Below are 288,358 nucleotides of genomic sequence, written 5' to 3' on the forward strand. Positions count from 1 at the left end.
ATGGAATTCTGTTCCACAAGGAATCTCAGATAGGACTTTTGAAAGCCAAGCCCAGCCATGGGTTTGTACCCTCAAATACCTATGAGTTGGGTAAACTCCGCTCTTCTTGAGGTCCCAAGAACATGGGGTTCCGGGACCTGTTAGAAAGTGACATTCTTTACTCACCATAGATTAGGAACCCTGTGCAGGGACTGTGTAGATGAGGTATGAGGTCAGTTTTCCCAAGGGGCTTTTATCAGCTCTACAAGTCAAGCTTGATTCCTTAAAGGGAAGCATACCCTTCCAGTCAAAGCCTTGGCAAAACAACCAGTTTCTCCCATTGCATCCTGTTGCAAAAGGAAATGGATTGTTATTGCACTGATGCAAACAACTATACTGCCGTAAGTCAAGAACACTCATGACAAGTTTCCAAATCCTGAAGAAGCCAGTCAGAGAAAAAAACAAATATGCTCCAAATTTTGTTCACAGGAGTATACCTTACTCAATTATTAAAGCTCATAAATAGCTCAAAATACATATCCTTGACTCTGAAAAACAAAACAAGGATCAGCAATGTTCCAAGCAAAAGTCAAAAAATATTACTTCAGTTTTCTATTAGGTCAGTCCATTCAGTTTATTCTTGCTTTGCTTGATATTCATGAACACTTCAGTTCTTCGTGAGTCCTGTACTTTTTTAAATTCCATTGTCACAATCCCCAAAGTTATCAGAAACCTGCATTCAGAGCACCTGTCAAGGTTCTATAGCTGATTATAAACCATGTTTTGAAGAGGATCAAAACAAGACAACAATTGTCTGTGAATAACAAAATGTCCAGGGTAGTTACTCTCAAAACACAACTGACAAAGAAATTTGATTATCTCTGTGGTTTATAATAACTTAACATAATAACCTTAATTGTGATGGATAGCATATACTCAGTCATTAGAATTTTAGAAATCTCAGACAATTCTGAAATAAATATTAATATTATTTTCTAAAGTACAATCTGAAGAAGATTAAACATCATATTGGCAATCACACGTACCTAAACATGTCAAATAATCCTGCTTACCTCTCTTTTGGATGCTCCAGGGGTCTTCTGTACCATCCAAAAGCTAGAGGTCAAGAAAGACAATCTTGAGGCTGAAATTTGATTTTGGGAAGCCTGTTAATGCTATGAAATAGAATTCCGTATTACCATAAGTTATTTATTTTGCCAAAATGATGACTCAAAAAATTTAAAACAAAGCAAAAACCTTTACTCATTAAGAGGGAAAACTTAGCTTTCCAAACAGTTTGTCTCCTGCTTTCTCTTTCTTTTCCTTGGAAGCCTATCCATAAGGCAAACAGAAATCTTTCATTATCCTTTACTATTACACAAAAATCTTGTACATGGGAGAGAAAGCCAAATTTTGCCCTTACATTAGTTTACTATTGATGTCAACCCCAATTTTCTAATGAAAACTTATAGACAATTCTATCCAATCTTAACCAGTTTGACCATTAGGTAAGATTCTTATAACCCTTCATAACCCTTTACAAATTTTGCTAAAGAGCAGATTACTGCCTTCAGGGAAACTTGTGCTTTCATTTCAATGCTGAATTTACAGAAAAACAATATAATACACTACTGAATTTAGTCAATGTTTACACACAGAATTTCTTTTGCAAGATTAATTTTTACAATCCTTCCATAACTTTCTTAAATCTTTAGCTTTATTTTATCTAATTTAAAACAATCCTTTTAGCATAGGCAAAAATTTAGATTTCCATGCCTTCTTATATTTTACTAAGATTATATGATTAATGATTATTTACTAAGATTAAGGCCTATGTCCCCAGGCCTTACCATGTTGTAAAGTAGGCAACTTCTCAAAGGCCAAAGAAACAGTTTACAACTTTAAAACATTTAGCAAATCTACTATCTGACCCACAGAATTTAGACCACCTATTTCCATTTTAACTACATTTGCATTTTACCAATAATCTTTAAGACTTTTTTTTTTTTTTTGAGACAGAGTCTTGCTCTGCCACCCAGGTTGGAGTGCAGTGGTGTGATCTTGGCTCACTGCAAGCTCCGCCTCCCAGGTTCACGCCATTCTCCTGCCTCAGCCTCCAGAGTAGCTGGGACTACAGCTGCCCGCCACCACTCCTGGCTAATTTTTTGTATTTTTAGTAGAGACAGGGTTTCACCGTGTTAGCCAGGATGGTCTCAATCTCCTAATCTTGTGATCTGCTCGCCTCGGCCTCCCAAAGTGCTGGGATTACAGGCGTGAGCCACCATGCCCAGCCAAGACTGTTTTTATTACTCAAAGATTAATGTCACATGAACTAAAAGGCATTATAGCTTTTATTTTTCCTTCAAAAATATTTGATCTAAGCAATTATTTTCCTTTAGGCCAATTAATTAGAGCTCTCTTTTTTGTAGACATCACACACAACACATACATAACTACACAGACAAACAGAAGCAGATCCAGTAGTTATAAGATTTTCTGTTTACCAGCCAGGCGCAGTGGCTCACGCCTGTAATCCTAGCACTTTGGGAGGCTGAGCAGGATGAATCACCTGAGGTCAGGAGTTTGAGACCACCCTGACCAATACAGTGAAACCCATCTCTACTAAAAATACAAAAATTAGCCAGACGTGGTGGCATGCGCCTGTAGTCTCAGCTACTCAGGGGGCTGAGACAGGAGAATTGCTTGAACCTGGGAGGCAGAGGTTGCAGTGAGCCAAGATTGTGCCATTGCACTCCAGCCTGGGTGACAGAGTGCAACTCTGTCTCAAAAAAAAAGAAAAAAAGATTTTCTGTTCACCAATCTCCTTATTGGACTATTGGCCTCTAAGTGGGGCCCTTTAAGAGGAAGGCTAGGAAAGCATGCAGTTTCTAGGGCCTAATAAACAGGTATAGCTGGAAGATAAAAGCAGATTTTGAAAGGAATCCATCTGCCTCTAATTCCTGGAGCTCCATGAGGAAAACAGAGGTCTTTCCAAAAATGGAATTAGTGGCACCTTTTGTTTTCACCAGGCCATCAGAAATTATCTTAGGGCCTCTCATGCGTGCATTAAGGGTGGCAAGAAAAAATGGAGAAAAAGAATTCAGTCAACTGAGAAAACAACCTTTTTCCAGCAAAATAAGATCCAAGAGGAGAAAAACATAAAGGCCTTTAAAATATACCTATAACTTGGATATCCACTTTTAATTAAGCTGAGTGCTCTTTAAGAAAATCCTTTTAAATCCCTTATTACCTGATTTTACCCACGCCAAGCAGCCAATATTTCTGGCTTTTGAACTTTACCAAAGGTAACCTCCCAGGTGCTCAGAGAAAGGAAAATTGAAGGTGGTTCATGAAGGGGGAGAGAATCAACAATCAAACCAGAAAGAGAATCAAGAATCAAACCAGAAAGGACCCATTACCTAAGCCAGGATTGAACCCAGGCCACCATTGTAAAATGGCAGAGGCTAAAAGAAAGCACTGCCACGTGGTTACAGGTCACGCTTTCAAGGAAGTAAAACAAGATGGAGACCTGCAGCAAAGTTTGCCACTGACCGGTTTGCTAGGCTGGGTTGAACAGTGGGCCTATGGAGTCCTAGGCCCACATCGCATCCTAAGGTACCCCTCTTTCTGAAAGGATCATACAGAGAGACATGCAAGGCACACCAGATTGGCTACAGCTTAAGACCAACCTCACAAATACTTTTTCATAATTAAAACTTTGAAGAGAATATAAACAGTGATCCTTATCATTCTCTTTACTGGTTTGCACAGGGACAGGGAGGCCAAAAGCCCGACTGGTTTAAAAAAACTCTTATCTTTTTCCAGCATGTCAGGCTTCTGGCTTCCCTCCCCTCAAGCTCAATCCCAAGCCAACCAGTTTAAGGCTTGGGAAATTAACTTTTCCCAGTTTGGAAGATACATCTGAGGGGAGTGCCCTGCAGCATGGGGACACAACCACCCATCTGTGAAGAAAGGACAGAGGAGAAAAAAGGCAGCATTTTTTCAAAAGAGCCCCAGGACTCAGGATGCATTTGAAAGAGATGCAGACTGAAAATGAATGGCTACGCATCTAGAAAGAGGGGAGAGAGGCATCCCTGATTCCCTTCTCTTCCTAGTGAATACCTGGGATACATGAGGTAGAGAAAGTAAGGCATCCCTCTTTCTCTATTTATATCCCTGAGTCCCGGTGACCACAACACCGGGTGGTCACCAGCACACGGGTGCTGCCCATGAGTGTCAAAGCAGCTTTCACCCATGTTAACAGTGGGGCCTAGGGGATAGGATTATCCTCTCTTACCCATGTATGTCCTATGTCCCCTGCTGTCAGTAGCTTTTGAGTTCCCTAGACCTCATTTATGCCATGGATACTAGCGTGACCTTTATCCATGAAATGGGAGGCTTGGCTTAATCAGCAGCAATTAGTCATGCTCACCTGCACTGTGCCTTTTAACTTCCGTCATCGTCTGCCTCTGGATCCCTCAGATACAGTTTTCTTTCCCTGGGCTTCAACTCGAAACTTGGAATTGAGTTGGGGCAAAAGACCTGCCTCAGGGGGTTGCATGGACTCCTTATCATAAGCTGAATGTTAAGGTGAAGCTGTGGAATTGAGTCCTCCTCCAACAAGGAAAAGGAATTGGGGTCCTGACCTGGTGAAAACGTCTTCTAAAAGGAAAAAAAAAAAAAAAAACTTACATAAAAGTTAACTCCTGACAGGGTGGAGAAAATAAAAAAACAACAACAGCTTAAATGCAGGGCTGGAAAGATGCCTGAAGGAAGAACCTCTTATTCTTATGCAAATGGGTTTCTCCAACAGGGAGAGAATTATTTTTTTTGAGACAGAGTTTCACTCTTGTTGCCCAGGCTGGAGTGCAATGGCACGATCTTGGCTTACTGCTACCTCTGCCTCCCAGGTTCAAGCAATTCTCCTGCCTCAGACTCCCAAGTGGCTGGGATTACAGGCGCCTGCCCACCATGCACAGCTAATTCTTTGTATTTTTAGTAGAGACGGGGTTTCACCAGGTTGACCAAGCTGGTCTTGAACTCCTGACCTCAGGTGATTCACCTGCCTCAGCCTCCCAAAGTACTGGGATTACAGGTGTGAGCCACCACACCAAGCCAAGAGAAACTTTTAATTGCTGTTTCTTCCCTGGGGCTTGGACCAAGCTGGAGCCCTCTGTTGGGGGAAGGGAAGATTCCGTGGGTACTTAGCAGGAAATGCTGTCCAGATGGCCACACAAGGCCCGGGCCCCCAAGGCTACCTTGGGCTGGGTGGTAGTGGTGGCTTATTCCTGCCCTGCATGGCCACTGGACATGGCATGCACATGCAGTGGACACCACCACGCACCTCAGCCGGAGGGAAGGGGAGCAGGGAGCCGCCGTTCACCCATTTGTCCCACATGTGCACCTGCGGCCATTGGGGTGGGAGTGGAACACCCCCAATATCGTAAAAGAAAAGATAGGTGACATTACAGTCCCGAATAAAAAGAAGCAAAATGCCATAGAAAAGGCTGGGTTAGACCGAGACCAATATTCCTGACCCCCAAGAGCGACAAGGGGTCGGGGGTCGGGGGGCAGAGTTTCCTCTACCCTCAGAAGAAGTCTTAGGACAAGGCTCAGAAATGAAAGGGAAAGAAATTTTTTTTGTCCACTTTTACTCACCACATCTCATAGTTCCAAACAGGCCACCAAAATGATACAGAAATCTTGCTCCTTAGTTCAGCTAAAATCTGGGTTCTTATCTCACAACCAGGAAAAATTAGGCACACAGGCACGCTGAAGCGTGAGGAGTAGGCAAAAAGAAAGCTCTCAGCAAAGAAAGAGGTGGTCCTGCCAACAGGCCTCCACCTCACAGACTGCATACCAGGCCACCATACACAAGCTGAAGAGGCAGACTCCATTCCCTGCATAAGGTGTGAATCCCTGGTGTCTCCACCCCATTCTCCCAGCGCATGCATGCGGGCCCCCAGTCTGTTGCGGGCATGCCCAGACAAGGCCCTGTGCACCCTTATATGCCTCCTGCATCTATCAGTATTGTACAGGATAAGGTGATGACCCTTTTTATAGGACATCAAAGGCACAATCCATGAAAGAAATAATGAACTGGACTGGACTTCATTAAAATTAGTTTAGGTGTTTTTTTTTTTTTTTACTCTGTGAAAGACATTGTCGAGAGAATGAGAAGACAAGACACGGACTGGGAGAAAATATTTGCTGAAGATATATGTGATAAAAGACTGTTATTCAAAATATGTAAAGAATGCTTAAAACTCAACAGTAAGAAAACATACCCAATTTTCTAAAAAGGGGGGATTAAAGATCTGAACAAACACCTCACCAAAGAAGATGTACACATGGCAAATAAGCATATGAAAAGATGTTCCATATTATATGTCATCAAGGAAATGCATATTAAAACAAGTGAGATAACACTAAACACCCATTAGAATGTCTATAGTCCAGCACACTGACAACACAAAATGCTGGCAAAGATGTGGAACAGAAACTCATTTACTGCTGGTGGGAATGCAAAATAGTATAGCCACTTGGAAGACAGTTTGAGAGGTTCTTCTGTAAGTAAACATACTCTTAGCATGTAATCCAGTAATTGCCCTCCTTGGTATTTACCCAAATAAGTTGAAAATGTATGTCTGCACAAAAATATGCACATGGATGCTTATAGCAGCTTTATTCATAATTGCCAAAACTTGAAGAAAATCGAGATGTCTGTCCTTCAGTATGTGAAGGGATATATAAAACTATGGTACATCCAGACAACAGAATATTACTCAGTGCTAAGAAAAAATGGGCTAGCAAGTTATGAAAAACATGGAGGAAACTTAAATGCATATAACTAAGTGAAAGAAGCCAATCTGAAAAGTCTAGCTACATGCTATAGGATTCTAACTGTGACACTTGGAAAGGTAAAAACTATGGAGACAGTAAAAGGATCAGTGGTTGCCATAAGTTAGGGGATTGAGGGAGAGAGGAATGAATAGGAAGGGCACATAATTTTTAGGGCAGTGGAAATACTCTGTATGATACTGTAATGAAGGATACATGTCATTATACATTTATCCAAACCCACGGAATATACACCACCAAGAGTGAACTATTGATTTTGGGTGATGATGTGTCAATACAGATTCACCAATTGTAAGCAAATGTAGCACTCCATTTATGGGGAGGTTATATATGCGTGGCGACTAGAGAGTACATGTCTGTGCCTTCCTCCCAATTTTGCCATGAACCTAAAACTTTTAGACTGAGCACAGTGGCTAATGCCTATAATCCCAGCACTTTGGGAAGCTGAGGCAGGAGGATCGCTTGAGGCCAGGAGTTAAAGCCAGTCTGGGAAACATGTGAGACCCCTTCTCTACAAAAAATTAGCTGGGCATGGTGGTGCATACCTGTAGTCCTAGCTACTTAGGAGGCTGAGGTAGGAGGATCCCTTGAGCCCAGGAGTTCAAGGTTACAGTGAGCCATGACGGCACCACTGCACTCCAGCCTGGGCAACAAAGCAAGACTCTGTGTCTCAGTAAATAAATAAGCCTTAAAATATACATATTTATAAAAAGACAAGCAATAAAAAATAAAATCAAAAGCTGGTTTTAAAAATATTAACAAAATTGGCAAACCTCTACTTAGGCTGAATAAGAAAAAGAGATAAACAATTAATATCGGAAACAAAAAAAAGGAAAGATCACTACAGAACATACAGACATTTAAAAGTTAAGGTGAAAGAACATATCACCTCAACAGACAACATTTATGATAAAACTTCTCTAAAAACGAAGAATAGAAGGTAAATTACAAAACCTGATAAAAGGCATCTATTAAAAAAACTTAACTGCTAAGATAATAATGAAGAAAGGCTAAATGCTTCCACTGTAAGATAAGGGATAAGCCAGGATATCCACTCTCCACCTCTCCCCCATGTCAACATGGTATAGGTGGTCATACCTAGTGCAGTAAAGCAAGAAAAAAAAAGTATACAGATTGCAAAGAGGAATTAATGCTGTCTTTATTTGCAGATGTGGTCGTGTGCATAGAAGAACCTAAGGCACAAATAAAACTTTTCACTAAAGACATGATCATTTATGCAGAAAATCTTAAAGAATCCGGAACAAAATTATTAGACCCAATGAGTCATTCAGCAAGATCAGAGGACACAAGGTCAAAGGACACAAGGTCAAATCCAAAATATGAGCACTTAAAAACTGAAAATAAAAAAACATTTAAATAGCACAAAAATATAATTTACCAAAGATAAATGTAACAATATATGTTACAAGATTGTATACACCGAAAAACTATATGCTGATGAGAAAAATCGAAATACCTAAATAATGTAGACATATTTTGTGTTCATGGGCTAGAAGTCTCAATATTGTTAAATTGTCAGTATTTCCAAAATTGATTATGTAAACAATGCAATCTCAAAATCCCAGCATGCTTTCTAATTTAGAACAAAACATTGTAGTTCATTAAGATCCAATTTTTTTTTTTTTTTTTTTAGAGATGGATCTTGCTCTGTCACCCAGGCTGGAGTGCAGTGGCGTGATCTCAGCTCACTGCAACCTCTGCCTCCCGGGTTCAAGCAATTCTCCTGCCTCACCCTCCTGAGTAGCTGGGATTACAGGTGCACAACACCATGCCTGGCTAATTTTTGTATTTTTTAAGTAGAGACGGGGTTTCACCATGTTGGCCAGGCTGGTCTCAAACTCCTGACCTTCGGATCCACCTGCCTCAGCCTCCCAAAGTGCTGGGATTACAGGCATGAGCCACCACGCCCGGCCTGAGATCCAATTTTTTAAATATTAAATAAAGAGAAAGCCAAAACAATTTTTAAAAAGCGAAATAGGACTCACGACTACCTGATTTTATGGTTTACTATAAACTACAGTAATCACCATAGTGTGATGTTGGCATAAAGACAGAAATATAAATTAATGGGACAGAATGGAAAGCCCAGAAACAGACTCACACATATATGGACAGCTGATTTTCAATAAAAATCAAATAAGCCAGGCAAGGTGGCATTCACCTATAGTCCTAGCTACTTCAAAGACTGAGGTGGGAGGATGGCTTTGAGCATGGGTGTTTGAGACCAGCCTGGGCAATATGGTGAGACCTCGTCTCAAAATAAATAAATAATAAAGAAATGTAGTGGAAAAAGGATAGTCTTATTAACAAATGGTACTAAAAAAATTGGATATATAATATTTAAGCAATAACAAAAACTACAACTTTGTGTGTTCCACACAACATACAAAACATCAACTCAAAATGAATCACAGACATACTTAAAAGGTCAAGGCTGCAGTGAGCCATGATTGTGCCACTGCACTCCAACCTGGGAAAGGAGGATCACTCAGCAATAAAAGGAAATGAACTACTGATAAATGCAAAATCATGGATAATTACAAAAGCATCATGCTAAGCAAAAGGCAAACTCAAAGGGCAACATACAATATGATTCCATTTATATGACATTATGGGAAAAATAAAACTATAGGAACAAATCAGTGATTGCCAAGGGCTTGGTATAGCGGAAAGGAGCAAAAGAGAACTTACTTGATAAGATGGAAATATTTTATATCTTAAGTACGCTGACGGTTACAACAACTGCATAATCTGTCAAAACTCATCATGCTGTACACCTAGAGAAGGTGAATTTAACTTGGGTAAACACGATGTAAATTTCTTAATGGGAAAAACCTAGCAAGTAACAGCAAGAGAGGGGATATTTTTTGCTTTTGCAATTTTACTTTAAAAACATTGGAAATACAGCGTATTTCTCTTAAGTGTTTTTACAAGTTGTGTTCTTGTGCGTTAAGATAGTGTATCATGACACCTAAAAACATATTTCCTTTCGAAAGATAAGGGAATAGACAACCCAGTCACTGTGGCTTGAGTCTGTAATCCCAGCTACTTGGGAGGCTGAGGCAGGAAGATTGCCTTGATCCCAGGAGTTCGATACCAGCCTGGAGCAATATAGCAAGAGTTCACTTCTAATTTAAAAAATAATAATGAAGAAGGTTCATAAGAAAGGTAAAGCAATAGACAAATCAAAATGTTTTATATTTTCCTATTATATACCACGTTTCTGCGTATCTCTTTGCAAAGTATCAATTATATTTCCTAAGTAGCCATATAGTTACAGAAACCAGTTTTTCATTTAAGCATTAGTGTATTATTTATAACAGTGGAATTAACCTCTATATTAATTATTCAGGTCAATGAAAGAGATATTAAAACCCCATTACTTGGAGCATTTCCCTGCCATTTTAATTCCTAGAGATGAGGCTTACGTTTTTCTATATTTCTCAAGTACCTCCGGTGATTTTTATCAGTCAAGTTTAAAAACTGGAAGTTAGTAAACAGACTCAAGTAATCCATGAGATAGTAAGGCATACGATAATTTCCAATACTAACAAATCAGGTTAACAATGGTAAGACAAAAAGTTTGGTAATGCTGGCCATTTATAGGGCATAGCATTTCTGGGAAGGACATTAAAAAAATGAAAACAATATAATTGATACAAGGCATTGTTTTAAGTACTGAGAATATAGCAGTGAACAAAATAAAGTCCCTGCCCTAATGGAACTTATATTCTAGTGGGGAAGCAGTCAATGGCAAATGAACCAAATATATAAGCAGTGGTAATGCTAGAAGAAAATGCAAGATAAGGGATTTTTAAAAATGATGGGGCAGGGTACTAATTTCAAGACTTGAAATGACATTTCAGCTGAAAGAAACCTGAATTGAGGAAACGAGTTTTGTACAAGTCACAAATAAGCATTTTTAATAGAGGGACAACAATGCAAAGATCAAGAAGTATTTTCTTTGCATTGAGAGGAGTGGCTGAAGTGAAGCAAAAAGAACAGAAATAGCTAAGTAGAAGTGCCTTAGGCAGAAAGCTGTGAATGCATTTATCAAAGACCCTAGTTTTTAAAACTTTCTCTTTTTTTCCGAGGCAGAGCCTCACTCTGTCGCCCATGCCGTAGTGGCGTGATCTTGGCTCACTGCAACTTCTGCCTCCTCGGTTCAAGTGATTCTCCTGCCTCAGCCTCCCGAGTAGTGGGGATTACAGGCGCATACCACCACACCCAGCTGATTTTTGTATTTTTAGTAGAGGCAGGGTCTCACCGTGTTAACCAGGCTGGTTTCAAAGTCCTGATCTCAAGTGATCTGCCCGCCTCGGCCTCCCGAAGTGCTGGGATTACAGGAGTGAGCCACTGCACCCAACCTTGTAGTTTTTAAAACTTTTAATGTCTTAGTGTTAAAAGGGTTGAGTTTGGTTTGACATATTTTGATATTACATATCTATTAGCTGTCTAAGTGGAGATGAGTTCAGGGTAGTGGTTGAAGCTGAAGATAGACAGCACTAGAAACAGGAAGAGAGAAACAGCTGTTGAGAAAGAGAGAGATCGAAATTAAGTCTTGTGATAGCAATGATATAGGATTCCAGAAAGTAAAAAGAAGTGGGTAAGAGGCAGCAGCTGATCAAAAAAGAAATTAGAAAAAATAAATAAATAAAACCACCACACCAGGACTTCATATAGTCAGCCTGCAGAACACTAGAGACAAATCAGAGATTTGAAAAGTAAACAGAAGGAATAAAAGAAACTAGTGGCAGTTCCATAGCTCATTCTAGATTGGAAATCTAATTAATATTAGTCAACAATAATGAAATGACAATACATCACACATTTTTCAGTCACATAAAGTTTGCATATCACCAACGCAAACAATATCCTTAGCTCATTTAATAGAATCATTAGGAGTTTTAGACTGTTCATACCTCTTTAGTTTCATATTTAGATCAGGACTCAAATGTGGAGTAGAACATGGAATTAAAATGATTTCATTCATTTGGGAGTTGGAACTACAAATTTTGTTTCAAATATAGATGTAATTTTTTTTTAAGCTAAAGGGCAGAGTGGTTAGTGGCCTTTTAGTGTAGAAAATCCAGCACATGAAGCCCCATTAGAGAATTTGTACAGGTACTTGGAACAACTTTTTAACATTTTTTATTAATCCTACTTTCCCCAGTAATCTCATCTTTCATCCTTTTACACCACATCTAAGATTTCCTATTCCTAGATCTTCCTATGAGAATTCAATGAATTTCTGTAATGGAGTCAACCTATTAGGTCCTAATTTTTTAAAGAAAATTAGCATGAAGCGTTCTACAAAATCAATTACTAGTTAATGTCAGAAAATATCTCAAACTTTCCAAATATCTATAATTGAATCTTAGAAATTTTAACACACATTTTGACACTATCTCAAAATATTTGTCACATTACTATCTAGTTGTGTCCTCTATAACATCCTCCATTCACTACAATTATTGTACAGTGCTAAAATGTATCTAAGTTTTGTCTGCATTTTCAAATTGAGTATTTAATGTATATTTAATAGAGGCATCTATATTAATGTGCTTTTACTAATATATTAACTCAGAAATATTTTAAAATATTTTTGCAGTTTCCTATGAAGCTGAAAGTCGTTTTTTAAAATCATGTATTTAAAAATTAGTTGCTCTTCCAAATCCCTATCCCTTTTTAAAGCTGTTGTATTTATAAAGCTATTTGTATTTATAAAGCTATGACAGCTAATTTGGGGTGCAAAGATTATTTTCTAGTTAGAAATAGTAATGGGGTAGAGTAAAAATCATGCCATTTACCCCTAGAGCATATTATTGATAAACTTCATGAAAATGAATAACCTACTCAACCTTTTCATATTAACTACAAAGAGAAATTATATAATTTATATTACATAAAATTAAAAAGGTTCTCAAGCTACTCACTCTGAAAATAAAATTATTCAAACTCATTTTCCATAGTCTGAAAATTAATTTCTAACATACTCTAAACAAAGAATATCTTTATAAGCAAAAAGGCTATTGCTTTTAGTAAGAATTATTTATTGTATAAGAAGGTTAATTGGTACAGTACTATGCATAATCTCTCACCCTTGAAAAATTAAACATAACTGGATAAAAATAACAAAGCATAATGAAAACAGAATATTTTATGGAGAATGTTCTGCTATATTTATGTACTAATGTTCTTCACCATTGTCTTAATTTCTTTTCTTACTGATTTCTTACAAAAAGAAATATTTTGTCATTTGATAAATGTACATAGTTCTATTTTTCATTCAACTCAGCTAACTGACAAACTTTCAACTAAATGTAGCACTATTTAAAAAATTAGAGCCCATCCCCTTATCTCAGAAAATGCAACATTGTTCTGTGAAATTTGCACAATAGAATATAATGCAAATATCTCAGCTACAAAGTAATAAATTAAAAAATGCCAGCCACCATCTTATGACTTAAGCATTATGAATTAGTCAAATGCTATCTTGTGGAATAAAATAGTCATACTAAATGTAGAGAAAAGTGATAAAAGTTTCAAAAATGTGTGCCAGGACTACCTTCATTACTTTTATATTTAATTATAAATTAGATGTTTAAAAAACTGAGCTACTCCCTCACGTTATCTCATATACCAGAAAAGAAACAAAGCATCATTATTCTTCAGGGTAACTGTATCAGAAAGAGAAATTACTGCAAAACAAAACAAAATAAAAAGCAAAAAAACCCACAAGCTTTTATACACATAAACCTAATTGGACAAAGGAAAATATTAAAAAATACATCTATGGACAAATATCTGTAGGTTGCTCCCACAGCTAACTAACAGTGACACACATAGCAATACTATAGAAATTATGTCCACATACTTATATTTGTCAAAGATTCAAATTTGTTACATCAAAGCATACATGCAAGAATGTGTGCCACATGACTTAAAAACTTCCCGCTGAATATAAAACAAAATAAAAATCTGTGAATAAATATAAAGCATCCCATAATATCTGTAGGAAGCCAAAAGGGGCCAACAAAAATGTCTATGACCTAAGTTTTACTTCATAGGAATATTCATTGTCTCCAAAACAGATTTAATTGTAATGCTACACATTACAAATATTCAACTGCTTACCAAAATACTTTCTCTGGCAGCAAAATGTTACTTAAAAACGGGGGGGGGGGGCGGGGTGCGGTGGTGGTAGTGGTAAGTGCTTGAGGGAGTAAGAATGCAGCAGAAAATTACAGGAGCCCACATATCCTTTTTCTTAAATTTAATTTGTCATATATAAGGTTTTTATATACAATCAGTATAAAACATCCCATAATAATATCTGTAGGAAGTCAAAAGGGGCCAACAAAAATGTCTATGACCTAAGTTTTACTTCATAGGAATATTCAGTCTCCAAAACAGATTTAGTTGTAATGCTACACATTACAAATATTCAACTGCTTACCAAAATACTTTCTCTGGCAGCAAAATGTTACTTAAAAACGGGGGGGCGGGGGGTGTGGTGCGGTGGTGGTGGTGGTAAGTGCTTGAGGGAGTAAGAATGCAGCAGAAAATTACCGGAGCCCACATATCCTTTTTCTTAAATTTAATTTGTCATATATAAGGTTTTTATATACAATCAGTATAAAACATCCCATAATAATATCTGTAGGAAGCCAAAAGGGGCCAACAAAAATGTCTATGACCTAAGTTTTACTTCATAGGAATATTCATAGTCTCCAAAACAGATTTAGTTGTAATGCTACACATAACAAATATTCAACTGCTTACCAAAATACTTTCTCTGGCAGCAAAATGTTACTTAAAAACGGGGGGGGTGCGGTGCGGTGGTGGTAAGTGCTTGAGGGAGTAAGAATGCAGCAGAAAATTACAAGAGCCCACATATCCTTTTTCTTAAATTTAATTTGTCATATATAAGGTTTTTATATACAATCAGTGTGCATTGTAACAGTTTATATTAAAAGTCAATCAAGTTTATCTAAAATGTTAACCTGGCTGCATAGCACATTTGACATTATTGCCCACATGAAACGGGAAAACAAACGGATTTACAATAACTTTTGGCCATTTTGGATTCTGAAAAGTGTTTATACACCTACCCTTTTAAACCAGATGCATCTGAAAAAAATGTTTCCAGAGCATGCAGTTTAGATTTTACATATCATCTCGCCATTTTTTAAAACTACAAACACAATATTGGCTAAAAAAGGGAAAAAAAGGGAATAACATGTATCTAATAAAATATTCAGTATAAAAGAGGACTAATGGAATTAAGTGGCCCCTTTCCCCATTTTTACATTCTAAACAATGATTCCATCAAGACAAATCATTAAAAAGTGTTATTACACTGATTTTTTTTTTAATAAGAAGGCCTGAGTTGGTAGGGAAAGGAACAGTCAAAAAAAGCCTGAGAAAGGGAAGGAAGTAAGGAAAGTTCCTTTAATATTTACAATAATTTACAGCCATTTTTTTTTTTGTAAAAAGGCATAATAGAACACAAACAGGAAATTCCTGGCTATTTTACAGATATAAGTACAGAATTTAAATATTCAAGCTTGTGATGAAAAGCGGCAAGGTGGTCGCAGTGTACAATGTAAACAAGTAGCTTTGGAAATGAACAAAGTCCTTGAGTGTTTTTCTTTATTAAGAAAGAACTCTCTTTCATTCCTTCCTGAAACATGATCACAGGTCAGAGTAAAGTTCATATATAAACATAATTTAAATGGAAGTCAGTCTAAAATCACTGACTTAAAAACAGTTTTATCCAGCCTGTATGGGAGGGCAGTGTTGAGGTCCCTGTAATAGTAAACATTTTCCATTTCTTTAAAAAAGAAAACAAAAAAACGTACTACAATTTTGTAGTACAGTGCAGCATAATCCTTAAATATAAAAATATTTTCTCTTCTGTTGGGATAATAGACCTTGCATCCTGGAAAGAAGTAACAATACTGCTACTGATAGAAGATCTGTTTATATCTTTCAAGTCATGTAAGGCAATTACTGTGTTGGTTTATGATATATGGCTAAAAGAAAAGTCCAGAAAGACGAAGTATCAGTTTTTGTTATGTTTTCCGACTACTCCAGGTATGCTCCGGTGTACTTTTGTGTTCAACTGAATGTTCAAATGGAGATCTGGAGCCATAAGATCTCTGATCTAGTGGTGACCTAGGGCCACTGCTGGAAGCTCTGTGGTCCATTTGCCAGTCTGAGTGATACCTATAATCCCTGGAAGATTTATGGTGCGTATATTCAGAACTTGACCGGTGGTCTGAATGTAACCGATGATCTGAGTGAGAACGATGATCAGAATGAGATCTATCTTTTAAACTTCCTTCCAAATTTGACCTGTGATCTCTACTCCTGTGATCATCCAGTTTTCTGTGTTTCTCTCTGTCGCTGTAATATCTAATACAGAAAAATTGAGAATTTTAGACAAATAATGCAAATTAAAATGTTTCCAAAAAAAGATAACTAAAAAACATAAAAATACCTTAAAACATGTTTTTAATTATATACAAACTCAGTGTTTCATTACAAACTTACTAAATTAACTCAAAAATCACTGGAAATATCTCTTTGGAAAGACTATTTGATTCATAAAACTAAAGCGAACAATACAAAACCCCTAAAACAGCATCTAATTTCACATGGCTATTTTAGATAATTAGCTGCTTTTTATTTTACACATCATTTATATGACTGCATCTTAATTGTCTGGAAGCTGAAATTAAGATTATTACAACTATCTGAAATACTCCTGAGACCAGAGCCTTTTATCAACCTCTAAGCAGGAAAAAGTTTAAAAATGCTAGAATGCAGTCTATGAAATAATCTGAAAAATTTTTCACTGGTTGCTGATGCCTATTAAAAGCTTCCTCAAGTTTGACTAGTTATATAGTAAGACTCGACACATGAATCATTAAGTAATTTACTCTATACAAACATGTGACAGCTTGATAAAAAATAAATGTGGCAGTTTAATGAGAAGTATTCTCTAAAATAAGTGCCTTTTCCAAACTGACACACACACAACTATATTGCATAAGCCTGTGAAATATATACTATAAATCTGCCTTTTCCTTTTAATTATTTGACCCCTTCAAATAACAGCCATTCTACAACTGATGTGTTCATAGTGTTGACAGAGGTTCTCAAAGAAATTATTGTAATGAACACTAAAATACAAAGAATGTCTTCTAATTTGTTTCTTCTACTTACTATAAAAGCATAAATACTATAAATCTCAGTTTTCAAGTTTACTTTTAGTAATGATCATTAACTACCGAAAATACTTCTTTATCAATAAAGGAATAAAAAGTATTCTGATGTTATTACACTGAGGTTGCTTACTGTTCAAAGGCTTCAAAAAACAATAAACAGAAAACCTTCCTGGTTCCAATAATATTCCAGATTGCTGAGGTTAAGTTTTACCTCAATGAGATGTGTTCACATATATTAATTTTTCCCGACTTTTTAAAAATATGGAATGCAAAATTTCCTAAACCAAACCTGAATCACTATTATATCAAGCTTTTATTTTATCCCATTTATTATATTTTAAAGAGTATTTGAACCAATATTCAAAACGAACAATGAACCCCACGCAATTTATAATTATACAACTCCCTACATCACCTTTCTTACTACATATTTTGATCTCAATTTTATAATTCACAATCCATTTTATAGATAAATTCAGTTCTTAAAATATATACATTTTTCTTCATTATATACAACACCTTTATTTCACAAGATCTGTTTTGACTGCATGAAGATTGAATTGGCTGATAGGTCAAATACAGGAACATCATGATAAGGAGAAAGACATGCATAAGCAAAATTTCTACAGTGACTGCCAAGTTTACCTGCTGTCTTGCTTGTAGTGATCCCAATCACGATGGTCTTTACCATTACTAAAAGAAGAATAGGGTCTTTTCCTGGAATCACTTTTTTTGTAAGAATCTCCCTGATGTCGGTCTTTATGATGATCATGGTACTGAGTTAAGTGTCTATCAGAGGAATAACTGTCCCTGCTGCTATCATCGTGATTTGTATTCTCTTTTAATCTTTCCACATCTGTTAGATAAGTACAACTTTTATTAATGACCTTAAAAATAATATGTGGCAAAAACAACTTAGTTGATAGATAACAAGAACTCGTTTCAACCCTTGCCAAAACAAAATCGGTTCCCAAATACAAGCAGTTAAAGCATTTAGAAATGGCGTATAAAAGCAGTACTAAGGATTAATTAAAAAGGGTCGCTTGATTCTGAAATGTGACAAAAACTAAAAAAAATGGGACCCATTCCTTTCTCAGACTATACTTTTGTGACTCTCAAACAGAAAGAATGCATTACTATTCCAAATTACATAAAAAAGAATATTTGTTCATTTTAACAGTCATTCTACAATTTCTAGAAACTGAGAAAAGGATGATTAAAAGGATAATAAACTAAAATGAACTACAGTTTAAGAGAATACATTTTACATGATAATGTAGGTATGTATCAGAATTATTTTATCTCCTTAATATAAAGGTACTTATAAATAAAAACAAGGTAAGAACCTTTTTTATCATTTGGGTTATTTAAAACAAAAATTAAAAAAAAATTTTTTTTAACTTATTTTCCCAATCAGTAAGGCTTACATACCTGGATTTCTAATCACGTGAGGATTCAAGTTGCTGTTTTGATCATTGTTTTGCTAAAATAAATGCACACATGTGTAAGAATCTTTAGGTGACTTCACAAACTTACAAAAAAGGGGAGATAATTCTTAGAAAATACTGATACTGAATGAAGTCTTCACACAAGATATTAAAATATTTATGTGTGTATATATATGTGTGTGTGTATATACATGTATGACATTTATAGATCTCCATTTTTAAAGTATGAACTACTTGTCCCATGACTTAAAGATATTTTTTTCACTTTGAAATAAATTGACTTAACAGAAAGGTTGCAAAAATACTGAGTTCCCACATACCCTTCATCTAGCTTCTCCTAATGTTAATATCTTATATAAACATAGTATAATGGTCAAAACCAAATAATTAACAATGGTATAACACTATTAATTGAAGAACAGACTTCATTCAGATTTCACATTTTTCCACTAATGTTCTTTATCTGCTCGGGGATTCGATTTGGAAACCCATATTACACTTAGTTGTCACGTCTTCCTCTGGGACAGCTCCTTAGTCTACTGCATGCTCTTAACACTTTAGAAGAGTAGCAGACAGTTATTTTATAGAATATCCCTCAAGTAGGGCTTGTCTGATATTTTCACATAATAACACTTATATATTTTTGGCAAGAATTCCACATAAGTGATGTGCCTTTCTCAGTATCAGAGGGTTCATGATGCTGATATGTCTTAACTATTGGTGACATTAACTTTGATCACTTGTTTAAGGTGGGTCAGGCAAGTTTCTCTATAAAGTTATTATTTTCCCTTTATAACTAATAAACATTTCAGAAGAGATCTGCCAATTTCCTGCTTTCTTGCCCATTAATTTTACCTCTCTTCTGTGAACCTTGCCTGCAACAATTATTACTGTAGTGTTCAATGGTGATTTTTTAAATTTATCTTATTCATTCTGTATTTATTAATCAAATTGCTCTGTAAAAAGAATGTCTCACGGTTTTAATTATATGAATTCAGGGAAAAAATATGATGGCAAGTTTACCTGAGATTCCTGCCGTTTTTTAATAGCATGCTTATATAATTTATGTAATTTTCTTGCATCAAATTCAGTAAACTTAGATACAAAAATCCACAGGTTTCTAGAAGAATTTTAAAAAAAGCAAATTAAGTTAGTCTGGTGGAAAATATTTAGTTTTTTTCATGGAACTCCTTCCCTCCAGGCACAAACACATATACACATACACAGCCCTCTATGGAACAAACTCTTAAGGATATTAATTTTCCTATGCATTTTTTCAAAACTTCATATATGAATAAGACTCCAGTGAAACTAAACATTAAATTTTACTTCTCTTCCAAATCGCTTCATTTTATAGTCTTTAGAGTGAAAAGCAGTACAATCCTAATTTGAAATGCACCAAAGACATAAATTAAATCAGGAAGTGACTCAGATTCATATTGTGATCCTGATTATGCATATAAGGGACAGGTATGTTAATAACTGGAGTGGAAATACCATCAGATAATATGGATTATGCTTGTAAAGAATTGTCTTAAATAATGCATTAAAAAGTTAACTGTCACTTAATAATGGTAATGTAATGTTCCCAAGAGTAACACAACCAAACACCATAAATGAGGTACAGCTTGCTATCTCTTCCCATCCCAAGGGAGGCATCAGTAATTAATCAGAGACTGTGATTATTTCACAATGCATATGTATATCAAATCATCAAACTGTATACCTTAAATATATAAGGAACTGTAATTGTCAAATATACCTCCAAAAGGAAAAGGAATGTTAGGTTCTAAGTTAGGGTAGTAGTCCCTAGAAGATTCAAATACACACTAGAGGTATAATATTTACCTTGAAATCTATTTTTAAAATGAACTTAGAGAATATATTGAATGATACCTTACTGAAATGCAATCCACAGAAGGGGGAAAATTCATCTAGCCTTTATATAAATTCACAGACTATCTTGAACATATCTACATTGTACGGTTAATTCATAAGGGTAAAAGGTAGGAAGTTAATAGAGTACCTTTTTGTTCCTAAGTAAATTCCTTATAAAAATATATTTTCCCCCCAAAAAATCTAGTCAGGAATCAGATTCTGGTCTTAATTATATCATCCGAATGACTGTCTGATCTTGAACAAAGCACCAGAGCTGAGGCAAGCATCAGCACTTACACAAACCTAAGAATTAGTGCCTCTTTTAAACAGTTCAGGTCCTAGGTGTTTCCTTTGTCATTCTCCAGTCCCAGCCCTAAAATGCTTTTCATCTGAATCCATTTTTTTCTTCTGTAAAATGGAATAGTAAATATCTGTTCACATTTCTTACAAGTAATAGTATTAAAAGGATCAGCTAGAATGAGGCATATTTGATAAGACAAATAAAATACAAATATACATTCTATTTTGGCCATCACTTTATTACAGTCATTTTAAAATAAAAACTAGTCTTGCATTTCAGTTGTTTTTAAGAAATTTGGTCAAAAAATATATGGAAAGAAATTGTAAGCAAAAAACAAAAAGATCATTATGGTAACTACTGTAACACTTGCTTAATGTCAACCGTTCTGTAATTGTGGCTTCAATCTCTATCTTCTTTCATTCTGTACGATTCCCCAGATGGGGAAAGAAAGGGAAATATCCCATAAAACAAAATAGCTGCGACCTCTACCTCCTGGGTTCAAGCGATTCTCTTGCCTCAGCCTCCTGAGTAGCTGGGTCTACAGGCAAGTGCCACCATACCCGGCTACATTTTTTTTTTTTTTTTGTATTTTTAGTAGACCACTGTCTTAGCCAGGATGGTCTCAATCTCCTGACCTCATGATGTGCCCACCTTAGCCTCCCGACGTGCTGGGATTATAGGCATGAGCCATTGCACCCAGCCCACAATGACTGTTCTTGAGGGGATCGGGTCAGCCAATCATAGGTCTTAATATAAGGTACTTTTTTTTCTTGTTTCTGCATTAAAAAAAAAACTCCCCCCAGCACTTTGGGAGGTCAAGGCAGGCACATTGCTTGAGGTCAGGAGTTCAACACCAGCCTGGCTGACATGGTGAAATCCTGTCTCTACAAAAAATACAAGAATTAGCCAGGCCTGGTAGTGTGGGCCTGTAGTCCCAGCTACCAGAGAGACTGAGGTGGAAGGACAGCTTGAGCCCAGGAGGCGGAGGATGCAGCGAGCCGAGATTCGCCACTGCACTCCAACCTGAGCAACAGAGTGAGATTCCATCTCAAAAAAATAAATAAATCAAAATAAAATTTCTCCAAGACAGCAAAAGCTATTTTGCTTTATGGGATATTTCCCTCTTTCCTTCCCCATCTCCCCCTTAAGGGAATTTGGTTTAACCAGAGAGAGTAGCAGCAGGAATGAACAATAAGGAATATGAAACCAAAGTAACTGAGAACCAAACAGGGGAAAACCAAAAAGGTAATCTGCCCAACTGAGTAAAGAAAAGTGAGGTGAGAGCATAGCCTTCGGATGTAAAGTCACAGAACACAATGAAAAAGTTAAGTCTCCTGGCTATTAGTCTCTCTTCTTCCAAAGGTTTCCCTACCCTTTCCTTATAACAAACCGAATTTGAAATGGTACCTATTTGTATTAGTCATTGTGTAATTTTTTTAATTTTACTTAAAATTTTATTTCAAATTCTTTAATTCTTTGCTCATTTTTAAATTTACTTTCAACCAAATTCACTGTGTAATTTCAACAAGATGTTCCTTATTTCTCATCTAGAAAGCAGAAAAGGTAGACATTCTAACTCTTTGAACCTCAAAAATCTAAGCCCTAATTATAAGGATTCAAAAAATTGGTGAAGATACAACTAAGTATTTTCACTCAGTGGTCCTCCAAAAATGATAACCCATTCTTGGCAAAAGGCATTATTTAAACAAGAAGTTGCCAGACTTTCAAATTTTATAGTTCCAGTTAAATGTAAAAGAAGCCAAGCATTTTTACACTAATAAAAGTAGAGAAGCATTTTAATATAATCCTTTAGATTAGCTAAATTTAGCTTTAAGAACAATTTGCACTACATTACCTTTATTTTCCGAATTTTTTGCATTTTACATTGCGTGAGGATGTTAATTTTTACATCTTTATACATGTATCCAGGAGGTAAATTGCTAAATTCATGCAACAATAAACTTTGTGGGAACACCAACTTCAAAAGATATTACTGATAATAATTTGGTAAATTGCAAAGACTTTTTCAAATAAAATGCAATCTGAATTTTAATGAAACAGCTTTCACTATTTCTTTAAAGGCAGAGATGCCACTTGTTACATACCATGATATATAAGTAACCACCCATAAATAAAAAAATTTAACATTAAAGGGAGAAAAATTAAAACAATCATCCGTAGGTTACCTCTTTAAAAATTATCTTGTTACCTAAACTTCAGAATCAGGAAAGAAAACAAAAAAACAAAAGACAGTTATATAATATAAATTTAACACTTCCTGAAAAGTGTATCACTTACTTTCTCCATTGCTTAATTTGTTCAGGATTTGTATACTCTTTTAGACATTCTGTGATATGGTCTCCAATTTTTATTAAACATTGTCTAGTATGTTCTAGTTGTTCTCTTTCTGAAAGGCCTTTCTCAGGCCTATCAAGTTGTTTCAAAGCTGCTTTAACAGGCCTCATTCTTTCTTTACACTTTAAAATGAGAAAACAAGAATATAAACACATGTATTAAAAACCTAAATTCAACAAGATCTACCTCCTTCAATGATATTTCCATGAGTATAATATTATAACACTGTTTGATAGCAAAATAAGCAATTAAATCTCACTTCACAAATCTTATACATCAGGGTTCTTTCCCCTTTAGATTTTCTTCAGGAAAGGAAGCCTTTCCGTCATCATTTAAAATCAGTCTTTGAGTAAGTAAAAGTTTTGGATTTTACTTAGCTTCTACAAAAATGGTTATTTTTTATACTGTAGCACACTATTCTAAGGAGTCTTAAATATAGACTATTAAAAGATAGTAAAATATTTCAGAGTATAACTTAATACCCTACTATCCACTAAATACAGGGCAAAATGATTTTAGCAAAACTATTAAAATCAATATAGCTAGATATATAAACTGTATTCTTCCAAACCTTTGCGACAACAGAAGGTGGCAATAATGGCTTGCTCTTCATATTTTGGATGGTTGGGGAGTAGAGGGTCAAAGAGTAACTTTTTCCTTGGCCTATACATTCCTGACATGCTAATAAAAGGATGACATATTAAGAATTGCATGTTTTATTGTAGCAATAGGAACTATAACCTTATACCAAAATCAGAATAAAAATATTACTAACAAGGCAACCTTCAGATAAAATTTGTAAATGCAAAAACAAATTAAAATTTAACATCATATTCACAGAAAGCAAGCTGGTTTAGTTCTAGGAATATAAGGATGATGGGTCAACATCAGATAATACATTTAGATAATCCAACATCATTTATTAAGAAATTGGGCCAGGCGTGGTGGCTCATGCCTGTAACCCCAGCACTTTGGGAGGCTGAGGCGGGAGGATCACTTGAGTCCAGGAGTTTGAGATCAGCCTGGGCAACAGTGAGATCCTGATTCTGTACCAAAAAAAAAAAAAAAAAAAAAAATAGCCAAGCATGGTGGCGCACACCTGTAGTCCCAGCTACTCAGGAGGTCAAGGTAGGAGGACTGCTTGAACCCAGGAGACTGCAATGAGCTGTGATCATGCCACTGGCACTGCAACCTGGGCAAGAGTGAGACCCTATTTCAAAAAAACAAAACAATAAATCCTTACACCACTGCTCTGAAGGACCTCTCTTATTATAAATAAAATTAGAATTCAGTCAGATCTGATGCTTTAAGAAAGGGAAAATCTTTAATTTCCTTTCTAACTTTTAGTTTATTCATTGCTTTTCTTTATGTTTCCTATTTTTTGTTCAACTTTGGCAGTTTATATTCTGTTAGAAAATAATTTATCCAACATATGTAAGTTTAGTACATACTATGTTCTAGGCATTGTTCCAGATGCAGGAAATAGAGCTGTAAGTAAAACAGATCCTGCCTTTATGGAACCTGGACTCTAGTATAAGAGAGCCAGTAAATGAACAAGAAATAGTGTGTCAGATAACAACTGTGATAAAGAAAAATAAAGGAAGAAAGAGCAGGGAGCTTCCTATCTTACCATAAGCAAGATTTCAGAGAAGGGCAATGTTTGAGAGGACACTAAAGAAAATGAAGGAGTAATCCATTCCAAGTAGAGGAAAAAACAAACATGAAAGTCCTAAAACTTGTTTGACATGTTTTTTAAAAAAGTATGGATGCCAGTGTTGCTGGAACCAAGTAAGTGAGAGAGGTGGCCGGCAATGATGGGAGGTGACTAGATGCTACGAGGCTGGTTTCAGGCTAAGAATCTTTTCTCCTAAATGAGATGGAAAGCCATTGGAGTGTTTTAAGCACAGAAATATAACGGTGTGACTTTATTCTCCCTCTAAATCATGATTACTCTGGTTGCTATGTGGAGTACAAACTGAGGTATGAGTAGGATGGAAGCAATAAGAATAGACCCTGACAATAGTCCTTTGCAATAGTATTTAATCTATTTTATATAAGAAACTGAACTTAGAATACAATGACATCTGTCAAACCCAGCTCTAACTGACCTCAGACTCTGTGCTCTTTCTTGACTGCTAAATTATACTGTCATTTAGGAAGACAACCAGTAGAAGATAAGGAAAATCAAGGTGCCAAATGAAGCAAATATGTTTAGAGAGTGAGGACCTAGACAAGGCCATTGAATTTCATAATTACTTAGAGCTATTCCCAAATACAATGGAATTCCTTACTTAGAGGTAAAATCCTATACAAGCCAGAAAGTCTGGCTACAGAGTCCATGTTTAAGAACTATTCCAGTCTTCATTTCCATGATACACACAGTATCATTTAAGATTAATGGAGAGGAAATTCATGCATTGTGCACAGCAGGAATTTTTCCATTCCAGCAGTTACATGAAAAAGTCCGAAGATTAAAAAAGAAATGTGGGGGAAAAAAAAGTGGCAAGAGATACAATTTCACCGAATTCATTAGTAGACCACATAGAGAAGGGGAAGTAGCTCCAGTGAAAAGTTTAATGTTTTCACTTCAAAAAAGCAAAAGAAAACCACCTCCCCCGACTCCCACCCAATACAGAGTAGGTAAAAAAATAAAAACAAAAACGGTTACCCTTGAAAAAGAGAGAAGAAATCCCAGCCTGTGAACCTGCAGAGGAGATAAAAATAAAAGTCCAGAGATAAAAAATATGGCTCAAATAAATAAAATGGAAGATAGGAGCTGCAGCAGCTTTGAATGTCTCCAATACTCCCAGTGACTGGAAGAATGTCAACAGCTCAAAGTAGGGAGAACAAGAGGACTGGTAAGAACCAATATATTTAAAGAGCATGAACAATATTTGAACTATATTAGGGCATGTTGTGGAATCAGTAGGAAATACATTAGTGGGTTCATTAAATCAACATTGTCTAGTCACGGTGCAAAAGAAGAGAAAGTAGGACAAGAGGAACAGCTGGGGGTCTAGGACATAATGGGTTGAAAACAAATATAATTTTAGAAGGTGAAATTTTCCATCTTTGAAATATAGCATTTGATTAATACTAGTGATAAAACTGACACCCAAGTCTAACAAGTGACTGAAGTATGTTAACTGCTCCAACTAGTATAAAAGATTCAGATGCTAGAAAATCTCTAAAAAGGAAATACAGGAATATATATTTATATATAAATTTGTGTATATTGTAACTATATATAAAAATGATACATTTATATATCAGACTATAAGTGTTTCCTTCAGTTGTGGCTTGTAAGGAAACATTTCCTAGTCCTAGTTAAAGCCAAACTACGTATCTGTCTCATATCACTCAGCCTTTTTTTCTCTAACATTATTATTTCTTCCTGGTTTTGCTCTGCAATTGGACTTTTTAGTCTCACTCTATCTGCTTCACATGTCTGAATTTAGGAACAACATCTATGACAATCACTATCAATTTCTGAGCTTTTTTGAAGACAGCACTGATCTGCAAACTTTACATGTACCAATTCATTTAATCTTCATACTTACTTACCAAATAGCATTCTGCCTCAAGAGTCAGTACTATTAAGCACATACATACTGTTATATTATGTAATTACATAAGTATATAATTATATTCAGTAAATAAATTATGAATATATACATTGAGTAAATTATAAATAAATACATAAATTATAATTATCTTCAGTAAATAAAGTCTTTAGAATAAAGGCACAGATAGTTTCTTCCTCACCTTGAGGAACACAAAGGCATGACAACATGCAGAATCAGTATATTTGACAAGAGACATTGCCAGTCCAAAACAACATCGGTACAAAAATTGAGCCTGTTTAGAAACTCGTAATTTGACAATGCAACTTTATAGCTACTGCATCTACTGACAAAACATTAGGCTCATATTTTGTACATAATTTTTTCTTATTTCACTTTTCTAGTGAAACATTTCATTCTTGTATTTTTTTAAAAAATATTGGTCTGCAAAAGACTGGGAAAAAAACTAGTCCTTCACCATAAATAAGAAGCACTATTACACGTGTGTGTGTGTATACATATTTATTTTTTAATGGCGCTGGGAATTAAAAAATTTGAAATACGAGCTGGAGGAAAACAAATTCACTCAAAGTACTTGTTAAACCCCTCTTCTTAAAAGTCTTTATTAAAAAGTCTTTCTGAGTTGCTTCTAAATTTAAGACACCAGCTGGGTGCGATAGCTCATGCCTGTAATCCCAGCACCTGGGCCCACCTTGGCCTCCTTTTATTTCCCTTGTTTTTTTTTTTTTTTTGAGATAGAGTCTCGCTGTTGTCAGCCCAGGCTGGAGTGCAATGGTGCAATCTCGGCTCACAGCAACCTCAGCCTTCCAGGTTCCAGCAATTCTCCTGCCTCAGCCTCCCGAGTAGCTGACATTACAGGCGCTTGCCAACACACCAATTTTTTTTTTTTTTTTTTTTTTTTAGTAGAGTGTCACCATGTTGGCCAGGTTGGTCTCAAACTCCTGACCTCAGGTGATCCACTGCCTCGGCCTTCCAAAGTGCTGGGTTTACAGGTGTGAGCCACTACACCCAGGCTTATCTCCCTTTTACGCCAAGGAGTTCAAGACCAGCCTGGGTGACATAAAAAATCCCCATCTTTACAAAAAACTAAAAATTAGCTGGGTGTATGGCACATGCCTCTAGTCCCAGCTACTCGAGAGGCTGAGGCAGGAGGGGCACTTGAGCCCAGGAGGTTGAGGCTGCAATGGGCCATGACTGCACCACTGAACTCCAGCCTGGGTGACAGAGTGAGATGCTAACTCAAAAAAAAAAAAAAAAAAGACACCCTTCAAATTTCAAATACAATGCTTTTATCAATCTAATCTACAATAAATTCAAATGCAGTTCTAAATTAAAAGCTATAAATGACAAACTTCAACTTAAATGTTTTATGAGTTAATACTAATAATCAGAAAGTCTAAGGCTTACAATGCTGAATGTCTTCTGATCCAGCTCTTCAGATTCTTCAGAAATGGGAACTGGTTCACCACTTGCCGTGATATGAACTGGAGCATCTGACACTGAAGATTTCTTGGATCTTTCCCTACCATCAGACTTGGATTCACTCAACTAAAGAAAAAGTGAGAAGAAAACAAAAACAAAACCCCAATTGCAACAAAGGCAAAATGACTAACGCTTCCAGAAAATAATTACTGTCTCATTTTATTCTACAAGTGCTCATTGTCATTGAATATCCTCATCTATTTAATGTTTTTTTCCCCAATTTTATTTGGGGAAACAATCAAAGCTACTCTGTAATGTTACTCTGAAGGTAAAGCATTAAAGAGTATTCAGACCTATTATTCTCCTCTACTGCATACCCAAACATGCTTCTGAAGAACTCAGTTATTGAGACTAATATGGGCTGATATGCAATTTAGTCTCCTAAAATGTAAATATGCTGGTTGTTTTTACTTTCTAAATTTTTTATTATGATTTGCATACCTTTTCTTCCTTTATGTCTTTTTCTTTCTGTATAGCTTCTTTTACTTTGTTTTCTCTTTTTTCTTTAAAATCTTTTTCCTTTATATCTTTCTTATCCTCTTTTTCTTTTATCTCCCTTTTAAGTTCTTTTTTATTCTCCTTTTCTTTTGCTTCCCTCTTTTCTTCTGGTTCCTTCTTTATATAAACATCTGGCTCAGGTTTTTCTTCACTGTCTCTTTCTGTTTTAACTTTTTTATTTGGATGTTTCACAGAACTGATCTCATCCTGGAAAGTGCAAGTATGGCCAATGTATTACTAACCAAATTTTAACGACGACTAATTTTTCTTCATATGACTACAGATTGCATGTATGTGGATTCTGAAAGAGCCCAGAATCCCCCTAATAATGATACATGCAATGTTTACCTTCCTATAAACTAAAGTAAGCCAGTCCCATTCAAGTTCATAATACAATTAAAGGAGACAGAAGCTCATCGAATTGGCAAATGTTTGAAAAGGAAGGACCTTTGCTCTATGCCTCTAGTGCTATATAATATCTACTGGACAGTCAGAATTCTGTTCTATATTTGAGACTGTTATGAACCATAAGTGCGTGCGCATGCACACACACACACGCGCGCACACACACACACACACAGACTTCGGTACCTAAAATATAAATTTTAAGGGACTAGTTCAAATTTTAAATGTAAAGTACACAAAAACATGCCATATTCCCTTTCCATAGAAAAGGTTGTTGTTCTAAAACACATTCTTACTTTATCATCATCTTCATCAGACTTCTCTGAAGGCAGAGGAGAAGAATCACTCTTTATTTCCTCTTTCACTTTTACAGACCTCATTGCTTTATTCTTCTTAGCTCTTGCTTTTCTCCTCTTTGAACTTCCCTAAAAATCATTATTTTAATTTTAACCAGTTCTACAGATTTCATTTTTAAAAACTTCATAAACCTTAAATCCAATGGCTAGAACACATATTCCTACCTGATCCTTAGTCTATTGGTAATAAGCTGTACCAACATCAGAAACTCAATAAAGGTGATATAACTTAATGAGTCAAATATAATATTAATGTAAACAATAAATACTAGCCAATTATTATTCCTTTAAAAAAAGGATCAGAGAGAAGTAGAAACAAATTTTTTACCCTCTGAGATTATTATGGCCTTCAGCTTAATTCAATAGCACAAGAGACTGCATTAGGAATGATTTTTAACGCTACACAGGTAGTTATTGACATTATGGTCATAGGTAAACTTCTAACAGTTGCTCTAAGTTTCCAATCACCTCCTTTTTGGTGTCTTTCCTTCTTTTTCAGTAAGCTTGGCAACCTATGATGCTGTCCCTTAAGCATTCTAATGACTCCAAGTAAAACAGTCATGTAGGCTATGTAGGCTTGATTTCTCAAAAAGTACTCCGCATGCTAAACGAGTTTTCTCTATCCCTCTCCAAAACGAGAAAAAAAAACAGAATCCTACTTCTAAAAGCTATGATTCACCAGTTTTAACATGTGTGCTGAGATAATTTAAGGTACAATTTAAATATGGCAACATCAAATAAAACTACTTAATTGCAGAAAAATCCATTTATATAAGCTCATATTGACTTCAGATGTTTAGCATGGTGAAGTAAACAAAATTTACCTTACTAAAAAGTAAACTGGTCTTAGGCATGTGGGCTTTAACTTACCACACCAGAAAGAGCTTCTTTTTTTGCAAGATCTCTACTAAGTAATTTGATGAGGTAGTCTGCACGGGTCTGCAACTGTTTTGCTTGTGGTTTTTTATCGGGATCATCTGGAAGAATCTGAAAAAGCAATTAATTTTTTCAGATTGCCTTAATAAATAACACGAGAAATGTACTGGCTAAAAAATGCTTAACCATTTAAATATATATATAGTTCACCAACAAGTTTCAATTATTAATATTTGTAGGAATAAACTCAATGCAAAATGTATTTTTTATACCTATGCCAGAGCCAAAAATTTAATTTTTCTGAGAATGAATTCTAAACTTAAAAAACCCTCAGAGTATCTTTCAAAATGAAAATAGAAAGTATGAGGTTGTAAATTTCCTTCAAATATACAAAAGTGTACTTAACATCCACTATTAAGTGTTATATAATCCTTAAACACCTTCCCTTCTCAGTAAAAGTGTATTTATATGTAATGTACACAAAAATTCCTAGAATACAAGATGTCATCTTTCTAGAAGAAGACCTAAAGCATACACTGGGAGGAAAGTTTTACAGGGGAATCTAGACTACTTTTTTCTTCACAGTAACAAATGACAAAGCACCAATATCTAAAGATTCCCAATACATAAGGATAAACAATAAGGAAGTTCTCCCAGTGTTTCCCATTTTAGGCAAAAAAAAAAAAAAAAAAAAAAAAAAGGATTTCAGCTAGCACAGCGCAACCAAATGACCAAAAATACTACAACGCCGATGTTTTTTAAAAATAAATATAAAAGATTTTAAGGATTTTGTCTTACTGGAATAATAAAATTAATGATGAATCGGTACAAATATATAGTTAGATGGAAGAAATAAGACCTAGTGTTTGATAGGTGAGTAGGGTGACTATAGTTAGCAATAATCTATACATTATAAAATAGCTAGAAAAGAATCATTTGAATGTTCCTAGTGTAAAGATAAATATTTAAGGTGACAGATGTTCCAGTTACCCTGATTGCATCTTTATATATTATATGATTGTATCAAATTATCACGCAACCAAAAATATGTACATTATGCATCAAAAAATTTTTTAAAGCCAATGATGGAAAAAAACTTTTAACCTAATAATCTGACAAATAATATACCTAATGCCTTAATAACATATAATTTCACAGTAACACAAAATCTCAGATATCATTTAAATTTGATCCTTTCATGCAAAGCATCTTCTAAATGCACCAAGGTCACACAACCAGCTAGTGCCTTGGTTTCCAGATTTCCATTATTTCCAACATAATTTAAAGGCAAGAATTAGAATAAATTAAATTAAACATGAATGGTCAACAGAATCAGAAATAGATAAGTACCTTGTGTGTTAGACTGAGGTCAGGATCCATTTTAATCATTTCCCAGCTTCCATATCCATATTCATAGATGCCAATTAACAAATTGGAATCATCTTCTTTGCCCCAGTCTATATCAAAATGAGCTGCCTTTGTGTGGCATGGGATAGTATACCTGGCATTAAAGTTAATAACTAATGGTAAGTTTGTAATTGCCTTACTGAAAAATTAATTTTGAAAAACGTGAGTCATTAGAACTTCAAAATAATATGCTTTATTTCTTCCTTTTTTTTTTTTTTTCAAAACTAGCCAATAACACCATAAAAATTCAGCACATTCATTTTGCAATTATTGAATAACAAAAATCTTACAATGGAGAAAATAAATCACTCACTGCTTTCTTTCTTCTGGATCAGAAGGAATGGATTTGTGCAAAGGTATTAATTCTTCTTCATGGGAGATGACTAGCTTGGCATTCACCTGTACTCCTGATATTCGGAATGTTGGACCCTTCACTTTTCCGAGTCTACCACCTTGTTTTTAAAAAAAAACAAAACAAAACAGTATTTTTAAAAGTATAAAACACAATTCTACAGAACACCAAGCAACCGATGCTATTACTTATGTTATTTAACAATAAGTATTCCTTATTTATATTATTAAGAGATTACTGGAAAACCTTAAACTTCATTACATATGAACAAGTGATTATAATCTAGCAGATGCAGATTCATAAAAAGTATTTATCTAAGTGTTTTACCAATTACATAAGATGGATCAATCTATTAATACCGTCAGCCTCTAAATAAAGAATTATAGGATGATGACTCAGGGTCTCACTCTGTCGCTCAGGCTGGAAGTGCAGTGGTGCAATCATTGCTCACTGCAGTCTTGACCTCCTGGGCTCAAGCAACCCTCCCACCTCAATTCACAAGTAACTGAGACTACAAGCACGCACAATCACACCCTGCTAATTTTTATTTTTTCATTTTTCTTAGAGAGGGGGTCTCACTATGTTGCCCAGGCTGGTCTCAAACTCAGGGGTTCAAGCTAAACTCCCATCTCAGCCTCCAAAAGTGCTAGGATTACAGGTGTGAGCCACTATGCCTGGCCTGCTTATTAAATCTTATCTAAATAATTTTTATTCAGGTAAATGAACAGCAAAATAAGCATAATAATAAAATAATTATGTCCCAAACCAATATCATATGTGTATATTTGCATTATATTTTCCCAGTCATCTATACTAAAAAACCTATAGATACTATACATATTGTATTGTGTGTGTGTGTATATATACACATATATCTATGAATGCACATATGTGTGTGTATAAAACAGTAATTTCTGACCTTACCTCCCAGACAGAAAATGTCAGCGGAATTAAAAACAGATTCTACTGCCTTCAAATTGCAATTCTGTTCTCCATTTCCTATTACCCAGAATAGCTTTACTTTGTTTTATAAATAACCTTTTGAGACTGATGAATAAATAATTTAAGATATAATATCTAGCTCAATAAAGCTTTATAAATAACCTTTTGAGACTGATGAATAAATAATTTAAGATATAATATCTAGCTCAATAAAGCATATTTTGAACTTTCATTTACTTCTCTTTTTAAATCACTCTCATTTTAATGTTACCTGTTCGTTCTGTTCCTGAAGAACTATCCTTTAAAGCTTTAATGCAACCATTATGTACCAATTCTCCCAGTCGTCTAAGGTCTGTTTCTGACTTATCAACTAACTCAGCATCTCGAGCAATTGCATCTAATCTGTAACAAAATAATCCAATTTTCAGGTAAATATGTTAAATGAAGTGGTGCCATTTAAGATTAAGTTTCACTCTACTTCAAGATCTAAATGTCACTCTACTGCATGCTCTATATATTCTTGTTCACATAAACGGCAGGAAACACATAAAAACCAGGATGATGTGGCAGACAAACACTTCATTTATATATTCAGTAATATGAGTTTAATTCATTATAGAGCAAATGGAAGATTATATACCAATTCTGTAAAACCTTTTAATAACTGATCAAATTTTAAGATGTTCAAAATGAAGTGGTAAAGCTTTATAATTGTAAACACAAAAGCTGAGTAAAGTTCTGTAACTTTTTATTACTGTGCACCAAATAGATAATATGAATGATTAATATTCAAGACATTTTTTCATCTAAAATAATTATGCAAGTATTTCATTATATTTTAAGTATGCCATCTCAAAATAAAACAGAAAATATATCTATTTTTGAAGGGATTTTTTAAGAGTAAAAAAATAAACTAATCTGAGTCTTTGCTGATCTATATTCACAGTGGGTTGACCACATCAAAGGGCAAAGAATATCCAAATCACAATAATTATTGAGATTATCTGATAACTTCAAAAGACTGTCTTAATTTGAATTTTAATACAGTTTGTATAATAAGAGAATGAATTCGAGAAAATTAAGAAAATATCTCTACTTAGGGAAAGCAGAGCTGGTTAAAAGGCTGAGTTAGCCTTTGGGAGGCTGAGGCGAGCGGATCCACCTGAGGTCAGGAGTTCTAGACCAACCTGGCCAACATGGTGAAACCCCGTCTCTACTAAAAAAAAAAATAAAAAAAAAAAAATTAGCTGGGTGTGGTGGCATGCGCCTGTAGTCCCAGCTGCTCGAGAGGCTGAAGCAGGAGAATCACATGAACCCATGAGGCGGAGGTTACAGTGAGCCAAGATCGCGCCACTGCACTCCAGCCTGGGAGACAGTGAGAAACTCCATTTAAAAAGGAAAAAAAAAGGCTGGGTTAGCAACTCAGGCCCTCTATGGATAAATCTGCTCGTGCTACTTTTAAGTTACTGATGAAAAATGAGATAAAGATTGTAAAAAGTGCCTTACAGTCATAAAAGTGCAATTTAAACATGTATAGATAGCTTAATTTACAGGAAAGAAATCTGAGACTAGAAATTAAACATAGTATAAAAACATGTTTAAAAACAATCTGAAATTTCCCTTGTACATTAATTTTGTAAATGCCGATTAAAAGCAAATTTAACAAAGTAGCTAAACTGAATGTTAATACAAATAAATAAAGGCGACAACATGTAACACATTCCATTATTCTATGAGAATAATAAATGTATTTACCTTTCCAGAGGACCACCAAATTTCTTATAGCTCTTGATAAACCTAAGAGAAAATAATTGGTAAATGTGAGCTTCAGTATTCACTAAAAATATATGTATTTCTGATATTTACAGATACAAGAAAATACTTGTTAGTATAAAAATTCAAGGCACTGTTATCTAAGAATAATGAATAAACTATGCTAAAAACAAAAATGTTAAAACATTAAGATACACCAGGTAAGACAAGGTAAATTAATACCCAGGATGATGTTTAGATATCAGTATAAATAAAACAACAGAAGCTAAATTTTGTTTTAAAAATTACTTTATTATTTTCATAAGACCAAAAAAAGGTCTGAAGCTACCACAGGAAGTGTCTCCACAATAATTATCAATTATATTACACTTCCTCACATCCCAAGTTCTGATAAAAATTTGCTGAATGGTTTTAATTCAGATGTGTGGTATTACACTAACAATGCAAAATTAAAATTTTACTTAAGAAAGCTATGTAAGTGGTTAATAAATGAGGAAAAATATCTAGGTAAAGTAGAAGTCGAAATGCTTCCTCAACTAAAGACGAAAAGTACAGCAATTCAGGTGGGCATGAAAGTGTCTTTTAAGAAGGCTAACAATGTATTAAATTTTCTGGTAGAAAGAATGAGGAAGAATTTTGTCAGGTCTAAGATTTAAAAAAAAAAAGTTACAATGGCTTCAAAGAAACAAACTTTCAAAATACAAAACTGAACAAGATTTTAATAAATGTCATATCCAAAACTATTACATAAACAAAAGTAAGCTGTTATCCCATTCCTCTTAAATGTGTATATATAAACATATTCTGAATGGACACTACAATATATCCTGCCTGGCCAATCTTACCTCACCTCAATTCCTACTTGAACATATCAGAAATGCTTTTAACAGGGTTACTTTCAAAAAGGAAATTACCCTGTTGTTAAGAAACTAGAAAAATACAGAATTTCCACAAAAAATTAGTAACTTTGGGAGTCATAAACGCAGTGAGAATTTTTAAAAATCAAATGAATCAAAAATACTTTTATTATTCGAAAGGATCACTATTCTGAGTCAAATTAATAAAAAAATTTGTGTAGTCTAAGTAGTTTAGCAATAAATAAATAACATGCAAAGATTAGACACCAAACTTGTTTTGTTCAGTTATAACAAATACCCAAAAGCAGAACCACCCAATTCCTACTCAAATAACATGGATTTGCCTCTTCTAAAACTTCATCACAATTTTTGAAAATTACGGAATTTTTATATTTTAGTTTCACACTCTACTAAAACCAAGTTGAAGTGATTGTCTTATATCATCTTACCGCCTAATTTCTGCATCACTAAATCCTTTAATATTCTCCCGAGGAATAGTCCGTGGTCTTCCACGTTTCTTTGGCCTTTTCCCTTCTGAGATGGAATCACTATCAGATCCAGAGTATCTCCTACTTCTACTGCGCCTCCCTTCACTTCCATTGAAACTAATCTGGAATTGGAAAATAAATATTTACCCAACCTTAGTGTAAAAACAGCTTGTATCTTAAGAGCAAAAACCATTATAAAAGATGGTCAGAATCTTTAAAATGTTACTAAATGTATCAAAAACATTCCATAAACAAAATTAAAGACCAAAGAGAGGAAAATATATACCTCTGGAGAATATTTTGATTTAAAGGGTAATTAGACATGATATCAAAAGCCTCAAAAGTTATTCTACTGACGCAGCAACATATCCTCTAGGCATTTTTCCTGAGGAGATCAGAACTGTGAAGCAACATTGATCAATAAAGTTATTTACATCATAAAAGAAAAATGTGGCTGAGTGCAGCAGCTCATGCCTGTAATCCCAGCATGACTGGGAGGCCAAGGCAGGAAGATAACTTGAGCCCAGGAGTTCAAGACCAGCTTAGGCAACATACTGAGACCTTGTCTCTACCAAAAATTTAAAATATTAGCCAGGTATTTTTGTAGCATGCACCTGTAGTTCCAGCTGCTTGAGAGGCTGAGGTGGGAGGATCATTTGACCCCAGGAAGCTGAGGCTGCAGTGAGCCATGTCTGTACCATGGCATTTCAGCCTGAGCAACACAGTGAGATCCTGTCTCAAAAACAAAAAAGCAAATAATCTAAATATTCATCAAAGAGAGACCAGACAAATCTATACGACAGAATGCTGAGAGACCATTAAAAATGGGTTGTAGAATAATTAACTTTCATGTCATACTGTCAAAGAGAAGAAAAAGTTCCAAATTAATACAACTCCAATTTAATTTGGCAAAAGATAATGAATTTTTAAAAATTAGAATGATGTACACTGTGATAATGTTATTAGTCCTATCTCTGGATGAACAGATTGATTAGCTGTCTTTTTTTCTGTTCTGCTTAATATCCACATATTGCTATTCTAACTAGACAAATCAGATATTCGAAAGAAAAAAATGCCAGTTGAACCCACATAAAAGGCTATTTGTAACATCCATTAATTTTAATAGGATACATCAAAACATATATTCTGTAAGTCTTGGGAGTTTTTCCAAAGCCTTGGCACATATTCTGAACCTCTAACATGCTGAAAGTTAAATGAAGTAAAAAATGGTATTTAGACCTTATTTTTTCTAACCTCCCTTGATCCTTTCACAAGATCTAATGTAATGCTGCATTCTCACACACTCTAAAACAAAACTACTTAGGGGTTTGAAGAAATGAACAGAAACAAGAAATAACATGCATGGTTATTTTCAGGCCAAAAGCATTATTTTGGGCTCCACTTCTGGCTGTTATGTAGAAACTTGGTAGGGGCACTGCTCCTACTCTAACAACAAATCTGATCTACAAAATCATAATTTTTCTGTTTAACATCAGAGATGAAATTACAGGGCAACCTACACATCTAAATGTAAGGATATATGGATCACAAAAAGAGAAAAAGAGGACTTGAACAGTGGCTCATTTGTGAAGAGCACAGGTGACAGAAATCAAGTACCACACAAGCAGTAAGAGGAGATCAGCTAAAATCTGCTCATGGCTGAGTGTACGCTATTGTGAGATCACAGGACCTAACAGCCAAAACTCGGAGGACCTGCACCCACTCTCAAGCACTTTGCCACAAACTTCCACCAGGTGCTCATGAGAAGGAAGACTGGAGAAAACTTTCCTCCATGGTACAGCCTTGGAGAAAGTGAGCAGTCACCTTTGTGGAAATAGGAAGGAAGCCTTGCCAGACCCTTCTCATCTGCTCAACTGAGGGAACAGAGTAAGATCTAATACGGTTGCAAGAAAAGAAAAAACAAAAAGCTCTACCCTTGGGGGAATGGTAGCAGGGCAGGGACTACAGTGGTGCAAGCCCCTCATTTGCCCCAGGCTTAAAATTTAAGGAAGCATGAAAAAACTCAGTAATCAAGACAAATAATCTTATATCCTAAAAACCAAAGGATATTAGAAGAAGAAATTAGTCTTAGAATTTTTTCCTTTTTGGCAATATAGCTTGGCATGGCACTATTACAGTTATTTAAAATTTGGGTATTTGTTTACTTAGGCCACTGGATAAACACCAACAAATTTTTAAAAATTAAAATTACATAAAATATGCTTTCTGAACATGACAGAATTAAACTACCAATGATTAACAAAGATAGTTGAAAAATCTCCTAAATATCTGAACATTTTAAAACATACTTCTAAAAAACCTGTGGGTCAAAGATAAGTCATATGGGAAATTTTAAAATGTTTTTAAATTAAGGAAAATATAAAAATAGATTTGGAAGGTTCAGAAAAAGTAACGCTTAAAGAAAAATTTGTAGCATTAAATGCCGATATTAGAAAAGAGAGATTACATTTCTATATCTAAGCTTGCACCTTAACAAACTGAATAAAAGAGGCCAGGTGCAGTGGCTCGTGCTATAGTCCCAACATTTTGGTAGGCCAAAGCAGACGGATCACTTAAGCCCAGAAGTTCCAGACCAGCCTGGACAACATGGCAAAACCCCATCTCCACAAAAAGAATACAAAAATCAGCTGGGCGTGGTGGGGCACACCTGTAGTCCCAGCTATTTGGGAGGCTGAGGCGGGAGGATCATCTGAGGCGGGAGGATCATCTGAGGCTGGGAGGTTAAGGTTACAGTGAGCCAGAATTGTGCCACTGCACCCCAGCCTTGGCAATAGAGCAAGATGCTGTCACCAAAGAAAAAAGAAAAGAAAAGAAAGAAAACAGCAAATTAAATCAAAAGCAGAAAGGAAGAAATAATAAATTGCAGAAACTCATGAAATTAAAAACACATACACACACAAAAAAAACCAATGAAACCAGGAGCTGGTTCTTTGAAAAGATGAATAAAAGAGGAAGAAACACTTCTCAACTCATTTCATGAGGCAGACATTATCAAATCAAGGCCATTACAAGAAAAGAAAACTATGGACTGATACCTCGTAGAAACAAACAAAATCAGCCCAGGTTGAATACTCTTACTTTATAGAAATATCTTTAAAATTGCAAAATCACCTGTTTTGCACAATTTCTCATTCTTGGGAGCATATAAATTTCTTCAAGTTCTTTTTGTCTTTCTTCTTCTTCTAATCGTCTTCTTTGATCTTCTGGAATAATTTCCTCCCAATTCTTTGAATTTCTTTCAGGTTCCAACTCAATGTCATCCTCATCCATATTTGAGAAGTTGGCAACCTGATAAATTTCAGAATTTTAAGAGTAACTGTTACAGAAAAATTGATCCCTAATGTTTTTTTTTTAAGGGGAAGAACTGGCATGCTCTTTAGGATAATGAACATGGCTGTGGACTAAACCAAATATAACTTCTAAACAATCTAGATTCATTTCTTCATTAGGGCAAAGCAGATCAAACCAAATGACATCTAATAATCCTCTAGGAATGATTTTCTTTTGCCCTACTGCTCAACAAAATTAGTAGCATCACAGAACTAAGAGCAGTTAACAGAACAACAAAAAAGTAATTTATACTATTAACATGCTAAATAATCTGCAGAAATTCTCAGACCAGTCCACCTATCAAGTATTGTAGAACAATCTAATATCATTTTTATGGTCACAAAAACACTATCTAAAGAGCTACTGGCAGAGACATAGAGCTCTTTGAAAGCACACTAATTTCTGTGAGGATTACATAAGATAGCACATTTAAGGTACTATGCAAGGTCTGGTATACAGAAAGCACCCATTAAGGCTAACTATCACAGCCGGGCGAAGTGGCTCACGCCTGTAATTCCAGAAACCTTCACCTCTTAACAAGGATTACTCAACATTCTATCTTATCTCCCCCTGCTATAGCTCTTTCCTCACTACAGTCAATCATCCACAAAGTAGTCAGAGTGATTCATTAAAATTATAAAAGTTTTTGTTCACTGTGTGGGGTACACTGTAGATGTTCCATAAATATTTGTCAAATGAACACATGAAATGAATTGATCTTTAAAAACCACAGTTCATAGAAAACAGCTAAGATGTAGAGAAACTTGTTTCTTCAAACAAATGGCACTTAACTTACTCCATAAGGTCAGTTGACTTATGTTGTTTTAGGACTCCTTTCAACTCATTGACCCTCAACAAACCAGGGATATTAAGTATCAATATATAGTAGCTTATTGCTTACTTTGACTGATTTACTTGAGTTTTCTTATTTGTGATAAGTTAATGTCAAAAACTGCTTCAAAAAAATATCAGCTGAAAGCTTTCAGTCACGGAAATCTAAATAAGAGATCACACTGATTCATTTATTTACCCAAGTATTTAAGGACATGCTATTTGCCAAACACTATTCTAGTTGCTAATTAGGAAACAACAGCTCTTTCCACTCAACTAAATGTAACTTCATAAATGGGTTTGGTCTCTTTCAAATCAGTTTGCTACTAGTTTGTCTGAACAAGAGAGAGTAGTTTTTATATAACACAGCAATCTTCCTGATTATGCTTAAAGAAAGATTAACAAACCACTAAATGACATAACTCAATTCCTCTCAATTTATGTAATTATAAGGAAAATTTTGTTTAAATCTACCTTGAACTGGGAAAGCAATTCATCTCCTACAGTTAAAGGACCTGGTTCATTTTCATGAGTTTCAGCTCTCTTCAAGATTTCATCTATATCCATTTCCTATAATTAGAAAGATAATATTTAAATATACTTGAATCTTTTCATCCTGTCAAAAATATGACACATATCCTGAAGCAGGTTTTTTTTTTTTTTTTTTTTTTTTTTTTTACCTGGGGCTCTTGTTCTTCTCCTTCAGGTTCCTTAAAAAGTTCCTCAGCACCAAACTTTAAAATGGCTGATAACTCTTCTTTATTGAAAGGAGTAGAACTAAAACAGGAAAAACAAAAATGCTTAACATTAACAGTTAAAAATATAACATTTACACAGCACTTTATTAATTACTGACATTTTCACCTTTACAACAGTTACATGAAGAAGTTAGACGAATCAAGTATTAGCATCCTTTATTTTTCTGGAGACAGTGTTTCACTCCGTCACCCAGGCTGAAGTGCACTGGCATAATCTTAGCTCACTGCAACCTCCACCTCCCGGGCTCAACTGATCCTCCCACCTCAGCCTCCTGAGTAGCTGGGACTACAGTTGTGTGTCACCATGCCCAGCTAAGTTTTTTATTTTTTGCAGAGGTGGGGTTTCACTATGTTGCCTAGGGCAGTAAATTTATTTTAAAATAAGGAACTTGAAGCATAGAAGTGAAAAAGATTACCCCTAAAATTACAAATCTGTAGCGATGAAACCAGGTATTGAAGTATGTCTTCTAACTAGAAATTAGTACAAAGTCTTCCAAAATATAAAAAGTACAACTCTGAATACATTTCCTCAATGATCTACAGTGACGTAACATATCAAAAATATGAGTTTACTGACTCTAAAATGACTTTTTTTTAATAATCAAGTAACCACCTTGATGGGGCAGAACCTGTATGTAGTACTGTCTTCCCAGTTGTGTCCATTCTTTGAATTACAAGATGATCTAAAACCATCTTCTTTTTGGCCCTTTCAAGAATATCTTCTTCAACTGATCCCTTTGTAACTAGACGATAAATATTCACCTGTAAAAATACACACGAGGAAACAAATTGCAGTATAAAGGATTTGTTTTGCTAACCTCAAGTGCCTAAACACTGGCACACAAACTGAAGCTCATTCTACATGAAGTTTTCACTGGTTAAAAGCAAAATCAAAATTTAAAAAACATGTTTAAAGCTAGAGTTCCTCAACTTAAGAGACTATTTTGAAACTATATCCTTCCTTCTTAATATTTTGATAAGGAGATTGCATTTGCTTATTTTTGTTTTTTTAAAGAAATGACAGTAATTTTTATGTTATGATTTAGCTGGGGAAAATGGGGGGGGAGCATGTAAACTTCTGATAGCCTTATTATACTCGTTGCCTTGATTCTAATGTTTCATCACTCTATATAACGCAAAATTCTATGAACTACTCCCCAAGTTAATAAGAAGCCCACCATAAAACAAACTCTCCAAAATTGAAAAGAATTGGTGTAGTAAATTTTCCCTATTTCTCTAGGTCAAAGGTTCTGCAGTAAATTTTCCCTATTTCTCTAGGTAAAGGTTCAGTACCACCATTTAAGGGTATTTTGTTACAATTATAAAATGGGGTCACATTTACATGTGGAGAATCTTGTAAGCACATGGACAAAATATAGACTAACAGAAAGGCAGCATATGCTACTCAAACTCCCTTTCAAGTTAAAATAAGCAAGTAAAGACATTTTAAAGTTTTTATTACAAAATGAAAAACACTGCATTTTATAGTTACGACTAGAATACAGGACCAAAACAGAATACAAGATCCTATTTATGCATAGTTATCTCAATTCTGTCAGACTCTCCAGGTGATTTTGGTAAACCAAGTTCCTCAGTATTCTATCTGTTAAACAGCAGTATGACTGTTACAGTGATCTTATCCTCTAGAGGATAAACTGAAATCACTTCCAAAAAACAACAAAAAAAAAGAATTCTAAAACAGCAACATAATATAAATTAAAATTAAAAATACCTGTTTCTTTTGCCCAATTCGATGGGCTCTAGCCTGTGCCTGAAGATCATTCTGTGGATTCCAATCGGAATCAAATATAACAACAGTGTCAGCAGAGGCTAAATTAATCCCTAGACCTCCAGCTCTTGTGGACAGCAAAAAGCAAAAATCCTGTAAGAAATTGAACAATCAAAATGAAAAATTTTCAATTGATTTTCTGAACGTAAACAGTATGGTACTAATTAAACAGAAAGGCAGTTTTTAAAACTAATACATAAACATCTAGCAAGACCAATCAACAAAAAGACTCCAAAATCAAATATATATGTTATTAACACCAAATTCAATACAGTGTTTACTTCTGGTGAAAAAGAAAGAAAACGGGATAGGAAAGGAATGATGCTTCAACTCTAACTGTAAATTTTATTTCCTTAAAAAATAAAAGGCATATACCAAAAAAAGAACTTTATGGAAAACAGTGTGGAAATTCCTTAAAGGAACTAAAAGTAGAACTACCACTTGATCCAGGAATCCCACTACTGAGTATCTGCCCAGAGGAAAAGAGTCATTACATGAAAAAGATACTTGTACACACATGCTTATAGCAGAATTTGCAATTGCAACAATGTGGAACCAGCCCAAATGCCCATCAATCAACAAGAAGATAAACTGTGGTATACATACACAGTGGAATACTACTCAGCCATAAAGAATGAAATAACAGCATTCGCAGCAACCTAGATGGGACTGGAGACTCTCTCTCTCTCTCTATATATATATAATTTTTATATATATATATATATTTTTTTTTTTGAGACAGTCTCACTCTTTTTCCCTTGGCTCACTGCAACCTCCACCTCCTAGGTTCAAGCAATTCTCCTGACTCAGCCTCCCGAGTAGCTGGGATTACAGGCACGCACTACCACACCCAGCTAATTTTTGTATTTTTAGTAGAGATGCGGTTTCACCATGTTGGCCAGGCTGGTCTCGAACTCTTTTTTTTTTTTTTTGAGATGGAGTCTCGCTCTGCCACCCAGGCTGGAGTGCAGTGGCGCGATCTCGGTTCACTGCAAGCTCCGCCTCCCAGCTTCACACCATTCTCCTGCCTCAGCCTCCCGAGTAGCTGGGACTACAGGCACCCGCCACTATGCCCAGCTAATTTTTTTGTATTTTTAGTAGAGATGGGGTTTCACTGCATTAGCCAGGATGGTCTCGATCTCCTGACCTCGTGATCCGCCCATCTCAGCCTCCCAAAGTGCTGGGATTACAAGCGTGAGCCACCACGCCTGGCCAGTCTCGAACTCTTGACCGCAAGTGATCGACCCACTTCAGCCTCCCAAAGTGCTGGGATTACAGGTGTGAGCCACCACACCCAGCCTGGAAACTACTATTCTGAGTGAAGTAACTCAGGAATGGAAAACCAAACATTGTATGTTCTCACTTGTAAGAGGGAACTAAGCTATGAGGATGCAAAGTAATAAGAATGATACAAAGGACTTTGGGGACTCAGAGGGAAAGGGTAGGAGGGGTGAGTGATAAAAGACTACAAATTTGGTTCAGTGTATACTGCTCAGGTGAAGGGTGCACCAAAATCTCAAACCACCACTACAGAACTTACTCATTTAACCAAATATCACCTGTTTCCCAAAAATCCATGGAAATAAAAAAAATTTTTTTTAAAGGAAGGTGGGCTAATTTGTTGTTTTTGGGTTTTTTCTTTCCTCTTTTTTTTTTTTTTTTGAGACAGAGTCTCACTCTATTGCCTGGGCTAGAGAGTCTAGTGGCATGATCATGGCTCACCACAGCCTCAAACTCCTAAGCCAAGTGATCCACTCAACTCAGCCTCCCAAGTAACTGGGACTACAACCGAGTGCCACCATGCCCAGTTTATTTTTTTTACTTTTTATTTTTATTTTTTTTTGTACAGACAGCAGTCTCACTGTTTCCCAGGGTGGTCTCAAACTCCTGGTCTGAAGCAATTCTCCTGCATTGGCCTCCCAAAGTGCTGGGATTACAGGTGTGAGCTACTGTGCCCAATCTGGCTAATTTATTTTGAAGCAAATTAAAATAACTGTTCCATGCTGAAACATTATTGATAATAAAGAGTAAAATTCTTGGCTGGGTGCGGTGGCTCATGCCTGTAATCCTAGCACTTTGGGAGGCTGAGGCAGGTGGATCACCTGAGGTCAGGAGTTCAAGACCAGCCTAGCCAACATGGTGAAGCCCCACCTCTACTAAAACTACAAAAACTAGCTGGGCACAGTGGCGCACGCTTGTAATCCCAGCTACTTGTGAGGCTGAGGCAGGAGAATAGCTTGAACCCGGGAGGCAGAGGTTGCAGTGAGTTGAGATTGTGCCACTGCACTCCAGCCTGGGCAACAGAGTGAGACTGTCTCAAAGATAAAATTCTTAGGTTTAACCTAGAATAGTGACTTTAAAACCTCGTTTGCTAATCAAAGGTGGCTAACACTACTCTTTTTTATCAAACTAGATATGAAGATTAAAAATGTCTGAATATAATAATGTAATATACTGATACTAAATCAAAATTATTTATAATTTTAAAAGCATTAATACATACCTCTGATCCCTCAGCATTAAAATGATCTAGAGCTTGTTTCCTCAGTTCTCCTTTTATTGATCCATCTAATCTCTAGAATAAAACACATTAAAATACTGCATATAACAGAATCAAAATATTACAAAGCAATTAAAATCAATTATAAAATTAAGTAGAAATGTGAAGCATGTCCTTTGCTAAAACTATAACAGAAGGTACTTACTAGACAGTAAAATAATGCTCAAGCATTCTGTCTTTAGTCTGTGCTCCAAATCACTAAGACTGCACCCTCAAGAGTAAATACAGCATAGGCTGTCATACTATTCTGCCTGAGTCTCCATTCTAAAAGTATGTGATTGAGTACATAGCTGTTTACAAACACTTGAAACAGGTTTCATATCATGACATGATATACTATGTTATACTCTCATGTTTCATCATTTTACTTTCAAAATGTTGGTGCAACCCATTAAACTGATTCACAGATCCATTAACAGGTTACAATTCAGTTTTAAAAACACTGATTAAGTCCAGTGTGGTTACTAGAACAGCATTAGTGTCACCTGAGAACACAGATATGCAAATTATTGAGCCCTACCCCAGACCTACTGAAGGGGTTTAGCAAAGGCCATCCAGTTAATTCTGACACACACTAAAGTTTGAAAATTATTGATGTGAAGCATCATGGGTTCTAGTCAACAGCCAGCAAATGAGTATTTTATTCACTTGGTATCTTGAGCAAGTGATTTGACTTTTCTCCACTAACTTTTTCACCATGTCAGTTCTGCTTTAAACAAAACAGACATAATAGTAGTCCCTCCTTCATAGACTATAGAAAACTCAGTGAGAGAACACAGGAAAACATGTAGCACAGTGCCTACAACATACTGAATGCTTATTAAACATTAGCTACTATTTCACTTTAGAAATGGCAATGATTTCTAATTATTAACTGGTTATAGACTGGAAATAACTTGTCTACTATGATCCATGCATTTAACCAACGAATTAAACTAGTATTTTGGGAAGCCATATGCCTACCTTTGCTTTGTTACTATATGAATTTTAACTCTGTGAAGAAAAATATAAACATTTTAAATGATGTATTCTAAGTGTTTTTAAGTGCTCTTAATTATCACCTACTCAAAGTAGGAAAACAGATGTCTATTAAGGTTTTAAAAAATTAAAATAATTTTTCTTTTCCACTAAAATACAAATTAGTACAAATTTTAAGAACAGTGGCATCTCATTACTGTGGCATGACCTAAACCAAATAAAATTAAAAATGATTCTCTCCAGGAAGTGACCTAGGAATGAGAAGGGATTAGTGGCAGAGAAGTGGTGCTTATAAACACTCAAAATCAGTCAAACTAATTTTTTGTTTGACCATGTACACAATAATTTGTTTAAAAACAAATCAACACAGGGCAGGAGAGGAAGGCAAATGGAAGGACAGGAGGAATAGCTAAAGGGTACAGTTTCTTTCTGATGAAAATGTTCTAAAACCACCTGTCAAACAATTACACCTATCTGTGAACATAGTAAAAACCACTGAATTGTATACTTTAAATGAGTAAACTGTATGATATGGGAATTACGTATCAATAAAGGTGTTTTCAAAAACCTCAACTAATGGTATTCTTCTACGTTTTCCCCTAAATGACTGCAATTATTTCTCAATGATATTCCTATCACCAAATACCTGTCCTTCTTCATAACACTTACCAGAATTGTAATGTTACATTTATTTGTAATCACCTGCTTGATGTCTGTCTCCTGTAAGAGATTATAAGCTCTGACAAAGCAGGGATTGTGTGTTCAGTCCCGTTATTATAATTTTACTGCTATTTTACTATCTGCACTAAATATACACCATTTACTAGCTGTATCTACATAATGTCTGCTATGTTCCTAGTACTGTTCATAAAATTGCATCGAGAATTAAGTAATTAGATGTAAAGTACTGAAAACAGCACCTGACTTTAACTATGAGCACACCAATCATCAGAATCTTGGCAGCATTCACATTCAGAGACTACTGGATGTTTTCCTCATTCAGATTAAAGACTAAAGGCTCCCCTGCTTTTAGATCTATCCAATCATGAAAAGTCTGCCTTAGTTCAGTTTTTAAAATCTAAAGCAAGCATAGAAGAAAAAGACAGAATTAAAAGAAAATAAAAATCACAGGAAAGGAAGAAAAATTGTTTTGCTGCAATATGTAAAGTCAAGAAAAAAAAGGGAATGACAAATATTTTTTAAAGCAGATATATCTTTTTAAAGAAAAAGTACAGTTTATATAAAAACCTTAACACTTATAAAATAATTTCAAAGTTAATTCTGTAAAATATGCACAGGAATTAGATAAAATTTAAAACAACAAATACAATTAAATGCTTACTTGAAAGGGGAATTGACGATATTTCAAATATTCTGCAAGTATATCTAACATCCGCACCATTTGAGAAAAAATAAGAACTCGATTGCCTCGTTCTCTTAGGCGAATTAATAGCTTGTCAAGAAGAATCAATTTTCCGCTACTACGAATTAAGTGCTACAGAAACAATAAATTCAAGTTGTTATATGTTAAAAGACATAAATGATAAGTTGTCCACGTAACACCTTAGTTGCTTGACTTATTTTAAATTGAGATTTTAAATTTTCATGTTAGAAAACAACTTACTTCACTTTTCAAAATTTTCTAAGACCTTTACCATTTCACTCTATGACTGAAGCTAAAATATTCTTTGCCATATCACACCTAAGTTTTGCTGTATTGTCGGGGAGGAAAAAAGTACTGTTCACTCTGTTTGCTAGTTACTATACCACAGTGTTTCTCCAAAAACCTTAGCTGAAGAACAATTACATCGGAAGCAGCAGCAACTAAGCAACCAAAGGTTTAAAAAGAGTAAGCAAATGCATTCTAATGTATTAATTCTAGATGCTGATCCTAGCCCTTCAATGCACTACAGTGGCTGGACTGCAGCTGTGCCTTCACACTTCTGAGTTATCTTCCAGAAGTACCAGGAAGGGTTAAGATGTGAGGTCAAGATGTCCTTTAGACTACCATTTACCAAATGACAAATGCAGCACAATTAGTATTAACGATTTTTTTCATAATTATGAACATACTGTGGGATTTTCTTGCTGGATAAGTTATTATAGGCCATGGTTTGAGAGACCTATTTTTAGAAAATTCATAAAATAATTACATAAATTAGAATTTTAAAATCTTTTCTACAAAGATTAATAACTGAGACCATTATAGAAAGGCACCATTAACTAAAGAGAACTTTTATCCAATATATTCAAGCATTGAGCCATTTTCGATTGTAAGTGAAATCAACGTTTCTAGAACTTTATCACAAAGTAACAACATTTAAAAATTCTTACTTGTAAGGCCTCCTGTTTATTATAGAATTCATTATTATCTGGTGGTTTAATGAGGTAGCAATGGTTACAACATTTCTTTAGCTCCATCATAATGTTCAAAAAGCCTGAGGTACTGCCCTTGGAACCTTTGCTGAGGGCTTTGTAATTCCTAGTTAAAATCCATCTTAAAAAAAAAATTATGAAAATGATGTTTAGCAGAACAATTACCAGGATAAATTCTAAAAGCATTAAAACGAAAAAAAAAAAAAACAACAGCCAAAGGTAATACCAAAGTAAAACTGTACCGTTATGAAATTCACAGCTGTATATACAATGGACCAAACCTCTTTCATAATACTCATGAGAACACAACTTGTTTTCTGAACCATTAGCTATACACAGAACAGGCTAATGTAACATAATTATTACAGTGTATTAATCCTTTCCCCTCAAATTTGCTAAAAAGATGGTCAGCTGCATTATTTATCTTAATCTTCTTACAACTTTTACTGCATTAGAAAGCTAACGAAATTGAATATTTTGCATGGACCTAAAAGAAACCTGAGGATACCTGGTTTTAGCCACGACTGCCTTCTCTAGATTGCAATTACACAATACATATGCAACTTATAGAAAACATCTTGGTGCTATTTTACTACTCCAAACTACATGTAACAATTCCTGTGCTCACTTCGGCAGCACTTACACTAAAACTGGACCAATACAGAGATTAGAATGGTCCCTGTACAAGGATGACATGCAAATCCATGAACACTCCATATTTTTGTATATATACCCCATGAATACTACACAGCCACAGAAAAAAAAGGATGAAATAATGCCCTTCAAATAAAATAATATCCATGGATGAAGCTGTAGACCATAATCTAAGTGAATTAACACAAAAACAGAAAACCAAACACCACATGTTCTCACTTATAAGTGCGAGTTAAACACTGAGCACACATGGACATAAACATGTAACAACACTGTCGACTACTAGAGTGGGGAAGAAGGGGAACATGGGTTGAAAACTACCCACTGCATACCATGCTCACTACCTGGATGCAATATTACCCATGTAACAAACCTGCACATATACCTCCAGTATCTAAAATAAAAGCTGAATTTAAAAAAGAAAAGAAAAATTTCCTCTCACCATGACCTTTTCCACCTTTTATTTTCTTCCTTTTTACAAGGTCAGTTTTTGAAGGGACTTGAAAGTCTCAAATATCTAGTGTACATACTCTTTTATTACCATTCTTTACCACTAGTTATACAGGCAGTTCCCCAAAACTGGAATGAAAAGCAAAACGAAACCCATGGACAATGCTCAATGCCCTAAGAGGTAATCAAGAATAAAGAATTATTTTTCCTTATCCAGAAAAAATTTATTATTAACTTCTCCAGGGGTAAAAATTCTAAGACTTTTTCCAGAAATTTATGGCAGTATCTTATTACCTTAATTGCCAAAAAGTACCTTGAAGAGTTTAAGTTCAAAAACCATGATATATGACTAGCACTGAGAGAATTACAGGTTAATGTGTCTTCTTCCTACTTTGACTTTTCTTTCCAAATATTCTACAAAATGCATTACTTTTTTTTAAAGAACCCCATAACAAAATGAGATAATCACCACTGTGTACTACAAAATATACTCTTGTCATAATTATTAATTTGAATATTATCAAGCACCTAGATCTACCTACCAATCTATAGGAAATACAGGGGATACTATTAAACTACTTTAGAGGGAAGTACTATGCAAAATCTAGATTGTGGAAAAATTCTACAGAATAACTGTTTTCCCCATCGTATACATTTTGACAAAAAAGAAGTACCTATAGATAATAAACTCAGAGACAAATAAATTGCCATATATGAACCTATCTCAATCCCGATTCGAGTAAACGTAAAAAAATTTTTTGAGACAACAGAGAAAACTTGAACACTGATACTGAATATTGGTATCAAGAAATTGATTCTGCTGAGAGAGCAATAATTTCCTAAATTGTGAAATCTTAAAGTGGGTTATTTATTTATTTAAGATGGGGTCTCACTCTGTCACCCAGGCTGGAGTGCAGTGGCATGACCTCGGTTCACTGCAACCTCTGCCTCATGGGCTCAAGTGACCCTCCCACCTCAGCCTACCAAGTAGCTGGGACCACATGCACCCACCACCACTCCTGGCTAAGTTTTTTGTATCTTGGGTAGAGACAGGGTTTTGCCATGTTGCCCAGGCTGGTCTCAAACTCTTGAGGCTCAAGTGATCCGTCTGCCTCAGCCTCCCAAAGTACTGGGATTACAAGCATGAGCCACCGTGCCCAGGTGATACTAGTACTTTTAAAAATCAATTATTAGAAATACACAGAGAAATATTTATGGAAAAGTTTCCAATCTGCTTCAAAAGGATAGGTACTGAGGGAAATGGGGATGACCAGGGATGAGTAGAAAGGGAAGCTGGGGCTGGGCACAGTGGCTCATACCTGTAATCCCAGCACTTTGGAAGGCTGAGGTGTGTGGATTGCTTGGGGTCAGGGGGTCAGGATCAGCCTGGCCAACATGGCAAAACCCTGTCTCTACTAAAAATAAAAAAATTAGCAGGGCATTGTGGGGCACACCTGTAAACCCAGCTACTCGGGAGGCTGAGGCACCAGAATCATTTGAAACTGGAAGGCGGAGGTTGTAGTGAGCCAAGATCGTGCCACTGTACTCCAGCCTGGAGTACAGAGGGAGACTCCGTCTCAAAAAACAAACAAACAAAAAAAGAAAGAAAGTGTAGCTGAGTCATGGGTATAAGAGTTAATTAAATTATCCTATTTTTGTATATGCCTGAAATTTTCCATAATAAAAATAATTATGCAATAAGTATAGTCTTTCAAATGTATGGCACCTATAGATTTACCACAGAATATAAATGTTTCTGAAACTCCAAATGCATGTAGCAATATATTTCCTTTTATGCAATTAAATGTTTAAACAGATATTAGAACAGATTTTCCTTTCTGATTCTTTGAAAAGTCCTACTGTATAGCTCTTGACATACAAAATTTATACCAGCTATGATTTGTTAATACTCTTCAAAAAGCAGCAGAGCCTAAAATTTTGTTCTAAGTTTCTTTTTTTGGCCTCTATCTGTTAACTGTCATAATCATATAATACCTTCATTATTGCGGAAATCCTAACACTTAAACTCTTTATAAGGTAACAGTATGATATACAGGAAAGCAATTAATTATGTGTTAGAAGATGAATTACACAGTGTTGTCACTCATAATTTTGCATACGTCATTAAATCTCCTTTTGCCTCCTAACGACACAGAATAAACTTATTCTGAAACTCGAGAATTGCAACTGCTCTAAGACACTATTGTAGAGAAGGTGGGGGCACCAAAAGCAGGACACAGACATGGAAGCTTTTCAGAATTAAAAGTTCAGAACATGTATTCTGTGTCCAGCTTACTTGTAATATTGTTTCTGTAAAGCACTCATTTCCATTCTTAAAATCTGCTCAACCTTGGCAGGAAGAGATTTTTCCACATCTTTCTTAACTCGGCGTAACAGAAATGGCTCAAGCTCCTTGTGAAGACTTGCATAACCATATTCTCTCCCTTTGCCATGTTCTTCTTCAAAATCCTCCCAGGAAGAAAACCTTTAAAATTTAAGAAATTGGAACAATTACTAGAAAAGGTTAAATTGTGTATGAACTTTTTTTTTTAGGGGAGTCATTTATAAACAAAATACTACAGATTTTTAGAAAAAAAATTAGCTAAACTTAGTTACTTCTAAAAAATCTCCCTCCCAAGAAGATGCATGATGAAATATAATTAGTTGTTTTTTAAGTTATGATTCTTGAATCAAGTGAATATGAAGTATTTTGAAGTATGGGAGTAATTATCACTAAAATATTTCTCAAAAAATATACTTTTAAAGTTCTGGACCTACTGAAAGAGAACAAGTAGTGACCTTTGGGAACTTATTTAGCCTTGTCTAGTCTAGTTTTCCCCATTTAGAAAAAGGGATTACCAGCACTCATTGTTGTTACTCCTACTGTTAAATACAAAGAATGGTACTGTGTTAGTTTTTCAAACAAGGTATATTTTGAACATGTGCAAAATCAACTTGTGATTTATTACACATGGCTTAAGTTTATTAACAAAATTGAAAAATTCAAATAGTATTACAAACTACCTGACCTCATTTTCCTTTTTAAAAAATTCTTAGTAATCTGTGATCTAATCTTTTAGGGCAATAAAAACTCTTACTGACCTTATTACCTGGGTTTCTTCCCACTAAACATAATATCCACACAATATGATTAAAATTGTAAATTTGTCTTACTTTTCTGGCATAATGAAATGTAGCAAAGACCAGAGCTCTTTGAGGGAATTCTGTAGAGGAGTTCCAGTGATAAGGAGACGATGATTGGATTTAAAATCGATTAAAGTTTTATACAGAAGGGAGTCATCATTCTTTAATCGGTGTGCTTCATCAACACCTATAAATGCCCAATTTAGACCTCCAAGGAATGCCTTAAAATAACAGAAAAACAGTATTTTGAGAGAAAAACAGAATTCAAATTTAGCCTTCCCATTTAATCTGAACTCAATTATTAAAATGAAATAAAAATTGAAAACAAACTTTGTCTAATTTTCAAATAAAAAAATTGTAATCTCAAGATTACAATACACAAGTAACTCAGCACATATTTCTTCTATGACAAATTTAACCACTAGAATGTAATATCAAGCCAAAGTTTTTATCAGCTTATAAACTGATAATTAACAGAGAAAAATCAGCAGTGTCATTTAAAATTTTTACAAAGATTTTTAGCCTAACCCCAATAGAAGCCTCTATTAATGTCAATATGAAAAAAAACTATGACACAAATTCAGAACAGTGTCTATTCCAAGTGTAGGTACAATTCTTTGTACAACTTTTATGAACTGTAGAACTCTCTTAAACTTAGGTCTCTGAGTTACAGCAGGCCTGATTCCACTACTTAAGAGCTGTGTTACCATAGCCAAGTTCATTAAATTCTTTGAGACATTTTTGAGACTGATTTTCTTTTCCATAAAGTAGAGAAAGTGAATATAAAGTAGATGGAGGAATTAAATAAGGCAGTATCTATAAAGCCTTCATTGCTTCACACAGTGGTAGCTTAATCCTGTTAGGCATCTTCCTCTTCTTTAAAGAGCTTACAAATCAATACACACTGTAACAAACTGGTTTCATTCGATTGAGTTGGCAAGCTTTTTCTAAGAAGAGCCAGATAGTAAATATTTCAGACTTTGCAGATAAATACATGGTTTCTGTTACATATTCTTTCTAAGACCCTTTAAATGTAACCTTTCAAAAAGGTAAAAACCATTCTTAGTTCAAGCACCATTAAAAAAATAAGACCACAGGCTATAGTTTGCTGACTCACGATTTAGGGTATTCTCTCATCTTGCCCACAGCATATGATAAAGAAAAAACTGATATACAAGAGACAAAAACACGTGAGAAATAAATACATACCTTATCCTTTAATAAAATTTCATAAGTTGTTAACAGTATATTAAATTTTAACCGTTTGGTCTGATGATGCGTCCATTCATGAGTTCTTATCTATTAAGAAATTTGAAGGACAATTTTAAGACAAACATCACGCAAATTATACTTTTACTTACATATCTAAAACTTAAAATCCACTCAAATATGTAAGTAACTATTAATATATGTTTATGTAATAAAAGAGTTTTTGTGGTTTTTTTTTTTTTTTTTGAGACAGAATTTTGCTCTTGTTGTCCAGGCTGGAGTGCAATGGCGCGATCTCGGCTCACCACAACCTCCACCTCCCGGGTTCAAGTGATCGTCCTGCCTCAGCCTCCCAAGTAGCTAGGATTACAGGAATGCACCACCACGCCCAGCTAATTTTGTATTTTTAGTAGAGACAGGGTTTCTCCATGTTGGTCAGGCTGGTCTCGAACTCCCAACCTCAGATGATCCACCCACCTTGGCCTTCCAAAGTGCTGGGATTATAGGCATGAGCCGGCATACCCAGTCAGAGTTATTCTTTATATTGTCCAAAATGCTATGTAAATCTTATAAATAAAACATAAATACCACAGCATTTCTTAAAAAATGAAGTAAACACAATTTTAAAGCACATCTTTCACAAAAGAAAAGGTCTTATTTAAGAAAACCTAAGTGATTAATTCATTTAATAATGTATCGTTTATGGATGAAATACGATGTCTGGGGTTTGCTTCACAGTAACTAGGAAAGTAGTGTGTAGAGGTATAGACAAAAAAAAACTAGCAGTAAATTTGTGAAACTTAAGATGAGAACATGAGGGTTTATTACATTCTTCTGTCTGTTCTCATGCATATTTGAAATTTTCCATTAAAAATGTAAAATAGGCTGGCATGGTGGCTCACGCCTGTAAATCCCAGCACTTTGGGAGGCCAAGGCAGGTGGATCACTTGAGGTCAGGAGTTTGAGACCAGCCTGGGCAACATAGTGAAACCCCACCTCTACTAAAAATATGAAAATTAGCCGGGCCTGGTGGCAGGCACTTGTAATGCCAGCTACTTGGAAGGCTGAGGCAGAAGAATCACTTGAACCTGGGAGGCGGAGGTTGCAATGAGCCAAGATCACACCACTGTACTCCAGCCTGGATGACAGAGTGGAAACAAAACAAAAAAAAAACCCACCAAGAAAACAGTCAAATATATACATGAAGTAACACTAAACCAAAACTGACTTTGTTATAGTCAATTAAACTTGTACTGAGAACTTATTTGTGGCAAGTTCTATGCCAAAAACAAAGATTGTTATACAGACCAAAACAAAACAAAACCCCTCACCCTCGTTAGGCCAAGAACGGTGGTTCATGCCTGTAATCCCAGCACTTTGGGAGGCCAAGGGAGGCAGATCACTCGAGCTCAGTTCAAGACCAGCCTGGGCAACACAGCAAAACCCTGTCTCCACTAAAAAATACAAAAAATTAGCCAGGAGTGGTGGCTTGCTCCTGTGGTCCCAGTTGCAGTGAGCCAAGATCATACAACCGCACTCCAGCCTGGGAGACAGAATGAAACCCCATCTCAAAACAACAACAACAACAACGACAAAAACACTTGATCTCAAAGACAAGTACATTTTGATTTCTACATTTACAGGGAAACAACTTACCATGTTTCTGCTGTTAATGTCACCTAAATAAACCACAGCATTCATTTGAGAAGCCCATGTCTGAATTTCCCTTTGCCAGGAAGTAAGAGTGGAGAGTGGTACCACCAATAAAAAAGGTCCATATAATTGATGTTCATGAAACAAATAATTCAGAAATGAGATCGTCTGTATTGTTTTTCCAAGGCCCATTTCATCAGCGAGTATGCAACTATTTCCTCTACAAAGTTAAAAAAAAATTAGCATGCAAGGAAATATTCAAATATACAAAGAAACCTTTTTACATCGTGTATATGTTTATATGAAGTTAAATAAAATTAATCTGATCGGTATTATATAGAATATACCACTTTTATTAACTACAAATAATAAATGTAAAGGTATCTAGCTAAAGACTTAATCAGTAATGCTGTAAGAAAAGTAAAAGGAGATGACTGTTTTGGGCCAGAAGAGGCTTAAGGATTAATAGTATTATGTCTAATCAATTATGAAGCCAATAATGCAATTCATCTACTAGTAGTAGAGTCCAGATATATTAAATAAGTAAAAAGTGTATAGGAAGAACACAGATTAAAAAAAAACTATAGCTAAGTTGCAACCGAGATTCACAAAAGTAGAGTGGAGGCCACGGAAGATAGAAAAAAATGTAGAAGAGTAAATGGACATTAAAATAACTAGGAAAAAGAGAAATATTCCAGGAATAGCGTGGGATGAGAACGGATATGCATTTTGATTTTTAAACTGAATAAAAACATATTTTAAAAAGGCAACAATCAAGTTAAACTCCAACTCCACTGGATTTTCTTCCTAGTATGTAGTAAGTATTGTTTATATAAACTAGGAAATACAAAGACTAGCATATAAACTGCCAAAGAGTCTTATCCTTTATGTAAATGGAAATCTTTTCTGAATCCTGTATTGGTAAATTCTTTCTCTGTCAAATTAAATAGATGATTCAAAATATACTTACTTGCACCAAGAATGAGCAAGCCAATTTAAACCATTCAGTTGATAATCTCTTAATTCTAAGCCCTCATGTCCTCCAATATAGGATGGCTGCTTCTTCAGGGCTACAAACCTTGGCCTTTGTTTTAATACCTTCAGTAGAAATAAACATTATGTAGAACTATTAAATATAAGAAATTATACTAAAAGATGAAAGCCTCAGCTTTACCATAAATTCTTAAATTTCATCTCTAATCATCAAGCTCAGAGATTCCATTACTCAAAATGTATCTGAGGATTCAGCCAATACTGTTTTCTACTACTCTACAAAAATGAACAGTGAAATATTTCGCCTTCTTTTTTAAACAAAAATTTATAGAGAAAATTAACTTCCTGCCAAAATATGAGTCTCACGTATTTCACAAGCAAAACCTATGTTAAATTTTTCAAAATCATCGCTCCAGCCTTAAGCTACAAACCATAAAACTGGCTTAGCTTACCGTTCAATTTCTGAATTCCAAGTTATCCCTATGAAGAATGTAATTCTTGTAATAAGGAAAGAAAGTCTAGTAGTCCATAGATCTCAACACATCACTAGTAACTCTGGGTAAGTTACAAGCATGCAGAAAGTATTGTGCAAGGTAGTTCTGGATACTTTCCTATATCACTCTCCTTTTTCTCTACCTTCTAAGAAAATATCCACTATCTTTAAAATTGAGCATATCTCTAATTTCCAAGGGTTTTTTTCTGTTTATTCTCCCAACTCTTCCTGACAATCACCATAACCAACTTATCTTTCTGACATAGTGATGCTCAACAAGATAAAAGACAACACTTAAGAAAATATATTGACGAAAACATCATTTACAATTTTTTTAAAAGAGAAAGTTTGAAATAAAAAAATCATAAAACTAAAACTAAAAAACACACAGCAATTGCAGAAGTTCACTTCCTGTAGGACCTATTAACCAAGAAATATTCTCCCTTAGTCTATCTGAAATCAGGATCCAACTCTTGTATTCAAGCTTGTAAATATTTATAATCATAAATATATTTTTAATAATTTAAAATGTTAGACAATACTCACTTTGCAATCTTTAAAAGGAGTGGTTTTTGATTGGTTCCTGCTAAAATACTCATCAATGCATGCTTGAAACTTTTTGGAAATGAGAGCTCCATCTTCCCAGCTGCACTCTGAGTATGGAAGGCCCTGCCATTTGCAGTAATAATCAGGATAACCAGCTGCTGACTTTTGATTGGAATGAGCTGTGAGAGAATCAGGCATTTACTTATTTATTTATTTATTTTTACATTTAATCATCAGATACGTAATTCCTAGTAAAGGCTACACAAGTAAAATTTAGCTATCTAGTTTACAATACTGTTTTAGTAAGAGCAAGCTACTGTGTTTGATATGTAAGTGGCAAACTTATGACTTTTTTCAGATTATTTCAAGCATAAAAAGAAAGTTTTTTAACCAGAATCATTTATCACTAACCAATTATACGTTCCACTATTTGATACTGTTTATGTAGATCATCTGTAAGTTCTTGCTGGCAATTATAATATTCCACATCTTCTGGAGAGGCATTTTTCAACCTGAAAAATTATTAATCCAGGAATAGACTTAAAAATCTCCCATAAATAACCTTTCACTCTCCCATCCCCAACACTATTTGTAGCACAAAACATCACATTTCGCCACTGTGTGGGCCAAATTTGAGTAATAAAGAAACTCAAACAGGAATAAAGCATCATTAATTTTTAACTAAAAATCTGTAATTTATAATGTATGAGACACACTCTATGTGACTGTTACCAAGGATAGGTTTAGATAGGTATACCCCTAGGAGTTTTACCTTGAGATGGAATAAAATCATCCCTCAGCACCTGCAAGGGATTGGTTCAGGATCCTCTACAGATACCAGAATCTGAGGATGCTCAAGTTCCTTATATGAAATAGCATGGTACCTAAAATATAACCCACACACATCCTCCCCTATACTTTAAATCATCTCTAGATGTTCTTATAATACCTAATTTTACATTTACAACGTAAATGCAGTGCAAATAGTTGTTACATTGTATTGTTTTTAATTTGTATTATTGTTGTTTTTTTTCCCTCCGAATACTTTCAATCCATGGTTGGTTGAAACCAAGGATAGAGAAGCTGTGGACAAAGACAGCCAACTGTATTATAAAGTCTATAGTTATTTTAGGCTATCATTTAATGTTACTACGTATTCTTTATAACATAAAGGCTTAGTAATCTTTGAACTATTAAAAAAAGTATATGACATACAGCATACTTACCATCGTTTTGTTTCCTGATCTTTTTTCTTATAATTATCCAATTTTTTCATTCCTCTAACATTCTGCTGCTTGAGGGTTTCTTCTGTCTCCCAAGTGTTGTGGATATGGGACCATCCTTTCCATTTAATTAAATACTGAATCTCTCCTGGTTCTTTGTTTTTTTCAAAGCCTGCATTTGGGTCACCATCTGCTTCAACTGCATAGATGGTTGTAGTAGCACCAGTAGCTGAAAACAAAAGCACAAGATCCTTCCATGTAATTAATTCTGTTGTAGGATTATATTTCAACTGAAAATTTCAAAAATATGAGTACAAAAATATATACTCTTTTAAATAAAGTATCGGGGGTATAGAAACTTATGGGAAATTCTATTGCTCATAAATAAAACTGAGAATTTCAGAATTATCTAATATAATCCCCTCCTTTTTCAAATTAGAAAAAATAAAAAGACAGAGGTCCACCTGAGATCCCACAGCATTATTCTATAATTATCCACAATATATGAAATGTGGTCAGGTGGAGGCCCAGCATGGTGGCTCACGCCTGCAATCCCAGCAATTTGGGAGGCCAAGGCAGGCGGATCACGAAGCCAGGAGATCAAGACCATCCTGGCTAACACGGTGAAACCCCATCTCTGCTAAAAATACAAAAAATCAGCCGGGCGTCCTGGCAGGCACCTGTAGTCCCAGCTACTCGGGAGGCTGAGGCAGGAGTATGGCGTGAACCTGGGAGGCGGAGCTTGCAGTGAGCTGAGATCGCGCCACTGCACTCCAGCCTGGGCAACAGAACGAGATTCTGTCTCAAAAAAAAAAAAAAAAAAAAGAAATGTGGTCAGGTGGTTATTAAGAAGATACTCAGGCTAAGCAAAGTATGCTTTTATAAAACATAAGTAAAACAACAACAACAAAAAATCCACCCTTTTAGCTTTCAACATTGTAGAAAAATCTTAAATACTGTACCTTTTTTTTTTTTTTTGAGATGGAGTTTCGCTCTGTCACCCAGGCTGGAGTGCAGTGGTGCAATCTCAGCTCACTGCAACCTCAGCCTCGTGGGTTCAAGCAATTCCCTTGCCTCGGCTTCCCAAGTAGCTGGGACTACAGGCGCGCACCACCTCACCTAGCTAATCTTTTTTATTTTTAGTAGAGACGGGGTTTTGCCACGTTGGCCAGGCTGGTCTAGAACTCCTGACCTCAGGTGATCCATCCGCCTTGGCCTCCCAAAGTACTGGGATTACAGGGGCCACCCACTGTGCCCAGCCCTCTACTCCTGTAAATATTATTTAAATAACCAAACAGTAAATGGTTTTTTAAAAACTACCTCCTTTTCTCCCAATCCGACAATCCATAAATCTTTCTATGGTTTCAAATTCCTCTTCCTCAGGTTGAGGAACATCCTCTCCACAGACTTCCAGTAGGTCATCAGAATCTGTTTTCATTTCTTCATCCTCCTTATAGCTAACATTAACAGTTGCTTGGCGACGAGAACTTCTTTTATCATTATCATAATCTTCTTCATCATCTTCCTCCTCAGATGAATCAATCTGTCTCTTTTTTTGTCCAAGAATCTTCTTTCCATTTTTTGACTTAGATCTAGGAAAGGGCAAGGAGAAAAAAAAACAAGATTTGAGAAACTATATACAAAAAGAATGAATACTTTCCACAATCAATTTTCAGCACCAAACTGAGACCATACCTATTTTGAGGTTTTCTGCTTTTGACTTTGTTTTTTGGCTCATAATCAGATTCTGTTTCATCACAACTGCTTTTATCTCTCTCTTCTTCAGATTCTGAATCTGAACCAGACTGAGATGGAGATCCTGACCCAGACATTTGCCAATCTTCACTGTAGACAAAATTTATAAAGTATTTTTATTTGTAGTTATATGGCAAGTTTTATCCCTAATACAAAGATGATCAAATCAACCAAACTATATTCATTATGAAAAATACTGTTGCTTTTACTCATGCTAAAAATGAAATATTTATAAAATAAAAACACTCTGGAAAATATTCTTCATAGACTTCTCTCACAACTCTAGTTTTGCTAATCAGTTATACGTCAGTGAACAGCAAATAAATGATATTTTAATTTTCATTATAGATGAAAATCTCGTAGAATTATTCTACTTGCCCTCTCAAAAAAGAGATACTAATCCATGCCATTTTAATTCTCAAGAGGTTGTGATTTTGAAAAACACCTTTTTAAACGATTTTTTAAATAGTGCACGTTAAGAAACATAGAAAAATTAAAAAAAAAAAAAGAGCACCAGTAGTACCATCTCAAATATTTAATCTGAGTATCTTACCTGTATTATTATTTTTAGTCTATTAAGTCTATTTCATTCCAATCAACATGTAGAGAAAAATAATGGATAATATTTTGCTATCATAAGAAGTTCAAATGAAAGGCACATATTGAATTCTTACAAATACACTATATCCTATTTCAGCTATGCTTCTGCTTCATTGCTCTGTATCTTTTGCACCAATTGTAACTATGATGAAGGCTACATAAACAAACATATATGATAAAATCTGCTTATGATAACATAGTAGAAGCAAATTTTTTACTTTGAGATCTTTTCAGGGCTTGCACACCGAAAAAAAGTCTCCGTTGTATATTTTTATAATGGAAAAAAAAACTGGATGATCCAATATACATCTACTAATAGGAGAACCAGAGAGATTTATAGAAAGAGAAAGGAAAAAAAATCCAAAGATAAACGATTGAATTTTCAGAATAAAAGATAGAACAGACTAATAAAAGTTACAAATCTTCACATTAAAAATGCATGAATCTTTTGGGAAAAATAAGTAACTAATCTAATATGCAGAATATCAAAGGCAAATAGGAAAATAAAAGACAAGAAAATGGAATAATGTTTCCAAACCATTAAAATAAACATGTATTGAGAATATGAAGTATTCTTAATACTTTCTGGGTCAAGATCTTTAGGAAATTACAGTGAGTTTCTAAAATGAGTTCTACGGTATGAAGTAAATTTCACATGCAGCTGAATAGTAAGGATAGCTATTAACATAATTATAAGAATCATCCAAAATCAGTCATCCTGTCATCCCTATACTCCTATATTCCCAAGTTATTAAGATTTTCTGATATTACAACTAAGGAGATCATTAAAGTTTAAAAATATATAGGTGGAGTTATAGGAGATAAAGAAATGGCATAATACCCTCAGGTGGTCACAGAAAGATAAATGTTAAAGATTTATCTTTAAATTGTGTAATGGTGTAAATTAACTTTATAAAATGCCATGAACTAAGAATTTAGCAAAAGAGTCTCCTTTTGGCAACAATTTTCATAAAGAAAGAAATACGAAATAATCAGGATTTTTCTAAAATGAAGTAGTCAATTGAACAAAATGACGTACTCTTTATGCTTTTTCCTTTTGACCTCACTTGATGAGTCATCGGAATCTTCACTGCTAGAGGAATCCTGTAGAAAAGAAATAAAGTCAGTATCATCCACTAATGATTAGAATTTAACCATATCAAATTTTTATTTGCTATACTATTTAACATTCACTTTACGAATAACAGCACTTGTGAAGCCTTTTTTCAATGTAGTTTTATTTATGTTAACTAGCTGAAAGTAGTAACATTTTTATTGCAAATTAATATAGCCAGTGAAATTAAGTAAATAGCAAAATGTCAGCACTTTGTATAAAACCTTAAAATCTACCCTCACTGGAGACCATTATTGTTGCCTAGTATAGCCAAAACAAGAAATCCTAGGTGCCAACATGCCAAATTTTGAATTTTTTTCTTCACCATTACTTTTTGTTATAATTTTTCCTGAATGTTTTTGTGCAAACATACACGTATGCATGCTTGCACACACACAGAAACTACATTGTTTATAGTGGCCATCTACTCTTTCAAAAATATTATGTTGAGATTTGTTGTTATTTCGTACAAATATGATTTAATGGTATAATATTCCTTCATTCATACATGTATATGCGTGTAGGTGCATATCACATTTAATTACTTCCCACAGAGTTCACATTTAGTTTATTTCTAATTTTGCTGTGATGAGCAAATGCACACAAACGTCCCACTGCTTATTTTGGATTAATCCCTAAAATTGGAATTACTGGATAATGCAAAATCTGTATTTCAAGATTCTTGATATATACACTTAAAGTATATCCTACTTATTCTTTCAAAGCACTTATTTTTAATAATTTCACAAATACTAGTTAAGTGATTCAGCAGCGTGTCCACTTTTAAAATAATAGCTCATGATGAAAATGCACCTCTTCTGATCCGCTATTAGATGAGGCTTGATGTTGTTGTTGTTGCTGCTGCTGTTGCTGCTTCTTGAGGATTGCAGATCTCTGAACGGCCAGAATACTAGGACTAGATTTCCAAAACTATAATAGAAATATAAACCAGTGAATGAAGAAGTATTAAGAAAACTGCAAAAAAAGGTTAATTTATTGAAAAACTGTACCACCATCTTTACTGCCTCAAAGTAATAAAGACTATATTCCTTACCTATATGTAACACAATTATCATTGCAATATAATTAAAATACTGAGCTTTAGTTATGTATAAAAAAAATGGTGTGTTGAGTTCCACAGACAATATTAATCAATATCCTCTTGATGTTAAGAGCATTATTTGTATTAATGCTACTCATAGTGTGGTTACCTATTTTATCAGTGTGAGGTGAAGAGGCTGAGTCAGAATATACATCAACGATGTCACTAGGCACATTGTTTTAGCTCAGATTTGTGGCGGAGGGGGACGGTAGCAACATTTTTCTCTATGAAGGAAGCTGTGTGTCGATTTATATTCTGGCCCTCAAGCATCTTATCTCATCACAGACTGGTACTCTGAGTAACACTGTATACTACCACGAAGTATAGACAAGTTTTTGTACCTCTTGTAGTTTTTTTCAAACAGAATAGCCCCTTACCCTACTCTATCATTATCTTTAAGGAATCTGAGTTCCATTAAATTATTCTGCTAGTAGCAATAAAGTATCTTCTTTAAAGCTCTTGAAAGTAGAGATTATACACGGTATAAGGTTAACAAGTAGACCTCACAATGTCTTAAATTTGTATCTGTGACACAATGGATAGTTATGAAACTCAATTTCTGCCTAAGAGGCAGAAAACGTTTTATTTGCCTGTGTGTAATTTACACTTTGTGTTTTCTAGTTCGAAAATGCATCTATTCCAAGCCAATTAGTCCACAGGTGTACCACCATGAATGTGAGAATCACTAAAAGTAAATTTTAATTTAAAATGTTGTCTTCTCTAAAAGCTAGATTAAGAATGGTATAAACCAATCCTCTAAATTTTCCCAAAGTAATACAAACAATCTACCTTTCATTGGGTATTTTATTGATTACCTCAGCTCCATCAACTTTCGGTGGTTTTGCTTGAACTTTGTTTTCTCGGGAAGTGTCTGACTCAGACTCTGACTGACTGCCTGATTCAGATCCGGAGTCAGAGTCACTGCTACCTGACTGGCTACTGCTTCCATCACTACTGCTTCCAGAACTCGAACCAGATCCAGAGCCTGAAGCTGACCCAGAATCATCATCCGACTGGCTATAATTTGAAAATAAACAATTTCAAACAAAATTCATTAGGAATTTAATTTTTCTTAGACGTCAGCAGAAAGCCCCAAATCATTAAATTTTACTTCATACTTAATATTTCAACTATCTTTGGCCAAAAAAAAGAAAAAGGAATTGATTTAATCTATAGTAACAACCGCCATAGTTGATAATTTATTTATACGTGATAGATTATTACATACTTGATAGATTTATGACATATTTTATAGATTTTTATGGCTAAAACATAAGCAATAAGATTGTAATCTTCTTCTAAGACAATATGCAAAATCTACTAAGTACAAAATCCTGGGTTAGAAACTTTAAGAAGTCAAGAAGTTGAAGGCATGGTACCTACCTTTATAAAGCTCTAGCAATAATAAAGTAAGAAATGTGTGAAGAAAAGATTAAATGTGCTAAAAAAAAAAATTCTTACAGTAACACGCAGAAATTTATTTGTAGTTTCTGCTTGTTTTCAAGTTTCCATCTCTATCACTCCAGGAGAACATAATTTATTATAACTGAGCTATGATAAAATATAATTTATTTTAAAAAATCCGTAACACTGCTTGTCTGAGAAAATCACTTATTAATAAGTTCTTCGTGGATCTGTAGCAATAAATCTGAAATAGCAAATTCTCATATTTCCTAACGTGTATACACACACATTAAAAAAGCAATTAACATTTCATAAACTATCCTTTTTTCCATTTCTAATTTTTAGTCCAAGATAGACCAGAAACGGTCTGGACTAAACAGTTGATTATACAATTATCCCCAAGGTCATTTGTTTATATGTTGAAAACTAGGGCATTAAATTTCTGGTACATATGGTTGACTCCACTTTTGATGTAATTTCATTTGGCTTTATGAGAAACCACAGGTAATATAGTTTACAGATATACAAGAAAATACAAGCTTCCTGTCCTTTTCTGTAATTTTCTAAAATGCCACCAGATGGAGGTATTACTCTAAGACAACACACTAATTCTCTTTTTCCAGAGCAAGAATTTAATAATTTCTGCACGAGAACAGAGAAATAAAAGTTTGCTGGAAGAATTTTGATTCTACAGGTGAGATATATAAATGCTTAAAGTATGAATAAGCATTGTTGTGTTTTTCAATCTAATGGAATAAATGTTGTATTCATAGAAACAGTAAATTAAAATTTGCTTCTTAAAGGCGTATGCTATGAAGATCATTTTTGCCATCATGTCTCCTCTCTGGTCACATAGTTTTGAGGTGCAAAAACAGCATATTAAATTTTAATTTTTGTAGCCATATTTTACTTGCATCACTTGCGAGAAATTTTAGCAAGGATATTAGAAGATTTTTTTTCCTGACATACAACTTTATTTTTCCCTTAACACAATAGGTAAGCAAAATATTTCATTTACTCAATAATCTTTATTGAGAATTATCATGTGCACTGGGGACAGACTGAGATGAGATGAAGTCTTTACCATTAAAAGAACTATTTAACCTTGAGAGAGTCATATAAATGAATAAATATCATTCTTTGCTATGTTTAAGACAACTGATTCCCATGTATGGGGAGCACTAAAGATACAACTAAGTTTGGTACAGTAGTCAGAAAACACATAGAAGAAAGTGCTGTTAAATGAATTCTTCAGCAAAGAAATAAAAGAGTATCTCTTTCTTTTGAGGAATGTGAGTTCTATTAAATTATTCTGCTAGTAGCAATAAAGTATCTCCTCTGAAGATCTTGAAAGTAGAGATCATACACAGTAAGGTTAACAAGTAGACCTCATGTCGTCTTAAATTTGTATCTATGACACAATGGATATTTATGAAACTCAATTTTTTTCCAGAGTACCTAGCAGAGTGCCTCACACAGATGGGTGCTCAATAAATATGTGAACAGTAGACAGATGAATGATTGAATTGTGGGGGCTATTGTGGGCCTGTAATTCTTATTAGTCATTAGTCATTCCAGATGCATAGCTAGTAAAAACTGCTTGTTAACAAATCAAAATTCTTAAATGAATACAGAAATCTTTCCTTTCATATTCTTTAGGCAGCAGTACTGGCTGGAGATAAAAGCAACAGCCCGAGGATAGGCTACTCTAGTTGCACAGGTTTATTGTTAGAATGTCTTTACCTTGGGTATTAGAAATACTGAATAAAGTATTTATTTTATTGAGTTGTTCTTTAGTAGGATAAAGAATATGCAAAAAGAGCAGGGAGTGGTGGCTCATGCCTGTAATCCCAGCACTTTGGAAGGCAGAGGGGGGCAGATCACCTGAGGTTGGGAGTCCGAGACCAGTCTGACCAACATGGAGAAACCTCATCTCTACTAAAAATACAAAACTGGCCGGGCATGGTGGCACATGCCTGTGATCCCAGCTACTTGGGAGGCTGAGGCAGGAGAATCACTTGAACCCTGGAGGCAGAGGTTGCGGTGAGCCAAGATCACGCCATTGCACTCCAGCCTGGGCAACAAGAGCAAAACTCCATCTCAAAAAAAAAAAAAAAAATGCAAAAAGAGTAAGGAATATCTTATTTACTGCTATAGAATGATCTAAGATACAGTTTAAGTGAAAAGAAGATACAAAATGTTTATAGAATGCTTCTTTTGCATAAGAAAGAAAAATATTTATATATATTTGCTTGTATTTTTTGAAAAGCAACAATGGCAGAAAAACCCAACTAATTCGAAAATGATCACCTAAAGAGAGAGGGAGGGAAGAGTAGAAGGAACAGCAATTGAAATGAGTCTTCAGTTTTGGAATTACGTAAATGTTTTACATGATTTTTTTAAAAAGAGATTTTTAAAAATGAAAGAAAAATATACATGGGGCCAGAAAAAAAATTATATTTAAAACTTTGAGCTAAAATAGGTGAAAAACCTCTCCCTAATAAAGTAATTTTATTTCCACCTACTGCTGCAAATGCTCTTTCTAAAATAAAAAGCTGATCGTGGCCTTTCTTTTTTAAGTCTTCTGTTCCATAACAAAGTTCAACAAACATCTATGAGACCTTTCATGATCTCGCTCTTAATTCTCCAATCTATTTTCAACTAGTTGCTCACTTAAATTCCTAAGTTCAAGCTATGGCAAGCTACATGTAATTCTCTGAAAGCCACTTACTCTTTCCACTTCCTGCCTTTGTACCATTCCTTCTCTTTTCTTTTTATTATGTAATTTTTTGAGTCCCACCTCACAGCTACTCCTCCAGCAAATCTCTGCCAACTCTATCCCAACCCAATGTTAAATCAGGTATACTTCCTCAGCACTCCCAAAACTTCTGGAATATATACCTCTATCTTAGTTATGAGCAAACGATGTAATAATCACTGTAGTGTTTTTGTTTTCAGGTACCCTACCTAAGACCTTATGTTCCTTGAGCGCTCGGATTGCTTTTTGCTGTTCTTATGTCAAGCATTAAATGAAGAGTACAATGTTTCACGGATAGATGAATAACTAAATAAGTAAATCAAAGAGATATAGGGGACACAGTTTTACATATTTTATGTAAAACTCACAAATTTGGCTATTAAATCTCTGATCTCCAATTAATATTTTATTTTAGGTAATAACCAGTATTACTAATCTTTTATAAAACTGAAATATCTGTACAACATTTGAATTATCCTTAAAGTGTATTAAATCTCACCAGCACAACAGTATTAAAGTGGTAGGTGGATTGCTAAAAACACTGAATTCTTCATTCAGGTAATACACCCACGGAATAAATAAATAAATAAATAAACCCATTGAATTCTTTTCCTCAATTCACGAAAGAAAAACCACCATTAATAGGTACTGTGATAAAATTATAGTGTTTTCTTAGGGTAAATTAAGGAGAAATACCACATTTAAAAGATAAAATAGTAATTCAAATTAGTGTCTTTTCAAGTTTATTTTTATATACAATTTCAAATATAAACTATAGAGCAATATGAATTATCATGAATCACCCAGCTCCACAATTAGCAACTCATACTAATCTTGATTCAACTAAGAAACTATTTGTAAACATTTGCAATACCAATATCTCTTAAAAGATCATCTCGTTAATATTAAAGATATTTATTATTAAACATTAAATTAAGTACACTGAATATTAAATGTCCAATCAGGCTATCCCCCTTTAGTCTCATAATTGTTTCTTCCACTCTTCTGCTTTCCAGATTTTGCTAAATGCACCCTTGTGTTATCATTTAACATATTTTTCTATCCCTTGTATTTCTTATAAACTGGCTATTATATCTAGAGGCTTGATCAGATTCAAATTCAGTTCTTCTTGACAAGAATAGTTTATACGTGGTGTTGTGGACTTCTACCAGATGGCATTTAATGTTTTGTTGTTTTCTTTTGTGTGAGATTTAGTATAAATCTGTGGATTTAGGTACTGCCAGCCTTATCCATCCATTATAAAGCTCCCCATCACTTCATACCTAGTATTTTTAGCAGCCATTGATTATCGTATGTCTTCCCCCATTAATCAGAGGCAGTAAAATGGTGACATCATTCATCCATTACCCAAAACATCTTTTCTTCATTACACTTCTATAAAGAGAAACTTTCCCGCATCATATTTGTTAACTCTGAGGTATATAGTTCATGAAGAAAAGGGGTTTTATTTCTTTTCCTTCTTTACCAGTTTTCAAAATGAGTTAAATCGCCAGCATCCTTCAAAGTAGACCAATAATTTTTTAAGTCCCATTATGAACTCATGGATTTCAACTTATTTTATAAATTTTAATCCACTGTCAGCACCCTTGTTGATTTCCAAACTCTCCCATCTTTTGCCAATAGGAAACCCTTTATTAGCTCTGAAGTCCTTCTGACAAGACCTTAAGTAGTCTTCGATAACCTACCTGCCTTTCTAGTATGACAGGATGTACCAGGCTCATCTTGTGTGTTTCTTGCCTGAGGCTATAACCCAGCCATTTTATCAAAAAGCCCTTCTATTTATAATAAATTAGAAACTAAGTTGCAATCTAAGTACTAGGTGAACCTATTACTACTGGACTGGTTGCCTTATTTAGGATGTTTCAATGGAATGAGCTAGGATGTGTGTATTTTTAGAGAAACTCCATTAAGAATTCATGTAATTCAAATTCAAAACTGCAAGCTTTTTACTTCCATTGTATGTTCATGTCATCATTCGGGCTGAGTTGGTTGCAAATGGCACTATTTGCTTTATTTCATTTTTAATAGTTTCAAAATAATACCATTATCATAAACAATATGATTATTAAAGTTGACTATACAATTCTTTTTGTTTTCAGGAATACTCACTTCTACAGTCAAATAACTGCTATAAAGTCAGGTAAAATAATTTATCTCTGTGTGACCACCAATTTGGCACAGTTAGGACCATTTGGTTTTTTAAATAGAGACTGCTTTCTCACTAATTTTGATTTTATGTTGCTTTATTTTCTTGGATCCAACTTCAGAGCTACAGAACAAGTTATGGTCCAAAGTTCAGCTTCCATTCTTGACTCCTCTACACTATGTCCTCTCTTCCCCTATAGTAACCATTCAAAAATTTTTTATTTTCCCCTTTTTTAACATAAGCAAATTATGAATAAGAATGTTTATATTCCCCTTTCATAAATAATCATTAACATATTTTATACTCTTAAATAAACGGTAGCAGATTATATACACATATCCTGGAGATCATTCTGCAGTAGTAGACATATTATTCTTTGTGAAACTGCATATACTCCATTTTGTAGATGCACCATAGTTTCATGTGCCTCAAGGATGTACATGTTGTTTTCAGTTCTTTGATTCTACAAATAGTGATACAAAAAAAAAGGCCCTCTGCAGATATCTTATTTATGACACTGTGTATTTTGATGTGCTATTTATCAACCAATGTAAACTCATCCTCTCTGAAGTTTTAAATTTACAATCACCTAGCACCTAGATCCTGACTTCTAAATACCTACTCCACACTTAAATAAACTACAGCTCCTTTGAGAAATGGCAGGCTCTAAGGCTGCAATAGGGAAGATACAAGATGAGTCTAACAACCTTCCTGTGCTAAAATGAAAAAAAAAAAAAAAAAAAAAAAAGGACAGAGGAAAAACAAAAGGACATGAGAGCCAACTTGAAAGGGCTTCCATTGACCAAATCTGATTTGAGCATAAAAATAAAGACAGTTAAGGATCACCGCTCAGTAAATAAAACAGGAACCCTTGAGTCTGTGCTGATGACAAAAACAGACACACAGAGGAGGGCTCTGATAGAGCTCTGAATGTCAACTGGTAAGGGTATTAGTCTTAGAAAACCATAATTATGCAATCATCACAGAAAATGCTGGTTTGGGCAAACAATCATCAATGGATACTAAATCTAGGGGAAGTTTGCTGAGTAGGATAATTTACATAAACTCAAAGTGTCTTCTCACAAATTGCTTCTTAGCTGTAACAGATGAATTAGAAATCACAGTGGAGAAACCGGACACCATGTCCTGGTGATTGAATGTAGCAACACTAATAGGGGCAGACAAACAATGTGAGCTCCAGCTGTGAAACACTTTAGAAGATATATCATTACGTACACAGTTCTCCAGTCAGGTACGCAGAGTAAAGAAAGCATAACTTGGATCTAATGATAAGTGAATACCAGAAAAACCCAAATTGAGAAATATATTCTATAAAATAACTAGCTTATAGTCTTTCAAAATGCCAATGTCATGAAAGACAAAGAAAGAGGAACTATCCAGAATGAAGGAGATTAAAGAGATACGACAGTCAAATGCAATATGTAATCTCTGTACGGAAAGATGATTGACCAAACTGGAATACAGACTGATAATTTAAGTACTCTTAAATCAGTGTAAATTTTCCTGAACTTAATAAACAATACAGGCCTTGAGTAAAAGAATACTTTTTATTCTAAAATACATACTGTTATAGAGAATGGTCTAAAAGAAAAAAAAAGAGAAAAAAATATATACTGAAGTGTAAGAGGTGTGATTTCTACAACCTGCTATATCACAAGTTTTCTTTATTAACATCCAAGATTGTGAAATCTTCTTTGCAGGTAGTGAAAATGTACAATGATGCAAAAACGTAAAAGCCACAGAAGTAAAGTGAACAAAACAGGCAAGTAAACATCCAATGTATGAAAAATGAAAATACAATTATCTAATGTATAATGTGTCAATAAATTGGCCAAACTAGGCCAATAGAAATAAAATAATAAAATTTTAAAAAAAAATCTGAAAAGATAAAAATGAACATTAAAGAAGGCAAATGTCAAACTGGGCACAGTGGCTCACACCTATAACCCAGCACTTTGTGGGAGGATGAAGCAGGTGGATCATTTGAGGCCAGGAGTTCAAGACGAGCCTGCCCAACATGGTGAGACCCCATCTCTACTAAAAGTACAAAAATTAGCCAGGTGTGGTGGCACATGCTTGTGTTCCCAGCTACTTAGGAGGCTGAGGCACGGGAATCATTAGAACCCAGGAGGCAGAGGTTGCAGTGAGCAAGATTGAGCCATGGTACTCCATCCTGAGCGACAAGGCAAGACTCTGTCTCAAAAAAATAAAATAAAATAAAATAAAGAAAGCAAAGTCAAATGTATACAAAAGTCACCTCAGCAAGTACTAGTAGCACTACAGAAGAGACTGTTTATGTGTATTTAAACATTATATGTAAATTAGACAGCCTACACCAAAGCCTTAGATCTGTTATTTATTTTCTATTAAATAACATATACATTTGTTTACTTCTGTCCTTAGCACATAAAGGTTTTCTTTCTTGTATATATAATTTCCCTACTTTTTCTTTCCTTTATTTTTTTAACCTGTTAATAGTGATTAGATGAATTAGATTCCAGTTGGGGGTGCTGGGGAAACCCTGATAGAAGGTAAACTAATTTTCCACAGAATTATAATGGAGGATTGTGTGCTTGACAAAGACAGCTATAAATAAACACATCAAAGTATTTTATTTACTAAAGAATACAGCATAGTGCACTAAATTCTCATCCTATGCCTCTTGTTCCCTTCCACCTATAGCTACTGCTTAAGTGTCAATGTCATTCGAAAGAGCTTCTTGCTAGGCATGGTGGCTCACACCTGTAATCCCAACACTTTGGAAAGCTGAGGCGGGAAGATCACTTTGAGGCAGGGGGTTCGAGATCAGCCTGGACAACATAATGAGATCCCATCTCCACAAAAAAAAAAATACAAACTTAGCTGGGCGAGGTGGCATATGCCTTCAGTCCTAGCTACTCAGGAGGCTGAGGGAGGAGGATCGCTTAAACCCAGGGGTTCGAGGCTGCAATGAGCTATCAACTGTGCCACTGCACTATAGCCTGGACAAGAGCCAGACTCTAACTCTTAAAAAAAGGGGAGGTGGCCTTCTTTAAGGGAATTCTTGAAAGAATTTTTGGACACACACTTATAGGGTAAATTTGGGACTAACTTGATGTTCTGAAGTTCAACCATAAATTATTTTCCTCTAGCTCTCTAGCCCTTTCTTCTCCTTCTAGTTGTATTTATATCTGTACACTGGTTAGATGAGCCTCAGGTTTCTGCCATATAGAACTAATTATTTAATTATTTAATAAAAAAAGGAAAAGATGTTATTAGTTGGTGCTATGTGCCAGATATTAGGTTCTTATTTAATCCTTTTATTTTCATAATACAAATACATTCAAGCTCAGAGATGGCTGTGTAAACAAATGCCAACACTGTAATAACAAGTGTACAAATTACAAATATATATGGAGAACTGAAAGGAAGTTCAGAAAAATAAAAGCCACTAATTTCTTAGGATGAGAGTAGTTTTTAAAAAAAAAAATTCCTTAATGTTTGTGGCAGAAAATGTGCCCCTCCCTATCCACCCAGTATCTATTTTGTTTGTCCTCTAGTATTAACAACCATCCCCCCAGTTTAGGTTGACACATGCCCACCCAGCTAAAGATTACCTTTCTCAGTATCTTCTACAGCTCAGTGTAGTCATGTGAGTAGGTTCTGGCCAATGAGATACAACTAGAAGTGATGGTGATGTGTGATTTCTACATCACAGCCTTAAAAATGAAGTGGCTTGCCTTAAATCCTCCCCCTTTGCATCTTCTCCCTGCTAGCTGAAAAGGACAACCACTAGTATTGGAAGCCATACATCAAGAAGAGTAAGGCTGTCCAAAGGTTTGAACTCCCTTACCTAGGAGTGAAAGAGAAGTAGTTATATTTAATCCCCTGTGTTTTTAGTTCTCTAATATAGTACCCTGTTTCTCTAGCTAACACACTGTACTAACATTTGTGAAATAAAACATTTTGGAAAGAACAGGTTTTATACATACACAATTTTAACTCACCTGCTCATCTCCTCAACTAATCAGTATTGAGCTAGAGTTTCTATTGGGAACAAAATGCCATAGGAAAAAAAATACCTTATGTGAAAGTAAAAAGACAAAATACAACTGGTCCGATTCCTGATTGAGGAACTGGAAATGGGGGAAATGCAATTACATGCATGGTTTTATAGGGAGTGATTTCAGAATTCAGCAACGGTTATCTTTCTCCATACTTTTCCCTCTGTCTGGAGAATGCTTTCTCTCCAAAGCAATCAATAAAACTTTTCACTCTTCAAGACTATTCAAAAATAAGACTATTCAAAAAACTATGTCCTTTAGGTAGCCATTCCCTGGTTTCCCCAGGCACAGATCATTGCTCTAGCTCATGTTCCCACAATACTTTGCTCATGTTACTAATAATTCCTTCACAATATTACAATTATTTTTATACATATATCTCTCTCCTAACTAGGTCTTTAAGTCAGGACCTTTATTTTAGTTATTTTATAGACCACTGTCCACTTTAGCATGACTGTAGAAAGAATCTGGAAAGTAGTAGGTAATGACTAAATGCTAAGCATTAACAACAACAAAAAAAAAACAATTAGTGGCCAAAGTCAAGCAATGGCTTTCAAACTTTTTGGACCATGACCTATATAATACATTTTACATCATGATGAAGTATACACACACATAAACACAAATAAAAAGTTTGATGAAATAGTACAAATAAAAACTATAAAAAGTTTCAGAAAACCTGGAAAACATCTTCTCATTTGTACAACTCTGAAAACCAGGTAGTTCCACTGTTTTGTTAAGCACTGACCAGCAAAACAACAGTTCCTTTCAGCATTCTAAACTACCAATCCAAGACAAAACTGTATTATAAACTCTGCTTAAAGTACAATATGATTCTCTCCTTAAAGTTTCTAACTGAAGAAATTTAAAACTGCTAAAAGTGGAGAGATACTAGGAAGAGTAACTTTTAACATGACTAATTTCAAAGATGATTACTTAGTTGTGTTGAACCCAGGGTAAACTCAAAAGTAAATATTTTCTAGTAAGCAAAGAATGATCAGATGAGAAATAAGGGCTATGGATATATACATTGAAAAGTCACTGACAAATAGTTTCCTAACATACATCTAAAATTTATTATAGTATCAATGACATGAATGAAAATCTCTAATTCTCTAATTTATAGTTACAACAAGGCAAACCTTAATGACTTTTTTCAGGCAGAAGTCTAACACACAGAGAAATTATGTTTCCAAAAAATCAAGTGAGGTGGGAGAGGGTAACAGGAGTTAAGAGATTAAATTAGATTGGCTATGAAATGAAATATGTTGAAGCTATACGGTGTGTACATGGGGCTCATTTTACCACTGTCACTACTTTAAATATAAACTTCAAATTATTAATAATAATATTTAAGTTAACACAAATAATGCCTACATTTAAAAGTTCAATTTTGGCTGGGTGCAGTGGCTCACACCCAAAATCCCAGCACTTTAGGAGGCTGAGGTGGGTCGATCACCTGAGGTCAGGAGTTCAAGAGCAGTCCGATCAACATGGTGAAACCCCGTCTTAACTAAATACAAAAAATTAGCCAGGCGTGGTGGCACATGCCTGTAATCCCAGCTACTTGGGAGGCTGAGGCACAAGAATCGCTTGAACCCAGGAGGTGGAAGTTCCAGTGACCCAAGACTGTGCCACTGCACTCCAGCCTAGGCAACAAGAGCAAAACTCCATCTCAAAAAATAAATAAATAAAAGTTCAATTTTAAAGAGATTATTGATATTTAGTTTGCTTTTTAAAAAAGGTTTTGGCAGGACGTGGTGGCCCACGCCTGTAATCCCAGCACTTTGGGAGGCCAAGGCAGGCGGCCCACCTGAGGTCGGGAGATCGAGACCAGCCTGACCACCATGGAGAAATCCTGTTTCTACTAAAAATACAAAATTAGCCAGGTGTGGTAGTGCACACCTGTAGTCCCAGCTACTCGGGAGGCTGAGGCAAGAGAATCGCTTGAACCCGGGAGGCAGAGGTTGGGGTGAGCCGAGATTGCACCATTGCACTCCAGCCTGGGCAACAAGAGTGAAACTCCGTCTCAAAAAAAAAAAAAAAAAAGGTTTTAAAATATTTATATGCTTTTAAATTACTTTAATGAATACTGCCATAAAAAAGAGGTTACCAGCAATATATAATTTTAAACAAAATTATTTGTTATGTGGCATTTCATCTGTCTGCATATACCTATGGGTGTGTACTGCACCTAAGAAAAAACTTCTTTTATTGTGAGTCATTTGGTTAAAAAAAGTGAAATAAACAATGTAGTATGTATCAGATGCTAGGATGGACACTGGGTTAATCCTTCACTATAAAATACATTCTAAAACTGGAACAGATAAAAGATGATTAGGAATTCTGGTACCCCATATACAACTAATTCTGATTCTTTTATTATAAATTTTCCTTTCATATCCAACCTCTGCCTTTTACTAATGTAACTGAGGACTGAATCATTTAGAACTGTGAAAACAGTATTACAGAAGTAATAATAATCAATCTCAAGCATAAAAACAAAAAGACTCTTTGTTTTAGGCTTGGAGGAATTTAGACTGTTACTTCACTCTTTTCCAGTGGCCCCATGCCTTGACATAACTTTTGATCCTAGGACTCATTATCTTTTACTAACATACTTTTCCTTGGTATAAAAATTAAATCACTCTGCTTTTTGCCTAAGCCTGTCTAAATGCCTTCCCACCAAAGTCACATCACCAGGACATTTTTAACATACGTGAAATTTAAGATTATCATGGTTTTAAGCCCATCCCTCCAAAAACAAAGAAACAAACAAACAAAAAAAAACAAACTTCTTAATTAATATTGGGCTTGATACTTGTCCTTATGATCAAACTTCACTCCTACATTTGATCGGCCACAGATTTTGGTATCTCTCTGCATTTACAGTATCCACCTGACATATACATGTATTTTTGAAGACTTTTATCTCTTTCTTGATTATAAGCTTTAAAGGAACTCAAATTTTAGAATCCCATGATATTTACCACATAGTAATTGCTCAATCATCTAAATAACTATCTGAAAACAAACACTTGTATTTCTGAAAGCAACAACGGTGGAACTGAGAAATAGCTATTTGGAGTCATTCTCATTAAGAAAAGAGTACCCCACTATTCTTGTGCCTTATGCCTCAGTTCTGAGAGATAGTGTAGACACTGAATTCCAGAAGTCAGTACTGTCTGAATAGAACTTTGCAGATCTCCAGCTTTGTCTCTACATATTTTAATCTCAATAACTTAGATCTCAATCTCTCCACACCAAAGAAACTTCTGAGTGCAATTTAACATTTAAAGTTGACTTCTGACTCAACAGTCACCTCATACCGTAGTGATACATAATATATTTTCAATCATAAACACTAATTTTCTCAGTCACATATACAAGTTGATTCTGGTACAAGATTCCTGGAATCTCTCCCTAAAACTAGTGGTTCCAACTCATTCACATGGGGAATACAGTCCCCACTGGCAGTGTTTTTTCTGCTATGCTTCCTCTTTTTTCCTTCCTTCACCTGGAACTAAGTCACAGAAAAACTTTTTTTTCGAGACGGAGTCTCGCTCAGTCGCCCAGGCTGGAGTGCCATGGCGCAATCTCAGCTCACTGCAAGCTCTGCCTCCTGGGTTCACGCGATTCTCCCACCTCAGCCTCCCGAGTAGCTGGGACCACAGGTGCCCGCCACCATGCCCAGCTAATTTTTTTGTATTTTTAGTAGAGATGGCGTTTCACCATATTAGCCAGGATGGTCTCGATCTCCTGACCTTGTGATCCACCCAACTCAGCCTCCCAAAAGTGCTGGGATTACAGGTGTGAGCCACCGCGCCTGGCCAAAAACTTTTAACAATGAATAAACCTCAGATAAAGAACTGCAAAGCTAGATGTCAAATACATTCTCCTTATTAGGAGACTTGCATACTTCTTTAATGGGGGACTATGACTTCCATAAACATCTTCCTGAGCAGGGCGCAGTAGCTCACGCCTGTAATCCCAGCACTTTGGGAGGCCAAGGTGGGCGGATCACGAGGTCAGGAGATCGAGACTATCCTGGCCAACATGGTGAAACCCCATCTGTACGAAAAATACAAAAATTAGCTGGGCATGGTGGCGTGTGCCTGTAATCACAGCTATTCGAGAGGCTGAGGCAGGAGAATCACTTGTTGGAGGATGCAGTGAGCCAAGATCACGCCACAGCACTCCAGCCTGGCAACACAGCAAGACTCTTAAAAAAAAAAAAAAAAAAAATTCCTCTCCAACACCCTTCTGAATATATATTTGTGGATATATATTCTTTCTTTTCAAATATATATATATTCTTTCTTTTCAAACTACATTTCTCATCATTATTAAAATTATAAAAGTTAAAGCATGCCATGAAAACTTTCCAAATAGCTCATTAAATGACTCTAGTAATTTACCCTCCATTTTCTTTTTACCTCACTTGCATGCCCATTTGGCCCCACAAATTTGAATATACTTAATTGCATATTTAAACTGGCTATTCCATTATCACCCCTAGATTATAATAATCTTTCTTGAAGTTAATTTATAACTTTAAAACATGGCAAGATGCTGAATGACTACAGGTGAATAGCTTCATATACATGCATATGAATTTAACATGAATACAATTCTCCTGGGAATCTTATTAAAATGGAAATTCTGGTTCAGTAAATCTGGGACCTTTTAAGATGAAGGAATTGTTCTGTACATTACTGGAGTACAGAATAAATGATTCTATGCACTTGTCAAAACCCAAAGAACTCTGCATCATGGAATAAGCATAAATGTACACAAATTTAAAAAATCAACCAGTATGATGATGATCACAGGATGGAATGCAGATTGTGACAAATGAATCTAATTTTATTACAAATTTATTACATAATTACACTCAAAGGGGTGAGGGAAAAATGAACTTGACCAACATCAGAAAACAGTGTTTTGACTAGAAACTTCAAGGCTAAATACTAAAGTGTACTGTACGTAAACACCGTATTTTAGTTGCGAAATTAGTTTCTCTTGATAAAGTATATCCTAAAAATTCTAAAACTGCTTTACATGTATATTAGGAGTGAATATATAAGTACATAAATGGTGGACGGTCAGAGCCAGGTTTCTCATTGTTGAGTAAGGAAGTTACAAAGCAATAAGAAAGAAAGGTTAGAATGAACCCTATAGCACAGGATTAGAGTTGGAGCCATCGGTATGAACTCATGTTTATGTATGAGTTAATATGTATACAGATGTAAGGATACAGAAATGACTATAGATACATAGGTATACATAGTATATCTACATATATTACCTAGCTCTGTCTACTTTGTTCACTGAGAGGAAATAAAAGCAGTGACACTTGAATATCAACAAGCACACCTAGTACCCAAATCTTGGTTTCTAATGCCATTCTCCAAAAAAATGGAACCAAGGCTCCTTGGAGAGTGGCTGATTCTAGGGTAAAAGTAAGGCAGTGTGTAAAAGAAACATACGAGCCAACCTAAAAAAGCTTCCAAGAGCCAAGGCTAGATCAATGTAAGTAACAAAAAAGTCAACTATTATACATTAGATATATAAAAGTACCTATTATACACAAATACATAAATATATACAAATATGTATTTTATAGAGTTGTAATCCACTAAGCTTGTAATCCAGTAAGTTGTAATCCAGTAAGTTGTAATCCACTAAGTTGTAATCCAGCTTAGTGGATTACAACTCAAAGCACATACATAAATCCATACATATATAAATGATTTATAAATTTCCTTACAGAAATTCCATTTAATATATGTAAATACTCCCCCCACCAGGAGATGGAATTTAATTCCTATCCCAACCCTCTTGAAAGTAGGCTAGACAAAGTGACTTACTTCCAAAGAATATATTCTGGAAAGGGAAAAACAGTAACTTTACAGTAGAGAAACTCGCAAATACCACCTTGACCAAGTCACAGAGGTTAACACCACCAGTAATGTCATGAGGATAACATGTTTCCCATATGACGTGACTAGCACACTTTATCTTTGTGGTATTCTTTCTAAAAACCAATAACCCTAGTTTATCCTAAGAACAACAGACAAGGCCAGGTGTGGTGGCTCACACACCTGTAATCCCAACACTCTGGGAGGCCAAGGCGGGTGGATTACCTGAGGTCAAGAGTTCAAGATCAGCCTGACCAACACAGAGAAACCCTGTCTCCACTAAAAATATAAAAATTAACCAGGCATGATGGTGCACACCTGTAGTCCCAGTCACTCAGGAGGCTGTGGCAGGAGAATCGTTTGAACCCAGGAGGCGGAGGTTGCAGTGAGCTGAGATCGCGCCATTGCACTCCAGCCTGGGCAACAGAGCAAGACACTATCTCAAAAAAAAAAAAAAAAAAAACACACACAGACAAATTTGGATTTCAAAGACATTCTACAGAATACCTGGCCAGTATTTCACAAGATGGTTTAGATCATGAAACTAAGGAAAGACTTAGAAACTCTCACAGATGAAAGGAGACTGGGGAGATGTGACAACTAAATGCGATGTGGCACTCTGGATTTAATCCTACAACAGAAAAGAGGGAGTTAATGGAAAAATCAATGAAATCCAAGTAAAGTATAGAGTTTAGGTAATAGTTTTTTAAAAAAGAATAAAAAAATAAATAAAATGGCTATAAATCTTGTTTCCCCATCTGGAAAGTGGAAATTATAACACTGTATACATCACAGAAGTTTTGTGAGGATGAACTGTGGTAATTCAAGTAATGCACAATGCCCTATGTGCATCATGCTAGGTTAAGGCACAGCAAGAGCTCAACAATCATCGGTTGCCATTGTTACTGCTTTCGGAGAAACGAAACTTACCTAGCCTCCTGCTAGTCCTGCTCAAGACACAGTTAATTGGAGGTTCCCAGAAAATGAAAACCAGGTATAACAACATCAATAACAAAGTGGCAAGATGCTATGACTCCAGATGAATAGCTTCATATAAATGTATATGAACTTAATACATAAGAATCACTTGGGAATCTTGTTAAAATGAAGATTCTGATTCAGTAAGTCTGGGGCGAGGCACAAGGTTCTACAGTTATAACAAGCTCCCAAATGATGCCAACATCGCTGGTCCATGGACCACAACTGGTGCAACTTTTCTATTTCTGTAGTTTTAAATATTTCCCATTTTAAAAAAAAGGTTAAACATTTTCTCCATTCATCATAAAGTAATACTCATTTTAAAACACAAAACTGTACCATATATAACCCATCAGTCATCAAGATCTTAAACAAGCAACTACTTAAGCAGAGTAAAAGGGGTAACATCACATTAATGTTTGCCCACACATTATCTTATGACTACATACAGAAAAGTAATCTTTGAAAGGTAACTCATACACCATTCTGATCTTTAACCATATAGCCATTCCTGAAGTAAATCATCACTCAAGATAACTTATTTAAAACTAAAAAAAGTCAGCCAGGTGCAGTGGCTCATGCCTGTAATCCCAGCACTTTGGGAGGCCGAGGTGGGTGGATCACAAGGTCAGGAGTTCAAGACCACCAGCCTGGCCAGCACGGTGAAATCCCATCTTTACTAAAAATACAAAAAATAGTGGGGCGTGGTGGCAGGCGCCTATAATCCCAGCTACTCAGGAGGCAGAGGCAGAAAACTGCCTGAACCCAGGAGACAGAGGTTGCAGTGAGCCAAGATCGTGCCACTGCACTCCAGCCTGGGCAACAGAGTGAGACTCCATCTCAATTTAAAAAAAAAAAAAAAAAACACCCACACTAAAAAAAAAGTCTACCAGGATTTGAAAAATTTGCTTGCAAATACCACCACAAATCCACACAGCTGCAAATTGATGCTTTGAAATCTTCCAGCATTATCTTTAAAAAGCTTAACTTCAGTTATATAAAACTTTGTGTTGAGCTGTAACTGTTATACAGGTGCATCCTGGCCCACATTTCTTAGTAACTAAATTTCAAGACTGTCAGCAATAGCACAGCCAAAGAAACATATTTTTCCTGTGTATTCTTCTTCCTTTCAGTGAATAGTTATAGAGAGCTCTCCAGACAGAAAGAACACTTAAAAATTTTTTTTTCAATAGAAAGCTAACTGTAACCTGCAAATGCCAAATGAATTCTTTCTTAATTCTATTCCGTTTAATAAACTTTCACAAAGGAAAAAGGAAATTTTGAAGCAAAAATACATTATAGATTTCTAGCCACTAAAAAGCCAAAATTTACTCTAAAAAGCTACTTACAATGAATATCAACTTTAGAAACAAAGTATATTTCTAATGTAATTATATTAGGGGCCAGGCACGGTGCCTCATGCCTGTAATCCCCAGTGCTTTGGGAGGCCAAGGCGGGCAGATCACCTGAGGTCAGGAGTTCAAGACCAGCCTGGCCAACATGACGAAACACCGTCTCTGCTAAAAATACAAAAATTAGCTGGATGCAGTGGTGCATGCCTGTAGTCCCTGCTACTCGGGAGGCTGAGGCAGGAGAATTGCTTGAACTCGGTAGGCGGTGGACGCAGTGAGCCGAGGTCATGCCACTGCACTCCAGCCTGGGCGACAGGGCAAGACTCCGGCTCAAAAAAAAGAAAAAAAATTACTCTATATTAATATTCATAGTTATATAAACTTTAGTTTTTTTTGCAAGAAAATCCCTCTACCTCTAAAGTTCACCTCCTCAGTCTCTTAACTAGGCACAATCTCCCTTCTTTGTAATGTCTTATGACAAAAGCTTCTGGGGAAGGGAGTGGGAATTGAGTGTTAATGACAGTAGAGCATAGTATAGCAGCAGTAAGAAAGAAAATGAAGGCAAAAAAGGTCTCTCTCCTGATAAACTCCAAGGCAGTTGTAAAAACTAGATAACTTGATAACCACACTTTTCAGAAGCACACAAAACCTGTATGGCAGAATTAACAACTCCGAATAATTACAGAAATATGCTTTGCAATTATTTAAGATGAGTATGCATTGTAAAAGATTCCTTAAATTTGATTTCGCAAGGTTTAATTTTTTTTTTTTTTTTTTGAGACGGAGTTTCACTCTTGTTTCCCAGGCTGGAGTGCAATCGCGCGATCTCCGGCTCACCGCAACCTCCGTCCGCCTCCTGGGTTCAAGCAATTCTCCTGCCTCAGCCTCCTGAGCAGCTGGGATTACAGGCCACCACACCCAGCTCATTTTGTATTTTTGGTAGAGACAGGATTTCTCCATGTTGGTCAAGGTGGTCTCGAACTCCCAACCTCAGGTGATCTGCCTGCCTCGGCCTCCCAAAGTGCTAGGATTACAGGCGTAAGCCACCATGCCCGGCCACAAGGTTTAATTTTTTTTCACCTGTAGTATCAAATTGGACTTATTACTCCTCCTCGCTTTAGATATGGCAGAAAAATATATAAAATATTGGAACAGGTAAGTAGTCAGAATATACCAGCACATGATCTGTCTGCATATCCAACTAGAAGATTTACTCTCAAGTCTTATCTCCTATTTTATGAGTAGTTTGGTTCCTTTGTTTCCTCTAGGTATTTCTACCTACTAACCATTCCATTCCAACTATGAATAAGAAAATGTGAGGCCGGGTATGGTGGCTCACACCTGTAATCCCAACACTTTGGGAGGCCAAGGTGGGAGGACTGCTTGAGCCCATGAGTTCAAGACCAGCTGAGGCAATATGGTGAGACCTCATCTCTACAAAAAATTTTAAAATTAGCTGAGTATGGTGGCATGCACGCCTCTCAGGATGCTGAGGTGGGAGAATCGTTTGAGCCCAGGAGGTGGAGGCAGAGGCTACAGTGAGCTGAGACTACACAACTATACTCCAGCCTGGGTGACAGAGTGAGGCCCCGTCTCAAAAAAAAAAAAAGGGAAAAAAAAAAAAAATGTGGATGGACAATATGACTCTTCTATTTACTTAACTATAGTCAGTAGTCAACATACCTATAGAGATTTGAATAAAAGCTGAGATTCAAAAGTCTTTTAATTAAATCTCAACTCTGGTGATTCTAGTAAAACTTTACTGTTTGAAACTTTACGATGCACTTTGTAATTAATTAAAATGAAACTTTAATATCAGTTCAATCCTTAGAATTGAGGCAATCATATTTTTAATTAATGCAGAAATAGCATCAACTCAGGTTTTATAACTCCTAGACCAACACTTGTTCAAGTAATAATGCTGCTTTCCATAACTGTTCCTTATTTTATTCTCCATGATGTTCTTGTTTATCCAAACAGTACGTATGAAAGCTGATAAACTAAAGTATAACTAGCAAGGTCAGTAAATTCCAAGTGTCAGGCCGGGTGTGGTGGCTCACGCCTGTAATCCCAGCACTTTGGGAGGTCGAGGCAGGCGGATCACTTGAGGCCAGGAGTTCGAAACCAGCCTGGCCAACGTGGCGAAACCCCATCTCTACAAAAAAAATACAAAAATTAGCTGGGAGTGGTGGCTAGCACCTGTAATCCCAGCTACTCCGGAGGCTGAGGTAGGAGAAACACTTGAGTCTGGGAGGTGGAGGTTGCAGTGAGCCAGAACCACACCACTGCACTCCAGCCTGGGTGACAGAGCAAGACTCTGTCTCAAAAAAAAGAAAAAGAAAAGTCCAAGTTTCAGATCAAATACAAATACCACTATTTAGTTTTCTATCTAACATTTTTTCTTAATCTTCCTAATTGCCAAAACTTTCCTGTTTCTTGTCCACCCCCATGTCTCCATCACTGTAATTAATGTTTTTGTTATATAGTATCCTGTGTTACACAAAACATGCTGGTTACAATAAGCAAATATTCAGTGCTCATTATCTCAGAAAATATTTTAAGCCCTTTACATGAAGCATCTCAATCCTCAAATTTTTTTTTAATTTTATTTTTTATAAATTAGAGACAAGGTCTCACTATGCTGCCTAAGCTGGTCTCCAACTCCTGAGTTCAAGTGATCCTCCTGCCTCAGCCTCTCAAAGTGCTGGGATTACAAACACGATCCAACAAGCCCAGCCATGAATTTTAAATAAGATAAACAATAGTGTAATCCCCTCTTTATGGGGCAAAAATCAGAGCCTCAGAGATTAAGTAATTTGCCCCAATTCACACAACTAATAAGAGAGAGAAATAGAGTAAGCAAACAGTTTGACTCCAGTGCCCACATTCCTAATTTCTATATATGATAATGCATATAACTACATGGATTGTAAACTAATGTGCAGATAACTCAAAATTTGAGAGCTACAGAATTTAAAGAATCTTCTTTGCAAACACTTGACCCAAGCAAGAACTCTTAACTCCTTCACAGATAATTAAAACTCCAATCTGAAAATAAAAAAGGGCCACAGTAATATTTCAACAAATGTCTGGCTCAGCACTGTCTAAAACTTTCTCCAGTGATAGAATGTTTTCTATGTGCTGTCCAATATGGTAGCCATTAGCCACATAAGATTATTCAGCACTTGAAATATATTTAGTATGACTAAGTAAATTCTGAATATTTTGTAATTGAAGTTTAAATAGCCACATGTCGTACAGGTATAGAAGACAAAATGCCAGAAAAAGATGAGTGAAAAAACTTGTATTGCCTTCATCTAGAAATTTCACTAACAGTCAAAACAATTTAAATCTATTATACATGCTCCAGCTTATTAGCTCAAATATAAACTTCCAAATAGATTTAAGTAAACAAAAACTTTCTATATTTAAGATCTGTGTATCTGAATGAAAAAAATAATTAAAACCTGTATTATGAAAAAAAGGTTCGTATATCAGAATTTTTTTAGTATTTGAATAGCTAAGAGGAAAACCTGAAAACTCTGCTACCTATGAGGAAAACTAAATAACAACAATAATAATAAAGAAAAAATAGAGTCAAGTTTTCAACTCTCTTCATAGTAAACAATTGATAACAAAGTGCTTACTTACCTTGATTCTCCACTACTGTTTCTAACACTTTCTTCATCACTGTGTCCATTCATTGTAAATTATTATCAAGAAGTTTTAAAGTAAAATATAAATCTTCCCAGTTTAAAAGATGAATATAAATACTGACTCCTTGAATATAAAAATTCACAGATGAATTTTCTTCAACAGTCACAGGTTTTCTGAGACTCTCCTTTGATTTACCTAAAGAAAATATATTAATAAATTAAGAAAATTTCCTGCAGAAAAAACGTAAATTAAGCCCTGTCTAAAACGTATAAATCTACATAGGCCAATTAAACTAGAGGTGTTAAGGAAGAAGTGGGGGCCTTTTATTAAATACTTAAAATATCTAGACTTGTAATAACTACACTCCTGACTCCTAACTAGAATTTAGTATGCTACTGCTAATATACTTCGGACAGAAAAAATTAAAATATTTGTGGAGTGATAAGATTTTTAGAGACTAACTGCAACTAACAATGTTTTTATAGACTCCCAAAGCAAGGTGATACGATGTAACATATGCATACATCCCAAAAGTAGATAACGGAGTCTTATTAGATAATTTGGTCGAATAAATGAAGTGGGGGGGGGGGGGGCGGGAGGAAGCTACCTTTAATCAAGCCCTCACTCCTATCACCAAGAACTTCATACACTTGAGTGAGAAAGTTCTGAAAACGCTCCCATGGGAGGAACAGGCAAATAAAAGATACCATATAATCTCAACAAAAATGCATAGCTCAAAATAAATGTGTTATTTAACAGGTAAACGGATAGTGGGATGATAACATTTAAATAATACTTATCCAGTCTGCAGTTGGTTTTTATTTTGTGAAAAAAATTGAAAAGGTAATAGAATATACACTATATCTGATTTTTTACGTAAAAAATTTGGGGCAAGAATAATGAACCAAGACACACCATTTCCACCTTTAAAGATTTCACTACAACACTGAAGAATCACCTACAAGCCATCCACGAATAAACAAAGGAGATCTCTGGCAGGGGAGGGAGAGGAAGAAGCGGGGGAAGGAGACGTCAGATCCTTCCCCAGCCAGAAAGTACCGAGACAGCCAACTGAGAGCAGAGCTGTCCTCCGACCTCAGCAAAGAGAATTCACTCCTACGATTATTTCCATTCCACAAAAGAGGGAGGGAAACAGACTGTTACCAACTCAATGATAGCAAAGTCTGCATCTGGATCAGGATGTTAATTCTCTAGACTACTGTCCAGTAGACTGCAAGAACAGGTTATCTAAAAAGTAACCGTTCTACTCAACATTTATTCCTAATGTTAAATATTAATCTCAACCCTAGTCAAAGAGCCTTACTGAACAATTAAGTCTTCAAAAATCTAAGTATGTTAACAAACTGCCTTTCCCGTTTCTTCCTTTAAAAAGTTCACTCCCCTTTTCGTTCTTTCCTTTTCACCTTCCTTTCGTCCCTCAAAATGGCTTTCTCTGTACATTTTAACTTCCCTTCCCCTTCATCTCCCTTATCCGAATAAGTCCTCTGAGACCCTTTTCACAACCGAGTTCTGAAGCTCCAAGCGCACACAGCGCTGTATCCTCTCAAGCGTCTCCACAATGACTACCCTAAGTTATTAAACCTCTTCAATCCTCTGTCTTTTAGCAGTTGCTTTGCTCCTGCTAAGTTTTTAAGGCGGCACTCGAAAGAGGTTTGGAAACCATCCTCACTCATCCATCCAGCGCGCTCCAATCAGCCTCCCTTGCGGAACTGCCCCCCTCTCCCAGGGCCTCCTTCCCGGTCCAGGAGTCCCTCTTCCCGCCTCAAACTTCCCGCAGACCCGCCCCGCGCCCTCCCAGGCTCGCCCGAGCCGCCGCCCCCTCCCCCTCCCGCCGCTCCCCACGTGCTGGGAGCCCGGGTCGCGGCAGGACCCACCCACCGGCTAAGTGCTAGCCATTCGCGGGTCTCCTCTCGCGGCCCGGTCGGCACCAAGCTGAAGAGGCCGGGGCAGGGCCGCCGGGCCGGCGCAAGGATGCGTTCTGCGGCCCCGGCCTGTACTCGCCGCTCACACGCCCCCTGCGCGCCGGGCCCGTACACCGCCACCGGCACTCACAGAGCCACCCGGCCTTCGCCCGGCCGCTGGGCCGCCGCCTGGGCACCACGCCGCGCCCGCCCTCCGCCCGGCCGGTTCCTGTCCTCTCTGCCACATCCTGACCCGCCCGCCGCCCCCTTTCTTACCGGCGGGCTTGGCGGGGCGGAGGGAGCCGACTCGGGTGGACGGCCTCCCCCGCGCCCAGGCCCGGGATCTCCGCCGCCGAGTCCTAGGGCTCCGGCGTCTCGGGGTAAGCAAGAGTCCGTGCGGGGGAGGGGGAAGGGGACAGACGCGGAGGGGAAGGGGAAGCCCCGGCCCGCAGCACCAACGCGCGATCCCCTGCGGAGTGGAGCTAACAATTCATTATTGAAGCACCAAGGGCGAGGGCAGCAAGAGCTATAAGTAACGAGTCGTCGCCGCCGCCGTCGCGCGCGCGCTCCCGCTCCCTCCGCTTATCTGCCCCCGGCAGCCGCCATGACGCCGAGAAAGCGAGCGAGCGCAACCGTCTCCGTCGTAGCCGCCGCCGCCACCGAGGTCGCCGTCGCCTCCGCCTCCCGCGCGACGTAAGCGCCTCTGCTCACTCCCCTTCCCGACAGAACGCGAGGCGGGCAGGCGAGCGGGCGGGCGCGCGCACGCCGAAGCCTTTCTGCTCGCGCGCGGGAGGCGGGAGGGACTACGTTGAAGGGTCGTGGGCGTAGGAAAAAAGCGATTGGTGCTGGGGCGGGGCGGGGGGCGAGTGCGCGCACGCGCACGAATGGGAGTGCGCACGCCGGCTGCGCGGAGGCCGCCAGACTCTGACTGCGCGGAGACCGCTGGACTCTGGTCGCGGCCTTAGTCCGCTGATCCTCGCTTGGGTGCCCGCCCTTAGCGGCCCGGCGTTGAATTCCGGGAAGTGGGAGCTTCAGGCTCGCTCCGTGCGGGTATGGGCGCTAATGTCACTTGGGATGGTTGCGCAAGGACATCGCGGCGGAGACTGACAAGGAACCGGGGAGGAACGGGGGTGGGGAGAGACTGCGATGGGACTCGGGAAGCCGGGAAGGGCCGCGCTTAATAAGCCTAAAGGGCCGGGTCGCAAGGAGTGTCGGGTAGCACAGGCCTCGGCTCAGTCGGAGCGCCAGGCCTCAGGGTCCGGGCGGGGGCTGCTGCGTCACACCAGGCAGCCTGGGAACGCAACTGTTGGGCAACCGTGGTGGCCTCTCGCCACCTCTTACGCTTGGGCGATCTGCGATTGACGCTTCCTGGGAGCTGATGTTTCGCACGGGCGGGGCGCCGGAGGACGAGAGAAAATAGAGACCCGGTTGTTGACAGCCTGTGATGCCGCTTGATTCATGTGTGGGTGGCCTGGTTTAGAAATGTACCACCCTTCCTTTCTAGGTTCCTCCCCGGAGGGCGGGGTGAAGGGTGCGGCGCCGAATCGCAACAAAAAACGCTACTCGAGGGATGTTAGCAACTGTCTCAACTTAAGTTGCTGCCTTTTAGCTGACAGTTTGTATCGTAACTGTAATTGTGGGCCTTAGTTAAATCCCTTCAGTGTGTTGGAAACATATTTTTTAAGTGTATTTTTGAAACATACTTAGAGCAGTTTGAAATGCTGTTTTGAAAGCGTTTTTTAAATCAAAATTCTGTTACACTTTATTTTTTTCAGTCTGCAGATGGACTTGACTCACTCAAGGTTAATGATTTTTGTTTTTTACTTATTTTTATAGAGGCGGGGTTTTGTCACGTTGCTAGGTTGGTGTTGAACTCCTGAGCTCGAGCGATCCACCTGCCTTCCAAAGTGCTGGAATTACAGGCGTGAGCCACGGCGCCCAGCGGCCGAGTTTAATAATAATTAAAAGTTTCTAATCCCATTGTTCAGTTATTTGATTTGATGTAAAGGCGCACTTTCCAAGTCCGATGAGTTTGTGGTAACATGCATTCCCCAAATAATTATTTTTCCCTTGTGGGAAATATTCCAGTTTTAGGCTACCAGCTATTTGAACAGTTTGGTTCAAATCCTTCAAAAAAATCTCAAAACATAATTCCACATACGTATTTACTACATATTGAAGGGTATATTCACCTGGAGAAGTAGGAGAAAGCAAACATGCCAGTGGCCTTTTTGAAAACAGGTATCTATCAGCAATAATTGAATAGCAAAACGAAATGGAACACTACCATCCTTTGCAATATTAGATAGTTTTAATACTGGGTTGTGAGGAATAAAAAGATCATACAAATCGTCATTTCTGAAGTCGCTAGAGTATTATGAACTGAGTGCTAATTTTTCATATTAAGCTTTATGTTAAATATCCTTAATGAGAGGAGCTTCCTGTGCCCCTAATTTCTCCAGAGAAACTATTAACATATAAAGAATGTTGTAATCAGAAGTATAGTTCAGTTAATAAAGTCCTCAATTACAACTCTGACATTTTGTCATTGTCTTATGAAAAGAATTACTGTATATACAGTCTATTTTACGTTTTCCGGAAGCACGTCACACTGGTTTTTTGTTTTTTTACTACTGATTGTGCTATTGAATATGCTATTCTGCCATATTGTGCCATCAAACATGCTATTCGAAAAAAGATCTTGCCCAATTTGTAATAAAATATTGAACATTGGAGATTTAGATTTTGAGTAAAATCATACTTTATTGCTTCGCAGAAGTACACAGGTGGAAAATTGCGACAATCTTGCCAGTTCATTTTTTAAAAAGCATGTAGGTAATCCAAAGATACTTTTTTGATGATTTGTTTTCAACATAGTTAAATTTGCAGTGTCACTTTATTTGAATAAACTGGCTTTATTTCTACTTACTGGTGCTAAAACAGCCAGTTGATAATCTCAACATGTGACTAACGAAAAATTCCACATAATTAACATTAACCAGGAGGTTTTTGTTACTATTTAATTTCTCATTTTTTAAATTTCATATTCTTTGGAAAGAATATTACTTTTCCAGAATCTAAGACAGCATTTTGTGGGTCCTTAATTGTGATATGCTTTACTAGGTAAAGTACTAAATGGGTATCCTTAGATGGGGATAGGCTGGGAACCACATATCCAGAATTGTGAAATATATAACATAAACAGGATAACTTGCTCCTTTGTTAGCTTTTTGGATGCCAGGGTTAAGATTTTAATTCCATAATTATGTCCTTGTTGCCTGGAGGATTTGCATATGAGAAACCACAAAAACAATCGGGACATTATTAAAATACCCTAGAATCTCAACCTGTGACAGTATTTCCCATGTCCTTGCAAAACCAGAGGAAGTCTTTCCAATATGATTCTTAAATTTACAAAGTCCTCTGAATAGAAACCATGAAATCCTAAGTCATCTTCTAGTGAAGATTTACTGTACATTTTCTGTTTTCCTAATAAGAAATTAGAGGAGTTTAGTTCCCGGTGTTGGGCAAGGGATAGGACTCAGTCACCTGGAAAGTTCTTTTGTAACTACACGTGCCTGACACTCCTATTCTTGCCCTCTGCTGATATGCAGAATTTCTAGGTTCTAGGTAGTATTTGGGAAGTTTCCCAGATTATTCTGATATCTACCAGCGGCTCATCCACCTTCTTTATGGTCACTGTATTTGGGGATTTTGAATGATAAATTCTTGAATCACTAAAAGCTAAATTTCAAACAGAAAATTCTTAGAGATGATACTAAGAGGCAAGTATGTATAAAATGTAATAGGCATTGAAGAAGATACAAAGATTCCATCCTCTACTGAAAAGTTAAGTGTGCATGCAGAGTAAGAAAGAAGGTTAAGTAGCCAACCTCAAAAATATTTAAAAATTGTTGCATTGATGCTGTATCACTCATTTCCTTGCCCAGATTCTTTTTTTTTTTTTTTGAGACAGAGTCTCACTTTGTCACCCAGGCTGGAGTGCAGTGGTGCTGTCTCAGTTCACTGCAATCTCCGCCTCCCGGGTTTAAGTGATTCTCATGCCTCAGCCTTCCAAGTAGCTGGGACTACAGGCACGCGCCACCACACCCAGCTAATTTTGTGTACTTTTAGTAGAAACTGGGTTTCACCATGTTGGCAAGGCTGGTGTCAAACTCCTGACCTCAGGTGATCTGCCTGCCTCAGCCTCCCAAAGTGCTGGGATTACAGGGCATGGTGAGCCACCATGCCCGGCCCTTCCAGAGATTCTTTATTCACTGCTGTCCAAATGCTGTCTTCAGTACCTGCAGGGATTTGCAGGTACAAAGGCGCAACTATAAGGGACTTGAGCATCCCCAGGTTTTGGTAAATGGGGGTCCTGGAACTAATTCTCTGCACTGAGGGACAAACTGTACCACTCATTTTAATGCAGAAATTTTGTATTCATCCTTTCTTTTTAAATCTCACTACCGGGCTTAGTTTAGGCCTCTATTTTCTCTACACCTTTCCCTTCAGCTTATCCTTTAGGTTTCCTTCAAACTTGAAATCTAATTAAATCAGTCCCCTGTTATATACGATACATATTTGTAAACTAAACATATATAAAGATGTATGTACATACCATATATTCCTAGTATTTTAGTTACTTAATTTTTTCACAGACCAATCTCAGTATTGCCTCTCATCATTCCTAATGGACACTTGGTACTCTACACACTTCTTCAGGTCACTGGAAAGGTATCTCTCATTGTAAGTGGATATAACCTATTTATCTTATGGGTCAATCTTTCTTAAGTTCGTTTAAGTAAATGCTCAAGAACTGTTGAGTACCTTGACACAATTGTGCTGACAACCTATGAGACTTGTCAGAAAACTCTCTGACCTCCCTTTTAGGACATGGAATTGAGTATTCTGTAAGTGCCTCCCTCTTAGGACATGGAATTGAGTATTCTGTAAGTGTGGTGTGTCATTGTATCCAGTATAGCATTTGTTTCCATACTACGTTGTGAGGTCCTTGAGCAAAGAGTACTGTGTCCCAGTGCATTGTATTCATATTCATTCAATACAAATGTAAGAATGTATTACATACCAGACATTCCGCTGAGGGTAGGGAGGGATTATAATACAGCAAAAACTAACACTTTCAAAGTTAAAGCCTAGTTCAGGACACAGTCACAGTATAAAATCACAACTTAGAAAAATAGTATGAAGAGACATACAGTTCTGTGAGAATCCATAATAAAGAACCCGAGTCAGAAAAGTCTCAAGAAAGTGACGTGATCGACGTGATCTAGAGCTGAAGAATTAATATGAATTAGGTAGGCAAGAAAGGGAAGTACGAGAGCTGCTTTCTGGGTAAAAGAAACAACAAGGGCAAAGATTCTGGGGTCAGAGAGATCACGTCAGTGCACTTGCCAGTTTGCCAAGAACAGGCCGTATTCACTTTCAGAAGTGTTCAGGTTTGGATAGTAAATTTTATGGCCATCCTATCTCTAAGGGACTCTAGGAAGCATGGTACTGCTGGAGCAAACAGCAGCTGGACAAGATGAGGCTACATAGACACTAGGCCCAAAGGCTAAGTGAAGTATGTTTTTCAAGACAATGAGGAAGCTATTGAAGGATTTGAAACTGAGTGGTAGCTTGATGGGACTGGCAAATTGAAAGTTTTTACTTTAGGTATAAATCCCAAAGAAGGATTAGATGTGGGTTGAAGTAGATACAGTATTCCTAATTGAGTCAGGAGTCTTTGGCAGATAAGAGAGGTTAGAAATGACATGATAGACTAGGATAGTGTAATGGAGGTGGAGAGAAGTAGAATTGGGAAGGGTAACAAAACTTGATGGGCTTGGATTCAGGCAGGGTTAGGAGGAGGAGGGATGTTAGTCATTTGCGGCTGAATGACATTCACTTATATAGTAATGTGTTTGGAGATGTATAGATAGGAGATCATTATGTTTGGTTTAAGACAGAATTGGGCCGGGTGCGGTGGCTCATCCCAGCACTTTGGGAGGCCAAAGCGGGTGGATCACGAGGTCAGGAGATCGAGACCATCCTGGCCAACACGTTGAAACCCTATCTCTACTAAAAATTAAAAATTAAAAAATTAGCCGGGCATGGTGGCATGCACCTGTAGTCCCAGCTATTTGGGAGGCTGAGGCAGGAGAATGGATTGAACCTGGGAGGCGGAGGTTACAGTGAGCCGAGATCGCGACACTGCCCTCCAGCCTGAGCGACAGAGCTAGACTCTTGGGGAAAAAAAAAAAAAAGACTTTTACAGAATTTCCGATGCCTTTGAATTGCCCAGGAGGTTTCTGGATAGAACCATGGAGCTAAGTGAAGTCTAGACTAAAAATTAAAGCTGTTAAGTGTGAAGTGTGTAGGGAAAAATTAAAGTCTTGAGTATTCATGAAGTAAACTTGGAAGACAGCCTAAGTGTGTGCAGTGAAGAATTCCGGTTTATTTTTGACTAGGTAGAGGAAGATGAACTGGATAAGGAGGAGTTACACAGTTACCAGAAGGGTGTTGTGCTACTGAAGATGAGTAAGGCTTCATGGAAAGAGTGGTGAATAGTGTCCAGTTGCTCTATAAGAATTAGGTGGAAGGATTAGCACATCTTAATCATCTAAAAAACAGATACATTAATATCTTCAAAGTCTGATTTGGGAGAATTTGTTTTCGTTGTTTTTTTTCAAACAGGGACTGAACAATACCATCATTTACAGTTATGGGCTATGGGTGGTCACTTAATTGGTGTGATTTGAGACTGAGAACCTCCTATTCCACAAATCTGTACTTCATCCTCTACTAATGCTTGAAAAGTCATTGATGGAAGTCTGTTTTAAAGCATATATTCCTGGGAAGAGTAATATGTTTATAAGATACGTAATTCTCAGCTGTGCCAAAATTTAGAATTACCTGAGGAGTTGTGTACTAAAAATGCTCAAGATTATATTCCATGGTTCTGAGGTGGGGCCTTGGCACATGCATTTTTTTAAAAGCTCCCCTAGGTGATTCTAATGTGCCATTGTTGAAAAATCATTGACGGCATCCAATACTATTAACACAGTATTGACTCATAACGTTTTGTTTAGATGACATGTGGGTAGGACAGGACACTTATTTATAAAACAGTGGTTGGTAATGGCCATTGAGTAGGGAGGATTTTGCCCAAAAGAGAATATTTGCCGAAATCTGGAAACATTTTTGTGGTCGTCCCAGTGGGTGGGTTTTGCGGAGTTGGCACTATTCATACATAGTAGTTAAAGGCCAGGATACTGCTAAAAATCCTACAGTGTAGTGCACAGCCCCCTCTCCCCCCTCATAAGAAAGAATTATCTGGCTCAAAATGACAAGAGTGCCCTTGTTGAAAAAACTTGCTGTAAGCGATGGCAAGCTAGGTAGTATTTTCCAGTGAAATCTTACACAGATTGGAGTTGTGGTTTGGTAAGGGTGCTAATGAATGAGGATCTACTCTCTACCTAACAGCTTAGCCAAAACCCACCCTTTCTTACACCAGTAACAAAGGAGCCTCAAATAAAATACATTTTGCAGAACAAATAAATGTGACTAGCATAATAGATTGCAATGTTATTTTTCTTGTTAACAATTTATAGTGTAACAAACTCTTATTGCTGGTAAGGGTGCAAATTGGTTACAACCACTTTGGAAAACTGATGTGCAGTATTCATTATAGCTGAACTTATCCTACCCTGTAATTCAGCAGTTTCATTCCTGAGTGTATACGCAAGAGAAATGAATGTATGTGCCTACTAAAGGTTTTGTGTAACAATGTTCATAGCAGTTTGATTCATTATAGCCCCAAACTGGAACAAAGTGAAGCATATTCATAAAATGGAATATTATCTGGTAATAAAAAAGAAAATGCTACACACAGTAACATAGACAAACCTCGCAGTCATTGCATTGAGTGAAATAAACACAAAATAATTCATACTGTATAATTCCATTTATATGAAATTCAGGAACAAGCGAAACTAATCGATGATGGAAGTCAGGATGGTATTGACCTTTCTGGGGTTGGTATTGACTTGGAAGGGGCACAGTGAGCCTTCTGAAGTAATGGAAATGTATACCTTGATCTGGAATGTTACACTGGTGTATGTGTATGAGAAAGTTCATCAAGCTGCACATTGACTTTTTGTGAACTTTATATATGTTATACTCCAGGGTTTTTTTATTACTAAATATAAGAAAAACAGCAGAGCCACTTCTTAACTACTTCAAGTCTTCTGTCTCAAGCTTGGTTAAATACAGGGTCAACTACATACTATATTCTTGATAAATATAAATAACTCTAATGCATTATTTGGTAAAAGGAATATGGGATTTGGAATCAGACCTAGTTTGTTTGTTTTTTAAGACTAGTCAAGTGCAGGAGTGAGGAGGAGGGAAAGAGTAGAACAAGAGTTCAATCTAGACCTGACTGAACAACCAATTGAGATAACTCACTACTTTTGGACCAGCTTCAGACCTAGTTTTGTGTCACAGCTTCATCTTTCATTAGCTGTATGACATTGAATAAATCACTTGGGTACTTTTTGTGACTATAAAAGAACAGAAGATAGCTGAGAGAAGTATAAAAAACATTTTTAAAATTTTAGCCTTGATTCATGATCCGTCACCACTGAGAAACGTCCACACACATTCAGGAATGGGCCTCAGCAGTTAAGAATGCGTTAGGTGACTTAACACCTCTGGCTTTAGCTAGTTGAACAACAGAACCGTATCTGAATTAATCAGATTTTTCTGAGAATTTAAAATTAGGATTGAGAGAAGCTTGTCAGACTGCTGATCACTTGAACTGGGAAAATATAACCTTAGGCCAGGGCTGCTTTGTTTGGTAGCAAGCAGCATGTGGAGAATCTGAGAGCTGTGATACAGAACAAGAGTAATCTCAGATTACTTACTGTGTCACCCAGTGTTCTAAGTGCTATAAGTCTATGAATTTGGGTACAGGTTTAGTATTCCTTATCCAAAATAATTGGGACCAGAAGTGTTTAGGATTTGGGTTATTGGAATATTCGCGTATATATAATTAGATATTTGAGGATGAGTACTCAAGTCTAAACATGAAATTCTTTTATGCTTTATATTTTATGCTTTATATATATACCTTATACACATAGCCTGAAGGCAGTTTTATACAATGTTTTCAGTAATTTTGTGCATGAAACACGTGATGCATCATACAAGGTCAGGTGTGGAATTTTCCACCTGCTGTGTCATGTGGGTGCTCAGAAAGTTTCATGAGGCAGAAAGATTGCTTGAATCCAGGAGTTCAAGACCTGCCTGGGCAACATAGTGAAACCCCAGCTGTATTTAAAAAATAAGAAGAAGAAGTTTCAGATTTTGGAGCAATTCAGCTTTTTAATTAGGGGTGCTCAACCTGTACTGTTATCCTTACTTTACAGGTAAGGAAACTAAAAAGCTTGCTTAAAGTAAGTGCTAAAGATAGTAAAACCCAAGTAATTTGACCCCAGAGTCTGCTTTCATGAAGCAGTGCTGACATACCAGACACAGATACCGTAGCTGCCTCAGTTCCTGATAGCTTTCTGGTTCCTGATCTTAGTGCTTTGCAAAGATAGCTCTGCTCCCTATCTTTGAATTATTTATAAAATGTATCCTTAAAATTATTAAATCTTTAAAATTTTGTGTCTTAATCTAGCTTGAGTGGGTTTCAGCCAGTTGCAACTGAAAGAGCCCTGCCTCAGTTTGACTGTGAATGGGGTTGCAAATAACAAACCTCAGAGAAACTGATAATGGCTGATTCAAGGTGAGATAGGCGGGTAATGTGGACTTTCCACCATTAAGATGGAAACTTAGTTTGTGTTATGCAGCAGTGAATCTTTTTATCCAGACTTTCTCCAACAGTGTTTTAGAACTCGGTCATTGAGTGTTGCATTACAGAATTTGGTAGCCAAATATTTTTAAATGTCAAGTATATTGGTTACTATATATGAGTTTTGAAAAGCACATTGGAAAAGAGAGGCATTCTAAACAAGTTTTCCGGAAAAAAAGCAGATTGGAGCAAACTGCAAATTTGACAATTATTGGAAGCCATTTCTGCCTGTAGCCTATGGTCTGAGAATGTGAGACCAGATCAAATTATTCGAGAGGCGTGTTTAATTGCAGCATTTTTTTTGCCACATTTTTTCTAATACTAGAGTTTTTACACTGAGTACCAGAAAGTGAAATCTTAGTATTAGGAATAAGACTCAAGGAGGTGCAAGTGATAATAAAGAACTCTAATTCCTCAGCTTCCTCCCAAAATATTTTCTACTGCCTACCCCCTTTCATGCCTCACAGAAATATGATGATACTTCACACCATCTATCAATAGCAACTAGGATTGGAATGCACTGTGTGTATAGGGATATGACTAAAGGGCAAGCTGGCATGCCTGCTTATTCTCTTGTTTGCTTGTGAGGCTAAAACAGAACAATGTCGATGGACAGAGTCCCAGCTGTTGCTAAGAAACAGAAGTTCAGAAGAATTGACAACTTAAGGAGAAAGCTGACCCACTAAGGTCTTCAGCATTAACTAAATACAAAAGGAATCTCCCCTAAAGAAAATTGGCAGGCAATCCTTCACAGTAGAGCAGTTGCATGCCATAAAACCCCAATGTCTGCAGTAGACCCAGACCACAGACTATCTCAACTTCCCAGGCACCTCTCATTCTCCAATTCAAAGGAATCTGCACCTGCCATAAGTAAGTACCCTTACCCCCAAATGAGGAACCTCAGTGTCTTTCACTTGGGAATGTACCTGAAGGACTCTATAAAAGGGAATCCAAACTGGGTGTAGCCAGATTTTCTAATAACTGGTTAGGAAGTAGTTCAATTAATTTATGTCTTGTAAGATTACAAGGGCCTATTATGTCCTATCATACTCCTGCGGAATACAGTATATACTCTAATTGAGCTAGTTAAATTTGTATTGAGTCCACAGATTGCAGTATAAATTCAAATATTTCTTGAAAGCTCTCTCTATCCCTGTCCTCAGGCCAAGTACTACGAAAACAGTGTGAAGGACAGGGTTTTTCTCACTTGGAGTTGACATTCTAGTTTGAAATTGGAGGAGGAGAAAGACAGATGAATAAGTAAATAACAGGATTACAAATGGAAGCTGGGTGCCGTGGTACATGCCTGTAGTCCCAGCTACTTGAGAGGCTGAGGCAGGAGGATTGCTTGAGTCTACGAGCTTTAGTGGAGGCCCACCTAGGCATCATAACAAGTCCTTCTATCTTTATAAATAAATAAGTTATTGGGATGATTTCTGTAAAGGAAAGATAGGGTACTATCAGAAAGAGTAACGAGACATTTACATGGGAAGAGCAGTTAGGGTGGTCAGAGAAGGCTTCTTTGAGCTGTGTCTGGAAGGATGAGATGGAGCTGATTGTAGGAAGAACTGTGGGAAAAGTAGGAAGGAGAGCATGCAAAGACCCCAAGGTAGGAAAGCGTTGTGACATGGAAAGGACTGGAAGAGGCAGCTACTGCTGGAGATAAGTGAGTAAGAAATAGAGTTGATAATAGAGTGAGCACTCATGCAACAATTTAAAAAATTATTTTTTAATTTTTATCTGAATTCATTTTTACTAATTTTGTATTAACATTAATTTGAGGAAGTAAAAATACTCATTTGGCTAGAAACTTCTCTCTTTCTTTTCATTTTTTAAGTTCTCTATACATCTTAATTTTTTAACTACCTGAAATTAGACTTGGTATAACAGGTATAAGGCATGAATATTTTACTTTTAAAAAATGATTTTTCAATCAATTTGATTTTATGGTTTCTTAACATTTGTTATTATGAATCATGTTTCTGTTTTTTCCTCTGCCTAGTTAATATCACTTTAGAGACATGTAAGTAAAAACTGTGCAAAACTGTTGTTTCATATACTGCCATTAACAAAACTTCCCGAGGAGATAGTATATGAACCTACCTAACTCATCAAAAATAATTAGCCTAGACAAATAGACATATTTGATGGGAAGGGAAAAGAAGTACAATTAGCTCTCCATGTTGTTGTCCTATGGGTTTTCACAGTTAAATCAACATGCAGTTTTCAGTGACAATACATTAATAAGATAAGCTAATTAGACATTTTGAAAAGGTTCAAAGTTAAGAAAAAAACTGTATAGCCCCAAATCTACAGTAAAATAGAACTGCTGCAAGGAAGAGAATGGTAGCAGGACTTCCGCCTGTTTTTCATACTTCCATTTCTGTTCTGTGCCTTCCCCCTGCCTGCCACTCTCATATAGAAATCAGAGAGAGAGGGGTCTTTAAAAATGTAAAACAAATCATGTTGCTTTGCACTCTTTCAGAAAAATTCAACCTCCTTTGCAATGAGTCTTACAAGAGCCTGCATGGTCTCACTTCAGTCTAACTCTCCAAAATCCCATCCCCTATCATTCTCCCCTCTACTCATTATGTTCCAGCCGATTGGCTTGCTTTCTGTCCTCAAGCCTGCCAAATTCTTTTCCATTTGCAGGCTTTTGCTCTGGTCATTTCTGTTCCTGGAATGCTTCCTTGGCTCTTCACACATAGGGCTATTTGTCATCTTTTAGGTCTGAGGCCAGATGTCACTTCCTTAGAGAGGCTTCCAAAACATTTTCCAAAGAGGGCTTCCTCTGTTACTTTTTCTAATTACCCCGTTTATTTCGTTCGTAGTAATGATCATGATTTGCAGTTACTTTATTTTACCTGTCTTGTCTGTTGTCTTCTCCCTTAGTAATACATAAGCTCCCTGATAAACTGATATGATGAAACATCTGGAAAACTTAAGGATGTATTAAAAGTAAATTTTGTAGGATTTTTAAGAAGAAGCAATTAAAAATTACCAGTGAAGCATAACAATTATACAGAAAGGAAACAAAATCATCGTACCCTATTACCATCTATTGTCAATGTGAAGTAAATATTGTTATTGATTTTAAAAAATATGGTGATAGACAGTAGTTCTATTGGAGTGGTAGGGGTGGATGTAGTATGTGAGTGCTAAATGCCCATAGTGGAAGTTGGCATTGTTGATCCAACCTCCATCTGTCTTTCTCCCATAGGATAGTGGTCACATGGTCCAGCTTTAGAGTTCAGCCTGATTAACTTAAATTGATTAGTATAATCCCATCCCGCTTGCCACTCTACTACATTTATGGATGGGCAGGTCTAAGCCAATACATTCATGGCATTCCCTAGGCCATAGGGCATAGTTAAGGAATGGGCATATAACCCAATTTGGAATAAAGAGTTATGAGAGGTCTGTTTAGGAATTCAGAGAGGAGGCTTTTTTTTTTTTTTTTTAATGAAAGATGAGAATGAGCTTCTTTTTTGCCTCTGGGTGTTGGGTGTGTTGTTGTGAAACCAGGAACTGTTACATTTCTTTTGCTCCCACAAGAGACGCAATCAATGTAAAGATGAAGACATCACACAGAAGAGAAGAGAACTGAGGGAACTACAGAGAAATGGAGCTAGAGTTGCTGGGTAAAGCTGACTCTGAGGCTTCTCATAAACTCTGTGCTTCCAGTTGTGAAAATAAATGCAGTTCTCATTTCTTCTTCTTTTTTTTTGTAAATTTTTCAAAATTTCATTTATTTAGAGACGGGAGTCTACCTATATTGCCCAGGCTGTTTTTGAAAACCTGAGCTCAAGTGATCCTTCCCTCCCGAGTAGCTGGGACTACAGGCATGTGCCACTGTGCTTGGCTGTAGTTCTCTTTTTTAAACTAGGTGGGATTGTGATTACTACAGGTTGAGGCATCCTAACTGATAAAATCCTACTAATAAGAAGTCAAGAGATAAGGTCTAAAATATATAAATGAAGAAGTAGCTAGGAATATATATTATTTAGAAAAATGGAACTTGCTTGCAGAATAAACAGCTTTCAGTAGCTAAAAAGTGTTTGTCTCTTTAAAATAGAAAACAGAGTTGGGGAGAAGAGAGATGAGGCACAGGCTATTTTTTTTTTAATTGTGAGCCTTTCAACACTTTGATTTGTTAATTGCATATTTTAATTGTTAAGTTTTTTAACCTGATGAAGCTTAGACTTTTAAATTGAGCCCATTTTAAAAATTGTATCTTAAATTGCTATTTTAATGCAAGCAATTTTTAAATAAAAATATTTGGTGTTCCAGATATAGAGAATGGGTAATAGAGGAGTAGGGTACATGGAGTAGACCTAGAAGGAAATTCAGGATCTTAAAGGTTACGAAGTTTGAAGTTTTGGGGTTTTTTAAAGTGCCTAATGGCTAATATTTTCAATGTATGTACCATGCTAAAAGTACTGCAAAAGTATTGAAAAACAACAAAAACACTGATAGATTTGTTAAGATAGATTTCTTAAAACAAATTGAACATTTTATGCATAATATGATTTATCAAAGCCCATTTTGGAGAGAGAAGAATATCAGTTTTTCTTTTTCTTAGGTTGATATTGGCAATATGTTCTCCCAAAGTAATATTATAGCCCTATGTTCCACTTGTAAAATACTCAACTGTTTCTATGTGTAACAAATTTATTACTTCCCAGTAGATTTTCACAGTGTTCTCATATTCACTGCATAAAATTCCAGATAGGTATTTGATACTTAACTTCTTTCTCTTACTACAGATCCACTTTGCATCTTATCTCACCCAAAATTCAGATGGCATCTTACATGTATTTTAGTGGAATGTTTCAATATCTTTACAACCTCTTAATTTTTATACAGGATATATAGTTGGAGAAGCATTGAGCAATTTGTTTTACTACACAAAAATGTTCATGGGAGGGGAAAGTTGTGAAATCCAGCCTGGTGTCCATTCACCATGTAGTCTGGAATTTGCTGCCAAAAAGAAAGGGCACATTTTGTAACTGACACAAAGTTTCTATATGTGTAAGTGGTGACCAAGGTTAGAGAGAGCAGTAAAAACAGCAATAGATCATACAGTACATAATAAATTTTAGCTAAGATTTTTGAAGCACGCACTGAGTGTTAGGCACTGAGATCACAGTGATGATGAATTCACTGGGCCAATGATGAGTGGGGTGACCATAGGCCAGTTTGCAGAGTACTACCCCAGTTTGCATCTGCTTTCCCATTGTTTTATCTCATTAGTGTCCCCTTTCTCACATGTGTCACAGTTTGGGCAGTAAGTTATCTAATCACCCAAAAAAAGGGAAAATTCATCCCAGACTGAGTGGAAGAGACATGGGTACGTGAAAAAGCATGATCTCCTCTGATTTAGCTGGAAAAAAAAGTTGGCAGCGGAAAATGGCACAAGGTAGAAATTAAGACTGAAAAGATGGTGAGGATCCAAGATGGTATAGGGCCTTATACACCACTTTTAAAGAGATTTCTCTTGAAGGCAATGGGGACTATTAGTGGTTTGGGGCAGGTGTATGATAAAATCATATCTGTTTAGAGTTGAAAAGAGCAAAAATTTCACTATATTACCCTCTATCCCTTCCCACAAATCCCCCCGCAACACCCCCCACACAAAGCTGGGAGAAAGAGAGGAAAATCATATTCTTTCTGAGTGTAAATGCACTCATAACTGAGCCCCACTTAACTCCTTGGAATGAATGACAGACCCTATGTATTCTATCTGTAAAACTGTTGTCATCGGCATGATGAATCTACGTGTTTGCAGATGGTAAGCTACTCTAATACAATATGCATTTCTTTTCCTATAAGTTGAATTGTATGTTTTAAGAGATCGTTGTGTGTGTGGGTAAGCCTGTTAATGCTAGTTGCACATTATTGCAATTATGTAATTGCAAAAATTATGGAAATTGATGAACTAAGGCAGCTGTTTCTATGAAAATTTTGTTGCATGCTTTTGAAAAACTGACAGACAAATGTCTTAGTTCAGGCTGCTATAACAAATTAGATTGGATGGTCTATAAATGACAGAAATTTGTTTCACTCAGTTCTGGTGGCTGGAAGTCTAAGATAGTGTTAACATGTTCAGGTTCTGGTGAGTGCCCTCTTCTGGGCTGCAGACTGTCTACTTGTGGGACTCTCACATGGCAGAGAGCAGAAAGAAGCAAGCCCTCTTGGGTACTAATCCCTCATGGGGTTAGTATCCCCTCAAGACGACACCTAATCCTAATTATCTACTAAAGGCCCCACTTGCTAATATTACATTAGGGGGTAGGGTTGAGTTATGGGAGGACACACACATTCAATCCATAGCAACAAGTTGCTAAAAATATTCGGATAATTGAGGTGTGGATGGAACAACTCTAAAAAACAAATAAATAAAATTAAAGGAGTGGGTAGCATAACTATCAAGAAGGTTCTGTGCTCGTTTTGCTATGCCACATGCTGTGTACTTGTGGCCATACTATGCTGTACTAAAGATACAGGTCTGGCAGCTACAATCAGGGCTACTACTTGGACTAGCAGTAGCCTATGGTCTTTGTCTAGGATTTATCTAGTTTTTGTGGGGGCAGACAGGTGAATTAAATGGAGATATGATAGGGATCAACATCAAGGCATCCTGGAAGTCTTTAAGAGTTGGCACTAATCTTCTCCATCCCCACCTGAAATGTGAGATACTGCTTTTGGTTTACTCTTTTGTCTAAAGTAGACTGGGGATCAGTTTCCAAGACTCTACTTAGCTTTCCCCACTATAATAGGTCTTACTTCAGGATCTAAAACTCAATGTAGAGATTACTCTAACTGCCAAGCATGTCTATACCAAATATAACATTCAGGGACTGGGGACCATCAGCTGTTCCCATGGACCCAGGGTACACATCATAAGCCAGGATTCGGCCAAGACTAAAGTTTATTATTAGTTTGGTGCAAAAGTAATTGCAGTTTTTGACATTAAAAGTTTGTCATTACTTTTAATGTCAAAAACTGCAATTACTTTTGCACAAACCTAATACCTGGCTCCTATATGCTGCTGCTCTAATAAGGCCAAGATGATACTGTTGGTCTGCAGGTATCAATGTCAACTCAGACCGTGTGTCTGTCTTCCCTGAAGTGTTTAAATATTTCCCACTTTCCATTGTGCAGTCACCTGAGAAAAGGCCTAGATCCCTTTAGGGAAGGATGGGAAGAATCATTACAGTATATGATTATGGGATCCTTCCCTCCAGGGATCTGGCCACCTGTCAACAGGTTCCCAGTCTGAAAATTGGCTCAGATCTAGCAATTGAGTGAGGGATCATGATGCTTTTTATTGTGATAACCACTCTTAGTCTCCCCATCCACTCTTGCTTTTTTTGATTATGTATAGAGGCAGTACTTTTGTTGCCTCCCCATCTGTTTTGCACATAGGGACACTGAACTCTGTTAGCCAACTCTAAAACTTGTTTTGGGTTGAACCCCCTTGACTGTCACTCTGATTTTGCTGGTCATGATAATTGTGACTCCCCCTGACTTCTGGCAGTAAACCTTGCCCCCTGGTATTTAATGTGCTTCTGGGGCCTGTCATTCCCATTCCTTTTGATAAGCCAAGCTCTGTGATAGTCTTCTATCATTAGCTCTGACTATCAAAGGTGAACTGTCACTGAACTTTTTAGTGAGGCTAGTGCCTCTCTTACTAGTACATTCCTGATGGCCTTAGTGAATGGTGTGTCCTCCAGGCCCTCCCATGGAACATAATTCTTGTGTGGGCTACTGGCCTCACATAATGTGTCTACTCCAGCCTACCCATTTCCCTGATGCCTTTTAATCCTGTTCTTCACTATCTGCCTTTAGCAGTTCAGGCATTTCGACTTCACTCAACATGGGCAGTTGCTTCTAGTAACCATCCTAACTGGAAGTTTGCACCCTCCTCAGGGACCCTGATAGAGTATTAAATCTCATATCCTGAAATTGCCTCCAAGTTAATAATGTCACTTTTTTCCAGTCTTATGTTTCAGCCTTCTTGATCAAACACCTTCAACATCCAGTCCCACATACTCCTCTATTTTCTACCAATGTATTCTGACTAATTCTTGGAGCTTCTTTGGGGAGTATACGTTAGGCCTAGCACATTCCCATTTGGCCCATGACTTAATCCCAGATACTGGTCTGACAGTCATGAGAGATAGGGTAGGTTTCCAAGAAGGCCCTCTGTTGCCTTATTCAGGAACTATCTACTTTTGAGTACTAGCTTTCAGTAAGAAAGGTAGGCAGCCTCTGCAGACTGAGTGTTCAGAGGAGATTTGACAGCCAAAATCTTTGGGGGTATCCCCCTAGCTGTCCTCATCCTGTATGCCAGAGTCCCAAGTTTTCCAACTAGCAACCTAACCTTGGCTTCAATTGTATTTTAATCTTCTTGACTGTTAAGTCTTGAGTTTGGTGTTCCAGCTTTTTTCTGTTTTCCCAGGGCAAAAAGATAAGGGCCTCTTTGTAAGCTACTAAAGAAGCTGTCTGGCCTACACAGTAAGTTTTCACTTGTTTCTTAACAAGCTCTCAGATTTTCATTAACCTTTTGTAGGCCTTAATGTAATTTTATAATAGCTGGCCAATTCCATTGTTCTTGTAGATATTATTATACACACACACGCACTGAATTTTTGCCCCAACAAGGGCATTGCTCTGCATCAGAACATTCTCCCAAGTCACTCCTGTAAGTTGTTTTTTGTTTTTTTTTTTTTTGAGACGGAGTCTCACTCTGTAGCCCAAGCTGGAATGCAGTGGTGTGATCTCGGCCCACTGCAAGCTCCGCCTCCTGGGTTCACGCCATTCTCCTGTCTCAGCCTCCAGAGTAGCTGGGACTACAGACGCCCGCCACAACGCCCGGCTAATTTTTTGTATTTTCAGTAGAGACGGGGATTCACCATGTTAGCCAGGATGGTCTCGATCTCCTGACCTCATGATCCACCTGCCTCAGCCTCCCAAAGTGCTGGGGTTACAGATGTAACCCACCGCGCCCGGCCACTCCTGTAAGTTTTAATGACTGAGCCACCATATTCTTCCAGGAACTACCCATGCTGCAGCAATCACATATCCCATTGACAGTGGGACAGTTCTGGTCTAACCCCAAGCCCCATCTATCTGTTTGAGTTTGTGGTATAATATGAAATAATTTGATCTTTGTCTCCAGTTCCTGTCACAGAGCTAAAACCCTTGGAATTTCCTTGTTGTTCATAATATCCCTCTCTTGATCACATCTGAGTTTATGCTAATGAGATAATTTAGGGTGGGGCCCCTAAATAGCCTCAGGATCAGGCCAGTCGCCAGAAAAACCAGGTGATTACAGGATGAGAGGATTGGAACTTTTAACTACACCCAACAACCTCCAGGAAAGGGAGTGGGGCTGGATGGATGTCAAGCTCTATAAAAACTCGGACAACATGAACTTCTGGGTTGCTGAAGATACAGAGATGTTGGGAGGCTAGCACACCCAGAGAGAGCGTGGCAGCTCTGTGCCTGCTTTCCTCCCCTTACCTCATCCTGTCTATCTCTTCATCTGGCTGTTCATGTGTATCCTTTATAATATCCTTCATAATAAACCAGCAAATAAAAGTTGTTTACCTGAGTTCTGTGAGCCAACCTAGCAAATTAATTAAATGCTGGAAGAAGGTTGTGGGAACCCTGATTTGTAGCAGGTCAGAGTATGGGTAACAACCTACTACTTAAATATGAAGTGAAGGCAATCTTGTGGGGCTGAACCCTCAAACTGTGGGATCTGACATTATCTCCAGGTAAATTGCCAGGTGGATTACACTATTCCAGGTAGATAGTGTCAGAATTGAATTCAATTATATAATACCCATTTGATGTCCAGTGGAGAATTGCTTAGTTTTGGGAACAGCCCCCCACACATCTGTTCACAGAAGTGTTCTGTGTTGTGAGAGTGGGGTTGTGGGGAACAGTATGTGTTTTTTTTTCTTTTTTTTACAGGGTTGCTGTAACAAAATAACATAAACTGGTTGGCTAGTAAATAACAAATTTATTTCTCACAGTTCCAGAGGCTGGAAAGTTCAAGATCAAAGAGCTGGCAAATTTAGTGTCTGGTGAGGGCTGACTTCGTAATAGATGGCGTCATCTCATGTGCCCTCACATAGTTGTTTTTTTGTTTTTGTTTTTGTTTTTTTTGAGATGGAGTTACGCTCTTGTTACCTAGGCTGGAGTGCAGTGGCACGATCTTGGCTCACTGCAACCTCCGCCTCCCGGGTTCAAGTGATTCTCCTGCCTCAGCCTCCCAAGTAGCTGGGATTATAGGCATGTGCCACCACGCCTGGCTAATTTTGTATTTTTAATAGAGACAGGGTTTCTCCATGTTGGTCAGGCTGGTCTTGAACTCCCAACCTCAGGTGATCCGCCCGCCTCAGCCTCCCAAAGTGCTGGGATTACAGGTATGAGCCACCATGCCTGGCAACCCTCATATAGTTTAAGGGACAAACTAGCTCTCTGAGGCACTAATCCCAATTATGAGGGCTAATTACTTCCCAAAGGCCCCACCCACCTCCTAATACTATCACCTTGGAGGTTAGTATTTGAACATATGAATATTGGAGAGACATAAACATTCAGACCACTAATCCTTATACCAACTGGTTCACTTTGGATGTTCCAGGAAGGAGAATATAACGTTAACTTAGGAGTACAAGAATACTGGAAAAATGATGGGGAAAAAAAGACACAGACTGTGGTGTAGATCTAAAAATCAGGCTGGGTTGGATGGCTCATACCTGTAATCCCAGTATTTTGGGAGGCCAAGGCAGGTGGATCACTTGAGGTCAGGAGTTCGATACCAGCCTGGCCAACATGGTGAAACCCCGTCTCTACTAAAAAATACAAGAATTAGCCAGGTGTGGTGGCTCATGCCTGTAATCCCAGCTACTCGGGAGTCTGAGGCATGAGAATCACCTGAGCCTGAGAGTTGGAGGTTACAGTGAGCCGAGATTGTGCCACTGCATTCCAGTCTGGGCAACAGAGCGAGACTCTAAAATAAATAAATAAGTAAATATCTAGCAAAATCTCAGCTAACCCATTGTGGAGCTCTGGGGAAAATACCGCTTGTTAGGGAAATTCAACATTGGACAGAAATGACTAGACCCTCATACCATTGCCATGTTCAGTCATTGGCTGAGGGCTGCCAGAGAAGACGTTGCCTTAACTGGTATGCTGTGGTAGATCTTGACAGTGCTGCAGATGGAGGCAGTTAGCTTACTGGTATTCATTGCAGCTGAATGGCAAGTTCTATCTAAAAGGGAGATATTAGTGGTGTACCTCCTATGACTGCCCCACTGATCTAACCTGAGAAGGTTCAGGAGGTGCCTGCAACTAGTAGTCTAAGCATTTGTTGAGGAAGGAGAGTAAGGCCAAAACAAGGCAGGTTGGTTGAAAGCTGATGACGGAGCAGTTATCCCATTAGATATCCCCAACTCTTGTCACTAGGCAAAGGCCAGTTGAAAACTGGTTTTATCAGTATACATCCACACCTATTCATTTACATATTGCCTGTGGCTCCTTTTTATTTTTTCATTTACATATTATCTATGCCTCCTTTTTTTATTTTTATTTTTTTCTTTCTGAGATAGGGTCTTGTTCTGTCACCCATGCTGGAGTGCAGTGGTGCCATCACCGCTCACTACACTCTTGACCTTCTGGGTTCAAGCTATCCTCCTACCTCAGCTTCCCGAGTAGCTGGGACCACAAGCGCATGCCACCACTCCCGGCTAATTTTTGTATTTTTTTTGTAGAGATGGGGTTTTGCCATGTTGCCCAGGATGGTCTTGAACTCCTGAGGTCAACCAATCCACCCACCTCGGCCTCCCATATTGCTGTGATTAGAGGCATGAGCTACTGCACCCAGTCTGGCTCCTTTTTTACTGTGATGCAGTGTTGAGCAAATGCGAAAATATTTACTGCTTTGTCTTTTCCAGAAAAGCTTGCTGAAAAGTTTGCTGATTCTCAATCTATGCTATTGGGGTTATTTACGTCTATGCATTGAGGTTATTTGTATCTATTGTATCTCCATGGTAGAATTACTACGTAAAGGTGTGCTGCTGCTTATCTCTTCCCAACTGCATTCAGAGGAATCATGTTGGTAGCTTGAAATTGGCTGTAGTGGGGGAATTTTACCACAGAAGTTAGCAAATGCTACAATTTGGGCCTTTTTCTTTTGGGACAGCTGATTGTTAAACATTGACCTGCAGCATTTTTCGCTACAGGGTATTACGGGCTGAATTGTTTCCCCTCTCCAGAGGTATATGTTGAAGTGCCTACCCACAGTACCCCAGAATGTGGGTGTGTTTAGAGCTAGGGTCTTTAAAAAGGCATTTAAGCCTAGGCACGGTGGCTCATGCCTGTATTCCCAGTACTTTGGGAGGCCAAAGCAGGTGAATCACCTGAGGCAAGGAGTTTGAGAGTAGCCTGGCCAATGTGGTGAAACCCCATCTCTACTAAAAATACAAATATTAGCTGTGTGTGGTGGCATGTGCCTGTAATCTCAGCTACTTGGGAGGCTGAGGTGGGAGGATCACTTGAACCTGGGAGGCAGAGGTTGCAGTGAGCTGAGATCACACCACTGCACTCCAGCCTGGGTGACAAAGCGAGACTCTGTCTCAAAAAAATAAAAATTAAAAATCATTTAAGTTAAAATGAGGTCATTAGGGTGGGCTCCAATCCAGTATGACTGGTGTCTTTATAAGAAGAGAAAATTTTTACAAACAGGTATTGGGGAAGACCATGTGGTAACACAAGAAGACAGTCATCTACAAGCCAAGACAGAGGCCTCAGAAGCGAACAATCTTACTGATACCTTGATCTCAGACTTCTAGCCTCCAGAACTATGAGAAAATAAATTTCTGTCATCTCACCTACCTATTCTGTGGTACTTTGCTGTTGTAGCCTTAGACTGATAGAATAAGTGACCTGAGAAAGTGTCAAAAGTTCCTGCAGAAGAAATCGATTCAAACTACTTCCAAAGAGCTTTGGTATAGGGCCAGGAATAGTGGCTCATGCCTATAATTTCAGCACTTTGGGAGGCTGAGATGGGAGGTTCACTTAATGCCAGAAGTTCAAGACCAGCCTGGGCAACATAGTAAGACCCTGTCTCTAATGTCAATTTAAAAAACAAATACACACACACAACAACAACAAAAAAAAAACCAAAAAAAATGTCTTTGAATATTTACTGCATGGTCTTTTCCAGAAAAATTTGCACCTCACAGAAGTTTGCTAATTTCTGTGGTAAAAATTCCCCCACTACAGCCAGTTTCAGGCTACCAACATGATTTCTCTGGATGCAGTTGAGGATAAGCAGCAGCACACCATTATGTAGTAATCCCACCACAGGGATACAGTAGATACAATGCACAGATGTAAATAACCCCAAGAGCGTAGATCAAGAGTCAGCAAATACACCTGATTCTTTTTACCCCAACTGCATTTTGGTGACATTTAATAAATTTGTTGAGCACTCTAGGTACCATGCAAGCCTTTTGGACTCTGTAGAGACCAGTTCCCCTAGGCAATAATCTTCAAGACTCCAGAATCAGGGTTATATAAAGGCAGTACAGCTTTGTTCCCTGCCACCTGTTCCCTGCCTTTTGTTGGCCTCATTCCTAAGGTAAAGTGATAGCTAGGTAAAAAGCAGAAGATACATACAGCTAATGACAGTCTAAGGGAGAATTTCAGGAAGGATCCAGTAGGCCAGGTGAGTGACACCTGAGCTACTTTTTGTTTAAGATATACTCATGTAGAAAGCCCTTGAGAGCTGGGCGCAGTGGCTCACGTGTCTAATCACAGCACTTTGGAAGGCCGAGACAGGCGGATCACCTGAGGTCAGGAGTTCGAGACCAGCCTGGCCAACATTGTGAAACCCCGCCTCTACAACAAATACAAAAATTAGCTGGGTATGGTGGCAGGTGCTTGTAATCCCAGCTACTCCAGAGGCTGAGCTAGGAGAATCATTTGAACTTGGGAGGAGGCAGAGGTTGCAGTGAGCAGAGATTGCGCCATTGCACTCCAGCCTGGGCAACAGAGCGAGACTCTGTCTCAAAAAAAAAAAAAAGCCCTTGAGAGAAAGCGGCAAGTAATATGAATGTACCACTCCGTAGGTAGTATAATCTTTGGCCTTAAAAGTTCTCTGTGACTTGACCTAGGGTGTTTTTAACATGGAAAAGAGCAAACTTATTGGGAAAGTAAATAGTCGCAAGACTTCAGGAGAATAAAATAATCCCAGTGACCTTTTATGCTGTTGTGGTGTGAATATGGCACCCCGAATTAATATTTGAAATTTATTAGCCAATGTGGTAATATAAATGTGGGGCTGTTCGAAGGTGATTAAGGCCATAAAAGGGGTTCCGGAAGTGGATTTTCTCTCTCCCACTCTTTTGCCATGGAAGGACACAGCATCCATTCCCTTTTTTACCTTTCTGCCTTCTGCTATGTGAGAAGGCCCTCACCAGACATCAAATGCCAGTGCCTTGATCTCAGACTTTCCAGCCTTCAGAACTGTGAGGAATAAATTTCTATTTTGTATAAATTACCCAGTCTGTGGTATTTTGTTATAGCAACACAAATGGACTAAGACATATACCATTATCACTTTTGGAACATGATTTACTTTACTGGCACAGTACATATATAAAATAAACTCTTTTATCCTTTTGAAAATCAATAAATATGCATTGAATGCCTATGTGTTTATGTAGATGTACACAGGCTATAATAGGAGAGCTCTAAGATATTTAAACATTTATTGTCACATCATTAGTTACTTGATAGAGAGTATAAAGGACAGAAAAACTTGAAGTAGTGGGAGCATAGCCACTGCTGATTAAAGACAAAAAATAAGAAAGTAGACAATTATTTGTCAGTTAAAAATAAAATAAAACTTTAAAAAATTAAGAAAATATATATGTGAAGTTCTATGTCCTTAAAGTTCAGCTTACATGTAACTTTTCTGGAACAAATATATTTACTGAAGTTATATGTATATATTTATATATATATATATAAATATTTACTGAATAATATATATATTTACTGAACAAATATATATATTTAGTGAACAAATATATTTACTGAAGTAATATATATAATAGATATATTATATTATATATATATATGAAGGTATACTTTCATTTAGCACTACTGATATATGAAATTCCACACTTATAAAGTATACAAACTGTATTAGGGTTCTCTAGAGGGACAGAACTAATAGGATATGTATATGGGAATTTATTAAGTATTAACTCACATGATCACAAGGTCCCACAATAGGCCGTCTGCAGGCTGAGGATCAAGGAGATCCAGTCCGAGTCCCAAAACTGAAGAACTTGGAGTCCCATGTTCGAAGGCAGGAAACATCCAGCATGGGAGAAAGATGTAGGCTGGGAGGGTAGCTGGTCTCGTCTTTTCACATTTTTCTTCCTGCTTTTTTATTCTAGTCCCACTGGCAGCCGATTAGATGGTGCCCACCCAGATTAAGAATGGGTCTGCCTTTCCCAGCCCAGGGACTCAAATGTTAATCTCCTTTGGCAACACCCTCACAGACACACAGGATCAATACTTTGTATCCTTCAACCCAATCAAGTTGACACTCAGTATTAACTATCACACAAACTGAAGTGGATCATTTGGCTTTCCAAATGGTTATGCTGTGAGATTAATCATGTATTTCACAAATTGAACACCAATAATATTCAAAAATATTTTGCAGCCGAACACACTTTATGACATCATTCAATGATTCTTTAATTTCACAAAGGAAACACAAATTCAGCACCCCCAAAATGGAAATTATGTATACAATAAAGCATAGTGTAAATGTTATATAATGATATGACATATAACTTTGTACTGTTAATACTGAGTTACACCATGTTGTATAGTGAGTACTAGAATATGTATTTGAATATAATACTTAGCTAAGCATCTTTATTTCTTGACATAATTTGACTTTAGACATTTTATTTTATTATATTTTTTTAAGACACAGGACCTCACTCTCAACCCAGGCTGGAGTGCAGTGGTATGATCATAGCTTACTGCAGCCTTGAACTCCTGGGCTCAAGCAATCTTTCTGCCTTGGCCTCCGAAAGGGATTACAGGCCGAACCACCGCATGTGGTGTATTTTATTTTTTAAAATATATTTTTCTAGCCCGTTCCGCAGTAACTGGGACCTACCGTTAGGTGAGGCACAGATGGACACGCAGAGCCAACACACTAGTGGTCCCAAGCTGGGTCGGAAAACCTGTGTGATCACAGGGAAACCCTTTGAGAAGTCCCCCTTCAACCAAGAGCTAAAGCTGATAGGCAAGTATGGCCTCCAGAGCAAATGTGGCATCTGGAGGGTCAAATTTACCCTGGACAAGATCTGCAGGGCTGCCCAGGAGCTGCTGATACTTGTTGAGAAGGACCCATGGCGTCTGTTTGAAGGCAGTGCCCTGCTGTGGTGACTTATTCACATCAGAGTGCAGTACAGGGGCAGAATGAAACTAGATTGCGTTCTAGGCCTGAAGATTGAGGCTTTCTTGCAGAGATGCATGCAGACCAAGCTCTTCAAGCCAGGAGTGACCAAGTCCAGTCATCATGCCCCTGTGCTGATCCACTAGCACCATATCTAGGTCTGCAGGTGGTGAACATCCTGTCTGTCCTTCCTTGACTGCCTGGACTCCCAGAAGCACGGCAACTTCTCCCTTTGCTCTTTGTTTGGCAGTGGTCGCCTGGGCCTCCTGAAGAGAAGAATTCCAAGAAGGGCCAGGGTGGGGCTGGAGTGCCCCTGGAGATAACCAAGAGGAGGGTTAAGCACACCCATCCCCTCCTGGGGTGGTGGATTGTCTAGTTTTCCAGTCAGATAATGGGATCAACACTTTGAAAACAAGGATTCTAGGGATGATGCTTCTCTATTTTCCATTGATATTATGGAAAAATGTTTTTGAATGTACATACTTTTATATTCCATTAATAAGTACAATCATCTACCCAAATCATTTTTTTCCTGCAATTTCAGTAACTGAATTTGAGGTGAGTAAAAATGCTTTGTTTTCTTTCAAACATGCACAATCTACTTTCAAAAATTCTGCAAGCATGAAAGAGGAGCACTTTTTTTTATAATTATAAATATAATTTTTTTATCATACTTTAAGTTTTAGGGTACATGTGCACAATGTGCAGGTTAGTTACATATGTATACATGTGCCATGTTGGTGTGCTGCACCCATTAACTTGTCATTTGACATTAGGTATATCTCCTAATGCTATCCCTCCCACCTCCCCCCACCCCACAACAGGCCCTGGTGTGTGATGTTCCCCTTCCTGTGTCCATGTGTTCTCATTGTTCAATTCCCACCTATGAGTGAGAACATGCGGTGTTTGGTTTTTTGTCCTTGCAATAGTTTGCTGAGAATGATGGTTTCCAGCTTCATCCATGTCACTACAAAGGACATGAACTCATCCTTTTTTATGGCTGCATAGTATTCCATGTTGTATATGTGCCACATTTTCTTAATCCAGTCTATCATTGTTGGACATTTGGGTTGGTTCCAAGTCTTTACTGTTGTGAAGAGTGCCACAATAAACATACATGTGCATGTGTCTCTATAGCAGCATGATTTATAATCCTTTGGGTATATACCTAGTAATGGGATTGCTGGGTCAAATGGTATTTCTAGTTCTAGATCCCTGAGGAATCGCCACACTGACTTCCACAATGGTTGAACTAGTTTACAGTCCCACCAACAGTGTAAAAGTGTTCCTATTTCTCCACATCCTCTCCAGCACCTGTTGTTTTCCTGACTTTTTAATGATCACCATTCTAACTGGTGTGAGATGGTATCTCGTTGCGGTTTTGATTTGCATTTCTCTGATGGCCAGCAATGATGAGCATTTTTTCATGTGTCTTTTGGCTGCATAAATGTCTTCTTTTGAGAAGTGTCTGTTCATGTCCTTCGCCCACTTTTTGATGCGGTTGTTTGTTTTTGTCTTGTAAATTTGTTGGAGTTCATTGTAGATTCTGGATATTAGCCCTTTGTCAGATGAGTAGATGGCAAAAATTTTCTCCCATTCTGTAGGTTGCCTGTTCACTCTGATGGTAGTTTCTTTTGCTATGCAGAAGCTCTTTAGTTTTATTAGATCCCATTTGTCAATTTTGGCTTTTGTTGCCATTGCTTTTGGTGTTTCAGACATGAAGTCCTTGCCCATGCCTATGTCCTGAATGGTATTGCCTAGGTTTTCTTCTAGGGTTTTTATGGTTTCAGGTCTAACATTTAAGTCTTTAATCCATCTTGAATTAATTTTTGTATAAGGTGTAAGGAAGGGATCCAGTTTCAGCTTTCTACATATGGCTAGCCAGTTTCCCCCGCACCATTTATTAAATAGGGAATCGTTTCCCCATTTCTTGTTTTTGTCAGGTTTGTCAAAGATCAGATGGTTGTACATATGCGGCATTATTTCTACGGGCTCTGTTCTGTTCCATTGGTCTATATCTCTGTTTTGGTACCAGTATCATGCTGTTTTGGTTACTGTAGCCTTGTAGTATAGTTTGAAGTCAGGTAGCGTGATGCCTCCAGCTTTGTTCTTTTGGCTTAGGATTGACTTGGCAATGTGGGCTCTTTTTTGGTTCCATATGAACTTTAAAGTAGTTTTTTCCAATTCTGTGAAGAAAGTCATTGGTAGCTTGATGGGGATGGCATTGAATCTGTAAATTACCTTGGGCAGTATGGCCATTTTCATGATATTGATTCACTTCTTCAAACACATACCATTTACTAAGAAATCTGTTAAATGTTCAGGTGGTTTTGCACAGTTTTCTAGGCAGAATATTTAAACCATATGTTCAGTAATAGGCACATATCTCCTTTGGACAATATGGAATCACTTTCCATAAAGTATTTTCAAAAAATATTCATGTATTTTTTAGCAATGGAACTATTTTTAAAACAAAAATTTGCTTAGAATCTTAGGAAGTCAAAGAGGTAAACATAGCAATGCTAGAGTTGAAGCTCGGTTGGGATGCAGAGGCTCTTCCACTCAGCCATCCATCCATTATCCTAGGAGCCCTGTAGGTTTCACCAAGAATCCTGGGTCCTTAAGAAATCGAGTTTGGGAACTGGTATAAGGAACAAGCACCAGGTAAGAATCTGAAAGCTTTGTTCTGAGTTTGAGACTTGCAGCTGGTCATTAACTTTCTCTGGTTTTTGGTTCCGTGATTGGTATAGTGGAGGTATAAGATGTAGATGATCTCTGAGGTACCTTCCAGCTCTAAAACTTTATGATCTCAAGTGCTACTGTTGACAAATTACTCCACATCTGTCCAATCAATGCCAGAGATTTAATCTAAGTTCATGAGCAAGCCAGGCTGTGCCAAAGAGGAAATAGTTCTCGACTCTGTATTTGGCGTTGTTTTTAACACTAGAAGCAAATTTCATTTTTCACATTGGCTACATTCATCCCTGATCATGAACCAATAATTATTTCAACATTGCCTAGATTATCTGACACAAATAAGGAATGTTCATGTTGTTACATATTTGAAAACTCTGACCTAGTTCATGAATATCAAGTTGAATAGAAACTTGGCACATAGTAGGCATTCAATAAATAGTTGTTCCTTATGACTATGCTAAAAACCACTGAATTGTACACTTTAAAAGAGTGAATTTTATGGTACATGAATTGTGTGTGTTTTTTTAAGTTGTTAATGAATTAAATAGTTATATTTCTGGATATAGAAGTAAGGGAATTTGTTGCAGTTTTAAAATCCTAATTTCTGGTGCTCAGAATAAAACAACAGCAACAACAAAAACCAAATTTAAAAAAAATAAAAAAGAACAAAAGAAGCTGCCACTTGTTGTCAGGAGACATTGAAGATATTGGGGCTGGACACAGTGGCTCACACCTGTAATCCCAGCACTTTGGGAGGCCAAGGTGGGAAGATTGCTTGAGCCCAGGAGTTCAAGACGAGCCTGGGCAATAGAGTGACACTCTGTTTATATAAAAGAAACAAGGTCTCACTTTGTCACCCAGGCTGGAGAGCAGTGCTATAAACACAGCTCACTGCAGCCTTGACCTCCCAGGCTCAAGGGATCCTCCTACCTCAGTTAACTAAGTAGCTGGGACTACAGGCCCATGCCACCACACCCAGCTAAATTTTGTATTTTTTGTAGAGATGGGTATTTGTCATGTTGCCCAGGCTGGTCTTGAACCCCTGGGCTCAAGAAATCTGCCCATCTCAGCCTCCCAAAATGCGAGGATTACAGGCATGAGCCACTGCTCCTGGTCACATTCCTAAACTTTTTAAGATTTTGGCAAGCATGTTACATAATAGAATTTTCCTTGCTGCTTTTTCAGAGGCAAAATAGTGACTAGATCAACTTCACTCATAAATTTCCATGGCATTTTATAATGTTTTTATGGGCCGGGTGTGGTGGCTCACGCTTGTAATACCAGCACTCTGGGAGGCCAAGGCGGATGAATCACCTGAGGTCAGGAGTCGAGACCAGCCTGGCCAACATGGTAAAAACCCATATCTACTAAAAAATACAAAAAACTAGCCGGGCGTGATGGTGGGCGCCTGTAATCACAGCTACTTGGGAGGCTGAGGCAGGAGAATTACTTGAACCCTGGAGGCAGAGGTTGCGGTAAGCCGAGATTGTGCCGTTGCACTCCAGCCTGGGCAACAAGAGCAAAACTCCGTCTCAAAAAAAAAAAAAGTTTTTATGCTTTGTAAGTATTACATTCAATGCCACGAATTCACAATGCCTAATATGTTGCCTATTATTCCGTTGGGTCAATTTCTTAATGTGGTGAGAGCCATGGGCTTACACATTAACTGTAAACATTTACAGTGTTTGGGAATTGGGTGCGGTGGCTTGCACCTGTAATCCCAGATACTGGGAGGCTGAGGCAGGAGGCTTGCATGAACCCAAGAGTTCTAGGCCAGCCTTAGCAACATACCGAGACCCTGCCTCTATTAAAAAAAAAAATGTATCAATTAGTCAGGTGGGTGGCAGCACGTGCACGTATTCCAAGGCACTTGGGAGGCTGAGGTAGGAGGATCATTTGGGCCTAGTTCAAGCCTGCAGTAACCTATAATCATGCCACTGCACTCCAGCCCGGGTAAGAGTGAAACCCTCATCTCTCTAAAAAAAGAAATTACAATGTTCAATCAAATGTACATGGATATAGTATTTTTATGTACTTCCTTCTTTCTGAGTAAATGAATATTTGTTGGGAGAGATTTATAAATTAGTTTAAAATAAAAACTCTTTATATTTGGTTTATTTCTTATCTTCACTATATTATTAATGAGGGCAGCCATAGACTATTTTTAAGAATTCTATAGCCTACATATATTTCAGAGGCAAAAGTCCTTTAATTCTGTTTTAAAAACACTTCATTCAGTAACACATGGTACATACTTCCTTTTTTTTTTTTTTTTTTTTGAGACAGAGTCTCACTCTGTCACCCAGGCTGGAGTGCAGTGGCACAATTTTGGCTCACCACAACCTCTGCCTCCCTGGTTCAAGCAGTTCTCATGCCTCAGCCTCCCAAGTAGCTGGGACTACAGGCTCATGCCACCATGCCCACCTGATTTTTATATTTTTAGTAGAGACAGGGTTTTGCCATGTTGGCCAGGCTGGTCTCGAACTCCTGACCTCAGGTGATCTGCCTGCCTTGGCCTCCCAAAGTGTTGGGATTACAGGCATGAGCTACAGCACCGGCCAGTACATACTATTTAAACTCATTGCTGACACATCATTTATACATGTGATATAACCCTTAGAACATAGAGGGTCCTAAGTAACTGTCTAACCGTCTCATTTTATAGATAAGAAAAGTAAAGCCTGAAAAGCTTACATGACATGTCCAAGACCACCTAGCCACTTGATGGCAGAGTTTATGCTTCAGAATTAGCTAGAAATTCAAAAGATAATTCAAAAATCATTTACATTATCTAAATTGACAAACCTGATGACTTTTCCTGATCCTATATCCTAATTCTCATTTGCTGTTTTTCTCCTCTTGATATGTTAAAATTTACATACATCTTAATTATTTACAGAGTATTTGAGATAACCCAGCAGCATACTGCATAAAACTCTTAGGTTTGCTTTGTACTATAGTAATATGTTTAGATGATTTATTTATTTATTTAATTTATTTTTTGAGATGGACTTTCACTCTTGTTGCCCATGCTGGTGTGCACTGGCGTGATCTTAGCTCATTGCAACCTTCGCCTCCCAGGTTCAAGCCATTCTCTTGTTTCAGCCTCCCAAGTAGCTGGGATTACAAGCATGTGCCACTATGCCCAGCTAATTTTTGTATTTTTAGAAGAGACAGGGTTTCACCGTGTTGGTCAGGCTGGTCTCAAACTCCTGACCTCAGGTGATCCATCCGCCTCAGCCTCTGAAAGTTCTGGGATTACACGTGTGAGCCACCGTGCCCGGCCAAGTTTGGATGATTTCTAAAAGTCATTATTTATAGCACGTTATAATGACATCTATACGTCTGTTAAAAATTATTCTTTATATAGGCTTTGAACATTTCTGGCAAAAACTGTATTTGTTTTTGTTCTCAATATTGTAGTACTCACTTTAATGCTATAACCTGAGGAAACTGAAGATCAGAAGCATGAGAAGAGACATTTTTATGTACTTGTTTCTCTCAGTTAAAAGATGAGTTCCCTCAACCTTGGTTTTCCCATGCAGGTTTGTCTCTGCCTCAGAGATGAATTGAATAATTATTCTCACCAGCAGCAGGTGTAGTTAGTCAGTTTACCAATATATTTGTTATATCACCAGAATACTTTGCTCATCAGTAATCATTTTTTATGATCCACTTACTGACCAACCAGAGATTCACTGAATACACACACACACACACACACACACACACACACACACACACACACACTTGCAAAGCTACAAATCAGGTTCTATGGTGGATGATGTGGTGTGACCCCCACCGCACCCCCCAATTCTAGCCCCTTAAGGACTAAGACACTCATGTGCCCATTTGCCCAGAGTGTTGGCTGCTGACTGCTGGCAGCTACATTCTTCTTGTGAAATTGTTCTTTACATAAAGAAGCTGCCTCACCTAAGTTTACACCCCCACTATCGATGTGGGAATACAAAGGCTTGGACCCTTGGCTTTAATTTAGAACTTCTCTGAAGGGGCTTCAGGGCTCCCGTGGGTCAACTGAGGCCTCTGTTGTAACTTCATCACAGTTCAATTTCTCCCTCTCTAATCCTACTTCCTTACCTCTCACAGATCATGTTCCTGACAGAAACCCTCCTTTCCACAACAAACCTCCTACATGTGCACCTCAGAATCTCAGTCTATTTCCTGGGATCCCAACTTGCAGCTGCTTACAAATATGTGTGTGTGTAAATGGAAGGAGAAAAAAGAAGAAGTTTGAATGAGTTGATTAATTTTGTCTATCATATGTGGCATAATCATGGGAGAAAGGCCAGGAAAACAAAGCTTGGATATTAAATTCATTTTCTTATATAGTACTACTGGTTCTATTTTATCTATAGTCCTTACATTGGATTATCATTTAATTACCTCTGAACGTTAGACTACCTCATCCTTCCATTCTTTACCCTCTTTTCTCTCTATAATTCCATAAAGAGGCCAGATGTGGTGGCGTACATCTGTAATCCCAACGCTTTGGGAGGCTGACATGGGAGGATCAGTTGAGGCCAGGAGTCTGAGACAAGCCTGGGCAATATAGTGAGATCCAGTCTCTTAAAAAAATTATAAACAATCTTTTCTATTCGGGTAAGTCCTATGAATTTAATTAGCACCTATACACACATGGATTCCTAAATCTTTAGCTCCAATTTAACCACTTTCTGAGGTTTAGATAAGAATTTTCAAAGCCTATTTGACCTCTCAACTTGAATTTTTGACAGACACTTCAAATTTATTGTGTCCAAAACTAAACTCATTACTATCTAAACCACTTCCCCATGTAGTCTCTATGTTTTAATACAGTCACTATCTGCCTAGTTCCCCTAAAGTAAATGATCTAATCATTGTTAATCTTCCCATATGTTATACTAATGATTGATCACCAAGTCTTGAAAATTCTAATCAGAAATGTAAAATCTATTTTTTTCCACTGCTTTACTTAAGTCTTGTCATTTTATTTTCTTTTTTGGTCTGAAAGGCTACGTACATATTCAATTTTAGTTCTTTAACCATCCTCCCAGTTTTTTGGTGTAACTCACCACATACCACCTACCTTTAGGTCTATAAAAGAAACTGTGTCCAGCGGTATTTGTGAAAACCAATTTGGGCCCCACTTCCCTGTTTCTGATCCATTACATATCCTGAGTTCTTATTCTGTCTCTTTTACTTCGAATTGGCATTTATGTGTGTGTTTGGGCTCTTGAATCCTATCTATCCTGTAGGATACAGACTTGGCTGTCTGTACTCTGGACCCCTGCAGGTGATGTTATCATTCTCATACTCTGAGCTGAAGCCTCTGGGTACTAAGGATGTAGCAGTCAACAAAAATTACTATTCTCATAGAGTTTACATTCTAGTGGGAAAAGTGCATCTGTTGAAGCTCAGAGATGAGGGAGGGGAATAACCACAATATTTACACTTTCTCACCTGGCTGACCTAGTTTGTTAAAGAGGGAGAGAGACTGTTTGTCCAGCAGATTGTACCAGCATCTCCTCCCATAGTTGTCCAAGGGATCTGTAAGCCATTGCTACTTCACCCTCTTCAAACATATCTTGGGATCAATTAAAAAAAACAAAAACAGCCTTCCTTGCTTCAGCAACTGCAAATTCATATGAAATCCTGAGACTCATAATTGGCATGTATGGTAGGGTGATATTTTACAATATTATAAGGATACAATGTAATCTTCACAGCTTTCCTTTTCCTTGGTTTGAGGCTTATTACACAAAAGGAGCCGGAGGATTATTACACAAAGGAAGCTACACCAGAAAGGACACTGATTAGCTTTGAGACTCAAAGCTGACTTTGCTGACCTCTCTAAGAAGAGAATTGTCTTGCAAACCTGGAGAATGAAAGGGTTTCCCAAACTCCTTTTGCTGGCATTAACACATCAAAGGCTAGGCCTGATAGCTATTAGGCTCTCACATCACCACTACCCACAATAGGAAACATCATATTGTGACCTGGTTCTCATGTACCTAGACCGAATATTATATGTACATGTGAACTGGATCATAATATACATACACACACACATATGCATTATCACTGAAACAAAAATTTAACATGCATTTTGATATATTCTATCCACTACAATTTTATTTCTTTTTAATACACTATTCACAGCACACTGAACTGTGATGTGCATTAAAAAAAAATACTACCTAGGATTTTTCAAAGGGAGAATTCAGTGAGACAGAAAAAGAAGTTAATTCTGCTTCTGCTGGGGGGAGGGTTGGGGATGGGTAGGGGTGGGGGCCGTGCTTAGGGAAAGGATCTGAAGAATCAGAATGTTCAAATTCTTGGTGTTGAGTAGGTTTTGATCAGAGGGAAACTATCTTACAGTGAAGAATAGAATTATTTGATGTCGGTTATTAAAAGCTGAAAGTTTGAAGTCACTGCATTTAGGGGGAATTGTAAGGTCACCAAGACATTGTAAAAAAAAAGATAAGGATGAGGCAACTGCAGAATGTTTACATTCTTACGGGGATAAGCACAGGATAAGCTAAAACCACAGCTGGTGTTTGACCAAAGAAGAACTGGCTATAACTGACATTGCTCTGTGTGGGTCCGTCCTGATGACCTGGGCAGTGAAATTCCTCCTTATGATAATGACATTATAAAAAGAAAAAAGTAAGAAAATGAAGTAATTGGTAACCAGTGGTGGAGCAACCTATGGTCTAGTTACTGTCACCTTGAGGGAAAGACTGGGGAGCACTTGTGTTTGTGGTGGGTTGGCTGGTGGTGGCTACAGGTGGGAAGTTGTGCAAGAAACATGAGACCATGAAAATGATAAACATGAGGTAGACATAAAAATGTACAGACTTGTAGGCCAGGCACACTGGCTCACGCCTGTAATCCCAGCACCTTGGGAGGCCAAGGCAGGCAGATCACCTGGTCGGGAGTTTGAGAACAACCTGACCAACATGGTGAAACCCTGTCTCTACTAAAAATACAAAAAATTAGCCAGGTGTGGTGGCGCATGCCTGTAATCCCAGCTACTGGGGAGGCCGAGGCAGGAGAATCGCTTGAACCCAGGAGGTGGGGGTTGTGGTGAGCCGAGATGGCGCCATTGCACTCCAGCCTGGGCAACAAGAGTGAAAACTCCATCTCAAAAAAAAAAAAAAAAAATGTACAGACTTGCATACTTAGAGAAAATGCTTGGGTGCTGTAGACATGTTATAATTAACCGACAAGGTTGTGTTCAATAAAGATAATAGAATTTTGTGTCTCCACATTGCCTCATCAGTTTCCCCCATCCTACCTTTGAAGCAACAAGTAGATTAAGCTGAGGTTTTTCTGGGCTGGGTTAAATTTAGATTTTTTTCTTCCTTGCCTCCCAAAAGGGGAGGAACTAAAAAGGAAGATGAGATTGTTGACTGCTATATCCTTAGTACCCAGAGGGGACTAAGAGATTATAGTAAATGAAAAGACTTCATTGTCATTGTACATTCAAGTATAGTGAGTAAATGTGTGACCCCATCCATATGGTCTTTGCTCAAATGTCACCTTTCGGCAGGCCTTCCCTAACCACACTATAATTTACCCCAAGCACTCCTGTTTCTCCTGTTCTGCTTTACACGTCTACATAGCATTTATCACAGACAACAGTGTGTGTGTATGAATAATATAATGAATCTCATATGTTCCCATCACCAAGCTTCAATCATTATTAATATTTTACCCATCATTTAATCTATACCCTCATCATTTTGTTTTGCTTTGTTTGGGCTTTTTTCTGAAATGTTTTAAAGTGAATACCAGACATGACATTTCCCTTAATACTGTATGTTTTACTTATTTAATGTCTGTCTTCTCCTACTAGAATATGTGCTCAACAAGGGCAGGAATGTTTATCTACTGTTCACAGAAACATTCCCAGCATCTTTTTTTCTTTTTCTTTTTAAATTCATTCAAGTTTGAGAAGTTATTCTTATTCCGAGCATCTTTTTGTTGTTGTTGTGTTTTTTGTTTTTTTTTTTTAAGACAAAGACTCACTCTGTTACTCAGGCTAGATTGCAGTAGCATGATCACAGCTCACTGCAGCCTCAGCCTTCCCAGGCTCATGTGATCCTCACACTTCAGCCCCCTCAGAAGCTGAAGTTGCAACTGCACACCACCACACCCAGCTAATTTTGTATTTTTTGTAGAGATGGGATTTCACATGTTGCCCAAGCTGGTCTCGAGCTGCTGGGTTCAAGCAGTCTGCCCACCTCAGCCTCACAAAGTGCTGGGATTATAGGCCTGAGCCATCACTCCAGCCCCAGCATCTTAAAAAAGGTTCCTGGCACATAATAAGTACACAATAAATATTTTTGAGTGCATAAATATGAAATCCAAAACATAACATTTTCAGTCTCTTGCTAGTTAGGCATTATCTCAGTCAGTTCAGGATGCTATAATGGAATATCATAGATTGGGTGGCTTAAACAACAGAATAGTTTGTTTTTAGTGTATAGAAATGCAAATAATTTTTCATATGTTGGTTTTGTGTCCTGCAACTCTCTGGATTTGTTAGTTCGAAGTGTTTTTTTATGGCATTTTTAAAGGATTTTCTATACATAAGATGTTGCTCACAAAGAGGGACAACTTTACTTCTTCCTTTTCGATTTGGATGCTTCTTATTTCTTTTTCTTGCCACGTTGCTCTGGCTAGGACTTCTAGTACTTTGTTGAATTGAAGTGGTGAAAGTGGGCATCTTTGCCTTGTTCCTGATCTTTGAGAAAAAGCTTTCAGTTTTCCACTGATGAATATGATGTTAGCTGTTGGCTTTTCATATATATACTTTATTATGTTGAGGTATTTCCCTTCTTTTCCTTTTTAAAAATTTTTTAAAAATCCCAAATTGTAGTAGAGAGAGTCTGTGGGGTTTTTTTTTTTTAATCACAAAAGGATGTTGAATCTCATAAAATGCTTTTTTGATATCTATTGAAATGATCATATGGATTTTATATGTTGATGTGGCAAATGACATTGATTAATTATTTTGTATCTGAAAAGAAAATTAGGAAAACAATCCCATTTACAACAGCACCAAAAATAATAAAATACTTAGGAATAAACAATTAAGGAGGTAAAAGACATACACTAAAAACTATAAAACGTTGATGAAATAAATAAAGAAGACATACATAAATGGAATGATACTGTATTCATGGATTGGAAGGTTTAAAATTGTTAAAATATTCATACTATACAAAACAATACAGATTTAATGCAATCCCTGTCAAAATCCCAATGGCATTTTTTTTTACAGAAGTAGAAAAAACAATTATAAAATTCATGTGGAACCACAAAAGACCATGAATAGCCAAATCAGTCTTGGAAAAGAACAAAGCTGGTAGCATCACACATCCTGACTTCAAAATATATTACAAAGCTACAGTAATCAAAACATATATACAAAAACATATATACAAAAATACATATACAAAAATCAACTCAAAATAAATGAAAGACTTAAATGTAAGGCTTGAAACAGTAAAACTCCTAAAAGAAAACTTAGGGGAAAAGCTTCATGACATTGATCGGCAATGATTTTGTATATACAACACCAAAAAGACAGGCAGCAAAAACAAAAATAAGTGAGACTACATCAAGGTACATAAACCTGCACAGCAAAGGAAACAATCAACAAAGTGAAAAAGCAACTTACACAATAGAAGAAGATATTTGCAAACCACATTCTGATAAAGGTTAATCTCCAAAATATACAGTGATTTCCTACAACTCAATAGTAAGAAAATGGATAACCAGATTTAAAAAAATGGTCTAAGGACTTGAACAGAAATTTTTCCAAAGAAGACATGCAAATGGCCAATAGGTATGTGAAAAACAAATGCTCAGTATCATAAATCAGGGACATGCAAGTTAAAACGACAATGAGTTATCACCTCACACCTGTCAGGATGGTTACTATCAAAGGAAACAAAAAACAAGGGTTGGCAAGAATGTGGAGAAATTGGAACCCTTGTTAGTGGGAATGTAAAATGATGCAGTTGCAGTGGAAAACAATAGAGAGCTTCCTCAAAAAATTTTAAAAATAGGACTACTGTATGATTCTGCAATCCCACTTCTGTGTGTATATCCAAAACAATTGAAATCAGGATCTCAAAGATGTTAGCACTCCTGTGTTCATTACAGCACTATTTCACCATAACCAAGATGAGGATATAACCTAAATGTTCATGGAGAGATGAATGGATGTTTAAAGTGTGGTGCATACAAATGGTAAAATATTATTGAGCCCTAAAAAAGAAGGGAATTCTACAATATGCAACCACATGGATGAACCTTGAGGACATTACATTAAGCAAAGCAAGCCAGTCACAGAAGGACAAATACTGCATGATTTCACTTATTTGAGGTATCTAAAATAGTCAAGTCTGGAAATTCAAGGAAGGAATGGTAGTTTCCCGGAGTGGAGAAAGGAGAAATGGGGTATTATTAATCAATAGACATGAAGTTTCATTTAAGCAAGATGAGCAAGTTGTATAGATCTGCTGTACAACATTGTGCCTGTAATCAAAAACACTGTTATTGTACACTTAAACATTTGTTAAAAAGATAGATCTCATGGTAAGTGTTCTTACTACAATGAAATAAAATTAAAAAAAAGAAAAACTGCCAAGTCTAACACTGCTATCCTACCAGTGAGCACTTTTTTCCTCAAACTTGCAGCAGCCACTGCTCAAAGTTCTCCATCTCAGTATCCATTTGTCAGTAACCCACCATCATAGGCCAATTACTGCACTGGGTTCTAGATCATTTACACTTCTACGTACTATACAGGCCCAAGGCATAATTTGCTAGAATAGAATTTGCAGAATGTGTTGCTCTACCCATTCAGCTAATCACAGCAGTCATTACCATTACAGCTTCCATCCCTAATTCCCCACTTCCCTGCCCCTCTAAGAACCAGCCTCTGATTGATAGTGGGATAAGCTGCTTAAGAAAACCTACAGGATCCACTCTGCTCTTGGACATCTAATATTTTAGCATAGTCAGCACATTGTCATTCTTATGGTAAATGCACCAGATTTTTGCTTAAGGCACTGTCTCTCTTTGGCTACCATTCCACATTGTTAGGTTGGGACTGATCCCTCCACCTTTAATCCAGAAGAAATTATGTAAGCCAGTCAGAGAATCTCATTAGCCTTGCCACAGTGCTTGGGTCATAGATAAATGTATAACAGGAAACAGGCAAATCAAAGGCATGAAACCCATTTCTGAGCTATATGTTGGAATTGTTGGGGGCAGAATAGCTCTCTTCACAACAGGTTTAAACCTAAAAAATTTTGAGCTGCTGGTTGCACTTTTGCTATCATATGTGGAGAGCCTGAGGTGAGCCTATCTGAGACTGAAGATAATGCTTAGGAAAGGGAACCAAGAAATGACTAGTTAATATCAATTGAGCAATTACTATGTGTTAATCACAATTGATCATTTAATTCTACAGTAACTCTTAGAAACAGCGTCCACACTGATCATCCACAAGCTAGAGATGAGGTCAATGAGAATAAATGTCTTGCTCGAAGTTTTACAGCTAATGGCAAAGCTGAGATTTGTACCTAGGCAGTCTAGATCTAGAACCCATGTTCAGTACCGCTATGCTACACTGTCTCAATGTTTGCTAATATATTGACTAATAAATATACACTTCAGAGACAGCTAGAGAGAGAGTAAGACCCTGAGAGAGACAATGAGTCCTGGTTATTTGTCTTTGAGTGCCTGGATCTAATCATACCTGAAATAATAAACTTTTTTTTTCTTTTTTGAAACGGAATCTTGCACTGTCACCTGGGCTGGAGTGCAGTGGCACGATCTCAGCTCACTGCACTCTCCACCTCCTGGGTTCAAGCGATTCTCCTGCCTCAGTCTCCCGAGTAGCTGATATTACAGGGGCCTGCCACCATGCCCAGCTAATTTTTTGTATTTTTAGTAGAGACAGGTTTCACCATGTTGGCGAGACTGGTCTCAAACCCCTGACCTCATGATTCACCCGTCTCAGCCTCCCAAAGTGCTGGGAATATAGTCGTGAGCCACCATGCCCTGCCCTAAACTTTTTTTTTTTTAATTAAATAAGCAAATTCCCCTTTCCACTTTTTTTCAGAAGCCAGTTTGACTGTTAAAACTGATAAAACTGATAAAACTCCTAATATATCCTTCAATATGCAAGGAGTGATACATAGAAACCTGTATCAAACGTGAAAGCTTACAGATCACACTGAAACCACTGGATGGCTCTACATACTTTGTAAACATTTACACTTGCATCTAGGAGAAATTTGAGGACTATTTCATGAGATTCTTTGAGGTAATTCATTGAAGTAACCAACCCTTCAGTATTCTCCCTATATTTACCCCCGTCCACTTATGCTCTCTTTCATGTCTTCATGCCAGGCCTGACTGACATACACCTTGCTCTACATCTAGGGCCTACAGCTTCAGGAAAAATCGGAGTATATAGTGAAAGCAGTGTCCTGGTGACCTGGCGTGCTGCAACCTAGGCTCCCATCTCAAAATTGCCCATAAATGTATCTGTTTTCCGTGGACCTTCCCCAAAAAACTTACACTGAGCCTTGTCGAGTAGGGGAGCCTTGCGTCAGATATAGTGTCCATCTCAAATTTGTTGCTTTAAGTCATCCTAACACATCCACATGGGGATCCTAAAGGAGCATGACCTGACCCTCCTCATTCATTTTCTGTTCCTGCTTTCGCCCTGTCCTTCAGTGATTTCCAACTGGAGACGCCTTTTATTTAACCTACCATTTCTGTAGGCAAAGATTTCTTAATCAGTATTACAGACAACACAATAAACAAAAAGATTAGCAAATATTAACAAAGTGATAAAATTAAGAATTTCTGTTTCTTGAAAGATACAATTGAGAGATTGGAAAGACAAGATATGAAAAAAACATTTGCAGTGCGTACAGAAAAGAGACCCTACAAATTAATAAGAGAAGTACCTAGAAAAATAGATAAGAAACTTGATCGACCAGGCATGGTCAATCCTAGCAATTTGGGAGGCTGAGGCAGGCAGATCGCTTGAGCCCAGGAGTTTGAGACCAGCCTGGGCAACAAGATAAAACCCCGTCTCTACAAAAAAACAGAAAAATTATCTGAGTCTGGTGGCAGGCACCTGTAACCCCAGCTACTTGGGAGGTGGAGGAGGGAGGATCACGTGAGACCAGGGAGCTGCGGCTGTGGAGAGCTGTGATTGTGCCACTGTATTCCAACCTGGGTGACAGAGTGAGACCCTGTCTCAAAAAAAAAAAAAAAAGTTAAAAAAAATCCCAAAACTTAATTTGGTACCCCATATAATAGGATACACAATTGATCAATCAATATATGAAAAGGTACGTAGCATCATTAGTCAAAAGGGAATTGAAATTAAAACTATAAGGAGTTAACATTACCTACCCAGTGATCAGAATGGTTAAGAATATCAATACTAAGAGTTATGTGGGCCACATGGGGTGGCTCATGACTGTAATCCCAATACTTTGGAAGACTGAAGCAGAAGGATCCTTTGAGGCCAGGAGTTCAAGACCAGCATGGGCAACATAGCAAGATACTGCCTCTACATAAAAATTAAAACATAATTTTTAAAAATGTAACCAGGCATAGTGGCATGTACCTGGAGTCCTAGCTACTCAGGAGGCAGGGGTAGGGGGATTCCTTGGCCCAGAAATTCAAGGTTACAGTGAGCTATGATCACACCACTATACTCCAGCCTGAAAGACCCTGCCTCTATTGAAAAAGATAAAAAGTTGATTTGGATGATTTGTTGATGACCTGAAACTCTCACACACTTTTGGTAGGACTATAAATTGGTACAACTTTGCAAAAACAGTATTAATCTGCTAAAATTTTAATCTTCTAAAATCTTAGGGGTACGCCCATCAGGAATGCAAACATGCATATCAAAGCTACACTGGAAGTTTTTAACAGTATTATTTATCCTAGCTATAAATTGCAAGCAACCCCAATGAAATTAGAATGGATAAATAATACGTGACATATTCATGGAACAAAATACCATTCAGCAGTAAAAGTGAAAACACTATAGCTATGTACACAATGTGAATGCATCCCACAAACATACCGGACACCAAATAATATAAATGCGTGATTCTATTAATGTATACTCAGAAATGAAATTTTAGAAGTTAGAATATTGGTTACCTTTGAGGAAAAGAAAAGGGATAGTTCACCTTGCTCCAGAATACCCTGGTAACATACATACTACCGTGGCTGTCTGGTGGGTAATTCTACCCTCTGCCCCGAGTCCCATGTCCCACTCCAGACCACAAGCAGGTTCCCCAGTCTTTCTACCCAATTCACCAGTGGAAGGGATGGTGGAACTGTGTTCTAACGATGGTCAACAACTCAGATTTTCCTTAACGTTGTACATACATGCATAACTATTTGTTCATACTGTTCCCTCTGCCTAGCATGGAATTCCCTCTTCTCTCTCAGCGGAGAAACTTACACTCCCAATTCAAAATGCAGATGGCACCACGCGAAGTCAGAGAAAGAGGCAAGAAGTTTTAGTCAACCTGTCTTTGATTATTGGCTTGCCATACGCAGTCTACGTATACTTGATCATCGCTTAACTTTTTAGCCTGTTTCTCATGTATGAAATGAGAATAATGTCATCCAGTTCATGGGTTGTTTAAAGGAATTCATGACATGATAAGGTAAGAGCTTATTACATATTATTTTTCTTTGTTTTCCTTTTTCCCTTGCAGTATCACTTGCTTTCAGCTATGTACTGGCACCACTCAGAATAATTTTAAAGTCATTAATTTTATTTATTTATTTTTCTCTTTTATTTCTTTTAACTTTTTTTTTTTTTTTTTTTTTTTAATTTTAAAGGCATGGTCTTGCTTTGTTGCCCAGGCTGGTCTCAAATTCCTGGGCTCAGGTGATCCTTCTGCCTCAGCCTCCCAAAGTGCTGGAATTACAGGCATGAGCCACAGCGCATGGACCCAAGTCATTAATTTTGTTTTATTTAATTTAATTAATTTATTTATTTGAGACAGAGTCTCACTCTGTTGCCCAGGCTGGAGTGCAGTGGTACGATCTTGGCTCACTGCAACCTCCCTCTGCCTCCTGGGTTCAAGCGATTCTCCTGCCTCAGCCTCCCGAGTAGCTGGGATTACAGGCATGAGCCACCACGCCCAGCGAATTCTTGTATTTTTAGTAGAGATGGGGTTTTACCGTGTCAGTCAGGCTGGTCTTGAACTCGTGACCTCAAGTGATCCACCTGACTCGGCTTCCCAAAGTGCTGGGATTACAGGCATGAGCCACTACCCCTGGCCCCAAGTCATTAATTTTGAAAAATATTTATTTAGCATGAGCGTACTTGGTAGGAGCCAGGGTTAGAAAAGAGCAAGATATGATTCACAAGAAATTATTACTTTGGCCAGGAACAGCAAGTTAGTGAATAAGAACATGTCTAATGAAAAAATAATTTTCAGAAATTTTAAGAAAATTTTAAGAGATTTTAAAGCTATTATATGCAAGAGACTAAATTTTTTAGATAACCAGAGAGATTAATTAGGAATCTACAGTAGCTATGCTAATCTAAAGTTATTGGTATCTAGCTTAATAGGTATGTCAATGGGAAGAGAAAAAAAAAAGATATGACACATGAGACATTAAGAAGGAAGAAGCATTATAATTTTTTAATAGGTACTGTATAAAGAATAAGTACAGGCCAGACATGGTGGCTCATGCCTGTAATTCCAACACTTTTGGAAACCCAGGCAAGAGGATCACTTGGAGTCTGGAGTTTGAGACCAGCCTGGGCAAAAAAAGCAAGACCCCATCTCTAAAAATAAAAAATTAAAAAAAAATTTAAACTAAATTTTTTTTAAAAAAATTAGCCAGATGTGGTGGCATGCACCTGTACTAGGTGACAGAGTGAGACCCTGCTGAAGAAGAAGAAGGTAAAGAAGAAGGAGAAGGAAGAAGAAAAGAACAATGAGGAGAAGGAAGAAGGAGGAGAAGTGGTAGGAGGAGGGTGACGAGCAAAAGAAGAAGAAGAAGAAAGAAGAGGAAGAGGAGGAGAAAGGAGAAAGAGAAGGAGAAGAGAAGAAGAAAGAAGAGGAGGAAGAGGAGGAGAAAGGAGAAAGAGAAGGAGAAAAGAAGAAGAAAAGAAGAATAGTACAATGTGAACCTGTTCTGTATTTTTTGGTTTTGTTTTTTTTAGCGACAGGGTCTCGCTAGGTCATCCAGGCTGGATTACAGTGGCTCAATCATAGCTTACTGCAGCCTTCTGTACTACAGGCACACACCACCATGCCATTTTTTTTTTTTTTTTTTTTTAAGATGAGGTCTCTGTGTTACTCAGGCTGATCTCAAATTCCTAGGTTCATGCAGTCCTCCTGAGTAGCTGGGATTATAGGCATGAGCCACACTGCACCTCGCAATTTCAAAGTCACATAAAAATTAAATTTGTTTCCTCTGAAACCAAAAACCTACGAATATTTTATCAATCTAACTGTATGTGCTTCCAGTGGTGTTAGCTGAAAATTTCAAACATTCAAAACAAAACACACTGTTATAGAATAAATTCATCACGTTGATTCTAAATAACATTAAACATGTTTTATTAAACATCGTGATTTTAATTTTTGAAAGATGATGAGACTTTCGTCACTTCTGTCAAAATATCTGTGTTGGAAAAAAGAAAATAGGATGCAGGAAAACATCAAGTGGCGGCTGTTGCTACATAGCTAGAAGGCTACATATGTTTCAGTTATTAGACAAACATTTCCATTCTCTGTGGCTTTTAAAAAGATTACTGCCCATGTAATGGGACATAAATCTTAACAATACATACAATTTGACAACTTGAAATTTATTGGTATTGTTATGAGCTGTTTAACTGACAAAGTTTTACTTTGACATTTGAATAAAACATCTAATATGCAATTTGCTTAACACATACTTTGCATATCAACTGCTATAATATAAACTTTTATTGTAACAATGGGAATATAAGATATAAAGACATTTTTACATAGTAGAAGTGAACCAATGAATCCTTTAAAATGAAATATGAAATCCTGGCAAGGAGGGGGAAAGAACAGAACATACTAACAGAATGCCCTAAGATGGTCTGGGAACACTCACCCCAAATCAATATTTTGTCAAGCAGATCACATAGCAAAGCTACTAATGTTGTTAAGCACTGAACTAAGATACATAAATAGAGAATAAAAATTTGTAATACACAAAATAAATTACATGTTTATAGTTGTGGATATATAAAAAGCCAGTATTTTTTAAAAAGATCCTGGAAGAATCATGGCTTGGCAATAATCCAAATTGATTCTGGAGTGTTTCATCAATGGAAGATCTTTTGAAGTAACAGGATACTCATAATGGGGAAGATACACTCAGAAGAGAGGGAAAAAAAACCTTCTGATATAAAATCATGGAATATCACAATAACTATTTAATAGGAACAAATATTCCTACTGAAGTACTAAACTTTAATGTTCCTATTAAAATACTAAACTCCTGGATATTACTCATCTGACAGGAGACAGTTGAACCTTACTGTTATGCTTATACAAATGTTTGGAATGTAACTTCATCTGGAACAATATTTGCACCTGGAACTTCTTTTATAATCTCATGAAATTTGCCTTATGAGTTTCCGCTGCCATTTGGGAGTAACCTACATTCAGTCCTTGCCTCTATGTTAGTTTATTGTTGCATTGCTATGAAGAAATACCTAGATGGGCACAATGGCTTATACCTATAATCCCAGCATTTTGGGAGGCTGAGAGGGGCAGATCACTTGAGTCCAGGAGTTTGAAACCAGCCTGGGCAACACAGTGAAACCCTGTCTCTAAAAAAATACAAAAATTAGCCTGGTGGTGCACACCTGTAGTCCCAGTTACTCAGGAGGCTAAGGTGGGAGGATCACTTGAGCCCAGGAGGTGGAGATTGCAGTGAGCCATGATTGCACCACTGCACGTCAGCAACTGGGTGACAGAGTAAGACCCTGTCTCAAAAAAAGAAAAGAGTGTGAGAGAGAGAGAGGAGAGAGAGACAGAGAGAGAGAGAAATACCTGAGGCTGGGTAATTTATAAAGTAAACAAGTTTCATTGACTCACGGTTCTACAGGCTGTACAGGAACTGAACACACCCACATAGGGTATGTACAGAAGCAGATGCTAACGCATCTGCTTCTGGTGAGTCCTCAAGGAAGCTTACAAGCATGGCAGAATGTGAAGGAGGACCAGCATGTGACATGGAGAGAGGGAGATGTCATGCACTTTTAAACAACCAGATCTCACATGAACTCAGAGCAAGAACTGACTAGCACCAAGAGAATGGCACTAAGCCCTTCAAGAGGGATTCACCCCAATGATCCAAACACCTCCCACCAGGACCCACCTGCAACATTGGGAATTACATTTGAACATGAGATTTGGAGGTGACAAACATCCCAACTATATCAGTTTCTACTCTGGTACAGGAATCCTCATTACGTATAGTGCCCTGCCATGTTGGGTGCCCTGAATTTCTTTCAGTTCTACTAGGTACAAAAGTTAGCTGCTTGTGGGCAGTGAGTAACATTCATGAACTTTATGGAGGCTACAGAATTGCCTAGCTGTTCAGTTTGAGGATGCCCCAGAGGAGGGCTATCTCTTAGATACCTTGATAATTAATCTTTTTGCACATAGCATCAACTTCCCAAGACATAATATTTTATATCCAAACATTAGAAGAACAGAGTTCATGAATGTTTATGCCTAAGCATGGACTCTTCTGAAAGCTGTGGCTTGTTTATGTGGGTGTGTCTTTAGTTAGGTACCCTATGTGGGTGTGTCTTTAATGTCCCAAGCATTAAAAACCACATCTGTTAGGGTCTAGGGCAGGAAACCCAGACTATGTCATGCCTAAGTGCCACTCCAGAGTATACGAAAATGAGAACATATTAGAAAAGGTCTTATAGCTTCTCAAGCAGCTCTGTAATTCCTTTATTCCCAATCTTCTCTTAACCCTCATGTGCTGGTGTTGCTGGTCGAGGACAGTTTCAAAGCAATAATTTCAGAGCCTATGAGCTGCCTCTGTTTATACAATGATAGGTGTCATAACTCTTCTGGTTCCTGCAAAAGAGCTGTAATTCTTCTCAGGATTGGGGATGCACACTTTAAAGGAGTATGTTGATAGAAACCTGTTACAGGAATTCATTTTCCCCTCAAGCCACTTCATGGAAGCACAAGTACAATTTGTAAATTTAGTGAGACCATAATTCAGGGATGCACTGGATTTGGGCTTCAAACTGAGTGCACAGACATCACTGGAAGACTTAGGGGACAAAAAGGAAGAGACCCTATGAACAAGGGGGAAAAATTGACAGATGAAAAGGGTGAAACAGAATGATAACTGCCAGAGGAAGGGATGAAGTTTTAGTCCCCACAACAACATCCTTTCTTGTACTGCCTAGGTGAAGAGGCACAGCTGCTGCCATGAAAGGGGTTTCCTAGAAAGTGGTGAAGAGAACATAGCCTAATGCAAGTAGAGAATTGGGACCAGGAAAAATAAAGCCATGAAATAATGAGTCTACTGTATTAGAGGTAATTTATTGCTGCTTCCAAGATTTAACATATGGAGTAAAATCCTAAATGCTGAATGAAAGAATCCAAAAGTTGAACATAAGGTGTCCTAGGATCCTTCAAAAAAAAAATTAAATACCATTGGTTTAGAGAGAGGTATTCTGTGGATTGACGTTTCCTGGGAATTTGGGGGTTTGAGGAAAAAAATATACTATACTTGATGTTTAGTATTTGGTTGTATTACACTACATGTTTAAATACATAAACATTTTAACATAAGTTCGTTGTCCGAGAATTTGCTCTATTTTCACATATCATCAATACTTCTAGGAAAGAGTTTCCAGAACATTTTATGAAACTTTAATCAATGGGTATCTATAAATTTTATTGGATTATGATGCCATATAAACAGGTAAAAAGCCATTTTTTCTCCTAAAACAATCTCCACACAAAATGTTCTTATAAAAAACTATGAACTTTGTCTTTTCTCTTTGGCCCTACAACTCCACCACCACCAGAGCAGGTAAACAGTTCTTAGGATTCCATGCCTCCAAAATGTACTTTCAGGCTAATCTGTTGTTGGCCAAGAAAAAGCTATATGGCCATAATTACAGGCAATTTGCAGCAAGAGAGACTTGAATTTAAAGTACCTCATCACTTCACCCACCACACTGGGCCCTGAAAAAACTTAAGAAGGTCACTGAGCCCCTTTCAAGTCAGGAAATTACCTAGTGGACTGGTACCTCATCGTCCTCTTTCAAATATCTCCAACCTATTTTTCATTGCTTATATTTAGGCTCTTTCTTTATAGATCTCATGTTGCATCCTGACTGTTTTCCTGATAGAGCTAGAAGAGAGAGACAGCATGTTCCATTTATGCTTTCTGGACTCCTGGGATCCTAGAAGCCAGCTAAAGCACATAGTTGTAAGAAGAGCTACTTGCTGTAGAACAGAAGAGCCGATCTTTCCCTGTGTATCCTGCCAGAACAAATTCTAGCTTTCCACTGGCTGGCCCCATTCCACCTCACTCCCGTGCCAGGTAAATCTTTTGAGTCATCAAGCACAGCCAGGTTCACCCTGTTAGATATGTTTACCCCCATATTAAAACCTAATGCTTCTCACCTCACCCACTCCACCTGGCTTCTCATTCTGAAAGTTGTACTTTATTTATTAAGGGCCTAACTGTTCTTTTTTTGTGCCTTACCTCCACTTCCTAATTTGAATTATTCAGTTTCTTTTGTTTTTTCTTACTGAACATTTGATACACGGAATGTAATTATTCATAATTCTTGTTAACTACCACAGTCTCATCATTTGTACACACAGGGCTTCCTTCCTTCTCTCCTTCCAACCTTCTTTATTTTTTATTTTTTTACAAATCGGGTCTGGCTGTCACCCAGGCTGGAGTGCATAATCGTAGCTCACTTCAGCCTTGAAATTCTGGGTTCCAACAATCCTCCCACCTCAGCCTCCAGAGTAGCTAGGACTGCAGCCATGTGCCACTATGCCCAGCTAAGTTTTATTTTATTTTGTTTTGGTTTTTATTTTTTTAGAGAGAGGGTCTCACTTTGTTGCCCAAGCTGGTGTTGAACTCCTGGGCTCAAACCAGTCTCCCGCCTTGACCTCCCAAAGTGCTAGGATTACAGGTGTGAGCCACCATGCCTGGCCTAATTTTTTTTTTTTTTTTTATTTATTAGTGTAGTCAGGGTCTCACTATGTTGCCCAGGCTGGTCTTGATCTCTTTGGTTCAAGCAATCCTTCTGCCTCAGCCTTCTGAGTAGCTGGGACTACAGGTATGCACCACCACACCTGGCCAATTTATTATTTTTTATTTATTTATTTTTATTTTTAAATATTTTTTGATTATTATTTTTATTATTCACTTACTATTCCTCAAATATTTTAAAAATTATTTTGTTGAGAAAGGGTCTCATTCCATCATCCAGGCTGGAGTGCAATGGCATCATCATGGTTCACTGCAGCCACAACATCCTGGGCTCAAGGGTTCCTCCTGCCTCAGCCTCCTGAGTAGCTGGGACTACTGACATGTGCTACCACACCTAGCTAGTATTTTTTTTTTTTTTTTTTTTTTTTTGGTAGAGAGGTGGTCTCACTATGTTGCCCAGACTGGTCTCAAACTCCTTAGTTCAAGTGATCCTTCCATCTCAACCTCCCAAAGTGCTGGGATTACAGGTGTGAGCCATTGTACCTGGCCTTATTTTTTTAGAGATGGGGTCTTGCTATGTTGCTGAAGCTGGTCTCAAACTCCTGGGCTCAATAAATCCTCCTGCCTCAGCCTTCTGGATAGCTGGGATTAATAGGCCTGAGCTACAGTGCCTGGCTCAAACCTTTTATTTTAATAATTTTATATATTGCAAAAAAGAAAAAGACCATTTATGAGTCTACCACAGGAAAACTAGAGCACAGACAATAATTTACATCCACCTCTGTGGTTCTTCCTTATCTTGTTCCCTCCTGCTTTGATTTGAATGTGTTTCCCCAAATTCTTGTGTTAGAAACCTAATCTTCAATACAACAGTGTTAGAATGTGGGGCCTAATGGGAGGTGTTTAGGTCATGAGGGATGGACCATCATGAATGCATTAATGTTGCTATAAAAATGGCTTGTGAGACTGGGCGCGGTGGCTCACGCCTGTAATCCCAGCACTTTGGGAGGCCGAGGTGTACAGATCACTTGAGGTCAGGAGTTCAAGGCCAGACTGGCCAACGTGGTGAAATCCTGTGTCTACTAAAAATACAAAAAATTAGCTGGGCGTGGTGGCACATGCTTGTAGTTCTCGGATGGCTGAGGCATGAGAATCACTTGAACCCAGGAGGTGGCCTTTGCAGTGATCTAAGATTGGGCTACTGCACTCCAGCCTGGGAGACAGAGCAAGACTCTGTCACACACACAAAAAAAAAAAAAAAGTCTTGTTAGAGTAGGCTTTCTCTCTCTTCTGCTATATGAGGACATGGCGTTCCTCCCCTCTGAAGGATGCAGCATTCAAGGTGCTATGTTGGAAGCAGAGAGACTGAGCCCTGACCTGCCAGTGTCTTGATCTTGGACTTTCCAGCCTCCAGAACCATGAAAAGGAAATTTCTATTCTTTATAAATTACCCAGTCTCAGGTAGTCTGTTATAGCAGCACAAAATAGACTAAAACACTTTTAGCCCCCACTGCATCCAAGGTAATCACTATTCTGAATCTTGTGTTCATGATTATTTTGCTTTCCTTTTACTATGGTACTGTATGTATGCCTAATTCATTAATTAATTATAGAGATAGGGCCTCCCTATGTTGCCCAGGGTGGTCTTGAACTCCTGGGCTCAAGCAATCCTCTCACCTCAGCCTCCCAAAATGCTGGGATTACAGGCTTGAGCCACCAAGACTGGCCATATGTATGCCTTAAAAATTTGAACTGTTACATGACTCATTTTCATTTGACTTCAACTTGAGCCCTCATATGACTGCAGTGTTCAGTCTCTTAGTTTGTCGTGGTGTTGCATGAACTAAAGATGAGCTGAAGGTCAGATAAATAGTAATTCAAAGACACTTGACATGACATCTGTGCCTTATTTGTGAAAGAATCCAGTAAAGATGCTCTAAAGGATAGGAACCAAAGATATACTATTAATATTTGCCTTTTCTTTAACTATATCTATTCCTTTAAAAGCTTTAGAGAGATTACCTGATAAGTAACCCTCTGAAGATTTCCGATAGTTTGCTGTTTTTCTCTTCACTAGTCTTCTTTACCTGAGAGTGTTCTACTCATTGTTTAAGATACAATTTAAAATTCACCTCAGGGCAACAAATGCAAACATAGACAAATGGGATTACATCAAACTAAAAATCTTCATAGCAAAGGAAATAATCAACAGAATGAAGAGACAATGTATAGAATGGGAGAAAATATTTGCAAACTATACACCTAAGAGGTTAATACTCAAAATATATAAGGAGTGTAAACAATTTAATAGCAAGAAGACCACCCAACTGAAAAATGGGCCAAAGATGTGAATAGACATTTTTTTTTCAAAAGAAAACGCACAATGGACAAGTATGCAAAATCTCAACATTATTAATCATTAAGGAATCAAGCAAATACAAATAAAAACCACAATAACACCCTACACTCCTATTAGAAAGGCTACCATTAAAAATACAAAAGATAAACAAGTGTTGGTGAGGATGTGGAGAAAAAGGAACCCTTGCACACTGTTGTGGGGAAGGTGAATTTGTATGGCTATTGTAGAAAACAATTTAGGGGTCCCTAAAAAAATTAAAAATAGAGATAGCATAAGATCCAGCAATCCAGCTACGGGGTATATATCCAAAGGTAATGAAATCAGTATGTCAAAAAGATATGTGGCCTCTCATGTTTATTGCAACACTATTCACAATAGCCAGATATAAAAATCAACCAGGATAAAGAAAATATTGTACTTATATAAAATAAAATACTATTCAGCCATAAAAAGAAATCTTGTCATTTGCAACAACATGGGTAAATCTGAAGGACATTAGGTTAAGTGAAATAAGCCAGGCGCAGAAAGACAAATACCACATGATCTCACTTATATGTGGAATCTAAAAATTTTATTCCATAGAAATAGAGAGTAGAATGATGATTACCAAAGCCTGGGGTTGTGGGGAGTGAGAGAGGAGATATTGGGAAGATGTTGGTCAAATAATACATAATTATAGTTAGAATGAATAAGTTCATGTGCAGAATGGCGACTAGTTAATGAAGAAATATTATGTTCTTGAAAAATGCTAAAAGAGTTTAAAAATGTTAAGTGTTCTCACCACAAAAATAACTGTGAAGTAATAGATTTGTTGATTAGCTAGATTGAATCATTCCACAATGTGTATATATTCAAAACATTATATTGTACATATTAAATAGAATTTTATATGTCAATTTTTAAAAATAAATAATTTGAAAAAAATAAAAGTCACTTCAGAAAATCCTTGTACAACTCTCATAGGCATATAGTTCTCCATCGTTTGTTCTTTAAGCACATGCCCAAATCATTATTCTGGAATTTATCTCACTTTGTGATGATTATTTCTAGAGAAGCCTGTCTTTTCAAGTCACTGAGCTATTGAAGAGATGGTCTTACTTACCTTTGTCTTTTCCAGAAATTAGTCCAGTACCAGGGCAATAGTAAATATTTGTTTAGTAAATGAATGAATGAATGATGGGCACTATTTCAGATTATTAGAAGTGGAAAAGAATGGGGCATGGTGTTGCATGTCTGTAGCCCCAGCTACTTGGGAGGCTGAGGCAGGAGGATTGCTTAAGTCCAGGAGTTCAAGGCCATTCTGGGCAACATAGTGAGACTCTGCCTCAATATGTATTTTTTTCTTTTTTATGAAAAGAAAACATTACCAAAATATCTACTTATGGTCCCAGACTGCAATAAGAACATGCCGTAATAGGAGTGAACTTAAAATTGTTTCCATATCTGCTCACCCTACTAGGCTTTTTCCTTATAAATGATATCACTGAAGAGAAAATGATGGCAAATCATGTTTAACAATCATGCAATAATCACAATAATGGTGGGTACTGTAACTGATACTGAGGCTGAGGATTACATTCATTTATATCCTCAGGAAATTGTGACTAAAATGGCAGATTTGGAGACAGTGGTAGAGGGGACAATAGCAGACAAGGAATTTATTTATTTGTTTGTTTATTTTTTAGAGACAGGGTCTTGCTCTGTCACCCAGGCTAAAGTGCAGTGGTGCCATCCTAGCTCACTGCAGCCTTGAATTCCTGGGTTCAAGTGATCCTCTCACCTCACCCTCCTGAGTAGGCTGGGACTGCAGGTGCATGCCACCATGCCCAGCTTCAGGCAAAGAATTTAAACAGGTGTTTGGAAGATGGAACGCAGAGAAGGAGCAATAATTAAATTAGCAGAGCAAAGTAAGCTGCAACCTAAATGCCTGCAGAAGGGAATACCAAGAGAAGCAAATAGAATTGTTTCAGGACTCTGGTAAACAGTTAAAATAAGGAGCAAGACAGGGCTGCTGGAAACAGAGGGAAACTCTGAAAAATCTATACTCAGAGTAGCTAGACTCGCCTACAAATGCCTTCTTATCTCCCACCACAAACTAGATGTTTAGTCTCTGGATATATTGAATTAGAGAAGCTCTGGGATAGGAGACACCAGCTCAGCAGATGGTGATGGGGGAGGGTTAACTTCAGATACTGAAGGTGACACCCTGAGTTCATTTGTTCTTTTCCCGAAATGCCAACAATCAGACCTATGCCCTATTGGACAGGAGATCAGGGGATTTCTTCATGGAAAAATTGAATAGCCTTGGGGTCCCCCAACCAAAAAGTCAGCTTTTTACCCAGGTAATCAAGAATAAAACTAGCCAATAAGCTTTATACTGCCTTAACCTGAAATGTAGGTGATTAGCCAAAGATGTTTGAAAATGACCCCTTGACACGAGAGGCACAGGTTCAATCAACCTAATATGGAAAAGGAACCCAGAGAATATTGAGATAGGGCAAGAAGAAGAAAAGAAAATCTTTTTAAAAAATCAGTAATATTCTCAGAGAAACAAGAGACGATATTGCATCCTCACAACAAAAAAGTGTTGCTTTGTAGCAAAGAAATAAGATGCTATATTTTAAAAAGAATAATTTGGGAACCCTCCCCCCAAAAAAGTCCTTTTAGAAAAAAATGACAAATGAAAACTTTAAGAAAATAGAACAACAACAACAAAAGGCAATGAAATAGAAGAAAAAATGTAAGAAAATCCAGGAAGTTTGGGCCAGGTGCGGTGACTCATGCCTGTAATCCCAACACTTTGAGGCCAGAGGATGACTTGAAGCCAGAATTTGAGACCACCTTGGGCAACAAAGTGAGGCCCCTATCTCTACAAAAAAAAAAAAAAAGAAAAAAAGAAAATTCAGGACTTTCAATATCTGATTAATAGGAGTTCCAAAAAAATAAAAGAATAAAGAAAATGGAAATGAGGGAATTATCAAAGACACAACATAAAGAAAATTTTTCAAATTGAAAGAACGAGTCTATGTGTTTAAAGGGCCCACTCAGTGCCGATAGTAGCAAATGAAGACCAACAACAAGGCATAGCACTGTGAAATTTCAGAATACTACACATAAAATGAAGATTCTTTAACCTGAAGAGAGAGAAAAAAAAGTATATGGAGGATTATGTCATCAGACTGCAAGAGCAGTAAGTACATGTAGAAGACAGTGCATCAATGCTCTCAAAATTCTAAGGAAAAATTTTCACCCTGGAGTTTTATATTCAGCCAAACTATTCATTAGTTATAAGAAAAGAAACCAAAGGTATTTTCAACGTGTGAGTCTCAAAAAATATACTTCCCTTCCATTCTTTCTTAAGATATTACAAGCCATGGCCAGGCATGGTGGCTCAAGCCTGTAATCCCAGCACTTTGGGAGGTCGAGGCGGGCGAATCACCTGAGGTCAGGAGTTCAACACCAGCCTGGCCAAAATGATGAAACCCTGTCTCTACTAAAAATACAAAAAAATTTGCCGGGTGTGGTGGCGCGCCCCTGTAATCCCAGATACTCAGGAGGCCGAGGCAGGAGAATTGCATGAATCCAGGTAGTTGCAGTGAGCTGAGACCATGCCACTGCACTTCAGCCTGGGCAGCAAAGTGAGACTTCGTCTCAAAAAAAAAAAAGAAAAAAAAAAATTACAAGCCAGAAGTGGTGGCTCACACCTGTAATCCCAGTGCTTTGGGAGGCTGAGGAGGGAGGCAGCCCTTGAGCCCAGAAGTTCAAGGCATTGAACTATGATCACACCAGTGCAGTCCAGCCTGGGTGACAAAGTGAGACCTTGTCTCTAAATTAAAATATATATATATATATTATTTAATGAATTACTCCATCCAAACATATTTTTGGTCATCCTGGATCTTGGAAATTAGAAACAAATCATGAGCACTGAGATCTAGTATGTCCCAAAATAAAGGCAGGGTAAAGGAATTCCTGGATGGCAGCTATGTATCTGGGATTGATGGATAATCTGATGCATTTTAACTATATGCAAAATAGTATTGAGGATATTTTGAAGACCTTTCTGAGAATTTGGAAAGAATTTTTGATAGGTATGTGGGAAAATACGTAAATTGGACAGATTGATCATTTGTAACTCAGAAAAAAAAGAAGAAAAAATGGAAAAAAGAAAACATTTCAAAATGAAAAACTATCATATTACACAGCGAATCAATATTAGATTATATTTTAATATTCATAATATTCTGAACAGTGACTGATCATTTAAAATATTTAGAGAAATTTTAGGGAAAGACAAATGGGGTTATATATCCTTACCTACTATGATATATATAATTAATAAAACAAGAATTAACAATATTAGCATATCATTACAAACTCCTTCACCTCAGCAAAATGTATGAATATTGAAAGTGGTAGCATTTAAGGAATAGGATGAGAAAGGTAGGGGAAAGGTTATAGTTTGCTACAATTTGTTATAAGCCTTTTTCTGTTCCACTGAACTTTTAAATTATGTGTATACATTATTTTAATACAAGGTAAAATTAGTTAAAAGTCAAAAGTATTACAAATTACAAATTATTATCATATATACACAGAATCACATAGAGAATACACTAGCCCTGTGTTAGTCTGGATCTTCCAAAGAGCAGAAGCCAAGATAGGACTAAATATGAAAAATATCTGTTAGGGTAAATACTGATGAAAGAAACATGGGGAGTTGGGAGAGGCTAGGAGAGCCATAGGACTATTATGCATGTCTGATTCTGAGTGAAGAAAAGCGAAAAAGAAAGGAGGAAGGTAAGCAGGCAGGAAGGAAGTAAAAAGGAAGGACAGGGAGAAGCAACTTTTACTGTTGTGTAATCAAAGGAAAAGTCTACAAGACCACTGGAGGGTCCTCAAACCAAAGCAAACCGGCTGGGCGTGGTGGCTCATACCTGTAATCCCAGTACTTTGGGAAGCTGAGGCGGACAGATCACCTGAGGTCAGGAGTTCGAGACCAGCCTAGCCAACATGGTGAAACCCTGTCTCTAATAAAAATACAAAAATTAGCCGGGGGTGGTGGCACATGCCTATAGTCCCAGCCACTTGGGAAGCTGAGGCAGGAGAATGGCTTGAACCTGGGAGGTGGAGGTTGCAGTGAGCCGAGATCGTGCCACTGCACTCCAGTCTGGGTGACAGAGTGAGACTCCATCTCAAAAACAAACAAACAAACAAAAAAACACAAAGCAGACCATCAGAAGAGTCCTGGCATCTCCCAGGAACAGGCCCGCCTTCCTGCTGGATGGGAGCAGCTCCTGGAAAATGTGGCTTCAGTGCAAACCTAGCAATTGATTTCAGACCACAGAGATAAGAGCTCTTGACCCATTAGACTTCCTGCTGTAGAAGATCTAAGAGGCACACTCTCATGGTTGCCACTGCCACAAGGACTATATTGAAAATAAAAAGATTTTATGTGATCTATTGAAATAAGTGTTTTAAAAAATCAAATTAGCAAGGGGTTTTTGTTTCTTTTTTTTTATTTAAAAAGAAGGGATTCTAGTATTACCTATCACTTAGGAGCTTTGTGAGAATAAAGTGAATAGAAAGATTAGATAAATATATATAGATGTGTCTTAATCTCATAGCCTGTCACATAGAAAATGCTATATATTTATACATTAGGTAACAATGCTACAATAAGGTAGACAATTCTGGGCTTTATTTATGTTACATCATCTTCCCCTTCCTGGCACATGGAAGACTACTGTGTCACTTGATTTGATGAAAAAATGTGAGCAGAAGTGATGCATATCATTTTCAGACAGATGCAGTAAAAGTCCATTCACAATTCTTCATCTATCTTTCCCTACTGGTCATGAAGGCGGCCTCAAGTTGAGATGAAAGAGCTAACATACATCAAAGTAATCTGGATCTCTGGAAAATCCATAGAAAATATGTGCCCTAGAATAATTCCTGGACCTGCAGTAAACTTTGCATAAAGGAAGAAATGGATTTTTGTCTGCATTTTTTTTTTTTTCTGAGACAGAGTCTTGTTCTGTTGCCCAGGCTGGAGTGCAGTGGCATAATCTTGGCCCACTGCAACCTCTGCCATGGGTTCAAGGGATTTTCTTGCTTCAGCCTCCCAAGCAGCTGGGGTTACAGGCATACACCACCATGCCAGGCTATTTTTTTTTTCTTTTTTGTATTTTTGGTAGAGATGTGGTTTCACCATGTTAGTCAGGCTGGTCTCAAACTCCTGACCTCAAATGGTCCACCTGCCTAGGCCTCCCAAAGTGTTGGGATTACACGCATGAGCCACTGCGTCCAGCCAATTTTTTTCCATGATAGCAACATAACCTAGACTCTCCTGACAAATACAGCTATTATTGTTATTATTATTTCTGAAGATCCTCTCATTGAACAAGTGGCTGAATTTCTGTGTTTTTGTTTGTTTTGCAGTAATGTGGAACAAGTGACAATTTCATTTTTTAAGAATGCTGTTTGTAAAATAAGGAGAGAAAAATGGAGCTGATTGAACCATTAGAATGCAATGCAAGTCTGTTTCTGAGTGAAGAAGAGAGGAGGGAAAAAAAGGAGGAAGGCAGGCAGGCAGGAGGAATGAAAGACAGGTGGAAGCATCTTTGACTGAAGTAAAGTCTAAGGAAAAGAAGGAATTTGTAATTTGGAGTAATTGTTAATTTTTCTTTGTTCATAACCACATCCAATCTATTACTAATTCTTTTAGACTCCTCTTCAATAAATATCCCAAATCCAGAAACTTTTCACCATTTTGAAACCATCTTAATCTCCTATCTGGGTTAATAGTCTCTCTCTCTCTCTCTCTATCTCTCTCTCTCTAAGACAGGGTCTCACTCTGTCGCCCAGGCTGGGGTACAGTGGAGCAGTCTTGGCTTGCGGCAGCCTCCATCTCCTGGACTCAAGAGATCATCCCTTTATTTCACTGTATACAAAAATTAACTCAAGATAGATTAAAGACTTAAACATAAGACCTGAAACAATACAAATTCTAGAAGAAAACCTAGGAAAAACTCTTCTGGACATTGACCTAGGCAAAGAATTCATGACTAAGACCTCAAACGCTAATGCAACAACAACAAAATAGATAAATGGGACTTAAATTCAAAAGCTTCTGTACAGCAAAAGAGTCAACATAGTGAACAGAAAACCTGCAGAATAGGAGAAAATATTTTCAAACTTTGCATCCAGCAAAGGACTAATGTCCAGAAACTACAAGAAATTCAAAACAATTCAACAAGAAAAAAACTACTCCAGCAGGGTGCGGTGGCTCAAGCCTGTAATCCCAGCACTTTGGGAGGCTGAGGTGGGTGGATCAGGAGGTCAAGAGATCGAGACCGTCCTGGCCAGCATGGTGAAATCCCATCTCTACTAAAAATACAAAAATTAGCTGGGTGTGGTGGCACTCGACTGTAGTCCCAGCTACTCGGGAGGCTGAAGCAGGAGAATCGCTTGAACCTGCGAGGCGGAGGTTGCAGCCAGCCAAGATCGCGCCACTGCACTCCAGCCTGGTGATAGAGCGAGACTTGGTCTAAAAAAAAAAAAAAAAAAAAAAAAATGGAAAAAGAAAAAGAAAAAGAAAAAAACTACACCATTAAAAAGTGGGCTATTTTTCAAAAGAAGACATACAAATGGCCAAGAAGCCAAGAAGCATATTAAAAAATGCTCCACATCACTAATCATCAGAGAAGTGTAAATTAAAACTACAATGAGATATCATCTAACACCAGTCAGAATGGCTGGGATTGGTTTTATTTTGATTTTTGTTTGTTTGTTTTATTTGTTTTTGTTTTTAGGGACAAGGACTTTGTATTAATCTGTTTTCATACTACTATAAAGAACTGCCCAAGACTGGGTAATTTATAAAGGAAACAGATTTAATTGACTCACAGTTCAGCATGGGTGGGGAGGACTCAGGAAACTTACAATCATGACAGAAGGCAAAGGGAAAGCAGGAACCTTCTTCACAAGGTGGCAAGAAGGAGAAGTGCCAACGGAAGAGGGAAGAGCCCCATATAAAACCATGAGATCTCATGAGAACTCACTGTCTATCATGAGAACAGCATGGGGGAAACCAGCCCCATGATTCAGTTACTTCCACCTGGTCTCACCCTTGACACATGGGGATTATGGGGATTATAATTCAGGATGAGATTTGGGTGGTGACAGAAGGCCTAACCATATCAATCTTGCTCTGTCACCCAGGATAGAGTGCAGTGATATGATCACAACTCACTACAGCCTCAACCTCCCACACTCAACTGATGTACCCACCTCAGCCTTGCAAGTAGCTGGGACTACAGGCACATGCCACCATGCTGGGCTAACTTATTATTTTTTGCAGAGTTTCACTATGTTACCCAGGCTGGTCTTGAACTCCTGGGTTCAAGCCCAAGAGTCTGTCTGGAGCCCAGGAGTTCAAGACCAGCCTATGCAACATAGTAAGACCCTGTCTATGTTGAGACTGTCTAAATCCTCCTGCCTCAGCCTCCAAAAGTGCTGAGATTACAGGAGTGAAAAATGGCTATTATGAAAAATGAAAAAAAAATAGATGTTGGTGAGGATGCAGAGAAAAGAGGATGCTTATACACTGTTGGTGGGGATGTAAATTAGTACAACCTCTGTGAAAAACAGTATGGAGATGTCTCTAAGAACTAAAAATAGAACTACCGTTCAATCCAACATCCCACTACTGGGTATCTACCCACAAGAAAAGAAATCATTATATCAAAATCTACCTGCACTCATGTTTATTGCAGCACTATTCACAATAACAAATATGTGGAACCAACTTGTGTCCATCAATGGATGGTTGAGTAAAGAAGATTGTACATATATACCATGGAATACTACTCATCCATAAAAATACATGCAATCATGTTTTTTGCAACAACATGGATGGAACTGGAGGCTATTATCTTAAATGAAGTAACTCAGAAACAGAAAGCCAAATATATCATGTTCTCACTAGTAAGTGGGAGCTAAATAATATGTACACATGGACATAGAGGAATAACAGATACTGGAGACTTGGAAAGGTAGGAGGGTGGAAGTGGAGGGTGAAGGATGAGAAATTGCCTAATGAGTATAATGTACACTATTAGGATAATAGGATCATTAAAAGCCCAGACTTCATCACTCTGCAGTATATCCATGTAACAAATCGGCACTTGTGCTGGCCCGGTGGCTCGCACCTGTAGTCCTAGCACTTTGGGAGGCCAAGGTGTGAGGATCCCTTGAGCCCAGGGGTTCAAGACCTGCTGGGCAACATAGGGAGACCCAGTCTCTACAATTTTTTTTTTTTTTAACAATTAGCTGTGTGTGGTGATGTGCACTTGTGGTCCCACCTACTCAAGAGGCCAAGGTGAGAGGATCGCTTGAGCCCGGGAGCTCGAAGTTACCGTAAGCCGTGCACTCCAGCACTGCACCCCAGCCTGGCAACAGGGCAAGATCCTGTCTCAAAAAAACCAACCAACCAACCAAAGAAACAAACAAAAATTCACTTGTACTCTCTAAATCTATAAAAATTTAAAATAATAATAATAATAAGCAGGAAGTTGATCTATGAAAAACCAAGCTTATAAGTATTAAATTAATAAAAGTCATTTGATAGCATTAATGTAAACCTTAATTTTGAATACCAAATTTAATATTGCTCCTCATCTTTTGACTTCTAAGCTGTGTTGAGATATTAAAGAGAGACAAATGAATAACTACTATCTTAGCTCCACAAGTTTCCTAGTAGAATTCGAGTCTGCTGAAGTCATCTGCATTGCACATTCATTAGATATTTTATATATTTGATTTTTTTAAAAATTATTTTTATTTGGAGGCAGGGTCTCTCTATGTTTCTCAGGTTGGACTTGAATTTCTGGGCTCAAACAATTCTGCTACCTTAGCATCCCAAGTAGCTGGGACTACTGGTGCATGCCACCTGAGTAGCTGGGATTACAGGCATGCGCCACTATGCCCTGCTAATTTTTGTATTTTCAGTAGAGACAGGATTTCGCCACATTGGCCAGGCTGGTCTCAGACTCCTGGCCTCAAGTGATCTGCCTGGGTGTGGTGATATATTAGTATATTTAATATTAAATAAAAATTGTACAGTTATTAGCAGAAGAAACTTTGCACACTTTCCTGATTTCCACCTATCATTCTTTTTTTGTTTGTTTTTCTTGAGACGGAGTCTTGCTCGGTCACCCAGCCTAGAGTACAGTGGCACAATCTTGGCTCACTGCAACCTCCACCTCCCGGGTTCAAGCGATTCTCCTGCCTTAGCCTCCCGAGTAGTTGGGATTACAGGCAAGCACCACCACACGTGGCTAATTTTTGTATTCTTAGTAGAGACAGGATTTCACCATGTTGGCCAGGCTGGTCTCCAACTCTTGACCTCGTGATCCACCCATCTTGGCCTCCCAAAGTGCTGGGATTACAGGCATGAGCCACCACACCTGGCGCTCCACTTGTCATTCTTGACCATTTTTTCATAAACTCAGACACTAGTTTGGGCTCTTGATGACTTATAGATGGTAAAAGGTTGGCATTGTGGAAGACAGTGTGGTGATTCCTCAAAGACAGAAATACCATTCGACCTAGCAATCCCATTATTGGGTGTATACCCAAAGGAATATAAATTGTTCTGTTATAAAGAGACATGCATGTGAATGTTCATTGCAGCACTGTTCACAATAGCAAAGAACTGGACTCAAGTGCCCATCAATGATAGACTGGATAAAGAAAGTGTAGTACATATATGCCATGGAATACTAGGCAGCCATACAAAAGAATAAGGTCATGTCCTTTGCAAGGACATAGTTGGAGCTGGAAGCCATTATCCTTATCAAACTAACTCAGGAACAGAAAATCCATACTGCATGTTCTCACTTATAAGTGGGAGCTAAATGATGAGAACATGTGTACACACAGAGGGGACCAACACACACTGGGGCCTATGAGAGGTTGGAGGGTGGGAGGAGGCACAGGATCAGGAAAAGTAACTAATGGGTACTAGGCTTAATTCCTGAGTGATAAAATAATCTGTTCAACAAATCTCCATGACATGAATTTAGCTATGTAACAAACCTGCACATGTACCCCCAAACTTAAAAGTTTTAAGAAAAAGAGAACTGGGGGGCAAGGGGAGGGAGAGCATTAGGACAAATACCTGATGCATGTGGGGCTCAAAACCAGATGACAGGTTGACAGGTGCAGCAAACCACCATGGCACATGTATACCTATGTAACAAACCTGCACATTCTGCCCATGTATCCCAGAACCTAAATTAAAAGAAAAAACAAAGAGAACTGTCACAAGCAAAAGTATATCACAAGCGAAAACATGTTTTTCTTGAAGACCAACAAGCTCAAATAGATCTCTTTGAATTCTTTCTGTAAGTGAACTTTTAAAAAGGGAAGGTTTAGGAATGGAAGAGAAAAAAGAAAAGGAAACACCACTTTCTCAATTAGGAGGAACCCTAAGACCATCTACTACTTACCCATAAAAAAAGGAAGGTTTATAGAAAAAAACCCAGTGAGGAAAAGCCAGGTGCAATACCACATGCATTCAAGGAACTTTAAAGAGTGCTTCTCAAAGAAAAGGGTCAGAGTGTGCCTTTGGGGCAGGTAGGAGGATGAAAGAATTTTATCGCAGTCACTGCAGGCTGTGGCATAAACTGAAAAAGGTTGAGAAAGTACTGCTTTAACCTTTTCACTAGTGACATAAAAAACTCCAGCCCCCAGCATTGTTACCTACTTTTGTTATCAGTAGGTATCCTCTTTTGGAGGCAAAGTGAGGCAAGAAACACCTTGAGTTCCCTCAAGGGTAAAGCCAATAGCTTTTATTTTGTCCTCCTGTTAACCCACATGAATTTAACACTCCAACCATGGGATGTTGCTGTTCCATTCAAATGAGATCACAGAGTATTAGAAATACCCTAACTGGGCCAGGCACAGTGGCTCATGCCTGTAATCCCCAGCACTTTGACGGGCCAAGGCAGGCAGATTGCCTGAACTCAGGAGTTCAAGACCAAACTGGGCAAAGTGGGGAAACTCTGTCTCTACAAAAAATACAAAAATTAGCCAGATATGGTGGTGTGCCCCTATAATCCCAGCTACTTAGGGGGCTGAGGTGTGAGGATCACTTGAGCCCAGGAGGTGGAGGTTGCAGTGATCCATGTTCACACCATTGCAGTCCAGCCTGGGTGACAAAGTGAGACCCTGTCTCAAAGAAAAAAAAAAGAAATGCCCTGACTATAATCCTTACCACAGCTCCTTTGCATCATCCAGAGATGAGCCATGTAGCCCGCTCAAGGCCTGGTGTTTCCTCTAGACACATCAGAAATAGGATAGGACAATATTTTAGCTGAAACGACATATGACAACTCAAAACTACGTATGTGGCCAACTGAGAGCTAGCCTCTTAGAATGATCCAAAAACTGTTTAATTTGGTTAGCACTTTTGATAAATAAATACTGAATTTGAATGCCCTTAGACTATAGACATGCTTACTCTGATTTGCAAAAGCCAACTACCTCTTCTAGATTCTATTATTCGCTACTTTATTTCCCTGTCTCTGAACTCCCCAATACACCTTGTAATGTTTACTTTTAGCTGTCAACTTGACTGGTTTACTGAATACATAGAAACCTGGTAAAGCATTATTTTGGGGTGTGTCTGTGAGAGTGTTTACAGAAGCGATTAGCATGTGAATGTGAGTGGACTAGGTGAGGAAGACCCTCCCTCAACGTGGGCGGGCACCATCCAATTTGCCAGAGCTGGAGAACAAAAACAGAGGAAAGACAAATATGTCCATCTATTTCCTAGAGCTGGGATGCATTCTTCCTCTCCTATCCTTGGACATCAGAACTCCAGGCTCTGGCCTTTGGACTCCAGGACTTAACACCAGCAGCTCCCAGATTCTCAGGCATTCAGCCTCCAACTGAGAGTTACACCATTGGCTTTCCTGATTTTGAGGCCTTCAGACTTGGTTTAAGCCATGCTACCAGCATCCCAGAGCCTCCAGTTTGCAGATGGCCTGTTGGGAGACTTCCCACCCTCCATAATTATGTGAGCCAATTCCCCTAATAAATCCCCTGTCATATGTCTATGTACATATCCTATTATATCTGTCTTTCTGATAACTCTAATACACTTCGTCTACATATATTTGTGCAACTTACCTGTCCCCTACAAGTATTTGGGCTTACTACTTCCTTTGTAGCCTGCATTAGGCAAAGCAGTCTCCTTCTATTCCTACCCTTTTTTATTTTGCTTTTCTTTTTTTAAATTTTTTGTTCTTTCTGGCATGTGCCTCTAGATGTGATTCTTTCCTTATTTTAAAGTATGCTCAGGCCAGGCAAGGTGGCTCACACGTGTAATCCCAGCACTTTGGGAGGCCGAGGCGGGTGGATCACCTGAGGTCAGGAGTTCGAAACCAGCCTGACCAACATAGTGAAACATCATCTCTACTAAAAATACACAACTAGCTGGGCGTGGTGGCACATGCCTGTAGTCCCAGCTACTTGGGAGGCTGAGGCAGGAGAATCACTTGAACCCAGGAGGCGGAGGTTGCAATGAGCCAAGATCATGCCATTGCAGTCCAGCCTGGGTGACAAGAGTGAAACTCCATCTCAAAAATAAATAAATAAAAAAAATGAAGTATGCTCAGCTATGCATTGCCCAGCAAACTTACCACACTATAATACAGTAATTATAGCTAACATTTATACAGCTATTATGTTAAACACAATTCTGTGTTTTCTATATATCAGTTCATGTAATCCTCACAACTAATTTATGGATAGGTATAATTATTTTTTCTACTTTTAAGAGAAGAAAAGAGGTTAAGAGACTTGCCCATAGAGGAAGTAGTATTAAAACCCAGATGGTCTGACTCCAAAATCCACCTCTCAACCACTATAGAATATACTGAGCCCTTGATGTCTGCACCACATAATGTCAGTTATTTTCTGTATACACGTTATACATTTTAACAATACAAATCTTTTCCCAATATCAAGCCAATTATCTGTTCCTACAGAGAAATCAAAGCTCTAATATCAGATTCAGTGTCTCAGGCTCTCTTGCGTGTCTCCCTCCTGTTTACCTGCAACCATGCACATTTTCTTTTAAATCCATGCATTCCCACTGTTGGGACTAACTCAGGGCCATGTTTCAGCCTGAGTCTTTTCCTCTAAGCTATATTCTAGGCCATCTTCCACTAAATATGAGTTCAATAATGTATGAACAGAGGCCACTATGAGCTACTTTAATCCCAGCAGAACCCTAGCTTTCTTTGCTCCAAGTTCTTCCAGCACTGTGCATACAGGGGTTCATTGAGAAGGATATTATCTCTGCAGAGTGTCATTCCCCAAACCTCACCTTTCTTCAGCGTTGAAATCACAAAACCTTGGTTAAAGTTGTTCTTCTCAGGGTGATGCAGGCATTCTTTTCTGCAACCCATTTTCCTGTTCCAGGAGGAATTTGCCTATTTTCTGTAGCATTGAATATTACTCCTTCAGCCCTGGCTGAGGAATAGGATGAAGAAGAAAATTGATCTTGGAGTGGAGAACACAGAGCAATCCAGCAGTACTTGGTATTTTTAAGTCAGAAGTTTACATACTGAGACTCTGTCTTGAGGTCAGCCAGACACCCTAGAACTGAATCCCCATCTTCACCAAGACAATGGTCTACTTACTGGATCCCATACTTGTGCATTAGCCTTGCTCTTCTTGTGGGGATTTATCCATAAATAGGACAACAGCCCTTAAAGTTTAAGATTCTTTAGTGATCTTACCTCCTAAACCTTAGCTGTGTATATACGCTTTGATCAGTTTAACTACACCAGATGTTGGTGATCAGAATTCCAAATTCTGCTTTTTAAAAATTTTTTAAATTTTTTGAGACGGGATTTTGCTCTGTTGCCCAGGCTGGAGTGCAGTGGTGCAGTCATGGCTCACCACAGCCTTGACCTCCTGGGCTCAAGTGATCCTCCCATCTCTGCCTCCCAAGTAGCTGGGGCTATAGGCACATATCAGCACACTGGACTAAATTTTTATTTTTTGTAGAGACAGGGTCTCACTATGTTGCTTAGGCTGGTCTTGAACTCCTGGGCTTAAGCAACCCTCCGACTTCAGCCTCCCAATGTGCTGGGATTCCAGGCATGAGCCACCGCAGCTGGCTAGAATTCCAACTTCTGAGTCATATGCTACTAGGTTGAGCTTTGGACTCCAATTCTAATGTAGTCTACTCGTGATTCAATCAGGACTTTGTGGGCCCCCAAGGATTTCTCTTGTTTAGGTCAGAGGCAGACTGAAAGACTGTTCACCAAGAACTACACCCTAAATTCAGATCTGGAAATCCTATGACTTGAATGGAGTGAGGGGAAAGTAAAGATGAATACAAGGAAAAATGAATAATAGGCATGAAAGGCATTTCTTGAAGAGGCCTAAATCTGAACTCATGTAAAACATAATCTCCTAAACTTTCCTAGGGCTGTAGTTGTGTTTTTGGAGTTAGTTTGGGGCATGAAAGCTGTATCAGAAGGATACACAGCATCCAAGTACTATGTTCATCTTACAACATCAGCCAATTGGAGATTGGCACTCCAAAAATGCAGACTTGGCTGGGCGCAGTGGCTCATGGCTGTAATCCCAGAACGTTGGGAGGTTGGGGCAGGCGGATCACCTGAGGTCAGGGGTTCGAGACCATCCTGACCAACATGGTGAAACCCCGTCTCTATTAAAAATACAAAAATTAGTTGGGCATCATGTTTTGCGCCTATAGTCCCAGCTAATCAGGAGGCTGAGGCAGAAGAATTGCCTGAACCCGGGAGGCAGAGGTTTCAGTGAGCTGAGATTGCGCCACTGCACTCCAGCCTGGCTGAGAGAGCGAGACTCCATCTCAAAAAAAAAAAAAAAAATGCAGACTTAAGGGATGCTAGGCCACTACTGGAGCTTTAAAGTTGGTCAGCCACCCCAAAAGTGTCTCAGTGTCTCCTAGCAAAGAAAAAATTAGGGAGAAGTCCAGGATAACTTCTGAATGCCTTGTAAGATGGGGGTACCAAAACCCCAGACAAACAATATAAGAGAGAATGTGATGATTTCAGTTTTGGTTTATAGCTGTCTGTAATATTCAGGAATAGACGTCTAGCAGGCGGTTGGATATACTGGTCTGAAATCAAATTACAGAGAGTTCTGGGATAGGGATAAAGATTTGTGAGGCAGAAGCCAAAAAGGTAGTAACTGAAAGCTTGAGATGATCTTTAGATCTTCTGCAACCCTATTACTCTATAATTATTGCTTGTCATGTTGATGACAAATTTAATTTTTGCCTACCAATTGAGTGCATAATGTTTTAAATGGGCAGAAAAAAGTGCCACTTTTCTTTTGTATCTTCTGTGACATAATGCATCGATTCTGTATTTAACTGTTCTATGTAAGGATACTCTTTTAAAGAATGTTAATTGGTGCAGAAAAGGAAAAGGAGTGAAGTACTGTTATGAAGATTCTGATGTGAAGCTCCTCAGCAGTGCCTCTCATTTTCAGGCAGATGTTTTACTTTGACTTTTAATGTCTTTGGTTAGGAATATTTCTCATAATGGAATTGAGAATACATTCATCATAATATTTGAAGTGCCTGTTGAAAAATTAAAATTTCTTAGTCCCTTTCAGAGCTACTATGTTATAATATTTCAAACTAATATTTGAGACTCCCTGGCTTGATAACTATGATTCCATTGAAGATGACTATTGAGGTAATCAACTTTATAACAATTCTCAAACTTTAGTATATATGTCAGTCAGCTGGGTACTTACTAAAAATATGGATTCACACCTATTCTACAACCCTAGTTTTGTTTAGTAAGTCTAGGAAAAGGCCAACATATTTGCATTTTAATAAACACTTGTATCTGTGATTACCTGATCACACATTGAGAAATAATATTTATTTCTTAGTATTACCCTAGAAATTCCAGGAGAAGTATAGAATAGGATTTCTTAAAACCTGAGATCCAAACATCCCAAAGGAGCCTGTGAATAAAATTTAAAGGGTTCACAAACTTGGGTGGGGTAAAATACATCTTTATTTTCAGTAACTCCTAATTAAACCTAACATTAAATAAATTGTAAATGTAGACAAGAAAGCACAGTATTAAGAGAAATTCCCCTAACTTTGTCATCAGCAGAAAACACTGAAATTTTTATATTGCATTGGAGTTGCTGCAAATATCTTGAAGTGTTGTTTATAACCATCACTACTTAAAAATTATGGTAGTTACCAGACTGCCATTAGATTTCATTTAATTTAATAAAGAAGCATATGTATTACTCTAAAATTAAATTTGAAAACTGTATCTTGATAAAATTGGTTTCTTTCATAATCCTACATATGTCTAAAAGCATTTACAAATTATTACAAGAATAGTCCATAGGCTTTGCTAAAATATTTAAAAGCTCGATGGCACTAAAAGGTTAAGAATCTTAGTGTAGGAAAGAATAGTTCCTTATTGAGACATTAGAGAGGTATATTACTTAATTCCTTGAGAAAAATCATAAATACTTATAGATCAGATGAGATTTTTGACTCAGTCTCTATTTCCCCTTTCCTGATGAATTTTTCACTCTTCAATATCTCTTCTCATGGACTACGTATCTTCCCCGATTTGTTTACTCCTCCTCAACAGTTGAATGGCTCTGTTTTCCATCAATGATGACAGCTTTTAATCACAGATCTCAAGCCCATTATGAACACTAATTAATGTCTGACATTGCTTAATGAGGTAGGTAAAAACTATTACTGTTTCATAGATGGGAAAATCAGGTTTAGGCAAGTTTCGTGGCTTGTTCTTAGGCCACCCAAGAAATTGCGGCTCATTTCCAAAATCAAATGCTTATTCTCCTCACAGGCAAATGATGTTTTTTTTTTTCTTTCACAGTGTACCAATCTGTTGTAGAACCTATTTTGCAAAACATAGATTATTGATATAGGCATGGAAATAATCTTTCTTAAGGCAGAAACATTTGATGGTATCAATATTCATACTGCTTCAACCCAACAATGTATTGGTTGGGTTTTCTCTGAAAAATAATAGATGTCTGGGTTGGAGGGAAAAAGCCCCTGCTCAAATAAACCATTAAAACCACTATCCATTGTTTTGAATACAATAAAAGTCGATTAAAAAAAAGAGAAAAAACCCACTACCCATTTTGAAATAAAGCAGTTAGTTTCTTCTTGTATTTAGAAACTCTACCCAGTAAGAGTCGGAGAGGAACAAAATGAACATTAGTTATCAAAATGCATTGACTTACCTTTTGCTCTTAAGACACCACACACAGTCGGTAAGTACTTCTGTCTTTTTGTGGTAACTTTGCTTTCTATGGACTCATGTTGCTTTGATCAATGGTATTTGTGTGCCTCATCTTAATCTAACTTTTTTGTTGTTTGACCAGTCCATCTGGCTTGACAGGCTAATGTGAAAAATTTGAAAATTCTTTGTGATTTGTCTTTTTAAATAGCATTTGCTCTTCTCTTGTTGTTTTGCTAAATCCTCACTTGCCTGGCAAATAAGGCAAACAGAAGGAATATGATTTGGAATAGTTGAATAAATAAATATTTGAGAGAGAAAGGAAAGCTTATTTTTTATAGAAAAATCCAATTGATATATGAGAAAAGAATGAGGAAACTTTAAAATTTCCAATAGACAAACACAATTGTTGCAGGTAAAATATGTGGAAGGATTCTAAAATCAGTGGGAAAAAGTTTGAGGAAAAATAAGATATTTGCATAGTCTCAAATTATTTCCCCTAACATACTTATTAATAATGGGAAAAGAGGGATAATTACATGGAGAAATTTGGCAGATACCACCATGTCTCCTGGTATTCTCTAAAATTAGTAGGCCTTAAATAAATGTATTGACTTTTCTCTCAAGCCATCTCTTCCTGCTCTATATTTGATTTTCATTTAAATTATTAACAATTAGCCAATTTCTTGAGCTAGAATTCTCAGAATAACCTTTGACCTCTCTTTCAAGACCTACTGTCCCTTCCTTCCTTCTCATAACTATTTGCCAGATTCTCTATTAGTCACTGAGAGTACTATTGTGAAAGAGCAGACACAGCCAGTTAATACTCATGGAGTTTACAACATAGTGGGAAATATACGTAAGAAACATAATACATAAATAAAATAATTACAACATGTAAGAGGTGCCATAAAGAAAATATAGAGGGCAATATGGTGGAAATTTACTGAGATAAAAATATTGAAGGCTAATTCAGCTAAGCCTTCTGAAGCTGAGACCTGAAAGATGAGAAAGTTATGTTAAATGCTGCTAAGAAGTCCAACAATTAACAACATTAAAATCTTTTGCTCTGAAAAAGACACTGGTAGAAAATGAAGACAAACCTACAGACTGGAAGAAAACATTTAAAGTCACATTTCTGACCAAAAAAACCACCACCACCACCACCAACAAGAACCTGTGTTCAGAATATATAAAGAATGCTCAAAATTCAACAATTAAAAAAACAAAAATATAAACAAATAAACTCAAAAAGATATGTTGATGGTAAATAAGCATATGAAAAGATATGGTACTCATTATGGAAATGCAAAGTATGATCACAATGAAATGCCCAAAATACCTATGAGAATAGAGAAAAATTCGTGATATTACCAAATGTTGGTGAGGATGTGGATCAACTGGAATCCTCATATTTTGCTGTCATAGCCACTTTGAAAAACAATTTGACAACCTTGTTTTTTTAAGCAGATTTAAACAGATACTTACCATCATATATTCTATCATATAAGAACATACTTTTCATAATACAGGAGTCTGACTCTCAGATATTTACCCAAGATTTATGAAAGGTTATGTTGACACGGAAATCTGTACATGAATGTCTATTGCAGCTTTATTTGTAATTGTCAAAACCTGGAAACAATTCAAACTTGAATAAATGAATTAGCAATTTGTGGTATATCTATACATTGGAACTCTTCTTAGCAATAAAATGTGGGAAATATGATGGATTCATGTAGCAACATGAATGAATCTCAAATATATTTTGTGAAAGTGAAAGAAGACAGAAGCAAAAAAATTTATATTGTATGATTTTACATATTTAACATTCTAGAGAAGGCAAAATTATTAAGATGGGAGACAAATCAGTGGTTGCCAGGAGTAGGGTAGAGACAGAGGCTCACCATAAAGAGGCAGCAGGAAGGAATTTGGGGAGTGATGAAACTTTTTTTTTTTTTTTGAGATGGAGTCTTGCTCTGTTGCCCAGGCTGGAGTGCAGCAGCATGATCTCAGCTCACTGCAACCTCTGCCCTCCTGGATTCAAGCGATTCTCCTGTCTCAGCCTCCTGAGCAGCTGGGATTACAGGTGCAGGCCACCACTCCCAGCTAATTTTTGTAGACATGGGGTTTCACCATGTTGGCCAGGCTGGTCTCGAACTCCAGACCTTAAGTGATCTGCCCATCTCGGCCTCCAAAAGTGCTGGGATTACAGGTGAGAGCCACTGTGCCCAGCCTGATGAAACTGTTTTGTATATGACCATGATGATGCTCTATGAATTTGTCAAAATTCATAGAAATATAAATTATAATAAGTGAATTTATATAAATTTTAAATCTGTAAAATTTTTTAAAAGTTAAGCAAAATAAGAATTGAGAAAAGACTTTTCGAGTTTTTCATTACGCATTTCATTGGTGACTGAGCAGTTTTGATGAAGTGGGGCTAATTGAATCCAAATTGCATTATGTTTAAGAGGAAGTGAAGTCAGTAAATGGAAACATGTATGTGGACTTTTCTAGAAGTTTGGCTCTAAAAGGGAGAAGGGAGGTAGATGGATGAGAATGTGAGCTTATAATAAATTTTAATTTTTTGGGATGAGACCAATTAGAAATAAAACTAATAAAAATGTGCAAGACCTCTACTGAGAACATTATAAAATTTAATAGAAGATATAAAATTTCCAAATAAGTAGATGTATCATGTTCACTGATGAGATGACTTAATGCTACAAAAATCTAAGTGTTCCCTTAATTAATTTATAAATCCAAACAGTCTCAATAAAAATGCTAATGTGTATGTGTGTGTGTGTGTGTGTGTGTACTTTGCCAAATGGATTCCAAAATTCATTAGGACAAGCAAATGTAAAAAAATGGCCAAAATAATCTTTGACAATATTAGGAATTACTTCATCAGTTTTGAAGACACATTATAAAGCTATATTAATAGAAACACTGTGAAACTGGCGCAGGAATAGACATCCAATTTTGAGATATGAGCAAGGTTGTCTCCTTGAGGAACAATTCTACAATTCTACCAATAGAGTATACTGTAAATTTTCCACTTTGCCTTCCTGAAAGTCACTAGAGGTTGTTTGATAGGTTATCTGTGTACTGGAAAGAGGGCAACATCCAGATTTTTCTGGGATTACTAGGACAGAGTTAGAGTTGATGCTAATTCCTGGAGAACTCAAATGCTCTTTGGCCAAATAGTCAGAGTGGGGATTTATAGATGTTAGATGTTATACGGAGCTTTGGTCTAATTTCTTCTCACAGTGGGCCCTATGGTAATTCTCTTTATTTCTGAATTTGTAGTTCCCAAGAAAACACTTGAAAACCAACAGACTCTTCAAACTGGCTCCATTGCCTGTAGAATGATGGCTAATATGAAAAGGGCCAAGTAGAAACCACTGGAATTATCTGATCAACCGAAATGTTAAATCAAAAGCAATAGTGCATCAGTGAGGAGGTCTGTGGAGATTAATGTCACCATGAAAGTCTTGAGGGATGCAAGAGTGTTGATTTAGCTTGTCATGATGGTAGTGGGCTTTTGGAGAGTGATAGAGGATTTTCATAAACTTTTTTTTTTTTTTTTTAGATGGAGTCTTGCCCTGTTGCCCAGGCTGGAGTGCTGTGGCTTGATATTGGCCGTCTACAACCTCCGTCTCCTGGGTTCAAGTGATTCTCCTGCCTCAGCCTCCCAAGTAGCTGGGATTACAGGTGAGCACCAGTAAACCTGGCTAATTTTTGTATTTTTAGTAGAGATGGGGTTTCACCATGTTGGCCAGGCTGGTCTTGAACTCCTGACCTCAAGTGACCAGCCTGCCTTGGCCTCCCAAAGTGCTGGGATTACAGGCATGAGCCACCATGCCTGGCCAGCTTTCATAAACTTAATCAGGTGGTGACAGGAAATACTACTGCTTTTATATATGTAGTCTCTTTACTGGATCAAAACAACAAAATCTCTGATACCTAGTATGCAGCTATTGCTCTGGCAAATGCTTTATTCTCTCTATTCCAACCAAGAAGCAATTTGCTGTCACATGATTAAGACAAAAAAAATTCACTGTTGCTTTCAGCTCTGTGGCTGTCTGTCATAATCTAGGCTACATAATCTATGAAATCATGCTTATAGATCTATTGGGAAACTTTAGTAAGACACATTTGTGCTGGGGGAGGAGATAAATCCCATGAAAACGTATTGGGTTCCCAAGGTCCCTGGGGTTCAAGATATACTGAGAGCTCTCCTCCAAAGTAAAAGTTAACTTGATGTATCTCCCACCCACTAGCATTAAACAAGTGGGTACTCTGTGGACCTCTTTTGGATCTGGAGCCAACATATGTCTAATTTGTGTGATTTGCTTTGCCCATTTACTTAGTTTCAAATGGAGCTCAGAGCAAAAGAAGACTCTGAAGCTGGTCCAGGTTACAGTACAAGTTATTTTACCATTTAGACCATATGAATCAGCAGGTCTGTGACTTTCAGGGCTGTTTCATGGAGCTCCTGGCAAATCCCCATAAAGAATGACAATCTATGCTTGTAAGATTTTAAAACAAAATTATGTAGATATTCATTCACCTTTTTAGGAATGGCATCTTTCTTGCCACTCAGTTCTGGTAGAGATTGAATATCTGACCATGGGACATCAAATAACCAGGCAATCTGAGATGAGTGTCATGAACTGGATGTATATGATCCCCAAAGCTCTAAAGTTGGACATCAACAGCAAAACCCCATTATAAAGTGATAGTGGTGTGAGATTGAGCTCAAAGAGATACTGAATATGTGATTTGCATGAATTGAGGTTTAGACTCTCATGACATCTACTGTTATTGCATTGCTGCCTGTCCTTCAACTCACACTTCTGACCTCATGGGGGTTCCCCCTGACTGAGGAAGAAAAAAATTCAGGCCTGGTTTACATATGATTCTGAGTGATTTGCTGACACAGATGAAGTGAATTGATGCATAATTATGGCCCAACTCAGAGGTGGTCTGGAACGATAGTAAGGAAACGAAATACTTCTACTGAGCAGGACTTCAAGCAGTATATCCGTCTGCTTGCCCACTCCGCCTGGAAGGAGAGATGGCCAAAACTATGGATCATATTAACAGTGGCTAGTGATTGTCACTGGAAATTCAATGACTTGAAAGATACACAATTGGAGGAATGAAGATAAGGAGATCTGGGCAAAAGGTATTTATTTGTATGTGCCCCCAGAATAAGCACAGAATATGAGTATTTGTCTCATGTGAATTCCTACCAAAGGTCACTGACTGAAGAGTCTTGCGGTTACCAGCTAGACAAGAAGACCCATTGTATGCATAGCATTCAGCTTCTAGCTTCATCTACAAGTGCTTCATCAAGGGCTTATGAACAAAGTGGCCTTGACAGCAGGAATGGAGATTACACATGGGTTCAACAACATGAACTTACTGTCATCAAGGCTGATCTGATTAATGCCACTGCTGAGTGCTTGCCTGGCCAGTAGCCTAGCTGAGCCTCTGAAAGAGCAGGATTCCCCGGGGAGACCAGTTACCAATCTGGTGGCAGGTTGATTTTCTTGAATATACTGTCACTTTGGATAAATTTGGCTTTAAAATTTGTGTTATTTGTCTGAAATGTCTGTCAGCATCACCATCAATTAACCTATCAATATTTCATTCACTACCATGGTATCACACATAATAGTGTTTCTCCAAGTATGATCCATGAAGCCATAGGGATCTCCAAGACCCTTTCAGGGGATCTATAAGGCCAGAACAATTTTTAAAACAGAACTGAGACATTACTTGCCATTTTCTTTGTGTTTACATTTATACTGATAATGCAAAAGCAATGCTGGGTCAAACCTCTGTCTCCTTAGCACAAATCAAGGCAGTGGCACCAAACTGTACTGAGTTATAAGATTCTTTGCCACTGGGGACTCAGAAAAAAATGTAGTTTCACATCAAGAATATAGTGATGAGGTAGTAAAAATGATTACTTATTAATTTTTTTTTTGAGATGGAATCTTGCTGTGTTGCCTAGGCTGGACCCTAATTCCTGGGCTCAGTGGATCTTCCTGTCTCAGCTTCCCAAGTAGCTGGGACTACAAGTAAATGCTGTCATGCCCAACTAATTTGATTAAATATTAACCCTTTAGTACATGGCTTCTGAATATTCGGTGTGGCAAATAAGTCATTCATGTAGCACTTTTGCTGCATACAAAAATACAATATTTGTCTTGTGGAAAAGCATTTGTGTGATGAAGTTGTGAGCCAAACTAGCTGATTTTTTTCATGGGGCACTATTTTTACTTGAAAGAACAATTGACAGAAAAATTAGGATTATTCAGACTTGGATATTTGGCAGACATTTTCTCAGAAATGAATGAAATAAGACTGTCATCTCAAGGAAAACAACTGACAGTATTTTGTTATCAATAAAAAAAAAAAATTAAGCTTTCAACTACCAGTTAGTGTTTTAGAAAACTATCCAGTACTCTGAGCGTGAAAACTTCACAATTAAGATGTTAAAAATAATGTTAGTGTGATATTAGTGATTGTCATTTTATTTTATTGTACAATGAAATGTGTCACTACTTAGAAGGTCTGAATAACTCAGTAATGCAATATTTTCCAAATGTTCAAAGCATGATGTTACAAAATCATGAATGGTAAAAGTTTCATTTAAAGTGCAAGTTAGGCCAATAGTTTTAATGTAACACAGTATATTGAATAACAAATTTAAATAAAAGGCAAAAGACAAATTGAGAAAACTATTTCAACACATATTAACACTGTCAGAAATAGCACCTTATATTATTTTATAAGTATAATAGATCATTGAGTTATTTCTACTTGTTTGGGTATAGAAATGAAATATATATTGTTTTAATTGTGCTGTGTCGAAATTTCTTTTTCATCCCTTGGCACACTCTTGGGCAGATTCCAAAATCTTCAGGTTATTTTTTATTTTATTTTATTTTATTTTTCGAGTTGGAGTTTTGCTCTTGTTGCCGAGGCTGGAGTACAGTGGCATGATCTGGGCTCACTGCAACCTCCACCTTCCGGTTTCCAGCGATTCTCCTGCCTCAGCCTCCTGAGTAGCTAGGATTATAGGTGCCTGCCACCATGCCCAGCTAATTTTTGTATTTTTAGTAGAGACGGGGTTTCACCATGTTGGCCAGGCTGGTCTTGAACTCTTGGCCTTGTAATCCGCCCACCTTGGCCTCCCAAAGTGCTGGGATTACAGGCGTGAGCCTCCACGCCCGGGCTGTTTTTTTTTTTTTTTTTTTTTTTTATTAAATGTGTCCTGCATAGTTTCAAACCACCAGGTCATGTCTTCATTCCTAGTACCACCAAAAGCTGTGTTTCTGGCTACTGGGAGTGACTTCAAGAAATGGGTAGAGGGATTAGAAAAATGCTACAAAAATAGTTCTTGAATAGCCAAAATAACTACTCTCTGAATTGTATTCTTCCTACTTCTTAACAGTGTGCTTTGTATAGAGTGGCAGATGGGGGTGGGAAGAGGCTGTAGAGCTACTTTGTAAACCTTGAGGGTAGGGAAAACTCTGTTCACAAATTTGATGGCATTTTTATGTCTTTCTTTAGCATGTAGGATACTTGGCATCTCTGGACTTCAGCTTAAGTCTAAGCCTAGATTGAAGAGAGTAGAAAAGTCCACCTAACACCTTATTATATAAGAAAAATACTAATACTACAATAGAAAAATGACAAAAGATCCTAAGCAGAAAATCCACAAAAATACAAATCACTAAAAAACATTTGCAATCTTAGGAAATCCAAAATATTGTTGGACCAGTTGATATGGTTTGGCTGTGTCCCCACCCATATCTCATCTTGAATTCCCACATGTTGTGGGAGGGAACCAGTGGGAGGTAATTGAATCAAGAGGGCAGGTCTTTCCTGTGCCATTCTTGTGATAGTGAGTAAGTCTCATGAGATCTGATGGTTATTATAAGGGGGGGTTTTCCTGCACAAGCTCTCTTTGCCTGCTTCCATCCATGTAAGACGTGACTTGCTCCCCCTTCCACCATGATTTTGAGGCCTCCCCAGCCACGTGGAACTGTAAGTCCAATAAACTTCTTTCTTTTGTAAATTGCCCAGTATCTGGTATGCCTTTATCAGCAGCGTGAAAACAGACAAATACACCAGTATGACAATTTTATATATCACACTGCCATTAAAATTTATAATATCAAGGCTGGGTTTGGTGGCTCATGCCTGTAATCCCAGCACTTTGGGAGGCCAAGGCGGCAGAACAGCTGAGGTCAGGAGTTCAAGACTAGACTGGCCAACATGGTGAAACCCCATCTCTACTAAAAATACAAAAATTAGCTGGGTGTGGTGGCGTGCCCCTGTAGTCCCAGCTACCTGGGAGGCTGAGGTGGGAGAATTGCTTGAACCCAGGAGGTAGAGGTTGCAGTGAGCTGAGATCACGCCATTGCACTCCAGCCTGGGTGACAGAGCAAGACCCTATCTCAAAAAAAAAAAAACATAATACCAAAATGTTTCCAGCTTATGGGTGATAGGCACTTTTCATACACTGCTGATGGATTTCAAATAAGAATAACCAGTTATGAGGAACAATTTGGGGACCCACGTCAAGAACCTGTGTCAATATAAATATATTCATACTCTTTGACCTACTAGTTCCTTTTCCAAAAATTTACTCAAGAAAATAATCTTAGATACTGTATTAGTCAGTTTTGCATCGCTATAAAAAAACCCTGAGATTGGGTAATTTATAAAGAGAAGAGGTTTAATCGGTTCACAGTTCTTCAGACCGTACAAGAAGCATGATACAAGTATCTGCTTTTGGTGAGCCTCAGGTAGCTTACAATCATAACTGAAGGTGAAGAGGTAGCCACCATCTCACATGGTGACAGTGGGAGCAAGAAAGTAGGGGAGGTACCACATGCTTTTAAACAACCAAATATAAAATTAACTGAACATGGTGGCACACGCCTGTAGTCCCAGCTACTTGGGAGGCTGAAGTGCGAGAATCGCTTGAATTGGGGAGGTGGAGGCTGCAATGAGCCAAGATTGCGCCACTGCACTCCAGCCTGTGTGACTCCATCTCAAAAACAAACAAACAAACAAACAACAATAGCCAAATCTCAAGAGAACTCATTCACTATTGTGAGAACACCACAAAGCTATAAGATTAACAACCATGACCCAAACACCTCCATCCAGGCCTGATCTCCAACACTGGGGATTAAATTTTAACATGAGACTTGGAAGGGAAAACTATCCAAACCATATTATTCCATCCTGGCACCCCAAATCTCGTGTGCTTCTCACATTTCAAAACACAGTGATCCCTTCTCCCAAAATAACATTGGTCCTCTGAAGTCTCAACTCACTTCAGCCCCAACTCAAAAGTCCCAAAGTCCAACGTCTTATCTGGAGATGAGTTATTTCCACCTATGAGCCTGTGAAATCAAAGACAAATAATTTACTTGCAAGATACAATGGGGGTAGAGGCATTGGATAAACATTGCCTTCCAAAAGGGAGAAACTGGTCAAAAGAAAGGGGCATCAGAGCTCATGCAGATCTGAAAACCAGCAGAATAGTCATTAAATCTTAAAGCTCCAAAATAATCTCCTTTCACTCCATGTACTGCATCCAGAGCACACTGATGCAAGGAGTGGTCTCCCAAGCCTTTGGGCAGCTCCACCCCTGTGCCTCTGCAGGCTGCAGTCCCCACAACTGCTCTCAAAGGCTGGAGTTGAGAGATTGTGTCTTTTCCAGGTGCCAGGACACAAGCTACACAAGTGGCTCTAACATTCTAAGGTCTAGAGGATAGTGGCCCCCTTCCCACAGCTCCACTAGGCAGTCCCCAGTGGGGACTCTGTGTGGGCTCTGACCCCACATTTCTCCTTTGCACTGCCCTAGTAAATTTCTCTGTGTGGGGCCCCACATAGTGGCAGGCTTCTGCCAGGAGCTCTGGCTTTCCAATATATCGCTGAAATCGAGGGGGAAGTTCACTTTTACACTGTTTACCTGCAGGCTTAAAACCACATGGAGGCTGGCAAAACTTATGGCTTGCACCCTCTGGAGTGGTGGACCGAGGTGTATTTGGGGCCCTTTGAGCAGCGATTGGAGCTGAAGTTGCCTAGATGCAGGGAGCAGTGTCCCCGGGCTGCACAGTGTTCCTGTGGTCTGTGATGGGAGGAGCTGCCTTAAAGGTCTCTGAAATGCCTTCAAGGCCTTTTTCCCATTGTCTTGCAGATTAGCAGTTGGCTCACTTTCAGTCATGCTAATTTCTCTAGCAAGTGGTTGCTCCACAGCCGCTTGGATTCTTCCCCTGAAAATGGGCTTTTTTTTTTTTTTTTCCTACTACATGGTTAGGCTACAAATTTTCCAAACTTTTATGCTCTGCTTCCCATTCATATTAATATAATTTCCAACTTTAAGCCATTTCTTTGCTCCTGTGTCTGAACATAGGTTGGTAGAAGCAGTCAGGCCACACTGTGAATGCTTTGTTACTTAGAAATTTTGTCTCATGCGTCTGTGTGAAGAGACCACCGAACAGGCTTTGTGTGAGCAACAAGGCTGTTTATTTCACCTGGGTGCAGGTGGGCTGAGTCTGAAAAGAGAGTCAGTAAAGGGTGGTGGATTATCATTAGTTCCTATAGGTTTTGGGATAGGCAGTGAAGTTAGGAGCAATGTTTCGCTGGCGGGGGGTGGATCTCACAAAGTACATTCTCAAGGATGGGGAGAATTACAAAGAACCTTCTTAAGGGTAGGGGAAGTGACGAAGTACATTGAACAGTTAGGGTGGGGCAGAAACAAATCACAATGGTGGAATGTCATCAGTTAAGGCTACTTTCACTTCTTTTTTGGATCTTCAGTTGCTTCAGGCCATTTGGATATATTCATGCAGGTCACGGGGATATGATGGTTTAGCTTGAGCTCAGAGGCCTGACATTCCTGTCTTCTTGTATTAATAAGAAAAATAAAACAAAATAGTGGTAAAGTGTCGGGGCAGTGAAAATTTTTGGGGGTGGCATGAAGAGATAATAGGCAATGTTTCTCAAGGCTGCTGCAAACGGGACTAGGGGCGGCGTGGGAACCTAGAGTGGGAGAGATTAAGCTGAAGGAAGATTTTGTGGTAAGGGGTGATATTGTGGGGTTGTTAGAAGAAGCATTTGTCATATAGAATTATTGGTGATGGCCTAGATGCAGTTTTGTATGAATTGAGAAACTAAATGAAAGACACAAGGTCTGAATAAAAGAAGCAGAAAATAGGTATTAAAGGACTAAGAATTGGGAGTACCCAGGACATCCAATTAGAGAGTGTCCAGGGGGGTTCAATGTTATTGTTTGCTTGGTTGGTGAGTTTTTGGGCTCTATCCTTGAGTTTTTTTATGTTGTCATATACCAGGCCAGATTGATTTAGGTAAAAACAACACTCTTTATTTAAAAATATACAGAGTCCTCTTTTTTTTTTTTTAGCAGTGAGTAAGTTAAGGCCTTGGAGATTTTGGAGGAAAGAGAAATTCAAAGCCAGCAACTGTTTGTTAAAGAAGGATTAGAAATGGGTAGGAGAGAGTGAAATTGATAGTGTGGTGGAGATAGCTGGGGAGAGGTAGAGGGTGGCATAAGAAAGGGAACCAGAATAAGAGTGAGTATAAAAGTAAAGAATAGGACTTCATCAGGGTGAAAGTATTGGAGGGTACCTTGCCACTGAAGATCTTCTATCCACTTCAAGAGAGACTTAAGGGTGGCGATTTGAGGTAAAACCAGGAGCCACTAAATACCAAGAGCCTGAGAAACTGCTTGGGTGATTTGACTAATAAAGGCCGGTCCGTTATCGGACTGTATAGAGGTGGGAAGGCCAAACTGAGGAATTATGTCTGACAGAAGGGAAGAAATGACTGTGGTGGCCTTCTCAGACCCTGTGGGAAAGGCCTCTACCTATCCAGTGAAAGTGTCTACCCAGACCGAGAGGTATTTTAGTTTCCTGACTCGAGGCATGTGAGTACAGTCAATTTGCCAGTCCTGGGTGGGGGCAAATCCCTGAGCTTGATGTGTAGGGAAGGGAAGGGGCCCGAACAATCCCTGAGGAGTAGTAGAATAGCAGATGGAACAACTGCGAAGTGATTTCCTTGAGGATAGATTTCCATGATGGAAAGGAAATGAGAGGTTCTAAGAGGCGGGTTAGCGGCTTGTAACCTACATAGAAGAGGTTATGCAATGATGACAGAATAGAATGGGCCTGTGAGGCTGGAAGGAGATATTTTCCTTGGTCCAAGAACCATTTGCCTTGTATGGGAAGAGATTGATAGGTGGAAATTTCAGCCAGGTAGTAGGTGGGAGTGGCCAGATGAGAAGGAGAAAAACTGCCATGAGGGATAGAAGTTGGAATGCTAGCTGCTTTTTAGCTACCTTATCAGCATAAGCATTGCCCTGAGCAATGGGATCTGATGCCTTTTGATGGGCCTTGCAGTGAATGACTCCTGCTTCCTTTGGAAGTAAAGTGGCCTTGAGAAGGGTTTTTATTAAAGAGGCGTTAATGATGGAGGACACTTGCATAGTGAGGAAATTTCTTTCTGCCTATACAACAGCATGATGGTGCAGGATATGGAAGGCATATTTAGAGTCAGTATAAATATTGGCACGTAATTCCTTTGCAAGAGTGAGGGCTCGAGTTAAGGCAATGAGTTCAGCTTGCTGAGAGGTATTGGAGGGGAGCAGAGTGGTAACCTGAATGATAGATGTGGAAGATGCTATAGCATAGCCTGCCTTTTCTGGTGTGTGGCGATTAGGCCTGGTGGAACTGCCATCAATAAGCCAAGTGTGATCAGGGTGAGGAACATGAAAGAAGGAAATACAGGGAAATGGAGTGAATGTCAGGTGGATCAGAGAGATACAGTCATGGGGCCAGCCTAAAACAGTAAGGTCAAGTTGTTTGGACAGAAAGACTACAGGGCACGGTCCTGGCTCTTGTGTAAGAATTGTGACTGCACAGCCCTGTACTTTGGCTGTGTGTAATGAAAAGCGTTGAGATGAGTTAGGGAGAGCAAGTGTGGGGGCCACTTCTAGGGCTGTTTTCAAGTAACAGAAAGAGGAGTGGTGAAGGGATTTAGGATCTGTGGGGTCAGCTAGGTTTGCTTTCGTGAGTTTACATAATGGTTTAGTCAGGATGGTAAAACTAGGTACCCAAAGGGAAGTACCTAACCATGCCTAGGAAGGAAAGGAGTTGTTGTTTTGTAGAAGGGATTGGGGTTTGGGAGATTAGCTGGACACGATCAGCAGGGAGAGCACGTGTGTTTTCATGAGAATTATGCCAAGATAGGTAACAGATGAAGAAATTTGGGCTCGACTGAAGTAATGGGGGCTGTCTGTGAAGCCTTGGGCAGTACGGCCCAGGTAATTTGCCGAGCCTGATGGGTGTCAGGGTCAGTCCAAGTGAAAGCGAAGAGAGGCTGGGATGAAGGGTGCAAAGGAATAGTAAAGAAAGCATGTTTGAGATCCAGAACAGAATAATGGGTTGTGGAGGGAGGTATTGAGGATGGGAGAGTATATGGGTTTGGCACCACGGGGTGGATAGGCAAAACAATTTGGTTGATAAGGCACAGATCCTGAACTAACCCGTAAGACTTGTCCAGTTTTTGGAAAGGTAAAATGGGGGAATTGAAAGGAGAGTTTATAGGCTTTAAGAGGCCATGCTGTAACATGCAAGTGATAACAGGCTTTAATCCTTTTAAAGTGTGTTGTGGGATGGGATATTGGCGTTGAGCGGGGTAAGGGTGATTAGGTTTTAATGGGATGGTAAGGGGTGCATCATTAGTCAGCAAGGAGGGAGTAGAGGTATCCCATACTTGTGGGTTAAGGTGGAGAGATACAAGAGGAGGATGCGAAGGAGGCTTTGAACTGGGGCAAAAGGTAGCAATGAGGTGTGGCTGCAGCCTGGGAATATTTAGTTAAAATGTCTTGACCTAATAAGGGAGCTGAGCAGGTGGGGATAACTAAAAAAGAGTGCATAAAAGAATGTTGTCCAAGTTGGCACCAGAGTGAGGGAGTTTTTAAAGGGTTTAGAAGCCTGGCCGTCAATACCCACAACAGTTATGGGGGCAAGGGAAACAGGCCCCTGAAAAGAAAGTAATGTGGAGTGGGTAGCCTCTGTATTGATTAAGAAGGGGACAGACTTACCCTCCACTGTAAGAGTTACCCAAAGCTCGGCATCCGTGATGGTCTAGGGGGCTTCTGAGGTGATCAGTCAGTGTCAGTCTTCAGCCACTAAGCCAAGTAGATCTGGGAAGGAGTCAGTCAGAGAGCCTTGGGCCAGAGTTCCAGGGGCTCTGGGAGTGGCTGCCAAGTGAGTTGAACAGTCCAATTTTCAGTGGGGTCCCACACAGATGGGACACAGCTTGGGAGGAATCCTGGGCTGCGGGCATTCCTTGGCCCAGTGGCCAGATTTCTGGCACTTGAAGCAAGCTCCTGGGGGAGGAGCTTCTGGAGGAACCCCTGGCAGCTGCGGTTCAGGCATTTGGAGTTCTTGTGTGCTGGAGATGTGCCTGGGGTTTGTCTCACAGTGGAGACAAGGAATTGCAGCTCAGAAATACATTGCTACTTGGCTGCCTCTACTCTATTACTGTACACCTTGAAGGTGAGGTTAATTAAGTCCTGTTGTGGGGTTTGAGGGTTGGAATCTAAGTTTTTGGAGCTTTTTCTAATATCGGGAGTGGACTGGGTAATAAAATGCATATTGAGAATAAGACGGCCTTCCTCTGGGGTCTAGGACCGTAAAGCATCTAAGGGTTGTTGCCAAACGGGCCATGAACTGGGCTGGGTTTTTATATTTGATGAAAAAGAGCCTAAATACTAACTGATTTGGGAGAAGTCAGATAAAGAAAAAAGGAGCATTAACCTTGACTATGCCTTTAGCTCCAGCCACCTCTTTAAGAGGAAATTGTTGGGCAGGTGGAGGAGGGCTAGTCAAGGAACGAAACTGTAAGCCAGACCGGGTGTGGGGAGGGGAGGTAATAGAAGGGTTATAGGGTGGGGGAGCAGAGGCTGAAGAAGAGTTGGAGCCTGATTCAGTCTGGCGGGGAGCAACCTGAGGTGGAGCAGTCTGGGGAGGAGGTGAGAGCAGATAGGTCAGTAGAACAAGAAGATTCACAGGGTTCAGAGCTTGGGGTGGAGACTGAAGGAACAGACAGGAGAGAAAGAAGAAAGATTTGGGACAAGTTGCATTGGGAGCAGAGACTAAGGAGGGACCAATGTGTAAAAGAGTGCCTGGACATCAGACACCTCAGACAATTTGCCCATTTTGTGACAAAAATTATCTAGATCTCGTAGGATGGAGAAATCAAAAGTGCTGTTTTCTGGCCATTTAGAACCATTATTGAGTTTGTATTGGGGCCAAGTGGTATTGCAGAAGAAAATAAGGCATTTAAGTTTTAGGTCAGGTGAGAGTTGAAGAGGTTCTTGAGAACACGGGCTAAGGGAGAAGAAAGGGGAATGGAGGGCCGAAGGTTGCCCATAGTGAAGGAGGTAAGTTTAAAGAGAAGGGTAGAGACATGGAGAGAATGGGTGGAGACATGAAGAGAAGGGGTGGGGGGTGCTTGCCCCCCAGGAAAGTGGAGAAGGGGTGGAGACATGGAGAGAAGGGGTGGGGACACAGAGAGAAGGGGTGGGGGGTGCTTGCCCCCCAGGAAAGTGGAGAAGGGGTAGAGACACGGAGAGAAGGAGTCAGGGGGTGCTTGCCACCTAGAAAAGTGGTGCTTGCTGCTAAGGGTGAAAGACCAAGGCAGGCATCCCCACATGGTCAGACACCTCTGAAACATGGGTGAGTAATCAAGCAGGCATCCCTGCAATGATTAAACAGCAAGGGAAGGCTGCCTTCCCGGGTTGCGCTGGAGTTTTGGGTCCATGGATAAAATGTGTCTCCTTTGTCTCTACCAGAAAATGAAAGGAATTGAAATTAAGAGAAGGGAGAGATTGAAGGGTGGTACCAAGATTGAAAGGAGAAAAAGGGTGAGGGATAGTGAGAGAGGTTGGAGAAGAGAGTACAAAGAGGCCGCTTACCTGATTTGAAATTGGTGAGATGTTCCTTGGGTTGGTTGGTCTGAGGACCCGAGGTCATAGGTGGATTTCTTCATGGAGTGAGGGTGAGGACAGGGGACTGGTCTCCTGCAGGAGTCCCGCTGACCCGGGTCTTCAGCACCAAGTGTCTCATGCGTCCGTGTGAAGAGACCTCCAAACAGGCTTTGTGTGAGCAACAAGGCTGTTTATTTCACCTGGGTGCAGGTGGGCTGTGTCTGAAAAGAGAGTCAGCAAAGGGTGGTGGATTATCATTAGTTCCTATAGGTTTTGGGATAGGCAGTGGAGTTAGGAGCAATGTTTCACTGGCAGGGGGTGGTTCTCACAAAGTACATTCTCGAGGGTGGGGAGAATTACAAAGAACCTTCTTAAGGGTGGGGGGGATGACAAAGTACATTGATCAGTTAGGGTGGGGCAGAAACAAATCACAATGGTGGAATGTCATCAGTTAAGGCTATTTTCACTTCTTTTTTGGATCTTCAGTTGCTTCAGGCCATCTGGATGTATACATGCAGGTCACAAGGGATATAATGGCTTAGCTTGGGCTCAAATTTCTTCTGCCAGGTACCCTAAGTCATCACTCTTAAGTTAAAACTTCCACAGATCCCTAGGGCGTGAACACAATGCAGCAAAGTTCTTTGTTAAGGAGTAACGTGGGTTACCTTTATTCCAGTTCCAAATAAATTCCTTATTTTCATCTAAGACCTCGGTAGCTTGGCCTTCACTGTTTATATTTCTCTCAGCATTTTGGTCATAACTACTCTATAAGTCTCTAAGAAGTTCCAAACTTTCCCTTGTCTTCTTGTCTTCTGAGATCTTCAACCTCTCCTGTTACTCAGTTTCAAAGCCACTTTCACATTTTCAGGTATCTTTATAGCAACACCATACTTTTTTTTTTTTTTTTTTTTTGAGACAGTCTCACTCTGTCACCCAGGCTGGAGTGCAGGGGCATGATCTCAGCTCACTGCAACCTCCGCCTCCTGGTCTCAAGCAATCCTCCTGCCTTAGCTCCCTGAGTAGCTGGAATTACAGGCACCTACCACCACACCTGGCTAATTTTTGTATTTTTGGTAGAGATGGGGTTTCACCATGTTGGCCAGGCTGGTCTTGAACCCCTGACCTCAGGTGATCCACTCACCTCGGCCTCCCAAAATGTTGGGATTACAGGTGTGAGCCACTGCACCCAGCCAACACCCTAGTTTTGGTACCAATTTTCTTTATTAGTTTTGTATTGCTATAAAAATTTACCTGAGACTGGGTAATTTATAAAGAAAAGAGATTTAATTGGTTCACTGTACACTACAGACCATACAAGAAGCATGGTGCTAGTATCTGCTTCTGGTGAGGTCCTCAGGAAGCTTGCAATCATTGTGAAAGGCAAAGGGATGCTGGCATCTCATGGTGAGAGTGGGAGCAAGAAAGAGGTTGGGGAGGTGCCACATCCTTTTAAACAACCATATTTCACTAGAACTCACTTACTATCATGAGTACAGTACATGGCATCATGGGTCCACCCCCATGACCCAAACACATCTCACCAGGCCCCACCTCTAACATTTGGGATTATATTTCAACATGACACTTGGAGGGACAAATATCCAAACCATATCAGATATTATCAAGGATATATGAGCAAAGATAATCTTCATGAAATTATAAGAGTAAAGATTACAACCATTTAAATGACCATAAAGAGAACCGTTAAATAAATTATGGTGTACCTATATGAATAAAATGTTATATAACCAATAAAATGCTTTTGAATAATTGGTTAATATATAACTTTCTCAGAGTACAATATATGTTAAATGAATAAGGTGGAACAAAATATTGAATGCATACTATGATTTCAATATTGTTCATTAAACAACACATAAACATACAAAAGTAGAAAAAATGTTTCTATGATCATATATTAAATCAATAAAGTGGAATATAAGATTGAATGACTAGATTAAGTTTGCTTTTTAAACCTCATAACATATAAAGATGATTAGAAGAAAAATGCTGTACCATCATATATATTATTTATATAATTAAGATTCATTAAAATTAGATCATCTTTCTAATAATGAAAGTCATTGGTGTTTTTTATGTTTTACTAAATTATTCAAGTGCATTTATCAATTAGGAGATAATAGCATAATATCACAAAATATTTATTGAGTACTTATACCTATGTCATTGCTAACCTATTAAATATCAACAGATAAGACGTATTCTCTGTTTAAAGCCTAGATTAATGAAGAGAGTATATACATACAAGGGTATGTATTGCTTTTTAAACCTCATAATCCACAGAATATAACAAATCATTAGTACTAAGAATACAAAAAATGATATAGGAGTTCAAATTTCAAGGAATAATTATTTTTACTTTTTATTCTTTTTTAAGATGTAGTCTCACTCTGTTGCCTAGGCTGGAGTGTAGTGGCTAGATCTCTGCTCACTGCTGCAACCTCTGCCTCCTGGGTTCAAGCAATTCTCCTGCCTCAGCCTCCTGAGTAGCTGGAATTACAGGCGCCCACAACCACTCCCAGCTAATTTTTTTTTTTTTTTTGTATTTTTTAGTAGAGACAAGGTTTCACCATGTTGGCCAGGCTGTTCTAGAATTCCTGAGCTCAAGTGATCCACCCATCTCGGCCTCCCAAAGTGCTGGGATTACAGGTGTGGGCCACTGTGCCTGGCCCAGTTTTTAAAAGAGACAGTGGCAACAGAGGAAAGTAAGATGTGACTGGGCTTCTAAAAATGAATAGAATTTTTTTTAAAGAGCAAAAAGGTGAGAAATAGAAGCAGAAGAAATTATATCAACAGAAGCTTAAAATGTGGCAGTTGTATTAGTTTCCTAAGTTTGCTGTAACAACAAAAAATACTGGAGAGCTAGGTGGCTTAAAACAGTAGAAAAGTATTATCTCAGAGTTTAGAAATCAGAAATCAAGGTGTTGGCCGGGCCATGCTTCCTCCAAAAGCTTCAGAAGAATCCTTCCTTGCCTTTTCCTAGCTTCTGGGTTTGCTGGCAATCTGTGGCATTCCTTTGCTTGCAGATGCATCACTTCAATCCTCCTTCTTCACATGACGTTCTCCCTGCCTTTACATCATCTTCCTTCTGTCCATGTCTGTCTCTGTGTCCAAATTTCCACCTTAATGACCTCATTTTAACTTGGTTACCTCTGTGAAAACTGTATTTCCAAACATGGGAAGATTCTGAGGTACTAGGGGTTAGGACTTCAACATGTGTTTATTGCAGGATACAACTGAACCCATAACATTTTATTTTTATTTTTATTTTTTTTAGAGATGGGATTTTATTATGTTGGCCAGGCTGGTCTCAAACTCCTGGCCTGAAGTGAACAGCGTGCCTTGGCTTCCCAAAGTGCTGGGATTATAGGCATGAACCACTGCACCTGGCCAGCAACTTCTCATATAACAATGATTTGAGAGTAATAGGAGTAAGTTTAGAGTGAGCTACTAGGGTGGGGCATAAAGAACTATGAATACTAGGCTAAGGAAATTAATTTTAAAAAATACAGGTAGGCGATGAAGAGCCACTGAAAATGTTCAAGAAGTAGGACTGAACTCGTGCAACTCCCTTAATCTCTTGGCAAGCTCTCACTGAAATAACTGGAAAGCTTTATCTTTTAGTTTTGTTTGTTTTTGGTAATGAAACCATAACTTCACTTTTAAACAAGTAAGATATGAGGAATACATGGGAGGTAGAAAGCAAATGTGTCAAAAAGACAGAGAAAGAACAGAGGAAGCAGCAGCGTGGAATGGTGGAGGGAAGCCCTGCTCTCTCTAGGAGAATTCTGGAGAAGCTCTGGGCTGAATCCACATAAAACAAAACAACAACAAAAAACTGGGTCGTGGAGAAATCTGCAATGTTTTATGTATAGAAGGTGCCAAAAATTTCCATGAACTGGAAAGTCTATTCAAAATTTACACTGAAGACATTGTCCAGTGACTGTAACTGTGGTGACTCATCACATAAAATTTATAATGAGCTTCCTTTTCACAGACCACATGTTAGGCACTTGTCCTTGATATATGGCTTTAGTATGACATCATTCTCATTTAAGAACAACTTTATTTCTGGAAAACTGTACTCTGTACAAATTATCTGTTGCCATTTTGCGTGAAATCAGTGCAAAAGCCTCTCATCATAATACTAAATGCTTTCTTAAAGTTTCTGTCAGGATCCAGGCATGGTGGCACCTGCCTGTAGTCACAGCTACTCGGGAGGCTGAGGTGAGAGGATCACTTGAGCCCAGGAATTCCAGGCAGCAGTGAGCTATGATCATGCCACTCCACTCCAGCCTGCATGACAGAACGAGACCCTGTTTCTATAAAGAAAAACAAAGACAAAACAAAAACTCTATCAGTGCAAATCCAACCTAATTACTTAATTATATTTCCAAAGTTTGAATTCTGGAGGCAAGCACACACTTGACAGGGCAAGGTACAGAGTTTTTATAGAGGCTTGACCCTTCTCCCACAGGAAACGATCAGGATTCCTGCTCTCTGCATTCATCTCTTAAGCAGTCACAGTAAGAGGACTTTGGAAAGTCAACTAGTTTTATAACTAAAACTCATTTAGGTGTAGTACTTTATATATTTTTAGTCACTGGAAATACCTTATTTTTGTCTAAAAAATTTCAGAGTATTATTATTAAGTATTTAGAAACAGGGTCTTGCTATGTTGTCAAAACTGTGTTCGAACTCCTGGTCTCAAGCAATCCTTCCTCCTCAGCCCCCTAGATAGGTGGGATTACAGGTGCATGGCACGACACTCTGCTAAATATTTCAGATTTATTAGACAAGTTACAAAATATTGAGAGAAAAATACAATAAGCAAATTTTCTAATTGTGATTAATTGCTGAGATCTTATATAAGCAGGAAAACTGATTCATATATCTCTATTCTTTGCAATGGTAATTATTTCCCTGTAGCTAAGTTTATTACAAGAAAGGAAGACGTATTCAGATACATATTTATTTGGCCGTTCTGTCAGTAGCGGAAGAAGGTAAATCTGTATGAATGATGATTTAGTCTAACTTTCATATCTGCTTTCAAATTTTAATTGAACCTGAATCTAACTGTCCTCCCTCACCTCCTCCATCCTTCCCTTCTACTGAAAGCTTGAGGATAATAAATATAAATCTCTTTGTACTCCAAAGAGATCATTTCAAATTCATGGAGAAAATGAGTTAAATGACAGGTCAGCATTGAAGAGATTAGTACATGGCTAATACCCTATGATGGTGGGACTCAGATCCAGACCAGATGTATTTCTGTAAGTAATTGTGTAGAAAAAGGTCTTGGAGACGTTTTAATAGTTGGGTTCATTTATGGCAACTTAATTATTCTCTAGGTTGGCCTGGTTAATCTAGGAGCAAATCTCTTAAATGGTTCAATCTAGAGTAGATCTAATCGCCCTTTATTTAAAAACTTTCTTTTATTTTTTAGTAGAGATGAGGTCTTGCTATGTTGCCCAGGCTGCTCACTCCTAGCCCAAATGATCCTCCCTCCTCAGCCTCCCAAAGTGCTGGGATTACAGGCATAAGCCACCATACCTGGCTTTCTTATCTACTCTTAAATAGCAGGATTTGCAGAACTTTCCCTCTTAAGTAGCAGACTAAATGTTATTAAGAAAATAAAATCTAAAGAGGTGTTTTTTCCCCACTGTGAATTGAAAAGGGAAGAGTAAAGCATCTCCTTTCCCCAAACAAGAGAGGAGTGGCCAGCAATTTGTTTTTAAAGGCCTGAGTTAGAACTTCTCTTTCCGCCTCTGGTTAGACAGGAGAAAAGTAAACTGGATTATCTCAGAGGAAGAAAGCACCAAAACTGGATTTTGGAGTTGAACAGATAAATGTGGCTTATCTCCACCAGGTAGCTTCCCAGCGGTGTGTTGACTGAGGGTGCACATTACCCCTTGTGGAGCCAAGGGTGTAGGAGGGGGCACTCTTCCAGAAAGTGCATAGATGCTGTAGCTTTGAGAATCATGGTAAAAGCTTCCAGTGCTCATAATTGCCATGAAGGGAATGGGCTGCTGGTCTTCTATGAACATCACAGGTTTAGAAGGTGATAGAGCACAGACTAGAGTCCTTCTCCAAGTTATCAGGGAAGCATTCATCCACTCCAGGGAGACCCTTCTCTCTTGCTTCCCTATGATAACTAAAATCTGCTGTTTTTAATTCCATAGTGAGTGTGGGCATAATTCCAAATTTAATTTGATATAAGGAAATAAAGGTACGTGATGCTTTCTGTACCTGAATATATAGAAGGTATTTGCCTTCTAGAAGGTTAGGGCCAAGGTTATTGCTGAAATTAGATTCACAACCGGAGTCATCCTCAAGATTCTCAAAATGTTACTCTGGCATGTTTGTGCCAGAGACATAAAGTTATTCAATGTTGTATTAAGTTTGTGGATATAACCTGATAAATTCCAGGAGGATGGGAGACCAGAAGAGCCTTAAATTTGTTACTCATGAACTATGTTAACATATCTTTCTTTCATATTCACTCAATATTCTGTCTATCTATTCTACTTCTTGTTTCATTTGTTTTCTCTTTTATTATTAATTTATCTTCAGACTGGCTGAAAATTCAAATATCTGAAGCCAGTAAGGTAATATAGATTAGTAAATGGGGCTGCATTGGAAAATGATGAATAGCAACTGGCTCTTGGCTTCAGTGTCAGGGATGAATATGAGATTGTGTGTGTGTGTGGAGGAAGGACAATATTGACTGCATATATCTTGCCTAAGGAAAATAGTCACTATTCAGCTGTGGAAAGTGGATCCAGAGTTGATACATTTCAGATTTTTCAAGAGAAGTTGGAAATCCTTTTCTTTAAAAAATGAAATACTCTGTATTTAAAATATTGTCAATTCAAATAAAAACTGTAGAAACACTGTATTCCACCTACAGATGGGATAAATTCAAATGGTGTTGTGTGGGGAAATAGAAACTCTCATATATTGCTGGTGGGAATGTGAGTTGGGAATACCTCTATGGAGAGCATTTTGGCAATGCATGTCAAAATTAAATGTATACATATGTACATATTCTTCAACTCAGCAATTCTACGTCTCTACATTTACCCTATAAATAGGCTTGCACTTGCAAAATCATATGTGCATAAGGATAGTCATTGCAACACATATCTAATCCTAAAATATTGTAAACAACCTAAATGTCCATGAAAAAGGAACTGGTTAAATAACCTGTGGTACTGATGTATGTTGGTACATACTGATGTATGGTAATGATGATGGAATGTTATGTAGCCATTGGGATGAATGGAGATAGCGCTATATTTACTAACATAACAAATATTAATAAGAAAAGCAAGATGTAGAATAAATTGTTTGTATTGTACGCTACCATTTCTCTTTTTATTTTTATATTTAGAGATGGGTTCTTGCTATGTTGCCCAGGCTGGAGTATGATACCTATTCACAGGCATGATCATAGTATGCAACAGCCTCAGCCTCAAACTCCTGGTCTCAAATGATCCTTCTTCCTCAGCCTCCCTAATAGTGGGGTCTACAGGCTAATGCCACTGTGTCCAGCTGGTTGTCTATATTTTTTAAAGAGCATCTGTGTATTTTACCTTAAATAACAAATATATATTAATATATATTTTTATGTACACACAAAGATGTGTGTATGTATATATGTATATACACAAAGATGTGTATATTAATATATACATACACACATATTTGTGCCAGGATTTAGCACAGTGTCTTCTTTTAAGTAGTTACCCAATAAACGTTCTTAACTGAGTAGATGTACTTTTCCTCATGTTTTGCTACTCTCATTCCATTTTAATTAATTAATTGATTAATTTATTTTAGAGACAGGATCTCACTCTGTCACCCATGTTGGAGTACAGTGGCCCGATCATAGCTCACTGAAGCCTTGAACTCCTGGGCTCAAGCAATCCTCCTATCTCAGCCTCCTGTGTGGCTGGGATTACAGGTATGCTACCATGCCCAACTAAGTTTTTAAATTTTTTGTAGAGACAGAGCCTCACTATTTTGCCCAGGCTGGCCTCACACTTTTGTCTTCAAGTGATCCTCCCATCTGGACCTCCCTGAGCACTGGGATCATAGGCATGGCCACAGTGCCTGGCCACAATTTTCTTTTATTCTTGTGTTTCCTATACCACAGCCCCAGTCTTCTCCTGGGTCTCTGGTTCTCACCCATCTACTCTCTTCCTGCTGCCATCTAAAATAAGAACCTGCATATGTCATTTTGAGTCTAGGCAAAATTGTGACCCCTGCTTTGGCATCTGATAGACACAAATGAGTTTAGTTTCTGGCTGTCACTTACAGGTGGTGTAAACCTTTCCCAACTTCTGAACCTCAGTTTTCCCTTTCGTAAGATAGAGACAAGAATGCCTACTTGGGCCAGGCATGGTGGCTCATGCTGTAATCCCAGCACTTTGGGAAGCTGAGGTGGGCAGATCACCTGAGGTCAGGAGTTCAAAACCAGCCTGGCCAACACGGTGAAACCTTGTCTCTATGAAAAATACAAAAATTAGCTAGGTGTGGTGGCATGCACCTGTAATCCCAGCTACTTGGGAGGCTGAGGTATGAGAATCACTTGAACCCGGGAGAAGGAGGTTGCAGTGAGCAGAGATGGTGACACTGCACTCCAGCCTGGGAGACAGAGCCAGACTCCATTTCAAAAAAAGAATGCCTACTTGGTAGAATTATTGTGAGACTTAAAAATACATACATACATATATATGTATATATTTATATATGTATATATAAAGTCTCACAATAATTAAGTGCCTTAAAATATTAAGTGTCTTAAAAAATGTATCCAGTCCAGAGCTTATACATGTAAATGAGCAATGAGCAATAATAGTTAATTTATTTTCAAAGAGATAAATACAGTTAATTCACTCTCAGAGGCTTAAGCAGTCATCTATCAAAATTGTTTGGATTCTTCCATCACAGTAGAGCATAAATAATTAATAATAGTACAAAGAGCATTTTTATTTTAGCAGAAGTTAAAGCATTAGGGTCAAAGGAATAAAGCTCAAATGAACAGAGTTTAAAAATTAACTAAAAGAATTTGTTTGTTTTGGGGGATGGAGCAGTTCAAGAGCGGCTTGGCCAGGAACTTGGAAACAGGAAGTAGCTCAGGAGTTCCCTTGGTTGTAGCACTGTGAGACTGTTTAAGTTAAATATTGTTAATTAAGGCCTTGCACCCCAAGGGAGAAAAGACAATATGGATTACAAGTGGCTGTGTGTTAGCAAAACTACCTCTCAAGAATTTCCAAATTCTCTGAGGATTTCAGAATCTATCCTGAGGATAGAATCTTGAGAATTGCGTATTTTGGGAAATCTCCCTTGCTGCCTCTGCTGACTGCCAGCTGCCATCATTTTATATTTGTTTATTACTGACTGATTGATTGAGACAGGGTCTCTGTTGCCCAGGCTAGAGTGAGTGGTGCAAACACAGCAGCCTCTACCCCACGGGCTCAGGTGATCCTTCCACCTCAGCCTCCCGAGTAGCTGGGACCACAGCCTTATGCCACCACTCTTGGCTAATTTTTAAAACTGTTATAGAGATGGGGTCTTATCATGTTGTCCAGGCTGGTCTTAAACTCCTGAACTTGGGTGATCCTCTCCCCTTGGCCTCCCAAAGTGCTGGAATTATAAGTGTGAGCCACTGCGCCCATCCTGCTATCTTATTTATTTATTTATTTTGAGACAGAGTCTTCCTTTGTTACCCAGGCTGCAGGGCAGTGGCACAATCTCAGCTCTCTGAAACCTCCTCCTCCCAGGTTCAAGTGATTCTTGTGCCACAGCCTCCCAAGTAGCTGGGATTACAAGCGCCTGCCACCACACTTGACTAATTTTTGTATTTTTATTAGAGATGGGATTTCACCATGTTGGCCAGGCTGGTTTCGAACTCCTGACCTCAAGTGATCTGCCCGCCGTGGCCTCCCAAACTGTTGGGATTACAGGCGTGAGCCACAACGCCCAGCCCCATTCTATCTTTTAAATTATAGGCAAAGTACATTTAAAATGCAAATCAAATGCAGCCCTGAGAGAGACAGAATATTCCAGAAGAGCCAGAGATGGCCTAAACTAACTGAAGGAGATATTACTCAGTATACATTGCATTGGTGAAGAGAGCTGAAGAGATGGAAGAATTTGTCACTGTGTGTAATAAAAGACTTATTTTAGCTTAAATTGGTAGCCATAGGCTACAGAGCTAAAACTGTTCTAACAAGTTGCATTTTGTTGACCTTTCAAAATAAAATACCCAGAGTACCCATCTTAATTCACTGTATCATACAAATGATTCTTGATTCATATATTGCAGTGTTGGAACAGGTTACTTTTAACAATGCCTCCCAAGTCTGTGATTCGTAGAATGCATAATTTTCTTCTCAGGTGATTATAGCACTTTTTAGACATTGCCTAAGATAAGTCTTTGTACCAGTTTAAAAAGTCAGCAGTACTATAATTATAGTTTTCCAGGTGTGAAATATGAAGATTAAGCTATTGGGCCTGGGTCAGTGGCTCACACCTGTAATCCCAGCACTTTGGGAGGCTGATGGGGGCAGATCACTTGAGTGCAGGAGTTTGAGACTAGCCTGGCCAACATGGTGAAAACCCGTCTCCACTAAAAATACAAAAATTAGCTGGACATGGTGGCACATGCCTGTAGTCCCAGCTACTTGGGACTTGAGAGACTGAGACAGGAAAATTGCTTGAACCCAGGAGGCGGAGGTTGAAGTGAGCCAAGATCCTGCCACTGCACTCCAGCCTGGGTGACACAGTGAGACTCTGTCTCAAAAAAACAAAAACAAAACGAAACAAAAAACAAAAACAAAAAAACAGTTTAGGCTATTGAAGGCTGAGTATGGATTATTTTAGTTTCCAGATTCCAATAAGCATCTTGTAAAGATGAAGATCTCCAAATACAGAGAATGCAAGCAGTGTGCCTAACTTTGCTTAGAAAGTGCTGACAGGAGCGAGGAGTTTCACTAGCATTTCCTGTCTCAAAAACAAGTTCTCCATTTGATATTCAATGACAGTAAAACAGGGATCAGAAACTGTTACTGTTTGTTCAAAAGCAGAAGCTAGAATCATTTCAAAGAAAGACAGTGCAAAATTAAAACTGAAACTCCACTTCTACGTCTCTGTAGAAGCAGTGGAGTGTATCTCCTAGGGGCTTCTACTCCCTTGCTGCAAGTGAAATTTATTAACCACAGAAGTGTCTTTCACTTGTGTCCTAAATGAAGGTAGATCTTACTGTTTTTGATACTAACCAAGTCATCTTCTGGGTACCCAAAATAGTTTTTGTGGCTTTATGAAAAGTCTGGCCTTTCCACAGCATGTGTATCCATTGACCTCACTTCTGAGAGCTTTAGACTAATTTGGTAATTGGACTAATTTGCACCATTAATTAAAATGTTCTATGAAATAACCCAAATCCCAATGCAAAGAAGAGAACAGCATGGTATACAGATGTTTGTTTTTTTAAATTTAAAAACATTTTATAATCTTCCTGGGTTCCAGAATCAGATTTTAAAAAATTAACCATCCCTAAAAAAACTCACAAAAACCACTTTTATCAGGAGGTTCTATTCGTTCTTCATGACTGTGGTGGACCATCCATTATTTTAATACACTATAAAATTTCAAAGTTGGTGACAAAACAAGAAATAAAAATGGAGGGAATTCTTATGGCTTCATGGGTATTTAGTTAGGAAGGGTAATGTGGGGAAGCTGTCACACAGGAGGCAAAAAATTGCAAAGAGACTAAATATGTGAAGTATTTTTATAGCTTCCTCAGCCATTTTCTTTACCTAAAATGCCCTTTTCTTATTTCTTTTTTTAGATAGTCTCACTCTGTCACCCAGGCTAGAGTGCAGTGGCACGATCTTGGCTCATTGCAACCTCTGCCACCAGGGTTCAAGATTCTCGTGCCTCAGGCTTCCGAGTAGCTGGGACCACAGGTGCACGCCACCATGCATGGCTAATTTTTTTGTATTGTTAGTAGTGATAGGATTTTGCCATGTTAGCCAGGCTGGTCTTGAACTCCTGACCTCAGGTGATCTGCCCGCTTCAACCTCCCAAAGTGCTGGGATTACAGGCATGAGCCACTGCACCTGGTCCTCCTTTTCTTATTTCTAAGTGATATTCTCATTCATCAAGTCTCAATTCAAATATTACTTCCTGTCAGAAATTCTTTTGTCTCTATACTCAAACCTCACATTTGCTGCTTTCTTACTTTTGTTTCTGTAGTCATTTCTTAACAGATGATATTATTGATTTTTAGTTTTGCAGTTTTATCCTCTAATAGGCTCTAAATTCCTTGAGAATATGAATCATTCATCCTTGCAATTCTTGCAATTCTTACAATACACATATTGTCTAGTATACAGTAGATAATTAAAGTTTGTTACAGGGTACCATTTTGCAATAAGGAGTTAGTAGCTGAAAATGACCTAAAATGCTCTCTGCTTTTAAGTTATAAACCCACACATTCCTCTGTTTCTCTGTATATGTCTGTCACTGCTTAGCTGATACATGATCTAACACCCTATTATGCCATCTTCAAATGTCAGACTCCCATTTCTAACAATACTACACAATTGTATGTTTTTTACTTTTTACTTTCAAATATTTTCAAACTTATAGAAAAGATGCAAGAATAGTGCAAAGATCACCCATATACTTCATGCAGATTCACTAATGTTAACATTTTACCACATTTGATTTCTCTCTCCCACCCTGCCCCCATATATACAGGACCATTTAAAAGTGAGTTGCAGATGTCATGCTCCTTTACTCCTAAATACGTCAGTGTGTATTTCTTAAGAACAAGCATATTCATCTATGTACTGTAGTAAAATGATCAAACCTAGGAAATTTGACATTGATATAATATTTTAATCAATACACCTAATACAAGTTTGCAAATTTTTCTAATCATGTCTTTTATGAATTATGACTTTTTTCTGGTTCAGAATTGAACAGGATCATACATAGCATTTACTTCTTATCTTTTTAGTCTCCTTTAATGTGGAAGTGTCCATTATTCAACCTACACTTGCCTTTTCTCTTCTTTTCTTTTCTTTTTTTCTTTTTTTTTTTGAGGTGGAGTCTTGCTGTGCTGCCCATGCTAGAGTGCACTCAGCCTCTTGGGTTTAAGTTATTCTCCTGCCTTAGCCTCCCAAGTAGCTGGGATTATAGGTGCCTGCCACCATGCCCAGCTAATTTTTTATTTGTAGTAGAGACAGGGGTTTTACCATGTTGGCCAGGCTGGTGTCAAGCTCCTGACCTCAAGTGATCAGCCTGCTTCGGCCTCCCAAAGTGCTGGGATTATAGGTGTGAGCCACTGTGCCAGGCCACACTTGGCTTTTCTTAATTTCTGCCCCATTGCTAACTCTACAGGGCAACTGGGGTGTCTGTGGTAGGTAACAGATCTGCCTCACACATTGTATACAAAAGGTTAATGTCACTAAGGCAAATCGTGACCTATCAGGGACAGACCCAGTGGATAAATGCCACCTTCTTCTGTCCCTTGTTTGCAGAATTCTGAGGCTTATTCTGTATGGATTTTTAGAGGATTCTCAATGGATCATGATCTGTGGTCATGTTCAGCTTGAGACCTTCTTCCCCTGATACTGCTTTCCTTTCTTCCCTATTTTACTCTCTCCAGTCCCTTCACTCCTTAAAACTTGGGATCATTTCCCAAAATAATCCCTTGCACATAAGCCCTTGTTTCATCTTTTTTAAAAGAGATCTATACTAATGCAATTATACCTACTATTAATAGAGTTAGTGGGTCCACAGTTAGTGGGTCAGGTAGGTGACAGATTAGAAGTGAGCAGTACAAATAGAGGAATGCATCTTTCTTAGGTGCTGACCTGAGTAGACCTTCCTTCTTAACCCCCAAACAAAGACACAGTACTGGCCACATTCATGCCACTGTAGGCTCTGATAATGACATTGACACTTCTCTCCAGTCCATGTTTCTTCCCTTCCTTCTCCTCTTCTCTTTTTCTCTTCTCTTCTCTTCTCTCTTTTCTTTTCTTTGTTTTTTTGAGACAGGGTCTCACTCTGTTGTCCAGGCTGAAGTGTAGTGGTGCAATCATGGCTGAGTGCAGCCTCAACTTCCTGGGCTCAAGTGATCTTGCCACTTCAGCCTTCTGAGAAGCTGGGACTACGGGCATGTGCCACCATGCCTGGCTAATTTTTAAATTTTTTATAGAGATAGGGTCTTGCTATGTTGCCAGGGTCAGTCTCAGACTCCTGGGTTCCAGTGATCCTCCCACCCTGGCCTCCCAAAGTGCTGGGATTATAGGAATGAGCTACTGTGCCCAACCCATGTTTCTTCTCAGCCTACTTCCACACCAGTGCAGTGCCTTCCAATCTGTAATTCCTGAGAGTATTGCAAGAGAATGAAAAGGGCTTAGTGAAAGTGATTGCTCTGCTTAAACTGCATACATCTCTTCTTCCTGTTTCTCATCATACTGCCCTTTAATGCTCCTTTTTCTTTCCACTAATGATTTTCCCTTTGTCCTTGCCCATTTCTCTCTGTCAGACAACTCATTTCTCTTTTGTCCTCTCTGATAGTAGAAAATTTGACTCTGTGTATGTATGTTTCCTAGAAGAAAGCAGAACCATGATTAAACACCCAGTGAATAATTTGGGATGCTGATGAAATCAAGGAAGACTGGAAAAGCAACTTGTTGTGTGTGCTGTGGAGAGATTTCCTATAATGGGCAGAAGGTTAGATAAAAGATTCTCTGTGGTGTCTTCTATCTCTGGGAATTTATGCTAGAAATGTCAACTTAATTAAATTGCAGTGCCTGTCAACAATCCAAGGGCAAAAGTTTGCTCCAGATCTACAATCTAGCCTCATTATCTTAGGGGGAATGTGACCGAGTATAGTATAACACTATCGGTATGAAAAGAATGAAATCCACACAGCCTGCATAATTATAGGTGCAGAGAAGAAGAAATTGATGACACAATATTAAGGTTTATTTTTGCCACCTAAAAACATGTCAACATCGTATTATCTTATTATCTCAGATTTTTATTCAATTCTATGACAGCTAAAAGTAACCACTACATCTGTCAATTAAAAGAAGAGAAACTACTTATTGAAATTGTAAAATTTGATCTATGACATGGAGTTGAACTGGAAGCACCTGCCAGTCTTCCTGATGCTCCAGATAGTATTTTGCTGCAAATTAATTAATCTAACTACATCTTCTTGATTTTCTCACACTGTATTAGAAAGTATGTGCTCTTGGTCATAAACCATGATGAAACTATAAGAACCATGTAATGAAACCTTATGGTTTGAGTTGTCTGGCTTGTCATAGAGATGAATATAGTGTAATTAAGCCACACTCTCTCCTTGCAGTAATGAAGGCACTGTTTGGGGGACTATGCCAGGGATAGGAGAATAAGTTGTCTATGGCACTCGAACAGTCTACACTATACAAGTAAGGTAACTAGCTAAGGCACTTTCAAAGTAAAACCAAACAGGAAGTCACAGCAGATAATGCCACTTTCATCACTGGTAATTACTGGCCTTAGAGTTGTAATGAATGGCTGCTACAGAATAAAAGGTAGGTGGCAATTTATGCAACAAATCATTGTTCATCATCAGCAGTATGGGTGGCACTAAGCAACAGGCAGAATTTTTTTTAAACCCGCAAGGTAAAATAGATTAAAGGTATTATTAATATGCTAGGCCTAAAGGAACAGTGTCTTAATTATGGACTCTTTTTCCTATCCTTTCTTAAAGATATTATATTTCTACAACTGACGAAGGACTAGATTAGGCTTAGGCTAGTAGTAGAGGGAACACTCATTGCTGCATTAAGATCAAAGAACCTTCCGAAATTTTGGTTGCTCCAAGTACCAGAATCAGCTGTCATTCTATTGGGAGCAATAGGGAAAGCTCACAAATTTTTTTAAAAAAAGTATTTCTCAATCAGTCCACCATTTACTGGACTAGGCTAAAGTGAACTGCATAATTTTATAGAATCTCAAGTTTTTCAGGATAGCTTGTTAACCAATGGGCTGACATTCTCTTTGCAGGAGCTCCACCAAGTGGTCATCCAGCTTGTGGGCGAAAGTCAGAAAAACAAATTAGGAATCCTAAGAAAGACTGACAGCCGAGTAGAGCAATCTGAAGGCAGATAAACGTGAACCTTCCATCCACAGGGAGATTCAGATACAGGCTTGATGTTTAGGCAAGACATCTGCTTTTCCCCACCATTTGTTTTTGGTAACTTTCTGGTCCTTATATGAACTATGCCTGCCCTTTGACCTCATGACCCCATATGCTTTGAGCCCTCCATTTTCTCCTAATCAATTAGTCTCCTTCTGTCTTCCTGTTTTCCCTGTTCAGCTCCACACACTGGTGTCCACTGCTTAAATTATGCTTTCAATATTACTTTCAACTCTTAATCCAGCCATCCTGTTTCTCTGACTCTGAAACTGAGCAGCTGAGAGTTCTTGGAGAAAAATCACACAGCCATACCAATTGATGTCACTCTGTGTTGTTGCTTTCTGACCAAGGCTGAGTCCTCAGTTATGGTGAAGGTGCTTCTGATCAACTGACAGTGGATATTCCAAACATTTATTTCCCTTACTGTGAAAACCACCAACTCTTCTTACACTCAGCAAATGATGATTCTGTCCATTTCATTGTGAAAAGGCAAGGGCAGAAAGTGAAAACGGCACCTTCCTCTCCCTCTTACTTATATGCTTATTTATTGGCATTTGTACTTCTCCTTCCTGTTGGAAAAGGTGCCCATCTAACTCGAGGCTCATTTCTCAACCTGTAGATTGGATTCCATCCTCTTCTGTGTACTCAATGACTTTATTATATCAATCATCTCCCTCTTTCCTGTTTTACTTCAGAAAATAAACAGAACAGTGGTTTGTCTTATTGAAAATGAAAGCAAAAGTAAAATTACCTTGGCAGTTTTGGGTCTCTAATTATAAGCCAAAGAAACAAATTGAGAACAGCTTATGGAAAAAAATGATATTCATTGGAAATATACTGGTATAATGCAGAACAGAAGAAAATGCTAAACAGTCAAGCTTCCTGAGGGCAGAAAGTACAGGACTACTGAAATGAAACTGTGGACATTCATAATCATGTATGTTTACTAAGGTTCAACTACCTTTCCTCCTTGTGTCACCACTTAAGATTCAGCTCCTAGGAAGGAAACATTTGATTGGCCAAGCCCACCAGAAACATGTGCAGAGGAGATGCTCCTGATACCTGCACCATTAAATTCCATAAGGCACAGTTTAGGGAACTTTGCTTTGTCCTTATTTTGTTTGATTTATCGGTAGCAGTTCTTCTCCTTCTGGAGTCCTTCTCCTTTGTTTTCTGTGGCATTATTCTTTCCTTAAAAAGAAAAAAGATAATTCTTTTTAGTCTCCATTGTAGGTTCCTTTTTTTTCTGCTTAAACATTAAGTGTTATCTTCCTCATGGGTTCAACTTCGATCACTGTTATATTACAAACTTCCTCCTGCCAAATCTTCCTTTTGAGTTTGTGATGGAACCTACGATTGAATTTCCAATAAAATTCAGTATATCTAAAAGTGAACTTATGTATTTCAAACCTGCACTTTACTTGAATGCCACATTTTCATAAATGGCATATTTCTTATCCAGTCACCCAATCCACTTCCCTGGGAGTCTTCCTAGGTCACTCTCACTTATACTCAATCAATCCATAATCCCTGTGGCTTTTAATTCCTTGGTATCTCTTGTTCTCCTCTTTCCTAAACTCATAACCACTTTTTAAATTAAGGTCTTAATGACTTCTCACCTAAATTGCTGCATTAGCCTCCTCAAAAGGTTTCCTTACACATCATACTCCGTTTCTTACAGAGTGATCCTTCTAAAATGCTAATCTGCTCTGCAAACTCGGATTCAGTCCTTTATCTTTCAGGATAAACTTCAAGGCTTAACCCACACATTCTGTCTTTGGCCACTTTCCAAGCTTCAGGGATGGCTACTTCCTTACTGCTATATTGTAAAACAAGCAGGTTTCCAGTTGGAGGGACTAGAATTGTTTTTTAACCTTGACTGAATGTAAGAATTTCTTGGGACATTATTAAACATGCAGATTCTTGGCCTGACCCTAAACGTATTAAATTGGAATCTCCAGGAGTGGGGCTTATGTCTCTACTGATTTTTTTTTTTTTTTTTGAGACAGAGTTTTGCTCTTGTTGCCCAGGCTGGAGTGCAGTGGTGTGATCTCAGCTTACTGCAACCTCCACCTCCTGGGTTCTAGTGATTATCCTGTCTCAGCCTCCTGAGTAGCTGGGATTACAAGTGCCCGCCACCACGCCTGGCTAATTTTTTGTATTTTTGGTAGAGACAGAGTTTCATCATGTTTGCCAGGCTGGTATCAAACTCCTGACCTCAGGTGATCCACCCGCCTCGGCCTCCCCTAAAGTGCAAGGATTACAGGCGTAAGCCACCATGCTTGGCAGTCTCTACTGATTTTTATGATCAAGCCAATTTGTGAATTAATGCTTGACTGTTTCTAGGCAGTCCTTTTACTTATGCTGTTTGTTCTGCAGTTCCCATTCCCCTTGTCCTTCAATAGTTTAGTTAGTGTCACTTTACAGGTGACTCTCATTCTTACTTAGAGGCCTCTTCTCTGTGTTCCTGTACCACGTAGGACTATCTCTGTCTTAGTACCCATCACATAATATTTGACTAACTTACCTGTCTTATAACTGCTCTAAAAACTTATCTTTGTTTTCCCAGTACATAAAAGACAAACAGTAGGCATTTGGCAAAAATTACTTTGATACGTAAAAACAAATAAAAAGCTCACTACACTTTTTGCTGTTATGGATTCTTTCTGTTGCTTTACCTTTAAGGAGGTACTCATAAGATGAATATTGTTCAATTACTTAAAAACACCATTATTACTATGATTCCTTTAAAATCATATTATAGAATAATATTTTTGATATGTGAAAATATTATAATGTACTACTAAGGGAAAAATAGGCTAAAATTTATATAATATGACTTTTTTGGTAAAAATTTTAAAACAAATTAAGTTAAAAATGCATATACAAAAACATATTGAGAAGACATACATTGTAATTTTATTACTCTTTGATTATGAAATAATGGGTGATTTTGTATCTACTTTCTATCAGAAGTATGTACATCTAAAACTTTTTTTATTTGTATAAATTTAAGGGCACAAGTGCAGTTTTGTTACATGGATATTTTGGATAATGGTGAAGGCTGGTGCTTTTAGTGTGACCATCTTCTGAATAATGTACATCGCACCTATTAAGCCACTTTTCATCCCTCACTCCCCTCCCACCTTCCCATCCTTCTGAGTCTCCAGTGTCTATTACTCCACACTTTATGTCCAAGTGTACATGTTACCTTGCTACCATTTGTAAGTGAGAACATGTATTTGACTTTCTGTTTCTGAGTTATTTCACTTAATATAATGGCCTCCAGTTCTAACCATGCTACTGAAAAAGACAATTTCATTCTTTTTTATGGTTGACTAGTTATTCATTGTATGTACATATACCACAGTTTCTCTACTCATCCATTGACAGATACTTAGGTTGATTCTAAGTCTTTGTTACTGTGAACCGTGCTGCAATAAACAAGAGTACAGATATCTTTTCGATATAAAGATTTCTTTTCCTTTGGGTAGATACCCGGTAGTGGGATTGCTGGATCAAATGGTAGTTCAACTTTTAGTTCTTTGAGAAAATTCCATGCTATTTTCCAGAGAGGTTGTACTTATTTACACTCTCATCAACAGTGTATAAGCATTCCCTTTTCTCCACAACCTTACCCACATCTGTTGTTTTTTGACTTTTTATAATAGCCATCCTGGCTTGTGTAAGATGATATCTCATTGTAGTTTTAATTTGCATTTTTTTGATGATAAGTAATATTAAGCATTTTAACAATAAACTTGTTGGCCATGTGTATATCTTTTGAGACATGTCTGTTCCTGTCCTTTGCCCACTTTTTAATGGGGTTGTTTTGTTGTTATTGTTGTTGAGCTGTTTGAGTTCCTTGTAAATTCTGGATGTTAGCCCTCTTTCAGACATATAGTTTGCAAATATTTTCTCCTATTCTACAGGTTGTCTATTCACTCTATTGATTGTTTCTTTTGCTGTGCAGAAGCCTTTGAGTTTAATTAAGTCCCATTTGTTTATTTTTGTTTTTATTGCTTGCACTTTTGAGGTCTTAATCATGAATTCTTTGAGTAGACCAATGTCCAGAAGAGTTTTCCTTAGGTTTTCTTCCAGGATTTTTATAGTTCCAGGTGGAAGCATATAAATTTTATAATTAAAAATATTATGATAAAAAGCATATACATACTCTCTTCCTCAATCTACTTTGAAGTAGTGTGCACATACACATACATGCACACACACTTTGCACACACATGACAAAATAAAAAGAAATATTTGAGTCCTTGAAAACTTAACTTTTCTATGGAAAGCCAAAAACTACTTGGTGAAAATGAAGTACTGAACTGATAAAGAATGGAGTGAATATGTGAATAAAATGTGAATATGTGATAAGGAATAGAGTGAATAAGATAATTCTCTACTAATTAGAAAAAAAAGACAGGTATGTTTGTAAACCTATCACGTAGGTATACAATTCTTTACAATTTGTGAGTGAAGAGGACTCAGGAAAGAATCTCTTGAGTTATCAGCCTCCTGGGCAAGAGGGCCAAACAGGAACAGCTCTGGTCTGCAGCTCCCAGCGAGATTGACACAGAAGGTGGGCGATTTCTGCATTTCGGACTGAGGTACGTGGTTCATCTCATTGGGACTGGTTGGACAGTGGGTGCAGCCCACGGAGGGTGAGCTGAAGCAAGGTGGGGCATTGCTTCACCCAGGGAGAGCAAGGGGTCTGGGAATTCTCTCCCCTACCCGAGGGAATCCGTAAAGGACTGTGCCTGAGGAACAGTGCACCCCGGCCCAGATACTGCGCTTTTCCCATGGTCTTTGCAACCCACAGACCAGGAGATTCCCTCCAGTGTCTATGCCATCAGGGCCCTGAGTTTCAAGCACAAAACTGCATGGCCATTTGGGAGATACCAAGCTAGCTGTAGGAGTTTTTTATTCCATACCCCAGTGGCACCTAGAACACCAGCGAGACAGAACCATTCACTGTCCTGGAAAGGGAGCAGAAGCCAGGGAGCCAAGTGGTCTGGCTCAGTGAGTCCCACCCCCACACAGCCCAGCAAGCTAAGATGGACTGAAATTCTCGCTGCTGGTCTAGCAGTCTGAGGTCGACCTGGGACACTCGAGCTTGGTGGGGGGAGGGGCATCTCCCATTGCTGAGGCTTGAGTAGGCGGTTTTCCCCTCACTGTGTAAACAAAGCATCCATGAAGTTCGAACTGGGTGGAGCCCACCACAACTCAGCAAGGCAGCTGTGGCCAGACTGCCTCTCTAGATTCCTCTTCTCTGGGCAGGGCATCTCTGAAAAATAGGGCAGCAGCCCCAGTCAGGGGCTTATAGATAAAACCCCCATCTCCCTGGGACAGAGCACCTGGGGGAAGGGGTGACTGTGGGCACAGCTTCAGCAGACTTAAATGTCCCTGCCTGACAGCTCTGAAGAGAGCAGTGGATCTCCCAGCACAGTGCTCAAGGTCTGCTAAGGGTCAGACTGCCTCCTCAAGTGGGTCCCTGACCCCCATGTATCCTGGTTGGGAGACACCTCCCAGTAGGGTCTGAAGGACACCTCATACAGGAGAGCTCTGGCTGGCATCTGGCAGGTGTCCCTCTGGGACGAAGCTTCCAGAGGAAAGAATAGGCAGCAATCTTTGCTGTTCTGCAGCCTTCACTGGTAATACCCAGGCAAACAGGGTCTGGAGTGGACCTCCCACAAACTCCAGCAGACCTGCAGCAGAGGGGCCTGACTGTTAGAAGGTAGAAGGAAAACTAACAGAAAGGAATAGCACATCCACTCAGAGACCTCATCCAAAGGTCACCAACATCAAAGACCAAAGGTGGATAAATTCATGAAGATGGGGAGAAACCAATGAAGGCTGAAAATTCCAAAAACCAGAATGCCTCTTCTCCTCCAAAGGATTACAACTCCTTGCCAGCAAGGGAAGAAAAGTGAATGGAGAAAGAGTTTGACAAATTGACAGAAGCAGGCTTCAGAAGGTGGGTAATAACAAACTGCTCTGAGCTAAAGGAGCATGTTTAACCCAATGCAAGGAAGCTAAGAACCTTGAAAAAAAATTAGATGAATTGCTACCTAGAATAACCAGTTTAGAGAAGAACATAAATGACCTGATGGAGCTGAAAAACACAGCACGAGAACTTTGTGAAGCGTACGTAAGTATCAATAGCTAAATTGATCAAGTGGAAGAAAGGATATCAGAGATTGAAGATCAACTTAATAAGGTAAAGTGAGAAGACAAGTTTAGAGAAAAAAGAATGAAAAGGAATGAACAAAGTCTCCAAGAAATGTGGGACTGTGTGAAAAGACCAAATCTACATTTGATTGGTGTACTTGAAAGTGACAGGGAGAATGGAACCAAGTTGGAAAACACTCTTCAGGATATTATCCAGGAGAACTTCCCCAACCTAGCAAGGCAGGCCCACATTCAAATTCAGGAAATACAGAGAACACCACAAAGATGCTCCTTGAGAAGAGTAACCCCAAGACACATAATTGCCAGATTCTCCAAGGTTGAAATGAAGGAAAAAATGTTAAGGGCAGCCAGAGAGAAAGGTCGGGTTACCCACAAAGAGAAGCCCATCAGACTAACAGCTGATCTCTCTGCAGAAACCCTACAAGCCAGAAGAGAGTGGGGGCCAATATTCAACATTCTTAAAGAAAAGAATTTTCAACCCAGAATTTCATATCCAGCCAAACTAAGTTTCATAAGAGAAGGAGAAATAAAATCCTTTACAGACAAGCCAATGCTGAGATTTTGTCACCATCAGGCCTGCCTTACAAGAGCTCCTAAAGGAAGCACTAAACATGGAAAGGAACAACCGGTACCAGCCACTGCAAAAACACACCAAATTGTAAAGACCGTCGACACTATGAAGAAACTGGAACAACTAATGGGCAAAATAACCAGCTAGCATCATAATGACAGCATCAAATTCACACATAACAATATTAACCTTAAATGTAAACAGGCTAAATGCCCCAATTAAAAGACACAGACTAGCAAATTGGATAAAGAGTCAAGACCCATCGCTGTGCTGTATTCAGGAGACACATCTCACACGCGAAGACACACATAGGCTCAAAATAAAGGGATGGAGGAATTTTTACCAAGTAAATGGAAAGAAAAAACAAACAAACAAACAAAAAACAGCAGTTGCCATCCTAGTCTCTGATAAAACAGACTTTAAACTGACAAAGATCAAAAAAGACAAAGAAGGGGATTACATAATGGTCAAGGGATCTATGCAACAAGAAGAGCTAACTATCCTAAATATATATGCACCCAATACAGGAGCACCCAGATTCATAAAACAAGTTCTTAGAGACCTACAAAGAGACTTAGACTCCCACACAATAATAGTGGGAGACTTTAACAACCCACTGTCAATATTAGATAGATCAGTGCGACAGAAAATTAACAAGGATGTTCAGGACTTGAACTCAGCTTTGGACCAAGCTGACCTAACTGACACCTACAGAACTCTCCACCCCAAATCAACAGAATATACATTCTTCTCAGCACCTCATCGCACTTATTCTAAATTTGACCACATAATTGGAAGTAAAACCCTCCTCAGCAAATGCAAAAGAATGGAAATCATAACAGACAGTCTCTCAGATGACAGTGCAATCAAATTAGAGCTCAGGATTAAGAAACTCACTCAAAAGCACACAATTACATGGAAACTGAACAACCTGCTCCTGAATGACTACTGGGTAAATAACGAAATGAAGGCAGAAATAAAGATGTTCTTTGAAACCAATGAGAACAAAGACACAGTGTACCAGAATCTCTGGGACACATTTAAAGCAGTGTGTAAAGGGAAATTAATAGCATTAAATACCCACAAGAGAAAGCAGGAAAGATCTAAAATCGACACCCTAACATCAAAATTAAAAGAACTAGAGAAGCAAGAGCAAACAAATTCAAAAGCTAGCAGAAGACAAGAAATAACTAAGATCAGAGCAGAACTGAAGGAGATAGAGACACAAAAAACCCTTCAAAAAAATCAATGAATCCAGGAGCTGTTTTTTTTGAAAAGATGAACAAAATAGATAGACTGCTAACCAGACTAATAAAGAAGAAAAGAGAACAATCAAATAGAAATAATAAAAAATGATAAAGGGGAGATAGATCACCACTGATCCCACATAAATACAAACTACCATCAGAGAATACTATAAATACCTCTATGCAAATAAACTAGAAGAAATGGATAAATTCCTGGACACATACACCCTCTCAAGTCTAAACTAGGAAGAAGTCGAATCCCTGAATAGACCAATAACAAGTTCTGAAATTGAGGCAGTAATTAATAGCTTACCAACCAAAAAAAGTCCAGGACCAGACGGATTTACAGCCGAATTCCACCAGAAGTACAAAGAGGAGCTGGTACCATTCCTTCTGAAACTATTCCAAACAATAGAAAAAGAGGGAATCTTCCCTAACTCATTTTATGAGGCCAGCTCATCCTGATACCAAAACCTGGCAGAGACACAACAAGAAAAGAAAATTTCAGACCAATATCCCTGACAAACATCAATGCGAAAATCCTCAGTAAAATACTGGCAAACCGAACCTGGCAGCACATCAAAAAACTTATCCACTAAGATCAAGTTGGCTTCATCCCAGGGATGCAAGGCTGGTTCAACATATGCAAATCAATAAACATAATCCATCACATAAACAGAACCAATGACAAAAACCACATGATTATCTCAATAGTTACAGAAAAGGCCTTTGAGAAAATTCAACAGCCCTTCATGCTAACCACTCTCAATAAACTTGGTATTGATGGAATGTATCTCAAAATAATAAGAGCTATTTATGACAAACCCACAGCCAATATCATACTGAATGGGCAAAAGCTGGAAGCATTCCCTTTATAGACCGGCACAAGACAAGGATGCCCTCTCTCACCACTCCTATTCAACATAGTATTGGAAGTTCTGGCTAGGGCAATCACACAAGAGAAAGAAATAAAGGGTATTTTCAAGTGGAAAAGAGGAAGTCAAATTGTCCCCGTTTCAGGTGACATGATTGTATATTTAGAAAACCCCACCGTCTCAGCCCGAAATCTACCTAAGCTGATAAGCAACTTCTGCAAAATCTCAGGATACAAAATCAATGTGCAAAAATCACAAGCATTCCTATACACCAATGACAAGCAAACAGAGAGCCAAATCATGAGTGAACTCCCATTCACAATTGCTACAAAGAGAGTAAAATACTTAGGAATAAAACTTACAAGGGATGCGAAGGACTGCTTCAAGAAGAACTACAAGCCACTGCTCAAGGAAATAAGAGAGAATGCAAATAAATGGAAAAACATTCCATGTTCATGGATAGGAAGAATCAATATCGTGAAAATAGCCGTACTGCCCAAAGTAATTTATAGATTCGATGCTATCCCCATCACGCTACTATTGACTTTCTTCATAGAATTGGAAAAAACTACTTTAAACTTCATATGGAACCAAAAAGAACAAAGCTGGAGGCATCACACTACCTGACTTCAAACTATACTACAAGGCTACAGTAACCAAAACAGCATGGTACTGGTACCAAAACCGATATATAGACCAATGGAACAAAACAGACACCTCAGAAATAACACCACACATCTACAACCACCTGATCTTTGATAAACCTGACAAAAACAAGCAATGGGGAAAGAATTCCCTATTTAATAAATGGTGTTGGGAAAACTGGCTAGCCACATGCAGAAAACTGAAACTGGACCCCTTCCTTACACCTATACAAAAATCAACTCAAAATAGATTAAAGACTTAAATGTAAGACCTAAAACCGTAAAAATCCTAGCAGAAAACCTAGGGAATACCATTCCGGACATAGGCATGGGGAAAGACTTCATGTCTAAAACACCAAAACATTGGCAACAAAAGCCAAAATTGACAAATGGGATCTAATTAAACTCAAGAGCTTCTGCACAGCAAAAGAAGCTATCATCAGAGTGAACAGGCAACCTACAGAATGGGAGAAAACTTTTGCAATTTAGCCACCTGACAAAGGGCTAATATCCAGTATCTACAAAGAACTTAAACAAATTTACAAGAAAAAAATGAACAACCCCATCAAAAAGTGGGCAAAGGATATGAACAGACACTTCTTAAAAGAAGACATTTATGCAGCCAACAAACATGAAAAAAAGCTTATCATCACTGGTCATTAGAGAAATGCAGATCAAAACCACAATGAGATACCATCTCATGCCAGTTAGAATGGCAATCATTAATATGTCAGGAAGCAACAGATGCTGGAGAGGATGTGGAGAAATAGGAATGCTTTTACACTGTTGGTGAGAGTGTAAATTAGTTCAACCATTGTGGAAGAGTGTGGCGATTCCTCAAGGATGTAGAACTAGAAATACCATTTGACCCAGCAATCCCATTACTGGGTATATACCCGAGGGATTATAAATCATTCTACTATAAAGACACATGCACACGTATGTTTATTGTGGCACTATTCCCAGTAGCATAGACTTGGAACTAACCTAAATGTCCATCAATGATAGACTGGATAAAGAAAACATGGCATATATACACCATGGAATACTATGCAGCCATAAAAAAGAATGAGTTCATGTCCTTTGCAGGGACATGGATGAATCTGGAAACCATCATTCCCAGCAAACTAACACAAGAACAGAAAACTAAACACTGCATGTTCTCACTCATAAGTGGGAGTTGAACAATGAAAACCCATGGACACAGGGAGGGGAACATCACACACCAGGGCCTGTCAGCGGGTGCGGGGCTAGGGGAGGGATAGAATTAGGAGAAATAGCTAACGTAGGTGATGGGTTGATGGGTGCAGCAAACCACCATGGCACGCATATACCTATGTAACAAAACTGTATGTTCTGCACATGTATCCCAGAACTTAAAGTATAATAATAATAATAATAATAATAATAATAATAATGAATCTCTCTCCAGGGAGAATTGTTTTCTCAAGGCAAACACTGGGTGGGGGCTTGAGGTTCCTGAGGATTATGAGCCAGTTAAATACAAGATGTTAGTGCTTAAAGCAATTTAGGCAAGAGTGCAGTTAACACCATCAGCTGCCAAAAGGAAGAAGTCTTGTTGAAATACATTAAAACAGGAGGAAGGAAGGGCCTAAAAAATATTTAAATTGATCACAAAGTGTGTTATCTACCTTGAAGCTGGTGATGTTGAAAGACTTTGTCTACTGTTACAGACTAAATATTTGTGTCCCCTAAAGTTCCTGTGTTGAAATCCTAACCCCCAAAGTGATGGTATTAAGAGTTGGGGTGTTTTAGAAGATGATTAAGTCTTGAGCACCGAGCCCTCATGAAAGGAAGCAGGCCCTCACCAGACACCAAATCTGCTAGCACCTTAATCTTGAAACTTCCAGCCTCCAGAACTGTGAGAAGTAAGTGTTTGTTGTTTATAAGTTATCCTATTTGTTTATTTTGAAATGGAGTCTTGCTCTGTCGCCCAAGTTGGAGTGCAGCGGCGCCATCTCGGCTCACTGCAACCTCCGCCACTGGGTTCAAGTGATTCTCCTGCCTCAGCCCCCCAAGTAGCTGGGACTATAGGCATGCACCACCATGCCTAGCTAATTTTTGTATTTTTAATAGAGACAGAGTTTCGCCACATTGGCCAGGCTGGTCTCGAACTCGTGACCTCAGGTGATCGGCCCGCCTCAGCCTCCCAAAGTGCTGGGATTACAGGTTCGAGCCACTGTGCCTGGCCTAAAGTTATTCAGTTTATAATATTTTGTTATAGCAGCTCAGACAGACTGAGATACCCTCTTTTCTGTGTTTCTTGAAAGAGTGCTTCATATTTACTTTTTCCTACATGTTTCTGCAAATGTTAGTAAATAGAATGTACTCCGTAGGGAAACAATTTTTTAATAGAATAGGAAGAATTGGGTGGCGTGTGAGCCACTTCTGCTGTTTCTTAGCTCTGGAGAAAAAGTCAGTGACATGGTAATGTCTCAAAGCACCACCCTTCACTGGTGGAAGCACACAAATGACAGTGATATTGTCTTAGAGGAAATATATCAACTTTTCTTCAGTTGGCCTTAATCCTAACTTTGCAAATGTCCAAAGAAGAAATAAAACAATAGTTCATTTATAAATGTGACTCAAGCCTTTATATACGAAATGTCAATAAATTTAAATTTCCACTTGTTTAGCTGGAATAATGAGCCTTAAAATCTATGTGTCACCTTATTTAGACACATAGATTTAGGAGCACATGAAAGAAATTCAAATATAAAGTTGCTGTCCAAAAGCACCCACAGCTTAGCATAAATTATTTTTGCCGTTACATAAAGAATATTTTCCATTGTATATTGTAGATGCTATTATTTTAAGTAAGGACTCCTGTTGAAGTTAAAATATATACTCCACAAATATTTAATATTTGGATAATTTGTCAGGAGTAGCCTTATTCCATAAAATGGGGGCAAATTTGTATTTAAATGTCATGTAATTAGTTCCAAATTAAAATAACATCAAATATATATTGTTTATTTGTATAAATTACTTCATGCATAAAGGGTTAGTAGTAGGAAATATTGAAAGCCAGATGCTCTAACAAATTGTGACTAGGGAATCTTAAAACAGGTCATCACTTGGCCAGGAAGATTTGACATCTGACCTTTGATTTTTTTTTAAATATGTTGCTTACTCAGCAAGAATGTCAACCCCTGAATAATCTAATATTAAAGAGCTTCTTTCTCCTTTTGTGCTTCTACAAAGCTGGTAGTTACTGTGACAAGATTAAGTACCAGGAATGTTTTTTTGAACAAAGAACCTGAGATTTTTTTCTTGCCCGTATTCAGAATTAGCAAGTAAATGGAAAGCAATGATTTATTATCAATTAATAAGATGGAACCCGAAGTCCTATGAAACAACCTTTGTTTTTTCACTTTGTGGGACTTGTAGGTCTAAAATGTTTTATGATTAGCTTCAAAGAACTAACATAAATATACTTTTGATGTTAAAAAGATAGTAAAAATCTATTTTAAGGAGTGTGATACTGTTGTAGAGAAAATAAAAAGGCAAGGAATTGGGAATTAAACTGGTTAAAGTTAAACTAAGCACTAAAGTTTGGTTTGAAAATAGATATCCAGATGTTACTTTTATTTTACATAATGTAAACTCTTTGAGAACAATTTCCTGTTTAGCTAACACAGAGAGTTTTTGCTTTCAACACAGTGTTTACATGAGTGCCCAAAGTTACCGCTCTTGCAGTTTGTTAGACTCAAACTGACATTAACTACATTGCTTGTTCACAATTAGGTTGCTTTGGTAGTTACGTAGTTAACTACTTCTAATAGTTAGATGTAGGTAGACTCTATATATCTCTTTTCCCACAACCTAGGTATGAGTGGCATATTTATTTATTTATTTTAAAAATAATTTTCGCTTTTATTTTAGATGCGGGGGTACATAACGCAGGCTTGGTGACTGGAAATAGAGATAATTGAAGCTACTCTTGAAGGGCTTTTGAATAGTCTTCCAAATGCTAATTATCCTTAGTATTAGTATTCTGCTTATAGTTTGTAGGTTAAAGCTCATGCATATGTATATATTGCATTGCCTATGATGACCTATTTTGTGTAAAATAAACATTTCGCCCCAATATATCAATGTGCTTCCTTGAAAACACCTTACATAGCCAAAATGACATGATATCACGTAACAAAATTATTAGTTTATTAGTATCATGTAATACTCACTCCATATTTAAATTTCTCCTATTTTTCCCTTTTCAGGTGGTTTAATCTGAACCAAGATCCAGTCTGAGTACATTTTGTTAAATCCCATGAGTCTCTTCTATTCTTTGAAAGTACCTTTTATAATGACACCCTGACTTGCTGAAGTCCTCCCAGTTGTCCTTTAGAAGATCTTGTGCTGTTTGATCCCTTTCTTGTGGTGATGTTTTATTTGTTTCTTCATCTCCAGTAATTTCTGTAATCTGGCAGTCAAATCTAAAGGTTATATTAAATTCAAGTTAAACATTTTTGTCAAAGTTAAAATCATAGGTGATGTTGTACACTTAACATTGCATCACATTCATGGTCATAAATGTCTGATTGTCCCACCAGTGGTGATATTAAATTTGGCCACAGGATCAAGGGAATAAAAGTCTGATTCTTCTATTGCAAAATTATGTTTCTCAGTTTGTGATCAAATTTTTTTGGCTAGAACTGTGTGAATTTTCAGGTCACCAACAGCCATGTATGTCATTTTATTTTAACACCAATTGATAAGGCTGGCTGCATCAATAATCTAATCAGGGCAGATAGTTATATCTGTGATTCTTATCATTTATTTCACACTTATTAGTTAGCTTTCTTCATCACGTAGACTTTTTTTCTTCAACCGGGTCTATTTAATTTTCTAAATCACAATTCCTTCTAAAAAGGTGGAATAAATGTTAATTCTTTCTTTTGTTTCTATAATTTGGAGGCAATTCACTGAGCAGATATGTCTTCAGAACTCTAATTGACCCTGTCCAATGTGGCTGCTTTATAATACATATTCTATTAATTTAAAAAAATAATTCCCATTGTGCTTGTGCCAAAATGGCTGTCCAGGAACAATTGTTACAGTGTATTTCATTTCTTATTTGTTTCTTGTTGTTATGTAAAATCCCCTAAGCATTTGTAAATATACTAATCATTGTTCTTTTTTTATTCATTATATTTCCATTTAAGAGTGTATTTGATTCACTTACTGTAATCTTTTCCTTCCAGGGTTTTCCCATGATATTCCATAATTTCCATTTCATCTTGATGATTTCATCTGTAATATTTACTTGGTGCTGAGAAGGTTCCCACAAATTAGTCAGATTCCAATGCTGATATCCTGTTACTTTCCACCTGTTACCATAACCCTCTCCTTGGGTATCCAGACAGATTATGGCACTGTCTTGTAGCTGGTCCCAGAAACAATTTATATGGCCAATATTTGTTACACGGTAAATACCAAGGATCTAGGACATCTGGTATGACAAAATCTTTAGAAAAGTTTGATTAGTTGTAAGACTGTCTTAGATTTGACAACACCCGGATTTGTCATTATGGGGTCCCCGTAGTTTGTCTTCTGGTGGTGTGCTGGAAGCTGAAATAACCTGATGCATTAATTAGGCCAGTATAACACATGAAATAGAGTGTGGTTTGACGGACTAGGGTCTCTGTGAAACAAAATTACCTTGCCATCCATGTTGAAGAATTTTATAATAAGTTACAGACAATATATAACAAAATGTTTATGAAAGTGCTGAATCTCCAGAGTGAAGCCTCATATGTAACAGACTCTGAACAAATGCTGGTTGCATGAATTAATTTCAACTCACTCATCTGTGGGAATTAGAGATCCTTCAAAGAAATACACAGATGAGAGTTGAAAAAATTGTCTTGTCGAAGCCTTCTCTTTTTTTTTTTTTTGAGACAGAGTCTCACTCTGTCACTCAGGCTGGAGTGCAGTGGTGTGATCTCTGCTCACTGCAACCTCCACCTCCCTGGTTCAAGTGATTCTCCTGCCTCAGCCTCCCGAGTAGCTGGGATTACAGGCGCCCGCCACCACACTCGGCTAATTTTTGTTTTTAGTAGAGACAGGATTTCATCATGTTGGCCAAGCTGGTCTCCAACTCCTGACCTGAAGTGATCCTCCCACCTTGGCGTCCCAAAGTGCTGGGATTGCAGGCATGAGCCACGTGCCTGGCTGAAACCTCTCTTAACTAAGAGTCTATATTGTCTTTTATTGGAAAGTGTGTCAAAGTTCTTTTGCCTTTCCTGAAGATGTTTATACCATAAAATTCTATCTGTTTCTTATCCTCTGACATTAGTTTGTTACTGATATTATTACTAGATTTCAAGGTCACTTCAGAGATATTTGGTAGTAAAATAAAGGCTCTAATTAACAAAAACTATTCTGTTATTGATCATGTCTTTGTTCTGTTGCCGATGTTTGCTTGTCTAAAAACTCAGAAACACATTTTTTCCTAAATGACTAGACATATTTAACCATGTATACTCACTAAAACTGGAGAAAATTGATGTATCACTCATAATGTCAATAAAACTTTGTCTGCCAAGTAGAGCATATTGAGTACTCAACATAGTTCTCCTCCCTTACCCCTACCCAAATCTACTGAGTTGTCTTCATGAGCAGAGACTCAGGAGAATTTAATAACTTGTATCACTAGAGTTGGCACTTGGCATACTCATTTTCTTTATTTAAAATTTTTTTGAGACTCACTCTGTCGCATAGGCCGAAGTGCAGTGGCTCAATCTCGGCTTACTGCAACCTCTGCTTCCTGGGTTCAAGCGATTCTTGTGCCTCAGCCTCTGGAGTAGCTGGGACTACAGGCGCCCACCACCACGGCCAGCTAATTTTTGTGTTTTTAGTAGAGACATGGGTTCACCATGTAGTCCAGGCTGGCCTTGAACTCCTGACCCCAAGTGATCCGTCCTCCTCAGCCTCTCAAAGTGCTGGATTATAAGCATGAGCCACCATGCCTGCCCTGGCATACTCAGTTTCATAATGGTGGTTTAACTGTCAAATTAATAAAAAGTCCTATGCCCTGTCCTCCAGAAAGTGCTAGAAACCCAGCACCACTCAAATAAGGCTCTCCAAATTCTTCTTTCATAGATAACAAGAAGACCACTCCATGTTTGTCTATATATATATTTTTTAAAATAGAAATAGCTAACGTCAATAAATTGGTTGAATGTAAGCTTTCCAATTATGACATATGAATTTCCATCTTTTATTTAGTTACCAGTTATTAATAGTTTGCCAAACTAGCTTTATCTCCTCTCTCTCATTTTTCTTTCTTTCCTCATTAACACTTTGAATAATGAAGAAATTTTAATGCATTATAATTCATTATTATTATTATTTTGATGTCAAATTATCCCAAATTTGGCCAGAAGGAGCCTCTTCAGACCTGCTCTTTTATGTTTTTGCCGTGATCATATTCATCCATTACATTTAATTCCTCTTGACTTCATGTCTTGGAAGATTTAAACTTTAGATTTGTTACTATTTTGATATTTCCTACATGCATCTCCTACAGATATAAATGACTTAGTTATTTGAAACAATTAGTTGGTCTCCTCTATATCTTCAGGACAAAATTTTTTAAAAAGACAAAATTTAGTGTTTTTATATACCACTGCAAAGTATGTAATTATTATTATATTTTTAGGTAGGGTCTTGCTCTCTCACCCAGTGTGGAGTATAGTGGTGTAATCACAGTTCACTGTAGCCTCAATCTTGATCCTCCCACCTCAGCCTCCCAAGTAGCTGGGACTGCAGGAGTTCCATCACCCCACCATTTTTTTTTTCTTTTTTTGTATTTTTAGTAGAGATGTGTTTTGCGATGTTGCCCAGGCTGCAACATGGCCTGAGCTCAAGCAATCTGCCTGCCATAGCCTCCAAAGTGCTGAGATTACAGGTGAGAGCCACCATGCCCGGCCAATTTATGTCTTTTTAAGAAAAAATATTTCTATTAAGTTCAAAGACTAGCATTAGAGATGATAACAATAGAGTTTAGTTGGCTTTTGCTTCTTGGTATAACTTCATCTGCAATTTTTTGCTCAATACCACTTTGTTAGTATTCACTGTTTTATGAGATTTCTTGTGGATTTTAAAATTAGATAAAATTTCATATACCTTCAGAATTCTGAATCCAGTTGAATGTTTAAAAACAAATTCAAATGCCATAGGACCTTTCAGATGAACAATCCAGCATTGTTCAGGAATGCTAAATACAGGACCTTTTCAAATAATTTTCCTGGTGAAAAAGTACTTTACTGTGCAGACAATGCCCAATGTGTGCCTTTTTCATAGAATGGCTTGATGTGTGTTACTTCTTAAGGAAGCTATTACTTCTTTATAGTCCTTTCAGAATATTTTCTATATTTGTCACTCATGTTTTCACTTTGAAATGCAGAAAAATATATATTTACAGAACTCAGTTATTCTCATGCCATATTTGAAATTTTAAAATTTTTCATCCCATGGGATGTTTATGTCATAAAGCAAGATTTAGCTAAAATATGCACAGTTATCCTTGAAGGCTTAATTATAATTTCCCAATATATCTAGGGAGTCTTTTGCTCCAAAATGATCCTGAGGGGTAAGAAAGTTTTATTTTTAGTCCCAGATCTTTCATTAACCAGCTCTATTATTACCTTAGGTAAATTACTTGACTAATAATTTAGTCAATATTTTGATAAAAAAGAATCTGAAAATGTGCAATATATGGGAGAGTCAGTTCTTTGGGATTACTTTTTCTATATGCAAATCAGTATAGTTTGACTAGGTAATTTCAAAATCATTCCCAATTTTAAATTTCTGTGATTCTCTGATAACAGATTTAAAATTTTATTATCTGAAGAGAGTATTCAGAGAAGAAGCACTTTCTTTTATCTGCAAATTCATCTTTTGCTAGAGGTGGAGATAAGAAGCAGTAGCTGGAATTACAGGGTGGATGTAATATACTTCTGCTAGCTCTTTCCTTGTACATATTTTACAAATATAAAGTATTGCATATGAAGGACATTGCTGTGCTGAATGGTACATCGTCTGCTTTACATGTAGAGAGGTGGATGGATGGAGATCATGCAATAGTTCTGTTTTTCCCCTTCTGAAATTTTATAATATGTTAATGCTGGCTCACACTATTCTTTCACGTGAGAAGATATTAGGACAAACATGTTCATCTGAGAGACATTGCTGCTTCTGTATCTCTAAATATCATCTCTGCAGTCCTATCTCTCTACCCTTGGGTTTAACCACATCCAATTATTTTCTAAGACATCATAAAGGATTCACTGCATTCATAACAATAGGCTATCTCCTTGGGGCACTGGTTCATCTGCCTTCAAATATGTTATTGAAGAAAATTCATTCAGTTCAAAGATCAGTATTTCTTACAAACTTTCTGGAAAATATTCCCCAAAATGTTCTAACTTAGACATCCTCTTACTGCTGGCTTAATGATCAAAAGGATTTAGAGAGCACGAAGCATTTTGAAGTTGAAGTGATTTAAATGCCTGTTCTGCCATATCCCTTGTTCTTGAATGTGTTCACTCACTTGCTGAATTTATAGAACCAATTTAGGAGAAGAACAATGTTTCTGTGTCCCCTAAGAAATTCCTCAATTCCTTATGGTGACAATCAAAAGAAAATCTGATTTGCTATTTGTGAGAGCATTTCTTATATACTCTCAGTAGCTGTAAAGTTTTGATTGCTCTGGTTTCAAAAAGAAAATTACAAATTTTTTTATTTCTTCTCCCTTTAAAAGCATAGCTTAGTGCTCTGCAGTATGTAAAAACACAATTAACTGCAGACAGAGTACCTAAGGTGTGAACTTTGTAATCAGACAGACCTGGGTTCAAATGTTAGCTCAAACATTTGCTAGCTCTATGATTGTAGGTATTGCTTTTAAGAAATCTGATGCTCAGTTTTTCATCTGTAAAATGAGACCCAATGTTTAATGTTGTAAGTTTTAAATGAGATAATACATGCAATATACTTATAACAGTCCTTGGAGCATATGACATGCTCAGTAAACAATAGCTGGCTGCTAACCTTTTAATTTTAGCTATTATTAACTGGCTGTTAACCTTTTAATTTTATCTCTAAAATTTGATGGCTATTTTAAAAACGTGACTAAAATATTAATATTGCTCTTCAAAGAAATGACCCATGATTTCTTGCTATCATTAGATGTTCAATGTTCCTATTCCCTCAGTAGGTTTATTCAAAGTAGGATCTAAACAAGGGCCACATTTGTCTTAACAGTTTTTTCATCAGTAGGTTTCTGCCTTTCTTTTTTCTTTTTTAAAAACTGGTTTCTGTTTGTTTAAGAAAATACACAACTAATTCTGTAGCATTTCTCACATTCTTGTTTGTCTGGTTGTATCTGCCACAGTGTTATGGAAAATGTTAAATTAAAAAAATAAAAATTTAAAATTTAAATGAGGTAGTAATTTAGCAAGACCCAACCAGACTTTAAATTCTATGAGATCATGCTTTTTTCTTCTTTGCATCCTATGGGACCTGAGGATACAGTGCTAGGCAAATAAGAAATACTTGTTGCTTGATCAATTATTCCTATAGTTTGAATATTTGTCCCTTCCAAAACTCCTGTTGAAATGTAATCTCCGTTGTGCAGTATTGGAGAGGTGGGGCCTTTAAGAGGTGACTGGGTGATAAGGGCCCTGCTCTCATGAATGGACTAACTCATTCATGGATTAACGGGTTAATGGATTAATGGGTTGTCATGGCAGTGGGACTGGTGGCTTTCTAAGAGGAGGAAGAGGGAATGAGCACCTCAGCACACTCAGCCCCTGTCCATGTGATGCCCCTCACCGCCTCAAGTCTCTTCGGAGAGTCCCCATCAGCAGGCAGGCTCTCTCCAGATGTGGCCTCTCAACCTGGGACTTCTCAGCCTCCTTAACTTTAAGAAATGCATTTATTTTCTTTATAAATTACCCAATTTCATGTACTCTGTTATAAGCAACAGAAAACAGACTAATACAATTACTGAGAGAAGTACCCCTGCATTTAACTAATACATATTAACATTTATGTTAGAGATAAAGTAAGAATTAAGAGTTTCAAGGCCAGGCATGGTGGCTCATGCCTGTAATCCCAGCACTTTGGGAGGCCAAGGATTATCCTGGCGTGGTGGCTGGTGCCTCTAGTCCTAGCTACTTGGGAGGATGAGTCAGAATTGCTTGAACCCGGGGGCAGAGGTTGCAGTGAGCCGAGATCATGCCACTGCACTCCAGTCTGGATGACAGAGCAAGACTCCGTCTAAAAAAAAAAAAAAAAAAGAGATTCAAAATTTGGTCTTGCTTTTGCCATCATTTTGCTATTTCACACTGAAAAAAATCATTAAATATTTCTAAGCTCCAGCTTGCCTGTCTTTTTTTTTTTGGTCTCATAGGTTTGCCATGAGAATGAGAAAATATATGAATGGTAATATAAATGCTAGTTAAATAATAACGGTTGTTCTTGTTGAACAAAAATGCATAAATACTGATATTTATTTTTAACATCAGCAGTTAGATAAAAGACTAGATGGCCTTGCTGGTGGAAAAGACACCCTTATATTTTACAAATGGAAAATGATTTTTCCTACCTAGCTTCCATGTCTATCTTGGCCATTATTGTGCAGTTTTTTATGCCGCATTATAATTGGAGAATGAACATCTTCCTGATTTTTCTCACCAAGTGAGGATTCAGTTGCAATAATGATGATTGGCTTGTATGGCAAAATGAGACCATAGACTTTGCCTTACGTACCCAGAACTCTTGATCAGGCCAGCTTCAGGGATCTTCTGAAAGAAGGGAGGACTCATCTCCACCCAAATAAGGCAATTGAGGAAGTATCAACTAATTTTTAACAAAGACTGAATTAATGGAATATCTATAGAAATAAATATACATGCATTTAAATACAAATGTCATTCCAAAAAATGCCGTTCCAATGAATACTAAATAAATTTGTAATAAGGGTCATTTGAAGTAAAAACGATGCCCTAATTTCAGTTTTAGCAAAGGCTCAATGAATGCATAGTGTCTAGGCACCTAATATGTTTAATGGTTTAAAAAACAGCTTTTAAATTCCATTTAGGACTCATTTAGATTCACAATTAAGATATGTGTTATAATACTCGGAAAACTACAGCGAATGACCAGGAACAGTGTAGTTGCAGAATTACAGGAATGTTGAACACACAAGGCAGACTCTGCATGTAGGTATACCTGGAGGTTTGCATCTGCCTACTCTTTAGGTTTGGACATAACGTCTTACTAGTAAAGGAATAACAAGGCATACCTGTATATACGAATGAACCAGAGCAGTGGTTCTCATCCTAGGGAGACTATTTAAAAAATACTAGCCAGGCCTGGTGGCTCACGCCTGTAATCCCAGCACTTTGGGAGGCCGAGGCGGATGGATCACCTGAGGTCAGGAGTTCGAGACCAGCCTCAACATGGAGAAACCCCATCTCTACTAAAAATACAAAATTAGCTGGGCGTTGGTGATGCATGCCTGTAATCCCAGCTACTCGGGAGGCTGAGGCAGAAGAATCGCTTGAACCTGGGAGGCGGAGGTTGCCGTGAGCCGAGATCGCGCCATTGCACTCCAATCTGGGCAAAAAGAGCAAAACTCTGTCTCAAAAAAACAAAAAAACTAATATTCAGTTTTAACCCAAGATGCATTACAACTCAGAATTTCTGGAGGTATGGTCTAACATTTATTGCTGTTAGTCAAAAAGTTTGAATTCTTTCCCTTTAATTTTATCCTCAGTTAAAAATGGAGATGGTGATAAAATTAATTTTTAAAAAGTATATTACACTTGAAAATTACAATAGGTCAGGAAGGAAGCAAAATGAGGTAACGGTTATTTTTGTGCCCTCTGTGAGCACAATTACAAACTCCAGACTGAACCATTGTTTAGGGTTTCAGCTCCTTGAAATGGTTTCTTTTCTCATCTAGAGATTACCTCCTTTCCAAGATTAGTGAACTTTAAAGACTGTGTAGACAACTTAGGTTTTCTAACAAGGGTTTTTTTTTTCCTTGAGACCTCTTTTATATGTAAAATACCTTAGGGAAGTCATTTAGGCAATCATCTGGTACAAAATATCAATGTTTTTGACATTTTTTACCTCAATAACTCTTGAGAGACTTTTAGATGTGTAACCTGCTAGAAAAACAGATGTCTTTAGAAAATCTGTTTTTTTTCAGGAATGATTTATATCTGGGGATAGAAGAAAAATAAAGGTTATTTGTCTAACTTACTTCAAACTCTAAGTTGCGGTTTGTGGAAGTTAGACTATTTTACCATGTATCCTACAGCTTTGACTGTTTTGAGTCATTTATCGTACTGCCAGTATTAAAGTAAAAAGATGAATCAATTAATAAGAAAAATTTTTAAAGTTGTAAATTTTCAGAGTTGTGAGTTTTTGAAAAAACATGCAAATAAATATCTTACTAGTTTTTTCTTTTGTTATTAAATCATGATTCAATTACTCTTTGAAAACAATAATCATTTTTCCTTTATATTTCATTTACATTGCGTGCCCAATTATTTTTCATTATTGGTTAGACTTAACATAGTTTTTGAAAGGACAATAGATATTTCTCAAGGTCCTTCCAGACTTGTATTTTAATAAATTTATGACTAAAATTAATCTTGTCCACACATTGGTGAGTTAATTCTCTTGATCTGCACGGCAGAAGGATAAGCACAACTTTGTCAGTTTCAAACTACTAAAAGCAGCTATAAAAAGCTACTAAAAGCAGCGTTTATTGAATGATCTGGATTCCGTAGTACACAATCAGAAAATAGCTTTATTTTTCCACCACTAAATATCACACCTGAGTTTTGGACTTCCCCTTTCCCACTATTTGACAGCGTTTTTTAAACAGATCTCTTAGTTTGTCAGTCATTAACAGTGTTTATTTATTTACTTTTTTTTTTTTTGAGATGGAGTCTTGCTCTATTGCCCAGGCTGGAGTCCGATAGTGGGATCTCGACACACTGCAACGTACGCCTCCCGGGTTCAAAGTGATTCTCCTGCCTCAGCCTCCTGAGTAGCTGGGACTATAGGCATGCGCCACCATGCCCAACTAATTTTTTGTATTTTTAGTAGAGACGCAGTTTCAGCATGTTGGCCAGTCTGATCTCAAACTCCCGACGTCAGGTGATCCACCCCTTTTAGCCTCCCCAAATGCTGGGATTACAGGCGTAAGCCACTCTAAGCCGGCATTCTAATCTTGCCTTCAGTTTAAAAATTTTTCACTTTAGGCTCGGCATGGACTCTGTTGTTTTTTTGTTGTTGTTGTTGAGATGGAGTCTCACTCTATCGCCCAGGCTGGAGTGCAGTGGTGTGATCTCACTCACTGCAACCTCTACCTCCTGGGTTCACGCCGTTCTCCTGCCTCAGCCTCCAGCTGGACCCTGTTTTAGGAATTAGTGATGTGGGTGGGGACAGGGGAGGTGTTAACTCTTTTTTCTATCTCCTTAGTTCCAGCTCACTATGCTGTTCCTGGCTCTTCCAGCATCCAGGTCGGGGGCAGGGGTGTGATGAGAGGTAAAGGGGTTAAAAAGGAGGCAGTAAAAAGGGGTTAAGGTCATGAACTCTGGAGTGAGAGACTTGGGGTCGGAGCACCTACCACCCACTAGCTTGGTCACCTTGTTTATGTGTCTCCACAGTGTCCCTTCCTCACAATCCCAATAATGACTTTTAAAATAATGACTTATGGTCCTGAGGATCATATAATTGATTTATGTAAAGCATTTACTCAGTAATTGTTAGGTGTTACTGGATATTTTTATGGGATTAGTTATTACTGGGTATTATTCTTTTTTTTTTCTGGGGCTGTCTTTCTCTCTCTCTCTCTCTCTCTCTCTCTCGTCTCTCTCTCTCTCTCCCTCCCTCCCTGCCTCCCTTCCTTCCTTTCTTTTTTTCTTTTTGAGACGAACTCTTGCACTGTCGCCTAGGCTGGAGTGCAGTGGCACAATCTCGGCTCAATGCAACCTCTGCCTCTTGGGTTCAAGCGATTCTTCTGCCTCAGCCTCCCGAGTAGCTGGTATTATGGGCATGTGCCACCATGCCTGGCTAATTTTTTGTATTTTTAGTAGAGATGGGGCTTCACCATGTTGGCCAGGCTGGTCTCGAACTCCTGCCCTCAAGTGACCCACCTGCCTCAGCCTCCTAAAGTGCTGGGATTACAGGCATGAGCCACTGTGTCTAGCCTGGGGCTGTTTTACCAATGCCGATTACTCTTTACCTTGGCAGGTGTCCATCACTAGTTCTCTTTTGTGGGATGATTTTGTGTGTTCTCTGCCTTCCTCTCCACCCACAGGGATCTTTGCACTGTAGTTTCCTGGTGTTTGTAATGCTCTTACTGGCAGATGCTTTCCCATCTCCCTACCTCAGTTCTTACCCTGCTAGACTCATGCAGTTTTCTTCCCAGAGCAGGCAGAATGATGGAAAATGGGAAAATTCGTGCATCTAGGGCCAGCTAAACGCTGGAGGTGTAGGCCATTTTGCCTGTCAGTCTCTGTCCTTGCCCTACCATTATGGGCTGTTCCAGCGGTCTCCTGCTGACAGATTCCTTTAGAGTCCCAATCTGTCTCTTCATGCATGGAGAAATACCCGAGACATGTCAGAGCTTCCCCAAATACTCTCATCAATTTGCCTGCTTAGTTTTGTCACTCAGCAAACTTCCACCCAAGGAGTGAACTATCTCTTGGAGAAAACTTTCATCTCTGAGTGGTCCTCTTAGGGTCCCTTTTCCTTGGCTTGCTTTTAGGGAAACACACCCCTGTCCTCTTGTGCAGGTGAGGACAGGGTATTCTCTTCCTTGATTCATTTCAAAGACTCCCCCTCTTCCATGAATCTCTAACCTTCTTCTAAGTGTCACTGTTTACATTTGCAAGGTTATATTTTATTAGAGAAGATGTATACCAAAGGAATAATTTACAAGTAATTTGTGGATTGTAATTGTTGTGTGGCAATATGGATTTCTGATTCCCCTCCCCTCATCTCCCCACCACATGTCTCATGTGAAAACTGACTCCTATTGAGAGCAAGTAAACAGAGCTGTGGCGAATTTGACTCAAAAAGGAGACAGATATTCTTCAGTACAATAAAGTGCAAACGATATACTAATATGTGTTGATTTTGGTAGTATGAAGAAGCTAATGGCCCTATACCGAAAAGGTAAAAGACTGACCTACATGAAGATCTTTTTCTCTTCTCTCTTCTGCCTTCAGCAACTGAAAATCTCTGCAACAACTTGGCAATGGAATGTGAAGGAGCTGAGCAAGGAAGGACCAGATGACTGACTCATGGGGTTTGGTTGAAGGAGATAAAGGCAAGGAGAAAAGGGATATGAAGAGGGTTGTAGAGGTTACGGGAGGAAGGAGATAGAAAAGGCCTTTGGCAAAGATATTTTTCTGCCTACATTTATGTTGGCCATATGGGGATGCCATAAATATCTTGAATACTGGAGGAGCTAGGTGTGGCACCAGACATCAAGATGGCCCTCAAGGATTCTAGCTTCCTGGTATTCATGTTCTTATATAGTCTCCTCCAACACTGAAAAGGGCTGACCTGTGTAACCAATAGGATATTGTGGAAATGATGGAGTTTGTCTTCTGAGGCTAGATCATGAAAGACATGTGGTCCTTGGACCACTTAATCATGAAGAAGACAGCTGCCATGTTGTGAGGACTCTCAAGCAACTCTGTGGAGAGGTCCATAGGTAAGGAACTGAGACACCCCTCCAAGTGAGCAATCTTGGAGGTGTATCCTTTCCTCTCAGTCAAGCCTTCAGATGACTACAGCCTGGGCTGGTATCTTGACTGCAACCTTATGAGAAACCCTGAGCCAACACCAGGTAAGATTCTTCTGAATTTCTCACCCACAGAAACTGAGATAATAAATCTGTGTTGGTTTAAGCCACGTGTATTGAGATAACTAATTATGTGGCAATAGAAAACTAATACACTAAGAGATGAATTAAATAGAGAATCCTCTCCAAGATTCCACTGTTCTGTGGATTATATAGAGGTTGAACGTGTTGCTCCAATCTAAGCTATTTGTTTATTCTTTTAAATTCTGTGTGTCTGCTTGACTGGCCCACAAGACTCTAGGATTATCAAGTTTACTACCCTACCCTTCCATAATAAAGGGTGTAGGCTGGGTGAGGTGGCTTATGCTGGTAATCCCAGTGCTTTGGAAGGCTGAGGTGGGAGGATCACTTGAGGCCACGAGTTCAAGATCAGCCTGGGCAACATAGTGAGGCCAGGAGATCAAGACCAGCCTGGGTGACAGAGTCAGACTCTGTCTCTAGAATTAAGCAAATAGATAGTTAAATAAATAAACAAAATAAAGGATGTGGTGTTTGGGTTACAATTTTAAATGCTGAAAGGAGAAATATAAGATACAATGAAGTGCTATAACTCATTAACAGTTATTATTTGCATATAAAAGTAAATACAGTTGTGAGAGACTGAATAATATGAATAAAATTACATGGTGTGCACCTGTCACATAGTCATCAGTTTCACATGTTCCTGCTGAAAATAGTTGAGCTCTTAGTTCCTCAATACCATTGACCTTTTCTTTTTTGAAAAAAAAAAATTAAATCTATTTCTACTGTAATTTGCTATCACATATTGTCTCCTCCCCCTTTTGAAAACAATGTTATTTCTCTCTCTTTTTATAACAGAATATTCTAAAATCTTCTGTTTGTATTCTACATTGCAGCTTCATTTCAATTCCAAATCCTTACAATTGGCATTGCTTAGCAAATTAACAATGATATACTTCAGTAGATATCTTGTTATGCTTTCTATTGTTTTATGTAACAATTTGGCAATTGCATAAACTGACATGTATCAATGATTCTAATAATTGAAATGGCATTTCCAGTTCCCCTTTAAGTGGAGGAAAACCTATTAAAATTAATTCATTTTTAAAAACCCCACTGTCGCAAGGCAATTTCAATAGAAAGATACCACTATCTGCCTTGCTCAGAGGTTGCTATTTACATATTTAACATCCTGAATCTCTAAAGGGAGTTCAATACGATGTAAGCATTAGCATAAGGCAAGCATGTGAACCAGATACATCTACCTATCGCTTTTTATTTGGTGTTTTTCCTCCTTTAACTTTGTCATCAAACTCAGAAACCGTCAGCTTCTGGCGCCCTCTTGTGGACAAATGCTCCTAGTGTTTTTGGCAGCTCCCTTGTTTGTTTGGAAGTTTGAAAAAACGAATCATTTTCCTATTTGTTTATGCAAAATAATTTGAATTTCTGAAATAGTGTGACATTTTTTGCTCAGTTACAGAATTGAGGAACTGAGAGAAATTTCTATGAAAGCAAACATAAGACTAAAAAAAAAAAACCTCCCGATAAAGCAATGAAACTCCTACTACATTTTTGATTTGTTAGATGGATTGTTGGTTCTAACTTATATTGATAATAATTAATTGCAAGAATATCAATCATCTCTGCTTCCTTCCTTCTCAATTTAGGACTTGACTAAAGGGGAGGCTTCCATTCAGCATTTATTTTCCCAGCTCCAGGGTCAAGACCCACCGTGGTTACTGGAGCCCTGGCCGTCTGCCACTGCAGGATGGGTCCTCCATAACTCATCCTACTGCCATTCCTTTCCTAGCATCTCCTACAACAGTTTTCTCCTTTGGCGCATCCTCCTCGTCCTGTCCTCCACTGACCGTTAATTTTCCTTCTTGTGGTCAGGAAAGATTAACTGAGCATCATTGAGCATTTACGATGAGCTGGAGTCTGAGTAACAGTAGAGGGATTAGCACAGTGCTAATGTGATAATAGGGCTCAATGAGTCAGGGTATAACTCATGCCCAGACCACACAAAGCTAGGAAAAAAATTAGGCTCATAGCAGTGGTCATGTAAATTATTTCTTTGATTGTATACCTGCCTTTGTGGGATCTCTAGCCACTTCCAGGTGTCCCTATCTCAACTATTTCTGGGAGTTCCTGTAAATTCCCATAGGTGTTCAAATAGTTTTCTCGGCCACCACACAAACACTTTCCTTTCTTTAGCTGGACTCTAAGAGATGCAGGCTGCCACGTGTTGCTTGTTTGTGTATATGTAGGTGTCTCATGAATGTGTTGCCATGAGGTGGCTGCTCCTGCTTTGTTGAGGCCAGCTGAGGTCACTGGGGCAATGCTCTGTGTCGAGAGGTCTTGGTCACTGCTGATGTGCTGGTGCTGTAGGTATGCCAAGGCTTCACCAAGTTTTTTGACTTCTTAAATCTGTATTGGCTTCATTTCCAAATGGGAAAAAATCCCACTCTTGTTCTATAGTTTTTCAAAGTTCAAAAGCAATGCTGATTTGTGTGCCCAGTAGCTCTCAGACCTTCGAGCTAGGCAGCTGTCTTATATTTCTGCGAAAGGCTCCTCCCCTCGGGTTCCCAGAGAGATAGAAGGAAGAGAGACCCCATGAGGAAGAGGGGAAGTCACAGAACAAGATGAGACACACTCGCTTTATATCATTCCTTGCACTCTTTACCCAGGGCATTTTTATTAGATGAAACAGTAAGCTTCACTTCTTTTTCTTTGCTCTGAGGTTATTTCTAATTTTCTCAAACTGATTCCTTGTGGCTCTGATTCATCCATTCTCCAGAAATGCTCAGGCATGTCTGCATCTAGGAAGAATGCAACTTAGGCTTGTGTGGGATTCTCTCCATATTAGTTAATGGTGACAAAAGTGATAGTGGACAGTGGTGACCAGGTTACAAGGAGGGAAGGAACATCTTTAGAGGAAAAATATTGGCAGCCCTCATATTTCTAAAATATTCCAGAAATTGCTCTTTGAGGGGGGAGCACATCCATGAAAACTTTCAGTATAGTTTCAAATGTGCTTGAATGTATCATGAGAGCATAATACTACAAATCTCACACTATCCTGTTTTATAAAGTACTCTCACTTTGTGATGTGTTCAGCAAACATGTCAAATTATTATTGAGCTCAATGTTTACAAATACTAAAGTTATAAGTGACCTAATGGTCAAACAAATGTGTATATAAGTAAGTAAGCATTACCTAAAGGCATTATCTATTTTAGAATCATTGGTACATATCCTTTTATGCAATTGCCAAATTGCCAAATTATTATGTAAAACAATAGAAAGCATACCAAGGTATGCTAATTTGACTGATTAGCTAGAAATTTGCATAAAGACATTTTTGTTTCTTCTATTTTGCAAGGCAATTATATTAAAATGTTCCCCCCTCCCCATCTCTGCTTCTCATATTTTATGGCCCAATAATACAAAAATAGATTCTCCTGATTGCTAAGTGGAGGCAGCCTATTTAGTTTTGAACTCAGATGCCCCAACTTTCTAGGTGAATTGCCTAGGACGAGTTCTCTCAATAGTCTGAGCCTCAATTTCCTGATGTTATGACATTGGATAAATAACACTAGTGGTACATACCTTATAGGTGGCAAGACTTAACTGAGATCATCAGTAAAACCAAGGACAGTTACTAAGGCAAAATAAAACTTTTCTCTCCACATAAAAGTAAGTTTTTGTATGTCAGTTATTCCTCAGTAAAGCTGTTGACTAAAATGAGAGATGTTTTTAAAATGAAAGTTGTCATACTGGAAGAAAATGTTAAGTTTGACTCCTGAAAAATCTGAGCTTTCTTTCAAAGAAAGGTAAAGTTCTAAGAAAGACAGACAGGAGGGCTGTGCTTCCTGCTGCACACTATGGATGAATATCTGGGGACAACATGAGTGGGGACCATAAAGTGTCCCTTCTGATGAGTTTGTATCATCACTTTACTCTTTTACTTAAGCCAGCACTGACCAATACGGTAGCCACTGGTCACATGTGGCTATTGAGCACTTGAAATGTGGCTAAGCTGAATTGAAATGTAGTGTCAGTATAAAATGCACACTAGATTTTGAAGACTTTGTATTAAAAAAGAATGCGAAATAGTTTAAAGTTTAAAAATATTGGTTACATGGTAAATTGGTAATATTTTATATACCTATTTTTAAAAAGGAATATGTTATGAGTTATTTTTGCCTGTTTCTTTTGACTTTTTAAATTGTGGCTGCTAGAAAACTTAAAATTATATATGTATTTTTAATTAGATGTTTATCAAACAGTGCTATGAGCCAAACACATTTTCACCTTTTCCTGATAACCAGAAGATACACAGAAAGGGCATACCTTCTGGAAGACTGGATTTACACCTTATGACTTTAAATCTGGACACCATCAATAAATAGCTGTATGATCATGGACAGGCATGTTAATGTCAGAATCTCAGGATTTTTTATTTTTTATTTTTTCCAGAAGCAGAGGGGTGATATTATGATGTGAGTCCACAAATAGAGTTGTGCAAGAAATACAGGTTTATTTTTCCATAACTGGAGTTAATTTCTATTATGAATGTCTAATTTATCTGTTAAGGAAAACAATCTCAGTTAATTCAGGTTCATTTAGCCCATATACACAAAATCTTTCCTTTTCCTTGAATAGCTGTAAGGTAAGGAGGCAAAGAGTATTTGATCCTGGGTGTCATCATTTATCTCTCCTGGGACCATTCTCTTGACTGCCTGGGGTTTAGTCATCATGACTGCTGTTTCTTTCTCCTCCCCACTGCAAGGCCTCATTAGGAATCCTAATTTTCTCTTCCATAACAGATCCAATGTAGGATTTATGGAAAATAGTCCTCAAGTTACAGAACATACTTCATAAGTGTATTAACAAGAATAAACAAGATGATCCTTGTAAAGTGCTTAGTACAATGCCCGATATAAATGAAGCCTCTGATAAAAGTAGTTTGCCTTACTAATGCTGTTCATGCAGATGTTCTGGCTTTCAGGCGGTGCACTTTGAGTTTCTAGAAATTTAGCTGCCAGAAAAGAGGTGAGTGAGAGTGTCATTTTCTGTTGCTTCTTTTTCCATAGTTCAGAGTTAGGAGAGCAAATGTATACACTGAAGGGGCCAGTGCAGGGTTGGGGGGGTTGAGGTTTGGGGACAAAACAAAACATTAGTCTCCAATTACTCCTTGGTTTTGACCAAGAGATTAGCAGCTAGGACGGGTGCTGGGAAGACATGTATGGGTTTGTGGGTGGTGGTAGTTGGGTGAAGACTGGTAGATCTTCTAACATTGGACGGTACCATGGCAGAAATAACAATACCATAAACATCTATTAAGTGTCTCTGACATGTCAGTAATGTGATAGGTGGTGTGGAGGATACACAAGAAGTGGAAGTCATAGTCCATGTATTTGAATAACTTACAATTGGATAAACACAAAATCCACATTGCATTTCTAGAATGAGTGATGAGGGTAAGTTGGAAGGCTGTTTCTGCATGGTCTTGTGTGATGGCGATGCTTTGGTGGAGATGTCAAAGCTCAGGGTTAATACTAAAATATTGGCCTGGTGCAGTGGCTTGTGCCTGTAATCCCAACACTTTGGGAGGCTGAGGAGGGCGGATCACCTGAGGTCGGGAGTTTGAGACCAGCCTGACCAACATGCAGTAACCCCATCTCTACTAAAAATACAAAATTAGCCAGGCGTGGTGGCACTTGGGAGGCTGAGGCAGGAGAATCGCTTGAACCCAGGAGGTGGAGGTTGCGGTGAGCTAGGATCGTGACATTGCACTCCAGCCTGGGCAACAAGAGCAAAACTCCATCTCAAAAACAAACAAACAAACAAAAAACCTAAAATGTCAGATACAGAAACTCAATTTGTTAGTGCGCTTTGAGCCAATATGGCTACCAGAAACTTATTCTTTGGGCAATATGATGGATAATCAGAATATTGATGTATTAATTTACAGTGAAGGATATTCCTTTCAAGAGAGGAGAATGCGTGCATAAAATTTAGTGACAGCTAATACCCACCAGAAGATAAAATAAATAAGTTATTTAATTTTCATTATTCATTTATTGACATTCATTTTATCATCTGGTGAATTCTAGCTGATACTAAAAATTAAGTTTATAGAACAAATTCTTTAGCATCAAAAATTTCATCTACTAATTACATTAAAAATATGCAGATTGGGGAAAGACTACCAATATTAAAATGTTAGCAGTTAAAATATCTCGTATTAAGAAATCTTACATCAGCTTGAGGAAAACCAGTGTTTTGCAAAAGCATGGTTTGAAAACCACTGCTACAAATATTGAACAGTTTAGTACTATCTTGATGATTCTCTGTTTTGCACTCATATTTATTAAGGGGTTAAGACATGATCTGACCTTTGAACGAGGTATTAGATTTGGATTAGAGTTAAGAAATAGGACATATAAGCCAGAGAATGAATGACGTGTAGGTGAAAGGAGATGTGCGGACAGGCTTTTAGTAGAACACAGAGAGGAATCAAGTTAGAGACTAACAGGAGAGAATGTTGTCTGGAGGCTGATTTGATAGACAATGTATCATATAGACAATGTGATAGACAATGTATCATATTAAATTGCACAGCAGCATGAAGAGAATGATGCTTGTCAGAAGAAACCTGAACTAAAAGTTTTTCACCTCATGAGTTCCGTTTTCAAAATGTTAAAGTTTCAGATCATAAAGGGTGGTTATTTTGTGTTTAACTTCTCAAGCACTTTTTAAGAATCACCTGAAAAGCAGTTTTTTTTAAAACATTGTTTAGAGAATCAGCTATTTTATAAGCTATAAATGTCTGATTTTAAAACCCCTTTGCCTCTCAGAGCTGTCATTTTTAGATAATAATTTTTTAATAGGCTCTGAGGTAGAAGGTAGCATATGCTATTAACACACCTAATCTAGAGTTATTACCCAATCTTCTGGTTTCAATAGTTCCTCCCCATCTCTCCTAAATTTCATTTCATAAAATCAAATTGAGTTATAGGATATTAAAACTGTAAGGGATCTTGATTCACATGGTTATATCTTTGTGGTTTTTTTTTTTTTAATTCTCTAAGGGATTAAAAGAAATACAATACAAAGTAATCTTTTTTTTTCTAGGTGCTTCCTAGGGACTGCACCAACATTATAACCTGGCCAAATCTCAACATTTTTCTTATGTGCTGTATCTAGAGCTAAGACCTTGTGTAGTTTTCTGGCATCCGGATAAAGATTGCTTTATCCAGTACTTTACTTATTAATTTTGCACTCAATTTTATAGAGTCCATCCTCCAGACGAATAAACAGAATATGGGATATATATTTTCATGTCATGATTTAGGTCAATGTAGCAATACTGCTTCCCCGCCTTCACTGTGTGTTCTTCAGTGCCAACTTGGCTAGGCCACAGGGCCCGGATTTGGTCAAACATGAGTCTAGATGTTGCTGTGAAGTTATTTTTAAGATAGAATTAACATTCTATTACCCTCCATAATGTGGGTTGGCCTCCCTCTATCAGGTTAAGGCCTGAAGAGCAAAAATACCGACTCCATGAGGAAAAGGAAGTTCTTCTTGCCGTCTGCCTCCAGACTTGAGCTGCAACACCAACTCTTCTTTGTGCCCAGCCTGCTAGCATACCCTGCAGATTTGGGACTTGCCAGCCCTCACAATTGCATGAGCCAATTCCTTAAAATAAATCTCTCTTTCCATGTATATATTTCCTATTTTTTCTCTTTCTCAGGAGAACCCTGGCTAATACAATCAGTCAAGTATGATTAATGATCTACCTCTGGCTAAAATTCATCACTATTCCTACAGGTTAGAGTTTAATGTAAAAGTATGAGACTAAAGTCACATTTCGTAGATGCAGAAATCAGTCTTCATGAGTAAAGAGAAGAAAAATGGAAACCCCAAAACGAGAAGAGAATTTACTCAACATGATCTTATTATTGCTCAAGAACTCACCCCGTCAAATAAGAGAATATTTCACAGTATCAGGGGTTAGTTACCATTGGAAGCAGATTCAAGTTTTGCTTGTACAGTTTGGGGATCTTTCATTAAGAAGTTAATACAAAAGTACTAATATGAAATTAAGTATGAACTGAATATTTATGTAGATTGAGAAAAGAAATCATAATAATTTACAAAATTTTAAAAGCTGAAAAATACTGTAAACACAACAAAATCCAGAAAGGAAATATATACTTTTAATTAATATGCATATATTTAGTATATATTAATATGTGTAATTAATATATGCTTTTAATTGCCTGATAGATGTTTATTACTCTCTTCTCCTCCAGTTTTTGGTGTGTATTTTTGGTTACCCCTTCAGAATAGAAAGGCAATTTAGTTCATACATTTCAAACTATGTTTCTCCTCCATTACCAATAAACTTCTGCATTAGCCCAATCTCACATTGCTATAAAGGAATACCTGAGACTGGGTAATTAATAAAGAAAAGAGGTTTAATTGGCTCATGGTTCCACAGGCTGTACAGGAAGCATGATGCTGGCCATATGCTTGGCTTCTGAGGAGGCCCTTACAATCATGGTAGAAAGTGAAGGAGAAGCAGGCATGTCTTACATGGCCAAGGCGGGAGGAAGAGAGAAAGAGTGGGGAGGTGCTATACACTATTTAACAACAAGATCTTGTGAGAACTCTTATCATGAGAACAGCGCCAAAAGGGGAAATCCGCCCCCTATGATCCAATCACCTCCCATCAGGCCCCACCTCCACCACTGGGAGTTATAATTCCACATGAATTTGGACAGGGCCACAGATCCAAACCATATCAACTTCCATGCCAGATACTGTAAGATACATTCACATGGAGATAGGACCTCTGGTCTAAGCCTTTGTGTGACCACATTGTATGAATGTGTGCAGTGTTTACAGGAAAGATGTATTTCCGAAAGCCTTTTCTGTATGAGGATGACTGGCAGTAACTTAACTGTATATTAAAGCAGCTGCAAACCACATAAATATATCCCACAAGACCTTAAATGTAGCCCTAAGCAGATCCTAAAAATGCCACAGCCACGTCAATACCACTCTACCTGAGGAGACAGGCAATGGGAGGAAACTCACAGTGGAAAGAGACAGAGGTCATCCTAAGATAAAGTATCTTCATTTGGTAAATTTTACAGAAGCATATGATTATGCGAATGTGGGCTTGGAAAGGATCTGGGTAAATGAGAGATCCCAAAGCTTAAGCACTGGCTACTGTAGATACATCACTCCCGTCTCTTTTCCCACTTCAAGATAATTTTTTAAAGACTCATTCATTAATATATATTCCCGCTCCTGGAATTATTGTGTGAAATTTTCCATAATTAACTGTAAATATTTATACTGTGAGTATGGGAACTACACATGAATAGAAATGAAATATCTTTAAATCACACATTTGCAATGAATATTTCAGAGCAGTGTAATTGAATCTTGTATGTAATTATGACAGGCATACAATAATAGTTCTCTCTTTAAAGAATGTCTTTTTCTTTTTTGCCCTAGAAGGGCACAGGAAAGGAACAAGAAAAAAGTTAAACAGGTTTTGTCAGGGGAGGTTGACTTTAGAACAAAATACATAGTGGAGCCATTGATAGTTAGAAATTATTTCAAAAGAAAATTGCCATTGGCTTTCAAATAGAAATTTCAGGAAGAAAATGTTAATAAAAATGTAATGGTTATAATGGCAACCCTAATGATGATGATGTTATGTGTGTGTTATTAGACGAATGATTATCATAATCTATGACACTTTTTTTAGTGCATTAAGAGGTAGAATTGAGTGGTACTTATGAGGTCATGATTTATTCTCTTTTCCTTAGCTCTTTGAAATGACTTTGCTATTATTTCTAAATTCTCATTCTATAATAGGGCCATGCGCATCGACACAGAGAATCAGACTGAAAGGAACATTAAGTCAGTTTCAATTCCGCTTTCATTATTCACAGGACTAAAGACTCTTTCAGTTAAAATCAGTTCTTTGGCATCTTCTTATTGATTCTGGAAAAGGATATATGTGAATTTATATAGGAATCTGTGGCAGCCCGGTGCTTTGATTTCCCTCTTTCCAAACTGTTTCTCTCGATACTAATGTCCTTATATAGCCCATCTTCCACAAGGACTCTGGGTTTGGTCATGTAACTTGCTGTGGTTATCAGTGGACATCAGCCAGTGTGACACAAGCAAGGCTTGTTGAGGGCTTTCACATTCAAGTTGTTCTCTTAGAAAACTCCATCTTGGAAGCCAGATATTGTACTGTAAGGAAGTACAGGCTATATTGCTAAAGAGAAACACCATGTGGAATATCCCTGTACGTCCTCACTCAAATCTCATGTCGAATTGTAATCCCCCTGTGTTGGCCAAGGGGCCTGATGGAAGGTGATTGAATCATGGGGGCAGTTTCCCCTTGCTGTTCTTGTGATAGTGAGTGAGTTCTAAAGAGATCTGGTTGTTTGAAAGTGTGTAGCACTTCCCCCTTTGCACGTGCTCGCTCTCTCCTGTTGCCATGTGAAGATGTGCTTGCTTCCCCTTCACATTCTGTCATGATTATAAGTTTCTTGAGGCCTCCCCAGCCATACTTCCTGTACAGCCTGTGAAACTGTGAGTCAATTAAATCTCTTTTCTTTATAAACTAGCCAGTGTCATGTGGTTCTTTATAGCAGTGTGAGAACAGACTAATATAGGCCCCCAAGGGTGAGACACCACATGAAGAGAGAGACAACTTGAACGAAAACCAAAGTGCCCTAGACAAGTTTCCAGTTGAGTGTAGTCATGTGAGAGACCTTAGTTAACAATACATGGAACAGAATGACCCAGTTAACCCAGAGAAATGTGAAAAATAATACACTGTTGTGCTTTTAAACCAGTAAGTTTTGTTTTGTAAAGCAGCAACAGATAATGGAAGCAGGATTACAGAAGTATTTTTAAAACCATCTCATCTGTATATGAAATCCAAAAGTGATTTGAATGATAATTATAGACAGTTATTACATTGAATGTCCATAAAATGACAAATATTTGTTCAGCACTTTACATGTAAAGCATTATACTTTTAATGGCTAACATTTATTAAGTACCATATGCTAAATAGTTTACATTCATTAATTTTTAAAATCTACTCAACTACCCTATGAGATTGACATTACATTTGTTCCCTCCCGATTTATAGATGATGAAGTTGAGGCTTAAAGATGATAAATCTTTCACCCAATGTTACGTAGTGTATAGAAGCTACAAAAGTCTTGTAAAATGCACTGTGTACAAGGAATGGAATGTAGTATTTAAAAGGTCCACACCCATGAAATTATTATAAGAGATGGTAACATATTACACAGTGTGGTGTTAAAGATCATGGCATTGTGAATCAGAAAGACACAGATTTAAATGGTGACTCTCACACTAGCTTCGTGATCTTAAACAATTTATGTAAACTCTCTGAACCTAGGTTTCCTTATCTGTATGATGGAGATTAAAACGTTATCTCCTCCATGGCTGTTGAGTATAATCTGGGCAGGGTGTGCTAGGGCCAGCTTGTACCTAAGCTGATTGTGTTCCTCTCTTCCCAAATCTGTATTCAGGGACATCATGTTCTTAGCTTAAAATCAACCTTAGTGGGAGTTTTAACACCATGAAAATGTTGAAGCCTAACCAGCAAAAGACTTCCAGCCTTTAGTCTGACAAAATCAGATTTTTTGACTGAGTCATAGGTAAGGAGAGCACGTGCAGGAACTGTGTAAGGTCACCTGTGCTTTGTAAGTGTTGGGTTCCTGCCAGAGAAGTCTGAGAAGTGTCTAAGGGAATGGGAAATCCATTCTCGGTTGGTTGCTACTTCTGTGACAGGATTAGTAGTGGGGATTAACTAGGGATTTCTTACTGTCATGAAGATAAGAAGGTTTAGCAATTGGGCATCCAACAGGAACAGCAAAGGGCATTGGGAAGTGGCATTGGTAAGGAAGCAGTAATCACTCATAGTGAGGGTCGTGATGACATCTCATAGCCACATAACCCTGGGAGAAACCATATGTCCTGTTAACTTTGTAGCTGACTTTATGTGTTTGTCCTTTCAGTCTGATTAACAGCAGAGCTGTCTTTTGTTTTTTAGCCTAAGTTCATTTTTACTTTTACTAATCCAAGAAGTCTTTCAGAAATCAGCCAACAGTACAAGTCAGAGCTTTTCATTTTGTTCCTGGAGACCCAGTTGTTAAACATTTATCAGCATATCACTGCTTGTTTGTTCTCATATTTCTGCCTTTTAAGTGAGACTCCTCTCCTTTGAAGACGTGGTGAACACAGCCTAGTCCCATTATGTGTAATTAATGAAAGTCTAATATCCTTCCCAGGTCTTTCTTAGAATCCCCAGGGAATGCTTATGTTTCATAAATCCATCCTTAAGTATTACCTTTGGACTACTTACCAATTTCAGGACTTCTCTGAAAATGTGCAAAGATTCTTGTCATTGCTACTTAATTAAAAAATACTTAACAGGACATTTCTCTTCAGGACCTAGCAAACATTTCCTCCAACAAGTTTCATATCTACTTAGTCTATAAAAGTTGCTTAAAATTACTAAAAATTCAGATTTTCTAGTTTCAACAAATTGGCACAGTGACTATATGTATTTCTGTTCTTTTCCCTTCAAATGTTATGCATTTTGGAATGAATACAGTCTCTGTAATGGATGGAAATTAAGGTAGATCTATGACTCAAAATGAAAGATGCACACACTTTTGAAATTTAGAGGGATCTTAGAGATTATTTAAAAATGTTGGGATTACAGACCTACTTGAGAATCTGAAGTAATGGATCTTTTTCCCAGAAAAATGCAGATGCTCTGGTGTGTTCACAATACATACCCAGAATCACAGAATTTTAGTGTTTTTAGATCTCTTGAAGCCTATTAGTATACTCCAGTCTAATAGGCGGAAAACCTGGTCTGGTCTGTCCATTTCTCTTCACTTTATTCATAAAGTTATCAAGCCAAGGTGACATATTGAACTAGTAGTAGATCTAGGATTATAAGTAACAACTTTTGCCTTAATAAGCTACTGTTACCTATGTCTTCTCTGATTTCTTTCTTTCTCCCACACCACCATCATAAAACAGATAACTTACTAGTTTCCGAGTCTCATTAATAGGAATAGTTTATAGACCAACAGCATAGTGGTTAAAAGCATAGGCTTTGGAGTTGGGCCACCTTAGATTTAAGGCCTGGCTTTGTTTCAAACTTTAGTTATAGTTCAGTCTTTCTTTCTTTCTTTTTTTTTTTTTTAAAGAATTTTTATTGTGTATAATCAAGGTACACAACATGGTATTATGGGATACATATAGATAGTGAAACAGTTACTATAGTAAAGCAAATTGGCATATCCATCACCTTACATTGTTACCAATTTGTGTGTGTGTGTGTGTGTGTGTGTGTGGAGTAGGCAAGTCTACTCATTTAGAATGAATCCCATATACAGTATAATTTTATTACCTATAGTCCTCATGTTGTACCTTGGATTTCTAGACTTGTTCATCCTACATATCTGCTACTTTACATTCTCTTACCTATATCTCCAATTCTTGTCTCTCCATCCTCACAGGGGTAACTACTGTTTTGTTTTCTTTGTATATTTGATTTTTTTTTTAGATTTCACGTATTAGTGAAATCATGCAATATTTTTCTTTCTGTGTCTAGCTTATTTCACTTAGAATAATGTCCTCCAAGTCTATCCATGTTGTGAGAAATGGCAAGATTTCATTCCTTTTTTGGGCTGTATAATATTCCATTGGTATATGTACTACCGTTTCTTTATTCATTTGTTCGTCAATGGACACCCAGGTTGTTTCTGTAAGTTGGTTATTGTGAATAATGCTGCAGTGAACATGAGAGTGTGAAGATAACTTTACAAGGTGGTGATTTCATTTGCTTTGAGTATATGTGCAGAAGAGAGATTGCTGGGTCATATGATAACTCTGTTTTTAATTTCTTTAGAAACCTCCATACTATTTTCATAGTGGGTGTACCAATCTACATTCCACCAAAAGAGTACAAGAGTTCCCTTTTCTCCACACCCTAGTCAACTTTTGTTATCTCTTGACTTTTTTTTCTTCTCCTTCTTTCTCCCCTCTTTTGACTTTTTGATAATAACCATCCTAACAGGTGTGAGGTGGTGTCTCATAATCATTTGATTTGCATTTCCTTGATAATTAATGATATTGAGCACCTTTTCCTATACCTGTTGGCCATTTTTATATCATCTTTGGAGAAATGTCTCTTCAATTCTCTTGTCCATTTTTTAATCAACTTATTTGATTTTTTTTTAAATTAAGAGATAATCTCACTCTGTCATCCAGGCTGGAGTATGGTGGTGTGATCTTGGCTCACTGCAGCTTTGACTTCCTGAGCCCAAGTGATTCTCCCAGCTCAGCCTCCTGAGTGGCTGGGACTACAGGCTCACACCACCATGCCCTGCTTTTAAAATTTTTTTTTTGTAGAGACAGGGTCTTCCTATGTTGCCTAGGAGTGTCTCAAACCCCTGGCCTCAGGTGATCCTCCCGCTTTGGCCTCCCAAAGTGTTGGCATTACAGGCACGAGCCACCAAACCTGGCCTAAGTAGGTTATTTGTTTTTCCACTATTGAGTTGTATAAATTTTGGATACTAACTTCTTATCATATATATTGCTTGCAAATATTTTTTCCCATTCCATAGGCTGCCATTTCATTTTGCTGATTGTTCCCTTTGTTGTGCAGAAGCTTTTAGTTTTATGTAGTCGCATTTATTTATTTTTGCTTTTGTGTCCTGAGCTTTTGGTGTGATACAAAAAAAAATCATTACCAAAACCAATGTCCAGGAGATCTTTATGTTATCTTCTAGGAGTTCTATAGTTTCTTGACTTATATTTAATTCTTTAATCCACTTTGAGGTAATTTTTGTGTAAGGTACTTAAGGGTCCAATTTCATTCTTTTTTATATGAAAATTATGTTTTCCCAGCACCATTTATTAAAGAGAATATCCTTTCCCTATTGTGTCCTCTTGGTACCCTTGTCAAAAATTAGTTGATTGTAAATGTTTGGATTTATTTCTGGGGTCTCTATTTTATTCTCCTTGTCGATGTGTCTGTTTTTACGCTAGTACTATACTCTTGATTACCATAAATTTGTAACATAATTTAAAAATAGGAAATGTGATGCCCCTAACTTTTTCTTTCTCAGAATTCTTTTGGCTCTTTTGGGTATTTTATGGTTCCATATGAATTTAAGAAAAATTCATATGGAATTTGAAGAATGCAATTGGGGTTTGATAGGAATAATGTTAAACCTGTATACTGCTTTGGTCAGTATGTAATTCTAACAATTTGAATTTTTTGATCCTTGAGCACAGAATATATTTCCATTTATTTGTGTCTTTTTTCATCAGTGTTTTATAGTTTTTAGTATATATATATATATATATATATATATATATATACTTTTTTTTGAGTTGGAGTCTTGCTCTGTCACCTAGACAGGAGTGCAGTGGCATGATCTCAGCTCACAGCAACCCCCACCCCTCAGGTTCAAGTGAATCTACCTCACCCTCCTGAGTAGCTGGGATTAAAAGCGTGTGCCATCCCTCCAGGCTAATTTTTGTATTTTGGTAGAGATGAGGTTTCGCCATGTTGGCCAGGCTGGTCTCGAACTCCTGACCTTAAGTGATCTGCCCACTTCGGCCTCCCAAAGTGTTAGGATTACAGGCGTAAGCCACCGTGCCCAGCCAGTATACAGATCTTTTGCCTCCTTGGTTAAATGTATTCCCAGGTATTGTTTTGATGCTGCCATAAATGGAATTAATTTCTTTATTTTGTTTCCAATTAGGTTGCTTTTTGTGTATAAACATGCTACTGATTTTCGTATGTTGATTTTGTATCCTGCAACTTTACTGAATTCATTTATTAGTTCTAACAGTTTTTTTTCTTTTTTTTTTGGTGTGGAGTCTTTTTTTTTTTACATATGAGATTTTGTCATCTGCGAATAGAGATAATTTTATTTCTTCCTTTCAGATTCGGATGCCCTTTCTTTCTTTCTTTCTTTTTTTTTGGTCTGATTGCTTTTGCTAGTACTTACAGTACTCTCTTAAACAGAATTAATGAGAGTGTATATCCTTGTCTTGTGCCATACCTTAGTGGAAACATTGATTATAATGTCAGCTGAGGTTTTTGCAGAAGTGGTCTTTATTATGTTGAGGAACTTTCCTTCTAGTGCCTAAACTCTTCAACCATTCTAAGCTTCAATATTATTATTGTAATATGATGAAAATAATGGAATTAAAGAACTGTTGTAAAGATGAAATAACATGTACAAAATACTTGGTACAATGCCTAGCACACAATAAACATTAAATAAACATTAGTTATTATTATCATCATTATTATTATCACTATAGTTCTTGGAAACTAGATGGAGACGCTAGGCTCAGAGTAATCAGATAGGGTATAACATTCTGTTTCCTCCTTTTTTTATGAGGTGAGCCATTTGAAGTGCTTTGCAGCTGGAGTTAAGACCAGAAAAAAAGTCAATTCAAGGTCAGAGTTCTGGCCAGTCTTTATGTTGCTTAGCTCTATTTTAAAATGATGCAGGTATGATACAATTTTGTTTTAAAATTGTTTATATGTAAATAAATTTTTAATTGAGTTATAATTAACATATGATGAAATGCGCAGATGTTAAGTATTTCATATGATGAACTTTACAGTTGTGTGCATTCCTATAACTATTACCCAAAGCAAGATATTGTTTCTCATTGCATAGAAAGTCCTTTGTATTTGCTTCCAGTCAATTTTTACTCCATTTCATATCACAGCCAAAAATGATTCTATTACGATAGATTAGTTTTATTTGTATTTGTATTTCATGTAAATTGCATCATACAACATGTACACTTTTAGGTTTGGCCTCACTGGTTTAACAAAAGTTTTTGAGATCCAGGCTGGGCGTGGTGGCTCATGCCTGTAATCCCAGCACTTTGGGAGGCCAAGGCAGGCAGATCACTTTAGGCCAGGAGTTCAAGTCTAGCCTGGCCGACATGGCAAAAACTCATCTCTACTAAAAATACAAAAATTAGCTGGGCGTGGTAGCACGTGCCTGTAGTCCCAGCTACTTGGGTGGCTGAGACATGAGAATCACTTGAACCCCAGAGGCGGTGGTTGCAGTGAGCCACTGCACTCCAGCCTGGGAGACAGCAAGACTCTGTCTCAAAAAACAAAAACAACAAAAAAAATGTTTTTGAGATTTATCTATCCTGGCGTATGTATTAGTAGTTTGCTGTTTTTTTTTTTTTTATTGCCAAACAGTATTCCATTATATAAACATACCACAATTTATCTCCTGTCTTAGACATTTGGGTTGTTTCCAGGTTTTGGCTATTTTTAATAAGGCTGATAAAAATATTTATTTGTGTAGAAGCCTATTTTCTCTTTGTTCCCACCCCCGCCCTTACCTTTTTTTTTTTTTTTAAGACACAGTGGTTTCACTATGTTGCTCAGGCTGGCCTCAAACTCCTGCCATCATGTGATCCTCCCACCTTAGTCTCCTGAGTAGCTGAGACTACAGGAGCCACACCTGGCTCCTTCACTTTTGAAGGATAATTTTGCAGGACACAGAGTTCTAGGTTGGTGTCTTTTTTCCTCTCGCTTTACTTCACTGCATTTTCTTCTTGCTTCCATGGGTTCTGAGGAGAAGCCAGCTGTAATTTTTATCTGAGAGGCCAGTTGTAATTTTTATCTTTGCTCTCTACTGTTAAGGGTTTTTCCCCTACCACTGCTTTCTGGCTTACTTCAGGATTTTTTATTTATCTTTGATTTTCTGCAGTTTGAATATGGTATGTCTAGGCATAGTTTTGTTTTGTTAGTTTTCTTTTTTTTTGTAGGGGGAACTTATCCTGCTTGGATAAGTTCTCTGAGCTTGCTGGATCTGTTGTTTGACATTAATTTGGGAGAAATCTGTAGTCATTATTCCTTCAAACATTTCTTTTGTTCCTTTCTCATTCTTCTTTGTTATTTTCATTACTTATATGCTACACTTCTTAAAACTGTCCCATAGTTCTTGGATATTCTTTTCCGTTTTGTTTTGTTTTAGTTTCTTTATCTCTGCTTTTCAGTTTCAGAAGTTTCTATTGACACATCCTCAAGCTCAGTGGTTCTCTTCTCAGCTGTGTCTATTCTACTAATGAGCACATCCAAGGCATCCTTCATTTCTATTATAGAGTTTTTAAATCTCTAGCTAGCATTTCTTTTTGATTCTTTTATAGAATTTCTGTCTCTCTGCTTACATCATTCATTGATTTTTTTTCATGTTGCCCACTTTTTCCATTAGATTACTTACCATATTAATTATAGTTATTTTAAAGTCCTGGCCTGATATTTCTAAGATTCTTGCCATATCCTATTCTGCTTCTGGTACTCTCTCATTTTCTTCAAATTGTGCTTTTTTGCATTTTTAGAATGCTTGTAATTTTTTTGTTAAAAGCAGAGTAGGATGTACTAGGTAAAAGGAATTGAGTAAATAGACCTTTAGCAATGTGGTGGTAAGGTGCAGGGGGTGGGGGAAGCTTTCCATAGTCCCATGATTAGGTCTCAGTCTTCCAGTGAGCCTCTGTCCATGGACTGTAAACCTCAGAAATGCTTCTTATTTTTTTTTACTGCCTTAGATGAGACATGATATCTAGAGGGGTTTGTAGAGTTGGGTACTTCCCTTGCTGTAGTTTAATTAGGCTCTGATAAAACCCCAACAGGTTAGGCTTTGGTAAAGTGATTTCTCCTGAGGGCAGGTCTTATTAAGAACAGAATGCTCTGACTTATTTCAAAATGATTACTTTTATCCTTCTGCAGCCAGAAGAAGGAAGGTGTCTATACTGTGAGATTCTACTAGAGCTCTTAGAGGTAAGTCAGAAAATGTGGGTTCTTTCCCATGACGGCTCCCCCACCCCGAGGTCTTAACTCTCAGAGCTGCCCACATTGAGCCTCCAGCAACTCATCAATTACAGTTCAGGTTTTCCTACTCTAGCAGTGGTTACCACAGAAGCTTTTGCTCTGATAAGTTGTCATTCTCTGTATCTGCCTATCTCTCCCTTCAATTTTTGGAGCAGCAGTTTGCCTTGAGACCTCACTTCTCTGATGGATCTAAGAACAGGTGCTGATTTTTAGTCTGTTCAACTCCTTACTTGTTGATGGAGTGACACCTGCCAAGCCCTTTACATGTTGGGCTGGAAGCTGGAAGCTCTGTACAAATCTTTTTGTGGACATGTTTTTATTTCTTTTGGCTAAAGACTTAGAAGTGGAATTGTTATAATGAAGATGTGTAGTGTTCCTTTTGTTGGCAATGCAGATTTATGACTACATTTAAGTACTGTTGTCTTAGGCTACTCAGGCTGCCCTAACAAAATACCATGGAGTAGGTGGCTTAAACAGCATTTGCTTCTCACAGTACTGGGGGCTGGGGGTCCAAGATCAAGGTGCAGGCCAATTCTCTTCCTGTCGAGGGCCCTCTTCCTGGCTTGTAGATGGTTGCTTTCTCCCTGCATCCTCACATGATGGAAGAGAGAGGCAGAGAGAGGGAAAAGGGGAGTGGATGGTGAAGGGGAAGGTGAGGGAGAGAAGGAGGGAGGGAGAGAGAGAGAAAGTGCACACACTCCGGTCTCTCTTGCTCTTCTTAGAAGGATGCTAATTCCATCGCAAGGACCCCACCCTCATGACCTAATCTAACCCTAGTTACTCTCTGAAGGCTCCATCTTCAAATATCATCACATGGATGGCTAGGGCTCTAACATAAGAATTTTGTGGGGATACAAAGCTTCAGTCTGTAACAAGCATACTTTTAAGTTTTTCTTGAAACCCACCAAATAAATGTAAATGTATATTTGGGCAATGTTTCTTAAAAATGTACATTATAACATCATTGTTTTGCTGTCAGCTATGAGATGTGCTGCTAAAAATTTATTAATGCAGAGTGTGTCATCAAATAAACTTTACCAGTGAATTTCCTTATTTTATGCTTTATCAAGAAGTCCCTTGCTAAGGAGTGAATGTGTCTGTTTTCCTCCCCCACCCCCAATTCATATGATGAAATTTAGTCCCCAGTGTGATAGTATTTGGCGGTGGTGCCTTTGGGAGGTGATTAGGTCATAAGAATGAAGCATCCATAAATAAAATGAGTGCCCTTATAAAACAGGCCGCAGACAGTTCCCTCCCTACTTCCAAGCATGTGAGGACACAGTGAGAAAATGACTGTCTATGCTGGAGGAAGTGGGCCCTCCCCAGACACCAAATCTGCTCACATCTTGATCTTGGAGTTCCCAGCCTCCAGAATTGTGGCTCGTTTCAGTTAGTAGGTGATGAATATTGGTAGGACTGAATCCTTCCTTCAAGGCAGCAGGTTCCAATTTGGCCCAGAGTGTGTCTAGAAATGTCTGGGAGCTAGGGCCTGAAACAAGGACCTCATGACTCTGGCCAGGGCCCTATCCTGCGGTGGCTGGGCTGGTACCCTAGATATAAGACACATTCTTCCCTACTCTTGCCTCTCTTCTCTTCATGTAGAAGAAAGGGGTCTCTTTTGGAGCCATGAGCTATGCAGCCTGGGGTTAGAGGAGGGGTGACACCAGGATTCCCTTGGCTTCCCCAGCTAATGTCTCAGTATGTTATATGATCCCCCAGTCCACTGTCTCTGGCCCTAATTCAGCACTAGGACTTGCCTAATAGTTGCATGTACTTATGGCCTAGACTGTCTTTCAAGTTTCCTCAGAAACAAAGAATGCTGTAGACCTCAGTGGTGAGGTTTGCAGCTACTCAAGTTCAGACCACTGGGATGGATGATTCCCCTATGGCTAGGGCTGGTTTAAATGCTTCATCTGTGGATGGGCATCAGCTGAGTTTGGTCTGGTTTTCCTTTCTGCTATAACAGGACAGCACTGAGTTCAATGCCTCATGATTGCTGTGTCCTCTTTCCCCCAGTACACAGAGATGCTCTTCACACCACTCGGCTGCTGTGGGTGGTTGGTGGGGGGTGGCATTGGTGATTAGTGCTGTTTTTTGATCTCTTCAGTGCCTCTTTCAGAAATATGAAGTTACAACTAGATTCTGTGAGTGCTCACCTGATATTTAGTTCTTATGAGTGTGTTTTTCTGTGTAGATAGTTGTTAACTTGATGTCCTTGCAGGGAACATGATCAATGGAGCTTCTACTCTACCATTTTGCTTTGCCTTTTTACGTACCAAATATTTTTTATCCAGTCCATTGCTGATGGACATTTAGGTTGGTTCCATGACTTTATTATTGTGAATAGTGCTGCAATTAACATATGCATGCATGTGTCTTTATGGTAGAATGATTTACATTCCTTTGGGTATGTACCCAGTAATGGGATTGCTGGGTCAAATGGTAGTTCTAAGTTCCTTAAGAAATCTCCAAACTGCCTTCCACAGCGACTAAACTAATTTACATTTCCACCAGCTGTGTATAAGTGTTCCCTTTTCTCTGCAACCTCACCAGCATCTGTTATTTTTTTGACTTAATAATAGCCATTTTGAGTGGTATGAGATGGTATCTCATTGTGGTTTTTATTTGCATTTCTCTGATGATTAGTGATGTTGAGCATCTTTTCATATGCTTGTTGACCACATGTATGTCTTCTTTTGAGAAGTGTCTATTTATGTCCTCTGGCCATTTTTAATGGGGTTGTTTATTGCTAATTGATTTACTTAAGTTCCTTATAGATTCTGGTATTAGACCTTTGCCAGATGCATAGTTTGGAAATATTTTCTCCCATTCTGTAGGTTGTCTGTTTACTCTGTTGATAGTTTCCTTTGCTGTGCAGAAGCTCTTATGTTTAATAGGTCCCATGTGTCAATTTTTGTTTTTTGTTGCAATTGCTTTTGAAGTCTTTGTCATGAAATCTTTGCCAGGGTTTATGTCCACAATGACAGTTCCTATGTTTTCTTCTGGAGTTTTTACAGTTTTACGTTTTACATTTAAGTCTTTAATCCGTCTTGAGTTGATTTTTCTATATGGTGAAAGGAAGGGGTCTACTTTCAATCTTCTGCATGTGGCTAGCCAGTTATCCCAGCACCATTTATTGAATAGGGGGTCCTTCCCCATTGCTTGTTTTTGTTGACTTTGTCAAAGATCAGATAGTTGTAGGTGTGCAGTCTTATTCCTGGAATGTCTATTCTGTTCCATTGGTTTATGCGTCTGTTCTTGCACCAATACCATGCTGTTTTGGTTACTGCAGCCCTGTAGTATAGTAATTTGAATTCAGGTAGTGTGATGCCTCCAGCTTTGTTATTTTTCCTTAGTATTGCTTCAGCTATTCAGGCTCTTTTTTGGTTCTACATGAATTTTAGAATAATTTTTTCTAATTCTGTGAAAAATGTCATTGGTAGTTGGATAGGAATAGCACTGAATCTGTAAATTGCTTCAGGTAGCATGGCCATTTTAACAATATTGATTCTTCTTATCCATGAGCACGGAATGTTTTTCCATCTGTTTGTGTCATATCTGAGTTCTTCGAGCTGCATTTTTATTTAATGTTGTAGAGATCTTTCACCTCCCTGGCTGGCTGCATTCCTAGGTATTTTATTTTTGTGTGTGACTATCGTGAATGGGATTGTGTTCTTGATTTGGCTCTCAGCTTGAACATTGCTGGGGTATAGAAATGCTAATGATTTTTGTACATTGGTTTTGTATTCTGACACTTTGCTGAAGTTGTTTATCAGATCTAAGAGGTTTTGGACAGAAACTATGGGGTTTTCTAGGTATAAAATCGTATCATCTGCAAAGAGATAGTTTGAATTCCTATTTTTAATTGTCTAACTGCTCCCTTAATATTAATATTTTTAAAGTAATGACAAAAAAAGTGATGACAATGTTAATAAATCTGGTGGTATACCAGGATTTTGAAAACAAGTCTATAGAAATTTTGTTATAATTTGTCATTAATTGAATCATTAAGGCTAATATTGTGCTGTCAAATTTTCCTTTGACTAATAAAGAATTGATTATTTAATTTTGAAAATGTTTAAACCTTTATTGGGCCAATTAACTCAGATTTTTGTAAGTTGTTTATTCTGAACATCTCCTTAAGTGTTTCTATTAGTCAAACTACCTGGCCTAATAAAAACGAATAGATTCTCAATCTATGGGTTGGGGTCCAAACGTAAATGCACTTAGGAGAAGTCCTGTAGAATTGGGAGGAGAACACAGAGAATAATTATTTGAATTTAAATGGTGATTTTTAAAAATTCAAAGCATTTTTTACCTCATTAAAGATAGGAATTAGCATGTAACTGCTTTATTGTTACAACTAATGGATATAAGAATTGAAACTATATTGCTGACATTACCCAGCCCAAAATTGCTGTGCCCATCATGGCAATTATCACATTTTATCATCGTGGCAATTGTCTCCCTGTGAGAATCTTCCCAAGAGCTTCCATGACCTTTTATGCTGTATGTCAATTTTGCACCCCTTCCAATAAAATAAATACAATGTTGTTCTGTTACTATTTATGTCTTCTCTAAGACTCAATTTACTGGACATTTTAATGTAATAAGATGGAAATTTCAGAGACAGCAAGGTGTAGAAATGAGCCAATATTACATAATTCTTTATTTTCTGTTCATTGTGATGCCCAAATAATACTTAGTTCTTACCTGTTTTGCTTCTGTGACCAAAGTTAGGAAACGTCTATTTGTGTAGGAGTTGGTGAGCCCCAGAATGGTGTGCTTGGGTACACTTGTGTGTGTGTGTACATGTGTCTGGTGTCCACGACCTCCAGCTGAACCTCTTCAGAGAACATCTGGGCTACCAGTCCAGTGAGGGAAGAAGTGTAATTTTTTTCATGTTACTCTTACCTAAGGTAGCAGTTTTAGGTCCATTCTAAATTTAACTAAAACGTCAGCTCATGATGTAGTCAGATCTGAATATATGCATGATGGAGCCATATATTCAATAGGGTGAGCCAGCTGGATCATTAAACAAAAGGTATTTGTAGTAAAGGATTAACGTAAGTTACTGTAAACGGCCTCCGAGATGGCCCCTGTGACCCTCAGCTGGAATGCATGGCCTTGTATAGCCTCCTTCCATATTGATTCAGAGCTGGTCTGTGTGACCAATAGAAGGCAGTGGAAGTGACTGTGTGTGACTTCCAAATATAGGTCATAAAAGCTTTTGAAGTCATTGAAGCTTTTGCCTTGGACTTTTGGATCTCTTGTTCCAGAGAAAGCCAGCTTTCAGGACTCACACAGGCAGCCCTGTGAGGATGTTCACATGCAGAGCCATGAAAACCCTGCTGATAGGCAGCACCAACTTGCAGACAATTGAGTGAGCCACCGTAAAAGTAGTCCTGCAGTCCTAGTCAAGACTTCTAATGACTGTAGCACCAGCCAATATGTGCCTGCATTTCAAATGAGAGATCCTGAGAGAGAACCAACCACCCAATGAAACTGCTCTGAAATTCCTGACCTACAGAAACCATAAGAAATAAGTTGTTCTTGCTTTTAGCCTCTAAGTTTTAGGACAATTTGTCACAAAACAATAAATGGTTACTACAGTTACTATTCTCTATCAATATGATGATGCAAATTTATGACATGAAAAGATGATCTTTGGTGTATCTAGCTTACAGTAGGTACTGAAAAATATTAATTGAATGAATTAATGAATACATAAGCGGAAGCAGTTGAAAACATGGCATTGAAAGTTTCTAAGATTTCAGAAATGAACATCCTAATGAGCAGAGAAATAATTTTTAATGTTAAAACAGTCAGCTTTGTGCTGTGAGATGAGACATATAGTATATGTGCAGCAATAGGACGTGACAATAATCTCCCACCATACAGCAGAGATACTTATATCCACAGCAATATTAAAAGAAAAAAATGGAAAAGAAGGGTATTTCATTTGGGGCAGAGTTAGTTAGATGGTTAATTTTAATGTGTCTACTTGGCTAGGCTATAGTTTCCAGTTATTAAATCAAACACGAATCTAGGGGCTGCTGTGAAGGTATTTTGTAGATATGCTTAATATCTACAACCAGTTGACTTTAAGTAATTTGGGTTGGTCTCATTTAATCAATTGAGGCCTTAAGAGTGAAAACTAAGGTTTTCCAAAGAAGAAGATTTTTGGTTTCAAGACTGCAGTATCGACTCATGCCTGAGTTTCCAACCTGCTGGTCTGTGGATTTCAGATTTGCCCACCACAGTCATGTGAGTCAATTCCTTAAAATAAATACCTGTGTCTGTGTATGTGTGTGTGTGTGTGTGTGGTGTGTGGGTGTGTCTAAGACTTATTGGTTGTTTTTCTCTGGTGACTCCAGACTGATCCAGATTGCTGCTGCCCAGTGAGTATGGAGGTGCTTCCCTCCATTTTCCCAACCTTCCTTGGAGTTAGTTTGAGGCCAAGTGGCCAGATTGGACAATGGGCTGTGAGCTGTAGTGATCTGTGTCATCTTTTTTTTTTTTTTTTTTTAAATGGATTCTTGCTTTGTCACCCGGGCTGGAGTGCAGCAGCTCGATCTTGACTCCCTGCAACCTCTGCCTCCTGGGTTCAAGCGATTCTCCTGCCTCAGCCTCCTGAGTAGCTGGGATTTTAGGCATGCACCATCATACCCGGCTAATTTTGTATTTTTAGTAGAGACGGGGTTTCCTCATATTGTCCAGGGTGGTCTTGAACTCCTGGCCTCAAGTGATCCGCATGTCTTGGCCTCCCAAAGTGCTGGGATTACAGGTGTGAGCCACCGTGCCAGGCCTTAAAATTTATTTATTTTAACATAATTTATACTGTGTAGACGAATTTCTAATTTTATTTATTTCACTGGAGTTTATCCCATTTTGACTTATATATAATCTGAATGGGAAAAAAATCGGATCATGGGCATATGAATCAAGGCTCTTTTGCAAGTGAATGAAAATCCTTCTCAATTTATTTGTTTAAAAAGAAAGGGAATTGAATGGCTTATATAATTGAAAGGTCCAAGAGTGTATTTTTAGATTTAGGCACAGCTGAATCAAAAGAATCAAAACATGTCAGCGGGATTTGCATCCAACTTGTAGTCTAACTTACACTTTTATTTATTTATTTATTTCAGACCAACAAAGTCTAAGGGATGATTCTGATTCACCCAACTGGGTTATGTTCCTAACCCTGAACCATTCACTGTGGCTGGGTCACGGACCAAACTCGTGGGTCAGGTTTATTCACATGCTTATTCTTAGAGAGGGTTGATTGAAGGACTGCTAAGATCAACACCACCCATATCACAGGGACTGAAAATGGACAAGGGGAGATTCTTCAAAGGAAAGTTGGGCTACAGTGACCTCACATAGAAAGGAAGTCAGGCAGGCAAAAGCAATAGACTGGCACTGCAGTGGATAGAAGTTTATATGCCTGGTATCTCAGGAGAAAGGAAGCTGAGTTACATGTATAGAAACACTAGTGTATTCATTGAACATTGAACGTGCTTTTTAAAACCGAAGTGTTGTGGTAAATGAGTGGCAAGCCGGCTATGCAACTGACAACTGGGAGAGTAACTGTTGCAATGTGATAATTCATTTTAATCAAAGATGAAAGAGATATTTTGTCACATCAAGACGAGGAATATCAATAATACATCTATCAATGTACAGAAGATGTCACATCTGATCGAAAGCAATTGAAGTGATATTACATTTCTCAAGAAATAAAAGCCAAGGGCAGGTTATTCCATATTGAAATCACACCCACACTTATTCATTATTTAGATAATAATGACACATTTAGAACTTGTTCAGAGAGTAATTAACAAGTTGACTATTCAGCCACATCCTATTTTTCATAATGTGAATAAAACTAGTCCGATAGAAAAAAGGGTATTCAAACAGAAATCTCCTTGTGGCTGGATGTGGTGGCTCATGCCTGTAATCCCAGCAATTTGGGAGGCTGAGGCAGGAGGATAGCCTGAGTCCAGGAGTTCAAGACCAGCTTGGGCAACATGGCTAAACATCGTCTCTACAAAAAATACAAAAAAAAAAAAAAGAAAAAAAAATTAGCCAGCTGTAGTGGCGCACACCTATGGTGCCAGCTACATGGGAAGCTGTGGTGGGAGAATCACTTGAGCTCAGGAGGCAGAGATTGCAGGGAGCCGAGATGGCACCACTGCACTCCATGGGTGATAGAGCAAGATACCTTGTTTCAAAAAAAAATAAAAGGCTCCTGGTTTCTCAGTTATGTTATAGTATTAGTATGTAATAAGTTGCTCTATGAGTTATGGAAATTATTGGTTTATACAGATTATAAGATGTGTATTTATATGTATATATCCATTATTGATTCATCTTGTGGTATATATTTTTCCATAATTAATAAAAATAAATACCATATAGGAACACAATTATAAATCTTTTGTAATGTAACAGCACACTGAATATTTGCTAAAAATATTTAAAATTTTATAAGAAATCATTGAAGAGATTTAGGAGCAGTTTGAGCACAATTAGGATTGTTTGGGCTGTGAAGAAGAAAAAATATTCAAAGCCCCTTTTTTTTTGTTTTTTCCTTTACTTTTTTAAAAGCAAAAATATTGACTGCATATATAAAAAGCATTTATATATTATGTACATAAATTTAAATATAATATGTATATTTTAAAGGAAGTCTAATCAAAGACTGGGAGAACAATACAATTTGGTATATGTTAATTTCCTGCCAAGTTTCAGAGTTACGTTTCTGACTTTTAATAGGCATGACAAAACTGGAGTTGGTAGGAATTACATTCTCACAGAAATTTGAAAATCAACAGAATTTCAGTAAATATTGCAATATATAACAAAATATAGATATATAAAGAGATTATAAATACAATTTTACAAGCGTCTGCTTCCAAAACAAGCCACAAAACAAAGCTGTAAAAAACCTGCACCAGTAGATTATTTATTTATGAATCTCTTCAAGAAGCTTTCTGTGATGTTTTGATCTGTTGTGGCAGATTTTTTTTCCTGTTTCTCCATCATGCTCACTGCACGGCTCACTATTCAAAGTATGTTAGTATAATACCTACCACATCCTGGGCACATTACATGAATTTTTTTTTTTTTTTTTTTTGAGACAGAGTCTCACTCTGTTGCCCAGGCTGGAGTGCAGTGGCGCAGTCTCGGCTCACTGCAACCTCCACCTCCCAGGTTCAAGCAACTCTCCTGCCTCAGCCTCCTGAGTAGCTGGGACTACAGGCGTGCACCACCATGGCCAGCTAATTTTTGTAATTTTTTTTTTAGTAGAGACAGGGTTTCACCATATTGGCCAGGCTGGTCTCGAACTCCTGACCTCATGATCCGCCTGCCACGGCCTCCCAAAGGACTGGGATTACAGGCGTGAGCCACTGCACCCAGCCATTACATGCATTTTCTAAGCTCAGAGAGCTTAGAAACTTTTCTCACAGAAGTGAGAAGAATTTAGATTTGCCTGATTCCACATTTCTTCTACAGTTTCTCAATCTGCTCCAGTGATTTGCCCTTCACACATCCAGGTGTTACGGTGTTTCACCCTGTTCCTGAAAATGCTCTGTTCACTCCCTCATATGCATGGTGGCCCCAGAAAGCACCTTTAGATACCTGATCCCTAGTTCCCTACATAGTTTCAAGCACTACATCATAAATCATGCTTCTGAATACTGAGTGACCTTGGGTCTTCTAGTCTTACAGGAATCAGAAGATCCATGTTAGTATTCCACCTCTCTCATACTAGCTATGTGATCTTGGAGAGATGGTTTAAACTATCAGTGCCTCGATCCTCATTTTTTATCCCTCTTATTTGCCCAAGAGATCCTCTGACCCCTGCTTCCAGCTTCATGGAACTTCTAGTGATACCACTGAATTTGCAAGTATTTTAAATTAATCTTGTATTATTTTAGTTTTAATTTTTGGTATAATTTTGGTATTATTAGGTATAATTCTGCTATGCAATATTTGGGGGACAATATAGAAATTTTTTTCAGCTTAAATGTGGATTTTAGCTCTCTACTTTTATCCTAATCATTTTTCTAAGGGGAAGAGGGGACTAGATGACTACTTATCCTAGGGCTGTACAAACATTCAAGCTCATGGAAAATGGAAGAAGATCCTAGTCCTTGGTCTATTGTCCACTGTGTTGTTTGCCATTACTATTGTTTCTCTTATCAAGTGACGCTGCTGTGAAGAGCTGTTTCTCTACCATTATTCAGGGACTGCTGCTCCAGAATGACTCAGATGCTTTTACAATATTTCTCTGTACTGACCACAGGCTCTGTCACACAGTGACCTGTATTTTCTAGGTCTCAGGACTTAGAGGCCAGATTCCAAAGAGGTCCAAAAGATTCCATCTTCTCTAGTCTCTGGCATTGGGAGAAAAGTCTGTGAATGTGCACCACATAAGAATACTAGAAAGTCCTCCTGTCTCTCCCAGAAGCTACCCTTTCTTCTCCAAAATGATCCATTTTCCAAAATGACTGCAAGCACAGCCTCTAGCCCCTCCTCCATCTGGGACTACCCAGCCTAATTAATGAAAGTTACTTTGATTCCCAAGCGAAAGCCCAAAAGAGGATTTTCCCCTTGCTACCAGACAACCTCTGTTCCTGCTTCTGAAACCCAAAGCTGTTAACAAGCCCTTAAAATAAAGGAAATGAATACAATGCTGGACGTTCCTATTTCTAAGGGTCTGGGTAACTGCAATGCAATTACATTTGTATTTCTTCTGAGAGTCTCACATAGAAGTGAGAATAAGACAAATTATTATCACAATAAATTATCCTGCAATATTGCTCTTCATGTTTCCATTTAAATGGGTATCAGCTTAAAAATCTGGAGAAGAGATAGAAAATGCTTGACTTTTGTAGTCACTGCTTTCTTCCTCATTCATGGCAGATATGGCTAATTGATCATTCCTATCAAATGGCCCATACCTGTTCATGCTAAACATAGTGGGTGAGACAGCCAGTAATAATGAATTAGAATCAGGAATTGAGATTAAACCATACTTACTATCTGTTCCCTAACACACTGTATAATGTGGAACATTCTGAAATGTAGTACTATTGCCATGAGGTGAGAAGAAGTGAAAAGATGAGGGGTAGGGAAGAAGGAGGAAAAGAGGAAGCTTGATTGATTGAAATTCTATGTTTCAGAGAGAACTTGGGGAACAGGTCCTCCATGTAAGCATACCTGGAATCTAACTTTGCTTTTCAGCCTTTGTACTGAGGGCCTTTCTATTGTCATCTATCTGGAATAATCAGGCTTCGAGAGACAAATGTATCCTAAAGAAATGGATGTATTAATCTTGCAAATTACTTGGTTAAAAATGAAGTCTCTAGATAGAAAGTTTCTGGAAAATACATATTTAGTGATCTAAATATTCTTCTACCAGTGACAAAAAATTCCCATGAAACCAAATTAATGTCAGAAAGTCAATAAAGCAATTCGAAGATTAAAAAAGAGTTAGATGTTCCCAAAGCATAATGGCTTCAAGATAAGATAGTATCATGGGCCCATCTATAAAACAGGTATATATGCAATAAGCAGACCAGCAAACTAACATTGTGGATGGCCTTGTGTATTAATTAGAGTTTTCCAGAGAAACAGAGCCGATAACAGATATTTACATATTTGTTTATTATGAGGGCTTGGCTTACATGATATTACAAAGACAGGCACCTTCTAAGATCTGCAGGATGAGTCAGCAAGCTGGTAACCCAGAGAGCCTATCATGTCATTCCAGTCTGCAGGCCAGCAGGCTCAAGACCCAGGAAGACGTGATGTTCCAGTTTGTGTGAAAAGGCAGGAAAAAAAACTGATTCCTAGTTCAAAAGCTGACAGGTAGGAGGAATTCCCTCCTCCTTGAGGAAGGGTCAGCCTTTTTGTTCTATTCAGGCCTTCGACTGATGGAATGAGCCCACTCACATGAGGGAGGGAATCTGCTTTATTTAGTCAAATGATTTAAATGTTAATATTATCCAAAAAATTCCCTCATGGACATACCACAATGTCTGACCAAATATCTGGGCACCCTGTGGCCCAGTCCATCTGACACATGAAATTAACTGTCAAACCTGGGAACTCTTTCTTTTGAAAGGATGGACTGGAGGCAAATGGATTTTACCCTTTGGACTTAGTTTTTTAAAAGAAGTCATGAGGATGATCATTTATTTTTTATTAGCTTTATTTATTATTGTGTTTTCCTGAAAGGATTTTAGTATATTATCCAGATTTACCAGCATAATAATTACAAATGTTATTTCAGGGTGTTACTTTCCCAGACCACAAATACTCATTTAGAAAAGGCATAATTGATTTCATTTCAGAGATGACATTATCTAAACTTTTCTTATAATTCCAACAGGAAAACCTATTCAAAGCCTAAAATCACCATTGCATTAATCATATGTGTCAGAAATTTATTTACTGTAAGATCTCATGTATATCTAATTTATGCTATTTAATGCACATGTGTATCACAGAAGTCCATGCAGACATTTATATCATGCAATCAATTATAAAATAAATTTTAAAATAAAATTTGTAGAATTTCCATATACCTGTATTATTCTTTACCCCAATTTGTTTGAATAGCATTTGAAAACTAACGTTAGATGCTTGGTAAGCATTCCTAAGATTTTCGGTTTTTTTTTTTTTTTTTTTTTTTTTTGCTTTATTTTCTGATGTGGAAGATTAAACTGAGAGAAAACAGAACTAAATTTGATTGGCCATGATGCAAATTTTACCTACTTATGTTTCATAGCTGCCAAACTTACTTTAAAAATATTAATGATCTTAGCCACAATCTAAATTATATTTTTATCAGAAAAATGTGTAAACTCTGGAATCAAAGCTAATTATACCAAGAGAGTTAAATCTAGTTTAGTAGGCATATGAATTTGTAAGATAACAAAATCACAAGATAATCCTCACTTTTTCCAATTCGTTTCTGGAAACTGCATCGTAAACACATTGCATTTTCCCACAGGAACCTATATTGGTGATTGCATTCTTGTTCAGTCACTCACCATCAAATAAGCTATGATTGTCACAGCAACATATTACAAAAACAAAGATAAAATGATAAATCTTCAGTATAAACTTAAAATTATTTTATTAGTGCTATAGAATTAGAAAAATATTTTCTCTATATTTGTTGAGAGCCTAGTGTATTCTAATTTTCATGTATTTATTCAGACATATTTATCCAATAGCTGTTATATTTTTTGAACTATAGGCAATATAATGCAAAGGCGTGTTTTCTGTCATTCAGAAATTGAAAGAACTTAAAAACTGTAGTGAAAATGGCATATGTTAGACATAGCTAAAAATCAAGATGCTACCTACAACAATTTAGACAAGCTTTGGGGACTGATAGGAATGAGCCATACAGCTTAAAAACTGTCCAGGGAAGTTTTACTGATGATTTGTGTTTGTTCAGCTTCTTTGTAGCAAGCAGAAATATTTTAAATTATGCTGTTAACCTTACTGCATGCTCAAATTTATTTTTGTCCTTTGAAAATTTAGACATTGCAGCATTTAAATATTTAAAAGCATCATTAAATACTTCAGTCATGATAGGTTGAAGAGAATTTCCTTCTTACTCATCTTTTCTTTCTTCTATCTTTAGGCTTCTTCCTCGCTAAAACCACTTTAAACTTAATGGACTGCTTTGAAAGGGAAAAATTGAAGGAAGATTTGTTCAAAGAAACAGGCAGTCTCCTTAAGTCAAATACATACTCTTGGAAAACACAGGTCTTTCTTTTGCATTAGCTGGGAGGTCTACCTCCTTCTTATCCCTCCCTTTTAAGCCTACAGAAGGCTCATTAGACCAACTGCCTATGGGAAATATAGACTAAGCAGGTCTAAGTCAGGAGACATGAAGTTTAGGTGTCAATTAGGCAGACCTGAATGAGCAAAGATACAAAATGTACTGGGCAAAGAAAATTGTCCCTTGTACTAGTTCCTGATGACAAAAATATAGTTCAGATTTACCATTATAGACTTCAACTATTGTGTGTTTTTAACAAGACAAATTTTTCTTTTTCTATTTTTTTTTTTTTGAGACAAAGTCTTGCTCTGTCATCCAGGCTGGAGTGCAGTGGCACAATCTCGGCTCACTGCAACCTCCGCCTCCTGGGTTCAAGCAATTCTCTATCTCTGCCTCCCAGGTAGCTAGGATTACAGGTTCCCACCACCACGCCTGGCTAATTTTTGTATTTTTAGTAGAGATGGGGTTTCACCATCTTGGCCAAACTGGTCTTGAACTCCTGACTTCGTGATCCACCTGCCTCAGCCTCCCAAAGTGCTGGGATTACAGGCATAAGCCACTGTGCCAGACCTCTTTTTCTATTTTTAACAGGCTTTTCTACTATAATGTACTGTACTTCATAATTACTGAGTTTGTACTACTGTCAGCTCATGTGTTGATTTTAGATAAACATAGACACACAGCAATTATATTTTTTAGGATAAATGACTAATAGTTCCATTTATTTTTTGAATATTTGAGAAATATCTAGTTTCTCTGATACAATCTTAGGTTTGCACATGAATAAACCGCATGCCATATCTTATAATATATAGATAATATTAAGGTGTCCTCATTAAGATGAATTTTTCTCTGTCTGGTATTATTAAATGATATAACAGTGATTTCAATCCTGGCCTTGCCACTTGCCAGATGTGTGCCCTTAGGCCAATTACTTAACCTCAATTCATCTCAGTTTCTTCAATTGGAAATGAGGATATAATAAAAATTTCTCATAAATTTGTTACAAGAATCAAATCAGTTAACTTTATAAAACATTTTAATAGTGCCAGACACATAGTAAGTGTGGTATGTGTGTTTGTTAAAAAATAAAATACTTTTTCTTGTTCTTTTTTCTAAATTTTTAATTTTTTCATACTTCTGCTGGCAAGAATCTTGTTCTAAATGCATATGCAAATACCTATCTCCAGACTTCTATCCAACGAATAGACTAATTTGCCTTCTTTTCCTTGCCTTTATTTCTCTTCTTACACCCCCTACTCTCATATTAGGCTTCAGAAGGAGGACAAAATGAGAAATTACCTGGAAAAATTGGCCTGTCTGTGCTGCCTTGTCAAACCAGAAGTTATAGGTTATATCAGTTAGCATAGATTTGGAATCAAGTAACAAAATTTATTTCACTCCCATTGGTTTAAATTGGCTGACAAAGTATAATACAATGGCAGGATGGATTTCAGGGCTGGCTTAACTCAGTGAGCACAGCTCCTTTTCTTTGCACTTTCTTTGGCATTGTTGCTTTAAGTGTGATGTCCTTTTCCTTAGACCGAGTTGCCTCATGCTGGCAAAATGCCATTAGAAGTTCTAGGTTCTATATAATGGAATATGTAGAAGATGAGAGGGAGTCCATTTTGCTTTTAAAAATGAAAACGTTTCTTACCAGAAACACCCAGAAAACCCTCCTTTATGACTCACTGGCTCAGATTAAGTTACAAGCTAATTCTTAAATTAAAAATTGAGGCTAGGAGAGTATTAAGAGCTAATTGGATTAGCTGAATCAATCTCTCTAGTATGATGGATGGGATTACCCTCAGATAAATGAGGCCCACTCTGGTGCTAGAGTCTCTCAACTTACTTTAAAACACATTAGTAATGGTGGAAGGCATAGATGCCTGAATTATAGTAGAACTGTGTCAGAAGAGAAGAAGGGGGAATGGAAACGGTGTAGGCAACCACTGATGACTACATAGGCTATGTTATCTATAGGAGGAGATTTAGAAATTCATCAGTGTCAGTAATAGATATCTCTGAATGAGGAACAAGTTGCGGCTAAGTGGACCTTTAAATTCCATAAAGTGGTCTTTTAAATTATGTACATCATTTTTGGGGTTTGTTTGGTTATTAAGACCAGGCATAATCAAATCAACATAATCTAGCTTGTCTGTCCATGGTGCTAACACTGGCACCAGGGCTACACAATTCGAACTGTAGCTTCTGGGCTTATTTTTTTTTAAATTAATCACAGTATCTTTTTCTATTTTGAAGTAGTGTTAAACTTGCAGATTTGCAAGAATTGTACAAAGGCCTTTTTTTTTCTTGGATCAGTTTGAAAATAAATTGCCGACATGATGCCCCATTACAGCCTCATTCTTAATGTATCAAAAGCAGGACAATGCTTCTACCAAAACACCACGTAATCATTAAAATCAGGAAATTTTATTTTTTTTCCAGATAGGGTTTCACTGTGTCACCTAGGCTGAAGTGTAGTGGCACCATCATAGCTCACTGCAGCCTCCAACTCCTGGGGTCAAATGATCTTTCTGCTTTGGCCTCCCAGAATGCTGGGATCACAGGCATGAGACACCATACCTGGCCAAAATCAGGAAACTAATTCTCTACATTAGTTCCATTTAGTTGCAGACTCCATTCATGTTTTGCCAATTATCCCAATGTTTTATAGAAAGAAGGTCCAGTGGAGGATCACATGTTGAGTTTGTTATTTCTTTTTTTCTCCCTTAATCTTGAATCTCAGTCTTCTTTGACTTTCATGACCTTTACAGGCAAATTATTAGGTAGAATACCCTTCACTTGAGATTTGTGTGGTTTCCTCATTATTATATTCAGATTATGTATATGTGGCAGGAATATCACAGAAACATAGAAGTAGTGGTGCGTTTGTCTCGTTGCATCCTATCAGGTGGTCTACAACTTTAATTTGTTCCATTATTGGTGATGTTCACTTTGAATCCTTAACTGAAGTGCTGTCTGTTAAGCTTTTCCACTGTAAAATTACCCAGTTTTCTTTACAGTTAATAAGTATGTGGGGAGAGTTTCTGTACAGAGGTAAATTGGACTTCAGGCCTCCTCAATGCATTTTAAAAAATTTTTGCAATTTCTTTGTTCTGTTAATATGTAAATATGTAAAGTATTCATTCTTCATTAAACTTTCACCTACTAGTTTTGGCATTTATTGATATATTTTGGCTGAATCAGTTATGATGATGATGATAGTTACTATATTTTTGGTTTTTCTAATTTAGGTATTCATTCTATATTTATTAGTTGCCATTCTAATGTGAGAGTTCTCTTCTCCCTGTTTATTTATTTATATTGATATGGGCTCATGAATTCCTAGTTTATAAAATGGGCTATAATTTTTTCTTATTATTTATTTTGATACCCACATTGTTCTTGATTTGGTCATTAGGAATTCCTTCAGACTGGCTTCTGTGTCAGTCTGACCTGTCTTTTTCATTCACTGAGCACTTTGTTACTTTGTGGCACAAAAAGATGTCCCAGACTAATCTTGTACTTCCCCGATTCCATACCAGAATCAGACAATTCTCCAACAGGTTCTGCTTCTTTTTGGTGGAAAACAGTATTTAGATTTGGGTGCTTGATATACTTACTTTTATTGGGGTGTCAGTGTTGTCCAGTAGTCTCAGTAGTCAGAAGCAGGGAAAATACTTAAGTTCAAATGGATACCATCAATCCCAATCCCAATCCAACACCAAAGGCTATCAGAATAAATCAGAGTAGATTATAGTGAAGAAAAGTTGGAAGAAGACCTGGAGTTTCTTCTTCAATCTTGCTGCTTTGATAGAGGACAGAATTCCATTTTACAATTCAGCATACCCAGAATCTATTTCTAATTTTGCTAGAGAGGTAATTCTCTTGATAATGTAAAGTATCTTCAGTAACAAAAAATGCTTTCATGAAATGTGCAACTACATTAGTTTCCTATGGCTGCTATAAAAATTACCAGAAATCTGGTGGTTTAAAATAAGACAAATCTTTCAGCTCTGGAAGTGAGAAATCTGAAATCAGTTTTAGTGGGCTGAAGTCAAGGGCTGATTCCTTCTGGTGGCTGTAGGGGAGTATCTGTTTTTCAGCTTATAGCATCCACCTGTATTTCTTGGTTTGTGGCCCCTTTCTCCATCTTCAAAGCTCACCACTCTAATCTCTGCTTCTCTTACCCACTTTCCGTAACTGGTCTTCTCTCTTTCTGACTCTAACTCCTCCTGCTTTCCTCTGTAGGAGGGAACACCCTGGTGTTTACATTGGGCCTAACCGGATGATCCAAAACAATTGCCTCAAAATCCTTAATTTAATCACATTGCAAAGTCCCTTTACCGTGTAAGGTAATATATTTATAAATTCTGGAGATGAGGACATAAACATTTTGAAGCCATCATTCAGCTACCACACCAAGACTCAGCTAATCTGTTTAAATTTTTCATTTTTGTAGAATCAACTTTACTTTTGAGTTGTATTAATCAGAACCGTCATTTGTAAGTGTTAGAACAAAAACAATTCAATTTGGCTTTGGCAAAACAAAAAGGGTCTTTATTGGCGCCCATAAATTAAAATTGTAGAGCTCTAATCAATAGGCTTTATTGAGTTCAAGGGGTCAAAGATGTTGATAGGAAACTTTCTCTTCATCTTTTAGCTCTGTTTTCTTTTGTTTATTCTGGGCTCAGCTCTCCTCTCCTATTGACAAGATGCCCACCAGTAGCTCCAGCATTCTTCTGTCTTGGAACCCCAGGACATAGAAAGATTCTTTTTCTCCCTGTAATGTCAATAAAATCTAGTTAATGTAGCTGGGCATGGTGGATCATGCCTATAATCCCAGTGACTTTGGAGGCTGAGGCAAGAGAATGGTTTGAGGCCAGGAGCTTAAGACAAACCTGGGAAACATAGGGAGATCTCATCTCTAAAAAAAATATTAAAAAATTATCAGGGCATGGTGGCACATGGCACATGCCTGTAGTCTCAGATACTTGGGAGGCTGAGGCAGGAGGATCCCTTGAACCCAGGAGGTGGAAGCTACAGTGAGCTATGATTGCACTCCTGCATTCCAGCAGCGAGACCCTGTCTTTAAAAAAAATAAAAAATCTGGTTAATGACTCTCATTGATCCAAATTTAATGGGATTCTGTAAATCAAAATGTTTGCTGCTTCTACTGAAATTGCAACCACTTGTTATATTATTCATTAATTTATTACCTAAAGGTTTTCCTCAACTCCCCTCTTTTCCTCTATCTCCTCTTTTCTTTTTTCAAACACTTCTTATTTAAAAAAGAATTAGAATATAATATCTATACAATTCTTAGTATAAATATCTTATTTAACATTAAAAAATTTGGAGATAAAATAATTTAGCAAGAAAACATGATCTGAAGATTTACTGTGGTTGAGATTATTTTTGTTATAATAATTTTTATAATAATGTATTTAAGCAAATAGTTTGAGAATTTCATCCCTGATTAAGTGTTAGAGAATCCTGATGTGAGACTAAAATGCATGGTTATTAAAGACATGTAGACATAGAAAATATGAAAAATACGTTTATGTTAAATATGTAAATCTTATAAAAGTTTCACATACTGTTAGCAGTCTCTGTGGTCTTGATTTTCTTGGTATTTATATTACTGCTTTCTTTTGTTTCTATAACTGAAATATTTATGAAGTGTAAATAGATTTGGGCCACCTGCTGATTTTTGGATAGATAAGGTATGGCACCTTTACGGTTAAGCCTTTTTCAGAATTTGTTAATATCAAGCATCCTATTTATTTTCAGAATGAGCACATGTCAAGTTCAAACAAAACCAAGCTTACTTGAATACTAAAACATTTAAAATATTCAACTTTTTATAAAGCAAGCTTTATTAACCTCTTCTAATACTTCTATTTTTTAAATTTCAAAACTTATACTTTTAGTTTGAACCAGACTGTGTAAGTATTTTAATGCCTTTTTAATTAGAACTTAAACTCCTTTGCAGGAGAGAAAAAGAGAAATAGACACATAAAAGGAGCTCAGTGAATACCTTTAAACTGATTGGTATTCACATTATAAAATTCAAGTCTGTTAACAATGCCTTTTTAATTGAAGAACCGTAATAAGAACTTGCCTTTTTCATATTGTGAATATCCAATTGCTATTTGACAGACTATGCATGTCAAATACTTGGTTGCATTGTATAGATGCTATTATATTTTACATAATAAAAATGCTTTTTTTTGGTGTAGTGTACAAGTATTACATTGAAGGAGTAGGACACAGATAGATAACACAATCATGAAGCAACTTAATTTTCTCTCATTATTCTTTAAAATTTTTTCTGCAGGAACAATTCTCCTCTTGCCCCTTAATTTTATCCTCTTGGATAAAATTAAGACCAGTCTTGACTTTTCAAGTTACTTCTAGGTCTCCTAGACAATCTCGGGTCACTAGTTAAAATATCATTTTCATAAAATAGAAATTTAAAGTTCGTTGAAGTTAAAGACTTCCCCTTTGTTAGGATGGGCCACCAGCTATGGAAAAGGGCCGGTTAGCTTCTTCCTTAATTCCCCAGAGAGTTCTTCTGCTTTTTCTTCTTCCCCACTTTTTAGGGGCCTCTCACTTCTCTAGAGTTGAAAGAGGTGTGACAGGGCAGATACGTTTACTGACAGTACTCATTTGGTACTGATTTGTGTTAGTTTCCTCCGGCCATGATAGATGTGTAAGGTCAACTTTTACTGGCGAACATGCTGATATGGTTTGGCTCTGTGTCCCCACCCAAATCTGGAATTGTAATCCCCAGGTGTCAAAGGAGGAACAGGTGGGAGGTGATGGGATCACAAGGGCGGTTTCCTCCATGCTGTTCTCATGATAGTGAGCGAGTGGACACGAGATCTGATGATTTAAAAGTGTTTGGCCGTTCCCCGCTTCGCTTGCTCTCTCTCTCTCTCTCTCTCTTGCTGCGTTGCGAAGAAGGTGCCTGATTCTCCCGCTTCTACCGTGATTGTAAGCTTCCTGAGACCTCTGCAGCCATGCAGAACTGTGAGTCAATTAAGCCGCTTTTGCTTATAAACCACCCAGTCTCAGGTATTCTTTATAGCAGTGTGAAAATGGACTAGTACACACGCCATTGTTGGAGATCTTGCACCTGTGTTTTCTTGATGTCAGTGAATACATTTTCTGGATGTTTATAGCTCCTCCTCCACCTTTTAGGATTCTAGAAAGTTTACTCCCTGCTGGGTTATCTCATGTATTCAGGCAATCTTCTTGGTCAGGAAAACAACCAGGCCAATTTTCTCAATCCATGACCACATCAAGTCCAGTGGAACAATCTCTCTTGACTCTGCCTTCAGAGAGATTGGCCAGGCAGATTTATCATGTGTGAGTTTTATGTTAGGCAGCTGTGATCCCCAAACTCCAGAGGACTTATGTCAAGCTTTCTGACTAGGCATCAGCATCTTTTTCCATAGGCTTCTGGGTGGTGCTACTATGTGCTTATTGGTCCATAACAACCTTCCTCTTCCTAATCTCTTCTAATTGTCACCTTTCCTTTTCTTCCTGCTTTAGTCTCTCAGCTAAGGGTCTGTGTGGCCTCACAGTGAGCCTGGGGTGGGGGATCAAAACAGTTTCAGGCACCTCATTTGCAAGTCCTGCTTTGGTAGTCTCAAATCTTTCCTTGGAATTTGAGACTGATTGCTACCTCTTGTCCAAGGGCCTAAACCAAATCTAAGATACAGAGTTTTATTTCAGATCCTGTCACAAGCAAAGAATCACTAATTAGTTAAGGTAATGATCATTTCCTATTCAAGGGCCATTTATTTGATAGCTAAAGTATGAAGTGGGAAAATCTAAGTTATGATAGTTTTCTTTTTCTGATAATTTTACCACTGACTATTACATTTTTGTCACACCAGTTTCTTCATTCATAATATTCCTACTTGTCTCATAATGAGGTTGTGATTACAATAGTATAAAGTGCCTAGAACTTGTATGTGGGGAATTTAGTAATTATCTAATATATATCACATTATTTTTCTGCCAGGCAGCTATTATTCAAGTGCCAATAGAGAAATTGAGACAAAATCAATTTTTGAATAAAAGTGTATTAAAAAATCAAATTTTGAATAAAAGTGTATTTAACTTTGAATACCACTTACCTTCCAAAGTAACTATAAAAGTTCTATAGGAGAGGGAAAGAACAGTTTCACCCTCCTTGAGTAAGTATTTTCTCTATCAATTACTCTGTTCAAGTTTTAAGGCAGGTGCAAAACAAATCATTGATCAAGTTATTCTACTCAACAATTAGCCACTATGGGTATTGTAGTTTTATTTATCAACAGTTTGTAAATAACAACAGCTGGTTTATAAGCATTATGAAAGTCATATAAAATGCACACTTGTTGCAAATATTTTGTTAATAGGCTACTTAGAAGTTAGAAAGAAATATTGTCATTATAACAGTTATGTAAATAGAAAGGAAAGTTATAAATATTATAGGCATACAAGTGTTCATATATACTTGACTCCAAGATCAAGATTAAAAAATATATATAATAGGTAGTTTAGTGTGCTATGTGATTTGTACACTATTTCTAGAATTTGACATTTTGTATCAAACAATTACATGTGCGTACCTTTTAAGCCAGCCATTGTACCTGTAGAAACTTATTAAAAAATAGTCAGATAAGTGCAATGTGTGTGTTTGTATTATGGCATAATTTTTTAGTATAAAAAAATCAGAAAAACCTAGAGACTATTGGTAGAAATTAGTTAAATAAATCAGGATAAGTCTATATAATGCAACACCATAAAACCACTAATAATTGTTATATATCTCTACTTATTCACAATTAACTAATTTCCCAATATATTGTTAAATGGGAAATGTAATCTACAAATGGATAAGGATAATATTCTATTCCTGTAAAAAAGATTATAAATATTTTAATATATGTCTTGAAAATTCTGGAAGGATGTACACGAAAATTTTCAGATTGGTTTCTTCCGAGTGGTGATATTCCTTTAATCAATAAATACCAGTCCAGTTCAGTAAAAGAACCATTTGGTCTAGTTAATAAACAGAAGTGTAAGGAAGTGAGACAATGTTTCTTTTTTTTTTATTTCTTTATTATTATTATTATTATTTTTTCTTTTTTTTTCTTTTATTATTATTATTATACTTTAGGTTTTATGGTACATGTGCGCAATGTGCAGGTAAGTTACATATGTATACATGTGCCATGCTGGTGCGCTGCACCCACCAACTCGTCATCTAGCATTAGGTATATCTCCCAATGCTATCCTTCCCCCCTCCCCCCACCCCACAACAGTCCCCGAAGTGTGATGTTCCCCTTCCTGTGTTCATGTGTTCTCATTGTTCAATTCCCACCTATGAGTGAGAATATGCGGTGTTTGGTTTTTTGTTCTTGCGATAGTTTACTGAGAATGATGATTTCCAATTTCATCCATGTCCCTACAAAGGACATGAACTCATCATTTTTTATGGCTGCATAGTATTCCATGGTGTATATGTGCCACATTTTCTTAATCCAGTCTATCATTGTTGGACATTTGGGTTGGTTCCAAGTCTTTGCTATTGCGAATAATGCTGCAATAAACATACGCGTGCATGTGTCTTTATAGCAGCATGATTTGTAATCCTTTGGGTATATACCCAGTAATGGGATGGCTGGGTCAAATGGAATTTCTAGTTCTAGATCCCTGAGGAATCGCCACACTGACTTCCACAAGGGTTGAACTAGTTTACAGTCCCACCAACAGTGTAAAAGTGTTCCTATTTCTCCACATCCTCTCCAGCACCTGTTGTTTCCTGACTTTTTAATGATTGCCATTCTAACTGGTGTGAGATGGTGTCTCATTGTGGTTTTGATTTGCATCTCTCTGATGGCCAGTGATGGTGAGCATTTTTTCATGTGTTTTTTGGCTGCATAAATGTCTTCTTTTGAGAAGTGTCTGTTCATGTCCTTCACCCACTTTTTGATGGGGTTGTTTGTTTATTTCTTGTAAATTTGTTGGAGTTCATTGTGGATTCTGGATATTAGCCCTTTGTCAGATGAGTAGGTTGCGAAAATTTTCTCCCATTTTGTAGGTTGCCTGTTCACTCTGATGGTAGTTTCCTTTGCTGTGCAGAAGCTCTTTAGTTTAATTAGACCCCATTTGTCAATTTTGGCTTTTGTTGCCATTGCTTTTGGTGTTTTAGACATGAAGTCCTTGCCCATGCCTGTGTCCTGAATGGTAATGCCTAGGTTTTCTTCTAGGGTTTTTATGGTTTTAGGTCTAACGTTTAAGTCTTTAATCCATCTTGAATTGATTTTTGTATAAGGTGTAAGGAAGGGATCCAGTTTCAGCTTTCTACATATGGCTAGCCAGTTTTCCCAGCACCATTTATTAAATAGGGAATCCTTTCCCCATTTCTTGTTTTTGTCAGGTTTGTCAAAGATCAGATAGTTGTAGATATGTGGCATTATTTCTGACGGCTCTGTTCTGTTCCATTGATCTATATCTCTGTTTTGGTACCAGTACCATGCTGTTTTGGTTACTGTAGCCTTGTAGTATAGTTTGAAGTCAGGTAGTGTGATGCCTCCAGCTTTGTTCTTTTGGCTTAGGATTGACTTGGCGATGCGGGCTCTTTTTTGGTTCCATATGAACTTTAAAGTAGTTTTTTCCAATTCTGTGAAGAAAGTCATTGGTAGCTTGATGGGGATGGCATTGAATCTGTAAATTACCTTGGGAAGGATGGCCATTTTCATGATATTGATTCTTCCTACCCATGAGCATGGAATGTTCTTCCATTTGTTTGTATCCTCTTTTATTTCCTTGAGCAGTGGTTTGTAGTTCTCCGGAAGTGAGACAATGTTTCACATTTGACTCCTGCTTTTTTCTGAAGTGAAAACCTGTATGGCCACCTGACATTCTGTAGGCCCACTTTTATCCTGTAGATTGTTGCTCATCTGTTTAATCAACAGTCTTCTATTTGTCTTCAGGAAACACATGATAATCAAATCAGCGGAACCTCCACTTTGCTTCATTCTCCCTCCTAATTGAAACCTTAGCCTATGTTTACCAGTAGTGGAACACACGAATGAAACAATGATATTTTTCAAGTTTGTTCTGCAACATTTTTACACCTTTTTCTTGTACAGTATTTTTACCAACAGCTATTACCAAAGTTACAATAATACTTCGATACATAATGAGATGGAATTAAATATGTTTAAGGAAGTGCTGTTGATCTAAGTAACTAGAGAGTTTGGAATTGGCAGCAAGAATGGACCAAATATAGAATGATGTTCAGAACTGAAAAGGAGGTGAAGGGGGGTATATATATGAAATTGGGGGCTAGGAGAATTGAGATTTGGAAAGATAAGCATAGCATGGAAATAGAGTAAAAAGTTGAAAAGAATGTGAGCCTTGAGACAAATAGGCTTTGTTTTGGCATCTTTTCTGCCACTTACCTGTGTAACCTTGAGCAATTAACTGCCATTGGTCTTAGTCTCTGCAGCCAGAAAATGGAGATATTTATATCAGTGTTGTAAAAATTAAATGACATAAATACAAACTTAAAGTTCTTGTAACAAAGTGGACAGTCGAACACTAGGGTGGTGGCCAGTCTCTGAGATGACACTCAATGACCCCACCTCCTGGTGTTTACACCCCTGTGTGTAGTTCCTTCCCATGTAGTATCTGAGCTGGTCTGTGACAATAAAATACAGCAGAAGTGTCTCTTCTGAGGTTAGGTGATAGAAAGATTGCAATTTCTGTTTGGGGTTCTTTCTTTCTTACTCATATCACTTGCTGTGGGGGAAGCTATGTTATATGAGGAACATGGGTGGCTCGTGTGGTGAGGAGCTAAAGTTTCCTTCTAATAACTCTGTGCTTGAGCTTGGAGGCAGATCCTTCAGACTTAATCAAGCCTCAGATAACTGCAGCCCCAGCTGACACTTTGATTGCAGCCTTGTGAGACATCCTAAGCCAGAACCACTGAGCTAAGCCGCTCCTAAATTCTTGACCCACCCAAACTGTGAGATAATAAATACTTCTCCTTTAGGTGCCTAAACTTGGATTAATCTGTTATGCAGCAATCAATAACTAATACACATAGCTATCATTTTGAAGATTTGGGAGGTGATAGTTTAAATCTGTAGTAAGTGGGGGCTAGTAGTAGGCAGTAAGAATTTTAAGTGGATCTAGCGGTGGGAAGGAAAGTTAAGCACTAGTATCCTAGGCCAGTTTATTGATTGATTGGTTGATTGATTGAGACAGAGTCTAGCTCTGTCGCTGAGGCTGGACCGCAGTGGCCTGATCTCAGCTCACTGCAACCTCTGCCTCCAGGGTTCATGAGATTCTTGTGCCTCAGCCACCCAAGTAGCTGGGATTACAGGCATGAGCCACCACACATGGCTAATTTTTGTGTATTTTTTTGTAGAGATGGAATTTCACCAAGTTGGCCAGGCAGGTCTGGAGCTGCTGGCTCAAGTGATCTACCCTTCTGGCCTCCCAAAGTGCTGGGATTACAGGTGTGAGCCACTGTGCCCAGCTGAAAGGTCAATTTATACTTTATTGGAGGACTCTGAGCCAGGGCTTCTCAACTGGTAAGCTAGGAATTTGGCATAGATGTTTTTAGATATTGATTCCTCTACACTCTTTCGGAGGTTTGGTGAGGTCTGGGAGGCTGAATTCTTGGAGCTGGTCACCTCTGGTCTTGCGAAGGCTCCCCTTTTTATGCCCATGTGCCATACAATATGATTTTCTATGTGTGCCATTGTGTGAGAACACTTGGACAGTACTGGCATTTACAAGGCCAGCATCTTTGCTTTGGGTACAGAAGTGTGAGACAAATGTATTCATATAAACTGTGAAGGTTAGACTAAGTCAGAATTTAAAAATCTAGTGTTCTATGGTCCCTTAAGGTCTATAAATGGGGATTCAAATATTCAATCTTTGTGCCTCAGTTTCCTCAATTGTACTAGCAATCATACCCATTTCACAGGATTGTTGTGATTGTTACATGAGCTATCCAATATTAAGTGCTTAGAACTGTGCCTGTCTGGCATATGTTTAGTGCTCGATAATGTCAGTTACAATTATCATTGCTCCTGGACCCTGGCTCCAAACTTCTTCCTACCAGATTGAATTCTTGGAATCAGGCTTGGATTAGGTCTTCCTGTATTCATAACAAGACCTGGTTATTGTAGCCCAGGGCTTCAAATCTGCGGTTCCTTTCTCCTGATTGAGGCAATATCCCTCTGGAACATGAGATGTTTTTGGGAGTTACTTATTCATTTCACCCTGACTTGGCAAGAACAGGCAGAGGCTGCTGTTCACCTCCATAAGTCTGAGATATTTTACTTGTAAAATAAAAGGGTTAAACTACAGGACTTATAAGGCCTCTTTCAGTCATAACAAGCTATGAATTTATAAATAATAGAATTAAGGCACAGGCGAGTAATAGTGGTGAAGTGGAGTGAAAGGTGATCAGTGCAATTGCAGTTTCAAGCTTAAAATAATTGTACAGGACATTTAGATAAAACCTGGCTTGCAAGCCTATCTAGGTATACATTACATATGAAAAAACTCTAGTTTCTGAAAAGTGAGAAATATCTGTGGTTATTCCCATAACATTTTATTTGATTCTTATACTAAATTCTATGTTCTATACTATAAGGATGTGTCTATCCTCTACACATAAACCAGTATCTATATATCTATCTATCATCTATCTATTGATCTATATGCAGCTATCACTTTAAAGAAAAATTAAGGCATTATTCATAAACAAATTTAATTTGCTTTAAAACAATAATATTAATGATATTTTCATTCAATAATATTAACTTTCATGTATCATTTTCCAAAGGTAAAGCAACTGTTGTGGAAATTACAGACTCAGATTTCTATAATGAGACTGAACTAATGAATAAAGTTTTTGGATGGCAATTAAAGAATTCTCAGTAAAAAGGAATATTTAGATTAAATAGGATAATTTCATCATCACAGTTAAAAAAAAAAAAAAAATCACTTCACAAAACAGCCAGCAGAGGTCCTCAGTCCCATAGTTTATCAATTCTATCACTGTCCTGAAAAATCTCTCCCTGTTGAATAAGGAACTGGCTCCAGAGGCTCATTTGCTTACTTCAGATAACTAATCACAATGCATCGCCTACAGGTTTAAACTAGAGATGGAAAAGAACATATTTAAATCAAAAATACAATTAATTCTCATAGATTTTTAAAAAAAATACAATTAACATGTGCAACAATGTATAATGTGTTGAAAGAAATACAGATAGAAAAGAATGAGGGAGTAAAAGTGCAAGTTACATGTTTTAAATCAGTAGTTTTCAGAAAAATTCAACAGATAAAGGTGAAGAATGTTGAGGAGAAGACAAAGCCATTATATATGGGTCTCATTGATCTTTTCAGTTTTATTCCTTTCTCAGTTTGAACTATTGTTTTACTTCTAGGAGAAAAATAAAATGAAAGGATTCATATAGGACATTCTTTAGGTAAAAATCCTAAATACTGTGTTTTTTCATTAAAATTTTAAAAAGGATTTAATAGAATCAGAAATAGAAATAACTAATGAGGTTGTTGCTATCTGAGATAATTAGAAAATATTTCTGAGTTGCCAATCTTTCTCCTCCTGTCTTTTTTTTGAGACAGAGTCTTGCTCTGTTGCCCAGGCTGGAGTGCAGTGGCGTGATCTCGGCTCACTGCAAGCTCCGTCTCCCGGGTTCACGCCATTCTCCTGCCTCAGCCTCCCGAGTAGCTGTGACTACAGGTGCCCGCCACCACGCCCAGCTAATTTTTTATATTTTCAGTAGAGACGGGGTTTCACCGTGTTAGCCAGGATGGTTTCGATCTCCTGACCTCGTGATCTGCCCGCCTCGGCCTCCCAAAGTGCTGGGATTACAGGCGTGAGCCACCACGCCCGGCCACTGTTTCTTTTTGTCTTAAAACTGAGACAGCATTGAAACTTCTCTTAAAAGGAAATGCTCATTGGATGACCACCAGAGAAACTTGCGTGTCTCTCTTGATAGAGCTTACTAGTTTACTGGCGTTGTGTTAGGGATAATTGACAATATGTGCAAGATATAAAAAACCCAATATTTGGTCAAAAAAAAGAAGTAAACATTTAAAACAATGGCCAAAGCTCAATCTCTTTGGGTCTTAGCTTCCTAATCTAAGTACTACTTTGAGGTTATTGTGTTTGTGGAGGAATGTGTCAGGGAGGGCAGGCCAAGGGATATAATTTAATGACCTGACATAGATGTATATACTAGGAAGATTAACTAGACATCATCTCATGGCCAAAAGTAAATATAATGGCAATTAGATAACAAGGAAGGAAAGATTCTGAGTAAAGTTGAGATAAATAATCTCAAAGTAAAAGAAAAAGGAAGGCTCATCTAGGCAATTGTCTTCTCATTCTTTTTAATTCTTCTTGAGGTTGTTTGCTTTTTTTTTTTCTTCCTAATATTATCTTCTGTCTCTCTTTCTCTTTGGTGGTGGCAGGCTGCCTTGAAAATTAGAGAGTCTTTAGAATTCAAACACAGACAAACCAATAAAGGGAATGTGGGAGACATTCTTGGCCTTTCTCAAAGGTAGATCTAGGACAGTCTAAAAATGTATATAAAAGCTAAGCAGCTTTTAAAGGTTTTTTAAAGAAAGTGGTCAGAGAATTGGTGGGTAGCACTTAATTAAATTCATGATAGCTTCTGGAGCAAGTGAACATCTTTGGAAAAGGACTTGTTTATCTTACTTCCCTTCGTACCTTACCCAGCAAGAATGAACTGAGTGAGAAAGACCTGTAATAGTGGAGATAAAGAATAACCAAAAGGAACTCTGTTGTTATCTATAGTCTGCTTGCTTGAGTGTGCCTATTTTCTTTCTAAAAAACAGGCTTTCAGATATTCTCAGTGCTAAATGATGTGAGTAACTAATTTTCACTTACAGAAAGATACAATATGCATAGGTATGCGTGGATGTCTTCAGGGCTTGTTATCACAGGCTTTGGTTTTACATAAAGATGTCTGGGGTATATGCAGTGTTTTATTAATTCTAAAGTTGCATGTCCACAGCACAGTATCTTGCCAGTGCATTAAATATGTTTTTCAGGTATATATAATTTATTAATTTATGTCTTTTTTGGTCATAAAGCTCTGTATTTGCTACTATTTATTTGAGGCATTCTATTATGCCCAAGATTTCAATGAACATTATTTAGACCTCTGGATAGTAATGTGTCTAAATATATTTGTTGCCAAAGTCAAAACTATAATAGGATAACATTATTATATAATATACGCAAATAAACACATTTGTTTTATATACAAATTAGATCTTATTATATACTATATAACCATATTGTAAAACACTTAAAGTAACATTTCATTAGATTTGGAAGTGCTGCTGCATTATTTTGCAGTTATCCTCGTGTATTCTTAAATTCTCTCCATATAGGAGATAAATCTAGAAATTTAATGATTTACATTGGGGGATTACACTTTTTTCTAGTCTGGTTTGGTGTTTTTCTGTGGCTTGGTAAAGTTGAAGGGGTTGGATTTTACTGTCCTCATTGCCCTCTCTTCAAGCAAAAATATGGATTAAACAAATTTCATCCTTTACTTGCTAAGTAAACTTAAGTAATATAATTCAGACTACCCAGTTATAGATCAAATCTGAGGCATTAATTGCTCAACAGTCATGGATGCTCCTTCTTTTCTTCTGTATTTTTTAATTGGTGGGGCTTCTAATCTAACATGGCATCTACTATTTTTCATTAATGTAAAAGAGATGCCAGAGGGAGCTGACCAGTGTCCCTAAAGACTGGCACTGAAAACACACAAAACATTGGCCAGACTGTGACAGGAGCCACTTGTATCTCCTTCCTTACGCATCTAAATGTTGCAAGACATACCCAATAACTGAATATTAGTTGTCAGAATACTGAAAAGTAGTTGTAAGAGATGGGATTAGAAGCGTTATTTTCTCTTAGTTCTTGAAAATATATCCGTGGACTACGGCCATTTGTTTTCGTATATTTCAGTCATTTTGTCCTCAATTTACTCCTGTTTAGTTCCTAGGTTATGAGTTACTTATAATGCCCCAATTTTTCTGTTATTAGATTTTAGTCTTGCACATCGAATATTTCAATCATGACCACTTCTTTTTTATAGAGAAATTGCCAGGGTTCTCAGGCTAAGTAATGGAGGAGAAAAGTTGAAGAGCAAATGATGTAGAGAGAAAGCTAACAGACAACTTTTTCCCAAGGCCACCAAACTGGCAAAGAGATGGACTGGTTCCTAAGTTCCCACATTAGGGTTGGACCTTGGTGTTCCAAAGAGAATGTGATTGATGGTGTTAAGAAAACTTGATCTTCTAGTTATATTAAAAATAGAAATAAATTTTTAAAATTAAATTTGAGTTTTTAATTTTCACTTTAACATTTTATCACTTATTTCCATTACATTAGGTGGACAAGATGCATTATTCTGAAACCAAACCAAACAGAAAACACAAAAAAACCTTACAACGTTTTGATTGTGTTGAGATTTTTACACTGAGATAGAGACAAATATCTTTGGCCAGTCTCAAGTATAGATGATGATGATGATTTTATCATATTTTCCTGTTATTCTGTCAGTAATTCCACACAGGTATGTCTGTGAATAAAGAGACTGTATGGTTCTTTAGATAAAGGGACAATTTGTAAATCTTCTCCTGCCGCCAAAAGTATTTTTTCCATTTGAATGTTTATTATTTCTGTTTTGTGATAAAAATAAGAACGATAATCTCTTTTCAATGCCATACTGACTTTATTAGGATGGAAAAAGGGTTAAATCAAAGAAGACATTTGTTAAATAAATATCAAATTCGATATGGCATAGGAAATGAGCTGCTGGTAGGTATGTCTAGCTCATTGCTTCTGTTTTTATTCAGATCTTGTTACTAATACATGCCAAATAATGACGGTTAAGACTAGATCTCCTTTCAGCATTTGTGTGTGTGTGTTTGGGGAAACTGCGAGGAGGTTGATCTATCTATTTTATGATGTTGGCTGTGATGCAAAGAAAAACTCGAGAAAAGCAAGGTTCTAGTAGTGGTAAAAGATGGGAAGCTCATATATTATCAATCCATATATTTGTCCCTCTCCATAGTTTTGCTCTTCCACCTTTACCTAAAATAAATAAGGAATTACCTGAGGCAGAATATTGATGGATCTGTTTTTTAAATTGATTATTTTTCAATGCTAAGGCTTAAAAAATAATTAGGGTTTACAAGGGGCTCATGGAAAAGACTTACTTGTTTATAAGCTTTTTGTTAAGCTTCCCTATTCTTTGCATTTTTGAAAATGCAAGGATAGATATTTCCTCCACACTTAATCCTTCTTGTCATTTAAATGTTGTCATTATTAACGTACAAAAATATTGTATTTTGAATTTCATTGATTATGTATTTACATTAATTTGAATACAGGCTTAACAGATATTTACCTTTATATTTTCAAAGAAAAAAATTACTAAGAAATTAACAGTAAGTGTAATTTCAATGGTGCATCTACCTAATTAGATAAATGAATTGTTTTCAGTCAGCTTAGAGACACTCCAAATGTAATATAGTATAATTGCTGTTTATAAATACATAAATTCAATTTCAGGTTCTTCAATAATTTAATTAAAAATTATTTCTGTATATTTATTATAGCACGACTTTAATGTTGGGTAACTCGGTTAATGTGTACAACTGGAATAATAATGCTGTACACCTGAATTTTGTTATATTTATAATGAGATACATATTAATGGCAATTTTTTATTAGATACTTTTTTTACAATTAATACAACTTGATAAAGTTTTACAGCATTAGTTTTTGCAAAGGACAGTAAAGGACAAAGAAGTTTGAAACAGTTAAGAGATAAATTTATTGTTTCATAAGCTTCTTAGAGTTAGATTACTTTAGAAGTTACTGCTACATGCTGAAGTATAATTTTGGCAAAAGATTTTTGAAAACCTAGATATTACAATATTGACTATGTAAGCATTCTAAAGTAATTATTGGAAGCATGTGTACTTTAATTACTTTGAATAGAAAACACTGTACAGTAAAAAATAGTATCAACAATGTAGTAATACAAAAATGGTAAAATAGTACAAAAAAGCATTAATTTACCTTGTAGCTTTAGTTGAGTTACTAGGCATCTCTGAGTCTCAGTTTCCTAATTTGGACTGAATGATCTGTAGGATTTAAAATTCGAAAATGACCTGTATCTCTAATATTGCTATCACACAACTTCAAAGAACTTCAGTATCATGCAATGTTGATGTAATCATGTATTTACTTAAAGCAGCAAGACTTTTAGAATACGAGTTTATACATAAGGTTAGTTTATTAGATCAAAGCATTTCATTTTGAGGAAACTACCAAGCTTGCATGATTATTATCATTCAAGGCAAAGCTACTTTATTCCCTGGCAGATGAAATGTTATCTGGAATTTTCATTTTGTTGTTGGCATTCACATTTTAGGGATACCTAAGGAAACCAAACTGGTTTTTACTATTATTGATCATAGTTGGTATTGATGGTACCAAAAAGTGTAATCAGTTATTTGGAGTGAGATGTTCAGTACTTTCCTTTCTACATGTAACACTTTAAAAACCTTGCTTGGAAGAGAAGTTTATTTTTCATACAGGAGCTGGTGATCCTTTTGAAGTGGAATTAGATTCTTGTTGTCATGGCAACACAAGATTCCACACTCCTGCTTTTCTCACTGTATATTTTTCCGAGTCAGGGTGTTTATAAGTGTTTTATTCATTGATGATAGTGCGTGGTTATTGGCATCAAGTAAATAGATCAGCCAGATGACATCTATGGTGCCTGTCAACTTTGAGTTTCTAAGATATTGGACATTCCAAAAGAAATGATTGTAGTGTCTTTTTAGGATGGAGTTGGGATACTAACTTTTACTTTCTTAAATACATTAATAAGTCTATTTAATGCAAATGGCTATAACAAGCAACACCCATATATACAGTGGCTTAGCACAACAAATGATTTTTTGTCTTGATTATATGAAGTGGTTGACAGGGCATAGCTGTACCAGAGGGTGACTTGTCTCTGTTGACCCTCAGAGGCTACTAGGAGTCTTCCACTGGATCTCTTTCATCTGCTTGTCTAAGAAGCCAAGAAAGAAAGTATGCAGAATCACCCCAGTTGTTTATGGCTAGTTCTGGAAGTTGCACTCATCAATTCTGTACACATTGCAGGACCCAATCACGTAGCCCTAACTAACTTCAAAGGAAGCAGGGATATGTAGTCTTCTTGAAGGCTAGAAAGAGAAAATGGAATTGGCAAACAGTCTGTCTCTGCCATAGTGCCTTTTTGTTTACAAATGTTCTGTGTAATTGGCATATCTTTGGGGAAATTAGATCTCTCTATTTAAAATTCACTTTGAATGATGAACAGGTGGTAGCTGATGTATTAATTTAAATTTATCCTTGTTGTCTTTTCATAAAAGACTTGTTCATTATTTCTTTCCTTACAATTTAGATTATTCTGACTTTAACCATTAAGTTTTTATTTTTTATATTTATTGCTACCTTAGGATCTTACTTTAATTATTAAGCTTTTGGTTCTGTTAAAGAGAACTTCATAACTTACAAAATAATAATCATAACAGGACTTTAAAAATTCCTCAGAGGCAAGATGAACTTCATTTGAAGTAATTGAAAGTCAATTATTTTGTTCTAAAATTCACTTTTAGTTTAATTACCTGCTATTACAAGAAAAGTTTCTTAATAATCTTTTTGCTGTTCCTTACATCTGCAGTAAGTATATAGCCATGTGTGACCAATTAAAGATGTTCATAAATACTTTGACACTTCTCCATTGATAAGTGGAGGCTATAGTCCCTCCTTTGAATCTGGGTGACCTCTGTGGCTGCTTTGAAAATAGCATAAGGCAGAGATGATGCAGTGCAAGTATTCAGGTTTATATCTTAAGGCAATGGCAGCTTTTACTCTTGTCTTTTGGAATTGATGCTCTTGGAATGAAGCCACCATACTGTAGGGCTTAAAGCCCCAGGGGACCCATGTGTAGGAGGCTTGGCTAACAGCTCCAGTGAATGCCCCATCCTGCAGCCAGTATCAGTTGTCAGCCATGTGAGTGAGCCATCTTGGATGTTAGTTCAATAGAGCGTTCAGAGGATTTCATTCAGCCCCAGGTTCTTTCTGAATGCCATCAGCCAGAGATTCCAAAACACTGTCTGGCTGTTCAGCTCAAGGTAGAAATGTGAGAGCTCATAATAATAGTTTACATCACAATACAAACCTAGAACACTGTATTTTTCTTTAGTACGATTTTATTCCTAAAAGTCTTCTAACACCATCGTAACAAGGTGTTTTTTTTTTAACCAACCTTTGAATATGGTTGAATAATTATGGGATTTAGAGAAATGAATATGAATCACATCTCTTCTTTTTATTTATGTATGTATCAATCTATGTGTCTATCTACCTATCTATACCTACCTATCTGTTGGTATTCATTGCAACCTAGGTGCCAGCTGAGACAAGTTTGTGGATTAATATTTGAGTCTGAGTGACATTGCAAAGGACTGAGTTCAATGAGATATATGTTTCAAGGTTGCCAGCAGGCAATATTCTTATAATTTTCTGGGTCATTGCCATAAACTAGAATTCTAAGACCATAATCATTTGGTCTAAGGAAGCATCAGACTCAACAGTTTGTCCTGGGTGGCAATGTCAAAGTATGGTATAGCTGGTGGGCAAACTTGGTCACCAGAGAAAACTGCACATGTGAAGTTGTTCAAGAAACGGGATACAAACATTGTTGGTTAAATGATGTGAATTCAGGCAGGTCAGGCTATGCGTGGATTATAATGAGCTGTATCCGTATATTCTATTATTTGGAAGATCCGGAAAGGATCAGATTACCTTAAATTCTTCCTTCATCTAGAGGTCTGGATCCTAAACTGATACCACTACAGATTCAGTTTTTTTGTCTCCAGAACATCTATTAAAGTGTGAATATTCTCTTGGAGACTAGTACTTGGAATAAACTTACTCAGGTATTAGAGATTTTCATATATATTGTTTTTTCTAAGAAGAGAGGAGCCTTTAAAGAGAATTGGTGTTATTCTTGGGGAGATGCTGAATGTTGAAATAGGGAAAAAAGAGAGATGTCATATATTGCATACTTTATAATTTCATCTGAGCTAATGCTGAATGCACTATGTAAGAATTATAAATGCATTTATAATTCTGTTTGCTGCATTCTGCTGTTATCCTTTGAAGTCATATGAGCTTTGAGGCAGGCCCACATGTTTTATAAAGTAGTAATATAGTAAATCAATAACATTTATTAAAACTCATTAACTGATAAACATTCCTTTTACCAGTTCTCTTTCAGGGCATATGTAAAATGTTGGAAACTGACAATGTGAATTCTGAACAGAACATGATAGTGCTTTCTTCAACAGGCATAGGCTTAGAATTAGAAGCCTTTTGGTAGTTCCCTAATGTGTTACGTATAAATGAATAATAATCTAAGACATCAGCTTCTACAGATAATACAGCTAAAGTAAATTGATTGGCAGATGATTTTCCTTCTTCTCTCTCTCTCTCTCTCTCTCTCTCTCTGTCTCTCTCTCTCTCTCTCTCTCTCTCTCTCTCTCTCTATATATATATATAGCCGCAAAACTAGAGACTACAGGTCGGGTGCAGTGGCTCACGCCTGTAATCCTAGCACTTTGGGTGGCCGAGGAGGCTGGATCACAAGGTGAGGAGATTGAGACCATCCTGGCTAACACAGGTGAAACCCCGTCTCTAATATAAAAAATTAGCAGGGCGTGGTGGCTGGTGCCTGTAATCCCAGCTACTCGGGAGGCTGAGGCAGGAGAATGGCGGGAACCCGGGAGGCGGAGCTTGCAGTGAGCCGAGATCGCGCTATTGCGTTTCAGCCTGGGCGACAGAGCGAGACTCCGTCTCAAAAACAAAACAAAACAAAACAAACAAACAAACAAAAAACTAGAGACTACATTTCTCAGGACTCTTGGTCAAGGGTGCTGGTGCTCACAAACTAAGTTATCACCAGTGGAATGGAAATAGAAGTGATTTGGACAATTTTTGCCTTATTTTCTTAAAAATAAAAAGTACCCTGGGTTTCCTGTATTTTTTTCCTTCTTGCAAATAGAACATAATGTGCTTGTGACCCAGCTTCAACCATGCAGATGAAAATAATACCTTAGGGGACGTGGTAAAGCAATAAGGTGAAAGGTACCTATCAGCCTGAAGGACCTTGTGGATCAAGGCCACTTCAGCAACCTTGAACACTTGCCTTGGGATCATTGTATGAAAGAGAAGTAAATTATATCTTATATAGGCCAGTAATTTTTCTCACTTTTTAAAAGTAGCTTAGCCTTTATTGTAACTATTATGCTTCACCTTTTATGATTAAGATAAATATTCTCTTCTATGAAAGAGTTCAGCAGATAGCCTCGTGTATGTGATAGTTAATTGCCTTAATAACTCGATGATGTTTAAAAAATTCTGAAAATGATGCAGTGGGTTGAATACTGTCATAAATGTAATCATAAAATATTATGTAAGTGACCCAATGAACTTATATATGTAACTTAGTAAGCCCAATGGGAAGGCATCAAATTTTTTCCTGTCAAAATATTCTCTATTTTTGTTGTTCACTTATTTCTTTTAAACTTAGACCTCTATTGCTACTTGATGAGTATCTTTTTCATTCACTTACTGTATCCTTACTTTGTTGTAGGGACTAGAGAAATCAAAGAAGCATTGGCTCTGATTGGAAGGAGCTCATGTTCTTGTCTGTTTTGATGAACACGGTCTCCCAGAACTCAGAACAGTGCCTACCATGTGAAGTACTTGGTGAATATTTGAAGATTAAATGAATATAGTTAATGAGAAAAGATATATACAAAAAGTTTAATAATATGAAGAACTATTGGAGTGACAAATGGCCATTAAAACAAGAGCTACAGAGTTTAGAATAGTGAGAGTCAACATTAGTGTGCAAATGCTGAAGTATATGGCAATTTAGCTGGAGAGGGTTTGTGTTGGTTCCTGGGCACAATGACAAACAGTATAGATAAAGGCAGTATAGATCAGCTCTGTCCACTAGAACTTACTGTGATGATGGGAGTGTTCATATCTGTACTGTCTAGTACGGTACCAACTAGCCGCATGTGGCAATTGAGCACTTGAAATGAAGCAAATATGACAGAGGAACTGACATTTAAATTTTATATAATTTTAGTTAATTAAAATTTAAATAGCCACATGTGGTTAATGGCTATCTATCATACTGGAAACACAGGAATAGATAATTCAAGTAGTAAAAATGTGTACACAAAGATTTAGATGTGAATGATCCAGGTAAGTTTTGAGGCAAGTGAGCTAACTCAGGTGCTGGAAGTTGTTTGGGAGTACTGAACTCAGTACTAATCTAAAGGAAGGCTGCCTTCAAGCCTCATTCAGGAACTGCCAAGTTTGCATTGGCTTTTCCATGGTACTGTTTCAGTTGTACACACACACACACACACACCACACACACACACACACACACACACAGTGTTGAAATGAGAACTATGTTATTGAAAGATATTGAGAAAACTAAAAAGGTCAGTCAAGATTTTTTAATCTGTAGCCCATATTTTCTTCTTTTGTTAGTTTGTTACTAGCTTAAAAAATATAGTTCTGAGATTGTGTGTGTCAAGACATCTAGATTCCAATTACAAGAGTTGTCATCAAATTATTTCATGGAAAGCCATGACATGCTAGCCTGCAGTCTTTTTAGTCTGATTATTTTCCAGGAAATTGTTATGTGTAAAGATAAAATTTAAATTTTTTTTACTAATTCTAGTATAATTTATTTGAAAATTATACATTATTTGTATCAATTTTTCCAAGGAGATATCTTTTATCTTTAATGATAAGCACTGGTAGTTAATACTTAGTGAACACAATTCTGAAATACAGCATGCTAAATTTTGTACATGTATATGAGAAAGAGAGAATTGAATGAGAAGGGAATATGGAGATTGAGGAACAGAAGATGAGGAAAAAGCAGGACAGAGGTTACATTACCGACTTGTTTAATAGCATATTTAGTTTTATTGAATATTCGAGTTCATTCTCTCTGTTCTCTGGATGCATGCTTCTGATATGGAACAGTGGCAGGATTTCTCTAAACTGAGAAGTATCAGAATGTGATAAATCTGTCTTCTAGCTGTCATGGTGTATTGCATGGTGTAAGCGATGTGCAGTCTCTGTGAGATGGGAAAATAGAAGTGGATAGGAAAATAGAGAGAATATTTTTTCTTCTAGATATCGAGGTCATTTTATGAGATGTAAAGACAGAAATGTTTCTGGGAGGCATCCTGCTCACTCCCGCAAAGCTTTTATCGATCTACTGTAAAAAAGCCAATTTCTACTTCTGTATGTGTGAAACTCCTACTGAGGACAAAAGTAAAGGACACACCTGGATCCAAAGGGGAATGTTTTAGCTTGACTTTTCTAAAATAAATTCCAGCAGGAAAAAAGTTAACATGAAATATTAAGCCCAGAAGTTTCATTCCACACACAGCGATAGCTCTATAATGTTTCTTTCCTCTGCAGGAAACTCGATCCACTCTATATTTGTTTTAAATTGCTCTGTCTATCGGTCTCACTTCCAAAGATTACCTTTATTCACCTGCACAGCCATTTAAGAGAAAAGGTAGAGAGGAAAGGGACTAACACGAAAGCTGCTGGAAACTTGAATGTTTAATTTGCAGCCTTTTGTTTTTACTACAGGGTATTAACAGTTGAGTGGTGTGAGGCAAGTTACATTAGACACTTTGATATTCAGAATTAGCAGTTTTAGATTGGGCATAATGAACCCAGTAAATTTTTGGTGAAAGAATTCAGTATGAATTTTTGTGTTGCATGTTTCAAATAGAAAATATACATGATTTAAGGAAGGCCTCCAGACTAGCTTCTACGCCCCTCTATTTGTAATCTTCTTTTCACTTATATGGAACAGTTATTGGGTCCTTAGTGTGTTAAAGATAGTCTGCTAGTCCCATTGTGAAGAAACGTTTTGCAATTGGAATAAAATTACTTTCCTTAGAAAATCATTAATAGATTTTTTTGCTTATTGAGTAATTTCATTTTTCAGTGAAATACATGTTTGAATATTTCATTGATTTTCTACATAGTTTTTTTTTTTTACCTTCTGTCATGCTGGAACACTTGTATTTCTTTAGGATATAAATAATTTATTCCTATGGCTCCAAAGGTCTTAATAATGAATTCATTAGCAAACAGTGCATCTCTGACTTATGACGTCATTATAAGAAAGCTAAAACTATAAGATACCATATTTAAAAGATACCTTATAGTCTAGTATTCATTGTTGATTGTTGTCTAGATTAACCATTTAATTGCGATTGCAAAATAGTAAATTTTTTCCTACTAAAATTTGTTGTAAACAAATCTTAAACTTGTAGAAAAGTTGGAAGTACAGTACAGTACAGAAAACTGTTGTTTTTCCTGTACTTTTGAAAGTTTGCTAATGATGTGATGCCCAACCCTTCCCTAATATGTTAGTGTGCATTTCCTACAAACAAGGTTATTCTCCTATATAACAAGAACTCAGACATTAAAATTAGCAAATTAATATAAACATATTGCTATGATCTAGTCTCAGATTCCACTTGAATTTTGCCAAATATCTCAATGTTATCCTTCATATCAAAAAGATCCAGTTGAAAATTATGCATCATCTTTAGTTGATATGCTTCTTTAGTCTCTTTTGATCTGGAACAGTTCCTCAGTCCTTCATTGCCTCTAATGCCTTTGGCTCTTTTGAAGATTATGGGCCACTTATTTTGTAGTAGGTCTTTCAACTAGTATTCGGCTGTATTTCCTGATGATTAGATTTAGGTTATGCATCTTTGGCAGAAATATCACAAAAGTGATGCTGTTCGCTTGTTGCATCTTATCAGGTAGCTCATGATTTTGATTTGTACCATTACTGATGATGTTCACTTTCATCACTTGATTAAGGCAGTATCTGTCACACTTTGCCACTGTGAAGTTACTCTTTCCTCCTTTGTGATTACTTAATATTTTGTGAAGAGATAGTCTGAAACTATGTGAATATACAACTCTTCAAAAAATTTTCAATGTATTAATTTATAGCAGTATGACTCATTCTATTTTATTTGATGAATTATAATTCATTACTGTCTTTTTTTTATTTTGATGCTCAAATTGATTTGGTCTGAGTCCCTTGAAAGTTGGCTCCTGTGTCTTTTTGACATGTCTCCTTTATATCTTTATACCTATTTTCTGATACAAGGAGATAATCCAGGCATATTTTGAGCTTTCATTTGCCAAGCCCTGGAATCAGCCATTTCTCCAAGAAGCCCTGGTTCCTTTTTGTGGAGATTAGTACCTAAATATCAAGATCTGAACATATGGTGTGCTCATTGCCATTGGTATGTCACTGCTCCCAGGCCCTCTTAGTGGACAGAGCTACATATACACATACATATACATGGATGAGCAGTCTTCAAAAAGTTTATGAGAAATGCATATTATGAGAAAGTTATTCAAGGAATTTAAAATTCTTTTTCACCCAAAATAAACTCATATGAACTTGATATAACATGTCTGAATAGGATTTAGTTTGGGGCACTAAGAAGGCTAAGATACCAGTTTGAAAATGACCCCTATCAGAGCAACATGAATTCTTCTAAAATTGAAGCAAGAACATACATCACATTTATGATGAATCTTGGGTGGAAGAATGGCGAAATCACTGATGCCTTATGAAAAGTTTAGGGGGACAATGCCCCAAAGACATCAGCAGTTTATAAATGTATATGACTCATGGTAAGAAGGAATGAGATGATATCGAAGATGAAGCCCAAAGGGGCACACCATCCATATCAATTTGTGAGGAAAAAATTAATCTTGTCAATGCCCTAATTAAAGAGGACTGATAAATAACAGCAGAAACAATAGCCAACACCATAGACATCTCAATTGGTACAGTTTACACAATTCTGACTGAAAAATTAAAGTTGAGCACACTTCACACTTGATGTGTGCCAAACTTTTGCACCCAGATCAGCTGCAGACAAGAACAGAGCTTTCAATGGAAATTTTACACAAGTGGGATCAAGATCCTAAAGCATTTCTTTGAAGAATTATAATAGGAAAAGGGACATGGGTTTACCAGTATGATCCTGAAGACAAAGCACAAAGCACAATCAAAGCAATTGCTACCAAGCAACTTCAGCAAAGTCTCAGGACACAAAATCAATGCACAAAAATCACAAGCATTGTTATACACCAATAACAAACAGAGAGCCAAATCACGAGTGAACTCCCATTCACAATTGCTTCAAAAGAATAAAATACCTAGGAATCCAACTTACAAGGGACGTGAAGGACCTCTTCAAGGAGAACTACAAACCACTGCTCAATGAAATAAAAGAGGATACAAACAGATGGAAGAACATTCCATGCTCATGGGTAGGAAGAATCACTATTGTGAAAATGGCCATACTGCCCAAGGTAATTTATAGATCCAATGCCATCCCCATCAAGCTACCAATGACTTTCTTCACAGAATTGGAAAAAACTACTTTAAAGTTCATATGGAACCAAAAAACAGCCCGCATCACCAAGTCAATCCTAAGCCAAAAGAACAAAGCTGGAGGCATCACGCTACATGACTTCAAACTATACTACAAGGCTACAGTAACCAAAACAGCATGGTACTGGTACCAAAACAGAGATATAGACCAATGGAACAGAACAGAGCCCTCAGAAATAACGCCACATATCTACAACTATCTGATCTTTGACAAACCTGACAAAAACAAGCAATGGGGAAAGGATTCCCTATCGAATAAATGGTGCTGGGAAAACTGGCTATCCATATGTAGAAAGCTGAAACTGGATCCCTTCCTTACACCTTACACAAAAATCAATTCAAGATGGATTAAAGACTTAAACGTTAGACCTAAAACCATAAAAACCCTAGAAGAAAACCTAGGCATTACCATTCAGGACATAGGCATGGGCAAGGACTTCATGTCTAAAACACCAAAAGCAATGGCAACAAAAGCCAAAATTGGCAAATGGGATCTAATTAAACTAAAGAGCTTCTGCACAGCAAAAGAAACTACCATCAGAGTGAACAGGCAACCTATAAAATGGGAGAAAATTTTCGCAACCTACTCATCTGACAAATGGCTAATATCCAGAATCTACAATGAACTCCAACAAATTTACAAGAAAAAAACAAACAACCCCATCAAAAAGTGGGCAAAGGACATAAACAGACACTTCTCAAAAGAAGACATTTATGCAGCCAAAAAACACATGAAAAAATGCTCACCATCACTGGCCATCAGAGAAATGCAAATCAAAACCACAATGAGATACCATCTCACACCAGTTAGAATGGCATTCATTAAAAAGTCAGGAAACAACAGGTGCTGGATAGGATGTGGAGAAATAGGAACACTTTCACACTGTTGGTGGGACTGTAAACTAGTTCAACCATTGTGGAAGTCAGTGTGGCGATTCCTCAGGGATCTAGAACTAGAAATACCATTTGACCCAGGCATCGCATTACTGGGTATATACCCAAAGGACTATCAATCATGCTGCTATAAAGACACATGCACACATATGTTTATTGCGGCACTGTTCACAATAGCAAAGACTTGGAACCAAGCCAAATGTCCAACAATGATAGACTGGATTAAGAAAATGTGGCACATATACACCATGGAATACTATGCAACCATAAAAAATGATGAGTTCATGTCCTTTGTAGGGACATGGATGAAATTGGAAATCATCATTCTCAGTAAACTATTGCAAGGACAAAAAAACCAAACACCGCATGTTCTCACTCATAGGTGGGAATTGAACAATGAGAACACATGGACACAGGAGGGGAACATCACACTCTGGGGACTGTTGTGGGGTGGGGGGAGGGGGGAGGGATAGCATTAGGAGATATACCTAATGCTAAATGATGAGTTAATGGGTGCAGCACACCAGCATGGCACGTGTATACATATGTAACTAACGTGCACATTGTGCACATGTACCCTAAAGCTTAAAGCATAATAATAATAAAATAAATTAAAAAAAAAGTCATGGAAGTGGTTCAGTCAATGCAAAAGTGGACTAGTTAAGAGCAATGATTATGGCCACAGCTTTTTTTTTGGATGCTCAAGCCATGTTGGTTGTTTAGTTTCTGGAAGGCCCAAGAATGATAATATATGCTTATTATTAGAGTGTTTTGAGAAAGTTAGCCAAAGCTTTAGCAAAAAATGCCTGGGATAGCTTTATCAGAGAGTCCTTCACCACAACAATGTTTCTGCTCATCCCTCTCATCAAACAAGAGCAATTTTGTAAGTTTCACTAGGAAATCATTAGGCATCCACCTGTTACGGTCCTGATTTGGCCACTTGTGACTTTTTTGTGTTCCAATTTCAAATAATCTTTAAAGGGCACCCATTTTTTTCTTCAGCAAGTAGTGTAGAAAAGACTACATTGACATGTTTGAATTCCCAGGACATTTAGTTTTTTAGGGATGGACTAAGTGGTTGGTATCATCACTTATAAGTGTCTTGAACTTGATTGAGATTATATGGATAAATAAACTTTATATTTTTTATTTTAGCTTTTAATTTCATTTTCCACAAACTTGTTGAAGTCTCCACATATCCACCTACATATTTACACACATACATATATACACATATTTATGCCTATATTTATTTCTGTATCTATCTCAATATATTTATTTTTTTTTTTGAGACAGAGTCTCACTCTATCATCCATGTTGGAGTGCTGTGACCCAATCATGGCTCACTGCAGTATTGACCCTTTGACCTCCTTGGGCTCAGGTGATCCTCCTACCTCAGCTTCCTGAGTAACTGGGACCACAGGCTTGTGCCACCATTCCCTGCTAATTTTTGTTTGTTTTGTAGAGACAAGATTTCACCATATTGCCCGGTTGGTCTCAAATTCCTGAGCTCATGCAATCTACCTGCCTCAGCCTCTCTAAGTGCTGGGATTACACGTGTGAGCCACCATGCCTGGCCTATCTCAATGTATTTAAAATCACTCCAACGCTTCCATTTTCACCCAACATCATTAATTTTAGTTTTTTTCTAACTTTTTTCTCCAAGAGGTATGTTTTTGGGGTATTTATTTATTTTTAATTGACATATAAAAATTGTATGTTTATCATGTACAAGATTTTGTTTTGAAATATGTATACATTGTAGAAAAGCCAAATTGAGACAATTAACAATACATTACATACTTGTGTTTTTTTGTGGTGAGAACACTTAATTTACTCTTTTAGCAATTTTCTTATTTATTTATTTATTTATTTATTATTATTATTATACTTTACGTTTTAGGGTACATGTGTGCAATGTGCAGGTTAGTTACATATGTATACATGTGCCATGCTGGTGTGCTGCACCCACTAACTCGTCATCTAGCATTAGGTATATCTCCCAATGCTATCCCTCCCCTCTCCCCCCACCCCACAACAGTCATGAAGTGTGATGTTCCCCTTCCTGTGTCCATGTGTTCCCAGTGTTCAGTTCCCATCTATGAGTGAGAATATGCGGTCTTTGGTTTTTTGTTCTTGCGATGGTTTACTGAGAATGATGATTTCCAATTTCATCCATGTCCCTACAAAGGACATGAACTCATCATTTTTTATGGCTGCATAGTATTCCATGGTATATATGTGCCACATTTTCTTAATCCAGTCTATCATTGTTGGACATTTGGCTTGGTTCCAAGTCTTTGCTATTGTGAATAATGCCGCAATAAACATACGTGTGCATATGTCTTTATAGCAGCATGATTGATAGTCCTTTGGGTATATACCCAGTAACGCGATGCCTGGGTCAAATGGTATTTCTAGTTCTAGATCCCTGAGGAATCGCCACACTGACTTCCACAATGGTTGAACTAGTTTACAGTCCCACCAACAGTGTAAAAGTGTTCCTATTTCTCCACATCCTCTCCAGCACCTGTTGTTTCCTGACTTTTTAATGATTGCCATTCTAACTGGTGTGAGATGGTATCTCATTGTGGTTTTGATTTGCATTTCTCTGATGGCCAGTGATGGTGAGCATTTTTTCATGTGTTTTTTGGCTGCATAAATGTCTTCTTTTGAGAAGTGTCTGTTTATGTCCTTTGCCCACTTTTTGATGGGGTTGTTTGTTTTTTCCTTGTAAATTTGTTGGAGTTCATTGTAGATTCTGGATATTAGCCATTTGTCAGATGAGTAGGTTGCGAAAATTTTCTCCCATTTTGTAGGTTGCCTGTTCACTCTGATGGTAGTTTCTTTTGCTGTGCAGAAGCTCTTTAATTTAATTAGATCCCATTTGCCAATTTTGGCTTTTGTTGCCATTGCTTTTGGTGTTTTAGACATGAAGTCCTTGCCCATGTCTATGTCCTGGATGGTAATGCCTAGGTTTTCTTCTAGGTTTTATGGTTTTAGGTCTAACGTTTAAGTCTTTAATCCATCTTGAATTGATTTTTGTGTAAGGTGTAAGGAAGGGATCCAGTTTCAGCTTTCTACATATGGATAGCCAGTTTTCCCAGCACCATTTATTCAATAGGGAATCCTTTCCCCATTGCTTGTTTTTGTCAGGTTTGTCAAAGATCAGATAGTTGTAGATATGGGGTGTTATTTCTGAGGGCTCTGTTCTGTTCCATTGGTCTATATCTCTGTTTTGGTACCAGTACCATGCTGTTTTGGTTACTGTAGCCTTGTAGTATAGTTTGAAGTCAGGTAGCGTGATGCCTCCAGCTTTGTTCTTTTGGCTTAGGATTGACTTGGTGATGCGGGCTGTTTTTTGGTTCCATATGAACTTTAAAGTAGTTTTTTCCAATTCTGTGAAGAAAGTCATTGGTAGCTTGATGGGGATGGCATTGGATCTATAAATTACCTTGGGCAGTATAGCCATTTTCACGATGTTGATTCTTCCTACCCATGAGCATGGAATGTTCTTCCATTTGTTTGTATCCTCTTTTATTTCATTTTGCAGTGGTTTGTAGTTCTCCTTGAAGAGGTCTTTCACGTCCCTTGTAAGTTGGATTCCTAGGTATTTTATTCTCTTTGAAGCAATTGTGAATGGGAGTTCACTCATGATTTGGCTCTTTGTTTGTCTGTTGTTGGTGTTTAAGAATGCTTGTGATTTTTGTACATTGATTTTGTATCCTGAGACTTTGCTGAAGTTGCCTATCAGCTTAAGGAGATTTTGGGCTCAGACAATGGGGTTTTCTAGATATACAATCATGTCATCTGCAAACAGGGACAATTTGACTTCCTCTTTTCCTAATTGAATACGCATTATTTCCTTCTCCTGCCTAATTGCCCTGGCGAGAACTTCCAACACTATGTTGAATAGGAGTGGTGAGAGAGGGCATCCCTGTCTTGTGCCAGTTTTCAAAGGGAATGCTTCCAGTTTTTGCCCATTCAGTATGATATTGGCTGTGGGTTTGTCATAGATAGCTCTTATTATTTTGAGATACGTCCCATCAATACCTAATTTATTGAGTGTTTTTAGCATGAAGGGTTGTTGAACTTTGTCAAAGGCCTTTTCTGCATCTGTTGAGATAATCATGTGGTTTTTGTCTCTGGTTCTGTTTATATGCTTGATTACATTTATTGATTTGCGTATATGGAACCAGCCTTGCATCCCAGGGATGAAGCCCACTTGATCATGGTGGATAAGCTTTTTGATGTGCTGCTGGATTTGGTTTGCCAGTATTTTATTGAGGATTTTTTCATCAATGTTCATCAAGGATATTAGTCTAAAATTCTGTTTTTTGGTTGTGTCTCTCCCTGGCTTTGGTATCAGGATGATGCTGGCCTCATAAAATGAGTTAGGGAGGATTCCCTCTTTTTCTATTGATTGGAATAGTTTCAGAAGGAATGGTACCAGTTCCTCCTTGTACCTCTGGTAGAATTCGGCTGTGAATCCATCTGGTCCTGGACTCTTTTTGGTTGGTAAGCTATTGATTATTGCCACAATTTCAGCTCCTGTTATTGGTCTATTCAGAGATTCAACTTCTTCCTGGTTTAGTCTTGACAGAGTGTATGTGTCGAGGAATTTATCCATTTCTTCTAGATTTTCTAGTTTATTTGCGTAGAGGTGTTTGTAGTATTCTCTGATGGTAGTTTGTATTTCTGTGGGATCGGTGGTGATATCCCCTTTATCATTTTTTATTGCATCTATTTGAGTCTTCTCTCTTTTTTTCTTTATTAGTCTTGCTAGCAGTCTATCAATTTTGTTGATCCTTTCAAAAAACCAGCTCCTGGATTCATTAATTTTTTGAAGGGTTTTTTGTGTCTCTATTTCCTTCAGTTCTGCTCTGATTTTAGTTGTTTCTTGCCTTCTGCTAGCTTTTGAATGTGTTTGCTCTTGCTTTTCTAGTTCTTTTAATTGTGATGTTAGGGTATCAATTTTGGATCTTTCCTGCTTTCTCTTGTGGGCATTTAGTGCTATAAATTTCCCTCTACACACTGCTTTGAATGCATCCCAGAGATTCTGGTATGTTGTGTCTTTGTTCTCGTTGGTTTCAAAGAACATCTTTATTTCTGCCTTCATTTCGTTATGTACCCAGTAGTCATTCAGGAGCAGGTTGTTCAGTTTCCATGTAGTTGAGTGGTTTTGAGTGAGATTTTTAATCGTGAGTTCTAGCTTGATTGCACTGTGATCTGAGAGATAGTTTGTTATAATTTCTGTTCTTTTACATTTGCTGAGGAGAGCTTTTCTTCCAAGTATGTGGTCAATTTTGGAATAGGTGTGGTGCGGTGCTGAAAAAAATGTATATTCTGTTGATTTGGGGCAGAGAGTTCTGTAGATGTCTATTAGGTCTGCTTGGTGCAGAGCTGAGTTCAATTCCTGGGTATCCTTGTTGACTTTCTGTCTCGTTGATCTGTCTAATATTGACAGTGGGGCGTTAAAGTCTCCCATTATTAATGTGTGGGAGTCTAAGTCTCTTTGTAGGTCACTAAGGACTTGCTTTATGAATCTGGGTGCTCCTGTATTGGGTGCATATATATTTAGGATAGTTAACTCTTCTTGTTGAATTGATCCCTTTACCATTATGCAATGGCCTTCTTTGTCTCTTTTGATCTTTGTTGGTTTAAAGTCTGTTTTATCAGAGACTAGGATTGCAACCCCTGCCTTTTTTTGTTTTCCATTTGCTTGGTAGATCTTCCTCCATCCTTTCATTTTGAGCCTATGTGTGTCTCTGCATGTGAGATGGGTTTCCTGAGTACAGCACACTGATGGGTCTTGACTCTTTATCCAATTTGCCAGTTTGTGTCTTTTAATTGGAGCATTTAGTCCATTTACATTTAAAGTTAATATTGTTATGTGTGAATTTGATCCTGTCATTATGATGTTACCTGGTTATTTTGCTCGTTAGTTGATGCAGTCTCTTCCTAGTCTTGATGGTCTTTACATTTTGGCATGATTTTGCAGCGGCTGGTACCGGTTGTTCCTTTCCATGTTTAGCGCTTCCTTCAGGAGCTCTTTTAGGGCAGGCCTGGTGGTGACAAAATCTCTCAGCATTTGCTTGTCTGTAAAGTATTTTATTTCTCCTTCACTTATGAAGCTTAGTTTGGCTGGATATGAAATTCTGGGTTGAAAATTCTTTTCTTTAAGAATGTTGAATATTGGCCCCCACTCTCTTCTGGCTTGTAGAGTTTCTGCCGAGAGATCCACTGTTAGTCTGATGGGCTTCCCTTTGAGGGTAACCCAACCTTTCTCTCTGGCTGCCCTTAACATTTTTTCCTTCATTTCAACTTTGGTGAATCTGACAATTATGTGTCTTGGAGTTGCTCTTCTCGAGGGGTATCTTTGTGGCGTTCTCTGTATTTCCTGAATGTGAATGTTGGCCTGCCTTGCTAGATTGGGGAAGTTCTCCTGGATAATATCCTGCAGAGTGTTTTCCAACTTGGTTCCATTCTCCCCGTCACTTTCAGGTACACTGATCAGACGTAGATTTGGTCTTTTCACATAGTCCCATATTTCTTGGAGGCTTTGCTCATTTCTTTTTATTCTTTTTTCTCTAAATTTCCCTTCTCGCTTCATTTCATTCATTTCATCTTCCATCGCTGATACCCTTTCTTCCATTTGATCGCATCAGCTCCTGAGGCTTCTGCATTCTTCACGTGGCTCTCGAGCCTTGGTTTTCAGCTCCATCAGCTCCTTTAAGTACTTCTCTGTATTGGTTATTCTAGTTATACATTCTTCTAAATTTTTTTCAAAGTTTTTAACTTCTTTGCCTTTGGTTTGAATATCCTCCCGTAGCTCAGAGTAATTTGATCGTCTGAAGCCTTCTTCTCTCAGCTCGTCAAAGTCATTCACCATCCAGCTTTGTTCCGTTGCTGGTGAGGAACTGCATTCCTTTGGAGGAGGAGAGGTACTCTGCTTTTTAGAGTTTCCAGTTTTTCTGCTCTGTTTTTTCCCGGTCTTTGTGGTTTTATCTACTTTTGGTCTTTGATGATGGTGATGTACAGATGGGTTTTTGGTGTGGATGTCCTTTCTGTTTGTTAGTTTTCCTTCTTACAGACAGGACCCTCAGCTGCAGGTCTGTTGGAGTACCCAGCCGTGTGAGGTGTCAATTTGCCCCTGCTGGGGGGTGCCTCCCAGTTAGGGTGCTTGGGGGTCAGGGGTCAGGGACCCACTTGAGGCAGTCTGCCTGTTCTCAGATCGCCAGCTGCATGCTGGGAGAACCACTGCTCTCCTCAAAGCTGTCAGACAGGGACATTTAAGTCTGCAGAGGTTACTGCTGTCTTTTTGTTTGTCTGTGTCCTGCCCCCAGAGGTGGAGCCTACAGAGGCAGGCAGGCCTCTTTGAGCTGTGGTGGGCTCCACCCAGTTGGAGCTTCCCAGCTGCTTTGTTTACCTAAGCAAGCCTGGGCAATGGCGGGCGCCCCTCCCCCAGCCTGGCTGCTGCCTTGCAGTTTGATCTCAGACTGCTGTGCTAGCAATCAGCGAGACTCCGTGGGCATAGGACCCTCTGAGCCAGGTGCCGGATATAATCTCCTGGTGTGCTGTTTTTTAAGCCCACCGGAAAAGCGCAGTATTCGGGTGGGAGTGACCCGATTTTCCAGGGTCTGTCGTCTGTCACCCCTTTCTTTGACTGGGAAAGGGAACTCCCTGACCCATTGCGCTTCCTGAGTGAGGCAATGGCTCGCCCTTCCTCGGCTCGCACACGGTGCACGCACCCACTGACCTGCGCCCACTGTCTGGCACTCCCGAGTGAGATGCACCCGGTACCTCAGATGGAAATGCAGAAATCACCCGTCTTCTGCGTCGCTCACGCTGGGAGCTGTAGACTGGAGCTGTTCCTATTCGGCCATCTTGGCTCCTCCCCCCAGCAGTTTTCAAGAATACATTTTTAGTCACTACGTTATACAACTGATCCCTTGAACTTATTCCTTCCACAAAACTCCTAAAATTCTATACATATGAGAAATATTTTAAAAAATTTACTTAAAAATTAATTCTTCTGTATGTGCCAGAATTCTGTATCCAATTGTTTATCACCATTATAACCTCCTTGTTGTGCAGATGCTCTCCTCCCTACACTTGGGCCCCAACATATTACCCAGTCTGAGCACCTGCATGGACACTGTCTTTATCTTGCTGCAGCTCTGAAACCCCTTGCAGGCCATTCCTTTGCAAGGACACTTTTTTCACCCTGCTTAGGTTCTGACTCTCTATGCCTTGCCACTCTTGCTGGTGAAGCTGTCCCTACAATGTTTGTGCTCCAGCTCCCCATGC

General features: G+C 37.8%; 2 protein-coding genes and 1 non-coding gene across 5 annotated transcripts; 2 read left to right on the forward strand and 1 right to left on the reverse strand.

Moving 5' to 3' along the window:
* Window positions 1-14,760: 14,760 nt before the first annotated feature.
* On the reverse strand, window positions 14,761-88,737 carry CHD1 (chromodomain helicase DNA binding protein 1). 3 transcript variants are annotated; one of them, XM_054489773.2, is made up of 37 exons: window positions 88,177-88,737; window positions 85,973-86,173; window positions 64,493-64,694; window positions 63,389-63,505; window positions 62,501-62,565; window positions 60,802-60,951; window positions 60,427-60,698; window positions 59,110-59,335; window positions 58,295-58,395; window positions 57,884-58,062; window positions 56,822-56,949; window positions 55,855-56,071; window positions 54,199-54,288; window positions 53,020-53,210; window positions 52,142-52,330; window positions 48,700-48,862; window positions 47,708-47,860; window positions 45,331-45,402; window positions 42,771-42,920; window positions 41,652-41,800; window positions 40,961-41,057; window positions 40,755-40,850; window positions 39,231-39,407; window positions 36,060-36,220; window positions 34,736-34,777; window positions 33,252-33,382; window positions 32,000-32,138; window positions 31,630-31,780; window positions 30,274-30,390; window positions 29,344-29,472; window positions 28,586-28,849; window positions 28,070-28,210; window positions 23,022-23,200; window positions 19,568-19,664; window positions 18,528-18,579; window positions 17,742-17,952; window positions 14,761-16,281 (listed from the first exon to the last, which is right to left on the reverse strand). In XM_054489773.2, the coding sequence occupies exons 2-37, from the start codon at window positions 86,023-86,025 to the stop codon at window positions 15,939-15,941; spliced, it is 5,394 nt and encodes a 1,797-aa protein (XP_054345748.1). In that variant the 5' UTR covers window positions 86,026-86,173; window positions 88,177-88,737; the 3' UTR covers window positions 14,761-15,938. The 3 variants fall into 3 exon arrangements, with proteins under 3 accessions (XP_054345748.1, XP_054345749.1, XP_063521123.1); XM_054489774.2 differs by lacking the exon at window positions 28,586-28,849; XM_063665053.1 differs by lacking the exons at window positions 28,586-28,849; window positions 29,344-29,472.
* On the forward strand, window positions 49,362-49,464 carry LOC129037658 (U6 spliceosomal RNA). Its single transcript, XR_008502894.1, has one exon. It is a non-coding gene; the product is annotated as a U6 spliceosomal RNA (small nuclear RNA).
* LOC134739550 (basic proline-rich protein-like) lies at window positions 86,551-164,520 on the forward strand. The gene is made up of 4 exons (XM_063664584.1): window positions 86,551-86,555; window positions 87,604-88,280; window positions 162,529-162,650; window positions 163,518-164,520. Exons 1-3 carry the CDS (start codon window positions 86,551-86,553, stop codon window positions 162,570-162,572), a joined length of 726 nt encoding a protein of 241 aa, XP_063520654.1. The 3' UTR covers window positions 162,573-162,650; window positions 163,518-164,520.
* The last annotated feature ends 123,838 nt before the right edge of the window (window positions 164,521-288,358 follow it).

The sequence above is a fragment of the Pongo pygmaeus genome, chromosome 4, assembly GCF_028885625.2.
Source record: "Pongo pygmaeus isolate AG05252 chromosome 4, NHGRI_mPonPyg2-v2.0_pri, whole genome shotgun sequence".
Taxonomy (NCBI): domain Eukaryota; kingdom Metazoa; phylum Chordata; class Mammalia; order Primates; family Hominidae; genus Pongo; species Pongo pygmaeus.

What these genes read in the sequence shown, in the direction of transcription:
- CHD1 (XM_054489773.2), bottom strand. Translation starts at nt 86,025, where the DNA reads ATGAATGGACACAGTGATGAAGAAAGTGTTAGAAACAGTAGTGGAGAA. An exon ending in AACAGTAGTGGAGAATCAAG is followed by an intron (nt 64,695 to 85,972) that starts GTAAGTAAGCAC and finishes TTCAAATTATAG; the next exon opens with CCAGTCGGATGATGATTCTG. An exon ending in CTTGCTCATTCTTGGTGCAA is followed by an intron (nt 56,072 to 56,821) that starts GTAAGTATATTT and finishes TTAACTTTGTAG; the next exon opens with AGGAAATAGTTGCATACTCG.
- LOC134739550 (XM_063664584.1), top strand. An exon ending in TAGGGCTCCGGCGTCTCGGG is followed by an intron (nt 88,281 to 162,528) that starts GTAAGCAAGAGT and finishes TTTTTTTTTTAG; the next exon opens with ATGGAGTCTTGCCCTGTTGC.